Genomic DNA, 268,802 nt, shown 5'->3' with positions numbered 1-268,802 from the left:
CAGGAACTTCAAAGCATGTTGTACTTTTTTGTGGGTGCTTTAGCTTGAGAGAGAGCAACCTATTCATAATCACATACTAGTAGATTTAATTTTTTTCAAAATAATAAAAACTGTTTATACGCTAATTTAAATTGTTAGAAACTAAAATGTATCTCTGCAATGCATTATGATAAGATTCTGTTGCTGACATTTAATGGAATTCTTATACAGTGACGTAGTGGTATATTTTGAAGTGTGGGTGCTTATCATGACAGACACATTGCCCGCAGGAAGGCGGTTGTGTTGAACCATATTTACAAACCAGTTTATAGTAGTATCAGGAGAAAGTAATCTGTAACATTAATTAGGTCTTAATTGCCTATTCAAGGCAAAGGCAGACAAATTTGTTTTGTTTTTTTGCACTTCGACAGAGGCAGCTTATATTAATGCATTATTGTTATCAAAATTCATTCCTTCTCTAGCTATTGTGATGATTTCTGTCAAGCTGGGGAAGGACAGGAAAGCTGAGGAGATGTTGTGGTTTGGAGATGTCATGCTTATCTAGCTAGTAAAAAAAATTCTTCACTCTATTAGACCATTATTTAAAATTACTAATTATTTGTCCATTTTAACCAAATTCACAATTTAAATGATACAAATTGGGTGGGGCTGGTAGCACAACTGGTTAATCAGCTACAATACATCACTGCCGACCAAAAGGTGGCAAGTTCAAAGCCTGAATTGGGGTTGAGCGCCCGACTGTTAATAGCTGTTAAAAAACCCTAGCTGTTAAAAAAGAAATTGCCCAGCTCACTGTCAACCTAAGCAGTTCGAAAACAGTGTGAGCTGTGAGTAGAAAAATTAGGCACCACTTGAAGTGTGGAGGGTAATTTATGACATAATAAAAATGCTGGAGAAGCAAGGAGGAAATACTACAATCAAAAAGGCTTGGTGTCATAGTGGACAAAGTGACAACTCTCCCTGTGGCCGAATTGAGTAACCTCCAGGACCCAGTGGAAGAACTCCTGAATGGCTTCTATCTGTCTGTATGTCTTGTATGTCAAAAACGGCACTGAATGTTTATCATGGATATGTGTATGGTCATCCGCCCTGAGTCCCCTTCAGGGTGGAATATAAATACTGTAAATAAATAAATATCTTCAAAAAAGAAAAAAAGTAGAAAAAAAGAAAAAGAACATACTGTTGCACTCCAGAACTGGAACTAGCCCCTCTCACTATAAACACACCACAAGTTGAGTGAAGGTACAATCCTTTTATTAAAGCTTAGCAAAAAAAGCCAGTAGAAATAAATGTTTGTTAAGATAGATAAGGTTTCAAAAAGCAATAAGGCATTAAAAGGCAGCCAGATAAAAACAGTGTTCAAAACGTAGTAATCAAAAACATTGTCCAAAAAACATGAAATTATAATCCAAGGCAATGATATCCAGACAGGAATCAAACTAGAAGCAAGAACAAACCAGATGCTGCTAGTCACCTTAAGAAGCTAGAAAAACCCATGAAAACAAGACCACTTGAACAGGGATTCCATGAGCCTTACACTTGGTTTCCAAACGATGCTTGATCTGACAATATTTTCTACAGACAAACCTTAAATCCCAAAAACTGGTTTCGCTTTCCCCCAGACTTAGACTTTAATTGATGAATTCTTTCAGACCTATGCAAACATTGGGCCTCTTGTCGATTCTGGCTAATCTCCAGCCGCCGACTCTGCTTATCTGACTCTTCATTAACTCTAGCAGGTGTCAGACTGTTTTCCAAACTAGAATCTGGAAAGCTCACAGACGAAGGGAGTAAACCTTTTCCCCAAAGCCTGACAGAAGCATTCTCACGAGAATCTGCCCTTTGCCCCACATGCTCCTCTCTGTCAGTGTCTGCATGAAACTCATTGACCAAAGTGTCTCCAACTTGCATCTCAGAATCAGTCGCAGCATCTCCCACATCAGAAGCAACAGGGGACTGACTTCCCTCCTCATTCCCCCCATCAGACACAGAAAAAGGAGATTGAAACACATTCACAGGTTCAAGCACAGGCTCAGGTTCAATCACAGGCTGAGTTCCAACACATATAATTAAAACACACTAATAAAACCTTAAGCATCATCTAACCAAGAACCTTATTGAATGAAGGTGTTAGTCCACAGCAGTCATCATATCACTAATAGGAGCTACATACTGGCATATACCAGTTATCATACCAATTTCCATTTACACAACTATACCATTTCACTCATCATTGGGCCTGCACTTCTATTTCCACATGCTCTCATAACCCCCCCCCCCTTTTCCATACATCCATTGCTATATTTTCAGGGCTATATGGCCATGTTCCAGAAGCATTCCCTCTTGACATTTTGACCACATCTATGGCAGGCATCCTCAGAAGTTGTGAGGTTTGTTGGAAGTAAGGCAAGGGGGGCAGGTGGTTATATATCTGTGGGAGAAAGAATTCTTGTCTGTTTGAGGCAAGTGAGGATGTTGCAGTTGACCACATTGGTTAGCATTGAATAGCCTTGCAACTTCAAGGCTTGGCTGCTTCGTGCCTGGGGGAGAATCACTTTTGCAAGGTGATTATCTGGCCCTGATTATTTCTTGTCTGGAATTCTCCTGTTTTTGAGTGTTGTTTTTTCTTTACTATCCTGAATTTAGAGTTTTTAAAAAATATTGGTAGCCAAATTTTGTTCATTTTCATGGTTTCTTCCTTTCTGTTGAAATTGTCCACATGTTTCAACAGAACTGATCCATATTTACTATCCGACTAGACTACTGTTTTTAGATGATTTTGGCATTTAGCAGTATTACAGATTAGAAAACATCGATTTTGAAACTTTTATCACAGAGAGATATTTTTAATTGAATGTTAGGAGACTAGTTCCATCACAATCACACAGTATCTGGAAGCATATAATCTGGAAGCATATAATCTAAGATGGATGGTGATCTGGCTTTGGAGAAGGCAGGGCAAGTTGTCTCAAGTCTAGTCCACAGCTTTTACCATGGATTGGTTCTTCAAATTGGAGATCTATGCCTGAAGCAACAGCTGTATATTGTAAGTGTAATCAGACTCATATTGTTTCCTGATGTCACCCAGGCCGACAGGGCTGATTAGCTACCATACATTCTCCAGCTATCATATGAACACCCTGCAGCATATTCAATTTAAGACTAATAACTTCTTCAACCTGAGAATTGCCTTGATGGTGCAGAGATGAAAATGACATTTTTATTAACAGAGGGTTTTTAAAATTTTCATCCCATTGTTGTTCAGTGAGGGGGAAAAATGTTCATGTATCTTTTGCCTAAAAAGGAAGGTGGGAGAAAAAAGAAAAAAAATGGAGCATCACATTTAAAACTAACTGGTTTTACTTCAGCATTAGCTTTTGTGGATATACACTTACTTCTTTGGATGCAGTACAAAGTGATACTCAGGTATAAAGCATTTATTTACACAGTTGTAGGAGTTTGATGAAAGTTTCTTTGAAAACATACCTTTTGGTTTCATATCACTGGAGAATACCATGAGACCCAAAATCTTTTTTTTTAAATTGATATTTTATAATAATGCATGAAAGTGAAAGATATGTTTCTGATGTACTTTAGACACTATTTAGTCCATTAATAAAATGGACCAGAAAATTATATATAGTAAAAATGTATGTACATTGTGGAAAATGTTTTCAAAATATACACAAATGTTTGTAGAGGTAGAAAAAACCCAGTTTCATAACAGGATATAAAATAAGGACAAGAAGAAAATGCATGATGGATTTCAGAAAACTACTGAAAAATCATGGATATATTTTGACTATCTGAGATGCAATGCATGAGAGTAATTTGGATTTTAATTGAATGCTTATAATTGTTTTAATTGTGTTAATTGTAACTGTGTGTTTTAATGTATTGAGGGTTTTTGGCATCTAATGACTGCCTGCTGTCATGACTGCCTGCTGAGTTCAGAGGTGTGAAGGGTGATATAGAAATGCTAGAAATAAATAAATAAATAAATAAATAAATAAATAAATTTAAACTACATGAGAAGGGATTCGACCTAAACCAATGGTTCTCAGCTTCCCTAATGTCACAACCCCTTAATATACTTCCTCATGTTGTGGTGACCCCCAACCATAAAATTATTTTTGTTGCTACTTCTTAACTATAATTTTGCTAATGTTATGAATCATAATGTAAATATTTGATATGCAGGATGTAGTTTCATTCACTGGACCAAAATTGGCACAAATACCAAATTTGAATGCTAGTGGGGTTGGGGGGATTTATTTTGTCATTTGGGAGTTGTAGTTCCTGGGATTTATAGTTAAACCACAATCAAAAAGCAATCTGAACTCCACCAATGATGGAATTGAAGCAAACTTGGCACACAGAACCTCCAAGATCAACAGAAAATACTGTGTTTTCTGATGGTCTTTAGCGACACTTTTGACATCCCCTCGAGACCCCCCCCCCCCGGGTCCCAACCGCCTGGTTGAGAAACTTTAGGAATAATTTCATAACTGTAAAAGTTTCTGGCAATGAAATAGACTGCATTAGAGAGTGTGTGGACTCTCCTCTTTGGAGGTCTTTAAACAGAGATTGGATAACCACTTCTTATGTGTGCTTTTGCTATGTATTACTGCATGGCAGGGGGTTGGATTAGATGGCTCTTACAGTTTCTTCCAACTTTTTGCTAGAAAACCTAATTAAAGCCAAATTTCCACTGTATATTCTCAATCAATAATAGATAAATTGAGCCCATGGTTCAATTGGGAACGCCCCCCGGGGGGTGGGGGGTGGGACTGCGGGTGGGGGAACTGCTATAGAGGTGGTGACTGGTAGAGGGAGATACGGGAAAGGGAGAATAAAATTTCCATCTCGGCCCAAAATTTATAACAACAATTTGACAACCTCTAAAGATACTAGAAATCGAAGACAGAAGCAAATTCGGCCCAAAATTTTCAATAGGACATTGGAATTTCCAAAAAATAAATACTTTGATCCGGCCCGAAATTAAGAATAGATTGGCAACTCCAAAACCTACTCCTGACATAATACAACTGAGATGCCAGGATGGTGGCCCCTCCAGGCTAAAGGTGGTGCTGCTCAATGCCAGGTCAGTAAACGGAAAAACTTCCATCATTCAAGATTTAATCCAAGAAGAACGAGCTGACCTGGCTTGTATAACAGAAACATGGCTGGACGAGGGGGGAGGGGTTAATCTCTCCCAACTCTGTCCACCAGGCTACTCTGTTCAGCACCAACCAAGGCTTGGAGGGCGGGGAGGCGGAGTCGCAATGGTCTATAAGGACTTTATTCCACTGATCAGGCGTCCCATCCCACAATCATCTTCCTTCGAATGTGCCGGCTTTAGGATAGGTGACCGGGACAGGATAGGGATTCTGTTAGTGTACCGACCACCCCGCTGCACTACAGTCTCCTTACCTGAGCTAGCAGGAGTGGTCTCGGACATGGCGTTGAACTCCCAACGGCTCTTGGTCTTGGGAGATTTCAATATCCATGCCGAGGCCTCTCTTTCCGGTGCGGCTCAGGACTTTATGGCCGCCATGGCAACCATAGGCCTGTCCCAGCTAATATCTGGTCCCACCCATAGTGCCGGACACACCCTAGATTTGGTCTTCACTCAGGGATGGGATGAGGGTGACGGGATGGAGGAGCCGACCATCGCTCCTTTGCCATGGACCGATCACCACCTGATCAGTTTTAGACTAACTGTGCCTTCTAACCTTCGCAGGGGTAGTGGACCCATTAAAATGGTCCGCCCCAGGAGACTGATGGATCCAAATGGCTTCCTGACGGCCCTTGGGGATTTTTCCACCTCCTTGGCTAGCGACACTGTCGACGCTCTGGTCTCTGGCTGGAATAGTGAGTTGATCAGGGCAATCGACACTATCGCTCCGGAACGCCCCCTCTCGAGTAACCGAGCTAAACCAGCCTCTTGGTTCACTGAGGAGCTGGCAGCGATGAAGCGAAGGAAGAGGAGGTTAGAGCGCGTGTGGCGCCTGAACCCCACCAATCCAGCTCAAACACACCTGAAGGCCTTTTTAAGGTCCTACGGTGTGGCAATAATGGCGGCCCAGAAAACATTCATCACAGCCAATATTGCATCAGCGAAGAATCGTCCAGCGGAGCTCTTCCGAGTTGTCAGAGGCCTGTTAAATCCGCCAAAAAGCAAGGCCTCGGATAGCTCGGTGACTCGCTGTGAAGCATTTGCTCGATCTTTCGCGGATAAAATTGAGCGGATTCGGTCAGGCTTTGACGTCACATTAACGGCAGTCTCTGGGGATGTAACGAGAGCATCTGCTTGTCCAGTTTTGTTGGATTCGTTTCAATTGGTTCAGCTTGAGGATGTGGACAGGATCCTTGGAGAGGTGCGACCCACCACATGCATCCTAGACCCCTGCCCTCCCTGGCTGATCAAGGAAGCCAGAGGGGGTTTGGCAGGGTGGGTGAAGGTGATGGTTAATACCTCCTTACAGGAAGGAAAATTTCCAGCGAGCTTAAAACAAGCTATTATAAAACCGCTGTTGAAGAAACCATCACTGGATCCCACCCAATTCGACAACTATCGGCCAGTTTCCAATCTCCCCTATTTGGGCAAGGTCATGGAACGTGTGGTGGCAACACAACTCCAGGGGTTTCTGGTAGACACTGATTATCTAGATCCAGCACAGTCTGGCTTTAGGCCGGGACATGGAACTGAGACAGCCTTGGTCGCCTTGGTAGATGATCTGCGCAGGGAACTAGACAGGGGGAGTGTGTCCCTGTTGGTTCTGCTGGACCTCTTAGCGGCCTTCGATACTGTCGATCACGGTATCCTTCTGGGGTGCCTCATGGACATGGGGCTCGGAGGCACTGCTCTGCGGTGGCTTCGATCCTTCCTTGAGGGACGGACCCAGAAGGTGTCTTTGGGTGACACCTGTTCGGCTCCGCAACCGTTGTTGTGTGGAGTCCCACAGGGCTCAATTTTGTCCCCGATGTTATTTAACATCTACATGAAGCCGCTGGGAGAGATCATTCGGAGTTTCGGACTAAGATGTTATCTCTATGCAGATGATGTCCAAATCTGTCACTCCTTCTCACCTGTCACCAAGGAGGCTGTCCAGACCTTGAACCGGTGTTTAGCCGCTGTGTCGGACTGGATGAGAGCTAACAAATTGAAATTGAATCCAGACAAGACAGAGGTCCTACTGGTCAGTCGCAAGGCCGAACAGGGTATAGGGTTACAGCCTGTGTTAGATGGGGTTACACTCCCCCTGAAGACGCAGGTACGCAGCTTGGGAGTGATCCTGGACTCATCGCTGAGCCTGGAACCCCAGGTCTCAGCGGTGGCCGGGAGAGCTTTCGCACAATTAAAACTTGTGCGCCAGCTGCGCCCATACCTTGAGAAATCTGATCTGGCCACGGTGGTCCACGCTCTTGTCACATCCCGGTTGGATTACTGCAACGCACTCTACGTGGGGTTGCCTTTGAAGACTGCTCGGAAACTTCAATTAGTCCAGCGAGAAGCAGCCAGATTGCTCACCGGAGCGGCGTACAGGGAGCATACCACCCCCCTGTTGCGCCAGCTCCACTGGCTGCCGATCCAATACCGAGCACAATTCAAAGTGCTGGTTTTGACCTGTAAAACCCTATACGGTTCCGGCTCAGTGTATTTGTCCAAACGGATCTCCTGCTACATCCCACCTCGAAGCCTAAGATCTTCTGGGGAGGCACTGCTCTCGACCCCGCCACTCTCACAAGTGAGGTTGGCGGGGACGAGGAGCAGGGTCTTCTCAGTGGTGGCCCCCCACCTGTGGAACTCACTCCCCGGGGAGATTAGATCGGCGACCTCCCTCCTGGCATTCAGGAAACAACTGAAGACCTGGGCCTGGGACCAAGCCTTTGGACACACTGGCAGCTAAATTAAGGATCTGACGACAGACAACGACAAATGGAATGGAATGGTTATATGGACTCTGAACCCGAGCATGAGATTGTTTTAATATTTTATTATGTACTGATGTTTTAACTTTAACTGTTGAATTGTTTTGTTGTATTTGTATTATTGTCAATTGATTTAGGCATTTAATTCTGCCTCCTCTGTAAGCCGCCCTGAGTCCCCCTCGGGCTGAGAAGGGCGGGGTATAAGTAAATGAAATAAATAAATAAATAATAAAATTGTGATGATGTTCTAGTCAGGGCTAATAGAATTTAGGGTTCACCAGGATCCCAAGGTTGTTGGATTTTCACCCATCCCATCCATGCTTCCTGGCAAAGATGAAATAATATTTGCATTACTTATTGCTTTCCTAAAAAACACATGGAAAATTCTGTCAGAAAAAATGGTCAAGAACCAATTATTTTGGATAATTTTACTCAGATTTTGCACACCTTAAAGTGTTTTGGGATACCATTTTGCACAAAAAATCATACGTTTATTCATGTGTGAGAATTGTGGGGGTTTGTACAAATAATGCAACCACTCTTTATAGGTAGGCCTGATTGTTTTTGTGTGCGTGCAAGATTTCTATTTTCTACTCAGAGGAGTGCAAAGTTGTACAACAGAAACTTTGAACGATGAAATCTTGCAACCAGACAGTGATTCTGCACAAAAAATAGGCAGATGGTTATGTTGTGCAAGATAGTTTTTTTTAAATGGGTTTCAGGTGTTGAAGTAACTTGACTGAGATTTAAGAGCTAGATTTAGAAGGATGAGGAGAGGGGAGCCATTGGCGGATACACGCTAGGCTGCAAAGTGGGTTTATATTGGGCTTGTCAAGATGTCTCTTTTTAAAAGGCTCCTTTTCAGTGTAAGAGTGGGAAACAAACAAATTCACTCTCTTCAACTTGATGGTAACTTTTAAAAAAAGATGCTATGAATCTTGAATAGTTAAATTGAACAAAAATATTTTGTAAGATGCATTACATCCACTGAGAAGCCTGTCAGAAGAAACACAGCATCAAAATATATGGGTCATTGACTTACTGGCATATGGATGTCACTATGATGTACCCTTTTCTCTGCCTCCATTTACCATGAGTAAGGTGCCTACCTTTTAGTTAGAAACCCCAAATCATCACTCAAAACACATGCACTTTGGTATTCAAACAGTTGTTTTCTGCTAGAAGAGAAGTGCTTTTTCTTTGGAAACAAATGTCAAATTTCTATTCTGCTTTCAAATGGATCAATTGCCCAAGAGCCCCTCCATCTGGTCTTATCCATATTCATAGAAATATTTTATGTTGTGTTTTTTCTACAATTCTCTAAATTCTGTTCATATGTTCTTTGCATCAGTAAAGTTTTATAGTTTCAGAAGGGAACTGTGCACCTACAGGCTGCATGTGGCCTCTGTTACAAACCCAGGGATTTCCTCCAGGGTCATATTAGCCCTCTCTCGCCAAAGAAGTACTTGCCCCAGAAATGGAGTTGCAACCCCAGAAGCTTCCAGAAGAGGCAATTCTCCTTGACATCGTGATCTTGACACAAAATCCTCTACATAATATTTCAAAAGTATTAAAAATAATAATGGAATTTGGCATTGTGTCGAGACTGTCGATCAATCAAAACAAAACAAAAATTATAACTCATAATATGAATAAAACGAATCAAGAGATGGTGAAACAAAAGACAACAACTGGTATTACAACAAAAGTAAAACATCTGGGAATTAAATTAACAAACAATAACAGAGCTATTCAAAAATAATTGTGAAAAAGTATGGGGAAAAGTTACAAAAAGATTTACAAAGATGGAACTATTCAAAAACAATTGTGAAAATGTATGGGGAAAAATTACAAAAAGATTTACAAAGATGTAACAATTTGGATTTGTCTCTATTTGGACAACCATTAAAATCAATGTACTTCCCAAAATGATATGCTTGTTTCAAACAATTCCAATTTTGACAAAGGAAGCATATTTAAAAATTTGTAATAAAGATTTGGCTGGGGAGGGGGAATGGCATCCCAGGTCAACCTATGTTTGACCCGGGATCCCATCTAGGCACCCCTCTTAGGAAAGCCCGAGTTTGGGTGGGGGATGGAGACTACAACGTGAGAGGAAGCAGGGAAGGATCAAGTATTAAAGGTGTTCTTAATTTAGTCATCATATTAGATCCTGTTATTCATCCATTATATTCAGATCATTAAAGAAATATATATAGTTTGTAGGTTATTGCTCCTTGTAAGATCAAGTGATGAACCGGCCTTCAAACACAATTAACTAGGAACTTCAAAGGCTTACATGTTTATTATAGTATGAGTGTTTGAGTTACTAACATTTTAGATATAGATATTTAGATGAATGAATGGATATATAGTAGGCCTGGGTAACAATGGAAAAATTTGTTTCTAAAATCGATTTGTATTTGGGGGGTTTTTTTGTTTCGATATTTAAAATAATTACAAAATTTTCCCTTAAAAAAGTTTGGTATTTACGAAATTTCGTAAATGTGAAAAAAATTACAAAACATTAACGAATCGATTTCCGAAACAATAACAAATCGATTCGTTAATGGAGGACGCGACCGCGAAATACGCTAAAAAACCTTCAAAACATTAACGAATTGATTTCCGAAACAATAACGAATCGATTCGTTAATGGAGGACGCGACCGCGAAATACGCTAAAAAACCTTCAAAAACTTCTGAAGCTTCCCTCTTCCTCCGTTGTTGACTGTTGGTGTGATATTATAATTTTTTTTCACTAATTAAACAAAAAACTTGCCCCAGACATGCGGAAATAATAACGAAACGACCTCAGAACAATAACAAAACGAATACAATAATGAAATACGAAGCATTTACAAAACATGTTTAAAAATTTGTTTTTTAAAAAAATTGCTCCAGAATGGTTCGTTATTGTTTTGTAATTGGAAAAAATAATGAATTATTAACGAATTACGAATTAACGAAATGAAACTGCCCAGCCCTAATATATAGCTAAATATTTTTCTTAATATCCTATTTTCATCACTAAAAAAATCCAGAATTATCATTGAGCTTTATAATAAGCCCACAAACACCAACACTTGAACAGAGATCTTGTTTGTCAAAACATATACCATATATTCTGGAGTATAAGACTACTTTTTAACCAAAGAAAATCTTCTCAAAAGTCAGGGGTCGTTTTATACACGGGAGTAGTCTTATACACGGGAGGAGTCTTATACATGGGAGTCATCTTATAGAGTGGGTGCTGAAAATTCCAATTGGATTGGAGAATCTGTGGTTGCCGCATATGGTGGGGGAAGCTCAAAAATGGCAACGGCCGTGTCCCTGCCATATGCAGCGACTGTATGAAAGCATTAAGGGTGATGCTGTACAAGTATGGTAGAAGAAAATCCATTCATCAGGATTCGTGGACTTAATGCGGTCCCGATGGCAAGGGGCACCTCACCGGGAAGGTGTAAGTGAAGGGTGGAGCAAGCTGCAGGCGTCCGGGACGTCCGGGATATGGAAAAGAGAGATAGAGTGGCTCTGGGCCCAGACAAACACACCTCTTTTACCTGTCTGGCCCACCCTTGTATCCTATTACCATACCTCCTCCTCCTCTGCCTCTCAGACCGCGCTCCTGAAGACTGCAGTGAAGTGGTGCAGGTGTGCATGTGCGAGATCTGAGAGGCAGAGAAGGAGGTACAGTAATAGGAAAATTACCATATTGAAATCAAATCTGATGCTTTTTAAATTTTTATTTTGTGTGCGTTGTAAAAGGGGTAGTCTTATACGTGAATATATCCCAACTACTATATTTTAACTGGAAAAGTTGGGGGTCGTCTTATACGGCCAGTTGTCTTATGTGCCGGAATATACAGTAAAAGGAAAATGCAGACCTCTCTCAGTTAAACAAGCCCAAATCAACACAGAAGCTCTTTTTCTTACAATGGGTTTTAATTATTATCTGCCTCTTTTTCCTTATTGTTCTCTGCCTATCTGGAAGGTTTCTTTTTTAAAATCAATGTTGTCATGGGGGGGGGGAGTGAAAATGAAAAAGGTATGGAGAAACAAATATTTTCAGTGTCTGGCTGTAAAAGCTTAGAGAACCAGACACATCTGTAACATTGGGAAAAATACCGTAAAGGGACCAATGAACGTAAAATCCAGCTGCTTCACAGAGGACATCCCTTTTATATTATTGAAGAAAACAGCCATCATGTATTCCATTTGTGGTGGATTTCTACTCATAAGTATAAATTTTTAATAAACACTCATGCTAGCCATTTCATATGCAATTAATGTCTAACTGCTTTTAATGCTATATGTTTAATATTTATTTACACATGTCCTAGTTCATTCTCAAATTGGATTATTACTACCTAGTCCCAATTTCAATGTTTATTTTTTATTATAAGTTTACTGTTACTATTGTGTATTATTATGTATTATTCCCGATGTTATTTGTGACTTTGAAGGCACTGAATGTTTGCCTATTTTTGTCTTGTAAACTGCCCTGAGAGAGGTGTGGTCTAGAAATAAAGATTATTATTATTATTATTATTATTATTATTATTATTATTATTATTATTATAAATTGCCAAATAAGCCAACCTGTCTTAAATCTCATTTGGGTGATAATGGCATCCAAAATATGTGGTTGGCAATCATGGAAGATTATCCTTGTTTGACCAAGACTTCTGGATTGAGACATGATCTGTATGCGCGCACACAAAGTTTATGCAGTGAAATGCCCTGAATTACAGCATGTCCCACTCAGAATATCATTTCCAAAATAAGTAAGCAAGCAGCAGTAAAGTTGTATGCTTAGGAAAATTTACTTGGTCCTTCTGAATATGCACTAGTAGCTAGCTACTAAAGAGAGTTAAATGTAGACAAATTGTATAAAAGGTCGGGGTGGGACTGACTGCAATAAAGTTAAATAAAAATTAAATGCTGAAAGTCATAAATTATTAGAGTTGTCCACAAAAGAGAGGGGAAAGGGGAAGAGGAAGTGCAAGAGAGGGATTTTTTAAACAATAGACTCTTGAGAAAAGCTTGGAAGATTGCTTAATTAGCTGCATCATCAATGCTGTACGTTACAATTTATGGCTGGCTGAGTAAAGTGAAAATGTAAGAGACATAAGTGGCATCCAGGAAACCCTGCCCTGTAAAAATACTGCCACTGCTCTATTTGCAAAGAGAATGTTTGATTGGAGCAGTGCATCCAGCAATCCATTATTAGCACATTCTGAAGGTTTTGCTAAAACTGTCAGCAAGCCTCCCATTATAGCTTTTTGTCAGCTGCCAAATTTGTGGAGATTGCTGGTAAGAACTATCCTCAAAACATCTGTCAGGAAATCCTGGCTCATACTGTTGTGATTCCAAGTGCTGCATCACCTGACTATTATCTCAGGAAGACAGTTACTTTTGAGAGCACAGTGACTGGCAGGACTTACTATATTAAATAAAATATCTCTTGGCAGCTGTGCAATCTTATTTGTGTGATTGAGTGTTGACATACGAGATGTCATCTGCAGCATGTAGGTAAAATAACAACAGACTTGCGTATACATTTCAAGAATCACAAGTCTGCAATCTTGCTCAGGAACCTGAACAGTCAGTAGCTAGGCATTTTTATTTGGAGCAACATAGCTATCTGATTTGCTATTCTTTGGAAGTCAAAACCTATCTCTTCCAAGGACTATGGAGAGAAGGGAAAATTTCTGGATGTTTTCACAGAATGAAAAACATAACACAACATGGTTACAATTTGGATAATAATACTATACAACTTCTTTTTGTAACACTCCATCCTCTAACATGTAGATTCGACATTCTTCTACTGCCACTGCGGATATAGTTCATCTTTATTTTGGAGAGCTCAAGAAGGTGGACCACAGTTAATTACATGTACAGTGGGGGGAAAAGTATTTAGTCAGACACCAATTGTACAAGTTCTCCCACTTAAAAAGATGAGAGAGGCCTGTAATTGACATCATAGGTATATTTCAACTATGAGAGACAATATGAGAAAACACATCCAGAAAATCACAGTCTGATTTTTATCAAATTTATTTGCAAATTATGGTGGAAAATAAGTATCAGAAGGATTGCAAATCCTAGCCCCCGCCCCACCAGGAAAGGGACATTCATACATATGTGTAGGTGTCTGTGTGGACAAAATTTCATTTGTAACCAATATTAAAAGGAGGAAATTGTAGTGTGCTGCATTATTTGCAGAAACTATTATCAAAGGAAAAGGAAAACAATAACAATATTCTAAGAAGTATCATCAGTAATAGCACATTTTCAAGAGAGTAGAAATATTACAATTTCAATTGTGTGGCAAGGTGTGAGTACAGATAAACATTAGGACTACACTTCTTGAAATGTATAAATAGTTGGAGGAATTGCTGAAACGTAATGTGCCTCCAGCCCACAAATTGCTGATGTAATTGCAATGCAAACATTACTGAATTGCCTGCAGCAAAATATTTTTTTAATCAATTCCTGCCTTTTTTTAACATATACACATGGAAATTCATGAACTGAAATCTCACTTGTGTCTTTCCTTCAGCTGTTTATACAATGTATGCTTATTAGCCTTTAGGGCAAAATTATTCCACAAGGTAATCTTCATATAGACAGGGCTGAAACTCAAACAGTCCTTGGTCTGCTGCACCATGCCACATTTGCTTTATTGAGCTATTTGGAGGGGGAGAAAAGAAATAGTATATACATTAGGAGAACTAGAGTTGATTTTGGAAACTGGAAAGTTTGGAAACACTTCACAGAAGGTTCAGTGTTCAAATTATCATCAGTTTTAATTAGCAGGGACCATATGTTTTCTAAAACCTACAGTTTTCCTGAAATCTCCACAGGATAACTGGGGAGAAAAATAATTATTCCCTAGTAACAATATATTGGTATATTCAAACACTGTTGTAGCTCAAAATATTTTAGAGTAGCTTCATCTTCAATGATTTATTTAGAACTTTTATATCCTGTTCTTCTCTACCTCTGTGGAGGGACTCCGATAAGGTAAGACATGTTAAATTTACCAAAAACAGCCTCAGATTGGGACTCTCCTTGGAAACACAGCTACACTGACTCTCACGATAAGCACCTGTTGTTCCAAACATGCCACAACAGAGCATTGTGCTCAGTTCATTTTGTACAACAAGGAGGAATTAAAAAGAATGAATTGAGATATTCAGAACAGATAGAGTGCTCCATGTTTGCTTAGGAGCCTCTAGTGTGTTTCCAGTTTTACTCAGTGACTTCTTTTCTGCAGTAGGAACCAGCATAAGGAAGGTGTGAGAATGGATTTGGATTGCACCCACCGAGAGCTCCTTTGGGCCCCAAGTTTTAAATAACTTGAGGAAAGTCTAAGTTCGTCCAATAATTCTTTTGAGCAAGATCGCAGTTGCTCCTCTATATTGAGTTTAAGGCTGGGGGAAAGCTACCTCAAGAAGTAGTTCTAAGGATGATTACAAGGTACTTGGCAGGTTATATGTATTTTAATGACAATTTAATAATAGATACTCCTTAGGGAGGACATGTTCTTCTCTTTCTGGACATACAGAAGTAGCTCTGTTTCATTCTGTCACAACCTGTTCAAAAGGAAAGATGCTCTTCTGGTGCAGTAGTGTTATTATTTGATACTTCAAATGTTTGTGGTTTTTGTGGATTCTAGAAGGCATCATAATGGATGGAAATTAGCATCCCAAACATTTGGTTGAAATCCATGATATGTGAAATACCTTGAGTTTTTGGCTGCCCACAGACTCAGGCCTTCTAATCTTATCCAGTTTGCATCTAGTTCTGACTAAGATCTCTGCTGGTATTACTTTGTACAATCTTGTCAGTTAAGGACTTCAAGCTGTGGGACTTTCCCCTGAGGGAAATCTGCAGAAATAAAATACGGTAGTGACATTTAGCAAAAGGTCTTCCCTCTTCTATCACCAAAAGAATGGGCTTGTCATACTGCTGGATTCAAGCACTTAATTTTAATCATTAATGGCATGTCTTAAAGGGAATCTCTTTAACCTGTTGAAAATGTTTTAAATTTCCGAATTCAGGTGTTTAACTTTTGACAGAATAACTGTAACTTAACATTTTTTTCTGATAGTTTTAATTTTTGCAGTACATATTTTAGCTGTATTCCATGAAAATATGTGAACCAATGAAGGAAAACCTGATAATAGACTTGTAAAAAAGTTTCAGGAAATTGCATAGATCTAATTCCCCAGCATCCCTGCACACTGCCTTCTGGATTATTTTTATATTCTCTTTGCAAAGCAACTTATTTTTGCCATTCAACTAAAATATCCAAGAAATTACAGCAGACAAGAAAGGGCTTGCTAAAAAGATGCATTGCCTCTCTTAGGAACTGTATAAGTCTTAGGATGTCCCACTTTTCACTTTGACAATCTAAAAATAAGTAGAATTTAAACCTAAGGCAGGAGCAAAGCATACATACTAAGAGTGTGCAATCAAGCATACCAAAACAAATTACTTTAAGGACTCTCCTTATTTTGTAGAACAGGTTCATAATTACAGCCACAGGTAAATTTAAGGTAGTTTTCTCATTACATTTGGAAATAATTCCCTCCCCTTTTTGGAAGTACTTTTGCTTCTCCCCAGATTGCTAAAGTTGCCGAAGCTAACCAATACGTAATCTAAAAGCAATTAAAATCAGCATTTAAGTACTGAAGTACTCAAGGTATATGCTAATTTATTTCAAACTACACGCTCTAGACGAATACTTGGAAAAGTTTGAATGATGCATATCATTTGTGCTTATTCGTTTATTATACATATTTGGTCTTTTTTCTCATCTATTTCCCATCCAACCACTGATAAGGGTGAGTAGTAATACTATTACAGCATGATCTATCCTAAACAGATTGGTTGCTAATGACTTCCTATAGGAGAAACTCTTTTGATTCAATTTATAACATCTCTTTTGAAAACAAAGGCAAACAAACATTTTGACATCTAGATAGCCTTGGGACTGTATCTTGCAGTTGCTAGGCAACTTCTGAACTGTCTAGACAGAACATTAGAGAGTGGCACAGATTGGCAGCTACTGTCTGCCCACCTTCAGACAGTGACAGGCAGTAGATAAGGCATGACTAAAAGAAGGTGATAAGACGATGCCCAACTAATTAGGAAGTCTACTATATAACCTCCAGTTCTCCTGGTTTGGCGAGAACCATCCTGATTAAACCTCTGCCATACTATTTTTCAGTTGCTTTTAAAAGGTTTCAGCTGTTTTTTCCTTTTTGCTTGGTCTCCTTTTATCCTTGGACTACTGGTTGGTGCAAACTGAGAAGAAATTGCAAAAGTAGTTTGGAAATTGCAAAAGTAGTTTGGAAATCATATACTCAGCAAGTTAGAGGACAAGAGGAGCCAATCTTGAAAACTGCCGGAACCTCTCCTAACATGTGTTACTCCTCACAAATAACTTTGTCACCTTGACCACACTCTGTTGTTGCTTAGGCGCACATCTGTCCTGGTTTTCATTCATGAAATGTTGGAGGCTATTTATCATGGATGGGCTAAGTGTCTTCTTTGGGATATATTTGGCTCAACACTGATATTTGTCAGCCCTGGACCTACTAAGCTCCTTCATTTTCTATCTGAAAGTAATATTATGTATATAATTTCCTCCTAATCCAGAGGTGGTAGAGAGGAGAGCCATCAAAACATATCCACCACAGCTCAAAATCACAAAAGAAATGGACCTTTGTCAATTTCCGTTCCCAGTATTCAAAAATTTTGTGTGTGTTGGGTATATACTACTGTGAATCATGAGGGTGAAAAACTGGTTTGGCAGCAAAACTAGGAAGCAATGTTGTTATTGCTAATGGGCCTTTATGTCACCTCTCACTTACAGAAACCCTGTCTTAGGGGTTTCTTGGCCAAATTTCCTTGAAAATATTTCAGTTCTTTCTCAAGCTGACTTCAGGAACTAGCAAGATATTGTGCTACCCAACGGTCAGCAGGAAATAGTGTTCCCTATCCAAGCCAAGATGTATATTACCCAAAGCAAGCTAGGTTGATTTAGTATGTGAAAAAAGAGTCATAATAATATACCAGATGTCTAAGATACTGTCTTACTCTGCCTATTAATAGGGTCAAACCTGGCAAAACGAATTTCACCTCCCCCACCCACACCTTTCCCATTTTGTTACTGAAAATTTGCCCATGCATGACACTTACTTTACAAACAAGAGGGGTGATGGAAGTTGATATCTGAAAAAGTAAGATGAGAATATATTCTACATATGTCTTCCAAGGAAGCGTTCCTATTCCACTCCAACCCCCCCCCCCGGCAAAAAAACAAACAAAAACAAAGCTTGGACAGATTTTCTCCATTCATTCGCAAGCATCTCCACACATCAATGTTTACTACTATTTTTATTTTGTACACAAACAGAAAACACAGCATTTCAAGTAAAACATTTTTTTCCTGCAGTCATGCTTTTACAAAACCTCATCATTTCTTATTTTTTTCTTTCCTGCAATATTCATAATGTTTCTCTTGAAAAGAACAGGAGAGACAAACAAATAAAACCATACCTGTAAGTCTTCTTTCTTTTCCATCTCACCATTCCTCCAATCATATAGGGCTTATTCTTCCCTCTTTATATTCTCTATGATCCTATGAAATGTGAAGGTTGAGAGAAACTGATTCCTGAAAGGATTCCCACTGAATTTCATGACTCCGTAGAGACTTAAATGTATATCTTCTAATTCGCAGTCTAACATTTTAACCACTATACTATAGTACACAGCTGGATAGCAAATCTCATTTGCTCTAGTATTTGGCTAGGCTTCTTTCAGATGACAAGCTGCTGAAACCAATGTTTGCCCTGTAGTTTTGACATTGTAATTTAAGAGATCACAAAAGTATAAACTGAGAAGGAATTGAGTACAACCTTAGCTTTAGGGCATTGCCAATGCATGCATTGTTAAAAAGAGGACAAAAGTAGACTTGGAATTTGCATAGAAATTGAATATGCTAATTTATATATATTGTTCCGTCATGGGGGAAAAGTGTGGCCAGGTGTTTGGCATGCTTGCTCTCTCAGCTGTACAAATATTAATCACTGATGAACAAATTCAAGTTCCATGCTTTCTTTTCTATGTTTTATGCTGGTTTCTGTGTAGCTGTTCAAGATGGTGCTCAGCTGACTGATGAAATAATGATATAATATATCTATCCATATCTTGGAAACAGAGGACTTGTAAGCATATGTAATATCTATATTAAAAATGCAGTCCTCCCTTCACATTATGAGTTAAGCATTCACAGGTATGATTGTTTGGAGATTACTGTATTTGCCACTGCCTCTTTTGCTACCCTATGCATGAGCAAAAAAAGAAAAAGTTCTCTCTTGATATTGCTAGGTCCTCCAGTGTAATTCTATTGTCAGATTCTGAGTGAGGCCTTGAAAATGCTTAGGGAAATGTTTACAAGTTTTTTTTTTTAAAAAAAAGCTTTTGTGATTTTTATTTTTGTGATTTTTATTTTCTCATGGTTTTTCTACTATTTTGGAGACATTCTGCTCCTAACCCTGCAAGCATGGAGGGACTGTAGTATTCTATACGTTCATTTACTGCTGGTGTCCATCACAGTCCACAATTAAATCATGGCTTGCAATAAGATTGATCTTATGAGAATCACAGGAAATCATGGTTCAATAAACCAGGATTTATCTTCTGTATCAAGTCATACAAGACAGGGAGGAAGTGTTCTGCGAAGTTCTGATTAAACAAACAACAGAAGACCTACCATGAATAAAGCCCCAGTATTTTAACAAAGATTGGTCAAATGCTAGACTCCTTGTGGGTTTATATTTTTAACACACCAGCCATTGTGAGAAAGATAATGGCCAAGTTGAGAGTTCAAGTTGCTGTGATCATGTCAAAAGAGTTCCAGAGTCCAATCAGAATTCCTGTCCAAGTTCAACAAAGTTGGCAGTTCAAAACCAGCAGAGTCCAAAGTCCAAGTCAGAATTAATAACACACTAGTCCAAGGTATAGTTCAGATTCATCAAGGCCAATAATTAAAGAGTGCAGATTCACACCACAAGGCAAAGATATTGCCATCTTCGACAAAACTGACACATTGAGAAATTTGTATCCTATATTCTCAGATGTTGCCTGTATAGAGCCCATTTCTCTGCTAATTGGGCAGACATGTGGGCCACTTTATGGCTAGTAGGGGTGTGAAGTGTGGCATACAGTCACAAGAATAGGGAAAGGAGAACTAGAGAGAGGAAGCAGAAATGCAGCATTATATAAAGTGGGAAAGAAAAGCCTGCAGAATGATAGTGAGATGAGAGACAAACTTGGAATGATGGGAGACAAGGAGAGAAAACACTTTTTCTATGGTTTATTTTCCAGTCTTCACCTGAGCATGTTTTTGGCATTCCCTGCTGTGAAATTTATTGACAACAATCAGTTGTTTCATTCTAGCTGCCAATTAGTTGCTCGTTGGTCAGACCTTGGCTGCTATTCAGACTTCTGGGGATCCCATGAGATGGAGAAGGATATGAATAATGAAATAAAACAACAAATAAAAAAATCTTTCCATTCTCAGACCCCAGTTATCTTCATTCTTTTCCCCCATCTATTAACTGTTTAACTTAGTCACCCAATCAAATGGGTTTCTTTCAGCTGTGTCTTCCTCAACTCTCTTTTCTCCACACTACCTCGCTAAACTATCCTTGCATTTTCATGGCTTTTCTACTGCCACCCTTCAGAAAATTGCATTAGATAGACTCTGTCAGTTCTAGTTTCTTAAACATGGTTATGATAGTGTGCAAGCAGATTGTGACTGGTAAATGTTATATGTGCTATAGCTAAAAAATGGGGTGGATATGGGGAAACTGGTGTCATTTTTGGAATCAGCAGGTCAAATATAACCAGAAACAAGTCTTACATTTGATGCACCAAAATGTGTGCTGGTCAGTGCATCATCATCATTATTATCATCATCATTAAACATGGAGTGGAAGATTCATACAGGCTATAAACCACTTGGACTGATATAAATCTAAGGCAGTTGAAATGGTGTGCTGTTTACTGTTCCACAGAGCCTACATTCAGAGAGGAAAAATGAATGTGAACTTTCAGGCAGAATGTCTGCTTCTTTCTTTGGTGACATTATTAATTAGGCCAACCCTTTCAGCATGCAAAACTGTGACAGATGCTAGGTGCCCTGCAAGAAAAGTGTGTTCCTGGTGGAATGTTTGAAAGGATAAGAAGAAATGTTTAATGTTTCTCAGAAGTTATCTTCAAAGGTCTCCAAGGCTCTGAAGGTTGGAGAAGCAGTCTAAGGAAAATATGTGTACTTGCTGTAGTTGTTATTTGCCATGAAGCTAACTTGTATATCCACCTTCCATGTATGTTATTCTTAAGGATAATGCAGATGTTATACATTGATTTTTATTCATGTTATGTAATCTACATAATGTGTATTGTAAATTTTATTATTATTGTATTTATTTATTTATTTATTTATTGTTGTCAAGTTGACTGACCTTTGGCCGGCCTATAAATGAGAGATCTCCAAAAGTTTTGGGCATCAGCTGCTTACTCGGCTCTTGCAAACCCAGGGTTGTGGCTTCCGTAATTGAATCAATCCATATGTAATGAAGTCTTGCTCTTTTCTTACTGTTGTAATATTTTAACAAGCATTATCATCTTTTCCAATGAGTGAAATAAAGTGTGTTGAAGGACATTTTCAGGAGAAGCCATGAAGAAATCAGAGAGCTAGTGCAGACAAATCATTCATATTTTCTCAGCAATACAACAAAATCTATATAAATAAAAATGTAATGTTCGTTTGTGGAATTAACACAACTCAAAAACCACTGGGTGAATTGCGGCCAAATTTGGACACAAGACTCCAACCAAAGCAATTTATGTCCTTCACGCAAAAAAATAAAATAAAATAATAATTAACCAGAAAGAACTCTGCCCCCCCCAAAGCTAAATGCATATACAGAGCATGTGTTAAAAGAACACCCTGCCCTGCCCCTCTCTCCTGCATGAGGGGAAAAAAACCCAACAGCTGAAAGAGAGAGAGAGAGGCGAAGCGAGAGAGGGAGGGAAAGGTGGCCGGTCTATTCCTCTGGCTACCTCCTGCCTCTCTCTTCCCAAAGGATTCACAAAGATAGAGGGAGGGAAGGAGGGGCAGAGAGAGAGAGAGAGTGGGAGGAAACCCTCCTCCAGATCTCCCTCCTTTCCTTTCCTTTCCTTCTTGCCTCTCGATAGCATGGAGCTGCCTCCGCTGGGCTGCTGGGAACTCACACGGGAGGGATTCTCTGTGTGCATGTGCCCAGAAAACTCACCCATACTGAGTTATGGGAAGGAATTCTGGGAAATGAGGTCCAGTATTCAAAGAAAGGACAAAAGCGCACGCTCTGTGAGTTCAGAAAGGCTGTCCAGGAAGGCACAATCAAAACACTCCTAAAAGATGGCCATCCATTTTTACTTTATAGCAACCCAGGACTATAATATATCTACAATAATAATATCTATATATCTATCATAATAATATCTATCAATCTATAATAATATATATGTGTATGATATCTATATGTCTATAACAATGATATCTACATTTCTATCATAATATCTGTATGTCTGTAATAATGTCTATATGCCTCTAATAGTATCTATAGGACTATAATCCAGGGCCCTTCCACACATCCATATAACCCTTTGGCCTCAAGGAGACTGAAATGTGCCTATATTAGGTTGACACTTTGCCACTTCAGTTGTGTATTGATAGCTTAGAAACCAGCTCTTCCTCTTTTCTTTCTTTCCCATTTCTCTGCAATGCATGGCTGGGTACAGCTAGTTACTATATAAAACAGCAAAGATGGCCAGTATATAGGTGAGCCACATCAGGATTAAATCAATCTATTTAGCCAGTATTTCTGCAAGATAATATTAAAACATACTGTCCTTAGCAGCAATTTTGCTTCATATTGGAAGGAATATTTCTGATCTTAAAAAAAAAAAAAGGGGGGGGGGAAGGCTGCAGAAAGGACTCTTGAGGCTCAGCTTTCAGCCAGAGGTAAGGCTGTGTGCAAACTTCCAGTTCAGCTGGGAGATCAGCTATAATTTCCAATGATTACATGTGAAAGTACGTGAGCAGTACGTGTGAAAAAGATCTTGGAGTCCTCGTGGACAACAAGTTAAACATGAGCCAACAATGTGATGTGGCGGCAAAAAAGGCCAATGGGATTTTGGCCTGCATCAATAGGAGCATAGTGTCTAGATCTAGGGAAGTAATGCTACCCCTCTATTCTGTTTTGGTTAGACCACATCTGGAATATTGTGTCCAGTTCTGGGCACCACAATTCAAGAGAGATATTGACAAGCTGGAATGTGTCCAGAGGAGAGCGACTAAAAAGGTCTGGAGAACAAGCCCTATGAGGAGAGGCTTAAGGAGCTGGGCATGTTTAGCCTGAAGAAGAGAAGGCTGAGAGGGGATATGATAGCCATGTATAAATATGTGAGAGGAAGCCACAGGGAGGAGGGAGCAAGCTTGTTTTCTGTTTCCCTGGAGAGTAGGACGTGGAACAATGGCTTCAAACTACAAGAGAGGAGATTGCATCTGAACATGAGGAAGAACTTCCTGACTGTGAGAGCCATTCAGCAGTGGAACTCTCTGCCCCGGAGTGTGGTGGAGGCTCCTTCTTTGGAAGCTTTTAAACAGAGGCTGGATGGCCATCTGTCAGGGGTGATTTGAATGCAATATTCCTGCTTCTTGGCAGGGGGTTGGACTGGATGGCCCATGAGGTCTCTTCCAACTCTTTGATTCTATGATTCTATGATTAATTTTCTGCTGCAGTTTCCATAAATTAACTTAGTTTCCTCCTTCTTCCTCAGGGCCCTTCCACACAGCCATATAATCCAGAGTATCAAGGCAGATAATCCACAATGTTTGCTTTGAACTGGATTATCTGAGCCCACACTGCCACATAATCCTGTTCAATGTGGACTTTATACAACTGTGTGGAAGGGGTCTCATTCGTTGCTTCAGCAGGGCTAATCCATTCTGCTTTGCATCCACTTTTTGGCTTGAAGCTAGCAGGCTAGGTTTACAAATTCCTTATCCTGTAAGTGAGAATGAATAATCCCCTCATTTACCTTCATCTGAGAACAGCCTCTTGAGCTAAGACTTTTGTCTTAATTTCCAAATAGGAAAATACATTCTGCATGTATGTTAAAAAATCAAGCTGAGAGCCATTGTGGTTGGTACTTAATTCATGATGTTGAATGGCATCACCAAGGGTTATCCTTAAATGTCTGGAAACATCAGGACCTGACATGATCTTGAGTTGTTAATCCTGGCAAATATAGGAACATTAGAGCAATGAGGTACTATAAAATCAGTCTTGAAATGCCTCCCATGTCTTGTACCTTGGTATTTTTGCCTTGCTCTAAAAACTGTTCCTCATTTGGAAAGAAAGAAAGAAAGAAAGAGGAAAAGAAAGAAATAAGTTTCTTAATACAAACAACTGGGAGGAATGAACACATTCCCTATTGGATAAAAAGGAAAATTGGCTGAATCTGCAGGCAGATGAAGTGATGCACTAACACCGTATTGATTAAAGAGGATGAAACAAGAAATCTTGAAATTTATGAGAACAATGTGATTTTTCTCACCTTCATTTGGACAAATATTTATACTCTCCTTTTTGATACCTGAAGATTTTCTGAAGTAACCTGTCTGGGTGATAGCCTAGGGATTGTAGTGGGGGCATCTTCAAATAGCACCATAATGTCAATCACTGTCTTTTCCAAAGTTGAATCTAAAAGAAGCACCGTCTGTAATGACAGTGTTGGTATTACATCTATCTTGGCACATAACTGGCAAGTGACAAATGATTTCATAGCCACTTCAGCTTGAGCAGGCATTACTGGGCACCAAGATAAATCATGGAAGAACAGGCTCTTTTATGTCAAGGACAAAGTGTAGGAATTTTGTCGATGAAGATACTTTAAACAAAAAAAAGTGATACTGTACCACTCACCAAAGTGCTATCTCATGCGCTCATGCACATACAGAAGTAATTGAACCATGTATCTGATAAAGTGTGTTCTGGTCAGAAAAAAAACCTATGTTAAAATCTTTAAGATGGCATGATACCATTGTATATGGGTGCTTACAGGTCTTCAGAGGAAAAAGAAGTGAAAATAATTTCTGTCCTGTGGGGCCATGCAAGACACTTGGCCTAACAACTGCCTTAAAGACTTCAAATGGCTTTAAAAAAAAACGTTTGTGACTTCATCAGAGAATATTCTAAAATTCTTAGAATTTTAACTTGAATCATATTCCACTTTCTTCAGACAAAAGCATGGTATGGCAGGATTTTGTCTAAAAGCAACGAGAATGCTTACTGGTATGTTTATAACTGTTAGTAAGTTTTTGTCACTTAAACTTGATATTTGACATGCAAAAACATGTGAGATAGTTTTACTTGTAATGTTTTTACTTTAATTTTCCATAGAAGTGCATGAATAAGACACAGAACCTACTGGAACTGTATACATTGGTATAGGTTTTGGTTATTTGTGGATAACAGCCAGTGTGGTATAGGACATCTGACTATGATTCTGGAGAGCAGGATTCAATTCTCTATTTTGTCATGGCAATCTATTGGGCAATTGTTGGCAAGCCATGTTTCAGCCCAGAAAATCCCACATTAGGTTTGTTTTAGGGTTACCATAAGTTGGAAATGACTTGAAAGCATACAGCAACATGTGTGGACTCCTGCAATCAAAGATAGAAGATACAATGAGATCAGATGACTACTATAATATGGGCTAGCATTCTATTCTTGAGTCATATAGGTATCTAATTATGTCTATACAACTCAAATTTTGGTAATTATGGAGACTAGAATTCTCTCATGACTGCATAATTACCAAACTGCCTCAATCCACCTGATGAACTGCCCCCCAAACAAAATATGGTCATTTATTGACCAGTGGAGGGCAGGGGGCAGCTGGGAAGGGCCCAGCTCTGTTCCTGCAGCTGGATGCATGAAAATTATATTACACTCAATATAAGATCCTGGAGATCCTAAAGGATGCCTGTTGCTGTGCATTTAGCTATAGGAACATTGCTGGATACCTCTCAGCTACCCCTATTGCCTTCCACCAATCAGTAAATTGCCCACCAATCAGTAAATTTGGGTGATGATGTAGAGAAGACAATGATGCTGAGGAAAATGGAAGGAAAAAGAAAGCGGGTCCGACCAAGGGCAAGATGGATGGATGATATCCTTGAAGTGACTGGCTTGACTCTGAAGAAGTTGGGGGTGGTGACGACCAACAGGGAGCTCTGGCATGGGCTGGTCCATGAGGTCATGAAGAGTTGGAAGCAACTGAATGAATAAACAACAAATAGAGACATGATGTATTTGCCAATATACTTCCTAAATGGCCCTTGGCAGTTGAGGAGATACATCCCCTTATATGTACCCATCAAAGGAGTGAGGTCTGTTGAGAAGAGTTCTTCTCTATGTCTCACCTGTGAGGTCAATATACTGTCTGAGGATGTGAAGGAGAGCCTTCTCCTCTGTGCCACCCCAGTTGTAGAATATTTTACTTTTGGATGCCTGATTATTAGTGCTAATGCTGGTTAGTTGAAAAATGACTGTCTACTGAAGCTTTTGGAGTTCACTGATTTCAAAATAATACTGCATATGGTATGAAAGCTGTTGTAATCCTTTAAATCTGTTTGAAACTATTATTGTATTGAATAGTTTTTGGATTATTTAGAGTATTTTTGGTTTTAAAAGTAATTTTAACTTGTTTGCATTGATATCAGTGGAATACCAAGCTGAGATCTTTTGATGTAGGGCAGGACTGTTGTTCCTATTTGCCATCAAGTTGACTGTGACTTATAGTGATCCTATGAAAGAAAGACCTAGGATCTCTTCACACAGTCCACCGGATTTGCCACACATCATGGGGAATCCAACAGTGTCTGGTAGAGTGTGTGGGGAACCTATCACCCCATGCCCCACATTGCCTGACTTGATGGTTACCACATCCCATGGGGAGAAGCGTTGGCCACACAGTTTTCTCCCATGATCTCAAAGGCAATACAGGAAGCCATTCATGTTGCTGCTGCAACTGCATACCCCAGATCTTCTCTAGTTTTACCACAGAAGTAGTTCAACATCATTTGATGAGAGCTGATGGGCTTCATCATAAAACTATAGAAGATGTGGTGCATTCCATCAAAACTAAACCCATCTGATGATGATGCTGGTCATCAACAGCCTAGCTCAAGTCTTGAAAATTCAAAGGTGTAGCTTCCTTGATTGAGTCTATCTATCTATAATATGGGATTCATCTTTTCCTACTGTCTTCTACTTTATCAAATATTGTCTTTTCTAGTGACTTGCGTCTTCTCATGATATGGCCAAAGTATGACAGTATTGGTTTAGTCATTATTGCATCTTGAAAAAGTTCAGACTTGAAGTGTTCTAGGATCATTGTTTGTCTTTTTAGCAGTCCATGGTATCCACACCAAATTTTGAATAGGTTTTTTCCCTTTAAGCTTTCTCTACTGTCCAGCTTTAACAACCATATGTAGGAACTGGAAATACAATACTGTGGAAAATCCCAACTTTACTATTCAATTATATAGGCAGTCTCAAACTTATGAACAAGATAGGTTTATAGGTTTTTTTCTTTCTTAAATTGAATTTGAATGTAAGTCAGAACAGGTACATTTTAAGTGTAAGTCAGCCATATAACAGTTTGGCACTTTCCAAACTGTTCAGCCATCAGTTCTGAAAAATGTTCTGATGTCCTCTGCATCAAAGTATATATTTGAAAACAGACATGTAAACATTTTCACATGTCTACCACTTATAATATGTCCCTATGTGTTGTTCACATTTCTAACACAAGACCTTCTTATCACAGCAACCATGTATGTGCCTTTTTGCCAGTTGGTATCTAAAATGTCCAGGCTAAAAAATCTCTGTCCTCTTTTTCATAAGAAACAGTTGTGCTGCATATGGATCCAATCAGATATTTCTTTCCATTTCATTGCTCTCTTCTTCTGTTCTCAGTATCACAACCCCATCTTTTGAGTTGCAATCAGCCAAAAATATGTAGATTTGGAGCTTATAGATGGAAAAGTGTTGCTAAGGTTTTTAATTTTTCACACATCTCTTAAAATTATTATATACATGATGATACTTTTCGTATGGAAAATATCCTTTTTCTCAGGACCTGGGGATCACTCACTGTGTGCATTACTGTAAAGAATGTTGTGGATAATTTATAGACCCTCTGAACTGCTTAGAGTTTAGCTGTAATGATGTCAGTTGGCAAACGTCAGAAGGGCCAATCTTCCCTCTATAATCTAAAGTAGACCCAGCAGGCTCAGAAAAGAACTACAGTTTTGTCAAGAGTGAGTTGAACAATTATCAAATACGTTCATGTTAAAAAGCGCTGTGAAAACATAAAAATCTAAGCTCAAATGTTGATAACTTCCCATCTGTCAAATGGAGCTGCTAAGAAGGATTAGAAAATAAAACTAATTTACCAGAATTAAAATGAATTTAATTTGTGCTTGGCAATGAACTGTGAACATGAACAGAAAATGTTAGTTCAATAGCTCTGAGATTCAAATAATGAGGAGTACAGAGTAGGAATTATTTAAATGTGTGTGTTGCAGGGAGGGAGATTTTTTAACATTTCCATTTTCTATCAATATGTTTGTGCATTTGCATTTTGAATGATGCACAAGTCTGGCAATCCTATGTCCTTCATGGTCATCTAGTTATTTTCAACACTGATTTGTTGAGCAAAGATTTGCAAAAATCCAAAACCCACAATAGCATTGCTTCATTAGATGGCTGCCACATGCCCAGAGCACCTTAGGCAATTAAACATCTGTGCTGAATTAGTCTTCCTTGCATTCTAAAACTTTTTTATCAACATGTTACATTTTCTTCTCCTCCCAGTTCTGGTCTCAGTAGCATTCATTCATCAGTCCTCAAGTCCCATAGCACCAAATAATGTTGTTCTGCTCACAGTGTGGAGGATTCCAAATGAATCTTTGCAAATTGAGTGTAACATTGAAAGATGGTTGTATTGCTTCCAAACTACTTTTTTATTCATCCATGTGCAAAGCTTTTGTTTGCAAATAGCACATTTTGTCAACAATGAAAAGTGTTGGAAGCACTGCTGCAATCAAGTATTCTCTTTATGCCTTTTCCTTCTTTCTGGTATTAGAGCAATTGGCACGGTAAATTAGTGTGGTACTTTCAGCATGTCCCTAACCATATTTCACAATATTTCTTAAGCTTTCCCTTTGCTCACCTGTAGATTATAATGTATGATCATTGATTATCAGTGTAACACAGCAACAACATCTTATGGCCTTAGCAACTCTAAGGTTTACGGGGTCATGTAGAGATTCTACCCTTTTGCTTCTGTGACATAAGATAGAAAGAACTCAAAGGACATAACAAATGAGGTGTAGGGGTGCAACAGAGGCAAATTATGTGGAAAGAAAGAACATGGAACCTGACAGGAGGGGACACAGTCTGATGAATCCCTCTGCTGTTCCACGCTTTTGCTTGCTGTCACCTCCTTTACCCCTCCTCATTTGATAAGGTCCCAAAACATTGTAGTATTATTATTATTTAGAACATTTATATCCTGTCCTATTCTTTACCTCAGAAGAGAGACTCAGGGTGGCTAGTGGTTTGACAAACACAACAAATTAGCATTCAAAAGGACCTCCCCATACCTGACAAATCAGATTACAAAATCCTGAAGTGATGGGTTTCACACAGGACTGTAACCCTCATAATAATAACAAGGGGGAATCCAAACCAAATTACAGGGGGGGGGGGGGGGGGTCAGAAACCTGACTATGTTACACATGACTTTGCCTTTCGGGCAGAACAAACCTCAAATTCTGGAACAACAGGCATATTATTTATTGTGTCAGGAGCAGACCAAACTGTTGTACTGAATTTTTTAAACAAACAAACAAACAAAACACAAAGTTTGCAAGCTTGGTAGTTGATTAAATGTCCTTTGACCAGTAGCTGGCCACTTGGAGTGCCTCTGGTGTTGCCACAAGAAGGTCCTCCATTGTGCATGTAGCAGGGCTCAGGTTGCTCTTCTCCACACTTGCATGTCGTGGATTCCACTTTGTGGCCCCATTTCTTAAGGTTGGGTCTGCATCTCGTGGTACCAGAGCACAGTCTATTCAGCGCCTTCCAAGTCTCCCAGTTTTCTGTGTGCCCGGGGGGGGGGGGGAGTCTCTCATTTGGTATCAGCCATTGATTGAGGTTCTGGGTTTGAGCCTGCCACTTTTGGACTCTCGCTTGCTGAGGTGTTCCAGCGAGTGTCTCTGTAGATCTTAGAAAACTATTTCTTGATTTAAGTAGTTGGCATGTTAGCTGATATCCAAACAGGGGATGGGCTGGAGATGTCACTGCCTTGGTCCTTTCACTATTAGCTGCTACTTCCTGGCGGATATAAGGTGGTGCGATACTGGCTAAACAGTGTAATTTCTCCAGTGCTGTAGGGCACAGACACCCCGTGATAATGGGGCATGTCTCATTAAGAGCCACATCTACTGTTTTAGTGTGGTGAGATGTGTTCCACACTGGGCATGCGTACTCAGCAGCAGAGTAGCATAGCGCAAGGGCAGATGTCTTCACTGTGACTGGTTGTGATCCCCAGGTTGTGCCTGTCAGCTTTCGTATGATATTATTTTTAGTGCCCACTTTTTGCTTGATATTCAGGCAGTGCTTCTTGTAGGTCAGGGCACGGTCCAGAGTGACTTCCAGGTATTTAGGTGTGCTGCAATGCTCCAGTGGGATTCCTTCCCAGGTAATCCTCAGAGCTTGGGATGCTTGTCTGTTCTTAAGGTGAAAAGCACATGTCTGTGTTTTAGATGGGTTAGGGAATCAGCTGGTTTTCCTTGTAATAGACAGTAAGAGTGCCTAGAGCTTCGGAGAGCTTCTGTTCAACCATCTCAAAGCTCCCTGCTTGAGTGGTGATGGCACGATCATCAGCATAGATGAAACTCTCTGTCCCTTCTGACAGTGGCTGGTCATTTGTGCAAATGTTGAACATGGATGGCAGTCCGTTCTTCTGTTTTTGCCATCTGCTTCTTTGGCCCTGGAACTCAACAAAAAAAAATCCTTTTTTGTAGCAGATTTCCTATGAGGCGGGTGAGATGGTAGTCCTTTGTGATATTATACATTTTTTTCAGGAGGAGGTGGTGGTTTACAGTATCATAAGCTGCTGACAGCTGCTGTGATCTGCTGCCTTTCAAAGCCATCTTCTATGTGCTGAGTCAGGTTCAGCACTTGCAGCTTTTGCCCTTCCTGAAGCCAGCTCGCTGTGGAATCAGACATGGGTCTATTTTTTTTCCCATAATTCTATGCAAAATAAGTCTCTCCAGAACTTTGTAAAGATGGCATAACAAGGAGATTGATCTACAGCTTTTTGGATCATTACGGTCTTTGCCTGGTTTCAAGATGGCTATAACTCTTGCTTTCCTCCTGATTTTGGGGGTCTAACAGGATGCAGTGCAGTTGTTCATCAGCTCCAGCAGCCAGCACCTTGCTTTTGGACCAAAGTTCTTGATTTGTTCCATCCGTAGGTCATCCAGGCCAGCTGCTTTGGCATAAATCATGCTCACAACAGATCAGCTTCTGAGCATTTGGTATGCAGATCCTATCTGATCTTGGAAGCCAAGCCAAGCTAATCCTTGTTAGATGGACAAATGCTAACAAATATCAGATGCTGTAGACCAAGCATCCTCAAAATGTGACCCTCCATCTGTTTGGGCCTCCAACTCCTAGAAGCCTTAATGAGCTTGTTCAATTGTCAGGAATTCTGGGAGTTGAAGGCCCAAACAGCAGTTTGAGAATGCCTGCTGTAGGCTATCCCTTATCCCAAATACTTGGGACCAAAGGTGATTTATGTTTCTTATACAACCTGAAGGTAATTTAATACTATATTTTAATAATGTTGTGCATGCAAACAAGTTTGTGTACATGTGGGCAATTTTGGATTTGGAGTATTCCAGATTTCAGAATTCCAGATAAGGGATGCTCAACTAGTCTTTTAGATGAAGGAACTAGCAAAATGAACTCTGAGTATTCCTTTGCCTGAGAAAACCCTATGACATTCATGTGTTTGCCATAAGTCAACAAGCAACTTGAAGGCACATATGTACAGTAATGGTTTCAGCTGCCAAATATAATATGTTGTATGGTATCCATAAAATGATAGATTGATGGATGCTGTGGTGCCTTCTATTCTACCTTTTGGCTCTACAAACCCAAGTGACTAGCATGCCACCTTTTCATCCATCTGGGTTTGGACTGCAATTTGGAGCAATGTGGACAATTAGTTCTTTATTTCCTCCTCTACTACCTCCGCTATCATATTTGGTTGTTGTTTTTTTTACATGGTAGGTTTTAATTCACTTTTCTTTCAACTGCAGATCTCCAACTATTAGTCTTTTAGTGCCCAGAAAGCTTTATGTCAGTGAGCCCATCTCAAGCAAATAAAATTTAGACAGACTCAGAGATATATTTTTCTGTGATTTTCTTCACAATTTATAATTTGCTTTTTCTTTTGATAGATTTATTTCTGTTGCTTTATTTATTTGCTATTATTTCTTTGTTTTAAATATTTCAATCTGTTTTGGAAATGTGGCATATAAAAACCTAATTAACAAACTAAAGAAACAAATGAATGACTTTGCAGGTGTTCGAAGAGTGAACTATGACAAGTTAGATGCATTACTGAACATCACTGGGCTTCAAGGAAGGTAGGTTATTCTAATTGGTATGTGACATAGATATTAACTAATGCTTATTTGATTTTACATTTGTTTGTGTATAATTCAATTTTTTAAGCAGATGTTCTGGAGAAGGCATTTTAAAGGACTATATGAAGATAGAAATAGACATAGATATACATATATTTACTTTTTTAAAAAAAGAACAAGGAATTAGGGGGAAAAGAGGGAAGGGCTTGGTTGCAACATCCTTCATAAGCATGAAATCCTGTAGATATTTTGTGCTTGGACTGTTATTAATCCTTGCCAGCATGGTCAATGGTGAGGGAAATTAAAAACAATATATGCAGTGTGTGACTCAGTAAAATGAACATAGCCAAGAAGCTCTGCACTATAGCAGTCATGGGCAAACTTCAGCCCTCCAGGTGTTTTGGACTTGAACTCTCAGAAATCCCAGGCAGCTTGCTGGCTGTTAGGAATTGTGGAAGTTGAAGCCCAAAACACACGGAGAGCCAAAGTTTGTCCATGTCTGCACAATAGCCTACTTGGTGTGAGATAATCCCCTCTTGCCTTATGAAATCCTAGGCAAGAAGCAATAACAACAAAAGGCAATATGCCTAATGGGGCTGCCATACATTGCTGACACATGGTTTAGCACATCACATTTTCTGCAGGTCTGGGATGTAGCACTGTGTTTCAGCTATCTCAGGGTAGGGCACTCCAGATATTGCTAGACTACAGCATCTATTAGTAAAAGGACCGCCTATACTGCCATATAAAATCCAGATCAGGCATGTAGCCGGGGGGGGGGGGGGCCTCGGGGGGCTTCAGCCCCCCCCCGAAATTCTCATGGTGGTTCGCGAAAAGGCCTTACTGGTGCACTATTTAAACTGTTATGTTTATTAATATCATGATTTGATCACCATTCTCAATATATCCCATATGTATGGGGGTATTGGGGTAATGATACAAAAGGTTTGCTAGGCTAGACCCTCTTTCACTCAGACTCAGCCCCCCCCAAACTCATCCCCCTCGAAACCCCCCCTGAAAATTTTTTAGCCCCCCCCCCCCCGAAACGAAATCCTGGTTCGGGCCTGATCCAGATTATCTTCTTAGAACTGGCAGTGTAGATGGGGCCTAAGACAAGAAAACAAAGAATTTATATCTTTATTTACCATACTTGTATTCTGCCTTTCTCAACTCCGAAGGGGACTCAAGGCGGCCTTACAAAGGCAACATTTTCCATGGTCCAACTACTTGTAGAGGTCCACAAGTCTTCTCGAATCACAGAATCATAAGAGCTTTGAAGAGACCACAAAAGCCATCCAATCAACCCCTCTGCTATGCAGGAATTAATACACTCCAGAAAGATGGCTATCCAGCCTCTGCTTTAGAATCTCCAGAGAAGAAGACTCCAGCATACCTCAAGGAAGCTTATCTGGCTGTTAAGCAGCTCTTACAGTCAGAAAGGGTTTCCTAATATTTAGGTGAAATCTCTTTTCCTGTAGTTTCAAGACAGTGCTCCATGTCTTAGTCTCTGAGGCCACAGAAAAAAAAAACCTTACTACATCTTCAGTATCACATATTTTATAATATTTAAACATGACTTTTCTATCATCTCTTATTATTGCCTTTTCTAAGCTAAAGTCACGTAGTTTTCCAAGCCATTCTTCATAGGGCATGGTTTCCTTTTAATTTTGGGCCGCCCTTCACTGGACACATTCCAGTTTGTCAATATCCTTCTAGAATTGTGGTGTCCAGAGCTGGACACTGTATTTCACATAATATCTGACTAAAGCAGAATAGAGTGATACTATGGCTTCCCTCCATCAAGGTACTATACTCCTTTTAATGCAGCCTAGAATCACATTGGCTTTTTAAAAAGTCGTCATAGCACACTGATGACTCATATTCAGCTTGTGGTCAACTAAAACTCCTTCTACACTGTCCTTATATTCCAGGATCTGATCCCAGATTATCTGCTTTGAATTGGATTATATCAGTCTACACTGCCAGATAATCTATGATAATCAGATAATCTGGGACCAGATCCTGGGATATAGAGCAGCGCAGAAGAGACCTAAGACTCCTCGATGCCTTTCACACACACAATTTTCAAGCCAGATGTCACCCATCCTATATCTGTTCATTTCATTCTATCTGCCTGTGATACCTAAAATTTCTCCCTGTAGTGGTCATTCGGATTCTGATCCTTTTCTCTGTAGTATTAACTATTCTTCTTTGTTAATGTTTATAAGCATTCCATCATCCAAGTCAGTGATAAAAAATATGATTGGCACTGGGCCCAAGAATGAACTCTGTGGCACTCTAATGGTCACTTCTATCCAGGATGAGGAGAAGTCAATGGGAAATATTCTCTTTGTGTTCAATCAGTCAACCAATTCCCAATCCGTCTAACAGTAGGATTGTCTAACCCACATGTTGTAGTTGTTTATTTGTTCAGTCGCTTCCGACTCCTTGTCGGCCATTGCCACCCCCAGCTCCTTCAAGGTCAAGCCAATCATTTCAAGGATACCATCCATCCATCTTACTCACATGTTGTGGACTTATTTGTAAGAATATTGTGGGAAACCTTGTTGAAGGATGTACTGAAGTCAAGATATGGTGCATCCAGAGCAGCTCTTTCATTAAACTTTTAATTCTATCAAGTCTGGTATAACATGTTTTTGAGAAATTCATATTGACTTTTAGCAATCCTACTTCTGAATTCTGCATTTACTTTTGCTCAACTGTCCAAATCACATTGTTAGAGCAGAACTAGATGAGAAGATGGTGTTCCATACTAAGATCTCCTGTTTCTTTAAGATTTAATAAACAAGTACCATGGGGAGATCTGAGTCAGATCAGCACCATAGTATTGTGGGAGCTTTATTTCTATTTTCCTCCAATTCACTATCCTTATGAAAATCATCCTTGACACTACTGTTCAACCTGTTCAGGGAATCTTACTCATGCATCATGGATGCATGCATATATGTTTCTCCTATGAGCAGAAGTAGAAGTTTAAGATGCAAGAGTCACTTTGTAAACAGTAGCAGTGAAGAAAGTTAAATCCTTGTTTGTTCAATGACTTGACCCTCATCCAAATTAGAGGCTCTCATAAATACTATTTGCTAAAACACTCTTATGTTTCATCTAGCTTATCTTAAGTCTGAAAAGTACAATTCAGGGCAGCTCTCTCTTTCTTAAAAAACAGCCATCTTAACAAGAGTGTCAGCATGAAGACTAGATTTGGGTTTGATCAAAGGTTGAAAAGTGACACTGTTCTCTTGAAAAAACTTGAAAGGAGAAAGAAACTCAATAAGATAGCTACATCATTTGCTAAAAGCAACCTCTAAGGTAGGACTGGGATAGACTTTAAGCACTTTGTGATGATCTGGCTGCATAGATCGTTGCAGACTGCAACCAGGTATGGGAAGATGTGAATATCTTCAGGTAGATCAATCAAGACAGGCAGAACAAGACTGGAGCAATGTAGCTCTTTAAAAAGGACACAGACTGTTGCTTTGTTCTAATACAGTTTGCCCTCAGGCTGCAGAGAAGGAGGTTTGACAGTTTGCTTGAATTTTCCAAAGCTCAAGGCTCTAGTTCTCCCTGAACTGCTGTAGTGGGAGATATGCAAATAAATAATGTCAGGGGATCGTGATTAACCAAAATGTTCATATTCTTCACATTTCTGTGCAAATAAGACTAGCTGTTGAAATTAGACTTTCATTGAAACTCTTATTGTACTTAGGTAAAGATTAACAAAAACTTTTAAAGAAAGTTGTTAAGGTAACAGTTCAGGCTTGGTCAAAAACCTCTTGACAACTGCAAGTCTCCCTTTCTCTTCTCCTCCCCTCCTTTTTTATCCTCTACATCAAAGAAAGATATATATATATATATATATATATATATATGTGTGTGTGTGTGTGTGTGTGTGTGTGTCTACCATATCAGTGAGTTCTGCATCCAGTCTAAACACAGTTAAATCTTTTAAGAAGGTAACCTGAGAATAGGCACATGGGATTAAGTACAGATTAAAACCTGGAGTTGAATCATTATCTCACTGATATGTGAACCACTACTATCACTTTTGTATGTGAATGTCCTTAAGTATATTATGATATATAATCCATCTCACAAACAGGCAGATGTGAGAACTGGTTAATCAATGAATGCTAATTTAAAGGAGAACTGTATATATTTAAAAGAGAATTTATACAGAATGCATATTTACACAGTTTATCACAAACTACATTTTATGTCATCTGGGCCAGAAAACGAATTCTCCCCCTTCTACATCAAAATATGGATGCAGCCTCTTCAATAAGCATTGAATTCTGGATGTCAGACCATAAGCTCAGTATATACAAACCAGTTCTACTGTGATATCATGATCCCATATCTCTCTCTCAGGAATCCTTCTAGCTATGAATTTGATTTCTGTTTTGAATTGATTAGTGAATAAATAATTGTCTTGATGAAACTACAAGGACTTATCAATAAAATATATTTCAGTCCAAGTAAGTGTCCATAGAGCTTTGAGATGAAGGACTTTAAAATCCACAGTGGAGTTGGCTGAATAAAACTGTAAGCTGAAAGATGTTAATCTGAATAATTTATTGATGGCATAACCTTTAAATTCAGGACATTTAAAAATGCATTTCTACATAATTAACAGTAATTTTCTTCAAAATGGAACATAATTAAAGAAAAAACCAGTGGGGGTATATTTAGATGATGGGAAAGTTAGTTAAATTCATATCAGACTGCACCTGCTGTCTTTTCTAATATGGAAGGCAGAGATTTACATTCCTTTTGAGTCCTAAGAAAATTTAAAATGTAAACTAAGAGAGAAGATATTGCCATGACTGTTAATCCCAAGAATCCACATTAACCAAGGAAATTAACAAGCAAACCCCCTAGTTGTAAACTAATTTCTGAGATCACTATATTTTCAAAATAAAACAAAGCTAAAGTGTCTTTCTTCTTTGTGGTCTCTGTGAAAATCATGCTTGTGGTAGTTTCATGTGCCTGCATGGTCAGCTTAGAATCTTCTGGAAAATCCTTGAAGTTTTAGGGCTGCAGCCCTGCCCATACACTTCAGGTGGTATATAGCCGGTGGGGAGGGCTGTAGTCTAGCAGCAGTTTTGGGGATCGTGTGCTCACTTTACTAACTTGCTTTACTTAATCCTATTTTGACTATGGCCTGCAAGTGTCTAATCTTCTTTCTTCTTCTTCTTCTTCTTCTTCTACTACTACTACTACTTACATAATTGACCCAGACATGACTATGATTCAACCACTTTACTGACTCTACTACTCAGGCCAGTAATGTCTACAGTGTCTTTAAAAATGTGTTCATCTTGTGGAGGCAATTAGTCTCCTGCTGATGGCCATAATGTGTGCTTGTTATGTCTGGCAGAGTGACACACAGTAATATGGAATATTTCTCTGGCCTTTACTCCCCAGGTGCACAAGAGCTGGGAGACCCAGCTCAAAGCCTTCTTTGGTGAGCAGGACATCCTCCCTCCAATACTTGTCTAGAACTATGCTGCATCATAACTGCCAGCTTACTCAGCCAGTCTAGTTAGGGGCACTTTATTGGCACAGCCAGATCTCCCCCTTCTGGCAGGCAAGTGGTCACCAGTGGAGCTCTTGCTTTTGATCTGCAAAGAACATCTGACCACAGGAAGTCTCCCAGAATGTTCCTGAAGTACTGAAAGAATGTCAGTGGCCTTGCAGTTTCTTCTCAGTGGCTCTCTTTATGGATTGTATCAACAATTTGCTTAGTATACCAGCTCTCTGAGTGAGAATTGCCTTTGAAAATTAAGGCACACTCCATGAAAGCTATTGTGACATTAACAGAGTTCCTGAGGGACATTCCCTTGGAGGACATCAGTCAGGAAGTCATTTGTTCTACCCCATTTACCTTTGTTACTCACTACAAGTTGGATGTCCCTTCCAAAAAGGATGTGGCCTTTAGCAGAGCTATTCTCTTTTCTTCAGTGGCATGAAACCCACCATCAGGGTTTGGTGGCTTGCTACATGAAGGAATGGTTGCTTACCTGTAACCTTGTTTATTTGAGTGATTATCTGAGAAATTTGCACATTCTACCCATTCTCTCTGCTTTCTGTCATGCCTTGGTTCTTTAGCTGCTGCTAGTTGGCATGGCAACTGAGGTTACAGCCCTTCCCACTGGCTATATACCACCTGGGGAGTGTCGGCAGGGCTGCAGCCCTAAAACTTTCTAGATTATTTTGAGCTGACTGTGCAGGCACATGAAACTACCACAAGTGCGAATTTCACAGATGACACTTGAAGACATGTTCACAGGTAAGTAAGTAACCATTCCTTCTGTTTAATGTGTTAAGAGACATATAAGTGAAAGACAATAGAGGGAAAGGTACTGCAATCAGCTACTTCTCTGAGGAAAGCCACACTCTCACATTGAATAAATGAAGAATGGCTATGAACTGGATAATGAAGCCATTTATACTAGGGTTGTAAGAGTGAAAACTGAAGCAATGCAGTTGCCTATGCCTTTAATGGTTGTTAGCTTGCTATTTGGTTACATGATAAGCAACATCTGAAAAAAAATCCCTCTTCAACCAAAATATTACAGAAACAGGAGCCCTCTCCTATTTTTAGTCTTAATACCTTAATTTTCAGATTATAATTAATAAAATTTGTTGGGAGATTATGGAAGTTCTTCTTTAAAACTGTGGCTCTTTTAAACTCTAATTTCAAGTAACAAGTTCCAGTTATTCTATTTTTAGTTTTCAGCTTAAGTCTTGTAATCTAATACCTAGCGTTAGTCCCAGATAGAAGAGACTAATTTAACAGAAATTTGCAAAATCAACAGCTATGGAAATTTTAGTGATTTAATGAGATTCTCTAGTTGAGATTAACAATTGGATTGAAGTATTGGTAGGAGTGTTAAATGACATCTATTATACAGTTATTATATTGAATAAGTGGAGCAAAGCATCTGGTGTAACAAAGTATGGCATTGAGCAACCCTGCTTCATAAACACTTTGCTTGAAAATTCAGTGATTCCATTCACCATGGAAATTTGCTGATTTTTTAAAGAATTATTACAGTCAGATGTCAAACCTCCATAATCTATTTTCAAGGTAATACAGTTTGAAACATTCATTTTAGGCCTATTACATTTAGATTCTTCAGCCAGTATGCCTGTTGGCCAGATTGGTTGAAAGAGTCTGAGAATTATAGTCCAAATTAAGTTATTGCACCCTCTAAATTAACCTTTTACACCCTGGAACATTTACTGGACCCAAAGACTAGATTTGGTACAAGTGTAACACTCCCTAGAACTTTGTTTTTGTTTATTCATTTCATATTTTTCTTCAGAGATCATTTGTATGCCATTGATGAAGCTCATGAAAAGTTTATGGCAATTTATCCAACCATTTTTGTTAAAGAAAAGGTAGTGTTACCAGGCATTCCTGAAAAAAGAACGACCGGGTAAGTCATAATTTATTTTCAAGCTGTATATAATATGAGGAAACTCCAGGAAAGAGAAGCAGACAATGGTGATACGGAGTTAGTCATTATAACCACATGTCATAAAGCAGCTGTAGAATACAAATGTAGAGGTGCATTCATTTTCTGCTTGAGTGAAATTTCAGTTTGTTTCTGCATTTGTTCTTCCTTTCAGACATTTATTGACTGTGTCGACCCAAGTCACTGTCTTATTTTGCTATAGAAAAGACACTGATGGGAAATGTGCTCTTTTCTTTTCCTTTTCTTAAGTCAGTCCTAGATAGAATTGAATCAAAAGGGACTGAATGTACCATAGATGTTCTTAGTATCATACCAAAATTAATAAATTCATGACAGGCGCATTTATATTCAGCTCCAGTTCAGCTTGCTAATACGTGTATTGCTGACTGCTTTTCTTTCCTGATTGCCAGGAAGCTATTTTGGGTTTGTTTGGCAAAGAACTTCCATAAACCAGAATGCTGATATCAGGACTTTATCACTTTTCTTGCTGCAGAATCAAATGCAGTTGGGGTGGGCTAATAACAACAACAACAACAACAACAACAACAACAACAACAATAATCACAAAATCACAAGTCGAACACTTCCCAAGCATCTAGGACTGTGTGATGTATTTTTCGAATGATGTGCGCAGATCCAAGTAAGGTGGCTTTTTGCAATCACGATCTGTCAACTGCAAAAGGCCACCTTATTTGGATCTGCGCGCATCATCTGAAAATACATCACACAGCCCTAGACGCTTGGGAAGTGTTCAATTTGTGATTTTGTGATACGAAATCCAGCATATAGATCTTGTTTGCTGTGACATCCTGTGCTTTTGTGTCAATAATATAATAATAATAATAATAATAATAATAATTTTATTTCTTACCCCCTCTCCTCATGGCTCGAAGTGAGTTACAGAATAATTAAAACACATACACATTGTAAAAATACCACAGATACACATATTTGAATGTATTTCATAAAAGATACATATTAAAATATGTATTAAGTATGTGTCCATGCAGCCAACAAAACTTATATAGGATGTATCCATCCTATATAGTAACCTATACATGCCTCATGTACTTTCCAATGGAAGTTCTACGTGGGTAGGAATTTTACAATCTGAAGCCTTATTACATGAATGAATCAGGCCCAAAGGATAGCAAATTAAGAAAAGGAGGAGGAGGAAAAGTGATCAGGTTGTAGGTCAGCTTAAACTGTGATAATATGCTTCCTAAAATAATAGATTTGAGATATATGGTAACCCAGTTGTAGATTGCTTTCTTTTTCATGTTCTTGGGAGAAATCTAGGATCAAGGTACATTTGCCAACATTCACATCAGTCAATATTATTTAGCAAAGGCGAAGAAAAGGATTACACACCAGTGTGACCTTTCTTTCCTGGGAATTTATCATTTAAACTTTAATCTAGCCCAGTGTTTACAGAGACAGAACTTCTAGTTTACCCTAGACAGGAAGTCAATCTCTTTGCTTTCAGGAAAACATCCAGTAAATGAAAGCACTTTAGAGTTCTTCATCCCCCTTGCTTTTTAACAAAAAACCAAGTTTTACAGATCAGCAAATTGTCCAATCTTTAAATGGAAAAAATATTTTAGCAGCTTAGGCTTTCTTCCTTGCTGATGCACCAAAATCCTCATTTTAATAGAGACTTTGAATTACTTTTAAGCACCACTATGTGCTTAGAGTAATTTTGCTTACAAGTGAACTGGGGATCAATGCAATCAGCTAATAAGATTATGCACATTAACTATAAAGCAATATCTGGAACAGGAACAAGGGAGATGCATATGTGATTGAATTTATTGCCTGATTTACTGTTGAAGTTGGTGTTTAATTTTCTTGTTGCTGCAATTGTACTTTTCTTCTTTCCACTGTTTTTTTTTGTAGAATCACGTGCACAAATCATATGCATGTCTATGTGAAAGAGATAGCTTATAAACAAAATTATATATACTGCTTCTTAGAAGGGTTTGTGGAGAAAAAGAAGTCTCCGAATACAGTGCCCTAGACACTGATTTTCAATTTGCTGTAAAGATGAGAAAATATTTAAAGCATTTAAACATTTTTCAAACAACTCATTTTTCATACATGAAATAACAGATGAAAGTCATTCCTAAAATGATGGGAATTTTCAGTTTGGAATTTGTTGTGTGCAAAATTTTCACGTAGTTCTGTGCAGAATAAGTGCAAAATTGCACACAGGCTTTGAAAACTGTGTGGAATACTTCATATATTTGATGAATGGGTTATCATCCAGGAAATTTATGTTATAAAAATGAATTTTTCTTTGAGATGAAGCAAGATTTGATGAATTTTACAAATATTCATGCTTGACTAAAAGAAAGACATTGTACTATTTTAATAATTTGTAAAGTGAGATAATGCCACAGACTTAGGGATAAGAATATTGAAGTAAGCTTATATTGAATCCAGCACATGGTCATCATAGTCCTTTACTGCCATACCCTGATTAGCAGCTTTTTTCAAGTCTGCAAAGATAATTTTCAACCGTGCTACCGGATTTTATATATTGTAACTGGAGATGTAAAACCATGATCTATGTCTTTTGAAAAACCATGATGTAATGCCTTTTGTCGTTGAGGTATGGCTTATCTTTGCAAAGACCAAAGCTTTGGCCAAGTAGAATGTCCTTGAGACATTTTCCTGATTGTATTATAATGCTTTTTGCTCCCTCAAAATACTTCAGATAGTTTGCTTGAAGTCACAATGTTTGCTTCAAACACTGCTTTTGATGAAAATCTGTGTTACTGTAGAGAAGTGCACAACTTTGTGAGAAGTTTTGTGTCCCTTACTAAAACTTTTGATTTGCTTCTGAATTTCTCAGACATTTTGCCTGAGGATGAACTCAAATGTTACTTTGATTTATAAGGGAAATTTCTGTGGCAACCTTACTTTCTCAAAAGTGTCAGATATCAGCATGTGCGTGTACTGCCTATTAAATTATACCTTATATATTAGAAGCTGTAAGATTACTTTTCTCTAATAGAAGTACTGTATCTCTTTTCCCTAGGGTACATTCCTGTTATATAACTGACTCTAAAACCAGGGAAGATTTTGACAGTCACAATGTCAAGTTCTACATGGATCAGGTGAAAGGTCCTCAAAAATTGCATTCTGGCTCTCCAGAATATATAGGAAAGCTGCAAGATCTTGTAAAGATACTCAAGAAGATGTAAGTTTTAAATTCACACATAACTTTATGTCCTTGTCTTATCAGTACAAACATGGGAATCAGTAACTTTCAAAATATATTATGAATGAATTTAAGAAGCTAATAAATTTATAGAGCTCTCTTATTGTGGTGGTATGCTAACCATTTTGCTTTAAATTGTTTCCAATGCCTTCTCACAGATTGTTTATCAATTGCAGTTTAAACTTTGGTGCATTGATTGTATGTTGGGGGCTAATAAATGTACAGGCATTGCATTGGAAAGGGTAAGAGAACAGAATTTTGTTAGGACTTAATATTACAACACGATTCTTAAATAGTAAAGGTTTATTATTATTCCCTACTTACATTATGCCTAAACACATGTAATTATATTGTGCCTAAATTATTTCTTCATTATCTCTGCATTATGTCATTCTGAATATTGCCATGCATATTTATGACACACTAGTGTTATTATTATTGTTCTTGTTAATCTGGACAATGACTAAAATAGACTTTTTCAAATAGCTTAAAATCATGAGACTTTTTCTTGATGAAGTAGCAGTATCTCAGTAAGACTCAATGGAATAATTATATTTTTCTAAGTATGTGGGGAAAAAACTATACACTTGGCACCTGAACAGCAGGATGCCGCATGCCTATCTAGAGATTCACAGGGTGATTAGAGACTGATTAAAAAGACTAGAAATCCCCCAATATAATTCTTCATCGTTCTCTCTCTCTCTCTCTTTTTTTTTTTAAAAAATAGATTTATGTTTATCTCAAAATATTTTAAATATTTTCTGTCACTTCCTGGTATAATTGGCAATTTTTATACTGGCTCTCCAGGTTGGTTTATTTTGAACCAATATAAAACTGGAATGACCCAAAAAATTTTCAATCAGTCTGGATGTGGCTGGAGATGACGAGGAAATTCCAAGCTTCTCTCCCAAACCTGCATAGAGATACCAAATTTACATGTCAAAGTTTCACAGCTGTATGATTCAAGCCTGAGACAAATAAGTAATTATTATGAAGTTGTATGTTCAACAGTATTGTGAGCATATAAATTATAATTTGAAAGATACTGAAATTATTAGCATGTTGTCAATGAAAGGTAGACAGCAGACACAGATATGTAAATACCGACTCATATTAGACCACACCTGGAATATTGTGTCCAATTCTGGGCACCACAATTCAAGAGAGATATTGACAAGCTGGAATGTGTCCAGAGGAGAGCGACTAAAATGATAAAAGGTCTGGAGAACAAGCCCTATGAGGAGCGGCTTAAGGAGCTGGGCATGTTTAGCCGGAAGAAGAGAAGGCTGAGAGGGGATATGATAGCCATGTATAAATATGTGAGAGGAAGCCACAGGGAGGAGGGAGCAAGCTTGTTTTGTGCTTCCCGGGAGACTAGGACGCGGAACAATGGCTTCAAACTACAAGAGAGGAGATTCCATCTGAACATGAGGAAGAACTTCCTGACTGTGAGAGCCGTGCAGCAGTGGAACTCTCTGCCCTCGAGTGTGGTGGAGGCTCCTTCTTTGGAAGCTTTTAAACAGAGGCTGGATGGCCATCTGTCAGGGGTGATTTGAATACAATATTCCTGCTTCTTGGCAGGGGGTTGGACTGGATGGCCCATGAGGTCTCTTCTAACTCTTTGATTCTATGATTCAAATGAGAAGCAGTTACTTTTGGTATGAGGTCCACTCTTCTTTTAATTCTAATTTTATCATTGGTATGCAATTGTCTAAAATGAGTAAGTCAGTTGCTATTATTCTTTATTAGGGAGATAGATTGGCTGAATTTATATCCCGCCTTTCTCCCAAAATGGGATTATAGGCATCACATGGTTCCCTTGTTGCAAGAACTCACACTTTTTAAAATAACATTCTCTCTTGCCAAGGATGAGCATTTCAGTGATATTTCTTTACATCCCTATATATAATATAAACCAATTTGAAGAAAGAACATTTAGCAAAGTGAGTAAAGAGAGAAAGAAGGGAAGGGAAATGGAGTTCTTACTTTTTTGTACAAAAAATAACAGCAAACAGCAAACCCACATAATTCCTTCTGGCTTCTAGAAAGGTGATGTTATCACAACAGATCCAAGGCTGTATGTACATCTTTAAAATATAATTTAATGGCAGCCATAGAGGTTGGAAGGATCAGATTGGAACTGACATTTGGAGGGGCAAATGTTAGCTGTTTCACCTACAATCATTTTCTCAAGATGCTCACACAGTGCTATTTATCGTGGGAGGAGAGAGAGGTACTTCTTCCTGTGCGCTAAATCGCAGCTGGGAAGGGGTTTAATTTACAATGGGAAAATACACATTAGAAAATGTTAACAGTCCATTTCTGCTGCTCCTATTAAAATATTAAAACGCAGCTGGCAATCCAATCACAGATCTCATGCTGCCACAACTAGTTTTGCCCTAATAGACACATTTTTAATTTGAAAAACCTTTGATGGGGTGGCATAGCAAGCATTGGTGCACTATTGTTTGCAGCGTTAATGACACATTTTCAATAATTGGTTGCATTAATGACTGTATTAATTAAATAGTTTTTGTAGTTCTGATTTTATGTTTTAGTTGACTGATTTAAAAAGGTTGCTTGTATTTTATTATGGGGGAGGAGTAGGTAAAAATGACTTTGAACTAAAATATGTGGTGCCAGAAATATAATAATACCATGCTGCAACTTGGACAAATTATGGTTTTGAAGTATGATTTCTTACATGGCTGGGGATACTTCGAATTATAGTGGAAAAAAGTAACTCGTCCAAGCATACTGTCATTCTGATCCATCAGTTTAGGTGATTATTCTAGCATTCATATTCTACTGCATATAATCTATGGTATACTAAATGTTACTGCACAGTTATTTTGTCTACCCTTTCTCTGCTTTAAGTGATGGGCTAATCCTTATTTTCATGCTGGCTAGTCATGTTGCACTGTTTAATTTCCAAAAGTTAATTAACCTGCCCTCTAGTAATGTTAGCTGCTATAATGTCATCTTGTCTGCCTACCTCAGTGCTAGTGGAGGGGGGTGCACTATCATTCTGTCAGTATTTGGACACATATGTTGGCTCCATGCTGTGAATCAGCTTTAGATGCCAGAATAAGGTGTTAACAGTGATTAGGTCTGAGTTTGAGAATTGGGAGCTTGTTGGATAGTGGCTGTGGATAAAGGCACAAGGTGAGGCACTTTGCACACTCTATTTAATATTGGGACTATACTGCAGCTGCCAAATAGAAACGAGTTTGGAACTTCAATGTTATGAGAAGGAGGGGGGAAATGTTCTCCATTATTTAGCTCCCCTACTATACTGGATGCAAAAACGTTATTATCTCGATATATTGCTTAATATTTATAATTCTCATAGTGGATCTATTTTGGAAAAAGAATAGTTGTTTTTTTATTATTTCTCCCTTTACATTTTAATTTATTTAAATGGATTATAACACAAAACATCCAAAACTAAGAATGTACAACAGAGAAGAGCTTGCCAAACATTTCATGTTGGTATCAGATTTCTTGGACATTTCTCAACATAGTAATTCAGCTTTACTAACAAACTGGAGGCTCTTAAAAGCCTCTTAAAAGAGATATAGGTACACATACCTAAATTGTAATGATAAAATGTATAGTGACACAACATATCTCACAAAAACCTTATAGTTTAATATATATATATATATGATTCCTTGCTTATTCCACATAGGCTCAGAAGTTTCTTGTTAGGTTCATGCGGCACACCTACACACTACAACTGACACATGAATGTGTCGCGACACCATTTGAAAAGCTCTGCAATACACCCTCCACTTGGGCCCACGTAAAATTAGAAAAAAACCCACATTTAAACATTAACTACTTTTTAACCTGAAAAAATACCTTTCTAGAATCTCTGGGTGTCCTCCATGAAGAGTGGAATCTTGCAAACGTCAAACCTGCACATATGGAAGGCAGACTGCATTTTCTTTGCATTTTTTTTGGACAAAGGCCATGCAGTATTAATTTATAGATGTTCCAGCTATAAGGTGTTATGTTTAGGGGTAGGTCTTATCTGCCATCAGAAATGCCTTTCTGCCAACTGACCTATATTAGTGGACAGGGCATTTTTTCTGGAAGATGTTGTCTGCTGAATATAGTCTGCTGGCAGAAGAGGATTAGAGGTGAGACAGAATGAATAGGGAGTTGTGTTATGCCTGATAATTCTTCAGGCCCATGGACACAGTGATAATGTTGTTTTTCCTTGAAAAGTTAATACAAAATTCAGCTCTCTTTGAACTATTTTAGAGATAGTCTGTATATTCTTTATTTGGGATTAAAATGCACTTTCATGTAGACGAGGGAAATTCATCACATTAGTATCCTGCAGTTGGAAACTAGTGACTTCATCACACTAGAGAATGAATCCACTTTAAATCCAGTTTCTGCCTCCTGTGGAATTCTAGGGTTTGTAGTTTCATGAGGCTATTAAAGGCTCCTCCCTAAACTACAAATTTCAAAATTCTGAAGGAGGCAGCAACCAGATTTAAAGTGGATTCATTCTCTAGTGTGATGAAGTAGCAAGTGGATCAGTTGGTTTTCCCAATTTCTGCTAGCATATGCTGTTTTGTGGATATTGACTGCACAGGAGGAGTGTTTCAACAGCAGCAATGCAACTAAAATGGTCAACCAAATAAGATTAATTGTGTTGACACATCACTTGGAAGATCAAGACATTTTTATTAGTCTTGTTGTTTTTACTGGTGTGTGTATGTGTGTGTGTGTGTGTGTGTGTGTGTGTGTGTGTGTGTGTGTGTATCTATATATCTATCACACTATCATCCAGAACCAATGTTATGTAATGATTTGACTGTGAAACTAGTACTCTGGGAGACATATTTACCTTTTTTTTTTGGCAGTAGCATGTTTCAATGGCTTCCATCACATCTTGGAGAACTACTTCCAGGGCAGCTCTGTGGCTGAATTGTCACAGAAAAAAATGGTGACAGGGAACAATGGCAGGCTCCTTATCTTTCTATTGAAGAAGATGGGTCAAGCCACCAAAAAGACAGTTGGAAAACTATGACAGAGTGGGGTGTGTGGCGATAGGTCCCTATGCCCCCTGCATGAGTGCAGTTGGTATGCAGCGATACCTATTCATTCCAGCAGTGTGTGTGATGAGGTGGTAAGATTGAAATCCCCTCTCAGTCACTTGTTGACCTTGAGTAAGTCTCATGCTCTTGTCCTGAAATGAAGGCACTGACAAACTGTGTATAAATTAATCTTGAAAGGAAAAAGTATATGGTACAATAACTTTAGAGTCACCATAAATCAAACTTGAAGGCATATAAAAAAAACCCACCTTTGAAATGGTCAGAACGAAGGCTGGGTTTTGAAATATTCTAACAAGCATTTGTATGACATACAAATGCACACATCTAACTTATCTAAAATGGGTCAAAGAAAGCCATGCATTTATTGCATATTTGTTAAATTGGGATAAACATTTGTGTCAAGATGTTTTTTTCTTTTTTATATGGATTTTTGTAAAAGCAATAAATACTATAATTGTTTTAAAAAGCAGCTTTCAAGATCTATTTATCTACTACAAAAATATATTTGGCTTTGTGTCAATTGCTGGAAATAATCTCAACCCTCTCTCCCCCCCCCCCCAATTGCTTATACAGAGATGAACTCATAGCTAACTGTGAAAAAAAAGCCAACCTGCCTCATCCATCTGCCAGAGAATTTCAGGCCCATAGAGAGTGATGCTTGGAACATGATTTTTCTTTTCTGCCACCAATTAACAGTTTTTCCTTTGAGAATATAGTGCAACTGAAGATTATCATGTTTCCACAAATTGGAGATGTAAAGCTTCTTCACTAAAAATGGCTTCAAGTAGTAACTCCAAAGAATGGCATAGTTTAAGCATGAGTGAAATTTTAGCGTGGGTCAAAAGACTGAAGGACCAAAGAGGAAGCTTGTTTTGTGGTTCTGTTTTTTTTTTTTTGTTAAATGAATGTAGTCTTGGAATAGAAACAGCAGTATGGGAAGATAACTTGAATAGTGTTTTATGAGTTCATGATATCATTGCATGTTTAGCAAGAACCATTTACTAGTGTCTCATCTAGTTATGTGCTATAGGCCAGGCTGACTACATATTTTCCCCTGCGGAGTTGAAGTGAATAGGAAAATGTACAGAAAATGTAATGTTGCTAAGACACATATTAGAGAAACTACTTGCTGTGGACATACAGTTGTTTTAGGGCAGGGTGGGCAGCAGAATAGGAGGAAAGGACCAATTTTCATTTCAGGCTGCATCCCCCATTGGATCTGAAAATTATCCCTGCATTCACTGATATATCAACCAAAGTATCACACTGATGTGATGCAGTGTCTTTTCAAATTGCCATTTTTACTGATACATGACCAAATACAAAAGTACCATGGTTGTGAGAATTATAAGAGGACATTTTGGTTTGAAAATTGTTTTGGGGCAAAAAAAATCCAACCTGCATCATTAAAAAAAAATAGACCCTTCAGAAGTCTCAAGAAGAGACTTGTGGTGGGAGTCCACACTCATTTGAACCTGAATTCTTAAAGATCAGAAAGAACAGTAGATTAACCAGCACAAGTAATACTTGTAAAATCAAGACAGCATTCAAAGTGAGAGGAAATGGGGTCGTAATGTTCCAAAGGAAAATCATACTCGAAAATAAAAGCAGTGGTGTCACTATGGTTGGGTATCCTCATAGTATCCTCCCTCCTCCAACTGAGCAGATGATGTGATGAGGAGAACTAAGGAAATGTCACACCAAAAGACCCAAGACATTTATTAAGAGTTTAAAGCACAGTACAGCCATTTATTTATTTACCATATTTATATACTGCCTTTCTCAGCCCAAAGGTGACTCAAGGCGGTTTACATTTGGCACAATTCGATGGCATGGGAGAGAGAGGACACATGACTTTGAGGGTCACCAAAAACCTGCATGCAGCAGAGGAACAAAAAGAAAGGTAGATCTGGCTGGATATGGCATCGGTGGGGTGGAGATTATATATATATATATATATATATATATATATATATATATATATATATGTGTGTGTGTGTGTGTGTGTGTGTGTGTGTGTGTGTGTGTGTGTGCATGCATGTGTGTGTGTGCATGCATGTGTGTGTGTGAACCTCTCCTAAAATACTGCACAAAAATATAGACACACAGTTTGGTGTTACCTATAGTAATGGTGTTACCTGCTATGTCATGCACACACATACCACAGCCCTCTAGTGGTGCTTTCCAACACCATACAAGACAAGGTTTAGCTCTTCCAAAATTCTGTTCTCACATTTTTCCACCAGATGCCAACAAGAAGCCTAAAAGATCTGGAGACCGTGTCCTATGAGGGGTATCTTAAAGGGCTGGGAATGTTTAGCCTACAGAAGAGAAGGTTGAGAGAAGACATGATAGCCATGTATAAATATGTGAAAGGATGTCATAAGGAAGAGGGAGCGGGCTTGTTTTCTGTTCCCCTGAGACTAGGGCTCAGAGCAATGGGTTCAAATTACAGGAAAGAAGATTCTAATTGAACATTACGAAGAACTTCTTGACTGTAAGAGCTTTTCAGCAGTTTCAATTCTTAAACTTTTGATGCGAGCAACACCCACATATTGAATATCAATTTGGAAGTACAAACTTAATCAATTTGATCTGACTTACGAGGACTAATGAAAAAAATCACTCCCCTAGTATCCAGATGGCCATCAGATACATGGCATAAAATTCAGCTACCAGTGATATACATGGAAGAGGATGGTAGCAATGTCATGTGCACCTTATACAACAACATGTCTTGGCTCATTCAGTTATTGCTTTTCCTTTTAAAAATCTAATTTGTTTTGTTCTTTCTAAAACATATGGGCTGGATTGGTTACACAGTCATTTAGAGTGAACGGTCAGCTAAAATTTAGAATGACTAAAACACATTTTTTAAAATTTCATGACATTTCAATGACTTTTGTTCTAGTTTTCAAGCAAAGAACACTTCAGAAGAAACCTATAATTATTGCATGGTATGTTTTTAATCTACAGAATGAAGAAAATGACATACCACCCATAAGATGCTTGTTAGGGGAAGCATTATTTTTTAATTCCCATGAACTAATTCTTGTAATCAAATGCAGAGAGGGTTTTTTTAAAAAAGTGTAAAGAAATTCTTTTATATTTTATCCCCACAACACTAACATTTTGTAGTCCATTATTCCATAATGATAACAAGACCCTTTTGAATTGTTTCAAATTTAATTGGCGAAGTTATTAAGCTGTGAAAATCATTCTCTTCATAGTGTGGGACAAGGGAGAGCTGTAACTTTGGATTCCGCCAGCTGGAGAAGAAGATTAGCGCTATTAGAATAATCACTTTCTTGCATTTAATTTTTTTGTGGACCTTTTGTGTGTATACACATGGGTCACATGCTTTCCATTAACATTTTTTTGGCTACCACCCAGCACACAGCTGCATGCCTCTATTATTAAGAATATCATTGAAGAAGAAGGCCACTGAATCAGCCCAGGGAACTACATAATCCAGAATCCAAGAGCAAGAATTGGGAAACTATGGCATTTCATGTGGTTATGCACAATCAGTTCCATCACTCCTCACCACTGTCCATGGAGGGTTGTGTTTCTTAGAGCAGGGATGGGCAAATACTCATGCCAGGTAGTGAGTATGATGAGCAATTTCCTCATGTTTCTGACCTCTTGGGTGATCTCTATGTACTCTCTGGACATTAAAAGGGACATCATATACTTGAAATGGTACATAATGGGCTAAACAGTTTCCCCTACATAATCCAGAAATATTTTTATGGATAATTTATTTTCAATGACTGCAGTGAGGAGAGCATCTCTTCAAAATCCCTTGGAGAGAAAAAGCAGTTCCTTAACCCTTGAAAGTTGTCCACTTCTGTCCAGTTAGATGCCTTCAAAAGTGCTCAGGTAGGACATGATTTCAATAAGAGAGGCTCAAACTGGCTCAGCCATGGTTTCATGTTTTTTGCAGTAAAAAGAGACAGTTCACACATATTACATTTACAGAAACCAACTAATATGCTATTGAATCTTACTTTACAACTGAAAACAGGACAGAATTATTGCAGGTTGAGACCACTTTAACTGGCATGACTCAATACTGTGGAATCATAGAAGTTGTAGTCCTTAGCCTTCTCTGCCAAATGGGGTTGGTGCATCATGAAATTACACATCCCAAGATTCTGGATTCTTTGGACTGGTCTCTCTAGCAATATTTTGTGTGATTCCCTACCCCCCAATTTGCTTTTGTCTTTGAAGGGAACAGCTTTTTCACAGTCTAAAGCAGACTTCTCCAATTTGTTGGTTTTAAAATACCTTTCATCACAACTCCCTCCATTTTAAACCCTGTTTGCTAGGATATGTTAGAATTTCTAATCTGAAAAGAAAAATGGGTTCCCCTAAAACTATGGAGACTAAAATCTACTGATTGTGGTAATGTGAAAATATCTAAATTAACTCAATGTATACATTACAAATACACATATCAACAAAACACAGAGCTGCCACATTCACATTAAGCAGAAAAAAATGAATTTCTAATCTATCAAATGGAGCAAGCCTGATTGAAATCATAGTGTGGGGCTTAGCTGGTAGGGCTGGGCAACCACGGAAAAAATTGTTTCTAAACTCGATTCGTTTTTTGGGGTTTTTTGCATTTCGATATTTAAAAGAATTCCGAATTTTTTCTTTAAAAAAGTTCGATATTTACGAAATTTCGTAAAATTACGAAACAATACGAAATGAATACGAAATGAATACGAATCGATTCGTTAATGGCGGACGCGACTGCGCAATACGCTAAAAAACCTCCATATGGGACAGGGGGAACTTTTGAAGCTTCCCTCTCTCTCTGTTGTTGACTGTTGGTATGATATTTATAATTTTTTTTCACTGATTAAACAAAAAACAGCTATAAAACTTGCCCCAGACATGCAGAAATAATAACGAAATGATTTCGAAACGATTTCGAAACGAATACAAAGCAATTACAAAACGAATTGAAAAATTCGTTTTGTTTTTTAGATGCTCCTGAATGGTTCAATATCGCTTTGTTATCAAAAAAAAAATAATGAATTTTTAACGAATTATGAAATTACGAAACGAAACCGCCCAGCCCTATTAGCTGGCTGACACTTTGTGAATTCAGTCCACAGGTCCTTTTGCTGGTTTCTCTTGCCACGTGACTTCATGGGACTACTGAGCAAGAGGGATTTTTGTCAGAGAGCTGTTGTTGTTGGGTGATTGCCTCTAGGGTCCTTTTTATTATAGACATTGTAAAATACAGCAATGACTGGCAGTTCCCTTGTAAATCAGGTTATGAATGTGCTTCAAGGCTAAGTTCGAATTTTAACAGTTACCTCAAGCCCTGAATTTATTTTAGGGAAAAGGGTTAGCACCCTGGTTAGCTTAAATTAGACAAATACACCTAGAATCAAACATGGATTTGCTACTTTCCTGACATGGAAGCTGTCAGCTGTCTCTGGTAAAGTGAACAGCAAGGAAAGGATTTGACAGGCCAGACTGGAGCCCCCATGATTACATAGTATTGTATGATGGCAGTTAAAGTGGTATCAAATTGCAATAATTCCACAGTGTAGATGCACATTTAGTTCCCATGTGTGTCAATTTCAGTTTTTTCCCAAGGGAAGCCCAGGGTACACTTTAAATATCATCATTATTGCTGATTTTTTTCATTTACATTTGCTTTCCTTTCATCTTACTTCTCTTTTTTTGAAGCTACATATATTCATTTGCTTCGTTTTTATTAATGATATGACAAGTTACTGTTCTCAAACATATTCATTTCTCTGAAAGCAGTTCAATGCAATGTGGACAACCTGATTAAGCAGAGGGCAGACAAGCCAGACACTTGGCTCTAGGCTCCTAGAATCCCCAAACTCCATTCTGCCCCTGTGCTAAACTAAAAAGAAACACATTTAATTTTATGTGTCAATTATATTATGTGTACAGTTGTGGTTTTAAATGCATGGTATATCTTTTTTCTGTATGAAGATCTTCATAGTGGAAAGTAAAGACCAGTAGTTTCCAAACGTTGATCCTTCACCTGTTTTGTACTTCAACTTCCAAAAGTTCCAATTGGTTTGGCCAAGAGTAAGGAATTCTGGAAGCCAAAGTACAAAATATCCAGAAGACCAGATGCTTGGAAAACACTGTCCTCAATCATTCCATTAATTTCCAGATAACTAAGTAGGATGGGGAATTTAGATAGTCTGTTATGAGTATTTTGGGTAAAACTTTTAACGGAGGGAAACAGTGGTGGGTTTGTTCTTTTATAACTTGTCACAAATTTCTTTGCACACATTTATCACAATTTGATCAAATGGTTAACTATCTATGATTTTGCTCCTATTCTCAGTGCAGATAGTGAAAGCTTAATTTTAAATTTTTATTTCAGTAGATTGCAATGTGAGTTTTTGTACTGCAGGTATTTATAGGGATTCTTGATTCATGATGCCCTTCTCAGCTATGAATTATTCAATGTTCTCCCACTAAATACACAACATTCATCTCTTACTTCATGCTATCAATTGCTTTTCTTGTCCAAACTTTGACCATTATATTATCACCATTTTAAATGTATTAGCTGTATGTGCTAATAGTTTTTGTAGTTTGCATTTGCAGTTTTTTGTATATTAATATTTAATTATTACAGTCCACTCGATCTACTTCATAGCTTGATATTATGTTGCCTTTAAAAGTCCATTTGCTTTCTCTTCACTAGTTTTTCTGCAGATAAGGTGTGAACTTTGCTCCATCCTTAGGTGGTATCTCTTCATTTTCCCTCTGTTGATCTGTACTATATTTTCAAATTGCTTTTGAATTCAGTGCTGTTTTATTATGTGTAAAGAAGCAATTTTCATCTTCATCTCCTTATCCTTTGCGGCAGATAGATTTTCATTATTCAGTTGATATAACAGCTTGTCCTACACTTCTGTTGATAAGTCTGCCCTTTTTTTTTTTAAAAAAAAAAAGTAAACTAAATAGCTGCTGCTAAAATAACAGGTGCAAAGATATTGTATAATCAGGATATTCCTTATCATGTTTTTTCCCCAATTTTGCAGTGGAAGAGGCCATTGCATAATGGCCTTTGATCAGTTTAAGGCATTGAAAAACATTAAATGCTGAAGTTAAGCATATGAGTCAGGGCTACTCAAAGGGATAGTTGAGAGACTAGTGCTTGTCTGTGAGGCCATTGGCTGCTGCTTTGTGGCAAGTTTCTGCAAAACTATAAACATCAGATATTAAAACCCCATATACACAAGTATAAGTCTAAAAACTTTAGCCAAAAAATTAACCACAAAAATACAGGACAACTTATGCAAACATAAGTGTGAGTACTATCTTAACTTTTAGTAAAAAAGAAACCACTCCCTTTTCTAGGAAAAATGGTGCATATATTCCGTTTTCACAAAGGTAATAACAACAACAACAACAACAATAATACATTTTATTTGTTACCTGCATAAAAACCTAATTTGTATAAAACTATACCCCTCAAAAATCAGCACTGTGCCCTCTGAGGTTTGTGCTGTAGGCTGCTGCCTTGTCAGCCTAATGAAAGCACCAACCCTGCCCTAAGTCTGGGAGATGACCAAAATGTCCTACTGAGATATAACATAAAATGTGAAGTCTGCAAAAAAAAAAAAATGATTCCCTGCTTCCAATTTGATACATAAAGCAGGGATTCACTGAAGTCAACTACAATAAGAGCCTTGTAATCCAAAAGCTAACCACCAGTACTGTGAGTATCCACTTTATATGTAACATTTCTGAAGTAGAGGAATGGAAGCAGACCCTTGTGTCCCAGTTTTCTGCGGACTCACAGCCAGAAATGCTTTTCAGACTGAAGTGATCAATTAAGGCCAGAAGTAGAAGTTACTGAAGACATATGTCGGCTGCCAAAAATAGCAACCTTTATCCCAGTCTTATCTTTTTATTTCTGGGAAGGTGTAATAAAACAAAATGTGTGAGGTGAGATAATCAAGTTCCACCTCCTTGGCAGGCAATTGCAGGAGTAGGAAACCCAAGTTACTGTTTCAGCCGCCCATCTCCAGAACATCTAGTACTAACTTGGCTGCTGAAATCTGACTCATTGCTGCTACTCAGACACACATACATTTTAAGTAATGGAACGATGTCTAGATAGTTCAGATTTAGCAATTATATAGGCCTGTGATTAAAAAAAAACTTTACAATCTTGAAGCTGCTTTTAATACATTTTTGGAGTGGTAAATGTGAAGAAAATCCACAACAATGATAAAAGTGTTGAACAACACAATTTTTTTCACTAATTTAATACTTGTATCAATTCAGTTGTTACGGTGATTTTCCAGAGCAATTTTTGCAGTATATTGGTAAATTAAAATATTTTGAAAGCCTATTAGAATATTTTAATCCGTTTTTCTTACTGCTTACTCTCACTCACCAATAAAAATTTATCCAGACACATATTACAAAATAAAAAAATGTTCAAGTAAAGTACACCCCCATCTGATGAGGTTACAAGAGAAGATATGTGTGAGTTGGCTAGTGCATACTCATCCCCCCCCACCACGCCAAATAAGGCCATGATTTCAGGAAAGGTATTAACCAATCTGGCTCGTGGTCATGTGTTCTATACCATAGCTATTTCAAATGAAGTTCCTTAAGCCATTGGCAGCTGCCCATGGGAAAATTTCTATGAGAACAAAAGGAATACAGTGCTAGGCCCTACGGCATGGAGGGGAGGGATTGCTGGTCCCCCACATCAGATACTACAATACAATGTATTTCATTATTAATGCTTTAAGATGTATATTATATTTGTAAATTTTAGATAATCAGGTTGCTATAAGGAGTTTATGCACTATTCTAAACTATAGAATAACCCATTTTACTGCTTCCTGGCAGGGGGTTGGACTGGATGGCCCGCGAGGTCTCTTCCAACTCCATGATTCTATGATCAAAACACAGACACCTAACATTGTGGGCCAAAAAGGAACCTTATGTAATCTGAAAATCCATTTTATAGCTTACTTCATCCTTGATACAAATATCTTCCAATTTCCTGTACTTATAAAAAGACGATCAAACATATTGATGTAAATGGAGGCAGCCTTCTATTTCTGATTATTTAATTTGTCATTGGATAGAGTTATCATATAAACATTTTGATTGTCACCTGTCAAAGAAAAATGTTGGGACTTTGACAATATTTCTACATTGCCTTTCAGTAGGAACTGCTTACTTATGAAAATATATACCATTAAAAAAGGAATTTTATTAGTCAAATTGTAGTCCCAGAATGAAATTAACATCTTAACCATCTTTTCATAGGCTTATGAATAACAAACAGTTTTAATCATGCAGCAAGTTGAAATTCATAAGTACTGTTCTAATTAGTGAACATGTTTTGTTAATGTGGCTTGGTGTCTTAGGCATCTCTGAAAAATCAAAGCAAATCTGTTTGATCACAATCCTTTTCTTGTTTCCTTTTCTCCATAGGCTGTAAGCTTTACTCAGTTGTCAAGTCAGAGTCACTACACAACATTTGTATTGAAACCATGTTGTCCCAATTGTTTTTTTGGAAATTGGTCCCATTGGCTTCAGTGTTGGGAAATATAAAAAATGAATGTGGATCATAACAAAATGTTACTTGTAAATATGTGCAGGGAGGTGTTTGCCTAGCTCACATTTTTAAACAAGTGACCTGATTTCTACTATTTGGAATCAAAATCTTAACCCATACATTGCACACCAAATGCATATATGTCCAAAACTGCATATTTTAGGAGAAATTGATAGGAAATTTGCATTAGTGGAATTGTGTACAAAAGAAAATCCAAATGTCTGTAACTTTTGAATGTTCGAAAATTATATGAATGCAAAGAATGAACAAGACTGATTAGATATGGGAAATAACAACAAAATTATTACTGATGGGAAAGGGTTGTTTGGTTAATTTATATCCTGTCTTTCTCTCAGGCTGGGAAATCCCTTTAGCACAGTTCTACCCCATTTGGGCTCCTAGTTGGGATTTCTTCTGTGCCTCGTTTTATATGGAATGTGGAGAAATGGGGGCTGAGGAGCATATCTTCTCTTGATCTGATGAGAGAACTTCAGGGATGAAAGGTCTCACCCTCTGTGATCATCTGACCCACCAGATTGTGTTTGAGCAACAGCCAAGTGCTGGAACAAAAACAATTATCTGCACTGCTGTAGAGAATGAACATTTTAATACAAGAATGATAATATAATGTGACATTTGGTAAAAAAAAAAAACCCATGTCACTTGGAAGCATTTAGAATGCATACTAATCTATAATTTTTATAAGCTTGTCTTGCTCAATAGTGCTACCATTGAGGAAAATATTAATACTAATATAATATTTAATATAATAACTTGGCCTAAAGCTACAAAACAAATTAATACTTGCATTTGTATATCATACAATACAATGTATTTCATTATTAATGCTTTAATATGTATATTATATTTTTAAATTTTAGATAATCAGGTTGCTGTAAGGAGTTTATCAGGTTTTAATCTGGTTTAATCTCTGCCTCAAACTTCTGTCATTGAAGTATACGTCCCCCCTCATGGGAAAGCTTGCTTCCACAACTCCCGCTGGAATGAGCCCCCCTCTGTAAATTACCTGCTTCCCTCTTTTATCTCGCCCGACTTTTTAATTAGTTTGAATCAGTTTGTTTTTCTGATTACTACTGATTGCCCACCCATTATTATTGTGCCTGTGCATATTCTTTATTTTTCATATTGTTATGTATTCATGTGTGTTATATAACTATGATGTTATTGTTTATTGTTCGTGTTTTCGGTTTGTGTTTTTGGTTTTTCTTTATTGTAATTGTCATTTTGGCTTGGCCTTATGTAAGCTGCTCCGAGTCCCCATTGGGGAGATGGTGGCGGGGTAACAAATAAAGTTTATTATTAAGTTCATTATTTTAATGTTTACTTTGCATGTTCTTATTGTATTGTTAGCTGCTTTGAGTCTTGCCTTGGTGCAGGAGAAAAGTGGGGTAAAAATCGACTCAAATCAATCATTCAGTCAATAAACGGAGAGTCAAAGAAACCATGATGGCACAGAACTACTTCTTCTTTTTAACTGCCAATAAATTGACTTCAGTTTGTGTATGAAAGATCTCCAGGTCCTCCTATTATCAACAACCCCACTTGGGTTTTGCAAATTCAGAACTGTGTCTTCCTAGAGTATCTTTTTCCACTACCTTCTGCTTTGCTAAGCAGTATTGTCCAGTAAATCATGTCTTCTCATATATGTCCAAATATTATAGTCTCAGTTTAATAATATATTTTATTTGTTACCCACCTTTCCTTACAACTCACTTGAATGTTCAGGGAAATCTCATTATTTGATTCACTTACTATCAGTTTTCTTCACAACTCAGCTTTCACAATCATTCTTAGAAATGGAAACAATGATTGCATGAACAATCCTGATATTCATATTCAACGAAACATCCACATATTCAAGATCTTGTCTAGTTCCTTCATAGCTGCCCTTCTAAATCTTAGTATTCTGCTGACTTCTTGACTAGACTTTCCATTAGTGTCTTCATTATCTACTGTTATGTAAATGATCTGTAGTCATTATTTTTATTTTCTTAATGTTTAACTGTAAATCTGCCTTTGCAATTTCTTCCTTGACTTTTTACAGAAGTCAATTCAAGCCTTGACTGTTTTCTGCTAGTAGTATGGTGTCAGCTGCATGCATTAAACTGTTGATGTTCCCTGCTCCAGTTTTCATGCCTCCTTCCTAAGAGTCTAATCCAACTTTGCATATGATACTGTCAATTCTCCTGTCTTAATTGGAAAATGAACTAGGCTGATCTTGAGTCAATAAGGCACCTGATACTTCACCAAATCCTTCTTTTGCTGACCAGGTCAGGTTCAGAGCATGAAGTGAATCTGGAGGAGAGGCATTGTTCTGGATATAGCGAATTACTGATCTACACAGTGTTATGGTTCAACCAGGGTAGATTGAAACTTCCAGGCATATATTGAAACTCACCAGGTAATCATATGATGGCCCAGAAAACTAAGCAGGACTAATAAACACTTGAGATCTGTGTTTGGTTGAGTGAATTACAAGCTATACAGGTGTACAGAGATATTATATGTTTGTTTTTGTTATGATGATTTGATTCTTGAAAGTACTAGTTCTTAGTCACTGCATTCATATCCCTTGTCCTCCTATCCTTAAACTGTATTATTGATTCAGAGCTTACAAAATTGTACAGAGCATGTACAATTTTGGCTACAGTTCCATTTTTTTTCATTTCTAAGAAATAAGAAAACACTTCTTGAGCAAGATTTATCTCCTCCTCCTTTGCAATGATTTTTCCTCATATTTATTGTGAATGTTGACTATTAGAAGAGCAATAATTGGCAATTAGTCATTTATTCATGAATATTTGGTAAACTGTCTTTCTTAAGTCTGCACTGTAGTGCAAAACAATATTAAACATAACATAAACACAATTTGCAATACAGACTTTGATACTTTGGTACTGGTATCATAAATTTCATTTATTCACATCCAAAAAATGTCTTCACTAGGCATTTTGTAGATTCTCTAGTGTGACTTTCCTTTCAGCAGGATTCAACATTATCTTCAATTTTTCATTTCCAAATAAAGTCTGGACATGGTACTTGTAGTGTATTAAACATTCAATATTGGACTACTGCATGAAAAGGAAGATAGGTTATACTCAACACAGAACTCAGGTTGAACTCAAAAAATGAAACATGATCAACATGCATCTAAAGACTGAAAGAAAATAGGAGTGCTTGAAGTCTGAGGAGAGGATATTCCACATAGTAATGGTCATAATATCAAATGGCATATGGTCCAAACAAATACAGAGTGAACCTCGAGAGCATGTGGTTCCAATAGAAAGTCCTGTACAATTGACTTTAAGGACCAAGTGGGTCTATAAGGAATATGTTTTCTCAATTAATTTGCAACTTTAGCAACCAAGTCTAAAATCTGCCCCATAGGCAGACAGAACTGAAGTGTTATGTGAGGTTAACAGTGCACTCCCAAGCATTTCCTTCAGTTCCAGCCTCTGGACCAGCCATAAGAATAACTCCACCCAGAACACATTAAAAGTAGTCCAGTCTTGAGGTCATTATCATCAAGTCTTGGATTGCTATTAGACAAGTAATGCCTTTTGAACTTTTGCTAGCCTACCAATAAAGGTTAGCCCTTGAAAAAGCTTACTTGGGGTGAGAAGCATGCAGCAAGCTTCTTCTGAAACTATCATAGCTTCATGATTATAAGTCTAAACTTTTGCTATGGTTTCCCTATTTGCGGGGGGAGGGGGGAAATTTTCCCAGATACGGCAGCTATTTATTAATTCACAAACAATAAAACAAAGCATATATAATGTTATCTGAAACCAGTGGGACTCCAAGAAACATACATTAACATCTGCTGATCAATCCTATTGCTCCATTAAGCAGGCTTTGCCGCTGGCTACTTACAGTGCAACTGCATTGCTTTTTCATTTGAGAGAAGTGTCTGGTTTTTATAAATTTCTGTTTTTGTGCAAATATATATATTCACAATGTTTTTTAACAAAGTGTCTCAGAAATAACAAACAGCACGTAGTGCATATTATTATATAACAAGATATGAAATTGTAGTCCTTCCATATCAATATAATTCTAATGAATATTAAGCATAGCATGCTGAAATACTGCACTGGAGAAAAAACACTCTGGCCTTGAGATATGTAATAGAAATTATTCCTTTTAAAAACAAATGATTCATGCTGAAATTTGAAAAGAAAAGCATTTAGTAAGGAGTAACTACATTGGGCAGAAGAGTTTGAGCATAATGCTAAACTTTTCTTTAGTTTTATAGGACCCATTTGGATCCACAAAGACCTATTGACCTTGTGTGTTCCTCCTCCTCCTTCAGTAGGGCTGCAAAGAGTAGACTAAAAACCATTGCTTCTGTTTTTAATTCATCACAGCTTGCTTTTTTATTTAAACCTAGATAAAATCAATCTAATTTCAATGAGGGACAATGGGAATAATGAACTTCATGCCTAACTTTATGAGGTTGGCTTGTTTCATTAGTTAAGATTAGCCATAGTTCAGTATTTGAACGGTGAACCAAACTGAGATTAATCTTAAAAGGAAGCAGAATCTTCTGATCTTCCATGATCAAAGTTGTGGACAAGATGAGAAGTAAGAATACAAGAAGATAAGGCTTGCTCTAGTAATGATGTACTATGTAGTGTTATAAGGTGTTAACTTGGCTTCAATTTATCATGAAGACTTTGATCTGGGTGTATAAATGAGGGACTATAAGAGAGCGGGGCGGGGGGGGGGGAAGGAGAAACAGAAACAGAAACAGAAATGGACAGAGAGACCTAAAAGGTGATGAGATGAAAACTGAAACCAAACAAAGTAAACCACAGCACACAAGTTTACCTGATTGAATTCTGAATATTGCCCTTGCATTTGGATGACAAAGCAAAGTTTATCCCTTGATATTTAATTCTGATCAGATAGTTTGGCCTATTGCATTTTTATAGCCTATTTTTTGTAATGTGATATATATTCACTTAATTATGTAATGTGGTCCATAGAATATTTGTTTAGCACATCTTGGCTGGAACATAGTCTTCTTTTATGTTGCAGTGAGATTGACCCAAAGTAGTATACGACTCTGACTCTGCTCTTTGGGGTTTATAACTTTTGGAAAATGGCATTTATAACCTTTTTGAAAGATCATAACTTTTAGAAAAGCATGACCTTTCAGAGAAGAGCCAAAAACCCTTTAGACTAGAATCTTCTCTTGTGGTATACAATCAGATATTATTATGTGAAGCAATGGTTTCAGTTGTTAGACTAAATAACCTGTTATCTCTGATCTGTTAGAAAACAGAGAATTTGCCAGTGCAAAATAACAGAAGTGATTCAGCAGTGTTTTTCAATGCCAAATATATATACTTTCCCATAAAAAAATTTGTTTTATATCATGCACTCAAGAGACAAAAATGAAGTAGACTAGCATAGAAATAACATATTTGGTTTACTCACAACCTTCACGTATTTAGTATACACAGATATGTTTGAGGTGGTTCCCTGTGTCAACCGACCAGAGCATCTTTCTTGTAACAAAACAGCTATTAATAGGCCACATAGTCAAAAGGAGAGAAAAAAAGTATGTGATCCACAGCCCCATTTATGTCTTCTCAGAAACCATAAAGGAAGCTGCACACCAGAACATATATACTGGAATCAGTAAGCAACAAGATCATAGATAAACTGATTGCTAGAGAAGGATTGAAGAAAGCTGTCATTTCCAACAATAACAGCCTACTTCTACTTCAGACAGGCATCTGTCAATTTTGATAGGCACAGGAAGTAGCATGAAAGCACCCTAGTGATATGTTCTTATGAAGCTCATTCTGCATTTGGAGTTATATAGCTATGTTTTTACAGACCTCCTCTGTATGCAGTTACTTCATAGATAAAATAATAACCAACTGGAACTAAGTTTAAAATGAGGAATAAATATGATCAAACTGGAACAATGGCAAGGCTCTAAATCTGACCAAGGACATTTTGCTGCCTGAGAAAAATGACACACCAGCATGTTGACACCAAGGAAAAACAAATGTTACACAAATCTCTCCCTGGGAAGTAAAGGATGCAAGAATAATCAAACAACTATGACACTCCATATTAGATGCTTGAGACATAAATCTCTTTCTACCTAAACATTAGACTCCAAAAGAAGTGTCATTTCCCCATTCATTTTTTTATTCATTTCTTATTTTACATCTCCTAAGAAAGTCTTCCATGTTGTCCCTGGCTTGTCCACATATGGGGACTGTTGGTACTCTGGATAGAAAATCATGAATACAGTGTGCCTGACTCAGGTATTCAGGACTGTATAAAACTGCATATGTGAAGATGATTGGGCTAGCCCTGCCTTTTCTATTATATTTTCCTACTTACCTGAAGATGACTGCTTTTCCAGGTTCATGACCATGTAGAGAAACCTCAACAGACTGGCAAATGTGGACAGGGAAGGGCTACCTTAGACTCCTCCCTGTGCTTTCAGATTAAGCCCATTCTGAATGCTTGATTAGAGCATATACATGCAATGCAGAGATATGAATCTGAGAATGCAGTCTGACATGAGACTTATGGAAATCTCAGGCTAAAAAACTGTCCTTGCATTTAGTAGAAAAGAAGGGCAAAGACAATAATCATCTCTGACAATAATAATCTCTTCAGTAAGAAAACTGTAGAGTAAATTCTGCCTCGGTCTTGCTTTGGAAAGTATGTAGACATAAATTCTAAATGAATTACTGTTCTTTCTTTCAATATTAGTTCACTCACATGGAACCAAAATATTAGTCTCTGGATGAAATAATAAACAAAGGCTTAATTTTTTAAAGTTGTGTTTTTTTCATTATAGTTTTGACCATGGAAGCAAACAGGCAACTAGTACAGTTTTGTCATCGTTTCTTTTTGTCATTTCTTCACTAGATGTCACTAGAGCACATATACATGGGGTGATGCAGGACTAATGTGGCAGTTCAGAACTCAAGAGAAATAGTCTCTCATATTTTGCAGAATTTGCAACAGAGGTTCCCTTCAAGTTTCTTTCTTACCTCCTGCTTCCAAACATGAATTGGTTGTAAACGTGCATGTGATTTTAGTGAAGGATGCTGCCACAAGCCTTACTTTAGGAAAACATTCCTAAAAATATATTTTATGCTCATAAATAAAAAATATGTTCATAAATTAAATAAAAAACATTTCATGCTCATAAATAAATTGTGCACAGTAAGATAAATTGCACTTAGAATACAATCTTCTATATGTTCATAGATGAATTACTGTACATAAGTAGGTAAAGGTTTCCCTTGATATTAAGTCTAGTCATGCTCAACTATAGGGGGTGGGGGTGGGGTTGGGTGGTGCTCATCTCCACCTTCTGTAGACACCTCCAAGGTCATGTGACCAGCATGACTGCATGGAGCGCTGTTACCTTCCTGCCAAAGCAGTACCTATTGATCTACTCATATTTGCATGTTTTCGAACTGCTAGGTTGGCAGAAGCTGGGGCTAACATCAGGAGCTCACCCTGCTCCCCGAATTCAAACTGCCGATCTCTTGGTCAGCAAGTTCAGCAGCTCAGCAGTTTAACCTGCTGTGCCACCAGGGACCCCCTACTGTACATACTCATGTATAAATCTAGAAAGCTTAGTCAAACATTGATCCAGAAAACTTGGGTTGACTTATCTGTTAAGTTACAGTTTAAGTACTGTACCTGAACTTCTATATAAAAAAGAGAAATTCCTTTCTTTGAGCAGAGTGGCAAAAAGTCATCAGGAAAATGATGGAAGCCAGGACTACCTGGTCAGATCAGGAGGCTTTCCCCTCTCTGTAGATTGAGCCTTGATTTATCCAGACGTCATATCAAAACCCACAATACAGGACCCAAAACATCCCCTCAATGTATGTTGAATAAACATGTATAAATAGTAAATCCCACTGCATTGCTGATTCTAACTGCCAGGCGTGTATAGGATTGCAGTCTAAATCTGAAATCCCACCGCTACTAACTGAAGAACTTGTTGATCTCAGTAGGCCTTCTGAATATAGACTTCTTCTGTCCATCGTAGAATTGTGGCCCAACTGTGCACCAGCCATGATTTTGTAATTTTTCAGCTACTCTGTAACCGTACTAAATGATCTACAGAAGAACCAACAGTAGTCTGTAGTGCTGGCAATTTTGGGATCTGGCAGTTAATATTCCCAGATCCAAGGTGAAAAATGCCAAAATGTATTCACAAAGATGAGATATTCTTCCATTGCTTTGCCACCCATTGTCTCCCTAACTTGACACACCATGCAATTCTTTTAAAAAAATGACATGGAGTGTAATATGAGCAAGAAAATGTTCAGATTAAATTTAATCACAAACTCCGTGAGCAACCTTTAGCAAACTACAGTTTCTGCAGTCTCATCTTTCATATCCTACAGGCTTATAGGAAACTTTACTGACATAACTGTTTATGATTGTAAACCGTTGTAAAGTCTACTGATTTTAAAAATTGTATTTTTATTCCATAGTTATGCTTTATTTGCTCCATCCTTGCTGTAACTGGAACTGCTTTGTTTTTAGCTTTTAAGCCACATGGAGAACTTCTAAAGCAGTTTCCATAGGTAACCTATAAAGTGTTATGGATCCATGTATGTATGCATAAATTGATGTCACAATAAATAAAATATATCAATTGGGGGTGTTTATTCCTTCTGGGATAAAGCCAAAATGTAACTGAATTGAGACCATTCACTTTAGAGTTTTGTGTATAATACAATGAATTGAGAGAAGAACAAACAGCCATATATTAGAATTCTTTTCCATACTTTCATTTCTGTGCATTTTCCATTACTGACATTTTAAAATGTTGTGGCAAAAGCTTGGATAACACAGCAGATATTGAAGCTGCTGCTTTCCATATAGAAGATTGCTAGTTAAAAATGTGGTATCTCCAGTTAGATGAATCCCTCCCATGAAATTTTGTTAGTGTTGATAATGCAAAACTAGATTGATGGAACATTAATCCAGCAAACTACATGGCACCTTCCAATGTTTCTGTGTTCCAGCATTCTATATTGTTCCAGAGGTTAGCCAGAAGAGATAAGGAAGTATTTTTAAACAAACAAGTATACTCTCCCCCAACCTATTCAGCTTGTATGCAGAACACATCATGCAATGTGCGGGGCTTGAGGAATGCAAGGCTGGGGTGAAAATTGCTGGAAGAAACATTAACAACCTTAGATATGCAGATGACACCACTTTGATGGCCGAAAATGAGGAGGAGCTGAGGAGCCTTCTAATCAAGGTGAAAGAAGAAAGTGCAAAAGCTGGGTTGCAGCTAAACATAAAAAAACCCCAAGATTATGGCAACAAAAATGATTGACAACTGGGAAATAGAGGGAGAAAACATGGAGGCCGTGGCAGACTTTGTATTTATAGGTGCAAAGATTACCGCAGACACAGACTACAGCCAGGAAATCAGGAGACGTTTACTTCTTGGGAGGAGAGCAATGACCAATCTTGATAAAATAGTGAAGTGTAGAGACATCACACTGGCAACAAAGATCCGCATAGTTAATGCAATGGTATTCCCCATAGTCACCTACGGATGTGAGAACTGGACCATAGGGAAGGCTGAGCGAAAGAAGATAGATGCTTTTGAACTGTGGTGTTGGAGGAAAGTGCTGAGAATGCCTTGGACAGCGAGAAGATCTAACCAGTCCATACTTAAAGCCTGACTGCTCATTGGAGGGAAGAATAGTAGAGGCCAAAATGAAGTACTTTGGCTACATCATGAGAAGAAAGGAAAGCTTAGAGAAGACAATTATGCTGGGGAAAATGGAAGGAAAAAGGAAGAGGGGCCGACCAAGGGCAAGATAGATGGTATCCTTGAAGTGACTGGATTGACCTTGAAGGAGTTGGGGGTGGTGATGGCTGACAGGGAGCTCTGGCGTGGGCTGGTCCATGAAGTCACGAAGAGTCGGAAACGAATGAATGAATGAATAACAATATGTTCACTATTATACTTAGATTGAACATATGTTTTTTTGAACTAACTTATTTTTATAAAAAAATGTATGTTTAGATCATCATACAATGGTGCCTTCAAGTTGCCACATTTCCTCTGTCTTTTGAAAGGGATAGGGTGGGGATTTAATTTCAGTTGCGTCTTGAAGATAACCTTAGCCTTTGAATCTTTGCCAGAATACTTTGTGATGAAGGTTATGAACCCAGACTGAATTGTGGAAAGACGTTTCTGTTATGGAAAGCACTTCCTCAATAAGCACATGTTCTCACAAGATTACCATATTATAATGTACACCTTTGACCTATTAGATGGTTAATGAATAGGAGTTCCAAGAGGAGGAAAGGGTATTCTTTGTTGATATTTACATTTTTTTCTTCTTATAAGATGGAACAAGGCATTCTAACAGGAAGGAACCAGAGGAAGGCATACATTGATTTAAGTGAGGAAATGCTGAGTAAGATTAATTGAGCTGTTTGTCTGCATTCTTTTACGGCCCTGAAAACAATTTCCTTTTGTTTCTCCATTCTCCTTCTTTCCTGATAAGTGACACTGTAACCTCCACTTATAATTGTGGTATTCGCCATAAAATCTCAAGCACATGTTCATGAATCAACCTTCACATTGACTTGTATAATGACATTTATTTTCTATAGCAGTGAGTAATGGATATCACCCTTACACATATCTCAACAATCAAGTGATACTGGGTGTTCTTAATTGATGGAGATGCTAGTTTTTACAGTACCTTTACCTGTACATGATTTCTCAAGACTCCAAGTACTATTTCATTATTAAATATCGCTTTTCTGTTTGCTTTAAAATGAAGGAGGAAACTAATATTTAAAGAAGGGGAGTTGCATATGAAGTTCAGATTTATAGTATGTCCTTCTATACAAATAGATATTTCAGCTACCTAAGAAATTGTGTGTTTAGATCCAGAGCTGTTTGGACTTAAAATCCCAGCATTCTTCATAATTGCATATATTGGCTTGAGGTGTTGGAGCTTTCAATTGAACAAATCCTGGAGTCCCTTCTCTGACCTAGGCTACCCTCCATACCTGGAGTACGGCCTCCCATAATTCATGGTGGCAAGACTCACATTAATCTCTCATGAAGATCCCAGATCATCCGGAAATGCCTTGAAGTCCTACAGCCCAGCTTTCTCCTCCATATTTTCTGTCACAAGAAACAGATTGCCACAAAGAGGAATTTTCCAAAAAGGGCATAGCATCTGAATATGAACTAATTTTTAATGCTAAGAGCTAACTCGAAATCTAATATTCAGTTCTAAAGTAAGAATTAAATGCACTATACACATAAACTGAATTTTCTGTAGATGTAGATTGCTGCCCCATTTTTTACTGAGAGAAATGGTCCATATATTCTCTACAAGAAGTCTTTTGTCATATGTTATTTTTAATGTATTTTAGAGAGCCAACTGATCATTTCCCACCAAACTGAATCAACGTCAGATGAGGTTGAACTCAGGCTGATACCCATCTAACTTTTTGATTATTTTGAGTTTTGCCCCTTGTTTTCAAATAGACATCTAGTAAATGCCTAAAAGAATCCTATGTTTGTTTATCCAAACATATTATTATATTTGTTATATTTCAAAGCCCATCTGCACATATTAATTTAGGATTGTAGAATTATTAGAAAAAGCAAATTAATGAGGAGTAAACCAAGGTTTCCCTAGTTTACTCTGCATTCGTTAAATATCTCATTACATCCGGGCCTGTGGGGACTGGCTTCCAGGATCACATTCTGTGACTCCAGGGGTGAGATCCCACAGCTTCTTTGGGCACTGAAAAGCCTGGAAGAGTAGGATAGCTCCCACTCCTCCCCTCCAGCCCCTATTTAGGTCTCCAAATGTACCGGAGAGGTCTGCCGACAGCACAGGCCCCTCCCTACAGTCTTTCTGGTATGGGAAATTGGTATGCCAGGAAGTGGGTGGGGAAGGAGGGATTCTTTAGCCCATTTCTAGAACTCATCTAGCCTTGGTCTTGTTGAATTCAAGAAGAAACATGGACATAGTGGGCATTCAGATGGGGGGGGGGGTGTTGTTCCTGGAAGTCTAAAGCATTTTCATTTCTTTTTATTTTGCTTGTACATATATATTCATGGATTAGCATTCTGTCTCTTTCTTACAATATGCTAGATTCCTCTCCTTTCCCCCTCCCACTGATTATGTGTCACCTTCAGCCTTCAATGACATTTCAAAAATGAATTTTCACCAATTTCCACTGAGCATTTTAAAATTATTATCTAAGTGTTACAGCCAAAGTGCTAAAATGCTTTACCAAGATTACACTAGTTACGCTATAGGATTGTTTGTATTATGTTCCTTTTTCTCTCACTTGATCTCTGTTGAGTTTATGTTCTGAAAGTGATGGCTGTGTTTACTTGATGGCCATTGAAAATGTTTCCAAGACAATACAAAGGCAGATCTCACTTTTTAAAGTACTAAATTAATACAGACTGACCTGGAGAGAGGGAATGAACTGGCATTGGTAATGCTAAGCACTCCCAGGAAACCCAGCAGGAGGAAGAAAACCATCATGTGGATCTGTAAAATAAAATCAATTTGTACAAGACAATAACCTGGGATTTCCAGGGATTTTGTTTTCATCTGAAAGGGTTCTTCTAGTATTCATTGATGGTTATCATCTTTATGCAAACTGACCTTGTTGAAAAACATTGCTTTAGATATAGTGTTACCTATACTTAAAAGAAGATCCATTTCAATCAATGAAGTAATGTGGATGTTTTATCTGTGTTGCTACATCTTAGTACAAGTAATGAATAGGCACGAGATGTGCATTCATTATGATGCATTTAAATGTACTAATGCTTCCAAATTTGACATTTTGTGTTCCTTAAAGCAATTGTATTTAATTTACTTTTTAGCATGTGATATACATCTCATTTTCTTTGCAACTTAATACTGTCATTTATCCTAAAAACATCCTGCTAATGGGTATTTACCATGGCATTTTTTTCTTGTTCATTTACCACACCACTGCTGTGTTCTTATGGATTAGCCCAGCTGGAAGCAACTTTGGTTACCTGGTGTTTACACTGATTGATCTTTTCCCTGTTTGTTTTCTATGACACATCCATCCAGGGTGACCATTTTAGATGCTAATGATTAAATTGTGACTTTGGAGAATTTCAACACCCAAAGATCCTCAATGGATTATCTACTCCAATTTTTGTAAGCAAAGATGCAGCAATTTGTATGCTGTCACATTTAATATACTTCTGTTTTCACTGCATTTCTGTTTTGAAACCTCTATATTGTGCAAGATGCATTTTACTGATAATAGTATGATATTTTACTGCAATTTATTGATCTGTTCTGTAAAGGCAGGAGACTCTGAAATAGCATACACTTTTCATATTAATGTCCATATTGATTTTGTGTGATTAATATTCTCTTCCTCTCTTTCTTCTTTTATTTCCTTTCCAGTTCTACCAATTTCCTTGCTTGCTGCAAAGTTTAAATGCATTTGTAGAATATTAATGGAGCATAACAATCTGATTTCCATTTGCCTGGCTGTTTTTTTGTTTTGTTTTTTAAATTGAGGGGTTGCAAATTTATGTTCTTGTATTTTCTAACAAAAAGGGTATTTTGTATTTCCTTTAGCCTATTTTTTGAGGAGCTTGATAATTATTTGCAGTGTGTAGGAATCCACTCTGACTTGCACCACTGAATTGATCAATTTTTAACATTTCTAGCACATCTGTGACAATAGTAGTTTGTAGAAAACAGGATTAAAACTAAGTATAGGAACAGAAAGCAGCGATTTATCATATGTGTCTTGATTCTTATTCAACAAACATGTGTGCTTAATTTTACTTGGATTATGTTATAAGTACAGGCAATCCCCAACTTACGAAAAAGATAGGTTCTGTAGGTTTGTTCCTAAGCTGAATTTGTATATAAATCAAAACAGGTACATTTTTGAAGTGTAACTCCACACACAAACACACACACACACACACACTTTGGATAACATAGGGAAAGGTTAATACTCCTGTAGTGTTCGTTTTGCTGTATGTGCCCCTGTTCAGAAGATTTCTCCTCACTCTTTTCCTGAGATAATTGGATTTTGCAAAAAAAAATAAATAGCTTGTTGTGAAAACAAGGACTGGTGATAAAGTCTCAGTGGAGACACCTTTTTCCCATGATAATTCTTTAGGATAGTATTTCCCTTCTTAGAGGTAGATTTTTCTCACTTTCTGTTGTCTCACTCCCATTCTTAACTATGAGTCTTTCTAAGTTGGATGTTTGTAACCCATGGACTGCCTGCCTGTATCACTGGGTTTCTATAACACAAATGCATTTTAAAGTGTGTCTCCTTCTATACACATATATCTTTACTCAGAGGAAAGCACCATAGAGATTTGTTCAGATTAAGCACATATGGGATTATAACCTAATACAGGCAGTCCCTGAGCTACAAACATCTGACATACAAACTACTGATAGATGCCAGTTCCCACTAACATATTATGTAGCTGCCTGCTCTAATGTCCATTGGCTAACATGTTATGAGTTATACACAATGTAATGGGACACTTTCTTGTAATTACGTTAAAAGCAGAATTTATAGCATTTTCTAGGCTTAGCAGTCAAAGGCAACACACTTTTTAAAACATCCTGAGTGTGGGACAACAGCCAAGCAGGGATGCAGACCATTATCTCATTGAATTGTTGCCGAGTGTTAACCACTCTGAGTCCCTCAATGAGGGAGTGAGGGCAGGATATAAAACAAAGTTAAAAAAAAATCTACAGAGGCATTGCCACTCAAACCCACTATGCCATGTTAGCATAGCCAATATCATTGACAACCAAATGACATTTCTGTGTATTTTAGCAAACCGACACTTATTAGAATCAAAGCTGTTACAAGAAATTAGATGTTTATTCTAAAATAAAGGATAAACTGTGCCAAGCCAATAGTCATGGCAGGAAGAAAAGGCCTAGCCATCTCAAATGTCCCTCCGGCCTCCTCCCCTGCCATTAACTATGGATTGGCTATTGCTGAGGAATTTGTTTATTTTCTGATAGAAAATGTGAAACCTATTTAATAATGTATCTACAAGTATTGCATTTCAACTACTTTTCATTGGTACTCAAAATGTCTTGAATACATTGCTATACTGATTAATAATACACACATGTAACACATGTTGTCTTTCGCTGCTTCTGGTACATGTCCTCATAAGTTAATTATAAAATAATAGTGAAAATGCATCAGAAAACTATAGATAGCATTAGATGTCAACAGTAGAAATTTAGGGCCTATATTTGCAATTTTGAAGAAAATACAGTTACCTGTTAGGTTAAAATACATGGAATTAGTTTTGCTTCAAACCTTAATTAATTATAACGGATTATGCTCAAACCATGATTTTGGAAGGCGGGGGGAGAAAACAGGGATCAGTATTTCTTATTGCATGTCCTTTAAACAGAAAAACATAGTTTTTCTGCAATGTCTGAAATGGGTCTATGTGTTCTGCAAACATTGTTCATTTGCATTTAAGATTAAATATATAACACCAAAATAAAACTCAGAAAAGTGGCTTTGTTGATCTCCAAAGCCAGTCTATATTGGAACAAAAATATTGAGGGGTTTCAAAATCAATAGGAAGAACCCCTTCCTTTTCAAAGAGGAGCCCATATCTGATATTTCATCTTACTCCTTTTTCCTTTTGGAGATGAAGAGTTTCTAACATGAATTGTTGTTCTTTCAAACTTAATTTTTATTTAGTACTAGCTTGAGTACCCAGCATTGCCCGGGTTAGAAGAAGTCTGTTTTTTGTTTTACAAAATGCATAAGGTTGTAAGTGTACTACAACTCACATCATGCCAAATTAACTCTCTGAAACACCATCATGCTCTAGATGCATCATCAGTGGAGTTCAGTATGATCTTCAGCTGCAGAATGAATTACAACTCCCACCATGGTGGGTCAGTCCCCTCTAACACCTCCAATACATTCAGTTGGTCATGGGAGTTCTGTGTGCCAAGTTTAGCCCTGGTCCATCATCGGTGGAGGTCACAGCTTCTTTGGTTGTGGGTGAACTACAACTCCCAGAAAGGAAGATTGTTTTCCCCCTGTCCCCTCCAGTAATCAAATTTTGGTATATCAGGTATATGTGCCAAGTCTGGTGCAGATCCATTGGTGTTTGGGTTCATAGTGCTCTCTGGATGTAGGTGAACTACAACTCCCCCAAATCAAGATGAATTTTCCCCAAAGACCTCCAGCATTTTTTGCTGGTCATGGGGGCTCTGTTTGCCAAATTAGGTCCAGGCCATAATCGGTGGGGTTCGGAGAGCTCTTTGATTGCAGGTAAACTATAAATCTCAATACCAACAAGTAACAAATGTCAAGGCCAATTCAACTCCAAACCCACCAGTATTCATATTTTGGCATATTGGGTATGCCTGCCTAATTTGGTGCAGATCCATTGATATTTGTGTTCACAGTGTTCTCTGGATGTAGGTAAACTACAATTGCTATAAATCAAGGTGAATTCCCCCAAAGCCCTCCAGCATTTTTGTTGGTCATGGGGGTTCTGTGTGCCAAGTTAGATCCAGGACAATCATTGGTGGGGTTCAGAGTGCTCTTTGATTGCAGGTGAACTACAAATCCCAGTACCTACAATGGCTATAAATCAAGGTGAATTTTCCTCCAATGTCTCCAGTATTTTTCTTTGGTCAAGGGGGTTCTGTGTGACAAATGTGGTCCAGGTCCATTGTCAGTGGGGGTCACAGTGTTCTGACTTGATGCGTCATGAACTCCAGCTTCCATCATGTGGAGTCAATCTCCCAAACTCCTCCAGTATGTTTAGTAACTGATTAGTTTTGCTTTGTTTGTTGTGCAGACAGAGTTGAAAAGAGTAGGAAAGGGCTAAGGGAGAGGCAGTGGGTGGGATCATGCACATTTCACACCAATGGAGAGAGTAAGAAACATTGGGATGTCTGTGGTGGAAGAAACATGTAAAATCTAAAATGAAATTGTCCCCAAATGAAAGCATTCCCTGGCTGGTGGGCAGTATGGTGTTTGGGGAGAACATTAGCAGGGGTTGGGTTAGATGTTCATAGCACTCACTATAACTTGAAATGTCATTGGAGGGTGGGCTTTTGGTGACTCTTTAGCACTGTGGGTTAAAGTTGTTTGTGTAAGTGGGCACCCCAGCCACACACACACATATGTATTTTCACTTTGATCAAGTATATAGATAAATTGTCTCTTAGAAAAAGAAAAAAGCTAGAATCACCACCAGATAAATGAGTGGGGGTGTGTTGGTTAACTAAATCTTCTGTTGAAAACAGCCATGCGTATAATCATACATATGGAAGTTCTCTATTGATGCTGTCATGGTTGCTTCATTTTGGGTGGCAGAGTGTGGGATTCCTCTTTGGCTTGGATTAACATTATGATTGAAAAAAAATCAGGTGTTCATAACGTTTGTTTTGTTAAGGTAAACACTATGATTCACCAGGATTGACAACCAAGGAATCACAAAATTAAACCACACCACCAATTTCAGATTCCTTGACTGCTGTCCATTTCCTGGCATCACTGTTAAATAAGGTTACATGATTGAACTGAATTGGGAATGCTGCAGCAGCAATCTCCAGAGAAAACCTTTTGGAAAAAGCAGAGGATATTTACATATGGGTGGGAAGGAGGGGACCTGCAAATTAGATTAATCTGTACATGCTTCAGTCTCCACCTTTCTCTCCAGAGAACATTGCTCTGTTTCTCCTGCATGATTATTTGATAGGCATTTATTTAAATTCCAAAAACTAGAACACCTTGATTGATGCTAGTGAAGTTCCCATCCCTAACCTGTGAAGCTGTTGAGTGAATGCCAACTGACTTGAAAAGATTTCTTTATAAAATCATATTAAATTTAAAACAAACGGGAAGTTGCCTTGATAAGTCTTCTCTACCTGGATGCAGTTGAATGCAAACCACCCACAAAGGGAATCTAATTCCGCTTATCATTAAAGTTAACTTGATCAGACAACTTCCCTGCACAGTTGAAGCCTTCCTAATTTATCTTCTTGAAAGCTGCAATGAAATATACTTTTTAAATAAACTATTTGATTTCATATAGTTGCTTCCAAAAGTTTCCTTCATTGAACCATAAGTACCACAGCTTCTAAATATATTGGGTTGGGTCCAGATATGCCTCTCCACAAACAGAAGAGACCTTTCAATATTTTAAAAAAGAAAAAGGAAGATAGCATTGATTCTTTCTGTTGGAGCAGGGGGCACTAATTTTCTCTGATTCATGTTTCCCTGAAGTCTTCAGGCCCATTTCCTATGTTTTTTCAGACAAATATGCCTTTGCAGATTTGTGTATGTATGAGTAGTCCACCTGTTTCTTTAAAAGCCAGTAGAACCCCACTGGATACAAGTGTATAATTTATTTTAAATGAAATCATCTTTGCTTTTATGTATTTTATATTACAATAGAGTCTTGCTTATCCAACATAAATGGGCCGGCAGAACATTGGATAAACAAAAGTGTTGGATAATAAGGATGGATTAAGGAAAAGCCTATTAAACATCACATTACATTATGATTTTACAAATTAAGCACCAAAATATCATGTTTTACAACAGATCGACAGAAAAAGCAGTTTAATACATGGTAACGTTATATAGTAATTACTGTATTTATGAATTTAGCACCAAAACATTGCAATGTATTGAAACAGATGTAGATCCAGGCAGGAAGCAGACTGCGTTGGATAATACAGAATGTTGGATGAGCAAAGGTTGGATAAGTGAGACTCTACTGTACAAATAGCATCGACAGTCTGGAATGCTCTGCCACCTGAAGTTCGTGCCCTGTGGGACTTACCAGCTTTCTGCAGGGCATGTAAGACATACCTGTTTCGACAGGCTTTTAATGTTTGATACTGTTGTTTTTAAATTGTTTTAAATTGCTTTTAAACTTTGTTAGATTTTAGCTATTCTTGTAAGCCGCTCCGAGCCCCAGGGGAGTGGCGGCATATAAGTTTAAACAATAAATAAATAAATAAATAAATAAATAAATAAATAAATAAACAAACTTTAGAGTCAGACCATCTGAGCTGGAGATCATAAGCATTTACTATCAAATAATAATATGCCACAGCTAAGGGGTATCATTCCAGATCCACATACCACAAGGAATGAGCCAGCTTTGTGTCCACCAGTTGAAGACCAATTAATTGTGATCCCAACTTATTAGACCATAATAATATGATGCACCATTTAAATCTGTCAGGAGGAGAAGCAAATTGCGGTATGTGGGTAGGGTTGCCAACTCTGGATCAGAATTTCTGGAGATATTTTGCAAACTGAGATCACATTTCTACATGTTACTTTTTCTTCTGAATTAATGGGCCCATTTTCATCTCTTATTAATTCTCATTTATTATTCAAACACAAACTGGGCAAACCAGACCTTTAGAACATATCTACAATTGATTTTATGCTATTTTTAACTGTTTTAAATTTTTCCTTTCTCACTGATTTCCTTTTTCATGTTATTTTAAAAAGAAAATATGTGTTAAAAATAAACCGTAAATTTCAAAATTTCCAAAGAAAAACAGGAACAGAAACCAAATATGTTGCCCTGTTAAGCTTGTTCTGTTCTTTTTTTGAAGGTAGATGACCAACATTACACCACCGATTGGAAGTATTTAATGAAAAAGGGGAGCCTAGATAATATCTTCCCCATTTCTCCCCTCTATATTTTTTTTGGTTTATGAATCTAGCTTTTTGCTTCTTTCCTACTTCTTGAGATCACGTACCGCATTAAGAAGTTTGCTAGTACCTTTCTTTCTGTATTCTGGGAAGAGAGTTCATGCTGATCCAGTCACACCAAAGTCAACTTTTAAAGGCTTTTCTTTTTCTTTATCCTTTCTTATCCTAAGATGGATTTCCTGGGACAATAATAGAAGTCTTCTGTATGGGCATGTTCTAATGCTGCCCGAAAGACTTATGACAAACCTCTTTCCTTTTTACTTTACAAGACCATCTAGAGTAATTGCTCCTGTTTCTACTACAAGCTCTTTTGCACTAATGGTTGCACTCTGGTTCACACAGATACCATACATTCCTACATCTCCATATTAAATATTTGAAACAATCTGATCTCTTATAGGGCTTCTCTTCTCTTCAGTCTTAAATCGAGGCTTTCTATGACCCTAGAAGTTGCAGGAAGCTTCCATTGTTACATCTCAGTTTCTTAACAGTGTCTTGAAAGTTCACTGTAAGATTGTGCCAAAAGTAAATACAATAAATCTTTGCCTATGTCTCTCACTTCACCTCCCATTTCTGACCGCTTACGTAATTATACAATCATTTTGTCCTCGAGTCCATGAAAGGTGCTCCCTACTGGTTTGAATTCATAAAACATTATCACTTTATGAGTTTTTAAAAGAAAAAACTACTTAATTATACGTCCATGATAAGATCTCAGTTTTCATATGATACTTCATGAATCAAAGAGAACTGTAGGAGACCATTGGTTTTCCAATCATGTATCTTCATTAAACATCTTGTTATAAGACAGAATGTTAATGAGCATTATTAATTTCAATTTCTCTCTCAATGTTCTAAAAATTCTTGAATAACTGGAAATTTGTTTATATATCATGGGCTAGTAGTAGTTTTCTAGATGATATTTTTGATTGTTTATCATATACTGTTCCTTCAATGCACTTCTTTCACATTTTTATCAATACAGGATTTTGAGATTTGCAGGATTTTTGGGAAACAGCGCTGCTGGAATCGTTCCAGAAGTTGAGTGTGATGTCTCTAGACAGTCCATGTTTCGCAGGCATATAACAGGGTTGGGAGGACAACAGCTTTATAAACAAGCATCTTGGCCTCCATACAAATGACCTGATCCTCAAACACTCTCTGCTTCATTCATAAAAATGCTTCACTTGTAGAGCTCAGGTGGTATTGTATTTCAGTGTTGATGTTAACTTTTGTGGAGAGGTGGCTGCTAAGGTAGCGGAAATGGTCACTATTTTTTAACGTTACACCATTAAGCTGTATTTCTGGCTGCTGATTGGCTAAAATACAGGGATTGTCTGGTGCCTGCTAAAATTTATTTATTTATTTATTTATTTCGTATATTTATATCCTGCTCTTCTCACCCCCGAGGGGGGACTCAGGGCGACCTCACAGAATCACCATATGATGCCATCATCATAAAAACATTCAACAATACATTCAAATATTAAAAACAGTAATTAAAACAGTTGATTAAAATATGCCTATTCAAATCAGAATCCAAAATCCAAGTCAATTCATTGTCATGAGTTGCTTAAGTCTTTTTTTCACTTGAAATAACACTTTGGTTTACTCAATGTTCAGTGCGAGGCCAAGCTTTTTGTATGCTTCTGCAAAGATGCTTAGAGTGACTTATAGATCTTCTTCTGAGTGAGCACAGACTACATGATCGTCAACATATTGGAGTTCTATAACAGATGCTGTGACCTGGATTTTGACTTTCAGTCTGCTGAGGTTAAATAGTTTGCCATCTGTCAGATAGATTATTTCCAATCCAGTGGGAAGCTTCCCTTCAACAAGGTGCAGCTTCATAGCGATGAAAATGGAAAATAAGGTTGGAGTGATAACACATCTCTTTTTGACACCTGAATCCAGCTTAAATGAGTCACTTTGGGAGCCATTGCTGTCCAAGACTGTTGCCCTAATGTCATCATGGAGGAACTGCTGGATGGTAACGAATTTGTCAGGGCATCTGATTTTTTGGAGGATGGTCCAGAGAGCACTGTGTGTCGAATTCCTTTGCAAGGTTAATGAATGCCATGTACAGAGGTTGATTTTGTTCCCTGCATTTTTCTTGGAGCTGTCATGCAGTGAAGATCACATCCACTATTCCTCTGGAGGGGCAGAAGCTGTTCTGGGATTTGGGAGGATGTCTTCTGAAACAGGTAGAAAGCAGTTAGCATGGATTCTTGTGAGGATTTTCCCAGTGGATTATTTTTGATCTGGATCCTTCCCTGCAGCCCTGCTGCCCAGGGGAGCTCTTCTGGGAGCCCATTACTCTGACAGTTTCACCTGCAGGTTCATTGGAACACACAAGCCCCCTCTCCACAACAAGTTGACAATCCTTCTTGGTTACTCACATGAAGTGAGTAACCAAACACTTCTAAATCAAGCTTGCTAACTGCACCCTTCACACTTAGTTAACAGACATTGGTTCTTTCTCCCACCCTGGACACTCCACAGGTATATATACTCCACTTGCTTTACCACTATCAGATCTTCTGAAGATGCCAGCCACAGATGCAGGCAACATGTCAAGAGAAAATGCTGCTGGAACATAGTCATACAACTTGGAAACCACACAACAACCCAATAAACTGAGTTTACTCAATTGTGATGTTTTGTATTGCAAATGAGTATGAAGTTACCTTGGTTGTTACATAATAATAATAATAATAATAATAATAATAATAATAGCTTATTTCTATCCCGCCCTATTTCTCCAAAGGGACTCAGGGTGGTTATCTAGGTAGCTTAGTTACCTAGGTTGTGACACTATTGTTTGGAGGTGGGAATCAGGCTAGGAAAAATAATTTTCTTAAATATCTTAAGTACATGATTTAGAATATTGACTGCTCTCCTCCTCCGCCTCCTCCGCCTCCGCCTCCTCCTTATCATTGCTACCATAATCTCTATATCGTGCCTTCCTCCCAATACTGATGTACAATGGGGCTTATAAAAATTAAAATCAATTAGAAGGTCACAATTAAAACATACAAATTTTCTTGTTAAAATGCAACTAAATTATTAATAGAACCAGAACAACTTAAAGCAAATCTGGAAAATATCAAACAGTCCAAACAGGAAGAACAAGAAGGAGGGAGCAATCTTAACCTTAATTTTGTGTCTCCACCAAATGTACTTGAGGTGATGGTGCTACAGAGAAGGCTCTACTGAAAATCTTAGAGCCCAGGGAAACTCATATTTGAAGATATAGTTCTTCAGATAGCCTGGTCCCATTTTGAATTGTGTCTGGAAATAGACCAGCCATCAATAGAACTGTTGCAACATGGGAGTTGTAACGGCTTGCTCTCACCAGCCCAATTTTATAGACTGGCTGCATCTTTTTGGACCAAGTAAGGTTTCTGAGCACCTTTGAAAGGCATCCTCTGTAGACTGTGTTACAGTAATCCAAAATGGCATGTAACTAAGACATTTGTCACCATGGATGAATGAGACATTTCCAGAAGTGGTTGCAGCTGATCCACCGTCTTTAACTGTGCAAACACATCCTAAGCCACTACTGAATACTAGCCTTCTGGGATCAGAGTATATTCATCTTGTTAACCTTTGTTTTCAGGGGAAGCATCACTCCTTTCATGGACTGATTCCCTGTTCTCTGATCTGTCATTCACCTGACCAGGAGCACTGCTGTCTTGTCTGGATTAAGCTTGAATTCGTTTGTCCTCTTCATTACTGTTGACAGCACCAAAACAACTGCCTCAGTCAGGTGGAAAAGAAAAACTGAGTTGAATGTCATCAGCATTCCCATGACACTTGCCCCAAAAGATGGAGACAAAGTGCTCCCAAAAATGTTGTTAAATGTTCTGGGGCATAAAGTTAAATCCTGAGAAATTTTAAAGGCCAGTGGTCAAATGCCACATCATGACCTCTGGACTCCACTCCAGAAAAGACAGGAAAACAGTACTTCCAAGTTACAACCCAGGAAATTGGTCTAAAAAAGATACCATTATTGGTGGTGTTAAAAACTTCACATCTTTAATAGTAGCAATCAGGGACATATTGTCCTGTTCTTAGTGTAGGACATTCACCAAGTTGTCTTCATCCCATGACCAGTCTTGAACCCAGACTGAAATAGTTCTAGCTAGTCCATCTTACAGGAACTCCTGCAGCTGAAGGCCCACCAATGCTTCAGTTCCTTGCTAAAAAAAAGTCATATAGGATGATAGTTATCCAACCCTGTGAGATTAAAGGAAGGTGTTGTTTTTTAAAAAATAAAAATAAAATAAAGATTTTACAACAGCCTTCTTCGGGCGCATAGGAACCTGACATTGATCACTCCCTTTAGCTACTTAGCCAGTTGTCCTTTGGCTTCTTTCAAGACCCAAGAGTGGCAAAGGTCTGGAATACATTAGCTGTTCTCACCTTCCCAAAGATTCCTGAAAAGTAGAGAACAGAGTTCTGACCATTGTATCATTTATCTAAATTCGACCAATCTAAGCAATTTTATCTGAAAATTTCTTTCACTGGCCTGTTGTGTGGTATGAGTTCTTCTCTGAATTAAACTGTAAAATACTTCTGGTCATTCAAAATATCCCAACTGGATATCTCCTTGCAAGTGAAGTAGTTGCAAAAGCAACGGAACCAAACTCAAACTCAAACTAAAACTAAAAGGGAGGCAGGGAGGGAGATCTTTTTGCTGTCTGCAGTGCCATGGTGCAACATTTCAAAAAGGCTCTGTGAGTCAATCTGAATTTCTACCAATCTTGTTCTGGTTACTTTCTTATTTATTTCATTGCTATCAACTCCTTTAAGAACCAGAGGACAAGAAAGGATGCTTAAGAGCAATCATATCTTCTGCCCTGGCCATTTCTTCACTCCAGAGGTCAACCAGGGTTTTAGCAGGCAACACAATTGCCTACTAAACTGACAGAAAAATCCCCAAAAGCTATCAAAAATCATTTGGCTTCATCAGACTCTTGGGGCAGACCATCTTAATTAGTTTTCCATCTGTTCCAAGGCTTTAAGGTCCATCAGGTATAAACCTCATCAGGGAGTGATCATCACAGCACTATAGAAAGCTACTTTTTCAGATCACTGCCACTGCTAGGGCTGGAGCATGCCCAGAAAAAAGGATGGAGACAAATTCCAGTCAGAATAGATGATATTGTCCTAGGAAGCAAATTTAATCTGATATAAGGCTGTTTCTAACACTCCTGGTTTTAGTACATACCAGAACATGGTTCACTCACATTCATCCATGACAAAATCCCCAATTTTTGGAAGAGAACAGTGGTGGCTTCTATGTCCATGGGGTATTGAATAAGCTCAACATTTCAGTCTCAACTTTGAAGGCACTATCCAAAGTGTTGTGCTCAAAAACATGGAGTAGATTCACCACCCAACAGACATGGATGCTGTAAGCTCTCAGTGAGAAAGAGCAATTAAAACTACGAAGGGCCAGGACCATAAATCTTGCAGAACCACTAAAAATGCTGATTTATATAAAGCCAGACTCTTTATCCATTTAGCCCAGTATTTATTTATTTATTTATTTATTTATTTATTTATTTATTTATTTATTTATTTATTTACTTTATTTGTATACTGCTCTTCTCAGCCCTTAGGCGACTCAGAGTATTGTCTTCTCTGAATGGAAAGAAACTTTTCTATGTATTGTCGAAGGCTTTCATGGCTGGAATCACTAGATTCTTGTGGGTTTTTTTGGGCTATAGAGCCATGTTCTAGAGGCATTTCTCCTGACGTTTCGCCTGCATCTATGGCAAGCATCCTCAGAGGTTTGAGGTCTGTTGGAAGTAGGAAAAATGGGTTTATATATCTGTGGAATGGCTGGGGTGGGGCAAGGAGCTCTTCCCTGCTGCAGTTAGGTGTGAATGTTTAGCTGATCACCTTCATTAGCATTTGAAGGCCTGCCTGAGCCTGGGAAAATCTGTTGCTGGGAGGTGTTGATCTGTGCCTGGTTTTTTCCTCTCTGTTGTTTAGCTGTTATAATTTTAGAGTTTTTTAATACTGGTAGCCAGATTTTGTTCATTTTCATGGTCTCTTCCTTCCATGGTCTCAAGACACGCATCAAGGAACATGAAAGGCACTGCAGACTACTTCAACCAGAGAAGTCAGCCATAGCAGAGCACCTGATGAACCAGCCTGGACACAGCATATTATTTGAGAACACAGAAATGCTGGACCACACCAACAACCACCATGTCAGACTACACAGAGAAGCCATTGAAATCCACAAGCATGTGGACAATTTCAACAGAAAGGAAACCTCTGAGGATGCTTGCCATAGATGCAGGCGAAACGTCAGGAGAAATGCCTCTAGAACATGGCTCTATAGCCCAAAAAAACCCACAAGAACCTACTAAACTTTTCTATCTTTTTCTATCATCATATCTGACTCTAGAGATTTCAGGTACAGAACCTGGGACCTTCAGCATGAAAAACATGTGTTCACTGTCCCTCAGTAGACATCCTTAAATAGTTTAATCAATTCAATTCTCATAATTTCATCTGTGACAAACAATTAGATTACTGTTTTGCAGTGCTAAACACACACACACATTTACTGTTTGCTTCTCATTCTCTTTTGCAAAGATAAGCTCTTCCAAATTGGTTTGAACAAGCATTGTTTTTGCAGTATAGCTCCTTGGGTAAATCCAGATTTTGCTAGCTATTGTATCTTCATCCATGTGTTCTTCTTAGGTGCTGTCTGTAGCAATTTCTTCAGTTTGCTCTGGTGCTTTTCCATATATATATATATATATATATATATATATATATATATATATTGGATGGTGCTTTGCATATTGTTAGAATGGTACATTTTCTCTCTCTTTATTTTGCTTATAATATTTTTATAAAGAGTTATAATGTGATAGTACAAAAGTGCAATTACATTATAGCACTGTAACTCTTTTTTAAAAAAAAATAGAGAAAAGAGATAGAACAGCTTACTATTTTATTTCAATGTCTTGGCATGACAAAGAAACTCATTTGTGAGTGGAAATAAATATGGCAACTCATGCTATGGATTGCCAGAAAATAATATGAGACAATAGAAAAAAATGTCTGGACATTTCAAAACAACAACAACCCAGAAACCACTACAACAAATACTATAAACTCCAGACTGATTTGTTCTATTTGCAGAAACCCAATGTATTTTTATTAGTTCATTTTTCTGTCTTTCAAAATGTATATTTTTTCTCTGCACTTCTTTTTCTGATTTTCAATCCAAATACCTGTTTATCAAAGCACAAGCTAATCCAAAATACATTCCTTTCCTTTATAACTGAAGTCTCCTGTGTTTTAATGGATAAATCAATAATTACACAGTGAATTCCACAGGTGCAGTGAAATTTCACACAATGGAAACCTGCTTCCAGAGTTTCCCATTAAAATCTGTAAAAAGGGTCATTATCAAAGATCCTCCCACACAATTTCTTTCTCTACAAAGCCATTCATGCACTGGGTAAAAAAATATTCATTCATTTTTTTCACCTATTGAAAATGACATCTGAAGAATTATTCATCTACATATTCTTGAATATTCCTTCTACCTCAATATTTGTATTTTTCCAAAGGATATAATACATCATTAAATCATCACTAACATAATCAGTGGCTGCTTGATAATGATTATGAAATTTCTGAACAGAAACTTTCAATATAGTTTACGTCTAGATCTACAGTCAGACAGTTATCAGAATTGGCATCATATTAGATCAAGACCTAAGGAGCAAGTAAGCCGTACCATGGGTAAATATTCCCAGAGATCATGAAATCAGCCATGAATGTTATTCTGTATGGCCATTCCTCCACATTCACCAAGGCCAGAGGCATAGGACCTTTGTGAAAATCAAAAACTATAGATAAATAAATTACCCCCCCCCCCCCCAAGTTGACATCTCTCTAGAAATTTCAAGATCTTCCAGTATGACTCTGTGGTTGACTTCTGGTGGAAGCTGGCCACAGAATTGCACTTTGGGGGGGGGGGGTCAAAATTTCCAGAGAACTCTCTAGGTCCTCCAGCATGACTACAGAAAATTGACCATATAGTTACAATGGAAAAGCTAGAGATTTCTAAAGAGAACATTTTACTCAAATCAGTAAATAATGAAAAACTCAAAACTGCAAATGTGGAAGGATGACAGTACTGTATGTGAAAGTCCATATCATTTCTTGTTTGCAATGGCTTTATATCAAGTAGTCAGAGAAGATATATTCAGTTAGGTCAACATGGACATTGCAACACTTGAAGACAACCAAAAAGCGTTTGGATCTTAAATATTTTTCAAAATAATGCAAAATTTCACAATATTGATACAAAAAAGGAGTGAAGGAGTGAAGGGAAGGGACAGGGAAGAGAGCCAATTGATTAACATATTTGAGGCTAGAATGCCATTGGAGAAAGGTTTGGTTTGTTAGTTCTGTGGATGTCCTTATTACTTGGTTAGGTGGCATTTACATAGATTGTTTTCATACCCATTGCCTTAATAAAAAACCTGTAAGCCATTTTGACAACTTCTTTCTCCATGTGCCTTGCTTTTATGATAACACAAGAATCTAGTCTCGAAATTTAAGGTTATGAACACCTGGAATGAAATGAGTGACTTTTTTTGTCTGATAGGAAAAAAGGATGTTAATGACAGTGTGGACTAAAGGATATCAAAAGTTACAATACATTTCTAAATAAGCTGTGCTTTTATTCCCCTTCAATGCAATATATTCTCCACATTGCTAGTTCATTGAATACTGGAAACATTTATTTTAAGTAGTATCTGTTGTCTTCCAGAACTCATGTGAAGTGAAGGTTACAGCTTAAATCTGCTTTTCTATTGTGTGACACATAGACATTGCTGAAATATGGATCGGAGAAGCTGCATATTTGTGTAAACCAATTGTTTCTTCAATAGATTTCCTCCAGTGCTTGAAAACTCTTAAAGATATATTGTTTAGACATATTTCGACCCACATCAGCTGTGGAAAATACTTGAACTCTCCATGTTTCTGGAACCATTCTTGTAAAAATTGCATTCTTACTATTCTTTGGATATGTATAAAGTTCAGTTTGTTGAACCATCTTATCATTTTTTTTTACAAAACCTAGAAATGCCAGACACAAAAGCTTGATTTTGACTTAACACTACAGTATTCTCTAAATGGAGCTCAGCTATTTCTTCCCAGTCTTCATGAACTAAACTGCTTTGATTATAACTGTGGGCTCTGGGCTTAGTTGCCTTCATAAAATGAAACTTTACATGTAGGGGACGACACAGAGAAAATGCATATTAGGTGTGTCTGTTAACTCCTTTTTGGGGGTCTCTTCTTATATATTCTTTTCCTGATCTTTAGATTTTCTTCCCTCTTAGACATCAAGGAGAACCTATTAACCTCCAATGGGTAGCAGCCAGATTGCTCACTGGAGCAGGATACAGGGAGCATAGAACTTCTCTGTTACGCCAGCTCCACTGGCTGCCAGTCTTGTACTGAGCACAATTCAAAGTACTGGCTTTAGCCTATAAAGCCCTAAACGGTTCTGACCCAGTTTACCTGTCTGAACGTATCTCCCTCTATGAACCATCACAGAGGTTAAGATCTTCCGGGGAAGCCCTGCTCTCGGTCCCACCTCTGCAAGTGCAACTGGTGGGGAGGAGAAACAGGGCCTTCTTAGTCGTGGCCCCTCGCCTATGGAACTCCCTACCAAAATTAGATCAGCACCCTCCTTTTTGGTCTTCAGAAAGAAAGTAAAGTCATGGATGTGGGACCAAGCCTTTGGGCAGTAGCAATGCAAAAAACAAACAAACAAACAAAAACGTATGGAAAACGTATGGAAAATCCAAGGCCTTTTGGAAAGGCCTTGGATTTTGGCTTGTGGATTATGTGAATTTAATGTTTTATATTAATATGTTTAAATTCATGTTTAAATGTCTAGATGTTGCTGTTTCTCTATTTAATATGGTTTAATTTAATTTGTAGTTATATGTTACTGTTGTTTATACTCAGTTTTTATATGTTATAAGGCATTAAATTTCTGCCAAGGATTGTTGGACACTGCTTTGGGCCCCCCTGGGAGAGAAAAGCAGTATATAAATGAAGTAAGTAAATAAATAAATAAACTGGGTATTATACAAAAGGCTAAGGGTATAGAATTAATGTAATCTGGCCCCATTTTAACTGCCATGGCTCAATGTTATAGGATCATGGGAGTTATAGCTTTATAGCTTGTTTAGCCTTCTTTGTCAAAGAGTGCTGGTGCCTCACCAAATTACAAATCTCATGATTCCCTGGCATTGAGCTACATAAGTTAAAGTGCTCAATGCCAAACTACATTAATACTACAGCGTAGATGCCCCTAAGAGACTACAACACTCCAACATTATAGTACTATTATTCTACTACAACTATCATGACAAAATCATGTGAAATTTTGGGTTCTGTAGCTTTGTGAGGCCAGGACCTCTCTGGATGACAATTTAAAATGCTTTTTCCAAAAACTGGTTATTATTACAGGTCTGATGGTTGTTCAATGGTTGTTTCTATATTTTGTTATAAGGTTGATGTTTTATTTTGTTTTATGCTGTTGTTTATGTATTTTAATGTGTTTATTTCAGTTATGTTGATCAGGCTTGTCCCCATGGAAGCCACCCCGAGTCCCTTTAACGAGATGGAGGTGGGGTACAAAAAAAGTTATTATCATCATCATCATCATCATCTGAAAATTACAGGAGTCTATACAATGTTGCCATGGCAGTTAAAGTGGAATAACAGCGCTATAATGTTACTTTTTGGCACCTTTCTTCACTGGCTAGTTTTCACAACTTCATTTGGAAATTGTAAATAGTACTACAGTTTTTATGATTCTAACTTTAGTTTTCTTTATTAGTCACCCAAAATGCACAATGTGTGTAAGGTTTCAAGATCTTCAGATTGCTTTATGAGACAAAAGGTTTTTTTTTAATAAAAACATGCTAAGTGGGGAAAAGGCACTAAGACTTGAACGTGTAAGTCATGTTTTCTGCATGTTGTTGTCAAGATTCAAAGAAGGAAGGGTCTGCAAGCTCAAGTGTGTGTGTGACACATACTCATTTTCATGCCGAGAAGCCTTCCTCCCATCCTCTACAACTTGTTGAGTGTGGAAAAAAGGTGGTTTGGGAATTTTAAAATACCTTGAATTGTGTCTAAAAGTACACAAAAAATTGCATAGCTTCCTTTTGCCAGTTAAAGACAGATATTTGTCAGTCAATGACTACATTCACTTCAGAGGTCATAGTCAGCATCCCAACATTCTGTTCTGGATATTTTTCCATCTCTTCTCTTACTCCTAAGACTTTCCAAACACCGATGATGAAAAAGAACAGCTAAAAATAACTTCCTAGCTTCTTTTCATTTGATATTAAAGTGTGGAGAGTATTAACAGGCTACAGAAGGGCATTCTATTATTTTCTTCCTCAGTTTAGCTTAAGACATGTACCTGATGAGTCTCTTAACAAGAAGAACTGCCACAGTTTTCAGTTACATCTTAGTCATGCAAATGAGATTTAGCCAGGAGATATAAAACATTCAAAAGCTCTGCTCCAGCTCACTGACAGCCCTGGCTAAGTTTGGTCAATCAGGCCAGCTTAGTCTGAATTCCAAGCCCCCTGTCCATTGTGTCATTTGCAATCTTTTCCAAGAGTATTTTGATGTGAAAAAATGGCCCAGTGCTAAAATCTCCTAACATTTGGCCAAATGTGTACTTGTGAAATGCATTACTATGATAATGACTAGTTAAATAAATTACTGTGTTAAACAATATGAAGGAAAACTATTTCAGTGTCATGGTCTTATGTCACCTTTGCGTAATATTTCCTTCGAAGAAAATTACAGGTTAAACTTGAATCACTATTACCTTCTCAGTTCTCAGAAAGGCAAATTATATGATGTAACATGAAGATCATTTCAAAGTTCCATGCAATTAAGTGAAGCAAAGGACTACTTTAAGGCTTTGAAGGTTAAATGTAGAATTAGCCATGACTGATCTCCATCATGGTGCTGAAATATGATGGCACCATATTCACAAGTGTTCAGTTGCTACATTAATTGTATCATCATGATGCAAAATTTGGATTTAGTTGTTCATTTTAAAAGACATTTTTTCGTACTTTTTCATTTTTGCTGGATTTACACTGCCCTTTATCCCAGGATCTGATCCCAGATTATCTTTTTATCCCAGACTATCTGGCAGTGTAGACTCATATATTCCAGTTCAAAGCAGATAGTCTGTAATGAGATCCTGGGATATACTGCAGCCTTTGTCATATCTTGCATTTATTTCTCTTTGTCCTTACACTCTCCCATTATACTCTTCCACTCTTTCTTCCCTCCTTTCCCTCCTCTTGCCTTGTCTTTTATAATGCCTTCTTTTGTTACAAATGCATCTTTGTCCCTTGATTCAACTTGCACTATTGCCATGCATGCACTCCTCTCTTGCTTCTTGCACTCTACCACTCGCATCTTTTACCTGCTCTGCCCCTTACCACACCTTGTGCCACCATTTTTTCCTTTTTTGCAACCTCGATCATCTTATGCCTGCTCCTTATACTTCTTACATTGCTGCTAAACTTCTTGCCCTCCTTTTCACCTTTCACCTCCTTTATTCACCTCACACCATTGCTGTGCTTCCCTTCCTTCATCCTTGGGCATCCTCTTTTCCTCACCTCATGCTGGTTCAACTCTCTTCTCTTCCACCCATCTTCTGAATCTATTACTTTCTTTCCACTGCTCCTGCAGTTGTAAACAGATGACAGACATAAACATCAAACAAGTGAGTAGCAGATAAAAGAAAGCTATTGGAAGACAAGGGGTAGAAGGAAAATGAGATAATTCAAGAGGAGGTAAACTATCTGGAAGTGGGGAAAAGATGGAGTGAAGAAAAAGGTGGCAATGAGATGGCTGTTTCTCCCAAACCTACTCATTGTTTTGCAGCCTTTATCTTGCTTTGCTGCATTATTTTTCCTTGACACAAGTGGCTCCATTGATTTCTGCATGGTTTTTACAAGCTCTGAACAAAGCTAGACTTTCCTCCAAAAGTTAACTTGTCAGCAGAGTTGTAAAACCAGCCATGAGAAGAGAAAGCCAACAAATGTCTATTATAGGTGTGAAACCTAAAGATCCTCAAAGATTGGGTGACACAGAGTTGTTTTTCAGAAAACAATCGGATAGAAAGGTGACTCTCATTGTGTCCCATAACAACATCTATAATATCCAGATACTTGTTTAAAACGAATGCTTTATTTTTGCTGCCTTTTTCTCAAAGCTATGTCAGACAGGAAAATGTTGGCTATTGTGTAAAAATGTTATTTTTAACAGCTGATTTTAATTGTGCATTGGACATTCCTTCTTGTATAAAACTAGGTTTACACATGTTTGCACATGAGAGGTAAAAGGGCAAATGTCACTGTAGTATGATAGAATGTTGTTATTCTCAGATTTGGAACCTGAGAATGCCATATAAAAACAACTGAAAATCAAGGTTGACACATACTTGCAGATGGAAAGAGTATTTTGCCATAATCAGTTTTCCAGGCATCTACATAATAAGATGTATGACTGCATATTGGGTTTGCTCAGCTTCAGCCTCAGATGTGATAAAAGTTACTTATGTAAATATCCAGTGTTCTTTATCAGAATAAGGTGCGACTCAAATTGTAAAGTGAAGTTTGTAAATCAAGATGAGCTATCTTTATTAAGTTAAGAACAGGCTTCCTAGATTAGGTGTCCACATAAATCTCTTCATGAGCAATGACACATGCCAGATGCAACCAAGAGAATGCACAGTGCAATCATGGAATAATAATAATCTGCTCCCTCCCCCCTTTTTGGCTCCAAGAAACCATCAGCCGTACATTTATGGGCCTGTGTGAAGAATACCCTGGCTTGTCCATGCAGTCAGCCAGGTGAGACGACCATAAGTCATTCTCCTTTGGCTTTAGATGAGGAAAGTCTGAAACATTTCAGGAAGTGTGTTTGCATTTTTTTTTTTAAAAAATAGTGAGGCTTATGTTTTATTGACTGCATACCATATGGCGTCCTCACATTGTAAAAATGTTGGCTGTCGGTATATAGAGGCACCTAAAATTCTTCTTCTCTTTCTTCTTGTGGACATATGCTGTATCTCCCAAGGCATTCCTGCTCTTAATTTAAATTTTCTTGTTTGGCTCATTTATACTCTCCTATGGAAAGCCAAGTGATGTCATTCTATTTTTCATATACTTTCTGAAGTCTAGTTGGCAATCTGCAGCTTAGCACCACTTTATTGTTAACCCCCTCAATTAAATGATACACATGTATAACCTGAAATGCAATTTCTTTCCAGAACCAGATGCAAGCATATTTTAATCATTACCCTACACCATTCTCATGTTCCAGGATCTGAATGAATTAAAATTTCATCATACTGCACTGACAGATTATCTTATAAAGGAATCAGTTCTGGAGCATAATGTGTTTTTATGTCATTGATGCACACTGTACTCTGCTTTTGAACCTTGAATTGCATCATGTAACGTGCATTCCAAAACTGTCAATACCTTTAGGGATGAGGATGATGTGGACAAGAGGAACGTGAAGAGGACAAAGAAACAATAGAGAAATGGAAAGAACAAACATTTTATTGTTATCTTTGCATCTTTTGCAATCTGGTAGAAAGTGCCCTGGGGACATAGTGTTCCTTAAATATAAGAACAGGGCATGGGAGGGTTGCATAAAATAGCATCCTGGAAGGAGACGATAGTAGTAAGACATATATCCAACCAGTTATTTAGCAGAAGTTTCTCCAGTGTCAAATGACCAAGTTATATGTGTCTTACCATTTTGCCCTCTCAATAACCTAGTTATTACAGGCCGCTGCTCACCCTCTTTTTCCATTTCACTCCACCTTCTTTCTCATTTGTTGGTGTATTTTTGGAAATGTGGCTTGGAAATGAAGGATGACTTCAGGGCATTCATATGCCGAAGTTTATAGTGCATAGTTAGTGTTTCATTCTTGAGCTGTTGTGTGGCCTTTTCTGGGTTTTTAACAGAACAGATTGGCCCAGTTTTCCTATCAAATCACATTTAATTTTGTGTCCAGGGGCTGCTCCCACTTGGCTTCCTGCTTACCCAGCAGCTTGAAGCTGGAGAAAGAAGAGGAGCCACTTGCCGTCTTGTTTTAGCTGTTGCTGAGAGGAGGCAGGAGAGGAAACAATAGTATGCTTTGAGAGATGTGAAAGCTATACGAAGCAAAGACTAGCAAGATAAGGAACTGATCTCAAGCCTAAGTGAGGAGAACATGTTTGTCCTTCTTTACCTTGCTACCCTCTCATTTATGTCTGGATGTTGTTGCAAGGAGGATTTTAACATGTACATACATTTGTGGTGTAGTCTTAATGCCAAAACTGTCCCAACAGATATTCATACGATGGTCAAGTGAACTTTGAAAAAATGGGAGAACAATAAAAACATTTAGCTCTTGTGTTGCTCTCCCAATTAACAAACATAGATTTTGGGTTATGATCATCTTAAAATTCAGTGAACTTGTGGAAACAGTAAATTTTCTAATGGATGTATTTCAGTGCAAACTGGGTTTGTTTAGTCGTTCCACTAAGAAAATCTGCTCCCACCTTGTGCATTTGTTGCTGCTCTCTTTGCCCATCTGTTCCAGTTAATTTTTTAACATATATATATTTTGTGGTTGTGACTTTTGGGTTTAAAATAAAGTGTATTTCATTTCTCCACATGTGGTGGACCTGTGTGATCATACAGGAATTTGGGGATAAGGTAATTAAGGAGACAAATAAAGTGTTACATAACAAGATTTAAAAAAGCCCAGGACTGTGTCTGCTATGTCTACAGAGAGAAAACAATAATCAAAAGGACCAAGAAATATATCAATATAGCTTTGCAGCGGCAAATTGACCATAGCCAAAGATTGGAAAGGGGAAAAAGGTCTAACCAAAAAGGATTGGAGGGAAAGAATGCGAGAATATATGCTAATGGCCAGACTAACTTATAACAGGAGGAATAAGAGTAATGAGGATTTTCTAGAAAAATGGAAGTTGGCCATGGCATATCTGAATAGAGAGTCAGTTTACCATGAATAAGGATAGATAAATAGGCTTAAAGGCTTCATAGTGTTTTGGTGCAGGAAGTCATGGTGCACGCGTGTGGGGATGAGGGTTTATTTTGTTCAGGATAGGGGTTTTGGGTTGAGTGTAAGGTCTGGGGTATGTGTGTAAAATGCCATGTGCTGATTTCCTGAATGTTATGAAAAAAAAAATAATACTAATCTCTGACTGAAAGCAGTGGAAAACAGCCAGAAATAGCAAGTTTATGTGTATTAAGATATGTAAATGATAATAATTTGTACTTAACGTCAAAATTAACTGATTGATTGAATAAGCTAGATAGGCATGTACATGTCAAAAATATTGGTACCTGATTATATCTGATTTGCCATGGTTTGCTTTTCTGTTATGTATGTACCATAATCAAAATAAACAGTTTTAACCAAAAAATAAAAAATAAAGTGTATTTAACAATACTTTATTAATTGTTCATAAACACATTTAGCTGATGACCTTTGAACTCTACGGAAGTTTCACAGAGCCATGATACACATGATAGAGATGTAAAGATATCTGTACTAGATAGAGATGCAAATTTCAATTTTCCCATCTTCAATGAGAAAAGATGTGTTAACACATTGAAACCATATGGTTGAATAAATGAGTTTATTTTTTCCAGATTTTTAAACTTCTTTTGGCAAAAGAAGTTTGTGCCATTTTTGGCACAAAAGACTTTTTGCAAATCCATTCCCAAAATGTTTAAAAGTGTGCAAAATGAATCTCACTTAGGTGTAAAATTGTTTATTTTTTAAACTGTTTTTGTGTAAGAATGAAATAAGCAAACATTTAAATGCCTAATAGGATGGTAATAAGTTCATGCATGGTACAAGTTATATTGTACAACAGAATTCTAAATCTGAATACAAGGAAGAAATGGTAAGCATGATAACTAGGTTATGAAGAGGAAACTGCTGTAGGTTATGTTTAATTTGGTTGTTGGACACCGAAGAAATGTTTGCTAAATAGATGATTAGATGCATTTCTAACTGAAAATCATAGTTTTCTTCTGAGGGTGTTGTTTTGTGTATAGCATTGGACAGCAAAACTATTCCCAATAATAGAGTCAGAAGAAAAGGAGAGTTATGAATATTCAGACAAAGGGAATGGCAGTGTTGGGAAGGGGCACAAAACTACATGATTCTTTGCCTTGGGAGAGGGGAGCTAAAGAGAAGCAAATTGGGTGGATTTACAGTTATATCAAGATGAAGAAATAGATTCAAAATGGCCTTTACTTGGAATAATACATTCAACTCCACCATAAAATAATGTGGTTTTCAGTTCCATCAGCAGAATCCTCCCATGTAAAATAGGTTCCCTTCTTTCTGACTATATCCTGACTAGGAAAATCAGCCAGTTCTGTTCATACCCTTTCAACAAGGTGGAAATTGACTGAAATTACCCAGCTCTTTCCATTTAGAGAGGGGGGCATGTCATGATTAAGTATATTCTTGAAAGAGATCTTATGATTTCCAGCAGTCAAGGCATTGCTGTTGTTTATTCGTTCAGTCGCTTCCGACTCTTTGTGACCCCATGGACCAGCCCAGGCAGAGCTCCCTGTTGGCTGTGGCCACCCCCAGCTTCTTCAAAGTCAAGCCAGTCACTTCAAGGATACCATCCATCCATCTTCCTTTTCCTTACATTTTCCCCGGCATCATTATCTTCTCCAAGCTTTCCTGTCTTCTCATTATGTGGCCAAAGTACTTCATCTTTGCTTCTAATACCCTTCCTTCCAGTGAACAGTTGCATTTTATTTCCTAGAGTATGGATCTTCTTGCGGTCCAAGGCACTCTCAATTTTTTTCTCCAGCACCACATGTTAGTCAAAGCATGGTTGAGGACATCCTTCCTAGATGTTCCCACACATCTAAGTGCTGTCTAGGAGTTGTACTCCAAGACATCTAAAGAACCCCAAATTGGGAGAATACGTTTAAGGTGACTGATATTTATGTCACAATGTAACATCACAAGGCATTTCATTATTTTAGTGGTGCAGAGATATTATGTCCTATCTTGTTGACAGACACACAAATATAGTCCTGTCATACCATCTCTCCTCTGGCATACACATTATCTGGGTGAAAAAGTTGTCATGCAGAGGAAAAACCCAGGAAACTTAAGCAGATAACACTGGGATTCTTTTACAAAATATAATGGAATTGGAACAATCTTTTTATATTTAAATTCTATCAGCAAAACTTTGTAGCAAATGGAGCAGAGGTGAGCCATCAGGGGAAGGTTTACAGTCAGATGGGCTTTCCAGATTTTATGAAACCATTCTCCAAATTATACACAAGACTGATGTTAAAAACATATGAGAAGAGAAGTTTGAGCTAGGAGGATTATAAAACTTTAAAGAGGAATATTTCCTGTATGCTAAAAACATTAAAGGTAACCTAGAGTCTCCTATGCATAAGGTCAGGTGAAAATCCAACTATGAACCGAAAGAGCTATAGAAGTTTGACTAGTGTAGGTTTGTAAATTAGTCCTAGTGCCTCGATTTACACTCACAATAATTGTTCCTTTGCTGCTCTCCTCGACATGAAGATTTGGTAAGCATTTTGCAGTAGAGAGGAGGTAGTTCCAATTCATTATGAAGGCACGCAGTAGTAATAACTTAGATAATAAACTGCAGATTAATAGAGCAAGTTTCCCCCATAGTTCAAATTCTCTCATTAAAATTTTCTCATTACTGCACTTTCTCTTTTTTAAAAAGAAAATATTAATATTTAATAACAGAATAGTTGAAAATGTCTTGCTTAGTTTCTTGTTGCAAATTGTTTCTATAGCAAAAGCTACATTTCTGAGATGCATCCAACATCAACACATGACCTGAATTCCAACATAGGTGTCATTGGGGCTCAGTTACAGGTATGGAGCTGTCACCATCTTCATTGACATGAATGAGGAAACAGATTCTGCAAGATCATGGCTTAGATCTTAAATGTTATGCATAGAGTGTAAATACTTTGCACATATAGTTGTGTGCCTGCCTGCGTACCCAAGCACCAGCCAAGCCTTGTAGGGGCACAGCTGTGGACAGGGAGCAGGAGAGAACAGAAAGTGACTAGATAGCTGTGACCACCTCTCATCTCCCTGACATTTGCAGTAGTGTTTGAGAGAAAGATGGCAAAAGAACAATTTTGCTACTCTATTTTCTCTTTTTTGAAAACTACAGGGGAGGTGACAGACAAACCCTGCTGCCCCATCCTTGCCCTGGAGCCCCCAGTGGCACAATGGGTTAAACCCTTGTGCCAGCAGGACTGAAGACCACCAAGACAAAGGTCCAAATCCAGGAAGAGCATGGATGAGTTACCTCTGTCACCTCCAGCTTTCCATGTGGAGATGTGAGAGAAACCTCCCACAAAGATGGTAAAACATCAAAACACCTGGGTGTCCCTGGGTAACGTCCTTGCAGACCGCCAATTCTCTCACACTAGAACTGACTTACAGTTTCTCTAGTTGCTTGTGACATGAAAAAAAAATCCCTTGCCCTGTAGCAGTGGCCTCACCCAGCTTGATTTTTTCCTGGCCATTGTGGTTTGGATGGGATACAAGAGGCAAAAATATATTCTCTTTGTGCCCTGTTGAAAATCTGTCATGCACAAGCATAAATCACACATCTCTTACTAACAGGAAGTCAACATATAAATCCATTCTGTGTTTTGGATAAAGGCAACATACTATATCTGTATGAGAGTTTGAGGGATCACCTCAACTCATCCAGTTATATACTCATCCAGTTATATAAACTCATCCAGTTATTTTTTTAACTTTTCTATCACAACTGGTTCTGTGTCTGCCAACAGAGTATATTTGGGTGATGGGTTCATTTGAATGATGAAATACTTTAGTATTTTCATGCCAGTTATATCAATGCATTTCCATGCTGAATTCAAGGCATTGCTGTTGAGTTGTAAGTGCCTAACTAGTTTCATGAGAGGCAGCGTGGTATAGTGGTTTGAGTACTGGACTAGCCCTGGAGGCCAGGATTCAAATCCCAACGCAGCCATGGAAACTCATTGGGTGACCATGTCACATACTCTCAGCCTCAGGACTCTCACTCTCTCACTCCCAGAAAGTCACTCACACTCAGCCTCAGAGAGAAGCAGAAGAGATCTCTGCAAAAAATGTTGGGTAGGAAGCCTTTTGATAGCATCAATAAGAAATAATCTGAAGGTGTACAACAACAACAACTAGAAAAGAGAGTGAGGAAGCTTTCTGCTGCTCCAGGTCTAGAACAAAAAACAGTGAATTCAAAGTACAAGAAAAGAGATTCCATTAAAACATTAGGAAGTATGCCTCAATGGTGAAAAACATTAGTGCAATAAACTGCCTTGTGGATTTTCCTTTATATTAAGTTTCTTCATTGACTGCCTTGACATCTATAACTGTGCATCATCTTAATGAAAAGTCAAATGTGGGTACCACCATCAGTATGTTAAGACTTATGAGATAGGAATCAGGACTTTCTTTATAGTGATCCTACCATGGTAGAACTCCATTTTAATCCATGTCTCATTAGTTCTTTCACTGCAGATCTTTATAAGAAACTTAAAAACAAACCAAGGCAAAGCCCCAACTTGTCTATAGGAGGCAGTTTTGAGACATATTTAAAAAGCCATCCCTGAACCCCTCTATAATGGACAACTATTGGTCAGTATCCAACTTCCCCTTTTTGAGCAAGGTTTTGGAGCATGTGGTGGCCTCCCAACTCCAGGGATTTCTAGATGGAACAGATTATCTAGATCCATTTCAATCTGGTTTTTAGGTCTGGCTATGGAATAGAGACAGCTTTGGTTGCCTTGGTGGATGACCTCCACAGAGAGCTAGACAGGGGGTGTTCTCCTAAACTTTTCGATACCATGGTATTCTTCTGTGTCATCCCACTGGGATAGGTCTGGGAGGCACTGTTTTAAAATGGCACCAGTCCTTCCTGGAGGGTAATATCCAGAAGGGGGTGCTGGGGGAATCCTGTTCGACCCCCTGGCCATTGACCTGTGGAGTTTCTCAGGGTTGAATTCTGTCCCCTATGCTGTTTAACATATACATGAAACTGCTTGGAGAGGTGGGAGATGCCCATGAACCTTTGGACTGCCCTTGTGGATATTGGACTTGTGTTTCGAACTTTAGACTACGTTTGGATATTGGACCTGGACTTAGATTATATATGCAGAGGATCATGGCAAGGCCTTTAAAAATGGAAGATAGTAAGCCATGGCAAAGAAGGAAGTGCAGATACAAGCCAGTCCCATTCTTCTCTCTAGAGGACAGGAAATGACTCTGCTGTCCCTCTAGGATCACAGCTCTACTCTCTTAATCCTTTAGAGGACTGTACTATGAATATATATCTAATTAGAACCATACTATTTTCCACACTGAAGATGAGTGCAATGCATTCCTATCTAATACAACGTTTTTACCTGACATGTATTTTCTTAAAGAAACCAATAGCTATCTCATCTAAAACAACTTGTTTATTTATCAAACTTACTACATGCTCAATCTAATGTACTTAAAATAATAGGCATATGGCTTTATCAGCACTTGACTCTCATAATACTTGACTTTGAAAACTTAATAAAATGTTAGTATTGTATCTTACTTGTGTATATTACCGTGAAACATTTCATGTCCTGCATAACTATTTGGGGGTGAACCCACTGAATTTCTTAGTAAGCCTACATAGGGTTGGGAAGCACAAAATCTTCCCACAGAGAGGAGAAAACTAAAATGTCATGACTACATATTTATGAGTCAGGCCTAATACTGTTAGAACCACCAATAATGTGTGAATAATTGGTTGACAGTTTCCAAAGTATACTAGTCAAACACAATTTAGATCAGAGGTTTAACATGGCTTTATGGCTCACCTCATATTCCATCACTGAGAATAGGCAGCAAGTTAAAAAAAAACAAACCTCCATCTCCAACCAATTCATCAGTATCTTACCTTACCACTTTGAGTCAAATACAATTTCAATATTTTGCACTGATATGCTGGCATATTAACAATGTTCATGGATATTATAGTATATAAACTTGGTTGCAAAGACTACTATTTGTATTTTAAAATTTTAGATGAAAGTGTTTCTTTTAAAATACATCATTACATTTTAAAGATGAACCCTTTAAATTTCCAGAAAAATTACTCTTTTCCCCCGCTTCCTTTTCCTATTTCCATCTTGCTGGCAAACAAGTATAAAGGTGTCTCTTGTATTTTTTGGCTTGCAAAAATAGGAGTATAGTGCCTAGATCCAGGGAAGTCATGTTACCCATCTATTCTGTTTTGGTCAGACCACACCTGGAATACTGTGTCCAATTCTGGGCATGGCAATTGAAGAGAGATGTTGACAAGCTGGAATGTGTACAGAGGAGGGTGACTAAAATGATCAAGGGTCTGGAGAACAAGCCCTATGAGGAGTGGCATGTTTAGCTTGCAGAAGAGAAAGCTGAGAGGAGACATGATAGCGATGTATAAATATGTGAGGGCAAGTCATAGGGAGTCATGGTCATTATCTGAATCAGAGCTTCACTTGCTTCTTTGTGAGTAAAAAAAACAAGTTATATTAAGCCATATGCCTGTGTTTAACCAAGTGGATAAAGTTATTCATCTGAAATGTAACTTTTAAGATCATGTTTAAAGTGATGGGAGCTAACTGTTCTGAGGTATAGTCCAAACTTTAATGTAGCTATTCAGACTATTGAATCTACTGTGGTTTATTTGTCATGTCAAGGCAACTAGTCAACTGTATTACATTTCTAACAGAACAAAACAAACAAACAGACAAAATACAAAATTTGCGAGTTTGATAGTTGATTAAATGTCCTTTGACCAGTAGCTGGCCACTTGGAGTGCTTCTGGTGATGCTGCAAGAAGGTTCTCCATTGTGCATGTGGCAGGGCTCAAGGTGCATTGCAGCAGGTGGTCAGTGGTTTGCTCTTCTCCACACTCGCATGTCGTGGATTCCACTTTGTGGCCCCATTTCTTGAGGTTGGCTCTGCATCTCGTGGTGCCAAAGCGCAGTCTGTTCAGCGCCTTCCAAGTCACCTAGTCTTCTGTGTGCCCAGGGGGGAGTCTATCATTTGGTATCAGCCATTGGTTGAGGTTCTGGGTTTGAGCCTGCCACTTTTGGACTCTCGCTTGCTGAGGTGTTCCAGCGAGTGTCTCTGTAGATCTTAGAAAACTATTTCTAGATTTAAGTCATTGATGTGCTGGCTGATAGCCAAACAGGGAATGAGCTGGAGATGTTTCTGCCTTGGTCCTTTCACTATTGGTTGCTACTTCCCGGTGGATGTCAAGTGTTGCAATACCGGCTAAGCAGTGTAATTTCTCCAGTGGTGTAGGGCGCAGACACCCCGTGATAATGCGGCATGTCTCATTAAGAGCCACATCTACTGTTTTAGTGTGGTGAGATGTGTTCCACACTGGGCATGCGTACTCAGCAGCAGAGTAGCATAGCGCAAAGGCAGGTGTCTTCACTGTGTTTGGTTGTGATCCCCAGGTTGTGCCAGTCAGCTTTCGTATGATATTGTTTCTAGCACCCACTTTTTGCTTGATGTTCAGGCAGTGCTTCTTGTACGTAAGAGCACGGTCCAGAGTGACTCCCAGGTATTTGGATGCGTTGCAATGCTCCAGTGGGGTTCCTTCCCAGGTGATCCTCAGAGCTCGGGATGCTTGTCTGTTCTTGAGATGAATAGCACATGTCTGTGTTTTAGATGGGTTAGGGATCAGCTGGTTTTCCCTGCGAGAGAAGCCTCTTTGCAGGATTGCAAGACATCCGGGCGTCCCCTGGGCAACGTCTTCGTACATGGCTGATTCTCTCACCCCAGAAGCAACCAGAATCTACTGTGGTAATAGGATTTAGAAACCTGGATAGTTCCTTTATAGTTCAAAGTAAAACCAGTAGTGAATCCTCTTTAACCCAATGCCTGTTTTCCATAATAACTTTGCCTTTGTTAGATGACCACATTATTCAACATATTTCAGTATTCCTTACTTCTGTATCTATCTTGTTTCTGTTGGTATTATTTTGAACATTAATTTTCAAGGGAGCAATGTATAATACAAATAATGCTGAGAGATAGGAAACATAGTTGTCTCATTTCTTTGCCTAAAGGGATTTTTCTCCCCTGACAGTAAAGGCCTTTTTATTTACAAGCTACCGTGTTAATGTTTCAGTATTATTGTCTCCTTTGAGAGTGTTGTACTGGTAGTTTTTTAAAAAGTAATGCTGGCTAAATTGTTTACAATAAAATGAGTTATTGGACAGAGAGATTTTTTAAAATGATCTGCTACACACAATTGGGACAGCCAATGTGGTGCAGTGGTTTGAAAGTTGGATTCTAATGTTGGGAGACACCATTTGAAACCCATTATTGCCAAGATTTATTGTGCATAAATTACCTTTTCTCTACATGTATAAAGTATATAAAGAATCAAGGAAATTCAAGTTCACACGGGGTCTCATTTCCAAAATATCTCATTATGTGTGATTACAAGTTTTCCAAAATCTTGAGAAAATGAAACAAAACACAAAATTCAAAATACTTGTGGTCCCATCCATTTCAGATAAGGGATACTGCATTTGGGGAGGAAATCATGCAAAACCCTTCAAAGAAACATCTTTTTGTTGTTTTGAAGGGCTTTTCGGGTTACTATGGAGGTTGAAGGCCATCAAAAACAAACATCTTGGGGACCATAGACAGACTGTAGGTGATCTACTGCTGAATTAAAGTAAATGCTGTAAGGCAGCAATAGGAAAAATAAAGGAAGAATAGCAATGACTTGAAAGCCAACATGGTATAGTGCTTTGAGTATTGGTCTACAACACAGAGAACTAAAGATCAGCTATGGAAACTAACTAGGTCTCAATCTCTTAGGAAGACAAAGGCAAACCATTTGTGAACTTTTTAAAAACAAACAAACAAACAAACAAATACCCATGATAGGTTTGTTTTAGAGTTGCCCTAAGTTGGAAATAATTTAGCAGCCACACAACAACAACAAACCAATAATTTTGCTGGATTAAACCAAAGAAATATCTAAGCCAGGATAGGAAAAACAAGATGCCCCACTAAGTCTTCCTAGATACTACTTTCTATTACAATCCCCATAGTCCTGGAGATTGGTCAAACTGACTGCAGATAGATGTTGTACTTCAAAAATATTTAAAGCTATTAAATTTGATATGATGTAAGTTAATTGACTCATAATACAGAACAGTATTCTATTGGTTTGAGGCAGGTTACAGCAGATACCCAACACTACTTGTTTATTTAAACAGTGAAGTAAATATACTTCACTTTTTGTCCCGATGGTCACTCAAAGGCAACTCTCAATTTAAGAATAATACACTCCATTTGGGTAGATTCTATTAAGAAGCACAGCAGTGGTTGAGGCATCCTTTACAATTTGCCACTAGATCTGTTTCCATCATGCTATGAAGAGGACTCAGAGTATTTGTTCTGCCTTCCCTACCTGCTTGTGCACTCTTCTGTTTATTCTGGTAATTAGGTGTTGTAGGCCTTTTATTGTGAGAGCAGTGTATAATTTTAACTTATCTCCCTCTGATGTTAGTTTTGTTTCACAGTGGATTCTACATGGCTGCTACCTGAGTTTTGTAATGCTGGAGAACTGAGCTCTGCAGTCACCAATTCCATTTCTCATCATGTCAATGCCATTTACTCAAGATGCTGTGACTCCCTATTTAGCCTATGTCCTCTAGAGACTCAGGAGATGAAGGAGAGCTCATTTAGGGTACACATTCTATAATTGAAAAGTACTGTGGTATTTCAAAGGTTTCTCATCAAGAATGGCAAAAGTTGCCTTCTTGGCAGCTGGGAACTGTGCAAGTCTTTCCCTTGAATTCCCTGAAAAATGTCCAGTTTTAAAATCCTAAATACTATAATTTGGAGCATTAAATTGCTACATTTTTACTTCTTCTTCTTTTTTTTTACATTAGTGTAGTTATCCTGTTTTGAGCAGCCTCTGCTAGCTGAACTGGTAGGATTTTCCTGGCAAAAGGACACTGTCATCCTCTGAAATCTCTTTGGCTGATTTATCTGTGAAAATGATGATAAAGAAGAGGCAATTGATGGGCGCAAGGCACTGAACCTTCAAAATAGCAAAGTATCTATGTTTCCATTTTTTCCCCCTGGCAATGGACTGTCCAGATATAGACCTGTCTAAAAGATTTTGCTACCTAAAACTCAAATAGCAGCATCACCCACTCACCCAATTTGAAATTCACAGCCATTCAAATCCATCCATGTTATTTTTGTACATGTGGCAGGAAATCCTCCAAGCATCTCTACCATCTCTGGCAGAGATAACACAACAATAATTAAGTAATTAATTATCTGTTGCCCTTTCATGACACCCAAAATCTGCTCCCTGCCACAGCTGCCTTAATTTATCATGTCATAATGTCAGCCTTCGGTGCCAACCTTTCACCTGAACTGAAAATGTTAGAATTATGCATTTCATTAACTTTTACTTCAGTACCTACCTTTCTCTGAGAACTTTTTTCTCAGTTGAAATAAGCTTATTGGGAGCTTATTTGAAATTATTTTGTGAAAATAATCTTTGGTGGTTGTGGCGGTGAAATTAGTTTAAATGATAAGTGGTAGTAGCTACTTTCCCCACCACTTATTTTCTCATTCCGAATCACCATCATTGGGTGGCATGTGTGTGCTTAGCTTTACAAAGTTACCTTTGAACCTCAAAATAGAGATCAGATGTGATTTAGTACAGAAATATAGCCAAAAAAGAAAAATGTATCAAACATGTATCAAACAACTGCGTCAGAATTTTGTCCTTTGCACTTCCAATAGACCATTTTTAGGGATAGTCTCAAACGATCTTCTATCCCATTTTCACCTATTTTTAACATGTCCTGGTTTTTCTCTTCTCCCGCATTTCTCAGTTGCTACAAACTGAGTTGAAAGTGCAAAAAGTTGAAATCACTTAATTCAACAAGGTAGTGGGAGTGGAGTGGGAGGAATTTTCTCCTTTTCTGCAGACTCAGGAAAAAACAAACTGTCTAAATTGTGCACTTTTTCATTCATATCTTTTGCCATCTTGACTGAATTCAGATACTGTGGGGATTTTTAAAAAGTGGGCTCCTGTAATTTTATTGTGTGGTTAGCCTCTCAGTCAAAGTCATCATACGTTACTTCACACATGGTTGGACTACTGAGATGAGAGGCAAGTTTCACCCTGAGGGCTATACCATTCTGTCTACTGTGCACCAGACATCATTTCCAGTCACCATTTTAGGCTAATTTATGGATTTTAAAAAGCCTGTGGGGGCATTTAGTGGGACTGAAGGAGGCGAACCACTTTAAGGTTGGTTTGGGATGCTTTCATCTGGATTTGTTCTTGTTTTTGTGTGCCTTCACCTTGTTTGTGCCTTATGGGGTCTCTAAGAACCTTGTCATATGCACCGCTGGAATCAGTCTGTCTCATTGTATACCTGTGGTGCCCACCCAGGGAGTGTGGGGACCTACCGTCCCATGCCCCACACCATCATGGCTTCCATCCTGCCTCATCACACAGGGGGCAGCCTCCTAAATCCGGTTTGACCCATCATTCCTAATAGAAAGATGGGGAGCCTCCTGTCACGATGCAAGGGCTCTGCTGATACACAGGCAGAGGTGAACCAAAACGACACCCAGTTTATATCAAATGGTTTAATTAAAGAAGCACTTACTTTCTGGATGTTTTAATAGTCCAAAATATAAAACATAAAGATAGCACTCAGCCACAGAATAATAAAACAAAAACTGAAAGCAAACACCGATGCAAGTTCAAGAGAACACTGTAGTCAAAGGGTCCAGTCTAGTGGTCAAATGCTGAGGGTTCAGTGAGTAAAATCCAGGGATAAAGAGACTATACCATATTCAAAAGCCAGTCCAGGGATTCAAGGTTCCAAAAGTTCAGGAGACAGGTCAGGATACCGAAAATTCACAAACCTGGAGGAAAGTCAGCAGCATCTAACACCAAAATAAGACAAATACTTTTCTCCCAAAGATCACAGAGCCTCCCCAGAAGTAGTTTTACTGGGTGTGATGGGAGCCATTGGGCTCCATGGCTCAACTTAAAACCCCCTGTCACTGCCACTGAAAAGAAACCCATGTGAAGAGGTTCTAAGATGAAGTTTTCTTTGCAAGATTTGTTCAGAGGGTTTTTGAATTTGCTTTTATCTGAGAATAATAGAGAATGTTTCAATGGCTGAGTGACATTTCAAACTTTTGTCTTCTAAATTGTATTTTAAATCTCAAACCACTGCACCATACTGATTCTACAACTATGTTGCTCCTCAAATTTTTAAATACCTTTTTGTAACCTAAGGGGTTTGAGAGGATTGCTGGGGGTTTAAGATAGTACATGTTTGGCACTTTGATTTTGCTGATTTTCTCAGTTGCAGCTGAAGGCAAAGCCACAGCCATTTTGGAGAAAGAGATAAAGTAATACTAGCTGCAGGGCTGCTTTCTATGATACCAATCTTTTGAATCCTAAAATATCTCTTCTGCAGATTTTTATCATTCAGGATGTGTCATATTTGAGTACTACATATACTCATATATTAGCCAGTTCCAGGTTTTGGGGCAGAATCAAGGATTTTGATATGACTTGTGGAAAATTCAATCCAGGTTTCTGGGATCAATTTTTGACTAATTTTTTAAGGGTCATACCTGAGTATAAAATATAGTTAATTAGATACTGTTTGTAAAATTGGAAATTTCATGCCATCATGACATCTTCTCATTTCTAATTGCTTTTCTTAAATTTCCCAGGTTCATATTTTTATACCTGATAGAAATCTTCATTGTTTGCAACTTTTGAATGACAACTGATGTCATTTTCCTTTCTCTGTAATCTGCAGCCCTATTATGAGAACTCAGAAAGAACATGAGAGTGTATATAAGATGATGAAATTAATTTCTGGTATCAGTGAACAACTTTCTGATGCAGAGATGAGGGAGCTCAGTTTCACTGTTGTAACAGAATACTGGAAAAAAGGAAGTCCAGGTAAGGAACTTAGTCATTTCCAGTATTGTTTGTTAACATCCAGTTTGTTAGCATGCTTGTTCCTTGAGCAGAGGCTATCCAAAACATTATAAAGGCAACAGATTAGGGACGTCCAAATTCTGAACTCTGTCTTTCACATATATTAGTAAATTTGAATAACTGAAGTTACAACTGTCAAAAACAGCTCCAAAATTTCACATCACCAGATTTATAAATATAGGCCAGGTCCCTCTATTGCTTTTCACATTTTCCTTTTGCCACATGTTCTACATCTCTGTATCAGCTAGGAATGGAAAATATATTTTGAAATATTCTGAAAATCACTGAAAACATGTTTTTAATTGTTGAGAAATTCAGCAGTTAAATCCTCATGCAGATTTTGTGCAGAATGGCCCAAACTCAAAATTGCATGATTTTCTAAGACTTTCTCACAACAGGAAAACATAGTTTAAATTGATTATTGCTTCCTTTGAGAAAAAATGGTTAAGAATGAAAACTTTGTTGTCATGTCCAATGTTTATTTCATTCTTCCTGTTCTATCTTCGTGTCTGAAGATAATTCTTATTACTCTCTGAAACAGTAGATGAAAAAAAATGTGAAAAACAGAAAGAAACCCACAAAACCAAGGTAGGTGGTGGGAATTTTGAAGGGTTTCCCCATCAATAGGGAGGGCCTATTGGGGAGAAAGCAAACTGCTAGCAGGATGCACATAGTATCATAAAATGGGGGATATTACCAAAAGTGATGGATGAACTTCAATGGCAGTTTGCCATTGAAGTTCATCCAATGTCCTTAGCTTTCATTGTGAACTCACTGGCACTACTAAAAGTATTCATTCTTAAAGTTAAACATTACAGTGATATTTTACATTTTAGGAACATCACATAAACTGAAAATAGCAACTGAAGGACATGTTATTAATAGACAGTCAGAATTGTAATCTAAGCAGGCAGGAACTACATTAGCATAAATTATTTTGAGATAATAAAAAGGACAATTTTAAGGTCAGAGCTTGTGACTGAGGTGATAATGATGAAAATCGGCATCTTGCTTGTAGGGGTGTAATTTGCGGCAACCTGTCCAAATCTCCTCTGGTACCTTGACCACTGGAACAGTCATGTTCTGTTGGATTAAGTCCTGTGTTGAATTAATATACATACCATTAAAACTGCCTTGTGTTAGTGTAAAAAGTGGCCTGAAATTGCTGAGCGCCAATGTGTGTATGAGATAAAAGCTAATCTTAATGACTCAGGATGTCACATGATGTCTTTTTTTAAAAAACTGCTTTGCATCAATGTACAATCTTTTCCACTTCTTTGAACCTGCTTAAGCAATATTTTCAATCTCATCTGATTCAGCAAGCTAAAAATAAACACAAAATTGATTTTTTGCTAAGCAAAACTGACTTGATAAAAATAATACATGCCTGACGAGTCTTTAATCTTCTGAGATCATTTTGCAAGACATGGGTGTCAGGAAAACCAAATGTAAGAAAAAATGGTGTGTGTGTGTGTGTGTGTGTGGTTTTCTATCCTTATTTTGTTCTCAGTTATCTTTTTGAAACACTACCAGCAATATTTTTCCTCTTCATTTGTTTTGCAAATCAGAGGGACGGTGTTGCATATATTAAACCAAAGGCATTCTAATGTCACAGCAGGAAATTCAAGACTCAACTGAAACATTACTTTACAGATGGAAACAGGGTCAGCTGTTTAACACCTCTTGTTCTCTTATGGTCTGTCTTCCTCACACTTATGCATTACCACATGGGGCTCTGGGCTATAGTGATTCAATTCCTTGTTCTTCATTGACTAAAAAGCCAAAAAGAGGGCTTTTCTTTAAATTGAAAACATTTCATGTCAGAGAGGAGAGATAACTGTCATATAATCTTGATAATTCAGAATGAAAATTTAAAAGCATTTGGAATAACCAGCCATTTGATATTGTATTGTACATGTGTGGGCTTTGGTTGGACCATTTAAGCAAAGTGTGGTGGGAGAGAAACAAAATTTGTACACAATAATACATATAAATTCAAATAATAATAATAATAATAATAATAATAATAATACTTTATTTGTACCCTGCTACCATCTCCCCAAGGGACTCGGTGCGGTTTTCATGAGGCTGAGCCCACAATACAACAATAAAAATAATAGCAACAGTAATACAAAACAATAAATAAACTCATAAGAAGAAAATAAGCAATAAACATTAACAATAGCATGACGTTTAAAAACTTATGGCTGGGCCAAATGTAATAATTACATTTTTAAAAAATAATGCTGGACATGACCAGGTGACATATAACAAGGATAGAAATTTTGGAGAGGGATGAAATGTGCAGACAATCCTAGGTCATTAATAAAGTGCATTTAGGGACATATTGCTGGGAGTTTCCTTATTCTGGGAAGGCACACTGAAACAACCACATTTTCAGGCTCCTCCTAAAGACTGCCAGAGTTGGGGCAAATTTAGAAATCTTTATTCACTATTCAGTGGAGAGGATAAATCCACTTAGATTTATTCTTCACTGACAAGCACAAAAAATGGATATTTAAGCAAAGGGGAAAAAATACTAAACTCGTTATAGGAAATAAGACTATGAGCTGATGATCCATACCTCTTAGTTTACTATCCAATAGAAATTGTAGATAGCAAATTCAAGGTTCTGATCTCTCTTTTAATTTGTTTTTGGATCCCCACTGAAGAGAGGAAAATTCTGTCAACAGTCTTTTAAAATACAGAATTATGAAAAAAGATTGTTCCAATAACTGGATTTTTCTGTTAGCTTAAATAACGTGATTGCAGTGAGACAACAGGCTGGTGTGATAACATCCCTAGATGAGACTAAAATTTACCATTTTATGTGTCATATAGACATTTATTCTTAGGTATTAGGTGTTTCAATAGGGGCCTAAAGCCGCTTTTCACCACAAACCATACACTGTCCAGGTAATCCAATAAATAAATGTTTATTAAAAGAGGAGTATATAAAAATAAGCAAATAAAAAAAAAGAATTAAAGTTCAAAAGGAACCAGGAATAAGACCAGCTTAGAAACTTGAGTACATGAATTCCATGAAACAAAGAGCTCTTCACCTGAATGCAGCATTTCTCTCACAAGGAATGTACCAGCCTGAACCACTTTAGAAAGCCCCAAACTTCTCATAACATCAGTTCTTCAACACCTGCTTCTTTATTCCTAGTCTCTAATTATCTGAGAATGGCGATTCTGTCTCAATTGCATGCCCTCTGCCCTCAATTCTAATTGTCTTGACCTAGACAAATATTTGTCTCTCACATTTTCCTTGGCCTGTGCTCCTGGCAGGTTCCCATGGGAACTAACATCAGCTTCTCCATTCTCCTGGGAACTGCTGCCAGGAAGCGATTCCAAAACAACTCTACCTGAGCTCACTCTATCTCTCCTAACATCCCTTGAAACTCTCTGAACATCCCTTGCCTCCTCATCCGAACACTCAGAATCTGACCAGGCAACAACATTAAATGTTTGGCTCATCAGATCTAGTTGGAGTATAGTGCCCATGCTTACTCATCACTGGCTATACTATCTTAGGCTTTTGGAATTTGCAATCCAACAACATTTGAAGAGTGCCCCCCACACCTTCACCTCTAGTTGCAATCAATTTAAGCAAAAGGTCCTCTTTGGGAGACAAGAACAGAAAGTTTAACTCCCCAAAACCTACTTTGAGCTGTGTTGTCTATATTGTAGATGTAGATTTCCTATGTTATGTTTTTTAAATCATGCATAAACATGTCATTTCTCTCTCTAATTGGCTGAGAAACCACAACTAATTGTTAATTCAGTGTTTATTTTAATTGCAGTGGATGGAAGCATGGGGTTTTATGCTGTACTCAAAGGATCTATTAGACCACAGACAAAATATTACAAGAAAGTGGTTGGAGGACATTTTATTTCAGCAACATCATCATCCACTTCCATCGTGATACCAACTAAATTATCCTGGGTGTTGCCACCACAACCATTGGTAGGTTAAGAAAGAAATAATGATAGTAGCCAAGAAGGACAAATAGATACATAACTTTTAATGGCCCTGAGTCCCTTCAGAGAGACAGGATGGTATATAAATAAAGCATTATTGTTGTTGTTATTATTATTATTCCTACAATTATTAACAAATTAAAGGAATGAAGAAAAATAAAGCACAATGGATACATTATTAGGTTTCTTATCAAAGAAAATATAATAATAATAATAATAATAATAATAATAATAATAATTATTATTATTTATACTCCGCCACTATCTTCCCAATGGGGACTCAGGGTGGCTCACATGAGGCCAAGCCCGACAACACATTACAACAAAATAAAATAAAACCAAGACATAAAACAACAATACAATAAAATACATAAAACATGAGAAAAGAAAGGATAGCAGCCATTTGTATGAATGTGTTGCCCTTGTCTCTTTCACACTATACTTTGATATCACTCATGGAAGTCTGGGATTTGTAGTTGGTGAAACACCAGAGTTTTCTGAGATAGAATTATAAATAATTGCATATTGTGAAAGAGAATGTGTATTTCATTATTTGTATGGAATCCAGAGTGACCAACCTGATTGAAGCTTAAATATCTCTCTTCCCAAGAGAGCTTTGTACTTCCAAAGTACCTTAGCACCAAGTTGTAAAACTCCTCAGAATGAATTCATGACAATTAAATATATATGAAGCAGGCACAGCTTTATGTACCAGATTACTCTTTTTAAAATGAAAACTGAGAATCCAACCCAGTTGATCATGTAAGCAAGTGCCGGGTGGCATGGCTAGAATCCAAGGAAAACTCACCCAAGTGGACAATATGGCAACATTATCTTATGTTCCTTTTCTTCTTAACTGTTTTTCTTTTCTCACCCACTGATCATTGAATCATCCTTGCTGTCTCTTCCCCTTATGTATCAGGCATCAGGAATTTTAATTTTCTCTTTAGACTTTGACTTCCCTAGCAACAGACCCAAGAAGGTTCACCAGACAGTGGTATTGTAAAGAAGTAGAACCTCATAACTCCCAACTGTCCTGATTTGGCATGGAGAATTTTAATTAAACCCTGATTAATTCTCCATCATTCCATTTGTTCCATTGCTTATTTATTTTTCCTCACTCTTCCTTTCACTTGTCTCTTCATCCTTCACTTTTTTCCTTTTTCCACTTTTTTCTTTGTTCTTCATTTACTTCAGTTGCTGAAAATGAGTTCAAAAGCAATGTCAAAAAGGCATAAGCAAAGGGCTGCATCATATGTGTTCTTCTGAAACATTTAAGTAATAACAACAACAAAAATAACATGTTATTACCCACTATTCCTTGTGGCTCAAGGCACGGTACAGCATGAAAAACTACACTCTCATATTGCTTTGTGAAATGTTGGATGGGGCTATAGGATCTACTTCATTCCAGAAATAATTAAGGGTTGCACTATCAAAGGCCAAATAGTATGACCTTTTTGATGCTTCATACAAAAGAAGTTGTACACATTCAGACCAAACTTCAAAGAATCTGTTGTTTTCAGCTAATAGCCTGGTGACTGCTGTAGGAAGTTTTTAATTAACATTAATCAATCCACTTAAAAAACACTAATCTGAGAGATACATCTTCATAGTCTCTTTAGTATACAAGCAAAATTTAAGCAGTTTTGGTTTTATAATCTTGGAGACAAGACAAGCAGGAAGAAAACCCTTACATTTTTATCACTATAGATGAGTTTCCAGGTGGGCTAATTTGATATTGTTGTCATATAATAATTAGTTGTACTAGTTACAAATTCTAACAAATAATGTATTATTGACTTAGGGTGCTTCTACACCAGGCAGTTTACCTTAAAGTAAATCTGCCTTGGATCATCCCTGAGTTCAGCAAAATTAATGTTGAATCTGATGGCATTGTTAGATGGCCTGGGAATGCTTCTGTTCCACTGCACTGTCACATCCTAAATGTTGTCACTGTTCCCAGTCAGATATGGAGCTCTGTCCAAGCTCCTGACTGTTGCATGCACTGCTGTTGATCTTCAAATGGGGTGCCTGTGTGACCAGCAAGAAAGTGGAGTGGCACTCTCTTTCCAGTTGTGGGGGCACCTCTGCTGAAATCAGAATGGGGTACCCACAGTGGTTCATACAGAGATTTGAGGTGGCTGAGAGTAGGAGCAGCAGCAACATGGATATCCACTCATTTTACATGTCCTAATGAAGGATGTTGGCATTGGTGTCAATTCCAGACAGTGGATCCTAATCAGATCCAGTGCCACTGTGCATCATACCTTGAAGCTCTGGGGAACTCTGAAGTTTGCAGCAGACTTTGGAATATTTCCCAACTTTGGTAAAATTTATTTATTTATTTATTTATTTGCTTCACTTTTATACCGCATATTTCAGCCCTTGACAGGCGACTCAATGCGGTAGGGCAAAGTCGGTTTAAACTGAAAAACCCAATATACCCATTAGAAGACACTGTGCATCAAGAAGACAGCCATCAGTCCATTCAAGATTAGTATGTTTATTGGGGGGGGGGGGGTATTACCTCTTTTTACAATCCAGTTTTAACCTTTTAGTTACTTTTAGTTATGGGGATGTATCCTGACTAAGGGATAAAGCTTGACATCATACAGAATTTAGCTCACCTTGTATCTACTGGTTTTATTTTGTGTTATTTCCTTTGATAAGAATTAAAAAGCTGTTGGGTATTTCATGAATCAGATATAAAAGCAGCCTTTAACCACCAAATACTTGTTTGAGTCTTCATAATCGATAAAGAGGATGGAAGCTACTTGGGACACTGAAACCCCTTCTACACTGCCATTTAAAATCCAGATTATCTGCTTTGAACTGGCAATGTAGACTCATATAACCCAGTTCAAAGCAGATAATGTGGTTTACCTGCTTTGATAATCTGGATTATACGGCAGTGTAGAAGGTGCCTGAGACTTGGAGTCTGATGTATTGGGCAAAAGCTAAGATCTCTCCTCTGCCATCCTTGGTGAATTGGATTGTTTGGAATGACAAGAAGAGGTTTCAGGAAGTATGATTTTCCCCATGGTTGTCATTGTAATTTACAATCACTGACAAGCAGTTTACACCAACCAGCTAGAACTGCTGCCACTAGGTTTACTTTTCAAGCACTTAAAACTATCACATCTTTCCCAAGGTCTCATACTAACAAAACAACAAATGAATTCCAGATGCCTCCAGGATGCATGACTAAATGGCTCCCAAAAATAGGTTCTTTGCAAATTCCCCCTGCTAACTCGCCAGAATAAAATACACTGACTTTGGGCAGAAATGACAGGGAGAAAAGATTAATTCTCCTGTATTCTTTTTGTCTAAATTGGATCTTTCTTACAGATTGCCAGAGGTGTGCCAGTGCTGTTTCCTATGAAAGGAAAGAAAATCTCATTTTTAAATGTGTTATGTGGTGACAGCTTTAGCTGATGCTTTTGTCACTGTAGGCAAAGTATAATATTGGGATATCCAACTCTGCTATAGTAGAACATATTTAATTGTCTAATTGAGAATCAGTATTGTTTTGTGCATTTTTAATGTAGACACATTAGATTGACAGAAATTGTTGAGAGCAAATTATCTATGATAATTGTTAAGAAGAAGTTAACAATATGCTCACACAAAAGACACAAAGACAGAGAGTTTCATGACATTTGGCTTTGGATTTACAATTTGAACAGCTGCAGAGATTTCCTAACTAAGAGCTTCTGCATATTTTTTTTCAATCCCCAAACTATATATCGGTCCATTCTGAAATTTAACTTGGTCAGTGTGTTAATTACTGCATAAGTATTTATTTTGTTGAAAAGGTCTTATACTAAGATAGTTTTATATGCTGTGGTATGGCTTGCAGCACTCTTTGAAATAAAGTGTGACCGCCATGATATAAACTTCTATAATGGAAACACTGGTAGCTATTTTAAAAGGATTTCTCTGGTTTGAAAACAGAGCGATTATGACAGAGGCTTTTCATAACAAAGAATATTGCTAGATTGGCATAGCTTCCATCCATCTAGAAAATAAAGGAATGGCGGCATTTCAATACAATTTAAAATCTACATATATACAAACATTACTATTGTTTGTATACTAATTCTCATACTATTTTTCATCAAATGGAACTGAATTTACATGCTTATGGTAATTTAAATCTATGGGGTAATTTTAATTTGCAAATCAGGAGATGTGAACTATGCGTAATTACTCGAGTCTAATGCACTACCGAATCAAATGTGTACATTAATTTTCAAAACCCCAAAACCAAAAAAAGTATTTGCTGCTGGATGTAATGCACAGTGACAAAAAGTGCGCTCTTTGTAATTTGGCGAAAAAAATGAGCACATTGCCACTGCTGCTTGCTTCAAATTCCTTCATTATAAACAAATGTGTTAGAACATTCAAAGCTTTCAGTGATGGAATGGAAAATCTTGGGGTTCATCTCTGCTATAGAATGAACACACTTTAACTGTCTTGGTTCAGTGCTATAGAATTCTGGAGGGCTGCAGTTTGACAAGGTTTTGAACCTTCTCTGCCAAAGAATGTTGGTGCCTCACTAAACTACAAATTGAATAGCATTGAGCCCTGACCATTTAATCAGAGATGGTGTCCCTCAAAGAGGAGCTCCAGGTGCACCTTCTGAAGCATATTCCCTTTTTGCTTTAGCTAAGCACTAAGATTACAGTATGACATGAATCTTATGTGCACCCCAATTTTGGTGAGGTCAGTTAACCAAAAAAGGTGAGCATTAGATTTCAGTAAACATGGTAATTGCAAGTTTTTTACATCAAACCAGCTGATAGCATCAAGGGATTTTAACCTTTTTAAATACTGCAATCCACATTCCTTTTACTCACTCGTTAAAGCCCAACCATCTATTTGATTCACCATTTCACCCAAACACCACATAGATGAACAAGAATAATAAGTTTATTAAGAAAAGAGTTTCTAATGTAAAACAGTTTAAAAATACATCCATATTTGAACTTGACTATAACCCCAATGGTATGAATCTTGAAACAAGATTTGTAATCCAAACACAAGCCAAAGTTTGAAAGCGTGAACATGACCATAATCCAAAATCTTTAAACTTGAAACAAGAGTTGTAATCCAAACAGGAGGCATGGAACTTAAACAGGAGAACAAGATACAGACCCAAGAACAGAACTCCTAACTCGGAGCTCCCAAGACTTGACTTGACTCAATAAAATCCAAAGTTGATCTTCCCACCGAACATTGACTCAAATTCCTTAAGAATACTCCCTCTTGCCCATGACATCACTCTTTCTCACACCTGTGTTCCCTTTGTTTATCTTTCAGTCTCTGGGAACACAGGATTTGTCTCTGTTTTGCACTATCCCATCTATCTCCACATTGCTTTCAGACTCAATGAATGGCCAATTCTCATGAGAATCACTGCCTGTTTCCCCGACAACAGATCTACCCAAAACATTCCCATAATCTTGAAAAACACTTTCACTTTCCTCCACAGAAACACCAGGCTGAACCAGAAAATCTTGTCCTCATCCTCAGAGGCATCACAGGCCTCAACCTCACAGACACTACTAATATGGTAACGTCTACCATTACAATGCCTTTTTGTGTACATTTAATGAACTATTGGCTATGTTCAATTTTCCTATTCTTTGTTATTCTTGGGCATTTTTGCACTGGCAACTGGTGGCTCTAATATCAGTAGGGCAGTGATTCCAATTCATGTTTTAATCTAGGCTTGAAAAGAGCTCTTCTCAGTGTTGAATGCCCCCCTCCCTCCCAAAAAAATACAGCATTATAGAGAGCTCTTTTCAATCAAGCAAAAACCTGGAATGCATTCATTAGTGCACAAAAATGGAGTCATTGGCCACCTTTACATTTCTGGTAATCTACATGGCTGATCCAGTATTCCAGGGACAGAAAATAGGTTCTCAGAAAGTGCCAATCCTATAGTAATGCAACTGCCCAGCTCATGACTGCATTATGCATTTCTCCTGGTCTGTTTTCTTTAGACTCCTCTACTTTCCTTTTATTTTTGTCAGAAATTTTCAAATGCAGAAGACAGCAGTTCCCAAATGCAAAGGACAGCAGATTGACTCCTATATCCAATTCCAAGAAACAGCTAAAATAAAACTTTTAAAATCTAGAGTCAAAATATTAGCCTTTTCCAAAGATACAGAAAAAACAGGGAACATAACAGGAACATTTAAAAAAGAAAATTGCATAGTTGTTCACAGCCAAGAGAAATCTACTTCTCCATTGTAGTGTAGGCTTCAAAGTTTCATGTGAAATAGATATTTTCTTAGTTTTGATACATGTGTTCTTCTCAGTTAATGATGTTTTCCAATTGATGTTTTCCATCTTCCTCTTCTCTTTTGTCACACTGAACAATATGTCTTTCTGGAATTAGAGCTTTTACTTCCATAGTAATATGCTATATTGAAATTAATGGGGCTGATTTATAGAGCATATGGATGTAGGATATAGGTAGGGTACATAATGTATTGGGAAGCAATATATTTCAAATACCTATTTACTTTTTGTAGCATTTTTATATATTCTGTACATTAATTAACTGACAGAAAGAACACAGTAGCTACATGATGCCTCAATGTGCATTCTGTAAGATAATAAAGCTGAATTAGGAAGAAATGAGAGGAAAATAGTCTTCAGCAAATATTGTAAATCAGTTAGGCACAGAAAGCATGACAATAAAACCTGAAAATAGACTCATACGTAGAATGTAGCACATCTGAAAATTTCAGATATGTAAGTAATTCAGACTTCCAATGAACTAACATTTGAAACAACAACAGCAATGATGTGTGTATTACTCTACGTAATCGGGAATTTTAAAAACATGCAAATATGGCTTTTGATAAAACACCTATAGAAACAATGTGAACTTGACACTATTCTCTGTGGATGTCACAGAAGGCAGCTGGGTTCAATATGGCCAGGTAGAATCTGCATGTTTTGTTTGTAGGATTGGCTTTGTGATCCGAGAGCAGTCTGTGATAATCTGTGGTGTTTGTGTAGACAGAAGAGCTCTATGTGTTTCCATTGATTCTTAACTTGAATCCCCACCCTTCCAAATGACATCTTCAGTTACTCAAGAAAGTGTGTGATCCATTTCTTCTCTGTGCACCCTTACAAATGCCACACCAGCATGCATTTAGAACAGTGGTTCCCAACCCTCTTCTGACCAAAAGTGTTACAAATCAGTTTTTGGTCAACTTTAGATTTGGTTTGGTTATTTGGGGTGCTGATTCAGAAAATTGTAATGGATAGACCACATCAGCTCTGGTTTCTGATACAGAACATATGCCATCCAGTAGTCATCATCTGCTCACCCACAGAAAACCATATTTAATAAGCCTCAGGACTATAAGAGGGTTTCATGAGACCAGTTGCTCTTGTTGCAACTGTGTAGTAACAGTGAGGACAATATTTTAGTTTTTGCAGACCACTGGTGGCCTGTGGACCTCAGGTTGGGAACCACTCATTTAGAAGTAACATCACATCATATTGGGTTTCATTCAACGGTTGTGGGTGGGGAGAGAAATGAGAAACATAAAACGTTGTGGTAGCCTTTGGATGTGTAGAAGTAAAATCGCCACATGTTGCAGTGGTTTTGAATTGTTCTTTCTGTTTGTGGCTGAATCATTCCCCCTCTTTTTCAATTTTTCTGGGGGATGTTTCTGGAGGCTTCAGTGGGTAGAAAATGGAATCTCAGGGGCACCATATACCCCATGATTACCAACTTCCCCTCCTCTTTTCAAATGGATTCCATTTTCTCATAAAATGGACATGCAAATGGACTTAGTGGCCTCTAAAGTTGCCACAAAATACTTTAAGTGTAAGAGATCTTGAAATTTAGTGGGCTCACAGATGTGGTTAATTTTTGAATATTGAAATGAGAGATGTGGTAGTGGAGTGAACACAAAATAGAGGGCTATCACCACTTTCTTCTCCTCTTGTCAGGTGGATCTTAATAACAAACTACTCCAAATTCTCATATATATGAATTTATGTTAAATTGTAATTTTCCTTTTCTAAATTTAATGTGATTTTATAGTCTAGACTGCAACATAAGAGAAAGCCTTGTAAAATGTGTTCCTCTTGTTTTTGGAAAACTTAACTACGTTCACATAATTAACCTTTTGTCCATTGTAATAAGATTTTTTACTAGATGGATTTCTTTGTTTGCTTTAAAGATGTCTGTGTCACAGATTTCCTATGGTTAATGATCATTTTATTGTATTGTCGAAGGCTTTCATGGCTGGAATCACTAGGTTCTTGTGGGTTTTTTCAGGCTATATGGCCATGTTCTAGAGGCATTTCTAGAAATGCCTCTAGAACATGGCCATATAGCCCAAAAAACCCCACAAGAACCTAATTTTATTGTATGTTTTCTGTAAAATATATCAGTCAGTCCTGACCCCTGCACGACCGAATTTTCAGGGTGTACATAATTGTTTTTCTTGCAATATCTAACTAAGCAAATAAAATCTAGATTTTATGGCATTATCCCTAGTACTTAATATGAAATGCTGAGTTTCCCCCTCCCCTCTCTCTCTAGCTTGGTGTAGGTAGTTGCTTTGGGACATTGGTACCTCTTCCTGGACGGCTGAAATATAAAACTCTAATCATTTCTACCGAGGAGGACTGTGATTTCCTCAAAATCTCATCTATAGATTACTTAAGAATAAAAGCGGTGAGTATTTTCTTAAAAAGTCCAAATTGCATCTGGCAAATTAATCCCAGACTGAAAAAAAGTGCAGTTCATGGATACTTTTCCTCACTGGTGGTTTACAGTCAGATTAGTAACTTATCATTTGTACAGGTTTATGTGTAAACTTATATGGATGCGCTGTGAACATGTTTGGAATATTTATTTCACCCAGCTTGTCAGAACCCAGATGCCTTAAAGAGCCAGACACAGGAGTATGTCCAAAACAATAATTTATTAAAGCAAAGTAAACAGGACTCAGAGACACTTGCTTCAGTGCCTCTGGTCAAAACTCAAAGGTTGTAGCAATTTCTAGCTTGTAAAACAAACTTAGTCAATAATCCGGATTAAACTGGCAAAACCCCCGAATTAAACAAGAGTTCTTCCAAAGCACACCAAAAACACACAGTTCAATGAAAACAAATAAAGAGCCGTGAAGAGAAGCTGTCATCCAAACACAGTCCAAAGTCGAAGAAATCCCAGTTGAAGGTTCTAAAATCCACAAGGCAGTGTCATCGTCAAAAGCAGTCCGAAGTCAAGGAGATGGGAAATCCCCACTTACGAGAATCCAAGCTGGTCAGTACATGAAGCAAAACAGCAACCTGCAGATCCAGGATTCAAGCCCAACAGGAAAGCGACAAGATCCAAGGCATGCAACCAACACTTTGCCTACTGCAAAGTTCTATCATTCCAGTGCCTACATTTATCTTACAGCTCATCATCCGATGATGAGCTGCCCTCTACCACATCCTCATCACTCTCAGCTGGCTTAGCTTCCACAGCTGAGCGCCAACGCCCATCCCTCCAACTCTTCGACCTCATGTCAAGACTTAGATCTCCCCATGATTCCACAGTATCACCTGACTGCCAATCCCCGCCACCAGAAAACCCCGCAAAAGTGTCATTAAACGTTGGTTGAGTACACACATTCTGAACTTCCTGTCCAACCCAGTGGCTCCTCTTCATCCCCATCACTCCCAGACCCATCATTCCCAGAAAAACCCATGAAACCTCTTCCTCCGTGGGAGCAGTAAGTATGTCCCAGATCTTCTTTCTCTGACGCTCCTCATCTGATTCCTGCTCTCGAGTAATTCTCTTAGTCCCTCTATTCCCATCTGTATCCTTCCTCCTCCTCACTCATTTCACTCTTGGAGAACCCCTCGAAGGACTCTTCATCAGTGGGTGACATCTCCCGGATCCTCTTCCTTTGCTGTTCCTCGTCTAACACCTGGGTGCCTCTTTTCCCTCCTCTACCACTCCTACTACCAGCTGCAGCATTGCCAACAGACTCTACTACAACACAGCTATTGTTAGAAACAGTGGGAGATGGCACATGATTTCCTTGTTAGGAGGTGATGGTGAAACCACTCTAGATTTTATAACATATTTTAATCTGTTCATATTGCTGTACTCCGTCCCGCAATGTGTACAGCATCTTGGGCTACACTTCTACACTATCTGATTATTCCAGATTATATGGCAGTTGAAGACTCATATAATCCAGTTCAAAGCAAATAACCTGGGATCAGATCCCAGGATATAACTTTAGTGTAGAGAGGGGCTTGGATGGTCTCTGAAAAGTTTTATCTCATATTGGTAAGTTGTGCCACCTCAGCAATGTAGAAACCATCAGCTCAGAGCCAACATATTATAGTGATTTGAATGTTGAATTGTGAGTCAGGGTTTGAATATCTTCTCAGCTGTAAAAACCTACTGGACAAGTCACATACTCTCAGCCTCAGAGGAAGGCAAAACCAACCCTCCTCTGAACAAATCTTGCCTAGAAAACTCCATGTAGGTTCATCCTAGTTAGGATTTCCATAAGTTGGAAATAACTTGAAGGCACATCACGACATCCCAATGATTAGATGTCACTTAAATATTTGAAGGAGGCTCCACTTTCAAGCTTACAGGATAAAAGAAATGAAACAGAAGGAAGAAGGCAGGCATGGTAAGGAAAACAGAATCAAGCAAAGTCAGAGCCAGGTTTTTCCAGTTGCATACTGATCAGGAGGAGTGATGGCTAAGGAGAAGCCCTTGGGAAACAAAAAGTCAAATGGCAATTGGACTCAGCTGGGTAGATAACCTTTTCCACAGTATCCTTAAGACAGATGCCCTGTGTTATTTAAATATACTGAATCACTGAAGTCAGGTTTTTGACCATTAATAGTGTTTTGTCTGGAAATTGTGGAAAAATGGTTATTGCAATTTCTCATTAACATATTATTTAGAAAAAGAGTGGAAACCTGTGGGAACTTAAGGGTTGCATTAGTCTGAAGAAGATGTTGGAAGGTCAAAACATCTACTAAAGACATTTCTGCCCCCAAATACCGAGCGGCTGTTTTACCATGTTGTTGGCTTTCCTATTCCTTTCTATACATAATCAAAGGCTTTCATAACCAGAATCACTGTTGTAAGTATTTTGGGCTGTATGGCCATGTTCCAGAAGCATTCTCTCCTGATGTTTCGCCTGCATCTTTGGCAGGCCTCCTCAGAGTTTGTGAGGTCCTAACAACCTTTGAGGATACCTACCATATATGCAGGTGAAATGTCAGAAAAGAATGCTTCTGGAACATGGCCATACAGCCCAAATAACTCCAATCCAATAAGCCTTTATTGGCATATATAGCAAAACAGTATAAAATACAGTATAAATTATAGAAAAGGGGGCTTCACTTTTGCTGCACATTCTGTTTACAAACTTTGTTCAGGAATATTGCCACTGAAAGGCAACAGTCAAATTCTTGCCAGTTCAAAAGCATAATAACTTTGTCTGGGTCAATATAGTTTTTTAAAGAATCTATAACTTGTAATAGTAAGCTAGATCTTAGTTCCTGTTAGAGTGGGCAGTACTTTGGCTTAAGTAGGCAATAATAATTTCCCAATGCCTTGAAGACTTTTTCACTGTCAGAGTAGTGTCAAAATATCTAAACTCATAATATGACTAATGAATGTTCCTTATGTGTCCATTACAAGTGGGTTTTTCTTTGTTCTTCCTAATAACAGCTGTGAATTTGAGTCCTGAAAGACGTACATTCCTTATGTCCTCTTCCAGACACAGTTCAAAGCCTAATTAAAAATAACACAAAAACTCATACATGCAGTCCCCAAGTTAGGAACAAGACAAGTTCTGTAGGTTTGTTCTTAAGTTGAATTAAGTCAAACAAAAGGAATCAACAGAACAAATTATTGACTAGAAGCCCCATTCCATTGTTTAGCATTTGAGGAAGTAATGTAATTTTAATGCTCATTGTATGTTTGCCTACCCACCCCTGAAATGAAGAGACCAGACACAAATATATTGGGTTAATAATTGGGCGACATTTATTAATTGTTACCTATTTAACTTTCCTATAACGAAACTATGAATGTGTTGGACTTGGTGTGGTGAAGCCGAGGTAGCGTCCCTACCTGGCCTACCCCTCGGCTTTTAAGGACAAAACATCTGGGTCCCCTGGTGACCTAAACCTGGGCAACCTCAAAGCAAAACATTTAGAGAAGCCTCTCTCAAAGTTGTTGAGACCAGACTCTTTCAATTTCTGGGCCATTCAATTTCATATCGCCCCTTAATTGGATATCAAAGTGAGTGTATTAGGTAAAGGCCTACACCCCAAAAGGGGGTTCCTTAGATGTACACCAACTTTTTTGGGTTTCCCTAGCTATTTATGCTAGGTCTATTTAATCAGAACCCATCATCCCAGCTAGCCCCTAAACAGTATAGGATATGCGAAAAAACCTTCCCAGAACACAGGAAGGAAAAATTCCTACCCGGTCTCAATAGGCAACCACAAAGTTATACTGTTAATGGGTGGGAGTGGCAGGTCGGCGGTTGGCAGCTGAATAGCGTAAGGCTGGCTGCACCTTGGCTAGCCACGCCTCTTTCTTCTAGATGGCTCAATTGGAACCATCCCTCCTCTTCTTCAGGGGAAGAGGCAAACTGCTCTCCCTCCCTAACTTTGTCAGGGAGGGAAAGTCTCTTCTTTTAAAAAACATCGTTGCTAGGTTTGATTACAAGATGTTTTGTTCATTTTTGATAATTTTTCTCATTCAAGATGCTTGAATGTGCAATCTGTGAAAAAGATTGGCTTGCTGATCAAAAACAGAAATATTCTCCATATATATTGCATTTGCTATTTTTTTTATGCACCAAACATTGAGTGTTTTTATGCAAGAATAGTTTAAATGATTTTTTTTTTTTGCAAAATGTTTCAGTTAACTTTACCTACCCCTTTTTTGAATGAGGAATTATGATCTATTGAAACTCTTTTTCTTGTCGAGAATATACATGGGATGGTCAAAAGAGAAGTCACTAAAAGTAAAGTTATCACAATATAACAGTCAAAAGAAGGCATGATCATCAAGTTTGCAGACGACACCAAATTGGGAGGGATAGCCAATACTCCAGAGGACAGGAGCAGAATTTAAAACGTTCTTGACAGATTAGAGAGAAGGGCCAAAATTAACAAAATGAAGTTCAACAGTGACAAATGCAAGATACTCCACTTAGGCAGAAAAAATGAAATGCAAAGATACAGAATGGGGGTGCATGGCTCGAGAGCAGTACATGTGAAGAAGATCTTGGGGTCCTCATGGACAACAAAGTTAATCATGAGCTGACAATATGATGCGGCGGCAAAAAAACAAAAACAAAAAAACAATGGAATTTTGGCCTGCATCAAAAGGAGCATAGTGTCTAGATCTAGGGAAGTCATGCTCCCTCTCTATTCTGCTTTGGTTAGACCACATCTGGAATATCATGTCCAATTCTGGGCACCACAATTGAAGAGAGATACTGACAAGCTGGAATGTGTCCAGAGGAGGGCAACTAAAATGATCAAGGGTCTGGAGAACAAGCCTTATGAGGAGAGGCTTAAAGAGCTGGGCATGTTTAGCCTGAAGAAGAAAAGGCTGAGAGGAGACATGATAGCCATGTATAAATATGTGAAAGGAAGTCATAGGGAGGAGGGAGCAAGCTTGTTTTCTGTTGCCCTGGAGACTAGGAACAATGGCTTCAAACTACAAGAAAGGAGATTCCATCTGAACATGAGGAAGAACTTCCTGACTGTGAGAGCCGTTCAGCAGTGGAACTCTCTGCCCCGGAGTGTGGTGGAGGCTCCTTCTTTGGAATCTTTTAAACAGAGGTGGGATGGCCTTCTGTCGAGGGTGCTTTGGATGCAACTTCCCTGCTTCTTGGCAGGGGGTTGGACTGGATGGCCCATGAGGTCTCTTCCAACTCTATGATTATATGAAAAGGGTTGACTAAACCATTCATGATACCAGCAGTAGAAAAGATGATAATGCTGGGAAAGATGTTGGGCAGCAGGAAGAGAGAAAAACTGTGTACCAGATGGATAAACAAAATCAATCAAGACACAATCCTGCATCTGCAGGACCTGATCATGCTATTGAGGATAAGATGTCATGGAGGTGTCTCATTCACAGGGACAGCATGTGTTGAAGTTGAGTTGAGGGCAGTTAACAATAACAAACTAAAAGTAGTATTCTGGATGTAAAGTGACTAACACAACTAAGATTTCAGGGCAGAAGTCTGAGACCTAGAGGAAACCTCTTGTGATATTAAAGGCATATGCCCTAATAATATTGCAAGGATAATATTGTAAAGAGCACCCCTTGAGGATGTAATTAGCCAAGATTCAACTAGGGTGTGCCCTTTATATAAAAAGTCTTGCAGATGAAGCAAATATTTGCCAGGCCCCAGGATTTAAGACTAGAACTTGGAATCTGGCTGCTCTAACAAATGATTACGTATAGTTAACAAGTGACAAATATATCAAGACAATCCTCACATCTAATTGTGTCTTGCATTCCTACACTTCCATATTAAATTCACACATACTGGAACTAAATGCAAAATAGCCACCAATTACTTTCACACCTATACCTGCTTCAAGAGTTCTGCAGCATATCTGTTATGTAAGACTGATGTTTCTGAATGTAATGTTATGACCATCCATTATCCGTAATTTCCATCACATTTATACTAATTTCCATTTCCCATTATATTAAGTTCTAACTGAAAAATAAAATGCCTATATGAAGGTAAAACCCATAATATATATGATTTTCACATTTTGTAGTACTTGGCTCCTCCTGTAGAAAGTATCTTTCCCCTCTTTATATTTGTTTCCCTATTGCTTCTTTTAAAATAGATCTTTGTTGCTACTCTTGAGCATTAAACTGTCTTTCAGGAACTAGCAAAGCGTGAACAGCTGGCAAAAGAAGAATTAATCCATGGTTCTCCATATTATAAAGACTGGCCTATGGTATTTATATTTCAGCTGACTGTTCACTTAAAATGGAAGAAGTTTCCAAAAGGCTATGGTGAGTATAATTTAAAATTAAACTCTCACACAAGCTTTGTGATCTGGTTTCATGGTATGGAAAACAGAATAAATCTGGCCTGCTTTAGTTCATAACTAAGTATTTGAACAATGAAACAAATGTGTTTCTCGTGAATATGTCAACTATAGACCTAGTTCTTGGGTCTATAGTTGACATACTTTCCTTGATCAATAACAACAATTCCTCTTCCTCATCCTCCTCCAAATTGTTATTACTATAATCTTTTGCTCACCTTCCCCTGTGAATTAAGATGGGGTACGAGGACAGACACCAAGTGATAACATCAATTGAAACAGTTCATCAAAAACAACAAATATTAAACAATAAATTCAACTTTTAAACCCATAATTTAAAAATCATTTGATAGGCCTGGCTTGGAACTGGAAAAAAATCTGCAATTCATTTTTGTATATTCATATCAAGAACTGAATATTTTTGGAAAGTTGTGGGAGAATGCAGAGTTATCAGTTTAGTGGTACTCGCTCTTTTAGTCTCAGCTCTGTTCATATGTTTCTGTACAAATGGAATGCAACACTAAACGTCTGTTGTATTTTGCTCCTTATTTATTTGGTTCTTATACTCCTTATTTATTTGGTTCTTATGAAAGCTAAACCAAAGATGTCTAGAATGAAATGCTGATTTGAATGAATGTATCATATGGCTGATCTGCACTGAAAAAGAGAACCAACATTCAAATGTCTTTCAGTTAATTAATTTGTAAATGCTAATTATTCCTTTCTCTGCTATGAGTGGTATATTTTGATTATCCGATTGTGCCACAGCATGTGCTCCTCAATACTTGAGCATTAGCTGATAAAAGTCGTTTTAGAAAACAATATTTAAAGCAACATTTTGTATATTATCAGTGACATAATCTCATTAGGAATCCTCCTTTCACACTTTTTTAAAATTCATATGCTTCATCTACTTTTTTGGCCGATCTTCTTGCAATCACGATTTCCAACTAGTTCCATTAGCTGCTGGAAACAGTTGAAAAAATAACCAAAGCATGAAAATAAGCAAATGCTGATTCAGTGGTTCTACACATTATTGGTTTTTTTAATTTACTATGTGAAATTCATAGCAATTTACAGTGACCTCCTAATATTTATACACAGCCACATCCATGTTAGACTGTAATGTAAATATTCAAAAGAATCTTGTAGCATCTTTGATACTGAAAGAAAAAAAATTCAACATAATCTTTTCTAGAATTGGGGTGTATCTACACTGTAGAATGAATGAGATTTAACACTACTTTAACTTACATGGGGTGCATAACTCAGAATGAGTCTCAACTAGAGAAAACTCACTCAAAAATGTAAATGTGGAAATTAATGCTAGCAAATTTCACTCTTTCATTGAAACAAATCAATGGGACTATGAATTGGACTACACTCTCTATATTTAATAAGCAAAAAACATGACAGGTTTTTTAAAAGTGTGTTCTATTTTGCAAAAAACGGAAAGCAGACCAACGGAGCAACAGGGGCCTAAGATGTAAATAGTTTCAAACAATTCCAGTACTGAATGCATTCCTTAGTACACTACAGCTTATTTTTAGCTCTGAACCTTCAGACCGTGGTTTGTGATTACCCTTTAGATTGGAATTGTGAACTGTGATTCATGACTTAAGTTCTGGTTTTTAGGCTTTATATAAACCATAGTTTGTTGATTCAGATGAGCTTGTAGAATCAGAGTTTGTGCTAAAGAAGAAATAAATAATTGAATCTTAGCTAGTCAGGGGCTCATTCAGACAGGGCCTTTATTGTGGGAACTCCCGCAATAAAGGAGGGGCTATCCAGACAACATTCTGGACAATCCTGCATTAATTTGCTACAAACCAGGAAAACCCTGGTTTATAGCAAATTAATTTGATAGTGCATATATTCCGTGTCTTCTTGGAAGGCATGAAATAAATGCACTATTTCCGGGCCTGGTAAACTGTGAGAATACCCCCCCCCCAGCCCCTATCCCTTAGAAAACTAAGAAAACCCTTACATAGCCTACATTAGAAGCCCCAATGAGCTCTCCCGGAATGCTCCAGGAGAGTTGGGGGGGGGGGAGGAAAATTGCTTCCCCCCTGCTATCCTGGTACATCATTTCTACATGCTGGGAGAGCTCGCTGAGGATTCTAATGGAGGCTTCGTAAGTTTTTCTTTGTTTTCTAAGGGATTTGGGATATTATGGGGAGGGGGATAGGGTTTCCACACATTCTCTCGGGCTAGTCCCGAGAGAACATGTGGACACCCACCCCAGAAAGCACGTGCTTTCTGGGGTAGTTGCGGACAGCCCCCCCCCCCAAAAAAATCTGTGTTTTTTATAACGCGGATGCTTTTGGGATAAAGGGTTGTCTGGAACTGCCCCAGGAGATGAGAGAGTATTAAAACCACAGCACACACTCAATCCTCCAAACCATGATTTAGAGCAATCATCCTCAACCTCCAAATATTGGGTTAGAATTCCCTTCATCTTCAGACATCAGGGCAAAAGGTGGTGGAATGATAGTAATAACTGTGTCCTAACGTCTGAGGGCTCATGGCAGGCTAAGGTTGCTATAGAGGACATGGGCCAAATCTGGCCCTCTATATAATTTTATATGGCCCATGAGATGCTGGACTAAAAGATGCTGGACTACAACTGCTGTGCATTCCTTATCATTCGATATCATGACAAGAGCTGATAGGAGTTGTGATACAGTAACGTCTGGAAATTAGCAGCTTGTTCTGTTTAATCAGGACAGTGGGGTTTGAATTGAGATACAAGACTTGAAGCTATGATGCCTGACTTTGCAATGTCCTTTAATCTTTCCTCAGCCACAGAGCTACACGTGCTTTTGGGTTGCAATTCCTATTATCCCCAATCTGCATGACAAATAGTTAAAAGTGATGGGAGTTGCAATTCATTAACACCTGGAGATGCAAATTAAGTAAAAACTAAAAAACACTGACCAATATGTAAAAAGACTATAGTCGACTCTGTGCATCCATGGATTCAATGACCCTTTGAAGGCAACCAGAAGGTCAATATGGCCCTCAATGAAAATGTTTTTGACATCCCTGCTTTAGAGAATATGAAGATTTTCACATGAGCCAACCATAAATGCTGGTATAATGAAGAAAGCCTTGGAATATGTTCAGTTCATGTGTTTCACATTTTTACTAAGCTGGGTCGGAAGGAAAAAAGGATTTGCCATATAGATCTTTCAGACAGGTTCTTAAATGCTTGTTCCAGTCAGTTCACTGAGAACAGAATTTCATTGCCCTCCCTAGATATGTAGAGCCCCCATATTTAAGAACAGGTGTTTGCCACATTGCAATTTTTCCTCCTCCCCCAACTTTTCATTCTTAGGTGAGAACTCTTCCATAGAGACATCCATTATATAACATCATGTACCTTTAATGGGCAAAAATGTTTTAGGATGAAAGGTGCTGCATACATATAAAATATTACTGTACCTCACTCTGCTTAATTGGGACAGCTGCTTTATTGTTAATCTCCCAGGAAACCGGTATAGTGTAATGATAGCTGACTGTTTATAGCTAATTCTTAAGGGAATCATATTAGCATACATGTGAATAATGCAAATTGATTTAGCACACTTAGTAGTTCAACAGTCGTGAGGAAGGTGGACTTTTAAGATATAGTTTTTCCAGATAAAAATTGAGAAAATAAAATGTATAAAATAATGTGTGTGTGTGTGTACATATGCTTTAAGCTTGAATCTGTGTCCCAGAGGGATATTATAAAATTATATTCAATACAACTATTGCAAACAATCATTTATTTACAAAATCCCACTAAGCATTCACCATCTGCCTTTCTTGTTGATGTTACCTGGAATTGGAGAGATAAACAACATCCCATGGTGCTCCCATGGGCTTTGGTGGAGAACTCAGAAGACAACGCTGGAGCTAATAATACTATTGTCCTCTAAATTAAGGCCATATGGCTTAAAGGAGTCAGTTATGTAGAATCAGCCCCCTTCTGCATTGCCACATAATCCAGTTCAAAGCAGATAATCTGGATTTTATATGGCAATGTAGAAGGGGCCCTAGAAGTTTTTTTTATTTCCCAAGCATAACTGTTGGAGTTATAGACATATTGGAAGGTCAATATCCCTTTACATCAGTGGTTTCCAACCCCTTTTCTTTTTTTCTTTTTTTTCTTTTGGCCATGCCCCATATAAGCATTTTTTTTAATTCCCCTCCCTCCAAATCAAATTGCCCCCTATGGGAACCAGGACTCTGTATTAAAATAATTAGCAAAAAGGGGTCCCATCTTATGGCAATGATATTGCTCATTGCAACTGTGGTGCTGACAGTTAGGACCCATTCACACTAGAGAATTATAGTGCTTCTATTTCAATTAAATTGCTACAGTTCTATCCAATGAAACCTTGGGATGTGCAGTTTAGGGAGGGTTTATCGAAATTTATAAATACAGCTCTGTAGTGCCTCACCAAACTACAAACCCCAGGATTCTCTAAGATGGAACTATGCCACTTAAAGGTAAATTATAGTTTTACTAGAGTGAGGAAACCCCCTTTCTAGCCCCAAAAGGGAGCCCCCTTCCCAGTGGCCCAAGCCACAGAATTCAGAGGGGCCATTCCATAAGCCTGCCCTTCAATATTATCACAAATACGACATTATTTTAATACTTAACTATTGTAATTTATTACAGCACTTTGGCTATACATCCTTTAGAATGATTTTTAAAAAGCTTGGTGGCAATTGGTAAACATTGGTTTATGCAATTTTATGCACCGTGGACCATGACTTGCTGATTCATCGATGGCTATGTCTGGTGTACGAGGTTTAGCCCTTAAATGGTACAATTAATTCCTCCGGGACCGGAGACAGAGGGTGGAGTGGTTAGGCCAAAGCTCTGAGTGCTCCTGCCTTTGCAGTGGAGTTCCCCAGGGTGCTATCCTCTTGCCCCTGTTATTTAACATCTACATCTGGCCACTTGCTGGACTGGTGTGGAGCTTTGGCATAGATTGCTACCAGTATGCAGATGATACCCAGCTACTCTTGCATCTTGAACCTGGGACAACCGCGATTCCTGAGAATCGCGGCTGTGTTTGGAAGCAGCGATGAGTTGGCTGCGAGCAAGCAGACTAAAAGTGAATCCTGCAAAAACTGAGATACTCTGGCCCAGCCAGCCACCAGAATTAATCCAGTCTCTGCCTGCTTTTGATGGGGAAGCTCTGGTTCCATCTGCCACTGTTAAAAGCCTTGGGGTTGTGTTGGACTCATCGCTGACGATGGAGGCCCAGATCACTGCCATAAGTAAGCAGGCCTTTTGTCATCTTCGCCAGGCAAGGAACTTGGCATCCTACCTTTCAGTAGAAGCATTGGCAACAGTAATCCATGCAACAGTCACCACTAGGTTGGACTATTGCAATGCCTTATATGCCAGCCTTCCGAAGTCAACAACTCAAAAGATTCGGATGGTCCAAAATGCGGCAGCCGGGCTGCTAGCAGGATCATCTATAAGATCCCATATCACACTGATTCTGCAACAACTGCATTGGCTACCAATAGAACATCGAATCTCTTACAAGATACTGATCCTGACATTCAGAGCTCAAAATGGCCAAGGACCTTTATATCTTAGGGACTGCCTCATTCCTTTTCCCCATCAGTGGTTACATTGATCTACCCAAGAAAATCTCCTATACATACCCTAGGGAGGTACACAAGGCATAGAGCTTTTTTGACCTATGCTCCAATTCTGTGGAACTCATTGCCTCCATATATTAGAGCAATGTCGGAGTTGCGACCTTTTGTAAAGGCGCTCAAGACTTGGCTGTTTGGTTGTGCATTTAAGTAAAGTGATCAGATCTAATTTGCCAAATAGCCACTGTTGTATATTTTTATGTTGAATGTTTTTATATTGTGTAAATATTGTGTAAATGCTATTTTAAATTGTAAGTCACTTGGAGCACCTTGGTGGAGAGCGACTAATTAAGAAATAAAGTGAAGTGAAGTGAAGCTGGATGTAACATTTAATTGGTGGGGAAATGAAGGGGAAGAACAAAAGGTAGGAAACCTGATACATTTCAAAAGATTGGATGCAACAAATGAAAAAAATCAAAACAAAAAGAACTATAAAGTCAAAAAACTTCAGACATCTTTTCCGGATCTTGTAAAGCAAATGTCACTGCAGTATTCCAGATCTTGTGAATGAAGTGAATCATGCATATTCCATGTTGCCTGTTGTAGGCCCCTTCCACACTGCCTCTATATCCCAGGATCTGATCCCAAATTATCTTCTTGTCCCAGGCCCCTTCCATACAGCTGTATGAAATCCCACATTATTTGCTTTGAACTGGTTTATAACCCAGATAACCCTGCTCAAAGCAGATATTTTGGATTATCTGCCTTGATATTCTGAGTTATATGGCTGTGTGGAAGGGCCCCCAGATTATCTGGCAGTGGAGACTTATATAATCCATCTTAAAGCAGATAATTTGGGATCAGATCATGGGATATAGGATAGTGTAGAAGGGTTCATAGTCAGTCATGGATTAATATTACCTGAGGAGGAAGTAGAGATAGGAACTAGCTAGTTAAAATCAATCAAACAAGGTAGAACTTTTCTAATCAATTGGTCTCTGTATTGTCAAATTCTCTAGTGTATATCAATAGCATCAGAGCTCTTTTATAGACAATTCTAAATACCTTACCAAAATACTAATCCTGGGATTCCCATAGGATAGCATCATAGGAGGTATAGTCATACTGCAATAATGGTGCAATGAAGATATACATCCAATATTGGGTCCCCAGGTGGCGCAGCAGGTTAAACCACTGAGCTGCTGAATTTGCTGAATGAAAGGTTGGTGGTTCGAATCCAGGGAGCAGGATGAGCTCCTGCTGTTTGCCCCAGGTTCTGCCAATCTAGCAGTTTGAAAACATGGAAACGTGAGTAGATCAATAGGTACCTCTTTTATGGGAAGGGAATGGCACTCCATGCAGTTATGCTGGCCACATGGCCTTGGAGGTTTCTACAGACAACACTGGCTGTTTGATTTAGAAATGGAGATGAACACCCCCTACCTAGAGCTGAACACAACTAGACTTAATGTCAGGGAAGACCTTTACCTTTTATTTGTTCATTTCTCCCTCAATTTGACAGATAGAATTTGAGATTCTATCTGTAGGTAGAAAAAAAAGGAATGGAAACTGTTGGTTGTATTTGTAGAAAAGAATTTCAGAAATAATGTATTTTAGAAAGGGATTTATAATTTAAAAACACCTTTAGCTCCTTTTCTCCCACACATGTTACACTTGAAAGTGGTTGGGTTAGAACAGTGTTGTGCAAAGTGGTGGTCTCTGGGCTGGTGCCAGTCCATGATGTGTTGGCTGTTGATCCTTGCAAAGTTTCCAGGAAAGAAAGAAACAATTGTACCAGTTGGCAGAAATTCACTGTAAGTTCCTGGCACATTGGAAAAAAGCAATTGGTGATCCCCCACATCAGATGTGAAGAACTGTGTTTGAAAACTTGAAAATGAAAGGCAGTTGTCAAAGGACCTCCCTAGACATCGTCTATCTCAACTATGAAGAATTCTCAGATGCTTAAAAAGTGAGGTTTTCTCAGGGATTCACAAATAGAAAAAGTGGAGGAAATTATGGGAATGGGAGGTGGGGAAAAATGGGGTCTTGCAAATATCCATGACCATTCCCAATTCAGAAAGTGTTAGTTATCAGTGTTCTACATTATTTTTTTCCTGTCTACAGAATGTTAGTTAGTAGAGAGCAAAATCCATTTCTGTCCTTTTCTAGGATTTCATCTTAATAACTTATGGATGTCTTTCAGTGTAGCACAATATCTTCTTTAGACTGTTAAAGAATATTGCGATACTTATGAATTCTTACCACCTTTTCTTTTTTTATAGGCCTCCTTTGCTTTTTAGAGCCTGTCGTTCTTTGATAATCTAGTAGGCTATTGTGTTCCATTAATGACTGCAATGCATAATTCCCTATGCACATTTAAACTAGAAAATATAGTATATGACACAGAAAGAGTATCTTCTGTATGTCTCATAAAAATTGAATAATTTCGCTTGGAAACTTTTTTCATGTAGCTTTCCTCAAAATATAATGTTTTCATTAAGATAAGACTCGGTGATTTTTACTTGGTTTTTTTATTACATGACTGTTAACTGCCTTTCAAGAAGTACAATGTACAATAATGTGGATAGATGGAGAATAGAAACCCTCATTTATTCAAACAAACATTTCTTTTTATATAATAATTTTTATTTTGCATTATCAAATCCTAACATCATAATGAAGATTCTCTCCAGTGGAATTTAATAGGGGTTATTTTTGGTCAAATTATTCTCAAAATGAGAAGTAATCAAATTTGTCCTGCTTTTAATATTTAACACAACTATGTAGATTTTAACAGAAGAAAGCTGGGATACAAGGTACATACTTTTTCTTCACCCATTATGCTATGTGACAAAGCACAACATCTCTTTTCCCCCCATTTACTGCAAAGGTTATTAGCTTTCTGTCTTCATGGAAATCAGGTTACTAAAATAAGAGTTATATTTTGCTGCAGATTATAAAGAAAATTTAGAACACATCCTCAGTAAATGCATGGCAGTGGCCAGCCCTGAGGCTGTTCTGCACTACATAATTCTTGTGCTGTGATTCCACCTCAACTGCCATAGCCTGTGGGATCCTGGAATTTACTATTTAGGGAGATGTACTTTGAATTCTGCACCTGAGAGCACCTCCCCAAACTATAGGCCCCAGGAGTCCATAGGATGCAGCCATAGCAGTTAAATATCACAGCGCTTGTAATAGTTGAATTCAACGTCCTGATTGCATTCTATGTCTCTTGTTCTATAGGAATGATGAGCAGCACATCATAGGTTACACCTCATTTCACAGTGCACCACTTGCAAATTCCTTTCCCAGACATATTGATCATTGAACATTTTGCAATATTGCTGAATTTCTACTCAACCCATTGAAGTTAGTTTGCACGAGACATTAAAGATAACTTGCACTCAAAATTCATGCCAATTTGTAATGAGGTTTTGTTCTATCTTTCAGCACTTTGTTTACATCAGTGGTTCTCAACCTATGGATCCCCAGGTATTTTGGGCTACAACTCCCAGAATTCCCAGCCAGTTTACCAGCTGTTAGGATTTCTGGAAGTTGAAGGCCAAAACATCTGGGGACCCACAGGTTGAGAACCACTGGTTTACATAGGCTTCCTGTCCCCTGGACTGGACTGTAGTTGCCATATCTTGATTATCTTGATTAAACCAGGACATGTATGTTCAAGCAACATCAGAATGTAGCCAGAATGATAAAATATTAATTATGGACATTTTAAACACCACTGAAATGATTAATAGCAGAGGAATGATCAGAATTGGGCCTGCCAAACAAAAGCCATTGGAGTGTATGCTGTTGTTTAATACAAAAATCACAGAAGGTCATTACCAGCTCAACCATGTGCATTAGCTGAGGAAAATTAAAAAGACTAGTAGCTAGCAGCGGGGATTTTCATTATAATCCAGCACCTGGCCCTTCTTCTGGTTATTCTGGAACAACACAGATTTTAAGTTGCAAATTTCTGGTTGTCAACCACAGTTGGTTTAGCAATGTTCTATCAGTAATATACTACAGAGAAATGAGAGGCTAATGCCCAACAAATTCCATGATAATGTGAGGACAGATGGCAATTGCTCAGATAGAGATCTTTCACAAACATCTAATTATTACCAAGGATTTTTATTATGTTTCTCATTGAATTGGAGGAAAACTAGTTTTCACAATAAAGTCACTTTCCCTGCCAGTATTTGACCCTTTCTGCCTGGCATTGATTTGTTGCAATAGTTAAGCATTACAAATACAAACAGAAATGACGTTCTGATTCCTTTTGGTCTAGCTGGTCTGATGTCACAAGTGGAACAGAGCACCATGGGGCCAGGTAGCTGAGTGATTAAGGCTGACATGAGAGATTCTGAGATCAGAATTTTATTGCACAATATGGTTTAACCAATCTTTCTTTCCTAGGCTATCATTGGCCTTTGCTGATGACATGGCTGCATACCAATAGATGAATCTGTCAGGGTTGCTTTCTTTCACAGTGTGTGGTTTCTCCAGCTTCAGTTTATGTCTTCCTCCTCTGTTTTATGAGGAAAACAACCTGAACAAAATCCTCATCCATCTGTACTAGTTAAATTGAGTGCAGCTATTCCCAGGTTGCAGTGGTCTTTGCCACGCCATAGAGGCATTACAAATAAAGAGCCTGTCAGAGGAGAGAAAATTTTAACGGAGTTAAGAACCCTATTAGCACCACAAACATGGCTGAATAATGGGGATTCCAAGCCATACTTTTAAGAACAAAATGTCTGAATGGACAAAGTTATCAGTGTCACTTTGTCCCATATTTGACTTTTTCCTGTCCTGTTTATAGTGTTATCAGTAAATATGCTTAGTTCTTTTCTAAACCCAAACAAGCCAAAAAGCTTTGGAAAAGTTACAATATGGTAGGATTACTGTGAAATTCTGGGAGATGTAATCCAAGAAAAGTAATTTCCCCAAGCTTTGCTAGACTGTTGGATAAGGTCAGCTTTGTTTTATTTGTCGAAAATAAATACATATAAGTCTATAATACAATAAAGACACCTTTGTACAATTTTAAGAAGAAACAAAAGTATTGTCAGTCAAGAACTGATCTGACAAAATTACAGGAAGCCAACAATTTGAGGTTAGCTGTGGTGTGCTCTAAACTTTGTAGAGAAACTGAGAGAGGTTTAATTTGCTAATTATAGTCCAGAGGATGCCAACTACTACCCTGTATAAGTTTAATCTAACATCTGGTTTACCTTTGCCCCCAAAACGTACACTTCACTGCCCGCTTGAGTTAATCTGGTTTAAGCCTCCAGCTAATACTGATGCTGTTGTCATCATCTGGTTGGAACAGAAAGACTGAAATAATTTTAGGGAATTATATATTTCTGTTGTCTGGTGTACAGAAGATCAAAGATACAAATATAATTAATAAACTATTTTAAAAAGGCAATACTGGTCTTAAATTTTACCCAAAGGCAGATAAAGAGCAAAACTGGTCTCAGCTGGTTGTCACAAAATGGAGGGGAAGTTGACCAGTTGTACAGTTTTGCCATCTCATTGTTGTAGGATTTCGGAATCTGCTGTCAGAAATGATGTAGTGTGTTGCTGCTTTTCTTAAAGGCCTTATAAATCAGATTAATGATAGCTTCCAAAAAGTAACCTCAGCTAAGTGGAACAAATTATGTTTATATCGTATTTTTTATTATTGTAGTGACCTTTGGCTATTGGCCCACAGGAAAAAAAATCCCTCAGCCATAAAAAAGTACATGTGCCAAGACAGCTCCCACCCTAACGCCAGTGGAATATTAGTTCTGGTTATTATTATTTTTTGTTTAAATAGCACCTGGAGGCAATAATATTAGAGTTACAAATGTAACATTTATTTAAAATTAGACACGGTGGTCTTTTTTTTTTTTAAAAAAGCAGCCTCAGCTACTTTTGTGAGTAGCTCTTTTATTCTCCCATTAATGGCACTCTCTTTCCATTGTGATAGGATTGCATGCTCCTAAAAGGCAAGAGATTATGCTAATGGTAACAGTGTGGCTGGTAGGATTTCCCATGTCACACAAGCATTTGCTGCAGAGCCACACTAAATGTACCAAACACCTACTGGCCAGTAACACTGGAGGGGGTAGCACTGGTGAAGAGTCTCAGAGACAGTTGCAGTGGCACCAAAGCTAATGCTTGTTAGTACTAAACAGAAGGAGGTACAGTATACCTGTTTTCAGTGTTGTTTATAATAAAAGCTCTATGATGAAACAATCCAAAATTAAACAACTGATAGTGCCAGAAGATAAAAGTCCCAGATTGGGTGACACTCAGTGAGTTATTGGAGTACAGAAGAGGAGAACTATGAGTAGTGCTCTGGCTAACGATACAGCTGGATTCATGTTGAAAAGTTGCTCAGCTGTTGATGAGTTCAGAGGTTAAATGAAGGTCTGAAGCTGCACAACACATGGCCATCTGTCAGGGGTGCTTTAAATGTGATTTTCTTGCTTCTTGACATGGGGTTCTACTGGATGGCCCATGAGGTCTCTTCCAGCTCCATGATTCTATGATTCTATATTATAGCAGTGATTCTCAACCTGTGGGTCCCCAGGTGTTTTGGCCTACAACTCCCAGAAATCCCAGCCAGTTTACCAGCTGTTGGGTTTCTGGGAGTTGAAGGCCAAAACATCTGGGGACCCACAGGTTGAGAACCAGTGTATCATAGAGACATGAAATAAATGAACCTTGAATCAGGAGAGACTGAACAGTGAAACAAGAAATGGAATCACAAAATTTAAAGTGAGCAAGCTAAATTGGACAGGGGTGGGGCATTTTCAGTCTGATGTCCAAGGTTTACTCAAGAAACGGAAATCTAAGAAGTAATGGCTTGAATACTGTCAAGAGATATAGCAAAAGCAGTCAATGTGTAAAATGCAAAGTCTGGTCAAATAACATCAACATGATTTCAGGGAATATCCATCAATATAACCATAATCCAAATTTATGCCACAACTACATAACCAGAAGAAGAAACTGAAATAATCTGTGCTGGAGTTTAAAAGGAAATTGAACCCACACCAAAACAGGATGACTTGTTTGGATGTTTGGAACAGGAAATGTAGGAAGCCGAAAAAACAATAAAAGATTGTAAGAACATTTGGGCTAAGGTCAAGAATGAAACAGGAGATCAACTACCTGAATTTGTCGAGGGCCACAATTCATTCATCATAAACATATTCTTCAAGCAAGTTAAGAAGTGTTGGTATACATGGAATTCACTGATGGCTAATATAGAAATGAAATAGACTACATAATTGGCCGCAGAAGATAGAGAACTCAACAAAAAAGAGAACACTGTTATTGAGGAACACAAAGCCAACCATTGTGCCAAAATGCACAATGAAGGCTTTCCACATACCATGAAAAAACATGACTATTTAGAAAAGGCAATAATTTTTCGTAAGCTAGAAGACAGTAGGAAAATCAAATTGAGAGCAGTTTCCAACAATGGCTATTATTTAGCCTATTTTAGTTTCTAGATGAATTTTATTTTCTTCTTACTACAGTAATGATGTGCTAACAAAGATTAGTTCTATCCCCTTTTTCTCACACTACAGGATCACCTTCTCTCGTACAATCTGCCCCAAACACTTAAAGTCTCTGGGAGGCAGCTGGCTACTCCAGAGGTCCTTTTCATCAGCTTCCCCACAACTGTGGAACGTTCTGCCAGAAGAGATCAGACAGCTAAATGGGCTGTTGGAATTTAAAACACATTTGAAGACCCAAGCCCCTTCCACACAGCTGTATAAAATCCCACATTTTCCACTTTGAATTGCAAGATATGGCAGTGTGGACTCATATAACCCAGTTATACTTAATCAACTAAAAATCTATTATAACTACTATATGTCTTTATCCTTCATCCACTCTTTTTTCCTTCTTACCCAGTATTTCTACTCTCTGGGTTTGTGTGTTTTTAGCAATGTTGTATCTCGCCTCAAGCCATGGGAAGAGTTGGGTAAAAAATTAATAATAATAATAATAATAATAATAATAATAATAATAATAATGTGGGGAAAAGAGGATGGTGACACTGGCCTGTATGAGTAGTGAGACTACTACCCCAAAAGCTCCAGGGCATGCTAATGCATGGCAAATTCTATTTGACAGGTTTTATTCCATATTAGGTGACAAAAGTCCCTGGACATTGTCTGGATGCCCAAGAGTGCCTCATGGGCTAATTTAGAGTATATGGTCCCTGTAGATAGGCCTTGAGATGAAATAACCCAAGGGAGTCTAGCAATAGCATCATCTGTCAGGGGCGCTTTGAATGCAATTTTCCTGCTTCTTGGCAGGAGGTTGGACTGGATGAACCACAAGATCTCTTTCAAATTTATGATTCTGTTCTAGGTTCCTGTGACATCTTAGGCTGGATCTATATAATGCTGTTTCAGAATGCAGATGGAACTGTATTAAATGAGGCCCCTTCCACACAGCCCTATATCCCAGAAAATCAAGGCAGAAAATACCACAATATCTGCTTTGAACTGGGTTATCTGAGTCCACACCCACATAATGTGAGATTTTCTGCCTTGATATTCTGGGATATACGGCTGTGTGGAAGGGCCCTGAGTCTACACTGCCATATCATCCAGTTCAATGCAGTTCATAAGTATTCTGAAACTGCATTATATGGCAGTATAGATCCAGCTTTAAAGAGCTAACAGGATTCCTGTGGCATCTTAAAGGCCTGATAAATCTATGACTGCCTCAGCTATAGCTCACTACAGTCCATGTACATTCACTATATAATAAATGTTAGTCTTTAAGATCTAGATAGAGTAGAGCCATTAAATAATGGGAACTTGATAACAATTATTTTAAGTTACATTGATTCAGTGAATGTACTGTGTTTGGGGCTAACATTTCGATCTATTGGTGAACCTTTCTTTAGTTTTGTTGTTACAGATAAACATAGCTACTGTAACATTCCACTCATTGTTCTGATTTAATTTCTTGGGATGGTCCCTGGCATATTGGCAGCATGTGGAAAACACAAAATATGACATCCTTTTCCATCTCCTTTCCCCTACTTACCGGAGTACCCATTATCAAGCTCTGTGGCTTTCAACATGCAGTTGAGTTTTTAACATTCTGATCAGTGGGTGCCATGTATACATTAACCTATTGCTATTGTTCAGCATCCATGATTATTTTCAGAGTCTTGTTTATTCCAAGGGTTTTGTGAGATTGAACTAACATAGAACTGCCATATTAACATTCTGATCAGTGGGTGCCATGTATACTTCTGACTGGGTTCCAATGAGTCAAAGTTTGGGGTTTTGAGATTGCATCTGAAAAGCTTAGTTTTAACACAATTCTGTTGCCTGAGACTGGCCACAAAATATTTCAGATCAAGAGGAGTACATTTAATACAATGGAGGACCATTCCACACAGCCATATAACCCAGAATATCCGGGCAGGAAATTACACAATATCTACTTTGAACTGGGTTATCTGAGTCCACACTGCCATGTATCTCAGTTCAAAGCAGATAATGTGGGATTTTATTCAGCTGTATGGAAGGGGGCAGAAATAATGTTTTAGGATTTGATGAGAATGATAGACCTTTGCATAAAATTTATGACATTCCATCATCCAGAAAGGATGGCAATTTGACAGCCTCCTGTGTTGGCCATTTTAAGAGCATACCCCTGCAGTATTTTCATCTAGAAGATTTTAGAGAGAATGTTTTCAGAGTTCATACTATGAAGGTGAAGTATAAAATTTAAATGCAGCTGCATCAGTAAAACTAGTCTCATTTTTGTGATGTAACTAAATCCCCTTTATGGTGACTTAATAAAAAGAGCAGAAAATGTGAGGCAAGGACATCAGCCACGATATCTTAGGCCCATAAACTGATTAAATCGCTTCTTGGATGATATTCAAATGTTGCAAACTCATACTTGCTCAACACTAATTTTAAGATGCAAAAAAGCATTTAAACAACTTTTAATCCAGCCTTTTATTTATGTGTTAAGACATGGTGATTCCTTTTAATTATCATGAATTTTGCACTTTGGAGCAGCTGCAATTCTTAATTCTATGATATGGTAGGGCTGCCTCATCTCTTTAGTATTCATGAAGGACATTCATCTATCCATAGACTTCTTTGATGCTTCTCATATATATGCATGAACCCATGGTTTGAAGATACTGAAATTCACTCTTGTGCAGAGGGCCAGCAAAATGTTCAGCAGTCATCACTTAAAATATTTGAAGTAAGATTAAGTGGTTCATAATATTCATCCTTTCCCTGGACTACTGTTGTTAGAGGGGCATATTTTAACAAAGCATTTTTTTCTCCATGAATGCAGCTGTGAGCAGTGACCTTCCCATTCCTCCCTAGGTATTTAAATGTTAAGCAGTTCAAACAGAAGACTAAACTTGTATATAAGGCTATAACCTGAAAGCTTATGTGGCCATAGGGTTTGTGGAATCTACATGAAATTGCTATGCATGCAATCCCCCACCTGATGTCTAAGCTGTCTTGTCTTTCTGCTGCTGGATCAAAGTGGTCAATATTATGTTTAAAAATAATCTTTGGAAAGGGGGAAAATACTTCATTATCATTAATGTTGGAAAGGAAGGGATTCGATTCACGGGATTAACCACTGATTAATTCATCTGTTAAATCATTCATTCCTACACTGTGAGATTTACAGACAACAACGTGTTTGGTTACATTTGTTCCATCTTTGTTACAGACGTACTTCGGATAATTCTAACTTGCCTTACCCTGTGTCAAAAATGATTGTAGTAAGTATGTGTTGGGGGTGTTTCGAAAGTATTGAAACTAAAGAACACTTTGTGAGAAAGGCAGAAAAGATTAGCTAGTTCAAGGCAGGGGCAGGCAGACAAATTTGAGCTAAGTCTAAGTAGTATCACATTCTCTTCAGGCTGTTTCCCATACTCCTGTCCTTTCTTTTGGAGTGTTGACTTAACTATTATCCATTGTTCCTCCCAGGAGGTAGGCAGACAGAGCTTTCCCCATCTTTTTGAAGAACTAAAAGATATCCCTGAACAATGTCTTCTTCCTCCTCTTAAAATGTTTCATCATTTTAGGCTCCTTCAGTGAAAGAGGCAATCAAAATGTTCCTTGTTAAATTTACTTCATTATTCCAAGACGTGGGATACAATTAAGAAGAAAAAACACACTCACCAATTGCAGATTATAACAAAACTGGAATAATTCTCAATAGCAAGTTTTGACCTACAGTTTCCTGTGCCCCCAAGCCAGTATGGACATTATGGCATGGGGACCGAGGGAAGTGTAGATCAAAGAAGTAGGCCTGGGTAACAACGGAAAAATTTGTTTCTATAATCGATTCGTTTTTTGAGGGGTTTTGCGTTTTGTTATTTAAAATAATTACAAAATTTTCCTTTAAAAAAGTTCGATATTTACGAAATTTCGTAAATGTGAAAAAAATTTCAAAACAATAACGAATCGATTTCCGAAACAATAACGAATCGATTCGTTAATGGCGGACGCGACCGCGCAATACGCTAAAAAACCTCCAAAGGGGAAAGGGGGAACTTCTGAAGTTTAATTAAACCAAAAACAACTATAAAAACCCTTAGAAAACCAAAAATAACTATAAAACTTGCCCCAGACATGCGGAAATAATAACGAAACGACCTCAAAACGATAACGAAACTAATACAATAACGAAATACAAAACATTTACGAAACGATTTAAAAATTCGTTTTTTAAAAAAAATTGCTCCAGACTGGTTCGTTATCGTTTTGTAATTGAAAAATTAACGAATTTTTTAACGAATTACGAATTAACGAAACGAAACCGCCCAGCCCTACAAAGAAGTAAATCTAAAGCTCTGTGCAATAGGTAATAGCAGAAAATTGATCCAAAATTATTTTGGTTTAACTTAAAGTAGTTTACCTGAAAGCATCAAAGAGAAAGAAAGAGAGAGAGAGAGAGAGATTAAAATCAGATTAAAAAGGGAGAAAGATCAAATTATAAAATAGAAGGAAATTTAGTAATATGAGAACTGTCTCTTCATGGGAAGTCCTTATCCAAGAGCACTGACTAGCAGTATAGACACACACACACACACACACACAAACCCCAAAGATATTTTGGATTTTCAGTTTTTTGCTTGAATTAATTTTAATTTTTTTTAAAAAAAATTACTATGAAGCAGGATTTTGGGAGAGAAATGTCAATGCTTAGTACTGGACTGCCCACAGTAATGCCCCTTACTCAACATCACTGAAGTGATACATTACAAGCAAATTTGACAGCTCCTATGCCATGTGTTTTTGCTGTTCTCCAGGTATTTACTGATTCCTGAATGCAGAAGACAATCTTTGATCATCCCCCCAAAATTTATTTATTTATTTATTTATTTATTTATTTATTTATTTATGTATTTATTTGCTGTATTTGTATACCGCCTTTCTCAGCCTGTCGGAGACTCAATTTTCAAGGACTATTGAGATACTTTCTTATAAATTTATGATGGGCACAGGCAGTAGGTCCCCCTGTGTCATGCAGATGACACCCAACTCTACTACTACTTTCTGCCTAAAGCCAAGGAAGCTTTCCTGACCCTAAACCAGTGTCTGACATCAGTAATGGACTGGATGAGGGCAAGCAAATTGAAACTTAATCCAGCGCTTACACTTCACCTGAAGACACAGACCCGTAGTTTGGGGGTCCTCCTGGACTTAGCGCTGAACCTGGAGGCCCAGTTGTTCGGAGGTGGCCGGGATGGCCTTTGCAGAATTAAAGCTTGTGCACCAACTATGCCCATTCCTTGACAAGCCAGATCTGGCCACAGTGGTACATGTCTTTGTTACATCCCATCCAGATTACTGTAATGTGCTCTATGTGGGGCTGACTCTGAAGAGTGCTCGGAAACTTCAGCTGGTCCAAAGAACTGCAGCCAGGTTGCTCACTGGGGCTGGCTAAAGGGAGCGCACAACTCCCCCATTGAAGCAGCTCCACTGGCTGCCAGTTGGATACCAGGCACAATTCAAAGTACTGGTTATGATTTTTAAAGCTCTAGATGGTTCAGGTCCAGGCTATTTGGCCAAACACACCCCCTTCTACAAACCTGCCCAGGCCCTGAGATCTTGAAGAGGGGCCTTTCTCTTTCTCCCACCTCCATCTCAAGCTTGGTGGGAGTGAGAGAGCAGGCCTTCCTTTTTGGTGGTTGCCCCTCGACTCTGGAATTCCCTGCCCAGGGAAGTCAGAACAGCCCCCTCCCTGCTGTCCTTCTGGTGGCAAGCTAAAACCTTTCTTATTCAGTCAGACTTTTAAAGATGAAGGTATTTAAGACCCTCAAAGGCTTTTGTGATTTTTTGATGTTATTTTATATGTTATTATGGTTTTAACCTGGATTGTTTTCATATTAATGTTGTTTAATACTGTTTTAATAATTGTATATTTTAAGTTGTACAGAAATGCTTTTAGTTGTGAGCCACTTTGACTCTCCATTTGGAGAGAAAAAGCAGGATATAAATAAACATAGTAAACATAATAATAATAATAATAATAATAATAATAATAATAATAATAATAATAATGTCTCTCTGTTTTCAAAGGGTCTAGAAATAGGGGTGGGGTGGATAACTTCTCCAATGAATGCCAAATAGTATATGGTGACCATCAATTTCACAGCATTTTCTAGGCAAGGATTTGAAAACATACAGCAATTGATGGTTGTGTGTGTGTGTTTTTTTTTTTAAGAGATGGACACTTTTTACAATTATTTTTTACAATTAAAAAATCTAACAATCTAACAAATAATCTGCAACTATAGTTATTGGTAATTCTAGTAGCCTTGGGGATTTTATGCAATGGAAGGGTAACATATTTTTCTTTTTGGTCCATTCCCCTCCCCCAAATAAATTTGAAATGGGAGAGGCAGGCAGAGTTCATCATTAATGTTTTTGTTAATCACTGTTTAGTGTATTAGTTTGCATTTATGTTTAGTTTTAGTTTTTAGTCTTCTTTTAGTGTTTTTATATTGTGTTAGAACTTTAGCTTCATAAAGTGGCCATCATATAACTCAGCATATATATGTGTGTGTATTCCTCACCATTGTTTCCTTTTTTCTTTTGAGTATTGATTAGAATGTATTCAGTAATTTAATAATAACATTTAAAAAGGTTTACAGAGTCAAGAGCACTCCTTCTGAGAAAACCACGGGTCCATGGTTTTAAAAATGTCAGTGCATTATATAGAAAAACAACAAAATGAAAGATGTAATAGCATTGCAATCCATGTTCTGCTTTTACTGGTGTGTGCATGATGTGGCATATTCTTAGTGTCATGTACATCGTTGTACACATACTGGGATGGTGCTTGAGTATGAGGGATATTGGCAGGATCTAGATCAGTTAGTGTGCTTATGTCGTTCAACAAATTACAATATTTCATATTTTCTTTAACTTCCTTAGAAATTTGAATCTGTGACCTTGTTTAGAGCACTTTCAGTAGACTTTGAGATTACGTTCCCTTCTCTGTTAAGTAGTGGAAACTGTTGGAAATTTAAACAAAAGAAAAGGAATAGAGTATCCACACAGCATTCATTTGTTCCAAATGCTTTAAAGAGGACAATAGACAATTAGGAACTTGTTCCATGGAGAAACATTTTGTTCCAGGTATCTGGCGCATATCTAGAGTCACACCCAGCTAGCCAACAGAAGAACTCAATTTATTTGCCTGGCAGTATAAGAGAAACTGAAAGAACCTCCTGTTTATGAGATGTTTTTATTTAGTTAGGAAGTGGTCTGGATTGTGCAAGAGTGAAATCGTGTTGCTGTATGTTATTTGCTATGTGTTTATTTCTGCATCCCCGATAACAAAAAAACAACCAAAAACAACTATTTTAAATCTTTACTATGGCAATTTAGCCCCATTCAGTCATTCAAAATTAACACATGAAGAGGATTCCATCTTCTCCAGCATCATTCGCTTGAACTGGAGACTGGCAATCTGGAAAGGAGAGCTTTTTTGTGTGTGGATTCCTCATGAGCTTTGAAACTCTAAAATAAAATGGAAAGCCTTTATGCATATATAAAATACTCTTCTTCAGACTGTTCTTCTTTTCACAAGGAGAATTGCAACACAGGGGATAAGTCTTATGTCGCCCTCTCTTCTATCAGTAATTCTGGGAGATAGAAGCTTTTGTAACTAGATTGGCAATTAATTGTTGGTTTCCCTACAGTGAAGGCAGGGAGAATGTTAAAGTTTGCATTGGCCATGGCCTAGTTCCACTCCAGATTTTTATTACTTTTGCTATAAGACATTTATAACAAAACATGGAGTTTGCCCTTTAATGGTATTTCTTGGTGGTCTTCCATGCAGGTACTTAATAGGGTTGACCATACTTAGCTTCCAGTATCAAATAGGATCTGGGTCCTTCAGGTTCTTTTGATCCTATTGGGGTTTTTGTCCTACTATATTAATTGGGATGTTTTGCCTCATGTTTGTGCATTTAGGTTTACTCTTTAGTTGCACTTACATTTAACACTGGACTGTCTATAATATATGGAACAAATTATTTTTAAATCAATTTTAATAGCATTGGCTGTATAACAATTTAAAACTTTCTATTATACATAAATTTTATTTCATTTTGTTTTAACCTATACTTTAAGCTGCCTTGCATATTGGGAGACCTGAGGGATACTGAAGATAGGTAGATAGATAGAGATAGATAGATCAAACTTTCAGGATTGCAGTTGACTGTCCATAGCTCTTCAGTACAAGGAGTTCATTAGTCTTGTGGGAGTAAATTTCTGCTAAGCACTACTCATTCTATTAAACTGGGAAATTATCTTGCAAAAACCATGAGGGAAGAGAGGGACCATTATTGTGATCTTGCACCACTGCTCTTTGCTCAGAGAAATTTCCCAGTAGATTTAATCTCCAACCAATAAATGAATCATGTGCATTTCCAAAATAAAATTGCTTCCAACGCAGTGGGAGCCACATGGTTGAGCAGATGTGAGACTGCAGCTCTCAGCATTCTTCATCACTGGCTATGTTGGCTAAGGCTGCTGGGAGTGGCAGTCCAGGAATCATGGTTCCATGATTTGAAATTAACTATTTCCAAAAAAAAAAAAAAAAAAAAGGGGGGGGGGAACTGTCACTCTTGACTTTGCATCAGTATTCTGGTTCTAATATGAAAGAGTTGCAGATGCTGGACAGCTTTGCCTGATTTATTTTAGGGCTGGTCGTGTTTTCTGCTTTGCACCCCATGTTGGATGGGGTTTAGCTTCCAAATCAGTACCTTCAGAAACGATACTTCCACTTCAATACTAATTATGCCAGATCTAGGCATCAGAGAGGCAGGGGAAAGATTTACTAAGGATTTTAACAGAATGTGTTCCTGCCACCACAGGAACAGGCTCCTCTTTACTGGTTGTGTTAATTATGCAGCTGCGCAGAGTTGCTCTTCTTAATGAAAATGTTCCATGTATTTAGTTGCTCCCTGCTAGATTTTCCTACTAGACAACATGACATTTCAGAATTGTGTGAAAGAAAAAGCTATGAAGTCTATGGGGAAAGAAATAGATTTTATGGCAATCTTCTTTGAAACCAGGAGATAAAGAGAAAGTAATATCTGTTGGAATTCCGTTCACCACCAGCAGGGATGTAGCTCATTAGATCTGTTGATGTATGATGGAGAGGAAGTTGAGAGGAATTTTCCCCCTATCATAATGCTAGAATCTGTGGTCATCCTATGAAGTGAAACAGTGGGGAATATAGGACAGACTACTTTTCACAATGCAATCAAACTGTGGAATTTGCTTCCTGGAGATGTAGTGATGGCCGCCAGCATGGATGGCTTTAAAAGGGGCTTATGAAAAAAGAGTGCAAGTTAAGTCATTTAGTGGCTATGAGTCTTGATGGTTCTACATTATCTTGAGTACCAGGAGCAATCTGCCTCTGGAAAGTAATTGTTGGGCAATAGCAGCAGGATAGTGAGATTGATCTGTGCCCTACTTGTGGCCTTACCGCAAGCATCCAAGATTATCCACATGGGTGGCTGGAGCAGTGATATATTTCCTTTCTGATGATTCAAAGTACACAAACTTTGTTTTATGCAACCAATTATTAAAAATATTGTGCATTCAGTCGACAGTTACATTCAGTCTACGTGTTTATGAAACATAGATGTATTTTGTCTTTGAATGTGAGTGCAATTGCCAAAATATGTATATGCAAGTATACCAAAAATTTAAAAATCCAAAATACAGAACACTTCTGGCCTCAAGTATTTTGGATAAGGGATCCTCAACCTGTACTGGAGTTCTGGAGTTTCTCCTAAAACTCCAGGGCAACTCTTACTATTTGGTAGAGTCATATGGCTGCCTCTAACAGAGGATTTGAGAAGTGACAAAAACAAAAAATAATTAGTTCTATAATGTAATATTATTGTTTTTTCATTGCCAGGGAGGGAGAGACATGCCTGCAGGGTTTTCTGCCATCTGTGCAAAAATAACTTTGCCAGCATTAGAAATATTAAACCAAAGTCCAGTGGCAAACTTCAGTTTTCATAGCTAGCTTCCTTCCCTTCCCTTCAGCTCTGCATTACACCAATAACCTGCTCAAAAAGGATTGACATCTCTCGTTTTCAGGGTTTTTAAGGTGTATTGGTGACTGTAGGATGAATGTGGAAATCCCTGAGTAACAGAAGCAATGGGACACTGCAGAAATGACCTTGTTGTATGCTGGGTTATATAACTGAGTTTGTTGGGTGCTGATCTGCTGCAGACAGCAAAATATCCCAGCACATCCTTAGATGATGACTCGGTATGTTCAAAATGGCCTTCTCTAGCATTCTGTTGGTGGTATCAATAGACAAAAGTACAATATGATCCTGTATATGACTTCATATAACTGTTGTAGAGGAAGTATGATCTCCCCAAGCAATGATCCACAATCTTTTCAAGGTTCCTCTATCCGCTCCCCCATTTACTTGCTAATGGAGAGCAAGTGGTTTTGGAGGAGCATCTGACTATGTTGCTATAGCTATTGTTTGTTTGTTTGTTTGTTTGTTTGTTTGTTTATTTACAGTATTTATATTCCACATTTCTCACCCTTCAAGGGACTCAGGGCAGATTACAATGTACATCTACATGGCAAACATTCAATCCCATAGACATACAACATATATAGATAGACACACAGAGGCAATGTAACATTGCAGCTTCGTGAGGGTATTCTGGCCACCAGGGGAGCTGTTACTTCACCGTCTATTTGTGACACTGATGGAGTACTTCCTCATTCTTTTGCTTGCTTTCTGGAGATTTTATGACATTGTAAATTAGTTAAATTAGCCTTCCTGCATAAGCGGTACCTAAATTTCCTACTTGACAGATGCAACTGTCTTTTGGGCTGCAAAGGTTGACGGCAAGTGACACAGATGGTCGTAAGCTCACTCCAACCTGGGCTGGCTTCGAACTCATGACCTTTCAGTCAGTAGTGATCTTAATGCAGCTGACTTCCAGCCAGTTGTGCCACAGTGCTGGTGCTAGACACAGAACAAAAAAGGCATCATCCAGGACTGCCTCCCTCTCCTCCTCCTCCTCCTCCTCCTCCTCCTCCTCCTCCTCCTCCTCCTCTGGTCCCTGAGGATGATATTATTTTGCATCTGACTATAGGGGAATATACTCTTGAAACTTATGCTTTTATCAGCTATTCAATGCCCATTAAGGTGGTAGTCACATAGAAGATAGTTGAGTCCTCTATGGGGGTTAAAGGAGACATGGCATAATTCCACCTGGATGGAATTTTATGCTACACTTCCCAGTGTAGTGTCTCTTGACAGAATAGAAAATATATTTCAGTTTATACTGGGTTTAGGAGGGTGAGCACCACTTTGCATATTGCTCCAAAGAAGTGAGGAACAATGCATTAGTGACTCACACATTGTCTTTCCACATTTTTAGATTTTGTGTAAAGGTGAGTTACATAGCTGAATTGTGTGGACTCATTTTATTCAGTATACAGGCATAGTCTCATTGACCTATCAACAGTCTTTCTTACCACTGATCATGGAATCTTTCTGGAACAGTTCTGTGGACTGACATATATATTAGATTGCTTATTTTTCTACCTTCAGGGTCATTATAGGAGAATAAAACCAGCAAACTTCTGTGCAGCTTTAGGGCAGTGATGCTGTGGGATTTAATAATTTTCCTATTTTTCATCACATGAATCTCTGAGGGGAATAAAAGGATACCACATAAAGAAAGCCATTTCAATTTTAATTTGTAAATGGAACTCAGAGAAGAAAGAAGAACAAAATGCACTGTGGCAACAAGATTGTTATATACCACTTGGAGGAGACCATTTTGGTTGAACAAGGGGAAGAAGAGAGTCAAGATGAAAGGACCCAGTTCAAGCCAGAAGAGGCTGATAGGAAGGAGCAGGGCCTGATCCATCACAGATAGCAGCTGCAGATAAGGAAGAGGAGGAGGAGGCAGTGTCAGTAGCAGAGGCACTTTACCCTCTCAAGTGGCACAAACTAGATTTGTAAATATATGTGGTGTTCCTCTGCTAATTGTTTTGGAATGAAGATGTGCTCATCTGGGCTCTCAATCAGGACAAATATGAAGGTGGTCTGCAGTTTCCTCCGTTGCATTTGACAGAGTGTCTGGAAGCTGTGATGAGTTGCATGACTGGAATAAATAGAAACTGACAAGGTGTAGATTCTATGGATGGCTAATTCCAGAATCCAGGAATTAGGTAGACTGTATAAGAAAATGTAGCACTTTCTTTGACAGATAGGGATGTAGTCTGAGGGGACTCTTCAGTTCCAACTGAAGGACCTTGTTGGCAAAAAATAGTTATGGTCACCTAACATTGGTCTGTCAACTCCAACGATCACAGTTTACACTCCCAAACATATATCAGACATCCTGTTGTTCTTGGTTTTGTGCTATCATCAGTCAGGCAGAATATGTTCTTCAAAAAGTTTATTAGCTGAGATGGAACACATGCTGGGATTGCATTTATGGTGTTATTTTATGTAGTGAATCCTAAACAAAATTGAGGGGTGTTATATAAAAATGTAGCTTTTAACAATGTCATTTTTCTACTGCCGCCTAGTCCATTTGAAACTTAGAGTCACCTTGGCCTTTATGGTACAGCCACTATTTTGTTATAAGTTGTCCATAAATCTGGGTTAGATGATGAGTGGTGCTAAGCTCACAGCCATTTTTGCATCAATGAGCTGTCACAAAGGAGCATATAATGGCAGCATTATACTTTGAAAGCATCTGCGTTTATTATTGCTATTTTTTTCCAGCCACGGAAAAATGTTTGGTGCCAACTCAAGCTGAGCGATCCAGCTGGTGTAATGCAGGAGATTCATAGCTTCATTGATTTCTACAGAGCTTTGCTCTTGTATACTTGCATCAAATAAAAGTTTGCAATGATTTTGTGCTACTCCACTTTGCTAGAGTCTGATTTTCTAGCTGTTTAGTCTGGCCAATTTGTGTGGCTTCTTCTTCCCATTTTCCATTTGTACTGTCCTAATGAACAATTGCCAATGCCTTTCATGTATTTGATGTGTGAGGACCAAATATTAATTTTTTCAAAAGCTTTTCTCTCTCTTTTCTTTTTCTACCTTCCTTCCTTCCTTTTAATCAGCTCTGGGTAGACTGGGAAGAATGAAATGTGAAGCTGATCTCCCACCCCACAGAGTAGTTTGGAAATGGCCCAGCCACTGTTTGAACCTGGAAAAACTCCATTGGCACCAGAACACTATTTTTTTTCCCCAAAATGAAATTCTGGATGAATTCAGACACATCTGTGTTATGTGCACTTCTGGGCAGGAAATGCTAATTTGGAAAGAAATGCTCTTCAACTTGGAAAAGAATAAGAGCTTATTAAGAAAGCAGGATTGTCTAGGGCTGAATAAACTAAATCTTAAGGTCTCATTTGGATGCACACCTTTTCATGTTGAGAGTATATTCCATTAAAGATAACAATAAACATCACAATATTTCATAGTGAATCTGGAATTACTTCTATCCCAAATGTGTATTAATTAAAACCATATTAAGTATAAACAAAATTCAGAGAAGATAGAAAAGATTTTCTCATATCTCTCATCTGATTATTTTATATATGCAGGGGGTACTTAAATCCTTTAGGACAAAGCAATTTAAATCTATAACTAAAAATTGGTTAATACCAAGGAAATCAACAATTGCATGCTTTCGAGTAATTTTCAACTTATGTCAACCCTAAGGTGAACATGTCATGAGGTTTTTGTTGGCAAGATTTGATCAAAGGGATTTGCTCATAGCTCTGAGGCGGAGAAAGTGTGACTTGCCCAATACTACCCAGTGTGTTTCCATAACTGAAGCAGGATTCAAACCTCAGTCTCCCAGAATCTTACTACCTCTTTACATGGACTATCTTTTGGTGGTGGCAGCAGTTTTGCCACAGACCTCACCAGCTCCCATCACACCCCAGAGAAGTAGTTCCAGGTGGCTCCATGGTGAAACTGCCAAAAAAACCTGTGCTATTGCCAAAAAATAGGTGGCAGCAAAAGACAGGGGCAACCTGTCTTTTCATAGAAATTGAATGGTCAGCACCACCTGCCTGACATTTCTCCTTGTGTGATGTGGTAGGGGGGAAGCTGGGATGGTGCAGGGCATGGGATAAGTTCCCATGCCCCATTGGTGGATGCTACCATGATTGCCGTGATCAGCAGCAGTCTTCAGCTATTCCAGCAGCATTGTGAGGAGGTCCCTACATTCAAACCACAATAACATACTTGATGTAACCGGTTTGCAACATGGAAAGATGTGAGATATGTGTATATGGGTACAACTTTCTTGAGTTACAGCTTTTATTCATCTGGGAAGTATTAGTATTACTGCATATTTCAAAACTGATAGGAAGTTTTTACATTGGCCTTATATGCCTTTTTAACAGGGCAGATATACTTCAGTCTTTGCTCTCTTCCCACTATTAGGTAAAGACCTTTTATTTTAAACAGATATTTAATCAGTAACTAGTTTTATAGATGGAATTTTTAATGGCATATGCACACATGCTTTACTTGTATTCTTATTGGAATGTTATTGCAGTGTTTTCAATGATATTATAAAGTTTTAAAATATTTGTGTTCTAATTTGTTATTTTTTTTTAAAAAAAAAAATCTCACCAGGCTTCTAGGTATGCCTTCTTGTGTCTCATGCAAGTCATGATATAGATTAACAAATAAATGAATAGTAAGATTCTGAGGTAAAATTCTTTTAAAGAATCACTAGAAAAATTGCTTAATTTGACATATACTAAAATATATAAAAACACTTAGGAATTGGCTCCCCCTCCCCCCACACACATCTATTGGTCATTGTTGTTCTTTTTGTTACAGTGTTTATGAAAGGAGGAGAAATCAGCGAATATATTGGATTCATTAAATCTGGACACTGCAATGCTTACCGAGTAATTCCAGCCCTTGTGAAGCTGCCTCTAGGGAAAATGGTAAGGAATTACATTTCCCTAGGGTATCTTCTCCGATATCTACTCTGATATCCTAGATTTCCTTACTTAGTCATTGAAGGTGTTTTCATGAATAATAAAAAGCAAAGATAAGAATAGGAGAACATGGAAAGTTCTCTTTAAGCTTTTACACCATAAAGGAAAAGAAAAAAGAATCTTGCTGCAATGATTATTTACAACTATACCTTCTGTTGTAGCCTTGAGTTATGCATTTCACATCTCTCATTGATTAAATAGGGCACTGCTGCTCCTGTTATTCAAATCAGAGAATTTGCAATAGATCTGTGAACGATTATCCAATGAAGTCTTGTTTCAAAAGATATTTGAACATGTTCTTTCTATTAAATTGTTTTAAGATACAGTAATATTGTGTGCCCATCAATCTTGCTTTACAGAGGGCACTTGTTTATTTGAAAGCATCTTCTGTTTGAAGAATAAACCATTCTGTGGAACAAAAGTTAGCAATTGGGAAGCAACTGAACACTTACTGCATACAGTCATGTATAAATCTCGTTGTTTTAGACAAAAGATGGATGCCAAAAGTCTGAGTTGACTTGTCTACAGGTCAATATAAAGACAGTACCTGTATTCTCATTTGAAAAGGAACTTTTCTGAGTAAAAAATGCCTTTTTCAATGCCTTGGTGGGAATGCCTTTGAAGACTGCTCGGAAGCTTCAAATAGTCCAACGAGAGGCAGCCAGATTAATAACTGGGGCAGCATACAGGGAGAATACAACTCCCATGTTGCGCCAGCTCCACTGGCTGCCAGTTTGCTACCGGGCACAATTCAAAGTGCTGGCTTTGGCCTATAAAGCCCTAAACGGCCCTGGCCCAAATTACCTGTCCAAACGCATCTCCCTCTATGAACCATCGCAGAGATTAAGATCCTCTGGGGAGGCCCTGCTTTCCATTCCGCTGTTGTCACAGGCACAATTGGTGGGGACGAGGGACAGGGCCTTCTTGGTGATTGCTCCCCGGCTATTTATTTATTTATTTAAAAGTTTTATATACCGACCTTCTCACCTCTGTTGAGGGACTCAGACCAGTTTCCAACCATAATATCACATACAGTTAATAAAAACATAATAATTCATTTTACAATAAAACATTAAAACATTAAAACAGCAATTACATTCAATAACTACAATGGTCAGTCGTCACACTAAACCCATTGTTCATCATCCCCCATCCATATCTGGCTCACTCATGAGATCAGGTCAGCCCCCTCCCTCCTGTCCTTTTGAAGGATGGTAAAAACTTTGCTGTGGGACCAAGCTTTCGGGACAGAGCAATGAAGCGACAATAGGAAAGATGACAGGGCCAATTGGATTTGATGCGGATGGCTAGGACGGTTTTAAATTGTGCTATTTTAAATGATGTATTTTAATATTTAGATAAATGTTTTTTAATGTTTATGTATTGTACTCAGGCATTGAATGTTTGCCATGTATATGTTGTGCTCTGCTCTGAGTCCTCTTCGGGGTGAGAAGGGCAGAATATAAGTGTTTTAAATAAATAATAAATAATAATAAATAAAATAGTGATGATGTCAGCTGGCACATTCCTCTCTCTGTGTAATGACCAGAAATGTACCCATAGGTCACATCAAATCTATAGTTTTGTCCATCAATTCGGTCCTTGAATTAAAACATGAAGTCGGCTTATATGGAAGTTTATAAGTAACTTCCAATTCAGTCACACCATGACTTGTTGAAGGCATTGTATAAAACATGTAAACATATGTTAGCATATGCAAGTCATATGCAAATCTGTATTTGATTCTTGTCCTCCCTTTAGCAATGGATTTCTATCTTTTTGAGTGTTGTTAGATGCCAAGCCATCATCATATGAACATGTAAAGATGAATATTTTACATCAGAAGTTATTGTACATGGAACCCAATTCTCCCCCATATGGATACAAGTAAGGAAAGGCTTATAAAAAGCTCCCATAGTCATCTCCAGCCCATTCCCTTTATGTCCCTTAGCCAAATTAATATTTTGGATGAGGATACAGAAGTCATGCTACTGTCTTTAATGTTCTTGCATACCAAGTACCTTATCCCAGCCTCCCCTCTTGTTTTAGAACATTTTTAATCCATTGAGGGTATGATTCATAGTGGAGCTCTTCCTAAGACATAGAGGAACTTCCTGTCAGTTCCATCAGGATTCATTAGGGAAACGTCAGAAACGGGAGAAGAGAGTCAGAGATCATCCTCTGGACTCAGGAACCATATAATCTCAAAGTAGCTATCCTATAGGAACTTTGCTGTTACTTGTTACATTGTTTTTCAATATGTAACATTGTTATCTTTCTATCCCCAAGTCACCCAGTTACAATTAGCAGTTTTACTGGTTATGTATTACAGTCAACCCCACAGATTCCCTGGGTTTAGGAGCATAAGACACCTCACAAGAGTCAAAAACCTTCAAATTAATTTTTTTGGGGGAGAATACCTCTCTGGAAACCTCTGCATCCTCCAGCATAACTATACAGTCTACTTCCACAGGATGTTGACCATAGAATTGCACTGGAGGTCCTAGAGATGCTTGGAGAGGAAACTTTTAAGCCTCCACTTCTGACAGAAGTTGACCATACAGTCAGACTGGAGAACCTAGAGAGTCCTAAAGAAAGCATTTTAATGAAATCTACAAAAAAATCAAAATCACAAAACTTGTAAATGTGGAGGCCTGTCTGTATTTTAGAGTTCTAGTATAAGTTAATGATCACACATTCCTGAATGTGTGTGAGTTATTGCTTCTCACAACATATGTAGTTTGCTTGAATAAATTGTAGTCGAGTTCTAAAATTTCACTGATGATTTCATAGAGCAAATCATTCCCCAAAAATGTATTTTTCACAGCTACCCAGCTACTCAGCATTTTGTATGGATTTTATTATAAAATGCATCTCGCGTATTTTCTAGTTTTAGATAGAACTATAGGAAGAAGTAACAGGTTTTTTTTTTCATATTTCAAAACAGATTAAACAAATGAGACATGTCCTCATTGGCCAGTTGAATCCAAAGGAATCCTTTGGAGAAATGAGCATTCTTCTACAGATCCCATCTATGTATACACTGAAGGCAGCAACCACAGTTGAACTGGGAATTATTGAGGCTTCAGTCATACTTGGTAAATAGAGTATAGTTTTATTTCCCTTTTAATACTGGTATTTTCCAAATAGAAACATGTGTAAGAACAATGTGAAAAACTTAAAGCTAGTTTAGTTCTCTTTTCTTTCTCAAAATTATTAATGCTCTCTTTACCCTATGGGATGGTTTAATTGATAAATTCTCCATAAGTACACTGATGGAGCACAAGTATCTGCTGATGTACTTGTTCCATCATTATGGGGTAGCTGTTCCATCATCTTTACTTCCCAACCCAGCTATACTCCTGATTGTGGGCATTCATCTGGCATCTGAAAAAGTTCCAGTTCCTCAATAATTTAAAATAAGATGACATCTCTTCTCTATAGGCTTTAATAGTTTGAGTTATGACAAAATATTCATAAGTCAATGAGAAACATCTCTAAAATATTTGGCAAAACACTCAGAGCAACAGAACAAACCAAAAGCTCCCCCCCCCCACACACACTTTTGTTACATGTATTCAATTGTGTGAATAATTGTTATCTTCTATGTTTAGTTTTGCTTGGATCTCAACCACCTACTGCCATTTACATGCCCTAATATTATGCCGTATGCATTTGAAAAAGTGGACAGTAAGACATAATAGCTCATGCTACAATACTTTTATTAGTATTAAAGATGCCAAAATATATGTGGTTGTTTTACTGGAAAAGACTAGCATGGTTATCTCTTTGAAAATGTTGACAATATGAGGAGAAACAGCACTATAGTAATGGCATTTTTTCAGGTGGTTATTTTATAAAGCTCCTAACCAAAGGTGCATTGGGATTGCAAAAATATCATTTTATATCATTTGAGTTATTAACCTTTGGTGCCCTGGCTAAAATCCAATACAGATTATTACGTTCTTCCTCCTTTGATTCCATTTGCAGATTGAATTGGAAGCAATTTTCCTTGGTTATTTTCTTAAACTATTGTTGTAAACTACTCAAGTCCCAAGGTGGCTGTGCAGAGAAAGTTGTGTCAATAATCCCTGACTTCTCCCACGAGGCTGGCTGAAGACTACTTTTTGTACCATATAGGAACATGTGAAAATCTCTGTTCAAAGTGAAACAAATCAAAGAAAAGCAAACTCATATTGGAATGTAAATAGCCATTGTTATTTGGTGTGTGTTTTAAAAGAAAAACATTGAACCTTTCATTTCAAAATCCTCAATTTAAACAAAAGTGCTGGAAAGACTATCAGTCTTTTGCAGAAGCAGGAAAGACCCAAGAGAGCCTCTGGCTCGAAGTATTTATTGAAGCAATGTCAAATAAAAAGGGATGTTATAAAGACTGTTATTTAAACATTATCAAGGTTGAACAGAGTTTGCTTAAGGTTTATGAAAAGCTTTGGGTATCTTCTTACCTTTACCTGAAGCAAGTGCCCATGTTTGATTTTTTTTATTTCTTTCCATTGAAGTCTGATGGCATGAAGCACTCTAATGTAGCTTAAAAGAAAAAGCCAAGTAAAGAAGGACCAAAGGTTATGAGACATAAGTTCTTATGCTGAATAAAAATAATAAAAAGGAAATGTGTTCAGATTCCCTCTCAGCTGTTGAGGATCTGAAAAAATGCCACACATTTCAAAAACATGAAAAGGTGTTTTATGATATGGAAATAAGGTTGGTTTTTTTTTGTTCAGACAAAGACATGCAAAATAAGAAGTGTAACTTGCTTGCAGTTGAGGTATGGCTCCTGTATTCTTCCATAGTTGTGTGGAACTTCAGTAACTTTTTGTGGCTGTAATGTGACAAATTGGACCTCTCTCCTCATTATAGATAGAGCATGCATAGGATCCCGCCATCTCCTATGCAGGAACATCCATTTGTTTTTATTACTATTTAATATCACTGTATAGTATAGTGTCCAGATTCAGTATAGCGTCAGGAGGAATAGTGTCCACTCTGTGGTTGAATCTCATCTGGAATACTCTATTCATTTGTTCATTTATAGATCCCAGAGTCCAAGAATGTTATTGGCAATCTGGTCTGATAACCAAGCTCTATGAGGAACAGCAATATAGTGAACATATAAGGAGTAGGCTTGTGCATTTTGGCTGAACCTCGATCTGTGTCTGCTGGCTGGATACCGGTAGACCACCACATCCATTTTTGTTTGCTTCCCAAAAGCAGGCAGGTAGCCAGATAGTCATTTTTGTACTGCAGCCAAAAGGTATGGCCAGATCCGGTCCATTGGTGGCAAGGGGGGAGGGGAGGGCTAACTCCCTGGCAGGCCCGTAGCCAGGATTTCATTTTTTTTGGGGGGGGGGCTGAATTTTTTTCAGGAGGGGGGTTTCAGGGGGGCGTAAGTTTCGGGGGGGGGGCTGAGTCTGCGTGAAAGAGGGTCTAGCCTAGCAAACCTTTTGTATCATTACCCCAATACCCCCATGCATATGGGATATATTGAGTATGGTGATCAGATCATGATATGAATAAACAACAGTTTAAATAATGCACCAGTAAGTCCTTTTCGCGAACCACCATGAGAATTTGGGGGGGGGGGCTTGAGGGGCTTCAGCCCCTCCGGCTACATGCCTGTTCCCTGGGCTCCCCTTCCTGTCATTTTAGGCAATGACATTGTTTGTCCTTATATCCTTCATAAATGTCTATGCACAAGCACTAGATACTGATGAGGACAAATTTTCAAGGAAAAAAATTGTTATCAGCTGGACACCATCCTGTCAGAGAAACTCACACATTAAACTGTGTGAGTTTAATGTGAGAGTTGGATGAGACCTTGACCTGTGGCCAGGGACCATAGGAAAAGCTGGGGTTAGAAACAATAATTGGAATGGCATCTTGCTTCTCATCAGATGTGTGGAACACAACCTTGTGATCACAAACACACTCTTTCACCCAGAAAACAAGCTTAAGACATCATGGAAGTGCCCCTGGTCAAAGCACTGACACCTCTTAGACTATGTAATTATACATGTCACAGACCACTGTGATGTGCTTTCCACAAGAGTCATGACAGATGCTGATGACTGCTGGGTGGTCTGTGGTCTACAGGTTAATCTGATCCACGATGGCCACCAAGATCACCCCCAAATGTAGACTCCAAGGAAGAAATATAAGGCATAAAATGAACACCTAAGCCCTCCAAGAACCCTCCAAATGAGCCCTTCTCCAAACAACACTCAAGGATCATCTACTCATAGAACACCCTGAAAATGTTGAGGAACATTGGAATAAACCGAAGACCTCTATCATCACAGCCTGTGAAGAAATCATTGGATAACAAACGAAGAAACATCAAGACTGGTTTGATGAAAATTTTAATGAGATCCAACAGTTTCTTCTATTAATATAACTCAAGGCAGGGAGTAACATGTTAAAACAATATAAAATCAATAAAAGTATAAATATAAGATTTTAAAAACGCAATTAAACATTTTATAAGTTAAAACAGTTAAGGTTAAAATATTTAAATTAATTAACATTAATTCCATATCAACTCTTAAATTCAACATGAAAAGCCCAAACTTCAGCAATATGCAAAACCAGGGCAGCACTAAAATGTTTTGGCTGCTGAGGTATAAATGTTGTATGTTCCTCTATTAGCTTTAGTATACTATATGATATAAGTTCATATTTTCCTTATAAACAAAATAAAAAGCAAATCTTTTTTTAAAAAACAGGAGTAAACCTTTACTTTATGACTTTCAAATGATATAAACCACACTTAAAAAATTGTGGAGTGATTGCACACAGGAGTCTGCAATGAGGCTCTTATTCTTTCTGTTAGCATATTAGTGAAATGACTTTATACAGAAAAAGCATCTCTTCCATGCAGTTAAGAGCTACATATCCATTGCCCTTTCAAAACATCAGCTACTGCACCCCAATCATCTCTATGGCATGAATAGCAAGAGAGGGGAACTCAATCTGCCTTCTATCCTTCTCTCTTAAACAGATGATTGGTGCTTTCACTTGTTTTCTTGAAGGGCAATGCAACACAGAGATTTAAAAGCTCAATCATAGCTGGAGATTATGGGTTTTCCTCTGAGCAGATAATTTATTTGTTTGAAATAAAGTGTAACATTGTCCTTCAGCAACATAGATAAGAGGGTGGCCACTACTTAAAGAAGAGAAAACAGAGAAGAGGAATAAATTACCAATGTTCACTGTAAAGTGAAGAAAAGGGTGTGTGAGAGAATAAGTAGGAAGCAGAGTAATCACATTGACAAGGCAAGTGATGAACAACAACCAGTCTCTCCCTCCCCCCAAAAACCTTATTCTTCCTCGTAAACTATAAAAAGTTGCTTTATTTACTAACAATTATCTGTAATTAAACATATAATCATATGGAAAAGAGAGAAAGAGAAACGAAACATATGGTTGTAAGTCATGGCAATGCACTATGAGAGCGAGAATAAATAAGTAAATAAAGAGAAAGTCAGCAAACAAGCAATTAATCTATGGAGTCTTGAAAGGGACCAATCTTGTTTAATTTCTTTGTAAAAATGCTGAGTAGTGACATGCCCAAGTTTGGTTATGGCACAAAATCATTCAGAACTATAGCAATCTAGTTAGACTACAAAGAACTCTCAAAAGCTTTCTCCAAATAATCAGGATTAGTTCAATATAATATATATCTATGGCAGTGGTCCTCAACCTGTGGATCCCCAGATGTTTTGGCCTTCAACTCCCAGCAATCCCAACAGCTGGTAAACTGGCTGGGATTTCTGGGAGTTGTAGGGTAAAATGCCTGGGGACCCACAGGTTGAGAACCACTGTTCTATGGGTTCATATACACTGGGCCTGTGTATACAGTTTATCCTGATCTAACTGTGAAGCAGATCCATTGTTTATATGGACAAGAAGTGTAGCTGCTCTTCTTTTCTTTTTTTTCTTTTTCCCCTTTTTTACAGTCATTTTTTAAAATTCAAAATTTTAACAGAAAAAATACAAATAAAACTCAACACCTCTGAGACCTCAACACCTCTGAGGATGCTTGCCATAGATGCAAGCAAAAGGTCAGGAGAGAATGCCTCTAGACCATGGCCATACAGCCCGAAAAAACCTACAACAACCAATACAAATAAAGAAAACATACATACATACACAAGTACACATAACAAAGTAACATAAACTAGCACCCCTAACAAACCTCTGAGGATTTTTTGTGTGTCAGGAGTAACTTGAGAAATTGCAAGTTGCTTCTGGTGTGACGGACTAGCCGTCTGCAAGGTCATCGCCCAGGGGACGCCCAGATGTTTTCCCATCCTGTGGGAGGCTTCTTTCAGGTCCCTACATGAGAAGCTGGAGCCGACAGACGGGAATTCACCTCGCTTTCCGGATTCACACCGTCAACCTTTCAGGCAGCAGTCCTGCCAGCACAAGATTTTTACCCATTGCACCACTGGGGACAAGTTATCCCTCACCAAAACTTCTGAGGTTGCTTGCTATGGATGCAAGTGAAAGGTTAGGAGAGAATGCTACTGGAACATGGCCATAAAGCCTGAAAAATTCACTGCATAATTATATATATATATATATATATATATATATATATATATATATATATATATATATATCCTAATTACGTATAACTCTAAAAATAGAAACAGATATGCAAATATCAGTTTTAAAAGAAGATTTCCTGCTTCCCTTTTATTACATTCTCTATAGTTCTCTTAAAAAGAATGCAAACCTTTTTATCAATGTATATAGGGAGAGGAAAACACTCTAACTTTCTCCTTATATTCAGCAAATCATTTACTTCTGTATGTTTTTATATTAACAAATAAATACCCCAACAGTTTATATCTGCAAACCTGTACATAAAGATATATATTGATTAAAAGGTTTCCATTAATTCAAGTTATCCCTCACCAAAACTGTTGACCTGATCATGAGGTGTGTAATGAATCCCTTACCTTAGCTAGCTGGCAGAAGCCTAAGGGAGTGGGCCTGGCAAAGCCACGGCATCCATTTTAGGAAAGGGAGACAGGGAGATGCCATCTTAGGTTAGGTTTGCCTTAAGGGGGCGTACTCAAGTCTAGGAGGGATAATCAAAAGGCTTGGATTGGTTAGAAAGATGGGGTGGAACCTCAGTGATCTAAAGGAAAAAAGTGGCTTTTAAACTGAGGTTTGAGGTCCCAGTTTGCGAGTGGGAGTTTGGAACGGGTAGAGAAAAGAAGTGTGGGTGTTAGTGAGAGCAGTTTGAGTTTTGAAGAAGAAGTTTGGGTCAGTCTTTTATTTAGTATTCAGAATAGCCATTGAGAATATAACTAGAATACTGTGTGGAGCAGAACCCCGTTAGTGGTCTGTTAATTTCCTAAGGAAGTCTAGTTCAGGGATTTTGGCTAGATTCCTAAAGGGGATTTTTGGGAATTATTTTCAGAGATTCATTTCCTGAAGTAATTTTCTGTATTGAAACTTTTAAGACTTTTAACCCAGAGTATTAAGATCTTTACTCAAATGCAACCACAAGCTTTTTATGCTAGTATTTTACAGAAACCATTAAGCATTTGTACCTGAAATATTCAAACCTGTTCAATAAACCTTGTTATTTTTATCAACTTATACCAGCCTCAGTGTGAATACCTTTGTAGTCAAAGCATAATTCAAGTCAGCTTTCAGCAGCCTCTAAGAAAACTATAGTGACACAGAGCGTGTTACTGAACAACCTCTCCATAATACCTCAGCCTGTTTATTATTAATATGGTGGCAGCGGAAAGCTTTTGAAGAATCATTTTAAGTCTCTCAGTTCCAGTGGTTCCCAGTTCCTAACTTTTAAATATACAGTTGGTTCAGCAACCATACTCCCTCTATATTTCGGTGAGCTAGTCTGTAGTGGTGGTGTATCATTATAATTTGGCTGAGCAGCGTTGGGATTATTTTTCTATATTTCCCCGCCTGATAAATCAATTTAAAATCTTACTACTACCTTCCTGCTTTGTTACAAGGTGCCACACATATTGCCTTCTCTGTGTTGCTGCTGCTACTGATTCTTGTTTATTATTTATTTATTTATTACTTCGCTTATATACCCCAATTCTCAGCCTAATGGCGACTCATTGCGGTGTACAACATGGAAAAACAGGTGCAAAAATACAACATACAAAAAATAATACACAGTACATCATTATCAAAACATCTCATCAAAAACATCAATATAACTACAAGCCATTCCGAGTCGTCTCATCGTCAAGTTCACAATCCAATATCATTTCTGTTGTTCCATTCCTATGGTCGAGTTACCCGTCATTGCACTACTATTCAAATGCCTTCTCAAACAACCAGGTCTTTAACTTCCTGCGGAATATCAACAGGGAGGGAGCTAGCCTGATGTCTACGGGAAGGGTGTTCCACAGCCGAGGAGCCACCACCGAGAAGGCCCTATCCCTCGTCCCCGCCAGCCGTGCCTGTGACACAGGCGGGATCGAGAGCAGGGCCTCCCCGGAAGATCTCAAAGTCCTCGTGGGCTCATAGGCCGAGAGGCAGTCAGTTAGGTATCTTGGGCCGGAACCGTTTAGGGCTTTATAGGCCAATGCCAGCACCTTGAATTGAGCCCGGTAGCAGATCGGCAGCCAGTGGAGCTGGTACAGCAGGAGGGTTGTATGCTCCCTGTGCCCCGCTCCTGTTAGTATCATGGCTGCCGCACATTGGACCAATTGGAGCTTCCGAGCCGTCTTCAAGGGCAACCCCACGTAGAGAGCGTTGCAGTAGTCTAAACGGGATGTAACCAGAGCGTGGACTACCGTGGCCAAGTCAGACTTCCCAAGATATGGGCGCAGCTGGCGCACGAGCCTGAGCTGTGCAAATGCTCCCCTGGTCACCGCCGAGACCTGGAGCTCCAGGCTCAGCGATGAATCCAGGATCACACCCAAGCTGCGAACCTGTGCCTTGTCCACAGAATTCCATTTTGGCACCAGCAGAGGTAGCCACACAACGGAAAGAAGAGGGGAGATCAGCTGGTCGTATGGGCTGCTCTACCAATGTCAGAGCAAGATACTCACATGATCTATGGCCAGCTAGGAGCCGTGGCAATGGTGATCCAATTATAACCCATTACCTTTCCTTATGCTGATAAGCACATAGAAAGAGTGATGGTGCCAGTGTTCCATCTGGACAGGGCATTGAGTCAAATAAGCCCCAATCCAGATGTCCAGACTGACATGGGATACTCTGAAGTTTCCTAAGTGGGGCAAAACTGTTTAAAATTAAATACACTGGGATACTCATTGGTATTTTTGTGTCATGAATTCAACAATCCTTCCATTTTCTATGAGCCGGGAAGGGTGTGTGTGTTGGCTTGTGTAGACAAGCCAGCTATCTATCTAGTATCTATCTATCTATCTATCTATCTATTGATGTGCATTTTGAAGGAAAACACTCTAACTTCACATATCTACTGTCATGAAATCTGGGAAGAGTGGGAGAGACTGTATGGCAAGCAAAGCTATTTTTGTGGGAGGTGCGTTTGCAATCTAGCGAATTGCAATCCACTTAGCCTAGCATTATTTGTTCTTTTTATATCCTAGATCTTCACTCTATTTACTGTTCACAATTTTGTTTCTTTTCAAGGACTAGCAGATGTGTTCTCTGTATTTTTAGACTTAAAATAAAAACAAAACAAACTATAATGAAGATATATTTGCTGGATGTGGAGAACAAACATTTTTTCCAATTTTGGTGCCTCTTTATTTTTCTGAATCCTTTAATACCCGCATCTCCAATTTTGTGGGTGATTATAGAGCATGGGTTTGTAATGCTTCAAATGCAAAGAGTTTGTTTTTAAATCTAGTACAAAATTGGCTTTATCCTTTCATGTCACTTTGCTGTTATGTAGACAGAATTCAAAATGTGGCTGTTGTGAGGGTGGCAGCAATTTACATATACTTGGAATCAGAAGTTGGGTAAAATTACTTTTTGGACTATAGTTCCCAAAATCCGCATAGTGATTAGGAGATTATGGAAACTGTGGCCCAAATAGTCTATTTTCCTATTGTTATTTGGAACATAGTTCAAGTGTGAATGTTCATTCCATGGCATGTTAAAATGTCACATGGAGCTGGAATTCTGTATTTTACAGTTTGATGTTCTAACATTTAGATTTTGACAGAGATTTTAATTTTTTCTTACTTCTCACCAGCCCATTAAAATATATCAGGAATATTAGCAAGGCTCGCATACTTTTTCTATCCTTCTCTTCTCCAGTCATTTTTGTGAATACACTGGGTGTTTCTAAACCTTTTCTATTCTATTCAGTGTCTTGACTGAAGGGTTTTGAGCAGGAAAACACTGTCAAAAGGACTAGATGGAGGCAAGCCTTCTTTCTTTCTCTAACTGTGGGAGGGGAAGTTTACTCCAGAGCTCTCATTGGCAGGGATATCTTAATTATGTCCTTGCTTCATTTGCCACATGTTTCAAAGGATTGCCAGCACACCATGGCTGGTTTTTCCCCCCCAAGGAACGTTCTCATCATGAGATTATTATGTATTTTTCTTGAATCTACACATGTCTTTTAAAGCATGGCAGATTGCTTGGCTGTTCTAAAAAAAATATTAAACAACCCCTGACAGGATGCAGCTGGCAGCCCTAACATTAGTTATATTGAAAAATGTAGCCAGAGCTTCCATGGTGATCCAGACTAACTCCCAGCTCCTCCACCCACCAGGCCTGTTCTCTGGCAGAAGAAACAAGTCAAGCAACTGGTCAGTTGTGGAATGGCTATATTGGATTGGAAATAAAACAACCATACATGGTAACATGATGATGGCTTCTCAAAATCTGGGGTTTTTTTTGGGGGGGGGGGGATACAAGTTGATTTTAAACAACAGGAGTCTGCTTGGATGTCTAGTTCATTTCACTATTTAACTAAAGTTCAGTGAAAATCAGATGGGAAAAAGTGAGCATATGAGCAAAGGACAAAGGAATATCAGAAATGGTCTTGGATATGGAATGTCTTGACATTGATCTTGAAAACAACTCTCTCCTTTTTATCACTTGCCAACTCATCTATGTGTGTATGTCACCACATCACACCTACACTGACCATATAATGCAGTTTAATTGCATTGAACTGTGTAATGAACTCATAGCTTTTCTTCGTAGGCTGCAGCCTGGAAGTCAGTGAGCTGGCCTCCATGTTGAGAAGGCAACTCAGGATGGCAGACATGATGGTATAGGCAGAGAGGCAAAGAGAGGAGTCAGCTAACTCCTGATTGGTTCAGACCCCAAGGGGAGGAGTTGAAGGAGAGTGTAAATAGGCTGTCATTTCTGACAGAAGAGAGAGAGAAGGATTTGATCTAGCAGAGAAAAGATTAGGATTTCAGACAGGGAGAAGAGAGTTTCTTAGTGAGCTAGGAATTAGCCTGTTATGGAATAATTAAAGAGCAAGTGCTTCTGTATAGTTTGACTAGGGCAGTCAAAGTGAAGGTTTGTCTACTTGTATTAGGACAGAATACAAGTGGGTTTATTTCCCTAAAGTTCAGAGTAGTCCAGGGGAAACCTAGATACTCTGGTAGGCAGCCAGGGGAGGCTGGCCAAAGAAATGCACTGTTACATATTACAGGATAGTGTGAGGAAAGTAGCTCATGTTAAGGAAAAGTTACTCCTTCTAAAGAAACAATTTGCTTAATAAGTCTGTGCTTCAGAAACAAATTACGCGTATGTACCTCTCAGTAGTCAGTTGTTTGCTTCAAATATTTCAATAAACCTGTTCTCTAGTTTACTGTTAATCTGCCTCAGCCTTGTTTTATCATATATGGTTAGATCCAGTAAGCCTCCACATCTCTACAGTTCAGTCACCAGAAAGGGAGCCAAAAGGAAGAACCGGTGTATAGGGACATTTTACCTCAAGTTCAACAACAAGACAATTCCTCAAACTGTAATTTGGGGGTGGTGGCAGCAAACCTACCATTACACACACATCGTTCTCTCTCATCACCTGTAATTCCCTCGTATATTCTTTTACAGTGGTGGCAGCGGTGAGATTGAAAAGAAAGGTTCCCCCCTGTCACATGCAATAAAAGATCCTTATTTTCATTATAAACTGCATTATCTGAGTCTACTTCCATAAAATGCAGCCAAACTTCATTGTGAAGCTGCATTATATGGCAGTATAGTTGGGACCACAGTCATAGTTGATAAAATACTGTGAATTTATGTGATATTAGGCTATTACTCTTATTCCTAGCATTGTTTTAGTGTTAAAAGTGATGGCCATGTTAGTTTTAGTAGAAGGGATAAAGGAACTCTGTAATACCTTGGAGACTAAGAAAAAGAAATTCCCTTTCTTTCTTTCTTTCTTTCTTTTTTTCCTTCTTTTGTCTTGGTTTGTGACTCAAAGCAGCTCACAACTGATTAAAACACATAAAGTTCATAAAATACAAAAATTAAAAGATATTAAATGACCAATTAAAACTTACATTATTGAACACATACACAGACCCAAACAAAAATAGAAAAATCCCCTTATTGTTTATATGAAACAGGGCTACTATTTCATTATCTGGGTGGCGGTCACAAGGGGGTGCTAGAGAGAAAATGATAGTCCATTTTATTGGGAGGGGAGTTTAAGTAGGAAAAACATTTCCCCTATTGTCTCTGTATTTTCCCCTTCCCATATAATAAACAATAGTTGTTTCCATGACAGGGACATGGATGGGGGGAATAAAAGGATAACAAGGGAAATGGTTTTCCTCCTTCAGCCTACTCTCTACCCTTGTAAAATGGACTATCCTTCTCTCTTTCTACTGCCCCCTTGTGGTTTCCACTTGGATAATAGAGCATTACCGAGACAGACTTATACAATCAGTCATCAAATGCCTGTCCAAACAGAAAAGTCTATGAAAAGAAAGGGAAGTTGCCAGTCTAACCTCTCTAGCAAGGAAGACCCTCTTCCTTGTCCTCACTCAATATACCTGTGAGGGTGGTGGGACAGAGAAAATGGCAGAAAAGTAGATTCCACCTCATTCTCAATTTCAACTGGTATTATTTCCAGAATTAAATTTGTACAAAACTTGGCCCTGGCTTTCCAAAGAACCTGGAAGTCATTTAGACATTCCTATGTTTCAGGTCATCATGTCACACTATCAAATAACTCCCTCTATATATGATCAGATACTAAGCTTTTGACATAAACAGGAGCTTAAGTAATTAGCAAAATGGACCCCAAAGCCAGCACATATATTTTGCTGACTTGTTAAACTGCAACAGCAGCCCATTATTCTTCAGGCCTTTGGCTGCAATTACTGCTTACTCCCCCCCTTTTCTCCCTCTCTTGTTGCTTATATAAATGCTAATTAATCTCATTTCATTAGCTTAGGTTTGCCACTTAATAGTCTTTACTATCTGTTTCCTTGCCTTGGATATGGAAAAGCAATATCTGCTATAAAGTCGTGTTTGTTATGACATTGCAGTTGCCAATATAGAAGACTCTCAAATATAATCTATTTTAGATTTTTTTTAAAAGCTATTTTTTCGGAAGAATGATAATGGATCAGACCATAGTCTTATAGCATTCAGCACTATTTGCATGGTATCTGGTCAGATCTATGGATACAGAAATCAAGGTTTTAGAACAGCAACCTCACATTGCGCATTCAATTATACTGTACCTGTACAGATTTATAGATCCACCCATCCATCCATGATTGGATGAAACTATATATCTATCCTGACTTTTTAACTATCAGTAGTCTGATTGTCTATGAATTTATCCATTTTCCTATTAAATCTCTCTAGTTTTATAGACGTCACTACATTTTATGATAGCAACTGCTTCAATTTAATAATGTGCTATATCTAGCAATATATCCTTTTCTCTGATTTCTAAATTCCCATCACTCAGATTCAGTTGATCACCCAGCTTCTAGTATTATTTGAAAATAAGATTAAAACATCTGCAAACAATTTGTATATATCACCCCCCCCCCCCAAATGAGGCAGTTGTTCTAATCCTTTGTTTATTTTGGTTGCCCTTTTCTGTACTTTTCTTTAACAGAGATAAGATGGGGCATAATGTATAGAATACATCCTCAGCTATAGCATTTTCCATATAGAAAATAGTGTTTTATGCACAGAGAACCATATTCTCTTGGCAGAAATATGTTTTCATTTCAGAAACTGATTTTTCTATGTGCAAATCCTGTTTTTGGTGAAAAATTGCCACATGTGAATTTTGTGCAAACCAAACAAATAAATCCTCATATTCCCAAGATTCCTACCAGTTTAGGAGTTCCCCTCAGCTGAGAAACATGTTTTCCCACCACTTTTCATATATTTTCAAATATTCTTTCAATCCTTGTTTAATTGATCAACAATATGACTTCATGCTTGTACCTAATTTTGCAAATCAGCTCTGCATCCTGGATGACCTTATCTAGTACAATAATGATGTACTAACAACCTTGTTACACAGCCACTGGAGTTGCTTCCCTGTGTCGGGGGGCCTGGGGAACCCGGCGCCCCTAAGCAACATCATCCGGTTTGTAAAGGGCGATCCTATGGGGAGAAGCATAGATTGCATGGCTTTCCCCCATGGCTCATTTTAGCAACACGGGAAGCCTATTGTGTGCCGTGGTGGCAGCATGCACCAGCTCTGCCCTACTTTACCTATGGAACCCTGCTGGTATCGTTTAATGGGAGCTGGCAGAATCCGTGGGTGACCTGAACATGCTTCTTATTTTAGCCCTTTGTGATGAGATTGTAAACAAAACTACCAATAACAAACATGTTCAACTAATCTTGGAGGAAACACATGTGGCCTAGTGCCTTACTTTCCCTATGCTTGCTTTAGATCCACCTTTCCTGATGTGATTATTTAATGTTGACATTTCAGATGGAACATCTGCTGCTTGGCCTTATTCTATCACAAAAGCCAACTAAGCCAGTTTGAGTAGTTTGAACAGTTTGGCAAAAAAAGCCCAGAGCCAACAACTTCGAACAAACAAACAAGAAAGAGCCCCCAAAGCCTAGCAGAGGACTCCTTCAAATATATTTGATCATGCATTGCCTCCAGAGAATGCTCACTCTACTTCTTGACATCAGATTGATGTGTCCCTGAAAAATCTTCCAATCCAAATGCAGCATCCTTCCTTTTTCCTATTAGACTGGATCATCCTATGTTAGTCCAAGTAGAGTAAATCCATCAAAAGGAATGGAACCTTTTAGTCACCTCTATTCTAGTTAGACTGAGCCCTTTGAGCTCATTCCTCTGTTCAGAACCCATTTTTGGAGTCCCTGCTGGGGCACTCCACTATTTCATAACAAAATAGATGGTTGGATGTGCACCAAGGACATATCTGAGAAGGTCTAAGATACAGGATAGCTGAAATTGTATATCAGAACCAAGTGTTGGGAGGACTTTTTGGAAAACCTCAGAAATTAACCCAAGAGGGGATGGATTATTAGTATACACACTCATGTACATACTCATACAGTACGCAAAGAGTAGGCCATTATTATCCCTATATCAGCTTGTGTTTGTGAGAGGTGAGACATATTGGCTTGCTAGAGACTTACAAATGTTAGCTTTATGTCCCCATTCATTTTAATGACAAAGATATTACTCTATTAAAATGAAAAAGAAATAGGAAGTGTGACCCTTGTTTTATGAAACTGTAGTGGTTTCATGCAGTTTATTTAATCTATTCAGCAGAGTCTAATATGACAGTAAAATGAATTAGTTGATACTTGAAGCTTGAAGTTGTCAGCCAGCAAAACCAAGGGAAACCACATTTTGAGTTCCAAAAATGTAACAATAGTTTCCTTGTGCTAATATCTAGTTACTTTTTTATTTAGACATAACATAATCCTGTTTCTTCTCTCAGCTTTATTTTAAAAACCAATTCCACATTTTCTTATGTTGCAGATTTAGATCCAGTGATTAAAATGCTTTTTCTACAAACTGTAAAGCCATCATTTGAAAATATCTCTCACGTAAGTAGGATGCTTAGAAGATGAAAATGAAGAATTTAGTTTTTCAGCAGTTTTCACCTAAACATACTCTGTAAAATAGATGAAATTCACAAACCATGGGTCTGTCAATTGCCAGGATTACATTGTGTGTGCATCTAAACTGTAGAATGAATACAGTTTGACATTACTTTAACTGTCATGGCTCAATGCAGTGGAATCATGGGATTTGTAGTTTGGGAAGACAGCAACATTCTTTTGCAGAGAAGGCTGAAGAGTCTATAGCACTGAGCCATGGCAGTTAAATCAGTGTCAAATGCATGAATTCTGAGTTATACCAATATTGCAGGACAGTCGGATTCAAGACCTCATGATCTTGAATACAAATTTTGAATGTTATGCTTTTCCAATAGGGATTGTTTTTTGTGCAGTGCAGCCAGGGTTTTTTTTTTATTTGTTTGCTTGCTTGGTCTTCAAAGGATCTTGACAAATGGCTGGTGGCTATAATTACCTGTAGTATTAGAAGCATCATGTCTCTAAGTAGCAGTTGCAAGGGATCAAGTCTGGTGGAATGCTATTGTGCTTATGGTCTGTTCCTAGACTGTCTGTAGGGATCTTGTTGGCCACAGTGGTAACAAAACATTGGACTAAATGGCCCTTTGGTCTGTGCCAGGAGGGCTCTTCTCACATAGTAAAGTAATTGTACAACTGAAAAATTAAAATTGATGTAAAACAAACCCAACATAATTCTGCCACAGAGACTTTAAACACCATTGTTATGAAGTCCCCACAACTTCCATACCATCAAATAGTCATGTTCCATTTAAATATTGTATAATCCAACATTTAATGTTTTATTAATTAGGCAAAATGTATTCATTTTCCTTTAATAGATACTGTTCTGCCTAATCTTGCGATAGTTCTTGTCTGAGTTTTATTTTCTGCATCTTTGTGTTTCGGTTGCCTAAAAGAGTCTGTTGAGAATATTTTAAGGTTGGTGAGCCCATCTTTTTTCCTTCCCTGTATGCCGAAGAACTGTAATGAACTCAGTGCCTATTCAGTTGCTACGTGTAGGATGTGTTTTGGGTCTTGTCAATCTGTGAAGTAAGGTGGAGAATCATTTATTTTTCTTGATGTAATGTAATCTAGAGTGCTAAGAGAAGGCACTCTTAAAATTATGTTCTCATTTAAAATTATTCAGCAGAAAAGATATGTTCATTATGTTCATTAAAGATATGTTCACTATGTTCATTAAACATGGGACCCAAGAGATCAAATCCACAGATGTATTTTTTATAAAAGAGTCTATAACTTTAACTCATAAACATTGCTTCTTATTCTGAGTGCAACGTGTTAAAAAGTGTTATGTGGAGTGTAATATATAACTAATCTGTTACTGATCTGTTAATTTTTTTAGGTTTTTTAAAAAATACCACTCCTTAAAAATGCTAAAAACCAAAAACTATCATAAAAGCAAGGTTTCAGGCATATCAAATAAACATGCAACATGAAAACAACATAACTAGTTTGCATGTTGCAAATCACTCTGATCACTTCTGGTGTGAGAGAATCAGCCATCTACAAAGACATTGCCCAAGGGATGCCGGGATGTGTTGCAATCCTGTGGGGCGGCTTCCCTCACAGAAGACCTTCTTAAGAAACTCCAGAGGCACTCCAAGTGGCCAGCTACTGGTCAAAAGACATTCAGTATAATGCCAAGCCTTTTAAAAATTGTGTTTTTTAAATACATTACAACTGTACCCTCGGTTTGCTTCTGATACAATAAATAACCAGTTGCTTTCATTTTTAAAAGCACAGCTATCAATTTGACTAATGAAGAATTAATACATGTGGTATAGTGACTTGAGCTCTGGAGATCAGGGTATAAATTCCCTTCAGCTATGGATAGTTTTACAATGTCACTAGCTTTCTCTGAAAAAGAGTGTTGGTGTATTTCCAAAATACAAGTCCCTTGATTCCATAGCATTGAGCCATGGTGTCAAACTGTGCTAATACTACAGAGTAGATGCACCCTTAATTCTATTTACAGTATATGTGGAAATGCATAATTTGAGCCAAAATATGTTAAATCATGAACACATTTTTTCATAGATTTGAAAACATTACAGATTGATACAGAAAGAGAATATTTAGGGCAAACACATGGTAAAACACTTATTTAGTGTCAGCTCTATTGAACAGTATCAATATTTTTAACCAAAGGGAATTATCAGTGTACATGGTTCCCCATCAACAGAATTTTATTCCATCTACTGCTGACATCTCAGACGATGTCAGCAGATAGCAGCGGTCCAAATTAGATTTATCAGGCTTTCTTACTTAGCCCTGGATGGAAACCTAGTATTTGACTTATATTTTTTCGTATTTTTCTCAATAGTCTATATGAGGTAAACTCACTAGGGGGATATAATATTGCAACTTATCCTGGAAACATGACTGCAATATACTTGAGGATGTTGTGTCTATACTATGTTACCAAATGTTGGAAAATGTACTACCTCTTAATCCATGTATTTTCTTCTGTTCTTAGATTAGTAGCTATGGAAATTCCGTGTTTATAAAATATTAAATGTTTAAAGACCTGCAGCTGCACCAATCCTTTTCAATGACCACTTCCAACTAGGGATACAGGAAATTCTCAGTCTCGGTTTCATTGTATTTCTCATAATGCCACCTGTATTCTCACCCTTTCCTTTGTTCACAAAGGTTGAGATACATTTTTTCTTTTTTCTGCTTAATGCGTTGTTTTCACAGTAAAAAGGATTGTGTGATCCATAATATGCATTATGCACATTGGCAAAAGCATGTTTACTGATTTTTTTTATTGTAGAGATTTTATATATATATATATATATATATATATATATATATATATATATAAATGTAATGTTTGTTTTTGGGATTAACATAACTCAAAAACCGCTGGACGAATTTGGCCACAGAACACCTACTAACCCAAGGAGTGACCATCACTCAAAATAATTGATTTTGTCATTTGGGAGTTGTAGTTGCTGGGATTTTTAGTTTACTTACAATTAAAGAGCATTCTGAACTCCACCAATGATAGAATTGAACCAAACGTGGCACACAGGACTTCCATGACCAACAGAAAACACTAGAAGGGTTTGGTGGGCATTGACCTGGAGTTTGGTAATTGTGGTTCACCTACATCCAGAGAGCACTGTGGACTCAAAAAATGATGGATCTGGACCAAACTTGGCGCAAATAGTCTATATGCCCAAATATGAACACAGAGTGTGAGGGAAATAGATCTTGACATTTGGGAGTTGTAGTTACTGGGATTTATAGTTCACCTACAATGAAAGAACATACTGAACCCCACCAATGACAGAATTGGGGCAAACTTCCCACACAGAACCCCCATACTTAAGGCCATCCAGTCCAATTCCCTTCACCAGGGCAAGAAAACGTAATCAAAGCCCTCCTGACAAAGAGCCATCCAGCCGTAGATATACATAGATATATATGATCCACACACACATAGATATAATATCATAGATTTGAAAGGGACCCCTAAAGAAGGACAATTATATATTGCATGTTCCAGAGTAGGCAAACCAGACAATTTCCACATCAACACTGACAAAGAAACAGCAAGAAATACTGTTTACCCACAAGCATAAAGAAATTACATATATTTGATATTGATAGTGCCATTGAATTATTGCCTGTGTTAGCCACCCTGAGTTCCCCCTTGGGGGTGAGAAGGGCGGGCTAGAAATGATGTAAATAAATAAATAAATAAATAAATTGTAAACGTGAGATACCTTTTATTTTTCAATTCATCTCAGGAGGTGTGGAATTGCTATTTTTCAAAGGGGCTTTCAATGAAATTATTTTCCATCTTCTTTTCCAAGTAGCCAGTTCCATTTACCTCCAACCTTATTTCCTTTCTAACATGCCCAACATTCATTAGGATATTTTTGCCTATTTCTACATTAGATGCTTGTTGTTGCTGCTGTTGTTATTACTGCTGCTGCAAATGATGATGATGATAAATTCCCATGAATCTTGGAGTTTCCTTAAGCCTGCTGACATCTCTGTCTTATATATAGATGGTGCCATTTTGGTTGACATTTAGGGGATTAGTAGAGATTATAGGAAAGAGGGCACATTCCTAAGAGTTCACTTTGAAAGACATTTCAGAGGCTGAACACAAAACAAGCAAGCACTGGCAATTATGAATATTCACATTTTATAAAATATTCCATAATAAAAAGTTAAGATTGCGTCAGTGATTAGTCTGGTATCCCCCCTCCCAAAATACTTTCACTATTTGTTTCTGTGTAAAGAAACTACTTTAATTTCAATTAGTTTTTTTTTGTACTTCCAGATATCTTTTATTGACCTTATCAGAAAGCCCAGGCATAGCGTCCTGTTTTGCCTGGCTTCTGCAAAGTAATAGGGAGCAGCAGGGCAAATCTGTCAGCCCACGTGCAGCTCCCTCTCGGCAACACTTTCCCCATCACAAGGGGAAAGTGTCGCCCTCATGGGGAGACCCCTTGCTGGCTCCATTGCAGCCAGCACAAAACAGAATGCCTCCTAAGTGGATTTGAATGTGTCCGACAACCCTTTCACCTCAGTTGGGGAAAGCGTTTTTATTGGAAGTCACATAATGTCATGTGATGTCCGACATGGGCCTCCATCCTCCAGATTTGGTGAAAGTGTCCTAGGACACCCTGTCTGATGAGGTCAAAAATCTGCTTTATGGTTAATATTTTGCCAAACATTGTGAGCTCAAATAAAACATCTAGTAAGTGCCTATCTGTCGCATGGTACAAATGTATGTCTGGTATTTTTATTTTACGCTATAATTTACACTCATTTGTTTGAAAATAAAATACAGTAGAGTATGCTTATACAACCTTCTGTCATCCAACGTTCTGTATTATCCAACGTAGTCTGCCTCCCACCCAGAATAATGTCCAGGGTAGGAGAAGGAAAGAACTCTTGTGTGTTTTGGTGCTAAATTCATAAATACAGTAATTACTATATAACATTACTGTGTATTGAACTGCTTTTTCTGTCGATTTGTTGTAAAACATGATTTTTTTGGTGCTTAATTTGTAAAATCATAACGTAATTTGACGTTAAATAGCTTTTCCGCAATCCTTCCTTATTATCCAACATTTTTCCTTATCCAATGTTCTGACGGCCTGTTTATGTTGGATAAGCGAGACTCTACTGTACTTTGAACCCTTTGGGAGTCCCGTCTATGATTGTGGTTCAGTCAATGATGATTGAAAAGTTACTGATAAATTATGTATTTGTTATTATCCACTAAAAGATATGTTTAAAATCAATCTATATGTTAATGTTATAAAGGGCACAGTTTTAAAATATTAATTTAAAGTTGTTGTTGTTAAAATCTGTGGTCTGTTACAACATTGGAAATCCTAACTAGAATTAACACTGAAAACCAATCTATTGTTTTAATCTCTACCCTTTCCTCACTTGTCTCTGTTCTGAGCTTGGAAGAGAAAAAAAAGCAGCTGTTCAGAACCTTGAAACCCCCATTTCTCATCCACCTACTCACTGGAAAGAAATGTGTGAAGTTAAAAATAAAAATATACAGGATAGATGCAGGAAGTAGAAAGTGTTCTCTATAAACTATGAGCCAGATACACACGATCCCCTATCCTATCAAGAGTAGTATTCAATAAAACAATTTAAAGATATTTTAAGGATGGAGGGGGGATAATCAGTATTTTTGGAAGAAAAAGCTAAAAAATGCCTTTTTCCTATGACGGGTCTGATTTCCAACTAGGGCCTCTAATGCCCAGTTCCCTTATATTATCTGTTGCTTCTCTGGTTGGAAATCACTTCCCTGTTGCAGCTATTAATATCATTGCAGTTTTCTCTTCATCTACCAACAACATCTAACATTTCTTTTAATTTCTCAAAAAGACAAAAATGAAAGAAAAAAATAAACAACAAGGTAGCAAGATGACAATTCAAATTCTGTTCCACATTAGAGACAGGTTTATTATGGAATGGATCCTTTTTCACAACTTGAAGCAATAGTTGTGCTTCATTATTCATTTTTCCCCTGTTGCTGCTTGCAGCTGTTTCAAAGCCTATATTAAGGTACTTAGTTTTTCTAGTCAAGGGTTCACTGCAATAGCTTCTCACATTCTTCTTTGGAGTCAGTGATGATATCTGTATTAATGACAGCAGGTAAAGCATCAGCACATGGGAGATGATAGATAAGTCAGTTAATCTTTCAATTTAAATCAATTTATTTCTAAAAATCCTGAATAGCATAATCTAATCACACACTTAATCCTCCTTAAATTGCTTTGCAGGAGAGAAATCCTACTTTGGAGGAAAACACTTACCTATTATTTACATTTTGTCTAGTCTTTCCTCAGTTGACCATAGGGGGCAGAGTACATGGTTTTTCTCACATTTATTTTATTTTATTGCATTTGTATGGATGCCACCTTTCAACCCAACTGAGGCACTGTTTTACGAAATTATCAGTGTTACTAGCATACTGCAGTAACTCACACATTAATATAACAGCCATAAACACCACACACCTCAATTGAAAAATAGCCATTGGCTATTATAAATGGATTAAAATACATTTCTGAGCAGTAGTGCTCTTAGATATGTTCCTAAGAAATATTATTTTAAATATTCCTTAGAGTTAAAATAATTACATTTCAAACTTACATGTTGTCCATATCTATCAATAACCGAAAATATTACTGTAGAGCATGACCCTTTTTAACCACAGATGTTTTGGCGCAAGGATTCTTTATTCCAGAATGAAAGACTGTTCAGAGAAAAATAAAGATCTATTATAAAGTGAGGTTATGGGCCAGCATCCTCTTAATAAGTTACATACTCAAATGCAACTCCACCTTTTGGGTTATAACATAGCTCAGAATTCTCTACAGTGTGCAATGACCAAAGTCCTGTATTCACAGATTTGGTATCTATGGCTTCCCTTACCCACACTACAGAAATATTCCCCACTGAAATTGTTTGTGGGCCTCTCTAGGTTCTCCAGTGTGATTCTACTATATGTTTCCAGTCCAACTGTAGTCAAAATATTGGGTTAGTTATTATCCCTGGTTTCAGATATCTGCGGGGATGGGTTGGGGCCTTGGAATGTATCCTGAAATGTATCCTGCATAGATATGGAAGGCAGTATAGTACTAGTCTCTATTTTTGTCAAAATAATACATAGCAAAATGTTAAACATTGATTATGTTACATGTATTTTCCTAATTCTTCCTTCTTCTTAACTGTTTATTGCACCCCAGGCCTGGAAATACCTATGACCACAGCACCACACAAGAGTCCAGAGTACAAGCAAACAGTTTATTGTAAAAACACAAAATATATGAAAAATCAGGAATAAAGAAAGAAAATGTATAATCCAAAAATGGTTAATAATAGCTGATAACCAAACAGTAATCCAGATGTCTCATGCAGATTCCAAGGTAACACAGTCCAGGAATAGCCAAAAAGTCACAAGTACAGCATAAATCCACAAGCAAAAGGTATACTTAGTAAAATTTGAGCAGGAATATAAAAACAAAAACATAGAAAACTTCCAGGAAACTTAAATCCAAAACCAAGACTTGACTTGAGACAAGGACCAGAGAACACAGGCCTAGCGTCACACTTGAGTGCCACGTTGCCTGAACTAATTGTTATGTAAACAACTTTCTAATTGATAGGCACCCATGAAGTCATGTTTTTCCCCATGAAATCTCTCCCCAACTTTCCCATATAATCACTTGGACCTGTGATGCCTATTTTCTGCTCTGACCTGTAAATGAAGACCTTTCTTGATCTCCATAACTCCCAGGTGTTTTCTCCTGAGAGCCTTCTGTATCACTTATCTCTTTGCCAGACTCATTATCTAATGTTGCAGTTTCTGGCTCCTCTGACTGACCTTGAAGCACTGCACTTTCCAAGTAAGATTTCTCAGAGAGAGAAGCATCATTCCATTGACTCGAATCTTCATCACTTCGAGCCCCAAGAAATCCCACAGAAAATCCCACAATCCTCTCTAAATCATCAGTGAACTCATCAGCCTCAGTTGGATCTCCAACACTGTTCTTCTATATTTTTCTTACGTCTCTGCTCCTTTAAATTCTTATTTGGGTACAGTTACACTGACCACTTAGGTCAGTATGTGGTTGAATCAGCTACGGGGTAGCTAAATACCAGACAGGGGCTAGTTTGGTTTAACTCGGGGAAAGCCTCTTAACACTAAATCCTGCATGGGAGCTGATCTGGGATTAAGTGGCCTTCCCTTAGGTTAAGTTAACTAGGGGGAAAGAATTTGGGTTACCCCCTGAATTAAAGACTGTACAGATAGCTGGGCCAATTTCTAACCATAACTGGTGGCAGCTGTCTTGTCAACCATCCCATGCTCCCCATGCTCAGGTGGCCTGGGGAGATGGAATGGTCTCCCCTTGCAGTCTTCGGTTTGGCAGCCTTTTCCCAAGCTGCAGCCTTGCTAAGGAGGTTGACAGGGTGGAAATGGAAGGGGGATTTGCCATTTTACCAAGATTCCAGTTTCACTTGACATCTCTCATCTCTTCCCCTCATTCTTGCTTTCTTCCTTTCATTTCCTCCTCTCAAATTATTCCTCCACTCCAGGTCCATCCCATCCATTCCCACCTCCTGCCTTCCTTTCCCCTGTGTGTCCCTCTCCTTTACCCTTCCTTCCTCTCTCTCTCTTTTCTGTTTTTGCACTTCATTGTGCTCACTGCTATCATGGACCAAAAAGGAAAAACTTTCATAAAAGTCCCAAAATAAAGTATGGCAGCAGATCGAGCAGGGAAGTTAGGAACATTATAGCAAAAACAGTTCCACCAAATAATATTGCAGTGGGGTGGAAATCCTTGACTTAAGATTTTAAAGAAACAAAACATTAGCCTTCGATGTAATTACTACTGGCACACTGGTTCTTATCTTTGGGGATTGAACTGTTAATATACAAAAAAAAAAAAAAACATTCCCAGTGCTAATAATTAGTATTTGCATAATTATATTAATATTTTCTTGAAACTAGCTAAAGATTAGTTATAGCCATTTGGCATTTGAAAATCCTTCTGTATAAGTTAAAGATATTATCTAGCAGCAGTAGCTTTTTGTAAAATGGGATTTGTACTTCTCAGCTTTCATATAATGCATGAAGAACCTTATAAACATTAAAAAGGTCATAATGTTATTTCTTCTATGGAAAAGCATATTACTTACAATTCCTGCAACAAATGGCATGTAGAAGAAATCTCATCATAGTTCATGTGAGAACCATTTTAGTCAAAACTAAATTGGTTTTCAGTGTTTGCTTTTTTTTTTTTGCAGAAAAATGTGTGTTGGTCATGAACAAGGATGTGAAAATCTGCTCAGCTGCATTTTTACTGAGTTTCACTGGGTTTCTCATAATTCCATGAGTATCCTCATCATGTTGATGATCTGTATTTTTGTAAGACATTTTTAAATAGAATAGCAATCTAATGTTTATGATTACCCACTGATGAGAAGAAATAGAAAGAATTATTCATGTCTTCATTAGTAAGTTGGTAATGAACTGGTTAGCCAAATATTTTTTCTTTAAAAAGTTCCCCATTTTCTTCCAACTCCAATGAGGAACATGATTCTGACTCCATAATTAAATAAGCAGTATATGACATCCTGCCCCACAGTTAGGTACATTCAAGCTGTTGAGAACTAATGACTTGAAGGATACCTAGCCAGCTGGATTGTGGCCATTGTTTCAATGTAACTCACTTCCAAACAGCTGTTAGCATCTGAGCATCAGAGGCACATCCTACAGTTGTCAAATTGTGGAGCTTGCAAAGATTAGGTTCCTTGCTTACAGCCAGAAGGAAAAAGGGACAAAGTCTAGCAAGATGTTTTTCACCTAGTCCAATACACAGTAAATGTATGTTGTCTTGGTGACAGGGGAAAAAATCCTAGTTCAATTCTAGAGTGCTTGAACTGTAGGATAAAATGTTTATCTCTGGCTCTCTTCTACTAACACAAAGGGCAAATTGAGCATGTGTATGCAATGTATACACTATACATCTTGAAATTCTGTAAGATGAACAACCAGTTCTTGTACTCTTATGTAATAAAGTGTTATTTTTAGGCAATCAATACAGATGATACATTTTTAAATATTTTGAAAGTCACATCTTCCATGTTAAGTTATTACAAGTTGCAACATGAGTTTAACTTTCCTCTTTTTAATCTTGATGTCTGTAAAGTAATATGGGCTACATCTTCCCAAAATTTTCTCAATTTTCCCTATTTTTCTTTGTTGTCATGACATCATTGCCTATGAAAAAGGGAGAGAGGTTGAGTGACAAAAAGTCTGAACAGGACTGTGGACCAAAGCCTCCTAATTTCAAGAGTGTGTCGGTACCCAACAGTTATTGCTGCTTGACTCCACCTTAAATGTATGGCGTCATCCTAGAATTGTAAGGTCCATAGAACTTCTATCAGAGTGCACTGATGCATTCTTGTAACTAAAGTCCTAGAGTTCTCTAGCAGAAGATTCTGGGCACTTTACCCAACTACACATCTCAGGAGTCCCCAGCTAAAACAATAATGCTGTAAAACCACCATATATGTAAAATAATACACTTTTAAGTCTGATATTTGAACCATTGTTTCTACAAACGCTTCTAATGCTTTCTCACGCTAAAAATTTGACCACACTTTGTTTGAGAATAAAATTACCAGCAAGATTTAAATGCGAATTCAGTGTGATATCTTCTAAAAGAACATGCGAAATCTGTATTTGAACACTTCCTGCTTACTTCAGACTTATGCTAGAGAGCCATCTGATTGCATCCTGTCATCAAAGTCTTGATGGAATTAACCTGCTATTTACTACATTGCATCTTTCTGCAAAAGTCTCTATAGCTGCACAAATTTTTCCTCTGGTTGCTTACATGGGGAAACCCTGTAGAAGCTCTCCTGTTGCTTTTCAGTGCACTAGTCAGTGCACATTTTTTTCTGCCAGTAAAAGCAGGGCAAGCAGGAGAAATATATTATTGTTTATGTCATTGCATTTCCAATTTCTATTTATGGTTGTGAAAGTTGAAAAATGGAAAAAAAAAGCTGACAAAAAGAGAATCACCACATTTGAAATGTGGTATTGGAAGAAAGTTGACTTCCAAAAAGACAATTAGATGTGTCTTAGAGCAAATGAAGCCAGAACTCTCTTAAAAAGCCAAACTGACTAAATTGAGGCTACTGTACTTGAGGCTACTGTATATAATGAGATTAAATGACTTGTTAAAACAGACAATAATGCTTCGTAAAGTTGAAGGCAGTAGGAAAAGAGGAAGACTACAGATTAAAATTAGAAAGCCATGCCCTTGAGTTTTCAAGACCTGTGCAGGGCTGCTAAGGGGATCTCTTGTTTTCTCCACCTCTTCTTCTTCCACCGGTTTTGTCTTTACCTTCCAAGATGTAACTTGGTTAGATCAACACCCTACAATAAAGTTTTATTTTCTTTCTCCAAGCCATTGGTACATTTGCTCCTCATGTCAAGCCCTCTAACCACTACATGCACTCTAATGTCTTAAGAGATTCTTTTAGAGTTGCCATGAGTTGAAGCACACTTGACAACAATAAACAACAACAATGAGGGATCTCAGCTTACCCTTTGTGAGGACATCTTTAGCTACTCATTTCAGAGAATAGGGTTCGATGAAATCTAGGGATTTGGGGAGATGTCTTGTGGATATCCTAAAGGGTTGTTTTACTTTTTCATCTGTAATTTAAGTGCTGCATACAGGTACTTAACTGGAATTTTTCCAGGAGAAGCAAATTGCAGTTTCCGGGGCTATCTCAGTTCAGAAAATGTCATGATAGCAGCAGAGGGTGCATTTATCACCTCTTCGTACAGGATTACTGCACTTTTCACAATTAGAGCTCAGAAAGGCTTCTATTCTAGGCTAAAAACAGAAATGCTGAATGATGTGATCACATTGACTTTCTGTGTTTTGAGCAGATGAGACTTCAATTTTACTCTTCCCAATGTTGGTGTGTGAGTTCTCAGGCTGGAAGTGTCAGCAAAAGTCTTCTACATGCATATTTCTATTTAAAAATAATAGCAATTGTGAGGAGCAGTTTCTAGTACTGAAAGAGTTCCAGTTCATGCACACTAATGTGCAAATAAATCCTGGAGGAACCCAGTTAATCTTTAACTTGAGGAAATAGTAACAGGACCAGGCTGAAAAGTACATGCATGTATATTTGTCAGTTAACAGCTGCAATACAGCAATGATATGAATATATGAAATGGTTATTAAAAGTAAAATATTAACAAAACTAAAAAAACACTCTTAAATTGAAATAGCTGCTGTTTTGCCCTTAGCAGGAAAAATATTCTCTTTCCTTTGCCACTCATCAAAAGTTACTCTACATTTTAATGCATTTTCCCTTAAGCAGTGCAAGATAGAACATGAGCCAGTACCTGAACCATTTCATGAGGACACACTACAAAAATAACTAAAAGTTAGGTACACCACAAAAGATGGGAATTTATCCCTTATTAACTCAAAATCATAATGTAGTACTAAATCTTTATTACTGGGAAAAGGTAGTTATTTTGAGAATGAGCTATTTGCAATTAATTATCTCTCAGCTCATGGATGCTGACTATAATAGACTGGTTTTTGAAGAATGTTAACTTGTATCACTTGAAATGGAAATACAGGAAGAGGAAATACAGAGGAACCCAATCCATCTATCCATCCCTTTAATTTTACTGCACTTTCTTCCAAATTGGGACTCAAGACTGCTTGAATGATTTACTTTAATACTTGGAAAATAATTTTGTTTGTCCAAAAGAGATTCCAGGTCAGATCTGGCTCTTCATAGTTTGATTATTAAGTTCTCTCAAGGAATCTGTAGGCCCCCCACAGAAAATTTTCTCAAACTGTACTCCTCCAGATGTTTTGGACTTCCATTTACACAATTCCTAACAGCTGGTAAACTAATTGGTATTTCTGGGAACTGAAGGCCAAAACACCTGGAAGAGGAGAGTTTGAGAAACACTGCTCCAGAGTGACTCTATGGTCAACTTCTGCCAGAGTTCATGCTGGAGGATCTAGAGATTTCTAGAGAAAACACTTCTTTAGGCAGTTGTAGATCCTTCCAGTGGAAGCTGACAACAGAGTTGTGCTGAAGCACTTAAAGAATCCTAGAGAGGAATATATATATATATATATATATATATATATATATATATATATATATCTCCTATTTTCATGGGGGTCCTGACTCTCACAAAAAGGAAAAGGGCCAATGTAGAAATCTCAGAAATAAAATTGAGAATAACAGGAGAACATCTGGGTCTTCCTATCTTTTTAATTAGTCTGAATGCACCCTTTAATGCCTCCTGAAGCTTATTGCTAAGTGCGCCCTTAGATGAAAAAGCAAAATTTTCTAGCATTCTCCTGACACCTTGTTTACAACTTTAGCAAGATGTTAGAAACCCCTCCCTAGTCCACAACTGCAGGCACTGCCAGAATCACCACCAAAGCAGGAAGGAATGCAAGTGTACAAGTGGCTGAAGTAGGGTGTTAGGGCTGAATGTGTGGGAGGATAGCAGTGATTTCCAATTATCTCTCTGGTTAGAGCTGAAACACAACATTTGTGGTAGGCGTTATAAATCGCTGAAATTTGTAAATCCGAGCTGAGGTGGGGATAACATTGGCAATATCACTAATTAATAATGTAAACTGTGGAAAACTAGCTTTCTAACTGTTAACATCTGCTGGGCTAACGTGCCATCCAATTAAAGATTATGTTAGCAATATTTCTTTTGAAACAGATAAATAGGCTCCCAGTGATCTCATCATATATATTTTCATCATTTTGGAATCCATTCCCTGCAAAATTTTTGATTTAATGGAAGTTACCCTGGTTACAAATGCAGCTGTTGCTGAAGAGCAAAGGAGTGGTCAGAACTGCAAAAACACACCATCTCCACTCCCAGCCTCCATGGCCTTGGACACAACTCAGTACGTGTACATTGTGTCCTCCAAAGAACATGTATCTCTGTAGCTAGAGAACTGTGCAATGCTTTGAATTCTAGCTTTAAATACACAGGGAGGAAATTGATGGTAAAAAATGTGCCAATAAATCGATGTCATTAAATTTCGGGTTGACTTGGCTTATATTTATGTGGGCTGGAAAACTGACACAATTTATTGAAACCAGTATAGAAAGATATGTATTACTCCTCATATGAATAAGCTTCTAGCTTAATTTATGGCAAAGATAAGACATGTTGATCTAATGAGGTGGTGGAAGTGTGCATGTATGCGTTAGAGAAAGAGAGCAAGTCAGCATTGTTAAGTGATGGTGGAATCATAATCAAATCTAATATTCTGCTTCATCTTTAGTCTGGCAGAAGGTGATGCGATGACTTATTTGCCTCCTTCCTCTTCTATTTTGTCAATGGGAAATTATTGACCATTTGTACATGTAGAATTTAAGCAGCTTGACCCCATTTTAACTGCCATAGATCAGTGCTATGGAATCATAGGAGTTGTGGTTTTACAAAATCTTTAGCCTTTGTCAAAAAAATGCTAGTGCTACACCAAACTACCACTCCCAGGATTCCGCAACATTGAGCCATGGTAGTTCAAGTGGTGCCAAATTGCTTTAATTCTACATTGTTGATGCACCATACATTTGCACTAGGACTAGCATAATAGGCCATGTTGATTTGCATGCACTGGAAATGAGAGGATTCGGATCTTGTTTGTACAAGATCTCCACCGATGTGCTCAGTATGTTTTCTTTGGGAAGTCACCACCACCATATCATTTTTCCAATTTGGGTAGAAAAATGGTGTAAACAGCTCTCTGTTAGCATTCCTATGAGTGGCTATTGAAATAGGTGTGCAGGGCCCAATGACCCCCATCAGCCCTCCCCATTTGCCTAAGATTGGTCCTTTGAAGTTCTTCCACTCTGGATGTGTATTCTATATAAATCCAGATCATTAACTTATTCTTAATTCTTATTCTGTATTCTTAAGAACAAATAATTCTGAAAGGAATAATTACAGATTACAAACTTACATGTAACATTAATGTGAGTTGTGTAAATATATATTTTAAAATTTTAAAATGTAAATACATGTAGGGCTCTCATTGAATAAAATATGAAATGGCCTTTATACTATCTCTGGCTGTCTCATGGGACAAGAAATACCCTATCCTAATTCACAAATTTGTTCACAGTTCCCAAATATGCAGGGCGGCTCAACCCATTACACAAAGTAAGCATTCGCAGTATAGTTGATTTTGCCCAAGGGGCGCTCTTGAGGCGCTCTTGGGGGAAAATAGACCTTGACATATGTGAGTTGTAGTTACTGGGATGTGTAGTTCACCTAAAATCAAAGAGCATTCTGATCTCCACCAATGATGGAATTGAACCAAATGTGGCACACAGAACTCCCATGACAAACAGAAATTATATATCTCAATGATTGGTTGGGGGGGGGGGCACCAAAATACTGTTTGCTTACCGTTGAAAATTACCTAGGGCCGCCTCTGCAAATGTGTGCAACAAAATAAAGATATATAAGCCCCCAGTGCTGCAGTGGGTTAAACGGCTGAGCTGCTGAACTGGCTGTCTAAAAGGTCACTGCTTCGAATCCGGGGAGGATGGTGAACTCCCACTATTATCCCCAGCTTCTGCCAAACTAGCAGTTCGAAAACATGCAAATGTGAGTAGATCAATAGGTAATGTTGCAGCAGGAAGATAACAGTGCTCCATGCAGTCATGCTGGGCACATGACCTTGGAGGTATCTACAGCCAATGCCAGCTCTTTGGCTTAGAAATAGAGATTAGCACCAACCCCCAGAGTCAGACACGACTGGACTTAATGACAGGGGAAAACCTTTACCTTAAGAGAAAAAAAGTATGCATGAAGATTTTCTTTCCTGTTCATTACATGAAAGTATTTAAGAAGTTGCCATTAATCTTATGTAGGAAGAAAAATGAGACATAAATAAAATAAAATGGATTAATGAATAACCCTTATTTTAGCAAACAGTTTCAGCATTCTGTAAGTTACAGGGCATTATTTTGAGTAACTGAATGTGAAAGAAAGTTGTGGTCAGATCACTGATGATATACTGATTTTTTCAGTATGTTGAGAATTGGACTCAAATTACTTAATTTTATGAATAATTCATGTATTTAGGACAGAAGGCATAGCCACTTGGATATTAAGAAGGATAAGAAGTGCTCTGCTCATGGCAGAGAGATATTGGAGATGTCCTTCCAACGTAAATTCTTTCAAAATTATCCTCAAAAGTTGAGAGACTATTTGGAACATTATTGCAGACAGAGTGAGGGTGCTGCAGCAGTATGTGCATGGTGAGAATCAATGGAAGTTCCTCACATGTGCAGGTATAGGTGCTTTGCACTCATGCAATGCCTTCCATTCGCACATATGTTCTACTGCATTGCAAGACTCTCAATGCAACACTAGCACAATAACATGACTTGACATTCTCCTACAGCCATGTATAGGCCCATCCAAGAATAATATGTTGCCCAGCACTCTGTTACTATGACATCAGCCACGATATTGGCAAAGCCTGTATGAAACTGAAAATGAGTTGTTGTAAGTTTTTTGGGCTGTATTGCCATGTTCCAGAAGCATTGTCTCCTGATGTTTCACCTGCATCTAGGGCAGGCATCACAACCTCTGAGGATGCCTGCCATAGATGCAGGTGAAACGTCAGGAGACAATGCTACTGGAACATGGCCATACAGCCCAAAAAACGTACACAACAACCCAGTGATTCTGGCCATGAAAGCCTTTGACAATAGATCTGAAAATGATGTCAAGTCATTCCAGATCCCATTAGAATGACAAAATAATACAGTATTACCAGGAGTGAGTTAGGGCAGAGGCTGTATTTGCACTCACTGACTCCTGGGGAAGAATTCTTTCTCTAGAAATTTGTGAAGTTTTCCTGCAGTTTACCACAGAATTGGGTTGAAAGACCTAGAAAATTCCTAGAGATTATGCTCTTTAGAAATGTCTAGATCTGACAATGCAACTCTATGGTGTACAGGTACTGGAAGTGGAGTAATTCAATGAAGTTCCATCATATCCATGTTTTTACATAACTGGTCTGGACAGGAACATATCCCCTTTTGATATGGGGGTCTTACTGTTAGTACACAAATTGTCCAATAAAATACTGATTTTGATTAAAAGGGTTGCATGGATCACAGGGCATTGTGTTCTCTTCTACTTTTAGACTGGAATCCCTATGTTCACAAATTGATTCCATGATTCTGGTTTGTTTTTTGTTTTTTTAAAAGAATGTTTTATGCTCTTTCATGGAAAATAAGGCCCCATCTACACTGCCATATAATGCAGTGTCAGAAAGCGGTTTAACTGCATTAAACTGCATTATATGGCAGTATAGTTGGAGCTTGGGACTGGAAGTCACAGAACACTATGTAATTGTCCTTTCTTTGGATTATGGCCATTGTCTCTCTGAATATATCATAAACTGCCACATTTATAGATTAGTCCACATTTCAAATTTTATATCTACTCTTGAGTTCTACTATGGGCATTATGTTTTTTTGTTTTTGTTTGCAGCCATGTTCTGTTTTAATTCTTTTAGAAATTTGTGACTGATTTGGAATTGCTTGTAATGCCTTTGTGACCATCAGTAATGGTTTTACATGGTCCTGTTAAACACGTTTTCTCTGGTTGGTAGCATTTTAATTTTCCCATCAGGATTTAGATACATATTTCCATTAACATCATTTTAACATCACACACACACACACCAGCACACACACACACACTGTAATTAATATTACTCTCCCCACACTCAATTTTCCTCATTAGTTTTTGAATGCTGTCGGGGAACCGTGTGCTTATTAATCTTGGATAATTTTTCTTTTAAGTGGCAATTCATGGTAAAAATACAGTATATGCAGAGTTATCCACACTCGTTCTGGGTCATGTATATATTAAGAGCAGAAATGGAGCACAAATTATGCTAACTTTCTAATCAGAAAATATTGGCGGTGATTATCTTAAAGGTCATATATTTAGTTATCATTCAAGTGCAATTTTTTTACAAACCAGCAAGTTCTGTAGTGCTTGTGAAATCATTAGAATGAATTCATTGAAAATGTTTAAATACCACTTTAACAACTTTTTGACAGTGCTCCTGTACATACCCTAAAGACATCAGATCCTGTCAGATCTTGGAAGCTAAGCAGGGGCAGCACCAGTTAGTTCTTGGATAGAAGACAGCCAACGAATGCCAGGTGTTATAGACCAAACTGCCTCTAAGGAATCTTTTCCTTTGAAAACCCTATGAAATTCATGGGGTCACAAAAAGTTGACAGGCAATACATATTTACACATACAAAGACTTGCTGTTGGCAATCATGCCATGGTCCCTTCTTTATGGGGGTTGGGCAAAATCTCTTAAATATTTCTTCAACTCCCCTCCCCCCTTGCAAACAAACCCTATGCTGCATGCTTTCTAGTTTCTACCTGGTCACCTCTTCTCCTTCCTTCTCACCCTCTCAGAGTTCCTCACATCATTACTGGCACCAGGACTCAATGGACAGCAGTAGTCATTTTGGAAAAATAGTGTGCTGCCTTAGAAGTTACTGAATATGGTACTATAGGATTATTGCTCTCTATTTTGTGGTTAATTTTCACAGCTGTGTTCCCACTTTCATCACATTAACCTATATGGTTAGGCTTGTTGTACAACTTCCTTTTGTAGTCTGACATTTACATACAAAATTCTACTGTCAGGAGGACAAAAAAGGCTGGTATATATGTTTGTCTTTAGTTCTTTTTAAGCTGTTTCTTTCTCTTTTAATACATTATTTCATTTCTCTTCCCACACGCTCTCACTCACCTGAAATTTTGTCCCCCTCTCTAGCTCTCAATTATTACCTATATTCCTCTTGTTCCTCATTTTCAAACTCTCTTTCTTGTGTCTCCTTTTATGTGTCTGTCCCAACAACTCCTGCCCTCCCAAAATTTTTATCATTTAGACTTTTTGAGTTTTTCAAACAGACAACATTTTAGGTAACTGTGGCTGATATTTAATGTTGGATGAATAATGAGATCATCAGGGCTCACCCTTGTGACATAGGACAGCAGTAGTCATTTTGACATCAAGAGTTTTCCCACAGACTTAGATTTTGACACTGAAATCTCATCCCTAGGATGCTTCTGATCTATGTCCCTATGTACTTTCAGTTCCCTTGCTACTATCTACATGAGATGCTCACAGATGCATATTCTTGCCTTGCAATTGAGTCCCTGTCAATTCTTCCAACTCTATAAATTCATTATTCATTTTCAAGGTACCCCTATAGTACAGTGACCATGATATTTAAGCATTATGTGTTGCAAATTTTGTGTTTGGACTCTTTGGAAGACAAGGCTAGAAGACTTCAGTGCTATCAAGCTATGCTAGCTTTCATCGTGAGGCAAACATCTAGTAGAAACTAGACCTCACATTGTGTTTTTGGAGGAAAGGATAATCTTGAGCCAATATGAATAAACCAAGGGAAATTTGTTCGGTGAAGTAGTTATGTTTCTTCTTGCTCTGACTTCCAAGAGAATTTAACAAATAACTGTTCATGGAAAACATCAATTGTAGGGTTGTTACTATATTTAAATGTATGCCCCTCCACCAACTACTAGCTTCATTTTCAATATTTGTAAATTCCAATTTTCCAATTTCTATTTTTCCTTCACTGGCTGTAGTTGATATCCTCTCCAGTGCTTGATTTCATGTGGCTTATATTTTTTAAAATATAGGAAACCACTGTATTCTTCAGTGAGCTGGCCCTAGGCCTGCTTTTAGATGAGCTCAAACTAAAATGCATTATATGCCTTCCAAAATAAAGAATGGCACAACCCATCCCTGTGGCAATGAGAGCTGATGTGACTCTTGCAGGATTTCAGGGGTCCTCAGTTGTGTTCAAGATACCAGTGATCTCATGGGGTTATGTTTTGGTACACAGGTTCCTTTTGTTGGAGTGAAATGTCTTTAGTCCAGTCACAATACCTATTCGTTTTAAATTGGTTTTTCCTCCAAAGTGCATTAAGTTTTAAAATCCAGTATAATTTTTAACCTGTGATATCATTTTTAAAATTTTGTTCATTATTATTTGTTCTATATGATGTCCTTTTTTTGGATTTTGCTTATGCATGTATTGTGGCTTGATTGTTTTTATGAGCCACCCTGAGTCCTTGTGGAGAGGGGGTGCAATATAAATAAAGATGATGATGATGATGATATGCTCCAACGTGGATGGTAGGTGCTGGTTTCTCATTCCTAGTTTTAAGAGATGGTGGTCCTCTCATAAGTGTGCTCTCCTTTGATATTATGCTATAGGGTTAAAAAATACAATTACAATAGGAAACTGTATTCACATTTCTAATTTTTTTTCAAGTCTGGCACAGTTTTTCTTCTTAGTGCAAATCTGTTCAGAAAAAAACTTACAGAATGTTTCTTTGTTCACTCTGAAATCATGCTTGATTTTTTAAAGAAGCTTTAACCACTGTCTATGAAGTGGATGACCCTGCAAGTTTCTGCTTTCCCTCTGCTTCCATCTTTTCTCACTTGTCACTTTCTGACTTCTAGCCACAGCTAGTTCCCTAGCAACAGTGTTCACCCCTAATATTGTATGGCAATCTGCAGGCTACGTGCATTTTCTTCTTGTCAGCCAGGGACACAGCACATTTCTTAGAGCTGAGCATCAGGGGTGTAGTGTATAGTTAGTTTGACTTCACATAGACTTCCTCTCAAAAGGGATTTATTAAATAAAATTACGTTCCTTTTGGCCTCTGTAAATATCATCAGTGCAGTTACTTAAATCAGCCTTTTACTTTATGTTCTCTATTAATCCAAAAATGGGCCCCAGGTGTTTCCTTGCAACAATGATATATTCCTTGCTTATGTCTCCTTTAACCAGATCAGTTATAAACTGCCCTTCTGTATATTCATTACAATCAACAGCCAGAGTGTTTTATTTGTTTTAAGTGAACAAATTCTTTTAAAAACACAGTGTGGTCTATAGATTTTTGTGAAGAAGAGATTTTGAAAGAAGAATGTTTATTTTAGGTCCACAATTAATATATTTATTAATTTTCTAGTCTATACATTCCTATATCTTCGTAAACAGGGAGAGCCTTCTACAGATGAAGACCACCTTGGGTCTCCCCTCCATTCCTCTCTCTGTAGTCTGACAGACTGAGTGAAAGAGACAGTTGTTAAAGAAAACTGGGTGGTTTTGGGAGCAACATATGTCTGTGTTTTCATAATAGCCTTCTTATATGAGGGACATTCTTTTTATTATTAGAGAGCAGTTATTCAACTCCAATGTGTCCTGCAGTGATAATATCCCATGACAAGTTGTTTTGAAATGAGGTATTTTATGTAAAAGCATATAAATTAAATCATGAAGTCTTGGAGGGATTATAAAATTAGGTAGTTCTTGAAGTTAGGCCACCAAAGGCTAAATAATTGAAAAAACATTGAGTTTAAACCATTCACCATTGTTCTGTTTCTTTGCAGGACGATCTTAAGCTTGCATATATAAAAAGGGAAATAGAAAAAGAATGGAAGCAGAAAAAGGTAATAAAATAATGGGCACCATGGTGAAAGATCTTGGTTTTGAAAATATCTAGTGGGAGATGAGATGCAGCTGTTACAAAAATATAAATGAAATATTTGTATAATTGAAACAATGTACAATGCAGTTTCACCCTCTTAAAACGTTTCAGATTTTAAATGTGTTTAGTAGTTGAAAATATATGTTTAAAAACTACTCCTAGCATGATTCTCGTGAACCTGCTGGAAACATCTAATTTTTGGCAAAATGGACCTCCCTCTCCCCATGCAACTGACACACAGTAAAAGTGGTAGTGGTGGGTGGGGTGAAATGATTTTGGCAATAGTGTCAAAATCATGATTAATTGTCATCTGTGACTACAAAACAGTTAACCTAATACCTAACCACAACTGCTTTGTATTTGTGATTACTAGAGTTGCCAGACTAAAGTTACTTGGCCAAGTGCTTGGTTAAGTATAAGCATGTCATAGATGCATTGAGAAAGCTGGATGGATCCTTCAAGATCCTAACAAAACTATTTGTCTCAATGTACCCTGTAGCCAGTAAAGAACTCAAGTCATCATTTCCCTGCTCAAAGAATGGGAGGGATGGTGTACTCACAAGCCAGTGAAGGATCACTCCCTACCTCTTTGTGTTTGAGGTTGGAATGATGTTGCTTTCATATCTGGGGAAATTCCCTTTCACCAAAATTTTCATTCTGGCCACTGTTAAAAAAAAAAAAGCAAAGAATGGTGGAAGTGGTTGAGTAGCTGGTGATGTAAACAAGCCTAATGTCTTCAAAACAAAAAAAAAACTCTCAAGAGTTCTCTAGTTAGAAACATCTTTCTTCAAAATACAGTGATATTTCAGTACATAAGGCACACATGAGGGTTGCAACAACACTCTCTTCCCCACCAAAAAACCTTATGCTAAAATCAGCAGTATGAATTTCAAGACACAAACAACTTTTCACTTCTACAGACTTCTATTAGCTTTCCCCATTCCATCACGGACAAATTTCAGTTTTTTCCTCAAACTATGGGTGATATTACAACTTAACATTTTTGTTTCCCCAGAGAAACTTATATTTCTCCTATGGCTTTGACTAGCTTTTGTGTATTTCATGGAAGTAGAAATATTTTGTCCATGGAGCATTCTCTGATATTTTATACAATGCAGAGAAAAGCAGTATACTTACAATTTCAAGGAAGAACACCAAGGGCCAGATTTATAATAATTATAATCTGAAGACTGGGTTATCTTTCTAAAATAAATAAAATAATTTGTTTAATTTATTTCATTTATAACAGATGGGATAATTAAAAACAAAACAAATGAAACAATATAAAATACAGTATTTTATAAGCAAATTTGGAAATGCAGGTTGAAAGATTAATGCTGACTGATGGCCAATTATTGGAACAGCAAGATATGACACAGAAAGCTGGATTGGAAAAAAACCCACTTTTTAAGCATTTATGTCCTATTTAGGTTAGGTTGAATCTGACAAGGAAGAAGGATGAGGAGCAATTTGATTTGGGTTCAGAAAACTAAGGAGCCACATTTTGGATCAGGTCTGATCCACCAGCTCTTACACTTTCTAATCACCGGCCCTTTCCCCACATTTTTCTCATATTACCTATATAATGGTTAAAAGACAGTTGCTGATCAAAACAGACCTCTTTGCTGTTATGTGGGTATTTATTTATTTACTATATTTCTAACCCGCTCTATCTTATCTCCAAGGGGACTCAGAAAGGCTTACAGTTTTGGCAATGTCAATTCCACATTGAAAATACAAATATATACATCACCTTAAGCAATAAAACAGATAAAATATATAAATACAATTATAACATACCCCTAGTCCTGTAGTTGTCATTCAATGGGTACAAATCAACAGGCACATGTTTTCCTCCTTGTGCAAAAAAGTCACAAGTTATTCCCATGCCCCACAAGATCATGTATTTAAAAACTTTTAATATAAATTGCATTGTCAGACTTATCTGTTTCATTTTGTCCTGTCTTGAGCCAGAGGCTTCACTGGTCTGACAAGGGTCTGACTCACCCAAATCATTGCTTATGGCAGAATCTGTCTTTGACACCATGGGAACAATTCCTCAATGTTGTTAACAATCAAGAATCTCATTCATAATCCCTACACTATGTGTTTGTTCATTTTCCATATGGTGGATCTCAGGAAGTTGTAATCTGTGGCAAATGTATGGGGCTATTTTTGCCACCTGCAGTTCCACAGGATAATGTAGTTTCTGAAAAATCGCCTCAAATTTGCTGGAGAGTGTGAGCTGGGTGTTTATGTGCAAAAGTGCATTTATCACCTTTTTGCAAGGATCATTTGCATTGCTGCTGTTAAGACAACAACAAAACACAAAAGGAATTATGGGGAAAGGGAAAGAAAGAGCCCATCACAGATGATACAAAATATTAAAGCCACACTGAATTTCACAAAACTTATTTGAGCCCAAAGTTTTTATAAGGGAGACTTCCATGGGAGAAAAATGGGAACCTGCATCAGCATATTCTGATGCCTATGTTTCCCTCCAATTTACTTGTTCATTTGCGTAATTCATCCTCAAGCTCAAATTTCACCTTTGTTGCTTGTCTCTCAAACTATTATTTTTAGGACATAGATTATCGTTGCACAGATTGCTCCAAATGAGAAAACAATGTATTTTTGTTACGTAGAGGTTAAGCAACTTCACTCAATTGCAATTTGTCATTAAGATCGCATGAATGAAAAGTGTAACAACTGAACTTCTGGTTTCCTAAACAATCCAATGAATATAACGATTGGGATATTTCTATGAAGGGTCTGCATTTTCAATTTCCTTTAATTTTTAAATGAAATTTAACCTTCCATATTAAATATTTTTCTTACTATTCACAGGACACAATACTGAATGAAGCATTGTTCTTCAATGGAATTAATCCTGGTTTTGGAAAATGGGTCCACGAGAAGCCAAATTTAGACAAGAGTCAGAAAAAGCATTCCCATGGTGTTGCTGGAAGATCCATGCAGAAAAAAACAGTGATTCTGTAAAAGTCAAACAGTTTGTTTCCCTTTTCTTGTTGCCCCTGAAGTGTTTTAAAATTGTTCCCCCCCCCCCTCTCTTTCTCTTCTTTCAATGGCCCAGCATGTTTCTGTTTCTCATTTTCCCCTGGTATCTTTTTCTTTGTAAAACTCTTCTTGATTCTTGCATTATAAATGATTTAATGTTTTCATTAAAGTTTTTTTTTTAAAAAAGAAATTGTAGGTCATATAGCACATAACCAAATGTGAAGCTGTCAACCAAAGAGGGTATGTCTGCTGAACAAGACTTTGCATAGAGAATTTCCTGGAATAATATATATATATTTGACTAGTACCAATAAAACAAGTTTTTTCCAGGGTAATGCTTGTGATGATAATGGTACTTTTTGGAGCCATTGTGCTTACAAGAATCATAGCAGATGGAATGAATGTACTGCTAAATTTCTTAATGTTGTCATATCAGCTTCTATCGAAAGATAAGCATATATTTCAAATATGGGTACTTTTAAGTACTGGTCACATTATGCATGTTGTTGTAGTTTATTTGTTCAGTCACTTTCGACTCCTCATGATCTCATGGACCAGCCCAAGCCAGAGCTTCCTATCGTCCATGGCCACTCCCGGCTCCTTCAAAGTCAAGCCAGTCACTTCAAGGATACTAGGCCTGGGTAACAACGGAAAAATTTGTTTCTAAAATCGATTCATTTTTTTGGGGGGGGGGGGGGTTGCGTTTCGTTATTTAAAATAATTCCGAAATTTTCCTTTTAAAAAGTTTGATATTTACGAAATTTCGTTAATATTAACGAATTGATTCGTTAAGATGGCAGACCCTCGCGCATGCACAAATCACTTCCGAAACTTCGTTATTGGAACGGGGGTCGATTCGTTAAGTTGATAACGAATCGATTCGTAAAAATGGCGGACGCGATTGCGCATGCGCAAAAAACGACTTCCGAAACTTCATTATTAAATACGAATCGATTCGTTATTAAAATGATAACGAATCGATTCGTTAAAATGGCGGACGCGATTGCGCAATGCTAAATGCTCTACAAACAAAATTATTTCATAAAATAAATCAAATCAAATAATCAAATAGAATAAGATATTAAGATATTAAATAAAAAAGTAATAAGATAAAGTAGCCAAAACTGAGTCAAATAATATAATGAAATAAACAATAATATAATAATAAAATTTAAATAAATGTAAATAATAATAATAATAATAATAAATATTAATAATAAATAATATAAAATTATAATATATATATATATAAAATAAAATAAAATAAAATAAAATAAAATAATAATATATTATTATATATATTATTATATAAATGAAATAAATAATAATATAAATATTTAAATAAAATATAATTAAATTTATAAAATATTTATAAAATATAATTATAAATAATAATAAAAATAATATATAAAATTAAATTATTAATTATTAATAATATATAAAAATAATGTTATTATAAGAACTTAGAAAGTAAATATAAGAAATAAAGAAAGAAAAAGTAACAAAAAGTAACAGAAATTGCACTTTGAAAAAACTCTGAAAATTATCTGGGAAGTATTTCATACATACTAATTTCTGTAGCAGTATTGCAAGTTAAGTAAGAAGGACCAATTCCCACTGGGTGGGTGGTTGGTTGTTTGGCTTCAAAATCGAAATCATTAAGTATATAATTTAGAAATTAATTTATAAATGAAAAAAACATTACATATCCGTGTATTATAGCACTTTGTGTTAGCACTGGTTGGAACTACACACAAATAATGAGTACTGTATTATAGCACTTTGTGTTGGCAAAAGGGCCGCACTGGTTGGAACTACACAAATAGGAAGGAGCACTGTATTATAGCACTTTGTGTTAGCACTGGTTGGAACTACACACTAGGCCTGTTTGATCAAGAAAAAATTTGTTTCTAAATTCGATTCTTAATTGGGGTGTTTTTTTGTTTCGATATTTAAAATATTTTCAAAACTTTCCAAAAAAATGTTTTGTTATTTACGAAATTTCATAAATTTCGTAAATATTTACAAAACATTTTTTAAACTCCATTTGCCTAGTATTTTAAATATCGAAATTTTTTCTTGATCAAACAGGCCTAGTTTCCAACAGACCTCTGAGGATGCCTGCCATAGATGTGGGCAAAATGTCAGGAGAGAATGCTTCTGGATTGGTCATACATACAGCCCTGAAAAGTAAACTCACACAACCGGCCTCCCGCGCCATCCAATCGGCCCCGCGCGCCATCCGGCTCGGGCTCCTGCGCCCCCCTCCTCCTCCTCCTCCTCCTCCTCGTAGCACTTCCTGCAACACAGCTGGTAGGAGGAGGAGGAGGAGGAGGAGGGGGGCGCAGGAGCCCGAGCCGGATGGCGCGCGCGCGCTCCGCTCACCTTTACAACCGGCCTCCGCTCCTGCTGTTAGCCCCGCGCACCATCCGGCTCGGGCTCCTGCGCCCTCCTCCTCCTCCTCCTCGTAGCACTTCCTGCAACACAGCTGGGAGGAGGAGGAGGAGGAGGGCGCAGGAGCCCGAGCCGGATGGCGCGCGGGGCTAACAGCAGGAGCGGAGGCCGGTTGTAAAGGTGAGAGGAGCGCGCTGCGCGCGCCATCCGGCTCGGGCTCCTGCGCCCTCCTCCTCCTCCTTCTCCTCCTCCTACCAGCTGTGTTGCAGGAAGTGCTAGGAGGAGGAGGAGGAGGAGGGCGCAGGAGCCCGAGCCGGATGGCGCGCGCGCGCTCCGCTCACCTTTACAACCGGCCTCCGCTCCTGCTGTTAGCCCCGCGCGCCATCCGGCTCGGGCTCCTGCGCCCTCCTCCTCCTCCTCCTCCTCCTCCTCCTCGTAGCACTTCCTGCAACACAGCTGGTAGGAGGAGGAGGAGGAGGTGAGCGCGGGTGAGCGCGCGCGCGCCATCCAATCGGCTCCTGCCACGGTGCTGCTGGGGTGCTTGCCTGCTTGGGAGCGCCTGATTGGTTCCCAGGCACCAGCACATGACCACAGCACTGAAGTCAGCACAGCAGCCGCCATTGCATTTACGAGATGAGCTGAAGCTCGTAAAAAAAATGGGGCTGCTGTTTCGATATTTTCAAACCCTTCCGGGTTTGAAAATATGTTTTGATATCGCTTCGTTTTTTTAAAAAATAACGATTAAAATACGAAAAACGAATTAACGATACAAAACTGACAGGCCTACTACACACAAATAATGAGCACAGTATTATAGCACTTTGTGATGGCAAAAGGGCCGCACTGGTTGGAACTACACAAATGAAATGCTTGCCCTGTTCTGGAGCAAAAACAGCCACAGGACACACAACAACTGGGTGAAACAGCTTTTGTTTCACCAAAGAGAAATGTGTTTTTTTCCTTTTTTTTTTTTTGAATATTTTTTTAATTTCTTTTAATAATAAAAGAAATATTTAGCAGAAAAAGTTTAATAATAGAAAATTAACAAAATGCTAGCCCTGTAGTGGGGCAAAAACAGCCACAACAACTGGATGAAACAGCTTTTGTTTCACCAAAGAGAAATGTTTTTTTTCTCTCTTTTTTGGAATATTTTTAATTTTTTTTATATATAATAGAAGAAATATTTAGCAGAAAAATAGAAAATTTACAAAATGCTAGCCCTGTAGTGGGGCAAAAACAGCCACAGGCACACAACAACTGGGTGAAACAGAGCTTTTGTTTCACCAAAGACAAAGTCAAACACACAAGAGCAGCAAGCAATGCCTCCTGCTAGCCCTGTAGTGGGGCAAAAACAGCCACAGGCATACAACAACTGGGTGAAACACACACACACACAAGAGCAGCAAGCAATGCCTCCTGCTCCCTCCCACCCAAAACGCTCTCCCGAGTCCCAACTGAAGCAAGCCTCTCACACCTCCCGTCTCCTCGCCTTCCCAGCAATGAGCAATGCGGCCACGCGGAGCTGCTTTTAAAGGGCAGCCCGCCCAATCAGAATGAGACATGGTGCTTGGGAGCGCCGGATTGGCTCCCGGCGCACCCAGCATCCTCCATCCTTAAACGTCATTTCCGAAACGGGCGGAAGCTCGTAAAAAAGATGGAAGATGCTGTTTCGCTATTAAAAAACACTTCCGGGTTTGAAAATAAGTTTTGAAATCATTTTGTAAATAATAAAAATAACGAATAATTAACAAATTACAAAATTAACGAACGAAACCGCCCAGCCCTAAAGGATACCATCCATCCATCCATCTTACTCTTGGTCGGCCCCTCTTCCTTTTTCCTTCCATTTCCCCCAGCATCATTGTCTTCTCCAAGCCTTCCTGTCTTCTCAGCATGTGGCTACAGTACTTCATCTTTGCCTCTAATATCCTTTCCTCCAGGGAGCAGTCGGGCTTTATTTCCTGGAGTATGGACTGGTTGGATCTTCAGGGCACTCTCAGAATTTTCCTCCAGCACCACAGTTCAAAAGCATCTATCTTCCTTTGCTTAGCCTTCCTTATGATCCAGCTCTCACATCAATAGGTTGCTATGGGGAATACCATTGTTTTAACTATGCAGATCTTTATTACCAGTGTGATGTTTTTACTCTTCACTATTTTATCAATATTGGTCATTGCTCTCCTCCCAAGAGGTAAATGTCTTCTGATTTCCTGGCTGCAGCCTGCGCCACATTATGCATATATATAAAAAAGTTACACATTCTGATCCAGGACTATCTCAGTTATTTGAAATATATTGTGATAAATGGCTCTCAACAGTGATATAAAGAGAAGATGAAGGATAGCCTAACCTAATTTTGGATTGATTTTCTTCCCTTCCCTTTTTAGAGGTACACAGGGATACAAATAATTATGTAAATGAGTTTGATATTATGTAGAAAAAAGTTTTTAATTGTCTGAAATTTCATGGATCATGATAATTTCATGTTATGATTTAGATTTTGATTTATATCTATGCAACATGGCGGATCCAAATTGCCCTCTTTCCCCCAGTCAGTACATTGCCACCTAAAAATGCTACACAAATAATCAGAAGCCACTCCTTAACTGGGCAATACTTCCATTCCTTGATGTTCTCCAATGGCTCCTGTGTTTCTCCCTAGAGATAAAATGACTGAGTATAACATCTATTTGTTCATTAGAGTATTCCATAACTAAGGCTATTGGACCATACTGTCCGTAAGGGAGGGTCTGTTTTAGAGATCTCAAATGCTTCAGAGAATTCATGGAATTTAACAAATTGGCATTTGCAACTTTGATGATTAGAATCTTCCCATTCTCAGAAGATAAAAAATGTATACAAACCATAAACTGTGACAGCCAGCATGAATATTTAGATTGTGGATGCTGTAGCGTGAGTATATATCTCGCTTCGAGAATGCTGCATTAGTGCATGGTATAAAAAAAATCCTTATGGATACCTATATTATTGTTATTTTACTACTTTTTTGTAAGCAGAATAATGAAGAACCATATATACCAAGACCTGCCATGGAGATTCCCCCTTCCCATAATAGATAGTCATGATGAATGTTATTGTTCACATTTGCTTTTTCATTGCAGAGAATTTGACTGCTAAACAGCCAGAGAAATTATCTGCAAGTGAAGCTACTAAGGGTATAAAATAAATATTTTCAAACATTTTCCCCACATACTGTAAGAATCCAGTTCTGCCCATTTTCATTTGTATTTACTTTTACACTGAAAATATTTTTCTGTGTAAAACTCATTTTGTGGGACACGTTGTCATTGATTGAATGTGTCTATGTTAGCTGCAACCAACTAACCGGATTCCAGTGCAGAAAGATAGTTTTAATTAGTTTCTACTTCTATTTTAGTGGCACTTAACAGTGGCATGATTTTTAGGGGTCTGTTCTAACATTCCAGTTTCTAATTGGGCACAGATGATCAAATGCACAATTCAATCTTTTCTTTTCAGATTTGAAAGCCACATGTTTCAAAATTCAGAGCATGTCCTTTTTATTCAAGTCAGTCACTGTTTATTCAGCTCTCCCTATTAACTTTTACATAAAATCAATACAACAAGCACAGATAAAACTGCCAGCATTACAAAAAAGGGAATCTTTAAGTCATAAATTGCATCCAGTATTACTTCCATAACAAGCAAGACAAATTAGTGAGTTAAACAAAGCCCACAATGGAGTAGAGAATCACTGCAGATCTATAATCCAACAGAAAAAAACCTTTTTTTCCCTGTATGACAAATAGGTTTATAAACTGTCCATGAAAAAAGAGATTTTTTTTCTTTTCAAAAAGAGTGAATATAAATAGTTAATATTAAAATGTATGATGAACTGGAACATTTACTGTACAGGGTTTTTTTTTAAAAAAGGAAAGATATTTAGTTCTGATGCTGACATCAAAATAATTCTGACAGTGATTTGCATATTGCTGCCTTCATTTTGAATGTGATGAAGGCTACCCTTACCTTTGAAGAAAAAGCTTGGTTCTGTGATAATAATCAGATACAAAAGATCCCCTTGAATAAATGCAAAGATGGCGAAATCCTGGAGGTGTTAATATATGCAAGATCATCCTTCATTGCAGTGATCACGGGTCCTACCTACCATGATTAATTCTGAGCTGTGTGGACTAGAGCTCTTCCTCTTTTAACCCAACTGATTAGCTATCATTATGCTTTCCCTCAAGCCGCAGAAAGACTTGAGGATTACTATATTCTTCCTCTATGCATAACTTTGAAAGTAAATCGATTATAGAGACAACCCAACTCCAGTGGTATAATCGGACCAGCTATAGTTTGTTTTTCTCATGCTTTTTAAGAAGTTTATATAAAAGTTTCTCCCTCCCCCTAAAAATCTTCTTCTCTGGTGAAGACTCCTCCACCCAAGTTTTTTTTTTAGGACTAATTGCTAAAAAAGTGTTTCTGGGCTGCTTAATATTGGTGACATTGCTCAGTTCTGTAATCTAGAAATGGGAAGCTGTGACCTTTCAGATGTTGACTCTAATTTCTCCCAGTACCATTAAGCCCCGGGAATATTAAGAATAGTGATCTTTTAACACTTCAGTGGTCACAGATACCACAACCCTGCTGCAGTTTGTAACAACTGTACCAGTGTGTTCTATGTTATTGAAGGATGTACTGGTTTTGCATCAAATATTCTGACGAATTGCAATTTTCTATTAGCTTTCAGACCAACAGAGCTATGGGAAGTCCCCGAATTACAAACGTCTGACTTACAAATGACTCCTAGTTAAGAACAGGGCTGAGGCAAGAGGAAGTGAGAGAAATACAGCCCTAGAAAGGGAAATTCACTCCTGAAAGAGTTACCATGAGGAAATGTGTCTCAACTGAAGCTTTATCACCAATCCTTGTTTCTGCAGCAACCCAAAAATTTCAAAATTCAATTATTGTTTGTGTGTGTATGTGTATAAGCTGGAGTTAATTACATAGAAATTCAACTTAAAAACAAACCTACAGAACCTATCTTGTTCATACTTGGAAACTGCAAAACCAGGTAGGCAATACTATGACACTGCAACAAGACCATGCATAAGACTGAGGAAAAATTTAGACTGAAGCAAAAAAAAATTCACGATTTGCTCTGCAACAACTTGATTTGCTCAGCAACAAAGAGAACAAGGATCATCCTTTTCTTGATCCTGTTCCCTTTCTTCTTGTGAGAATGCCTCCCATTGGATGTGTCTAGATAGGGCTTCTTAATTTTCTTCACTCATTACCCATTCCAGCCCAAGACATTTTACATGATTCCAGGTACATAAGTATATAAAACAGGTATAAAAATAAAACATTTTCTGATAATAAACCAGTATTTGCAAGTCTTGCTAAACAGGCTGATTTTCTGGTTGATGAAGTACAGCTGAAACATCTTCTGCATGGACCACTGTAAATACTACACAACAGATTCCTGTAAATGTCCAATGACCTCTTAACATGGGACTAAATAGCCCCATTTTGCTATTTTTGACCAAGACCTGAATGAGGACTTCCAAGCGGTATCAGAGGACATTTGGTAGGCCCCACCCACATGTTGCTGCACTTTCTCCCATCCCCACCATATGGTGGGGGAAGGAGGGAGGGTGTATCAGGTGCCTTCCCTTTTGCCAGGGACTGCTGGGCCATGTGAAGAGGTCCTGAAACAACCACTAGGCAATGTTCAGAAAATGTGTATTGTTGCAAATTTTTTCAGGACCCTAACGTTGACCAAGAAAGAATGGTAACAAGATTATGGCAACAAGAATGATTGACAACTGGGAAATAGAGGGAGTAAACGTGGAGGCCGTGACAGACTTTGTATTTCTAGGTGCAAAGATTACTGCAGATGCAGACGGTGGCCAGGAAATCAGAAGACGCTTACTTCTTGGGAGGAGAGCAATGTCCAGTCTCGATAAAATAGTAAAGAGTAGAGACATCAGACTGGCAACAAAGATCCGCCTAGTCAAAGCCATGGTATTCCCTGTAGTAACCTACGGATGTGAGAGCTGGATCTTTGGGAAGGCTGAGTGAAGGAAGATCGATGCTTTCGAGCTGTGGTGTTGGAGGAAAGTTCTGAGAGAGCCTTGGACTGCGAGAAGATTGTATTATTGATAGTCATGTTGATATTTTGTTGTGATATTCCCTTATTGTAAACTGTTTTTATATGTTGTACACCGCCGTGAGTCGCCCTAGGGCTGAGAACGGCGGTCAATAAATGCAGTAAATAAATAAATAAATAAATAAATAAATAAATAAATAAGAAGATCTAACCAGTCCATCCTCCAGGAAATAAAGCCTGACTGCTCACTGGAGGGAAGGATACTAGAGACAAAGTTGAAGTACTTTGGCCACATCATGAGGAGACAGCAAAGCCTAGAGAAGACAATTATGCTGGGGAAAGTGGAAGGCAAAAGGAAGAGAGGCCGACCAAGGGCAAGATGGATGGATGGCATCCTTGAAGTGACTGGACTGACCTTGAAGGAGCTGGGGGTGGTGATGGCTGACAGGGAGCTCTGGCGTGGGCTGGTCCATGAGGTCACGAAAAGTCGGAGACGACTGAACGAATGAACAACAACAACGTTGACCAAAAAAATATTCTATAGGCAAGAGTGAAATTATTCAGGCATTCACATATTTAGAGATGCTCACTTTATTGTTGTATTGTTAATGGCTGCAATCATGTATCACAATTTACATTACATAAGTGTTCTGCCTCCACATTATCTGAACTACTTGAAAGGTGAACTGGCAGCGTAGGGAACAGATTGGAGACTATATAGTTGAATCAAACAAGAATCTATTGACTGACAAGAATTTTAGAATTTCTCTCCTCCTGACTCTCACTACAAAGTTTTTATGAGAGAGGTAAAGTATTTGAGAGATAGACACAGTTCTAGCTGAACTGAGGCTTTTGATTTTTCTTCTTCTTATTGTCTCTTTCTTGTGTGGTGTTCAACTATCTCTAAGATGGTCTCAATATTTAACTCTGACTGGACTTGAATACAGCTCAGACTGGACTTGAATACCACTCCAAAGAAGCTGCCGAGACTGAGCTCCCCCCTCCCCCCCCCCCCCCAGAAACTGTACATAAAATATTAATCCCTCTAACTAAAAGGGGCTTAACTAGGGGGTAAACAGTGAGAGTCTCCTTGGGGCATGACAGTAACTGTAAATATACTTGGCTATGTAGCAGAGGCACTCAGAAACCCTATTTATGAATTGCAAAGTTCCTTAATGGGACACTGGTAAGAGTGATCCTGGTGTGTATTAGCCCTCTCTAGTCACATCTGTCCCAAGGTACCTTGTCACTTGCCCAGTTCTAATTCCTCTAGACACAAATCTTCTTATGAAGACTTATTAAGTGCCCAAAAGGATTCCAACCTCTGCATCCCCACATTATTAATCTCAAAATTTGTCCCCCTCTACAATAGAATCATACACTTTCATGAGTAAATACGTTTACCATCAGTCCTGATTACTATCAGAGCTGAAAAAGCAAACCAATTATAGTCCCATAGTCATAGTATTGCTAAAGTTTAAATGAGTTTCAACTGCAAAACTGCACAAATGTGCACACGGTGTGTTTGTCCTATCACTAATCTCTTTTTCTGTATATATCTATATAGTTAAAAATAGATAGATAGATTGTGTGTGTGTGTGAATGTGCAAATTCATAATCTTTATAGTCTCGGGGCTGCTGAAAACTACACACTCCTTCCAGTCAATTTTTTGAGAAAATATTATGCAAATGTTTATTTCACCTGAAAATCAAGACAAACATTTGTATTCATAGTGCTACATAAAACATTCTGAATTCATCTCTTCATTGTAGAATAGAACACGACATCACAAATTAATTTATGCTGCTAGCCAATACTGTTAAGAAATGATATAGACATGAGTCACGTTACTGTAGAAGAAATGGTAATAAGGATATAAATAAAATCCCTGACAGCTCGGCCATTTATTTCAGTGAAATTAATCGACATCAGATCTCATTAATTCTATCAGCATGAAAGGAGAGACAATATATTGTTTAGTAACACAACACTGTTTTCAAGTACTTGTACAAACATCTTCAAATGTGACAATGATGTGGAGATATCTAAAACCCATAGTATAAATGCTTATTATTCTATACATATCCATAAGTTTGATCATCTAATTGTACCAACATCATAGGCAGAATAATTAGTATGGATATCTAGTCCATCAGCTACTTCAGGTACCTGCTAAATACATATTTTGAATTTCTAGTCTTTTTTCTTTGCGTGTTTTACTATAGAATGAAGATTTATTAGTCATTTTTAACAAATCATATATTTGGCCAAAGGCTGACATTCCAAACATTTTTATGCACATTTGGACTTGATTGTCAAACTTATATTATTTCAGCTCACTGCTATTTTGCAAACTTCGTATTGTACAAATATGAAGACTTGAATGTCCTACAGTAAAAATATATATCATTCTTTTCACCACCACCTAAACAATTTCCTTGTCCCTGTCCCACTTCTGTATATTAGAGTTGGTTAGGTTTGCTTTGTTAAACCATAAATTCGTTAAAACCTATTGAATTTGGTCTTTCCAATCAATTTTGAACCATGCAGGAAGAATAAGAAGTGTAATTACTATTTGAACCACTTACCCTTTTTATTCATAAATATTTCGTAGTATTTGGAACTCTCCCAAGGTTATTTTAATTTTCACAAGCATTAAGCAATTTTGTAAAGTTTTGCTTCCCCTCCCGGGCGATGCAAAGGAGAGATGAGGTGGGCGTGCCTAAGCACAGCCATTGTTGTAGTTTGTGAAGGCCCCCAATGGTAGAGATTGCAAAAAGCTCTGTTGTTAAACTACATTTCCCACACTGCCTTGCTGCACATTTGCCAAAATGGCCGAGCAGCAGGTTCCTCCTCCTCCTCCTCCTTTTTTTCTGCATTACCAACTGGATTCTCCCTTCAGAGTTTGCATTCAAACCAAGTTTTCCTCATCCCCCCCCTTACCTCAATCTCAAGGTTTGGTAACTGGGAGTTTAGCCAGGTAGGAGGCAGCCTCCACTCAACAGGATCAAGCCAATGCTGGGTTTAAAAAAAAAGGAAAGGGGGGAGGCAGGAGAAAATTGGGAAGGGAGAAAGGAGAGGGTGCTTTCTGTTATAGATCAGTGACACTAAAGGTTGATTGGGATATTGGTTAAAGCAACCAACTTTGGAAAGGAAGGAGAACCTGTCAGAAGCACCTTCCTTCCCTTCCTCTCTTCCTCTCTTCCTTCCTTCCTTCCCTCTTTCCTTCCTCCCTCCCCTCCCTCCCTCCTTTCTTCCTTCATTCCCTCTCCTGTCTCCCTCCCTCCAAGTGGATCAGGCAGATCTTATTGAGGAACCACTTCCAACTGCATTGCCTCAATGCTACACAATCCTGGGAGCTGTAGTTTTGCATGGATTTTTAGCCTCCTTTGCCAAAGAGTGCCATACTACAAACCCCAGGATCCCATAACATTGAACTGTGGCATGGGTGCATCTAATCCAGGCCTGGACAAACTTTGGCCCCTCCAGGTGTTCTGGATTTCCACTCCCATTATTCCTAACAACCTGAAGCCCACTGCCTGGCTGAAGCCCGGCAGCGGGAGCCAAGTGGCACCTGAGGGGGCATTGCTGCCTCTCCTCCTCCTCCTCCTCAGCATTGACAACCAAGGCAGGCCTGGAGTGGAAGAGCCCCTTGGTCAGGAGTGGCCTGAGTGGAAGAGCCCCTGATGTTTCCCCAGTACCAGTGCTGTTTTTTCCTACAGCACATGTGTATCTGCTATTAACGAAGCTGTTTCGGAAGTTTCAGAAAGTTTTGGGGGAAAAATTATTTTTAAAGGAGATGACTTTAGAATCAAACCACCAGTGCCCTCGACATCTGAAACAAGTTTTGAATCTTTTTTTTTATCAAACAAGCCTACTGTATATGTATACCAGATGTGTGTGTTTGGGTGCAGGCAGTCCCAAATTACAAAACAAGACTGGTTCTGCAGGTTTCTTCTTAAGTTGAATCTCAGCTTTGGGTAGCACAGGGAAGCAAAACACCTCTGTGGAGTTTGTTTTGCTGTCTGTGCCCCTGTTCAAAAAATTTCACCTCACTTTCTGTCCCTGTGATAATTGGATTTTGAAACAAAGATTGGCAATAAAGTAAATTTCTCTTCCTAGGAGTAGATTTCTCTCACTCCCTATTGTCTCCCATTCTTAACTATGAGTCATTTGCAAGTTGGATGTTTGTAACTCGGGGACTGCCTGCATTTTCATTCCTACATTGTGTCACATTATAATGTGGTGTTCAGAGATGTTTCCAGGCTCCTAAATCCATTACCTCCACAATATGCCAACAATGAAGCCATTTCTCCCATTCCACTATTCCTGCAGTTCGCACAGGGATAGGCATGGTTTACCTTCCTCTAAGCCAGCGTTCTCAGGTGCCCTTGGTCTTTTAGATAATGTGAGGTTTTTTATGTTATTCACACAAACACATATTCACACAAGCACATTTATTTCAGTCTTTTTTATTGTTCCATATCTTGCTTTCTGCAAGGCAAGCAATCAAATCAAACTCTGACACATTTTCAAATTAGTTTCATGTAAAGCCTTTTTCTAAAGCATATTTTAAAAAAGTCTTTTTAGCTCCATTTTCCTTCTATCACTCATTTCAGTTTGGAGTTTATATATGTGCACACACACACACACACACACACATACATACACACACACCATTGGGGAGAATGATATATAAACACACGGGCACAAACTCCACTGGAGAATATAGAGAGAGTTGTCACTGTTTATTTACTTATATGCTGTATAATGAGCTTTTAATTATCCAAGCCAAAAAAAACAAAAACAAAACAAAACAGGGAGGAACCCATTTGTACAGGTCTCAAGCCAAATGTAGAGGGCTGCCACCAATTGTACAGGTGCAAACCCAACAATAGACAGGGTATAGGGATTTTAACTTTAAAGATCCCACCCGCTGTCACCAATTGTACAGGACGCACGCACCAGTTGTACAGGTGTGGATGATTATGGAGGGAATTAATACTATAGAGGAGGCCAATTATTGTTTGTAAATCAAGGTAACTGCCACCAACGTGAGGTATTGGAGGTACCACCGATGAGATCTGGCTCTACAGACGCAGATTAATGGAGATGAGACAGTCTTCAACAAAAGTTAACAAGTTTATTGAGTACAAAGCGTATGGTTGCAGGCTGTTTAATAACTTATAGAACTTTGAATATAACTTAGTTTGTAATACAGTCCACTCTTCTAGATGACACAGCTCGTGATTAACTTTTACTGAGGTGGAGCACTTTGGTGAACAATGTTTCCTAATATGAATAGCCTTCCCATTTGATCTTTCCTTGATCAAATCCCTGATCTCTAGTCCTTTCTCGACTAGGGATCCTAACAAGCTTCCTTTAGTCTACTTTTACTAAAGAAACTGGTCAGGTTTCTCCTTTCAGCCTTCCTAGACTGAAAAACCTACGACTATTCACATACACCTCTCTCCCAGGCTTCTCAAGCCTCCACACTCACACACTGACTCTCCGACTCCAACTGCCCCTTTTCCAAAGACGGACATAACATCTCCCCCTTGGCTCCGCCCACTTCTCACTCTCTGAGCTAGCCTGCCTGGTTTCCTTGGCAACGCTCCCTGTTGGTTCAAACCAGATAACTCTAGTCTTAGCTACTGTTACAAACATAAACATATACTCTAACAGTTAAACATATACATAGTATCAATGACATCTGCACACATTGAATTCCAAGCTGAGCTCACAAGCTAGCCTCCAGACTTTGTCAGTTGGGACCAAAGAAATGCTTCAAGCACAGAGAAGCAGGACATGATGCATTTACTGAAGCCAATTTGTGTGCAGTACTGAGATATAGAAGTCTTCTGCTGAACGGCTAGGGACAAGAGTCAGCAACCAGGGGCGGCTCAACCCATTACGCATTTGCAGTGTAGTTGATTTTGCCCAGGGGCGCTCTTGAGGCGCTCTTGGGGGAAAATAGACCTTGACATATGCGAGTTGTAGTTACTGGTTTGTATAGTTCACCTACAATCAAAGAGCATTCTGAACTCCGCCAATGATGGAATTGAACCAAATATGGCATACAGAACTGCCACGACGAACAGAAAATATATATCAGTGATTGGTTTGGGGGGGGGGGGGCAAAATACTGTTTACTTACTGTTGAAAATTACCTAGGGCTGCCTCTGGCTGCAACCAAAGCCTTTGGCATGTGTCCAGTCTTGCCAAAACATCAGACAACCTTAAGAAAGGGAAGACTTAAATTTTCTCTAAGAGTTATCAGAAAGAAGAAAAAGTGAGGCTAAGCTTGAATCAAGATGAGATCAGGGTTCACACATTTCTTTTCACTTAACAAACTTCTTTTTCAAAATGTTTCCTGCAGAAGAGTGCATTTTAGTGTTTCAGGAAGTTTCTCAGAATAGTCATTGATTTTTTACGGAAAGGGGTTCCAAACTGGTTAAAAGACATGAAGAATCACCCTGTAGCTTTTCTCTTGAAATATTAACTTCTAGACAGAAAGCACATGTTATAATTGTATCAGTTCAAACAAAAATGTGCTGTGTTTCTGTTCTAAAGGCCCTGAAAACCTATTTATGTTGTTTGCTGGTGATTGCTGATTTCACTGTTCCTAGTTTATTATGTATGGGGAATGCATAAAACAGACGGAACAGAGATTATGCAAATCCCCAAGGAAGGAAAGCAACTGCTTCCTTTGGAATTTGGCTGAATGCACTGCTGAGAAGCGCAAGATACAGTATAACTTAAAACTTCAGATCGAAAACGTATATATGACTGGATTATGCTTCATCAGATAACCCAAATCCTTCATAGCCACCATGACGCCAGCACAATGCATCTGGTCTAAGCTTCATTATAAACAACTGATATGATGTGAAATCCATCCTGCGAAACAGATTATATTGCAGTCCCTTTAGATAAGCACAGTGTAACATCAGAGGTAATGAGACACAGCAGGAGTTCCATTTTGTAATAGGTATGTCAATAGCTAGACCTGCTGCCCAATTTCAGCAAAGGCCTTTGTCCCAAGAGGAGATTTATTACAGATTTCTACAAATACCAGCCAATTCCAAGCTGTTAAATGAGAGAGGAGTCCAAGTAATTCCCCAGTTTCTGCAAATACAAGCCTGTGTTTATATGGAAAGCAAGCAAAGGAGACACAAAACTGAAGGCTGATAAAAATACTTTACAATAGCAAATACTGGGCTTAGCATTCCTTGCAACTATGAAGTATGGCTGAAATGCTAATCTGCAAAGAAGTGTGATTCAAGTGTTCTACAAAACTTGTGGAAGAGTTGAAGAGTCCAGATTGCGAGAGGAGCAGATTATTTCCACCTCTGAAACCTATGGGCCACATTTCATCACTGACTTCCATTGGTGTGCCTCCAATACCATGTACCTTAATCCCACTAACACCATTAGAAGTGTGTGTGGTCTTCTTACCATGTGTAAATGCATAGGCACACAAAGTAAAGGAAGTATCAGCCTGAATCACTGAAGAAAGAGTGAGAAAGGGATTTCCAAAGCTTGAGCAAGACATGCTATCTTTGAAGCAGAATCCCACATCATAGAAAAGCAGGGCTTCAATTTCCATGAAAAGTATGCACATTTTACCATTTCTTTGTGGCATCAATGTATAATAAGCATTCTTATGTCAGGGGTCTTTTCAGAACATACAATTATAGCATTCTGGTACCACTTTAACTACCATGTCCAAAGCCAGGTAGCTCGGCAAACTACAACTCCAAGAATTCCATGGGACACATCCATGACAGTTAGTGGTATTTAATTGCATTATCAGTGCAATGTGAAATGGACACAGGTATGCCCATATTTTCATTATGTCCGTTCTGATTGACAGATGCTTTCCAGAATCTTGCACAGAGATATTTCCCATCACCTGATCTGCTTGCTCTGTTTTGTTTCTGTTGCATTTCTCTGAATCCCACTAGCACTGCCATTACATCCAAATATCCCACCAGCTTGCAATACTTTCTTTTTCTGTACACTTTTTGATATGTAGCTTTTATGATGTAAATGTAAACTTACTCCTTCTTTATTAAATTGCTTTTATGCACATTTTTTTTTCAAATAAATACAGTCATTTTTTTAATAATGCAGGGGAAAAGGGACCTGATGTTCATGTTTTCCTCCTAGTCTCAGGAAACCAAAAGAAGCTCATGTAGATCATGTGTTGAAGGAATCTGTAAATGTACATTTTCTCTCATTGACTATAACACTAAACGTTTTTTTACAATGCAATTCCCTCATTCCATCCTCTTGTTTGGCCCTTATATGAGAGCCACTGCTCGCAGAATCCAGTGAAGGAAGTAAAGTAGCCATGGCTTTGAGGAAATGTAAATGGCTTGTAACTATCTTAAGTACATTTATTGTAGCCTTAAATAAGTAGTTTTGAAAATCTATTCCCCAGTAAAAAGGACATTTTTCCCTATAAGCCTGAGAAATGATTTGGCATTCATGTAGGCATGATAGTTTTTGGAAAGCTACTTACTCAGAAATACAGGCACAATTTTAAAGCTCACATTACTAGCTGTGTATTTCCACAAGTGTCTAGATGTCAATAAAAATGAGCTCCAGGGAAAAGAACCAAAAGGGCGAAGGGATGTTGTTTCAAGTTGGTATGAATTTGGTAAACTATGCAAGGATGAAAAATCTGGTACACAAATCTATTAAGTTCAAGCCTTATCATAATGCACCTTTGCTTTCCAGCTTCCATATGGATAGGTCACAATATGGCAGTGTTTCGCAATCTGAGGGTCAGGACCCTGAGGGAGTTGCAAGGGAGGTGTCAGAGGGGTCATCAAAGACTATCAGGAAGCACAGTATTTTCTAGTGGTCATAGGAAGTCTGACCCAATTATATCAGTGATGGGGTTCAGAATGCTCTTCGATTGCAGGTGAACTAAAAATACCAGCAACTACAACTCCCAAATTTCAAGGTCTATTTTCCCCCAAGCTCCATCAGTGTTCACATTTGGGCATATTGAATATTCATGCCAAGCTTGGTCAAGATCCATCATTGTTTGCATCCACAGTGCTCTCTGAGTGTAGGTAAACTACAACTTCAAAACTCAAGGTCAGTGCCGATCAAACTGTTTCAGAATTTTCTGTTGGTCATGGGAGTTCTGTGTGTTTATTTGGTTCAATTTCATCGTTGGTGGAGTTCACAGTGCTCTTTGATTGTAGGTTAACGATAAATGCCAGTAACTACAACTCCCAAATGACAAAATCAACCCCCCAGCCCCACTAGTATTCAAATTTGGGCACATCGGGTATTTGTGCCAAATTTAGTCCAGTGAATGAAAATACATCCTGCATATGGCCAAGAACCTTTATATCTTAGGGACCGCCTCATTCCTTTTCCTCATCAGTGGTCACCTCGATCCACCCAGGAAAATCTCCTATACATACCGGGTCCTAAGGAGGCACATTTGGAAGCGACAAGGCGTAGAGCTTTTTCAATCTATGCTCCAATTCTGTGAAACACATTGCCTCCATATATTAGAACAATGTCGGAGTTGCGACTTTTTGTAAAGCCGCTCAAGACTTGGCTGTTTGGTTGTGCATTTAAGTAATCGGATCAAATTTTGAATGTTTTATATTGTGTATAAGCTATTTTAAATTGTAAGTCGCTCGGAGCACTTTGGTGGAGAGCGACTAATTAAGAAATAAAGTGATGATGATGATGATTATTATATCAGATATTTACATTATGATTCAAAAATAATGTTATGGTTGAGGGTCACCACAACATGAAGAACTGTATTAAGGGATTGCAGCATTAGGAAGGTTGAGAACCACTGCAATATAGCCTACTTTCACTTGCTCTGCTATATACAAGCAAAGCCATGATAATAAAGTAATAGTTAAAAACTGTTTGCAAGTTCTGCTTTATCCCATAGTGCTTTAAGAGCTTAAGAATAGTTGCTTTTTCACCTGATTCTCTTCTTGCTTTGAAGGTCAATTGTGTCTTAGTACATAATACATCAACCTGAAGAAAACACAGTGCCTTCTAATTGCTTATTTTAAAGCCTGCTGTGAAAAAACACAGGTTAAACATATTGTCAGAGAAATGGAAATTGATGTGTTGCTTGGCAAATAGGAACAACTCCAGCCAAGGTGTAAAATCTCCTGTGAGGTTTAGTCCTCTCATATGTCTGATATCTTTCAGCTGCCAACAAACATCTGCGTGGGATGTAATGGAATATTGAAGGGTTCAGAAGTTAATTTCATGAAATAGTAGAGTGCAAAGAAAAGTTTTATGATGAAACTGGTGGGGATAAAAGGGTACTAGTACAGTTCATTGCCTTCAAAGTTCAGAAGGTATAATCATATTTCACCCCAAAACTAGTCCATTTATGATAGTGAAAAAATAACACACATTTCTGTTAATGGTGCAGAAGCTAATGATTTTTGCTAAAGGAACTTTTTCCCTTTTCAGGTATTCCTAAAGGGGCTAAACTGGATGCATGAATAGAAAGAACACCGTATTGTCGAAGGCTTTCATGGCCGGAATCACTCAGTTCTTGTGGGTTTTTTCGGGCTATATGGCCATGTTCTAGAGGCATTTCTCCTGACGTTTCGCCTGCATCTATGGCAAGCATCCTCAGAGGTCTGTTGGAATTAGGACAAATGGGTTTATATATCTGTGGAATGGCTGGGGTGGGGCAAGGAGCTCTTTCCTGCTGCAATTAGGTGTGGATGTTTGGCTAATCACCTTCATTAGCATTTGAAGGCCAGCTTGAACCTGGGAAAAGCTGTTGCTGGGAGGTGTTAATCTGTGCCTGGTTTTTTCCTCTCTGTTGTTTAGCTGTTATAATTTTAGAGTTTTTTAATACTGGGAGCCAGATTTTGTTCATTTTCATGGTCTCTTCCTTTCTGTTGAAATTGTCCACATGCTTGTGGATTTCAATGGCTTCTCTGTGTAGTCTGACATGGTGGTTGTTGGTGTGGTCCAGCATTTCTGTGTTTTCAAATAATATGCTGTGTCCAGGCTGGTTCATCAGGTGCTCTGCTATGGCTGACTTCTCTGGTTGAAGTAGTCTGCAGTGCCTTTCATGTTCCTTGATGCGTGTCTGGACGCTGCGTTTGGTGGTCCCTATGTAGACTTGTCCACAGCTGCATGGTATACGGTAGACTCCTGCAGAGGTGAGAGGATCCCTCTTGTCCTTTGCTGAACGTAGCATTTGTTGGATTTTCTTGGTGGGTTTGTAGATTGTTTGTATGTTGTGTTTCCTCATCAGCTTCCCTATGCGGTCAGTGGTTCCCTTGATGTATGGCAGGAACACTTTTCCTCTGGGTGGATCTTCATCTTGACTTTTGTGGCTTGTTCTTGGTCTTGCAGCTCTTCTGATGTCTGAGGTGGAGTATCCATTGGCCTGGAGAGCCCAGTTGAGGTGGTTCAGTTCATCTTGGAGGAGGTGGGGTTCGCAGATTCTTTTTGCACGGTCTGCCAAGGCTTTGATGGTGCTTCTTTTTTGACTTGGGTGATGGTTGGAGTTTTTATGTAGATATCTATCTGTGTGTGTGGGTTTTCTGTAGACGGTGTGACCCAATTGTTGATCTGGTTTGCGGATGACTAGGACATCTAGAAAAGGCAGTCTTCCTTCATTTTCTTTTTCCATGGTGAACTGGATGTTTGGGTGGATGCTGTTAAGATGGTCCAGGAACCTGTTGAGTTCTTCATCTCCATGGCTCCAAATGGTGAAGGTGTCATCCACATATCTGAACCATATCGTGGGCTTTTTGGTTGCTGTCTCCAGGGCTTGTTCTTCAAAGTGTTCCATGTAGAAGTTAGCTATGACTGGGCTGAGAGGGCTCCCCATAGCTACTCCATCTTTCTGTTCGTAGAATTCATTGTCCCACTGAAAGTAACTGGTGGTGAGGCAATGGTGAAACAGAGCTGTGATGTCTTCTGGGAACCTCTGGTTGATGAGTGCCATGGTGTCTGCTACCGGGACCATGGTAAATAGAGATACCACATCGAAGCTGATCAGTTTGTCGTTTGTATTTAGCTTGAGATTGCTGATTTTTTCTATGAAGTGGGCTGAGTCCTTGATGTAGTGTGTAGTGAGCCCAATATGGCTTTGTAGCTGTGCAGCAAGAAATTTTGCTAGGTCGTATGTGGGGGATCCAATGGCACTCACGATGGGTCTGAGTGGGGTGGAGTCCTTATGGATTTTTGGGAGTCCATAAAGCCTGGGTGGATGGGCTTCCGATTTACATAGCTGCTGTCGTGTGTCAAAGTTTATTGAGGAGTTCTTAATCAGGGTGTTGGTTTTCCTGGTTATTTTGGCAGTTGGGTCTTGCTTGAGTTTTTTGTATATAGTAGGGTCCAGGAGTTTTCTGATCTTCTCCTTGTATTGCTCCGTATGCATGATGACTGTGGCATTCCCCTTGTCTGCTGGCACAATGAGGATATCAGGATCTGAATTTAGGTCTCAAATGGCTTCTCTTTCCTTCCTAGTAATGTTACTGGAGGGGAGTTTTGCCTTTTTCAGGATCCTTGCTGCTTCCGCTCGTACTTCTTCTGCTTCTTCCTCTGGTAGGCGGTAAATTGCTGATTCGACATTGGCAATGATGTTTTCTACTGGGATCCTGGTGGCGGTTACAGCAAAGTTTCCTCCTTTCGCTAGTATGGATACTTGGTCTTCAGAGAGTTGTCTGTCTGTCAGGTTGATGATGGTCCGTGATGTATCCAGTTCTGGTTTCGGTTGTTGCTTTTGTCGTTTGTGGAATTTTTGTTTTTGTCTGTTGGTGTGGACAACCATGTTCTTCTCCATTTTCCTGTAAGTGAGATTGTCTATTTTGTCCCAGTCCTGGGAATTCATCTTCTGGCTGATATTGATATGGAGATGCAGCAGTTCCTTGTCTGTGTTTGCGAGTTCTTTGCGGATGGTGTGGATTCTCTCTCTTAAGAGGTTGCGTTCCAGGCGGTCATAGATCCGGTGAGCCTGTGGTGTTTTGAAAGTCCTTTTGGCTGCGAGGAATTGTGGGATGGTATCTGTGTCTCTGCAGCGTAGAAGGAAAGTCAGGGAGCACAGTAGATGTGCTTTCCTGGTCCTTAGTTTCTCCAATTTCCGTGTGTCTTGGAACAGTTTCTCCCCGTAGAGATGTTCAATGTATTGTCGAAGGCTTTCATGGCCGGAATCACTCAGTTCTTGTGAACAAGTTTTCCCAGGTTCAAGCAGGCCTTCAAATGCTAATGAAGGTGATTAGCCAAACATCCACACCTAATTGCAGCAGGAAAGAGCTCCTTGCCCCACCCCAGCCATTCCACAGATATATAAACCCATTTGTCCTAATTCCAACAGACCTCTGAGGATGCTTGCCATAGATGCAGGCGAAACGTCAGGAGAAATGCCTCTAGAACATGGCCATATAGCCCGAAAAAACCCACAAGAACTGAGAAAGAACACCATTGATCTCTACCTGGAGAGTAAAAAAATGGTGTAAGTGTTTAGTTAATATGTATATTTCTGTGTGATCAAAACTCCTATGTTCAGAAATCCTGGATTGTATCTGGATTGTGCTTGGGGGCCTCATGAGGCCAGCCAATCACATCTCATGGAAATAGAGCAGATACAGGAGAAAGGCCTGTGTACGATGGCCTAGAGCAGTGTTTCTCAAACTATGCTCCTCCAGATGTTTTTGACTTTAGCTCCCAGAAATCCTAAAGAGCTAACAGAGAAATGAACTTTCATTGTGAAATACAGAATCATAGAGCAAGGAAGGATCAGATTGATAGGTAGTCTGCATGTGAAACCTTCAAAATCCTAACCACACTGAGGACTCAGCCATTGGATGGAGCATTTATAAAACACCAATGAAGAGCAAGCATATAAACCATTATTTCTTAGCCTGGTGGTTGGGACCCCTGGGGGGGGGGGTCGCAAAGAGGGTATCAGAGGGATCACCAAAGACCATCAGAAAACACAGTATTTTCTGTTGGTCATGGGAGTTCTGTGTGGGAAGTTTGGCCCAATTCTATCATTGGTAGGGTTCAGAATGCTCTTTGATTGTAGGTAAATCCCAGCAGTTACAACTCCCAAATGTTAAGGTCTATTTCTCCCAAACTCCACCAGTGTTCACATTTGGGCATATTGATCATTCATGCTGAGTTTGGTCCAGCTCCATCATTGTTTGAGTCCACAGTGCTCTTTGGATGTAGGTGAACTACAACTCCATTAATTCAAGGTAAAAGCCCACCAAACCCTTCCAGTATTTCCAGTATTGGTCATGGGAGTACTGTGTGTCAAGTTTGGTTCCATTCCATTGCTGGTGGAGTTCAAAATGCTCTTTAATTGTATGTTAACCTAAATCCCAGCAATGACAACTCCCAAATGACAAAATCAACCTCCCCCTCCCCAAAATCCCACCAACATTCAAATTTGGGCATATTGGATATTTGTGTCAAATTTGGTGCATTGAATGAAAATACCTCCTGCATATCAGACTTTAACATTATGATTCATAATAGTAGCAAAATTACAGTTATGAAGTAAAAACGAAAATAATGTTATGGTTAGGGGTCACCCCAACATGAACTGTATTAAGGGGTCGCAGCATTAGGAAGGTTGAGAACCACTGGTATAAACAAACTGAAGGGTTAACAGAAGAATTCCTTTCAAGAGTGTACAATCATGAATTACAACTGTGACTGTTCAGCACATTTTCACTGATAAATTCTTCTGCCTCATAATTGATTAATTAGTGGATGAAACATAAACAAATTTGCATCTTGGCAAGACCTCGATGTAGATTCCTTTTTGACTACATTGAGGAAAATATGAAACCGCTTACAATTCAATCAGCGCGTCATTCAAAGGAAAGAGTAGCTTTGATGTTTTTCTTCATGAGTTCTTTTTATACACATATAAAGGACCTAGTACTTAAAATAAATATGAAACAGGGAGCATTTAACTCTTGCCCTCACTGTTTAAAAGTAGTCTAAATAAGTGTAAATAAGATGTTATAATATTGAAACAATAAAAATATTGGGGAAAATATGTGTAACAAAACGCAAAAGCAATCCAACCACTTCTTATTATATACCAAAACTGAATTGCCTGTCAGATTAATTAAATACACAACACTTTGACATAATAAAATCTCCTTGGCCTACTAAAAAAATCCCTTGGTATCAATATGAACACAACATGGTGGGATCATTTACTTTCAGCTGCTTTGACATTTATGAAAATATCATAAGTACCTCAGAAGTTGTACAGATCAAGAGAAAAATTCATCCTTAAATGCTAAGGCAACCCGATCAAATGGGTCCTTTGACGCCTCTGCTGGTCATGTATCAACTTAACAAGCTTGTTTTTATGGCAAAAAGTAATGCATTTACCTTTAGTATTTCTCCTCTTGCCCATGTAGAATTGAATTGCTCTATTTCAAATTCATTTTTATCCCAAATGGTACAGATTGGCATACAATGCAGACAGATACTTCAAAGGGAGAATCATTTTCTGTTGTCAGGTCATAAGTCCCTGTTCAGAAATCTAACACTCTGCTTTATATTCATTCAACAAGCTTGTTTACCAGTCTGGTCATTCTTGCAGGCCTGACATGTTTCTGAATGGATATTAATCATGGTTATGCTTCCTTCTTTGAACCCCTATCTTTTTCTTGATTTCAATCTCTCTAAAATGGTGTACAAATTTCATCTTGAGCTATGTCTTGACTGCTTACAGGTGCTTTTACCAAAGTACTAATAGTTCATACAAAAGCAATGTCTGAATAAAAAGGGTTTTAGCCTGCTGCCGGAAGGACAACTATGAGAGGGCTGTTCTGACTTCTCTGTTTTGGGAGTTCCAGTCGAGGGACAGCCACTGAGAAGGAAAGTTCTCTCTCTCTCGTTCCCACCAATTGAGCTTGAGTTGGAGGTGGGACCGAGAGAAGGACCTCTCCTGAAGATCTCAAGTCCAGGGCAGGTTTGTACATGGTGATGCGGTCAGTCCTCTCCTTTAAAAAATGCATGAAGGGAACATACTTAAGAAAAGTTAAAGAGAACGGGGATCTATTAATCTGAGGAGTTGCAATCAGGGAATGGTAAGCTGCATTGCTAGTCTTAAAATATCTGCATCTGCACACATACAGATAGGAAGAGGATATAAATGAGGGAAAAGAAAGAAAAAAAGAAAGACAAATAAAGGAAACCACCTACTTCTATTAGGGCATCCAGCATGAAAGCAGTAACAAGAGACAAAGTTGAGAAGCTTGCTGTGATGTGGCATGACATAGAAGCAGCACTCACATCCCATTACCGCACCCTTCCCCAAAGTGGAAAAAGACAGCCTTCCAGCATTCTTGCCTTCCCACCTGAGCTTTTTCCACCTGTATGACACCCATTGGTAATGTTGGGGACCCCAAAGAATGCAGTCCCCCCCCCCCCGTTTTAGGTGCTTATGATAGAAAAGAATGTCAGCAACCATTTTTAATGGAAGTTCATTGTGCAAACTCTATATTCCCCATAATTTTGGGCACTTGAGGTGGAGCAGAGACATTGTGGCATTTTAAATAGAAGCTTATGCGAGCTCTTCAAGTCTCACCCCTGTTATGCAAGCCCCATTTAAAATGGCCAATGTCACTCTGCTTCACAGCAGTACATGTGAAAAAGATCTTGGAGTCCTCGTGGACAACAAGTTAAACATGAGCCAACAATGTGATGTGGCAGCAAAAAAGCCAATGGGATTTTGGCCTGCATCAATAGGAGCATAGTGTCTAGATCTAAGGAAGTAATGCTACCCCTCTATTCCGCTTTGGTTAGACCACACCTGGAATATTGTGTCCAATTCTGGGCACCACAATTCAAGAGAGATATTGACAAGCTGGAATGTGTCCAGAGGAGGGCGACTAAAATGATCAAGGGTCTGGAGAACAAGCCCTACGAGGAGCGGCTTAGGGAACTGGGCATGTTTATCCTGAAGAAGAGGAGGCTGAGAGGAGATATGATAGCCATGTATAAATATGTGAGAGGAAGCCACAGAGAGGAGGGAGCAAGCTTCTTTTCTGCTTCCTTGCAGACTAGGACGTGGAACAATGGCTTCAAACTACAAGAGAGGAGATTCCATCTGAACACGAGGAAGAACTTCCTGACTGTGAGAGCCATTCGGCAGTGGAACTCTCTGCCCCGGAGTGTGGTGGAGGCTCCTTCTTTGGAAGCTTTTAAGCAGAGGCTGGATGGCCATCTGTCAGGGGTGATTTGAATGCAATATTCCTGCTTCTTGGCAGGGGGTTGGACTGGATGGCCCATGAGGTCTCTTCCAACTCTTTGATTCTATGATTCGAAGTACTTACATGAACTTTCCTAGCTTGGCAGTTCTACAATGGCTTGGTACTGCATTTTCCCCTTTCCTATAGCAGTGGTGTGAGGAGTAATCTGAGAGCTACCCTGGAACCTAAAGTACAGCATAGAAATCTCATAGAAACTATCTGAGTCAAAAATTTATCTAGGACTTTTGGGTATCTGCAAGAAGAAATGGCTATGCTCTCTCTCCAAGATTGCATCTAAAATCACAAGTCAAAAAGTAATGAGCTACAATGCTAAACTGTTGGATCCATTACTCAGTAAGGGCAAATCTACACTGTTCAGTTAGGTTGGTTTGAAGTTGTATCAGCCTACAGGTGGCTACAAAAGACATAGGGGCTGATATGGCTTAATCTGTGGAAATACTACACTATCCCCCAGGTTAAAAATAACAGAGAAAACCCAAATCCTGCACTGGAATTCAGGTTTCCCTTTGAGTTAGAGCAATCCAGACAGCTACAGCCAGTTACTAAGTTAACTGGCTGCAGCTGTTCCAACAGCCACCCCATGTTTCCCAGACTGAAGCAGCCCAGGGACACAAGAACACTGTCTCGTCCTGCCCCCTCCCCGGGAATTGTTGCTATGTATAGCAGTGAGACAGCAACCTGCCTGATACTTGGAGGTTCCCTTCCATATTCCATGTCATGTGACTTGTGAAGGTGCCTGGGAGGAAAGAATAGGGTAATGTAGCTACCAGCAACACATCGGGAGCAACACTTGGAAAGTTGGGCCCCTGCCTAGTAGTTTCAAACCAAATTTAGTGTGGCTGAGCAATGGGGGGTTTCTTCCAGCACAGGGAGTCCCTGTTGAGCTGAAGTTGACATCTTGGACACTGAATCCAGCCTGCTTTATTTGTCATTGTAGAGCCAGCCTAAGTACAAAATGGTATATTACAGGGAGCACTGTCAGTATTTTAATTTGTAAGTGCATGTGCATGGATGTTTTTTTTAATATGTCATATCAGCCCAGGAAGGATATGAGTCAGGACAGGTGGAAAATGATTTGATCTTTTTTTCTTTATCATTTTTATTTCAGTCTCATTATCCCCAAGTGCCTTTTACACCCTTCCTTTTTAAAAAAACTGATAAAGAATGATGACGCACATGCAATCGTAATAACATGGGATGATTCAGGAAATGAGGAGGAACTGAAATAATGAATAAGCACTTTTAATTAAATGCAAATACCATGACACAAACAAGAAGGAAATGGAGAAGGGAACAGAATGTACCACTTGAGACTTGACTTGTTCACTGAAATTTCTCAGTTCCTGTAGATGTTTTAGTTGAGATGGCTTCTGGTGGAAATGTGTGTACAACTGCAGTTGATATAATGACTGTCATTTTATATATTCCAGCAAGAGCTAGCATGTTGCTGACTTTGCCTCAGATTGGCATAATCTTCAGATGATTTGGGAAGCTGGGATCCAGGGAAATCTCTGGAATAGCTCATCATTTTTACCAGGAGTTGTTGGCTTTGGTGAAGATGTGTTACATGGGACTTGGGAATCAAATGGATGTTGAAACTAGAAGCTGAGAAAGGCTAATTACTCCCACATTCAAATCAATCACTGAATGGAGAATAAATGCATAGATAAATCCCATTGATTTAATGGGTCTAATCTAGGCAACAACAACAACAAAAAACCCACCCCAAAATTTAGGTCAATGTGTGAGTAAGAATTTCACTTTAGTTCATTTTCATAAGAAATTATCACAATCTGTAATTTTCTGCATTCTCAAAATGGAAAGAATATTGAAAAAGCAAAAGTGACAAATTTGTCCATCCAGGCACAGACCTTTCACTGCTTGACTCTCAAAGCAAACTATGATCCTGAATCCATAGTTACTTTTTTTATGGACTTGAATGAGGTTTATTACATTTTTTTCTGAGGGGAATCTCATAACTATCACTTTTTTGACAAATAAATACAATATGCTATTCTCAGTGCTGAAATAGCTTGACCTATTGAATTTGTGCAAATGGATAATAGAATCATAGAATCATAGAGTTAGAAGAGACCTCATGAGCCATCCAGTCCAACCCCCTGCCAAGAAGCAGGAATATTACATTCAAAGCACCCCTGACAGATGGCCATCCAGCCTCTGTTTAAAAGATTCCAAAGAGGGAGCCTCCACCACACTCCAAGGCAGAGAGTTCCACTGCTGAACGGCTCTCACAGTCAGGAAGTTCTTCCTCATGTTCAGATGGAATCTCCTTTCTTGTAGTTTGAAGTCAATTGCACTTTGAGTATTTCACTCTTGAGAAACTCCCATCCATCCGTAACTCCCTTGTCTTTTAGTATCTGTGTCCACGGGATGCTGCTCAGTGTGTCCTTCATTTTTCGGGAATCAGCTCTCCTAAAGTCTAAAATGCAGATTTGACTTGTCTTAGTTTTGGCCTTCCTTTGTACCTCAAATTGCAGGAGCACATGGTCATTTGCCCCTAAGGATCCGACCACTTCAACCACATCGATCAGGTCCTCCGCATTTGTTAGGATGAGATCAAGAGTTGCCGACCCCTTGTTGCCTCTTTTACCTTCTGGACCATGAAACTGTCTGCTACGCAAGCAAGGAATTTGTTGGACTTTGTACTCTTGGCTGAGTTTGTTTTCCAGCAAATATTGGGATAATTGAAATCACCCATGACTACTACATCTCTTCTCTGTGCCTATCTGGTCAACTGTTGGCAGAAGACTTCATCAAGTTCTTCCTCCTGGCTTTGAGATCTGTAGTAGATGCCTACAATAACATCTGTTTGAGTCCCAGTTCCCTTGATTCTTATCCAGATGCTTTCAAGCTGGTTTCCCAGATTGCTGTCTTGCATCTCTTCTGCAGCGTAAAAGTTTTTGACATATAAGGCTACTCTGCCTCCTCTCCCCTTTGTTCCGCTACTGTGAAAGAGGTTATAGCCCTCCATGTCTACATTTCAGTGATAGGAGTCATCCCACCAGGTTTCAGTGATGCCTATGACATCATATTTGTGCTGTTGTGCTAAAAGGTGGAGTTCATCTTGTTTATTTCCCATGCTCTGTGCATTAGTGTAAAGACATATGAGCCACAGAGATCTTCCCCTGAGCTGTTTATTTGGGATTATTGTGCTTTCGGTACTTGATCCTTGTTGTGTTTGTGCAGCTCTCTGTTTAGCCTTCTGGCGGTTCCCTGACATTGTGGGTAAAGTACTGTTCGCAAGGCTGTTGTCCCCCTCCCCCGGTGGACCTAGTTTAAAGTGAGCCTAGTGAGGTTTGCAAGACTGTGAGCAAAAAGGTGTTTTCCTACTTGTGTGAGATGCACCCCATCCCTTGCCAGTAGGCCATCCTCCTGGAAAAGCAGGCCATTGTCAAGGAAGCCAAAGTGTTTCTCCTGACACCATTTTCTAAGCCAGTTATTGACCTGTATTATTTTTCTGGTCCTTGTAGGACTGTGTCTTACAACTGGGAGGAGGGATGAAAAGACCACCTGTACATTACATTGTTTAGCTTTGTTCCAAGAGCTCAAAATAATTTATGATCTTTTGAAAAGTATGCCTAGCAGTATCATTGGTTCCTACATGAATCAACATGAGGGGAGGACAGTGATGGGGCTTGAGGAGCCTGTTGAACCTCTGAGTGGTATGGTGTATTTTTGCCCCCGGTAGGCAGCATATTTCTCGAGCCATCCCATCTGGTCTGGAAATGATGGCTTCCGTTCCTCTAAGGAGGAAATCGCCTACTACCAAGACCTGTTTACTTTCAGGATTGACAGGGTTCCTTGTGTGTAGATCCACAGAAAAGTGATCCTGTTGCTGTGGATTGTGTAGGTGTAAAGTGTTGTTCCCCTCCTTGACATCCCTGTTGCATTCGCCAAGGAAAATCCATTGAGATTTGTCCAAGAGCCTATCGTTCTCCTTTGTGTGTTCCTGTTGCACCTGGTTTATGGTTGGAGATGGTACACCTGCATGATTGTGTAAGTGTGAATGTTGTGAAGTGTTGTCCCAGTCAGGGCTATCCCCCACACACTGATCAAGGATGAGCCACTGATCAGTATCGAAGCCATTCTGGTCTTCCCCAATATGTTATGTTTCTTGGTCAGGTGTTAGTTGTGTGAGAATTTGGAATATATTGTGTAACTGCAGCTGAGCAGAAGTATTCTGAGGAGGCTTCCTGGTCCTATGTCTCTTTCTAATGGTGACATTCCTCCTAGCCTGAGGGTTGTCCACATCTGAGGTGATGTACTCTTGAGCTGCCCCATAATGTTGGTGTGATATGGGTTGTGTGTCTAGGACAGTGTGCTGTGTGGTGTCTAAGAACAGCTCGAGTTCCTGAATGTCCTTAAGGGTCTTAATAGGCTGCTCAAGATGTTGGATCTTCTGTTCCATGTGTGTGATCTGTTTACACTTGGGACAGATGTAATTGAGTAATTGTTGCATGAAAAAGCTGAACATGCCACAGCTTGTGCATGAGATGGGAAGTTTTTGTGTTTGTTCCATCTGCAGGCTGCTAATTACCTCCCCTTTAGTGTGTGTTTTATGTTGTTGTCTGTATGCAGGGGTGAAAGTGTAGGTTAGTGAGTGTGTGGGCACAACTGCCACTTGAGCTCAGGCCCTGGCTTATATAGGTTAAACAGGAAGCAGCAGCAACTCACTCAGAGAACAATGAGTCACTAATTGCTGCCCTGCAACTGTCAATCACTGCTGGCTAAAAGAATTTAGCCTCACCCCGCCTCTCAAACAAAGCAAACACTCACAGCAGCTAATCTTAAACAGATTCCTAGTGCATTCTAAGACATGGCTTACCTGAAGCAGAAGGGAACAAAATGGCTTATTGCTTCCTCAACTTCTGTGGGAGCACAATTTTGTTTCATTTAAATTAATTTTGTTTCATTTTGAAGACTTCACCAAAACTTCTACATCTGTTTTTAGAAGAACTTTTTAGAAGAACTTTTATTGGTCCTTTTCAGTCATTTCTCCATATATGAGGTTTTTTTTTTTAATTTTAAAGGGGTTTTTCATTTTAAATATGGGGGAATGTCACGTTTCAAACCCTTTTGGTCACGTTCCTTATACAGAAAGTGGTGTGTCTGAAAGAGGTCTAGAGATTAGAGATCTTTACTGCACGAAAAGCCACACAAACAGGGACATCTTCTCTTCAGAGTGGTCCTCTGACTTTCATGTCTGGATTAGTATTTATAGTAAGATAGGTTCTGGGCGGGGAAAAGAGTGAAATGGATTGATGAACCTAGATGAATAGTTAATTTAACTATTCAGAGAAAAGTGTGCATCAAGATCTTAAATAGGATAGCCATTATATGCAGTTAACACTGATCATGCCTATGCTAACTGAGTAAATAATTATACTGAAATTTCTGAGATTGGAATATGTGGGGAAAGATATTGAGTGTACTCGTGAAAAATCTGAAAAGTATTTATCCTTTCTGCTTTGCCTATTCATTCTTTTTGGGTGGTGGACAAATTGGCAAGTGTTTTGTTGCAGCAACTTTATTGTATTTGCAGCTTCTGAAATCGGCCTTTTCTGTTTCTGGCCACAATCCCATGCACTGTTATGCTCACTTAGGAGCAATGAAAATCAATGCAGCTTGAATGCTTATAACCTTCTCTCACAATGTGGCTTCTTGTATTAGTTTCAAAATATGTATATTGTTTCTCCAACAATTTAGCCATTAATGACTGCTTACTGCTGATCTCAGTAGAACAGAACTCCATATGGAAGTTACAACCTCTCCAGTTACCATGTATCTAAGAAATGTATAATTCTATTTCATAGCCAACCCTAACTTAAACTGATGCCTTTCTCATTAAGTAACTTGATGAGAAAGAAGCTTGTCTTTACATTAGGATTGTACAAATAAGTCTTATGTAACTCCCCAGGCAGGCAAACTAGCATTGAAGCTGGACTAACACTTTTGATGACAGTCCCTATCACATAATACTGTGCACATCCTGTGCCAGTCTGCTTGTCCCCATGATTGTCATGACTCTCACAAAACCTCACACCTTGAACAAAATCCTGAAGGGACACCCAAGACAGGAAGGTCATGGCAGAGAGGTCAAACTAAATCCGATCCCTGGGGAAGGTAATGGCAAGCCACCCCAGTATTCTTGCCATGAAATCTAAATGGATCAGTACACCCAGAGATATGTCAATATACCATTGGAAGACAGGATTTCCAGGTCAGAAGATGGTCAAAATGTTACTGGGGAAGAACAGAGGACAGGAAAGCTTGAAGAAGATAATGATGCTGGGGAAAATGGAGGAAAAAAAGAAGAGTGGTCGACCAAGAGCAAGATAGATGGATGTTATCCTTGAAGTGACTGGCTTGACTTTGAAGGAGCTGGGAGTGGCCACGGCCGACAGGGAGCTCTGGTGGGGGTTGGTCCAGGAGGTCACGAAATGACTGAAAACAACAACAACAACAACAACAACAACACATTTAATATAAAGTGGCTCATCCTTGTATTAATCAATAAGCAGTGGAATAGCCAGTCTTATGAGATAAAATCCTTACTGTGACTCACAAAGTTCTTAACAATCTACCTGCTTTTTGCAGTCTCTTGAAGGCTGAACATGAGCCACTGGTTTCAAAAGTGATTTCAATTAAACATGGGAAATAACTTCCTGACAATAAAAGTTGTTGAATAATAAAAGTCTAACCTGGAATATAGAGGATGCTTCTTCTCTGGAGAATTTTAAACAGCATTTGGTTGGCCATCAATCATAGATGCTTCACTTCTTGATTTCTTGGGTTGCCAGAGATTTAGGCCTTTAGTGTGACGTCTGGCTTTAATATTCTATCACTTCATGTTCAAGATGGAAAATATGATAAGTTTACTTAGAGTTCCTTTTCATTTGGAAAAGAACTGAATCTGTCCCTCTCACTACTGTTGAAATACATCCAGATGCTGTTAGTAATATTCACAGGTCAGTGCCTTTGTCCAATATCTTAGAGATCTAAAGGACACTTATTTAGGCTACATCCTCTTAGTGCTTCATTAACTGCATTATATTTCTAAAGTTATACTGGAATTGCACTTTAGCACTTCCTGGACTTCTACAACAAGGATTTTTTTTACCATGTATGAAGTAAGAAATGTCAGATATTCAAGTTGATTTTGGAAAGGAAGAAGGGGATTAATTAGAAAATAATGGGTGGTTGTTCACAGGTAGGGATGAGGAGGTGGCGAGAAAGGGGAAATAATACTTGTATTTTGAGTGCTGAATTTTGAAGACTGTATGTTGTTGTTTTCTTGTATATAACAAAATTTATACAAGGAAAGGAAAGGAAGAAGAACAAGGGATCATGTTGTAAACAAACATTTGTTAATGAAGTGTACCAAACATTCAGAAAAAAAAACAATTCTGTGCTTTATACACTACACTATGTAACAACAATTGAAGTATTGTCTGTTCCAGGTTTGAAAGTGTTATTTCCTGTTTAATTGTGCGATACTTACTTTGAAAGTAGTTGTTATACACATTTTTGTTGCTGCTACAGACTATGTTGAATTGGTTTAGACTGTATCAGATATTAATTTAAAAACTATAGTTTAGTAAATATTTTCCATGTTTTTTTATGATAGAATCGAGTCGAAAATGACATTTATAACCCAGGAACAAAAGTGTCATGCAGTGTTATAGTAAAGCTTTTGGCTGTGTAGAGCATATGAAACTATGGATCACTAAAAGAAATGGGTGTGCCACAACATTGCACTGCTCTATTAGTAACTTATAATTGGAAAAGAGGCATTGCCAGGATAGGTTATAGAGAAACAGAATTATTTCCAGTTGTCAGGGTGGGGGGGCAAAAAAGCTGGATGTTATCACTCCATTACTTTAAATGCAAGAACACACAAAGGAATGGGGGCAAGAAAAGGAGAAGAAACAACAAGATTGTACACGATAATATATTACTAGCAAAAATAGCAGACATCTGGAATGTCTTTTTATGAAAGTCAAGAAAAAAACTCAGATGATTCTAATAATCCTTAGTTTGTAATATGGCATCAAGTTACAAGAAAGTTACAAAGATAGGATCTCAGTAATACATGACTGAAGTCCAAGTAGGTAAGTGCAACAAGCTGTGGATTATGAATTAGGGGAAAATGAGCAAGAAATTTGCAAAACAGGTTAAGGTGTAACTAGAGAAATTGTTCCCAAAGTTATCTACAATCTTTATGTGTGATCAGATGAATACTGAGATTTTCTCACCAAGTTGTATGACGCAAACCTTGGCTTTTTAGTTTCCCTCCAACAATGATGTTTAAACACATGCAGCACAGATGTTCTGGCTTGTGTCATGTCTATGCTACTTTGCCATTACCATAACCTTTTTCTATGATTGTGTGCTTTTTGACATCAAATTGCCAGCAAAGTTACAGCTGAGGCATAGAGAATGGCATCAAATGATACATTTTCATTTCCTCTTGATAAGTACTTTCACATGTGCTAGCTAAAAGCATTTCACTGTCCATGGTGTTTATTTCTCTGTTGCTTTGGAAGTGGCTGCAGTGTTTTTACTAGCTTTCATGGGAAAATCCTTTACCATTTAATTAATAGGCCCACAGCAGCCTGGAGGAGTCACAATCCATCTCTGTCAAGACCATGTGCCAAGTCAGTTCTGATATGCTCTTTTCCGACCTGGATAAAGTGCTCAAGAAAATTTTTTATTGTTCAGAGAAATATAAGGCAGAACAGCAATAGCTGCCTCTCACCAAAGATCCAGCAACCAGTCCTAATATACACTCACATATACCTTTCTGCTAGCAAGCTTGGAAGGAGAGATACTATTCCACTGAAGGAGGAATTGCAAGTGTTTGGGTTTTCTTGAGTGTAATTAGTGCATTTTTTTGCATGCAGCATGGTTTAAAATGATTGACAGTATCCATGCACTTTTCTCATCAGATAGAACAACTAGTATTTCTGTGGGTACTGCATAAAGGCAACAAAGGTCCACATAGTTAAAGCAAAAGTATTCCCCATAGTAACCTATGGATGCGAGAGTTGGACCATAATGAAGGCTGAGTGAAGGAAGATAGATGCTTTTAAACTGTGGTGCTGGAAGAAAATTCTGAGAATGCTTTGGACCACATGAAGATCAACTCAGTCCATACTTTAGAAAATAATGCCAACTGCGCATGAGAGGGAAGGATATTAGAGGCAAAGATTAAGTACTTTGGCCACATAGTGAGAAGACAGGAAAGCTTGGAGAAGATAGGGGAAAATGGAAGGAAAAAGGAAATGGGGCTGACCAAGAGCAAGATGGATAGATGGTATCCTTGAAGTGACTGACTTGACCTTGAAGGAGCTGGAAGTGGCGACGGCCGACAGGTAGCTCTGGTGAGGGCTGATCCAGGAGGTCACAAAAAGTCAGAAATGACTGAAGGAATAAACAACAAACTGCATAAAACCTGTCTCTGTGTTGCATAATTAGGCAGAAGGACATTTACATTCATATATATGCATTTTACATACCTCAACATCCTGCCTTCCTCTTGTCCCCTTTCATCATTGGGAAAAAACAAGATAACATTCAAGGAAGAGCCTTGTCTGAGACAACAAGCTGCTTAGAACAAAGGTTGAAACAATAACGATGACTGATGGTGGCAAACAACTGTAGGACATCTGGCCAAGACATTCATGTGTTCCTTATTGATTAAATGACTTATCACAATTTATATTGTGGTAGAAATGGCAAGCACAGAGTATGGCACATTGATTTTGTGTGTTTGGTTATTAACACTTAACATGCTAATTTGAGTTGGAGTATAATAATCTTTGGCCATGGCCCTGCATCAATGGATATGTTGCTACTGTCAGGATTTGGGGAGTGTGTCAGTAAGACCTCCAGGAGAGCCAAGTGTTATAGTTTGGGGAATCCTCTAGGATATATTGCAGAAAACATTTCCTGAATTGAGCTGTGCAGAACACTGGACACAATTCCTATCTGAGTATTTCAGCAGTTGTTGCTTTTCATATAACCAGTTAACAAGCAACATGTCCAGAATTTCCCTCTTCTTTACAGCCATTAAAAGTACAAGATTGTATCAACGTTTCATTCTGGCAATCCTAGCAAGATGTGTGGATGAAATGGAAACATGAAGCATAACGTCAATCTATTACCTTATAGAGTATAAAAGGAATATAAAACATTTCAACTATGAGGACACATCTCTGTCAATAATTACAATGGCACACACATCATGACTCATTAATAGTAATATGATGAACCATGGACTGTTGTTTCTCTCCAATGAGTAATAGATTGTTTTCAAAGAATAATATTAATCTCTGTCCTAATAGGGACAGAGAGAAAAGCATTGCAAATGGGAGTGAAATCATATTAATGCTTAGACTGGATCTAGATCTAAAATCACATTTGATTTTTTTTTTGCTCCAGTCCCTCCATTATATCAAAGGGGTATCCTTTCAGAGATGTGAGCCCTTGGTCTAAGCCAAAGGATTTGTTTCTTATGGCTATTAAAATGTGGGGCAAGGCCTGAGGTATTGAACACAGTATATTCTGCATTGTATCAGCATGAGATACAGCTGAAACTATCATCATCATCATCAGTTAGGATTACTGGAATTTAAACTGTGTTTTCACACTTTTCATGGTTGTGTAGAAGAGGTAATTTCTGTGACCATTAGAGGTATAAAAACAATATCCTGTTTCCACTTTGGCAGCTCCATCATGGTACAAATGGTGATGTATGAAAGATAGCCAGGAACATTTTATGCAGCCAGCTGATAGTGACTAGAGGCCTAGTAATGTGGTAATTTTTCCTAGTGTTAAAAAACAGTTAACAATGAAAGGCAAAGAGAATATTCCAGCTTTGAACTAACCAGTATCTTAATTCCTTAATGGCAGGAACACCTATGGTCTTTCCCTTCCTATGCAACCATTTAGTTGTGCTAGGAAACTGGAGCAACAAGGTTTTGGGTAGGAAGTGTTCCTCCATGTATGCACATTATTATATATTCAATTTAAGGATGCTTGTTTTCAACTGCATATGTTAGGATTAGTTTAATGCCTTGAGAAGATATAGGGCAGACCTTAAAAATACTCCCACTGTATCCAGAGATTATCAGCTTTGCACAGTGAGTGATCACAGATTGTTTTTTTGCCAGGTATTTAAAAGCTGGTTCTCTAAGTTCATTATACATTTGCTTTGATATATTGTAATGTCAAAAGTTACACTAAAAAGCGTAACTGAATATTTTATTTCTGCCAGCTCTAACAATTATTACAGACTGCATAACTGACATTACTAATCACGCACAGAGCAGGGGCACCGCAGTAAAGAATGTATTAAATGAATGTTTAAAAATGACACATATAAATTAGAAAATTATTTTAACACTGATTTTCCCTTTCATTTCATTCTAAACATTTGGTTCTTTTTTTTTCAATCAATGGATTTCTAAAATAACATAAGATAGAAATACAAAATTACAACTAATGCAGACATGGCAAGCTGAAAGAAGCAAAATTAAAAGCAACAGATTCAGAAGCCCTGAGAAAATGAGGGAGGAAACAGATTTTTCTAGCACCAAAATATTGTTGTTGTTGTTGTTGTTGTTGTTGTTGTTATTATTATTATTATTTGAAACACAAGATGAGTCCACAGCAGACACTCTGCTGGCTGTTGAATTGGATCACACATTGAATACTTATTATTATTATTATTATTATTATTATTATTATTATTATTCAACATCATCTTTATTTCTAACCCAATTTTCTCCCCATAGGGACTTAAGGCAGCTTTCAATAACACAATATAAAGGAAAAGATTGCCCTTGACATTAAGTTTAGTCATGTCCAACTCTGGCGGGTGGTACTTATCTCCATTTCTAAGCCAAAGAGCCGGCCTTGTCCATAGACACCTCCAAGGTCATGTGGCTGACATGACTGCATGGAGCATCATTACCTTCCCGCCAAAGCAGTATCTATTGACCTACTCACATTTGCATGTTTTTGAACTAGGTTGGCAGAAGCTGGGGCTAACAGTGGGATCCCGCTCCCCAAATTCGAACTGCCAACCTTTTGGTCAGCAAGTTTAGCAGCTCGGTGGTCTAACCTGCTGTGCCACCCCCCCCCCCCATAATTAAACATAGCAAATTCAAAAATAAAAAATCAGTTTTAAATAATTAAATATTTGTGCCATAAATACAAATTAAAATACAGCTAAGATATAATAAGAATACTTGTACAATTAAAATTACATTTAAAACTAAATAACATTCCCAACTTCCATCCACAGCCTTCTCAGCAGTATGCCGTACATCCTCCACCAAATGCCTGATGGCAAAGAAATATCATTATTTGCTTGTAAAAGGCAAGCAGGGACAGGGCCATCCTCATCTCCCCTAAGAGAGAGTTCCAAAGTCTGAGAGCAGCTACTGAAAAGGCCCTCTCCCTTGTTCCCACCAAACGTGCTTGAGCAGGTGATGGAACAGGAAGATTACAGCTTATGCAGTGACAGACCAACATTATTCAATACTTGGACTCTATCACACAGCAAATTCTCTTTCCAGCCATTTTGTCTACTGTCTACTCTCAGCTCACTATGTCTTGGCAAGGGGTTCAAGCCCACAAAGCTGAAGGAAGACTCAAAAGTAAAAAAAAAAATCAATATATTTATCTGCTTGTGATCTCAACCCTTCTCAACCCTTCTTTCAGTTGCTGTTGACATTTCCAAAATACTATCCACTCCCCTAAGTAAAGCCAGCTTGAGTCAACAAACGGGAGATTGGGATTGGGGAAATCCAAGGGCCCGGCCCTTTGGGGTATTGTTGGAACACATTTTCCATCAACCATTACCATTGGCTTTCTCTTCCTGAAACTGAGGGGAGCTGGCATTAAAAGATTTCTGGAGACCAATGATATCTGGAAGGAGAATAGTCTATAAAGACGGATGTACTAGCACATATGCTCAACTCAAAATTTCCCAGGAAACTCCCAAAAGGCAGTTTCCACACACACATTCATTGACAAGGAATTGATTCATCATGGACCCAACGACTGGTTCTCATGACACACGATATTATATCCTTCTTGCTTCTCTTAAACCAGAGCAAAACACTTCAGAGTTGTTTATTCAATAGAAGAACTAGTGGAGTTAGTGACAGAGAAAAGCTAATGAGTCACATGGGATAACTTTCTGCCAGAAGAAGATTAAGATTGTTTATTTTTCCAAACTCCAGAATGATGGAGCTTCCAGAGTGTTCCATGTCACTTGCAGTTAAGAGTGTTTTTAAAAGCACTTCTCCTTTTTTTTTTCCTTTCTCTCTCCCTCTTTAATTCTCCTTTTTGTAATCAATCAGCTGAAGTAACAAATGAATATAGACAGACACAAAATTGGAAAACAAGTCAGCTGTACTTCTAACCTATAGGGAATCTTGGCTTCAGACAGAGCTGAAAATTCCCCTCCTCACACAGAGATTGAGAGAGATTTGGTAAATTTGTAATTGTTTTTCCCCTGTAATGTACAGTTAGTTGGCCTTCCGTATCTGCAGATTTTGAATTCATGGATTCAACTATATACAGTGTTCTCTCAGTTATTGTGAGGGTTCCGTTCCAGGACCCTCACATAAGTAAAAATCCACAAAATAGGAATGCCATATTAATTTTAATATTTATACATTATTTTATATATTATTTTCTTACCCATACTTATTATTATTATTATTATTATTATTATTATTATTTTATTTGTACCCCGCTAGCATCTCCTGAAGGATTCGATGCGGCTTACACAGGCCGAAGCCCCAAAACACAATACAACAATACAATACCTAAAGCAAATTAAAAACAGTTAAGCAGAAAAACAATAACAGTAACAATACAACAAGACATTATTAAAACTGGGCCGGCCAGAGTAGGGGTACAGGGTTAAAAGTGCTGATGTGGCGGGAGGGGCCTGTCTAAGATCTTTCGGGAGGGCGTTCCAAAGTCGGGGGGCCACCACAGAAAAGGCCCTGTCTCGCGTCCCCACCAAGCGCGCTTGTGATGCGGGTGGAATCAGGAGCAGGGCCTCTCCAGATTACCAGAGTGAGCATGTGGGTTCGTAGACAGTGATACGGTCACGCAGGTAGGGTGGTCCCAAACCGTTCAGGGCTTTGTAGGTAAGCACCTGCACCTTAAATTGGGCTTGGAAAATAAACGGCAGCCAGTGGAGCTCCTTAAACAGGAGGGTTGACCTCTCTCTGTAATGAGCCCCGGTTAACATCCTGGCCACTGCCCGTTGGACCAGTTGGAATTTCCGATCTGTTTTCAAGGGTAGTAGAGCGCATTGCACTAATCCAATCTAGAGGTGACCAAGGCATGGACCACCCCGGCCAGATCAGCCTTTGCGAGGTACGGACGCAGCTGGCGCACAAGTCTCAGTTGTGCAAAAGCCCTCCCGGACACCGCCGACGCCTGAGCCTCAAGCGTGATTGATGAGTCCAAGAGGACTCCCAAGCTACGGACCTGTGGCTTCAGGGGGAGTGTAACCCCGTCCAACACAGGTAGCCACCCTATACCCCGATCGGGTTTGCGATCGACCAGGAGGACCTCTGTCTTGTCGGGATTGATCTTCAGCTTGTTCCTCCTCATCCAGATAGACATAGCAGCCAGGCACTTGTCCAACACCCGAGAGGCCTCCTTGGAATTAGGTGGAAAAGAGTAGTAAAGTTGTGTGTCATCTGTGTAGAGATGGCACCCAACTCCAAAACTCCGGATGACCTCTCCCAGCGGTTTCATGTAGATGTTAAAGAGATGGGAGATAGAATAGAGCCTTGCGGGACCCCACAGGTCAAAGGCCAGGGATCTGAGCAGGCGTCTCCCAGCTTCACCATCTGGGTTCATCCCTCCAGGAAGGACCGGAGCCACGACAGAACCGTGCCCCCGAGACCCATCCCATACTTCCTTACCCACCTCCCGGCCCATCCCAAGGGTGCCTGCCTGCCTCCCTGGCCTCTGCAGACCCCTGCAGAGCCTCCAGAGCCATGCAGGCAGCAGCAGGCCAGGGAGGCAGGCCTTTCCCGATGCACCTCAGGTTGCCCCGCTTCTGGGGTCCCTGTCCTCCACTGGATGTAAATATTTTATATTTTATATTAATATTTTCAAAAACCCACAAAGCAGCGAGTCCGCTAAAAGTGAACCACGAAGTAGCAAAGAAACACTGTGCAGCCTGAAAAATATTGTAAACAAAATTCCAAAAGCAAACCTTAATTTTGCCGTTTTATATAAGGGACACCCTTTTACTCTTCCATTGTGTGTAATGGGACTTGAGCATGGATTTTGGTATCCAAGGGGGATCTTGGAACCAAACTCCAGCAGATCCAAACTGCAAAAGCTGAAAGCCTTTCATCATTCTACACTAGTCTCCAATTGCTCTAACGTGTGCTGTGCAGGGAAAAAAAATCACTTTACGTAGAACAATAAAAGACAGAAATGTCGAGTTAAAGACCATGAACAGTATTCAGAATAATTCTGAGATGGCTTTAACATTCATAGCTAACCTTTCTTAGAAGGGGTTTGTGCAGCTCACAGGATGAGTGACTCATTGGCTTAATGGGGGTGTGCATTTCAAATGATATACTGATTAGATATGTAATAATTCAGAGCATTAATTTGGTTTATTAAATCTGTGACTTTTAAATAATATACAAATGGTGCACCATACATTATGCACTTAGAAGAAATGGCTTCATTACTTCAAACAGTTTTAATTAGCTCTGTCAAATGCCTCTAGGTTATGCAATATAAACATTGATGAGTATAATTCATCAAATTTATTTTTATTTAATTTTGTGTTTCTCACCAACTTCCCTTAATGGTTTCTTGATTGCAGGAATATTAAAAAACGTAATTTTAAAAACTTTCACCAGTGTGTATCATGTAGGGCAAGATTAGTTTTAAATGAGACTTTAAAGGACTTCATTGCATGAACCTGCTATTACACTACAATTGTGCTATCATTGATAATAGATGCATAATGGCTTGAGCACATTTTGATACCACTCCAAACACAAAATTGAATTCATTTGTCCTTCATTTATTTATTTATTTCATTTATATGCCACTTTTCTCACCCCTGGGGGGACTCAAAATGGTTCACAGCAAAGTAACTGGCAATTCATTGTCTGGTGATTGTACTTGCTCATGACCAAATGGAGCCTCCGGTGGCGCAGTGGGTTAAACCCTTGTGCCAGGAGGACAGAAGACTGAGGAGTTGGAGATTCAAATCCGGGGAGAGTGTGGATGAGCTCCCTCTGTCAGCTTTAGCTCCCCATGTGGAAACATGAGAGAAGCCTCCCATAAGGATGATAAAAATCAAAATATCCAGATGGGCAATTCTCTCACACCAGAAGCAACTTGCAGTTTCTCAAGTCAATCCTGATACACACACAGAGAAAAATCCCCTCATAACTCTGCCTTCCTGCACTATTGCTGTTCCATATTTTATTTTACTCAATTTTATAGCATTTTTTCAACTCCATTTTGGGAATAGTGAGGAAAGGAGGGAGAGACCTTCCCTTTCTGATGTCACTTTACTGCTAGCACAGAACCAGAAGAGACTCATTGACTAAGATAGGTGATGGGAACATTGCAGAATTAGAAGCCATTGGTGGATTTTGCCTGCCAATAGCTTGTGCTAGAATAATCACAGGAAAGACTCAGACTAGCAGTGATACGTGCAGAGATCATAAGCCGATGATCCAACTGCAATGCCAATTTGCCTGCCTTGTGTGACAAAGTCCTTTCTATGGATCTATTTAAGGTCTGAGTTACATTTGATTTACACATGGCATATAGTTTATGACAGATCTTTCACCAGTTATAAGTTGTTGATATATGGTAAAACAGTTATGGTGAAACATACATTTATGGAATAAATTCAACTATGCATGAAGCATAGGGCACTGTGATTTGTATAGATCCAGTGTTCTGAACCATCTGTGTCCCTCTGCAGTCTAATAGTTTAAGATTGCTTCAAAATGTGCATGTCTGTGTGAGAAAGCTGTGTAGATAATCATATATGAAATGCTGCATAGGAATAATGGCCTGTTTAGTTTATTATTTTTAAAAGCCATCATCCAGTTCTATAAGGCATAGTAATTGAGTCTTTATATTTAATTTTAATTTTAATGCTGATATCTTGCCTTATAGGTAGACTATAGAGCTTTTGTTTTACAACAGCAAGAGGTATATCAGCTTGAGAAAGAGAAATTGACTTGAAGTCATCCACTGTATTTTATTGCTCAGTGAAGACTTAGAATCCAGATCTCCTAAATCCCAACAGAACAACCCAACCGCTACAGAAACTTTTCTGTTCTACTTTGATTTAACACAGAGTCAGCTCATTTGCAAATGAAACTAAAAAGTGTACAATTTGGAAGCAAGTAACAGAATCAAGTCAAGCAGAAGCAGTGATTGATCCAACAAGTAAAAGAAATCCCCCAAAAATTATAAAATCAAAGAGTTGGAAGTTACCTCCAAGGGCCATCCAGTCCAACCCCCTGTTGTGCAGGAACACCTAATCAAAGCACTCTCAACAGATGGTCATTCAATCTCTGTTTTTAAAACTCCAAAGAAGGAGACTCTACCATGCTCCTAAACAACATATCCCACCATAGAACAGTTCTTAGCATCTCAGAGTTAAATGTGATGTTAATTGGACCATTCATGGATGTAGCTGTCTCTTGTGAGATAGGTCTTAATTCTGCAACCTTTCCTTTAAGAATCATTGATCTTCCAATGGGCAATTGTATACCTTCTTGAGGTTACAAATCTTTTATTCTTGTCACACAAGCATTTTTTTTCCTATCTAACATGAGGTTGGGGGCCCCTGGTGATGAAGTGGGTTAAACTGCTGAGCTGCTGAATTTGCTGACCAAAAGGTTGGTGGTTCAAATCTGGGGAGAGGGGTGAGTTCCTGCTGTTAGCCCCAGCTTCTGCCAAACTAGCAATTCAAAACATGCAAATGTGAGTAGATCAATGGGTATTGCTTCTGCCAGAAGGTAACAGCATTCCATGCAGTCATGCTGGCCACATGACCTTGGAAGTATCTATGGATAATGCCAGCTCTTCAGCTTAGAAATGGAGATGAGCACCATCCCACAGAGTCAGACACGACTAGACTTAATGTCAGGGGAAACCTTTACCTTAACCTTAACATGAGGTTGAAACATATAATCTCCCCCTGTTCCTTCAACTTAGTTCTCTCAGTGCAGAAAGCATTGTATATCAGCTGTAATTAGGGATTCCGCATGACTGCTATATCTACCTCTTTCAGTCAGGTCATGGATAACAGGTTATGGCACATCATACACTCTGTTGAAACTGATGCTGCACTAGGGATCTAGGGAAAAGAGAGGGAGGTCAGCTGAGGTGCATGTGAACCAGTGGTTTATTCTTTTAATATGGAAAATCTATCCAGCATAAGCAGGGGCTCATTATGAACATGTACAATAAAGCAGGGTATATCATATTACTTCTGTACTGTATCTTTCTGAACTACTGCATATTTCATCTTCTGTCTTTCCAATTATGAAATCCAGCCTCTACTAGGTAACTACAATTGGATACCTTGTAGATTTCCACAAAATGCAAGTTAACTATAAATCTTTGGACATCTTTTGTATAAATCCTTATATACGCCCTGGCCATGTCTGGATAATGTTTTTCCCCTCCTTTCTTCTTCTGTTTTCATTTCTTTTTCTCCTTTTGCTATTTGCTTTATGTACTTTTGTGCATTGGCTAAAAAATCCTGAGAGAGGCAGTTCTCACTGTATTTCTGGTTCAGATCCAAACCACAAGTTTATGGAAACCTCACAGGAAAGCCTTGTCTAGCAAAAAGAAAAGAAAAAAAACTTGACCCAGTTGTATGCAGTACTACTACTTTGTTTAATTCATCCTTTCAAGAAAGAAGAAGGAATCAAGGAATCACTTCTCTAGATAGTGTTTTGATTCTCCACAGGGCTGCTGTGGCTAATATCTGACTACTGAAATAAACTAACATGAAAGTTACAGATTTTCAGATCTGTGGAAGGGAAGGTTTTCTCTCAGTCCCACAATCTTCTCAGGCAGCACATATTGAACTGATTTTTTTTAATTTATTTTTTTCAAAATTGAGAGTCAAAGTGGGTTTAAGAATGCACATTTATTGAATGAATTACTCTTTATCTCTTAGTGGGAAGGTGATAGTAATGCAGTCATACAATTATGAGTATATTGTGCAAAGCAGTGGTGTGTACATACTAAAGTTTTGAAAATGTAACCTTTTGGACTACAACTTCCAGAATCCTTCAGTCAGCATAAAGAAGTAGTCATGCTGCCTGTGGGATTCTGGACACTATATTCCCACAAAAGGAAATTTACTATGCTCAGGTGTGTGCAAAACTAATGTCTTAATCACCCAAGACATGAATTTTGTTTCCACCAAGAGTATAACTGGTACATTGGAGCTTAAAATGGAGAGTTTACTCTCTCTCCCTCTTCTCCTTTATTGAAATTTTAAATAGGGAACTGATAAACGTATAATTAAAATCTTGCAGGTTAAGTACATCTCATGAATTATTAAACCAAAGCACCACAACAAATCCTGCAATGAACATCATGCACACCTCCTTGGGTTTTGAAAAAAACCCAGCCTTGCCAAGGTCACATTGGCATTTAGAGGGTCTGCCTGCATGTCTCAGATAACATCCTGCAACTTGAGCAGCTTTAATGTTCCTAGGAGTCTCAGAGAGGGAAGCAAAAGAATGGCTACCTTGGGAGTCCCTTAACTATCTATGTAATGCATTTTTGAAAGATTATTTATTTGGGTGGGTGATTTACTGCAGTGGGGAGCGATGTATTTCTCTTACATGGGTTTAATGTAGGACCCTGTATTTTAATTAAAAACACAAGGTAGCAACTTGCTGCAAAATCAGGAAAGGAGGGTGCTGACACCTGAGCATCTTCATTAAGCATTTTGATTGCCTTCACCCTTCTGCAAAGACGACTTGTTTACTCCTGATTATTGGAAGCATGTTATGCAGAAATGTGCCTAATCAAAGTTTGACTAGGTCTAATGCTTCTTTTCTCAAGAAGCATCATGTTTTATTTATTTCATCCAAGGGTATCTCATGAGACATTTTCTAGAGTGCAGAAGGCAAGGGGAATAAAATCCTCAGCTTGAATGGCTTGCTTATAACAGAACTGTGGTGACTAGTGCATAAGGCAATGTTCCCAGATTGGGCAGTTAGCAAGCAGAGACCATCAGTTTCCCAACAGGCCTACCAATGTCATGATCAAGAATGGGGCATGTACAGTGAGACATGAAATGACAGGAGATGATGGAGCCTTTTGTTTTAAAAAATAAGAAACTGGATGATAGTGTGGTGATGTGATTGGAACAGAAGCTTTGGGAAAGCTTATTGAAGTCTGCTTATCTGATACTTCAAAGAGAGAAGACTATATATTCCATCATTCCTAACATCTCTAATATGGTGACTGGGGAAAATGAAATTTGTCCTAACACAATCTGGATAGTATCTGGTTGGTGAAGGAAACAGAGTTCAAATAAGACGTTAAACTGCCCCCCCCCCCATTTTTGCATTTGTGAGAACAGTTTTGGTTAATATGTGTGTGTGTGCACAAAATTTTAAGGTAACTTCTTGCTTCATGGGTTAGTAAACACAAAAGCATTCGATAGCCATCTCTTTACAAAGAAAAGCAATTTCAAATACATTTTACACAAATTAAACAAAACATGGCCAGGTTGTCGCACTAGGGAAAAACTAACTTAGAATAAAATTATGTTCTGACTATCAACTCATCTAACTCTATATTGCCCCAGTTATGGTACCTTTTCTTGAATGGTGAGAGGCTATTTTTGCTCATGTGATCCCATTAATTAGACCATAGTTCATATGTGATGGCTCTTCCTCTAAGTATGTGCATGTACAAAATCTAATAGAATATGTCTCTCTAACTGTAAGTAGTGGCACACTGGAGATTGCTGATGTAAGGTTACCTATCCACTCCAGTGGTGTAACCTAGTGTATCTCTGTGAGTATATACTGACTGCTAAACAAATACTGAATAGATTATTGGCTTTGATGTCTTGTTCTCATGCAGAACCTCACAACTTGAAAGTCCTCTACAGGATGCATGAATCAAATGACACACTATCAACCTCATACACTTGTGGCAGCAGAGTTCCACCCAGAATGCCTCTGGATCCTAAAGCAGTATACCTTCAAACTGATATTCAAAAACAAACAAGTTATGTAGCAATGAGGACTACAGCATTCTACCGTGGTCCTTGTTTTCTCAGCAATTGGCCCTTAACATTTACTATAAATTTTAAAAAATCAAAAATGTTGGCATTTGCTTTACTGAGCCCCACAATCATTATCCTATAAAACAACTCCATCTACAAGAATGAAATGTCAATGCAGATAAACAGTTAATGTTAGCTCCATTCTCATGAGGAAATACATTGTGAGATTTAGGACAGATATATGATAAGTGGTGCCTATGTCGGCAAAACTGATTTTTATAGAACAGATGTGTCAGTCTTGACAAATTATACCAGAAGAAGAGCAAGCAGAAGCAACACATTGTATGGTTCTGCTTCAAGTTTCTCCATCACACTGTGCTGATCTTCAATTACATCAACAGGTTTCCACCCAGACGCACTACTTGCCTGCCTGCAAACAAAGACCTGCACACATTGTCAGCAACCTTCCATTTTATAAGTCTGGCTGACTAAATGCATCTTAGCCAGTGTGGACCTGTGGTAAATTGCTGCTGGATCAACAAGAGGGCCAAGGAGAGATTTTGGTTAGGAGACCAACCCAAAGGGTGCTTACCAATGGTTCTTCTTTATCCTGGAAAGAAGTGACTAGTGGAGTGCCACAGAGTTCTGTTCTGGGCCTAGTGCTGTTCAACATCTTTACTAATGATTTAGATTAAGGTTTAGAAGGTTTATCAAGTCTGGAGATGATACCAAATTGGGAGGGATAGCTAATACTCCAGAAGACAGAATTCAAAATAACCTCAACACATTAGAGACCCAGGCCAAAAATAATAAAATTAATTTCAACAAGGACTAGTATTAGATACTTCACAAATACAGGATAGGAGATGCCTGGCTCAACAATAGTACATCTGAAAAAGATTATTGGAGTCTTAATGGACAACAAATTGAACATGAGCCAACAGTGTGATGCAGCAGCTAAAATAGCCAATGGGATTTTGGGCTGTATCAAAAGGAGTATAGGATCTAGATCGAGGGAAGTAATAGTGCCTCTCTATTCTGCTTTGGTTAAACCTCACCTGGAATACTGTGTCCAATTCTGGGCATTGCAATTCAAGAGGGATATTGACAAGCTGGAATGTGTCCAGAGGAGAACAACTAAAATGATCAAAGGTCTGGAGACCAAGCCCTGTGAGGAGCATCTTAAAGAGCTGGGTATGCTTAGCCTGCAGAAGAGAAAGTTTGAGAGGAGACATGATAGCTATGTTTAAATATTTGAAATTCTATCATAAGGAAGAGGGGGCAGGCTTGTTTTCTGCTGCCCTGGATACAAGCATGGAGATTCCACCTGAACATTAAGAGCTGTTTGACAGTGAAAGTTTCTGCCTCAGAGTGTGGTGAAAACTCCTTCCTTCGAGTTTTTTAAACAGAGGCTAGATGGCAATCTGTCGGGGGTGCTTTGAGTGTGATTTTCCTGCATAGCAGGGGGTTCGACTAGATGACCCATGTGGTCTCTTCCAACTCTATGATTCATGTTAGGTACTTGAATAACCATTTCTATCTCTTAGGGCTACTTTGTCCATAAAAGCTTATTCACTCCTTCTCAGGGCTCTGCCTCTTTGTCTAGAACAGTGGTTCTCAACCTAGGGTCCCCAGATGTTTTTGGCCTTCAACCCCCAGAAATCCTAACAGCTGGTAAACTAGCTGGTATTTCTGGGAGTTGTAGGCCAAAAACATCTGGGGACCCCAGGTTGAGAACCACTGGTCTAGAATTAAAAGCAAGGGGACCTATTCTAACAAAGAAATACATCAGACACATAATATTTTGGCTATTTACTCAGATGCAAGCCCCAGTGAACTCAGAGACTGTAACTCACAAGGGGTGGTTCCACACAGAAATATTATGTGGAAACACCAGTTCTGGCAGGGCATCCCTACTGCTCAGCTGCCCTCAAGATGGTTTGGTGCTGCTGCACAAGGACCCAACTGTCACCTCCTCTCTGTCTATGTCTCTGCCAGCTACAGCAGTGACAGAGGCACTTACCTGCTCATTGGCAGCCTCTCTTCCTGGTTCCATGCCATGTGACTGGCCAAGGAACTTGGGAGAAGTAAAAGGGGAAAGCTCTCCATTCCCTTCCCCTAGGCTCCTTTGCCAGTCACATGGCATGGACCTAGGAAGAGAGGCTGCCAATGAGCAGGTGGACCAACCTATTGCCACTGTAGCTGGCACTGACAGGGTCAGAGAAGGCAGGAGGGGGCAAGCATTCTACATACCCAAGCCATCTGATTCCAAGGAGTACAGGATTGCTGTCAAGACATCTGCAGCTGGTATCACATAGGAACCAGATGCGGGTGTCTGCACAGCAAAAAAACCACGTGAAAGTCCAAATACTGGTGCAGGATTCAGGCTTTTCCCTGTGTTTTTAAACGTGTGGTGCAGCTACGTTCCCACAGCCACCCATGGGCTGATCCAACCTAAATAGTCAGTGTAGATAGGGTCAAGGACTAGTTACACAGCGTTAGAGACTGAAGGTAAGAAAGGATAATCTGTAGCTTTCCTAATATTTCAGGACACATAGCGTTCCATTATTTATTTATTTATTTGCTTTATTTCTATACCGCATTTTTCAGCCTAGTTAGGCGACTCAATGCGGTTTACACAATACAGGTTATCACAACAATATCCTAAGCGATTAAAACACATCATATACAGCAGACAAAATCAAATAATCATTATCATATCATAACGCCTCAATAACAAATCAGAATCCGTTCTCATAATCCTTGTACATGGTCACCAGGGCCAGACCATAGCATTATTGCTTCAGTCTAGCTCCAAATTCAGTGTAGGTGTTTTTATGCTTTGCTCCCAAATGGTGGCAGGAACAGGAGCAAAGCCCAGCCTTTCAGTCAGGTCAAACTGATTCAGTCACATTGGATGGCCATCCTTACTTTTGTTACCCTTTGTCACTGTGGCAACTAGCCATGGAGCTCGTACATATTGTCGGATGCTTTTGCTATGATCAAATGACCTTAATGCCAAAGAAACAGAGGGGCAAATCTGTCTCCCTGCACACTGCTCAATTGCAGTGATGCTTCCCCATCACACATGGGAAGAGTCGCCTGAGTAGGGAGGATCCATTCTGGCTTCATTGGAGCCAGCCTAATACAGACAGGTTTCCATATTGGGAGGAAAGTGTTGTATGGCGCTTCTGCTCCAATTGTGAGCTGGGCCTCCATTGGAAGTCCAGCAATGTTATGGGATGGGCAGCAAGCTCATCCATCGCTGGTCTGGTAAGGAAGCATTCTAGGATGTTTCCAAGCCCTGTCTGATGAGGTAGTAAGAGAACTGCATGTCCTTTGCTTTTTAGACTTAGAAAAGAAGAGTGTTTTTCTCTCCTGTTTGGTAATTTCTAGAGCTTGCATCATTGTGCAATTGAAATTAATCCCTTAAGTATTGGCTGTTTATTTTGCACTTATGTCTGTTTATTTATGCACTTAAAAAGGCACATCATACTTCATTTTGAGTTGCATCTTCATTTCCACTGAAATATTGTCTCCATTTCCTAACTTTATTTTGTTCTCTGCTTGATCTGGCCTGTGAACTACTTAGACTACCAAACATCTGGATTAAATAGACTAAAACCATTCTGGGACTATATTTGCATATACATTGTTTGGTAACCTTTGACTAAGATGTAACACTTTCTTCATGTTTCGCCCTTTATACAGAGTTTTCCATCTGTTTGGTGTTTAACTTGCACATCTAAAACAGAAATGTTCACTGTATAAACATCTTTTGAATGATATCTGGTGTGCAAACATCCATTATTCCATTGTGGATTTAAAAGATTTATCTATAAGATGAAATTAAATTATTTATGAATTTACTTAAAGGTAAATCCACTGATTTGGATCTAGCTTCAGGTGCAAGCATGTTCCAAATTTATTTCCAAAAGGCGCTAAATTGTAAAGCCTGTTAAAAAACCAACAACCTTGAAATAGCCCTTTTCTCTATCATTCATCTCTAATACTGATTACAAAACTAATTTTGATCAGGATCACCAGTCATGTAGTTTTATGATGCCTTTCCTATTAAGTTAAAGAATTTGCACAGAGAAGTTTTTTTTTTTTAAAAAAAACAAGTTCATAGATGAAATATTTCAAGTCTTCTTATATTGTACCTTGCTGTGATCCATTGTATCAAGGATATTTTTCCTTCATGTTGTTTACTCTAAGCATTAGAGTACTTCTGGCAACATAACAAAGGAAAGTAAGGTAGGGGGTAGGGAGAGGATTTCTTTTGCTGATTTGCACAGGGGATTTTTTTTTGCATCAAAATCAGACACCCAATAATCCTTGCATTAGACAAGCACAGTTTGCCTTCTCAAAATTCAAATAAAGTGCTAGGGGGTTAGAAGCTTCACTTGTCCAAAAGATTGGTTGCAAAATGTGTATTTCTCCACATTGACAGGGATATATGTACAAATGGAAGATGGAACTCAATGCAACTCCTTTGCATTGAGGCTAGACTGCTGTCCTTTTTTCTTTCTTTCTGCAGACAAATTTTGACTGGTTTTTGAGGACAGTGCCCATCCTATTTAAGTAATGTGCTATTTATCTTTTCAGCCAATCTTAAAACATTTTTACAGTTTAATCACTCTTAAAGTGGTTGTATTGTGCTAATTTTTAACTGAGTCTCTTCCATACAGCCATATAACTCAGAACAAACCGCAAAATCTGCTTTGGACTGGGTTATCAGAGTCCACACTGCCATATATCCCAGTTCAAAGCAGATAATGTGGGGTTTCATTCAGCTGTGTGGAAGGAGTCGATGTTTCTTTTTAAAATCTATTGCTGGCTGCTTTGATTCCCCAAAAAGAAAGAAATCATTAGGGATGTGCAAAGCTTCAGACCCCCATTTTGTAATTAAGAGATTCATATGATTTCAAATTCTCTTAGTTGCACATCTTTATAAGGCAAATGAAGTTTCTGTGGATTTTCATGGATGGATAGAGATTGAGCATCCCTGATCTGAATTCCAAAATCCTCTAAAATCCAAAATTGTCCACGTGGCTGAAAGAGATAGTGACACTTTTCTTTTCTGATGGTTCAATGTATGCAATGCTTGTTTCATGCATATATATATATATATATATATATATATTGTTAATAATATAATAATGTGTTCCAAAATCAGAAAAAAATCCAAAATATTTGTTGTCCCAAGCATTTCAGATAGGGGATACTCAACTTGTACTGCTAAAAAGAGATTGTCACAGTCTTCCTGGTTGTATCGCCTATACAGTGTTATTTTAAGAAAGTGTATTTGGCCATGAAGGCGATTTATCTTTAGAAGCTCTGAGCATGGTTTCCACAGCAACAACTAAATGGTTAGTGATTATCCATTTGTTTACATTCAGGAAGCACAATGGTATGAACACAGTTTGTACCTGTGCAATTTTCTCTGATTATGCTTTTATATATGGCACATATGTACAAACAAAGCCACCTTTTACTTAAAGGCACATATTGTTGTCCTCTTCCACAAATCAACCTGAGACAGGGCTGGGGAAATGTGCAAGATAACTCTCTATCCTTTCTGTTAACAAAGAGAAGAAAAGGGCACTTGGCATTACATCTACAATGCTTTTATTTAGAATTATTAGCAACCCACATTAGAAGGAATCAAACACATGTGAAGAGCATTAAAGAGCTCAACAGCCCATCCTGTGGTATCTCAGCAGGAATATGGCTCTCTTTCATAGAAACTCCACTTTTCATTTTAAAAACTCCCTGTTGTTTTATTTCTGACTATTTGTCTGGGAAATCGCTGCCAAGTAGGCTTCACTTGTGCCAGGGCTTTGGAGAAGGCAGAAGGTGAAATTGATATGGCCTAAATATTTAAGCTTTGTTTTTAAAACCAAAGGACTTTGCAAGCTCGTGTCTTAACTCGATTCTTCTTGTTTGTTTATTTAATTATGATATATTTGGTCTCAATGAGAAAATGTGCACATTTGGCATGTAAAAAATAATGAGGACAGGTACATTTAAAGTAGAAGATGAAAATGTCAAAGGAAGCAGGGCATATGCATCACCCAGCACCCTGCATCACCCACATCACCTACTTGCCCATCACATGCCAGAAAGCATCCCTTTCTGGCTTGCTCCCACACTGTCCCCAGCATTTTCAATTTGAGCTGGGTAGACCCTGTGTTCAGAGTTCTCTGCCCTAGAACAGGGAACTGACGCAGCCAGCATGGAGCCCCATCAGAAGTAGCTGTGTCATGTGATGGGATCCAGAAGGCTCCATGCTAGCTGCATTGGTGCGCAGTTCTAGGATGGAGAAATTTGACAATTAGGACCTTATCCCATTGTGGAGGAAGAGGATCAGATTATTGTGCTGTTTAGTCTTGTAGCATTACAAAGCATATAGTTCTATTTGTCATTCCTAAAAATATGTTATTATTTATTGCCTTTTTGCATTTTCAGATTTATCACACAAGTGAGTAATGATCCCACCCACTTAATTAAAAAAAATTGGGGGGAAAACTCTGGGGATAATGGGGCTTTTCCACCCTGCCATCCTCCTGCTCTGGAGGAGAATGGGGGCAATGATTTAAAGAGACATCACTCTGGGGATATTGGCTTTTCTCCAATTTCAGTACTCTCCATTGCAGAATTCTGCGATTTTAAAAGCTAGCAGTACAGAAAGGAAAAACAAAGATATTTTGAAATGTTGGTATTTTGAATGATTACGGTAATTAAAACAAATTACCATGCCAGGCTCATGAAGTAGGTTTTTGGGAGAGAAATGTTAATGCTTGGTAGGTGAACGCCCACACAAATGCTCCTTATTCATTTTCACTGAAGCAGTTCAACTGGGGCAAATTTGACAGCTCTTATCACATGTGTTTTGGGGTGTTTTCTCCAGTTTTATCCTGGTTCCTGAGTCCAGAAAACAACAACAACAACAATAACAATAACAACAACAATAGTAAAGTTATTTATTTATCCATTATTTGTATGAGAGGGGTCTCAGGGCGGATTCCAGCATAATGATGGCAAACATTCAATGCCTACATAAAACACACAATACTAACTTAAAATCCCAGAAAACCCCCACATATAAAAGTAACATTAAAGCCTAACATCAAATTAAGATCTAACAACAGTAATTTTTTAATCGCCTTCTCCCCTCACTTTCTTTGGACTGTTTCAGACGTTTCCCTAATGAAGCATGATGGAGTTGACAGGAAGTTTTCCTGCATCATGGGAAAGGCTCCGTCCAGGCCCATAGACAGGGGGGAGGGGGAGGGGTTAAGGGTTCAACCCCCTCTCCCAATGTGTCAGGTCTTTTAAAAACCTGGTTTACTCATGATTTTTTTTGACCTGGTACATTGGGGGTGGGGTGAACCCTTAAATCCCTCTCCTTTGACTAAGGCCCTGGCTCTGTCATAAATCATACCCTCAACTTTTAGAAAGGTTTAGTGTTTAGAAATGAGGGGGGAAGAGACTAAAAAGAATGTGGTGGGGCAAGTAGTAATGGACTGAAATGGGTTTTGATATCTCAGCTCAATTTACTATTGTGGTTGCCAGTCCAGTAAACAAAAGGGTGCTCAAGATATTGATCATCTCAATGGAAGTTCCGTGGAGGGTTTAATTTGGTAACAGGGATGAGGAATCATATCAAGAAAAACAGAAGAAGACCCTGAGGCTCTTGCATAAGCTTGTTGTGCATCCCTGGTGTCTTCCTGGGGCATTGTGAGGGGATTTTGCTAACACGGGTGTCACCATTCCCTAGGCTCTGAGGTGTGCATGGTGTGTGAGTGTACCATTCCAGGGGGTTTAATAAAAAATTCTCAGAAACTAGGAATGAAGTCCATGTGGGCACCTTAATTCATCTCTATAGAGTTGTAGACTATGGAGTTCATCATTTTGTGGTCTGGGTTTCAACAACAACCTTAGCATTGCTGTCACTATTGCTGGACAGCTACAGAGCTTTATGAGAGCACATCTGCTGATGTTAGCATGGGGCACCCATCATAGCTCTATGGCCATTTGACTGTGGCAATGATGGCACAAGCCTGATCCATCCTGAGTGGAGGGAAATGGGGATGGCATCTGATGTGGACCAATGGGCTGATTTGAATGCTGTACATAATGTGCCCAAACTGTGAGGGTGCTCTAGAGTTTCAGCCAAACTCCAGAATATTCCCTAGCATTCCTTAACTCAGGCCTAAACAGGAGTAATGGTTTAATGTGATGAGGACCAGAAGTCCCTGGATATCATGAAGGTAGCCAGGAACAACTTCATGGTCAGCCCATGTGGACAAGTCCTTTATCCATAACCCCTCAAATTCTATTTTATAGTGAAAAGGGAATATCTATTAGATAAATAAGTTAAATTGTGCTTTCACGAGTAGTTACAATTTAGCTAAACTATGAAGTCATTAAATCTGTGAGTGGGTCTTGAATAGATATTAGAAATCATTCACTACAATTTGCAGAAAAGGAAAACAAGGCCTCAATTTGTTGCCTTACCAGGGAAATCAATAATGTGAAAAGGGATTATAAGTATGCCTAAGCTTCCCCCCTCCTGCAAACAACATCTCATGGTTTGAAATACAGAATAATCTACTATTGATCGATATAAAACTTTAATAAAAAGAAATCATAAAAGGGAAGAAACTAATTTGAAATGGGTGTATGCACTAAGCTGCTTCTTTCTATGAAGAAAGTGAGGATCTGTAAACACCTTCTCCATAAAAGTGAATAAATGGACTAATTACAAACGAAGGAAACATGCCACCTTTTAGTAAATCCACAGCATCCTTCATTTTAATGAAGCAAATGTTCTTGTTACACAGGAAATACCTTAAGAACTGTGTTTATTAGCAACTTGTCAGACAGGTTTGGAACATATTAGGAAGCAATCCCTAGTGTGGGATCTCAAACTAACGCTGAAGAAGAAATAGTTGTGTCCCTGTTCCCAAGTAATGTTTTCCACTAGTAATAAATTATTTCTGAAAAATAATACCAACCAATTAATATAATTATATAATAGGATTTCCTAGGTGACACATATGTGCATATGCCAGGAGCCCTTCTTAGTGCTCATACATTGGAGATGTAGGTAGGAACAGGAGGTAGCTTGTTCACCAAGTTGCTATATGGACAGGTACCTACATGCAAATGTTCCACTCACTTCCCAGCCATTAGAGAACAAGCTGGAACAGAAGAGGCGGAATGATGTGGGAGGACCAGAGGGAAAACTTTGTATTTCTTGTCCATTTGGAAACTACACAAGGGTGGAATCTCCAAGGGCCCTTCCCATTTTTGGCTTTTTTATTCCAGCCTACCTTTTATTCTGATTCAAAACACTGTGAATCTCTGTGAATGTTGAAAAAAGCAATGAACTATTCTCATGGTATCAGCCAACTCTTGGTTCATGGAGAGAAACTATTAACAGTGCATCTCAACAACCTAAAGCTAAAACTCCCTTTCTCTTTGAATCTGTAGTTATCATCTTAAAGCTGCAGACACACAGAATGACCCAGAACAGTCCCAATTCACCAGGCCAGATTTCTGTAATTTTTTTCTTTCTCTCTCTTACTTTTTTGACCATCATGCATGGCGAGTAGTTTTGACTAACTTTAAAGCTTACCGTATATCACATATTACTTTTCTAACCATTCAGGGATTCAAAATAGTTATATGTTCTATTACTGATTGTCTTTAATATTGAAATCATGTCTGTGTCACAGCAAAACCTGTTTTATATTGAAGTCTTTGTCTGTAACTCTTTTTATTTAGGCTGTCTGCCCTGTGAGATCTATACATATAATAAAACAATATATGTTGCATTGATTTATCTATGTTTGTATTTTCTAACATGGCTCCCACATCTAGAGAGCACTGTGAACCATATTGACAATGGATCTGGACCAAACTTGGCACACATAACCATCATGACCAAATTAAAATGTATTGGTTTTAAAAGTTAATCTATTTGATGAAACAGGAAACCATCAATAATAGCAACCTCTATTGATGTTATCATATAGTTGGCTTGGAGGTATCTGGCAGCCCACCTCAGAGAATGGCATTTTTACTAGTACCCCTTGCTGCCTGGATGAGAGGTGTGGGAACAGCATGAGCTATTGGTATAGCATGAGCTATCAGATGAAGCTAAGTGCAAGAGGGAAGAGGAGAAATGAGGAATCATGTCCTCTATTACACCTCCCTTCTCCAATTAGCTTGTCATTCTGGCTATCATCCTTACAGATGCCAATAAATAAAAACAGGCTTTGCTGTGACACAGACATGATTTCAGTGACCAACACCATTTTTGTACCCAGTGAGCTCCACAAAGCCCAGAATGATGGGGCAATAGCACTGAACTGGGCAGAATGACTGTCCCTAGGCTGCACAATCATGGGGAATGCAGGATGGTGTTGTACAGTAAATAGCCACAGCTGCTACATGAATAGAAAGTGGCACAATTGTTTACAAGGACTCAAAATCATGTTCAAAGCAACTTGTTACTTACGTTAATGTGATTCAAGGCCACATAAACTGGCTGTTGCCTTTGTTAACTTGAAACAGCTCTGTGAATCACGGAGCTGATTCGTCTGCATAGGGCTGATTCGTCCCCTTCCCTCAGGTTAAAGGATCAGTGTTGATGGACCTTTTGAGTGCTTCCAGACAGATTTTTTCAAGAATTTTACAAACAAAATTGTGCTGATATCCTATTTCGTTTACTCCTGCCCGTAAGCAAAAGGAGTAAACATAATTTAGACCAATAACTCAAGTTAATAGTTTAGTCATCATTTTGCTCACAATCTGAAAATACCATCCAAAAAAACCAAGTTATAAAAATCTATTGTACTTACAAGGTTTGTATTAAATCCCAACCTCAAATTTATAGGCATTTTCTTAGGAAATTGGCATCTGTGCCCAGTAGATCTATGAATGTGCTGCCTTGCAAAATGCAAGTGAAGCATTAGGAAGATTAGTATTCAGATAGAATTGATGTAGCCAAGTCATTTGATAATTGCTCAAGTGAATGTACAAAAGTAGCTGACTGTCTCACTACTAGTTCACTTCATAATCTGCTAAACCAATAACAGCTCGTGATAAAAGACTCCACAATCTACTTATAGCTGAAGTATTGATCTAAGCATTGTTGGTAAAAGCACCAGAATCTCACATCATAAAAGTCAACACTTTGTTCATCACCCCAGATGGTAAGGAGAATGCAAATGATTCTTCATCAGACGCATAAAGAAAAAGGGACAACTCACAACGAATATTGCCTGTTAACATAGTTAATTAAAATATGCTCCCTTTCAGTTATCATCAAAAATTCTACAACCTAATCGGTTGTGAAACAAACTGTTTTCTCCTCTTGTACCTCATTGTCATCTCAGTACCCACAGCAGAACACGGACACATCAAGACTTCAACCATGATATATTCCTCCCCCATCACTTAGTGTGATGACAGCTCAGTAATGATAAAAGTGTTAGGGAAACCTATCCAGAAATATATCAGAGCATACAAAAACAAACAGGATACTAATAGTTGAGCAATCAGCTCACAGCAAGAAGAGCATGAAGTACCGTGTGATGTGACTGTAAAGAATTTAGAGCTTAGGCAGGTAAAGTTGCAGAGTCCAATCTATAAAATCACAAAAGGTTTATTTACAAAAAACTATCTGCACCTGAAATTTGGAAGACACATACATACTGAAATTTGAAAAATCCTCTATACCGTGCACACTTTTTCCTCTTACTTCTTAAGAGAACTGCCATGAATTAGGAGCAGTTTGCACTTAATGTGTCAATTTTTATTGAACTCCCTGTTCTTCCTACTGATTTTTAGCTCAGCCTACAATTGGTACACAAGGTGGGGTCAAAGACAGAAATGTGATGGCATATTGGTCTTTCTTAGAGTGCACAGTCCCCATTTGACATCAAAATGAAATTATTTTTCAGCACAGAATGAATTTCTGCGGTGCACTTTCTTCAGGAGATCAAAATTCGGAAGTGTTCTGAGTAGAGCAATGAAATAAATTGCTTTGTTCACGTAGGGGAAGGACTGTAAATGTCACCATTGTAAGTTGATGGAGGTGAAGAGGAGAGTATCCCTTTTATAAGAAAAGCAACTAAAATGAAAATTTCCAGTGCAGATCTCTCCAGGGGGAGAAGATACAGTGAAATGTGAGTTAGAGAGTGAAAGGAAAACAATGTTACAGCTGACAGCCAGATTGCCTTCCCCAAGTGATAGTATCTTACTTATATGCCATCTCCTGGAAATTTTGGATTATGGTGTGAATGTACCATTCCTATCTGATAGTTGGAAAAATGTAGAGAAATTCAGTGACCTAAAAATGCATTAAGTGCATTACTGAGGAATAAAGTGAGAAAAATTGAAACATGCAAAGTGACAAAATGCAAAAGAAAGCAATCCATGTTTCCAGAGGCTGGCATGTTGGCTTTCACATGTTATGGCAGCCTTGGGTAGTTAAAGGGAATGATTTGGATATGCTGTAATGTTGCAAAGTCATTGGCTGACAGCAACAAAACTTGAAACCATTTTTTAAATAGACTGCTTTACAAATAGTACTTTACAAAATTTATGGTGTAATGTCATATGTGAAGTTAGTCTGTGATATCCACTGCCAAACATAGGTTTGGAATTTAATAAACTAATACTTCATTTGGTGGCATGAAATTACAGTTATTATGCAGGCCATTTGGCACAGAAAAGTAAGTCACTTAAAATGCTGGAATATATTTGACGTATACCACACTATTCCTATGCTATATATTTTGATAGGGTTTTATGTTTTACCCCTTGAAAAATAATTATTTCATACAAATGATGGCTCTTTGCCTCTTTTTACTGGTCTTAAAGCATGATACCATTGAGAACAAAGAATAACACTAAGACAAAATACCATTCTTCTGGTTCCTTTGGCACTTCATATATGAGTCCTTTTTAGCAGCACCTTCCCTTATCTAAGACCTTCCATGGACACTTGTTTCTCAATGGAGTAACACTACTCAGCCAAGGATGTCATGCAGATATTTCTAAATTTATTTTATTTTAAAAAAACAAGATGGAAGTGGCATCAGCAAAACATTACAAATAGATAATGTTGAGTTTTTGACCATCCAGTAAAAATCGTGTTGGTGTCCTTACTTTCATAAGCTTCCTAATGGAAGTGGTTGCATACATTTGTGTGAAATGTCTGTGTTCAGTTAATGGCTTCAGGGGAGTAATTGGTATGCTGTATGTTCAAACATGTGGGCATACATTCAGTTGTGCATTCGGTTGAACAAAGTTCAAAACAAGGCTAATTGAGGGCAATCAATGCATAACTCTACATATGTAAATTTAAGCTATACTATCCTGACATTGTATTTCAGTCAGTGTAACTCCTCTCAACTAAGTATAGCAATTGCATAATAAAAGCTTCATCTGGAAACATGCAGTGACATAATTGATTTCTCTCTAACTCTCCTTTTGTTCACACTAACTCACAGCTTCTCTAGGGATCCCTGAGAAATTCATTTAGATTGCATTCCAGTGCAGATTTACCCAATTAGCACTTTTTCCCAGACCTAAACAGAAACTGGGACATAGGTTGCCAGGAAAATCAATACACTTGTGAAATTTGCCACTTCTAAAATGAGCACCAAAATGCATATTGTTTTAAATGTAATTTCACAAATGTCTATAAAATTAATGAATTTTGATACAGGTTACAAGGGGGGGAATTGCAATCCGGCATAGACTTTGTTTGCCACAGAGTTGAGAACAGGAAAATGGGAACATAACTTTAAATCAAGGTTGATAAAATCAACTATTCCTTTAAAGAGTGGGTTTACATTCAGTATGGATAAACAAACTTCAGAGTTTTATGGATATATACTTTGAAGCAAGGAAATCTCATATAATATTTTCTCATTATAGTAATAAACCTTATGAGCTAGGGAAAAGTGTCAATGCCCCTCAAGATGTTTTTGTACTGCAATTTGCATATATGAGTCCTCATCATTGACTATGCTATTTATGGATAATGAGAACCGAATGCCAAATCTACATAAAGGGCTGCAGTTTTACCCCAGTGGTGTTTGCTAAAAAACTTGTTGAATAATGAATGACAGTTATCTTACCAATGTGTTTGGAGAGTTGAGCTTGTGGTCATTATGACCACATCTGCATTGACCCCAGGCTTTGCAACCTGAATAAAGCAGCACTGGAAGAAGCAGAAAATTGAAGGAAAAGTTCACACACACTATTTTGCTGTGGATATCATGTTTTGAAGAAAAATGCTTTCCCCTGGATTAAGAAGAGCCTTATGCCTCTTATTACTTTTAAGGATGCAGGAATACTAATAACATAGTCCTTAATTCATTATATTTCACTTGGGTTGCAGAGGCTTTAATGATGATTATTATTAAAGATATTCCCATAGTACTCAACATTTCTCTTTCGTAAGTTTAGAGCATTATTAAATTGCCTTTTGCACCAGCATATAGAGAAGATGATTGACCTTCTGGCTTAGGAGAAATAATCTTGTCTGGTTAACACCTCTTGAGCACACATGGTGAAAGCAATAAGAAGAAAAGATCAATCTAATACTATTTTTTTTTATTTTTAAAAGATTGAATTGATAAAGTTAGATTTTTTTGTTTCCCTGTCTCTAATGGTCTTTTCCTTACTGTAAGTTCATTTCAGTCTGAATTCATGTAAGTTTATTAATGTGGCAAAATAGACTTTAAAATGTCTGCTTTGTAATTTGCAACACAGTTGTATGTTCACCTTTCATAGCATGTGCAAAATATGAGCATTTTACCCTGCCTATGAATCTGAAGTATATTTCTTATAAGCATAAGGCAGAATCATGTATTATCTATATCTAAGTATACTCTCCTAGCTTGATCCTCACAAAGCTATCAGAAATTTCATTCACGTATGCTCCAGTTGCTGGCAAAATAGATCTTATTCCCATTACAACATAGATTTGAGGGAATTGCAATCATGGTTATAATATCACAAATCAGTAAGAAGCTATCATGAATGTGTCACAGTTAACCTACAATTACAGATTCATAACTGTTCTGTATTAATGATTGCTACAATCATAATCCCCCCCCCCCCCCCCGCTGCAACTTCTTGGGTTGGACTGGGAGCATTTACTTAGTTAAGAAGTATATTGAACTAAGTATCTGATACAAGAGTCAGGCTATCGAATCTTAATGATGGAAGGGACCACAGGGACCATTTGGTCAACTCTCTGGCAAAAAGAAACACCCAAGTACTTCCAAAAGAAGCTCATTCAAACTCAGTTTGAAGGCCTCTATAGATGAAGAGTCCACCACCCTCTAAGGCCGACCATTTCACACCATCTTCTATGTGACATCCCTTTAGGGTTATATCATGTCACCTCTCAGTCTTTTCTTCTCCATGCCAAATATATTCAACTTTGTAAGGTTTAGCTATAAGACCCTTGATCATTTTGGTCTCCCTTTCTTTAAATATTTTCCTAATAATGTCTGTATGGAATTTCCTAATATTTATAACTAAGGGACCACTTTATTTAATAAATACTGTTTTTAATATTGTGAAACAGACAGCAAAATTCTGAGAACTGCAGATTTGACATACAAATGTGTGCCAGTTTGCTTATAATTTCAGTGCATCTGAATTTAGTAGGCATATAGATAATATCTGATCTAATGGATTATACTGTATCACTGTTAAAAGCCAACTATATATTATACCTAAATTGGGTTATGAGAAGATGGTTTGTCTAACCCCAAGTGCTCTGTCCATATACATTGAAGACAAAGTTTTCCCACTGAATCCAGGTATTCCTCCTCATCTGCATCAAACATCCATTAAATTCAGGAAACATTTCCCTGTAAACTGCATGTGGATTTCTCTGACTAAATTAGGGTTAAGGTACTCAATTATATATTTAGGGAAGAAACAGAAATGGACGAGTGCTCTGTCAGAATTTGTGCTTACCTTGATTTGGTTCATTTTTCAAAATTTTAATAGAGATGGCCAGAATGTTAACTCAGTCACTGAATTTTCTAATCCAGAATTTCTCAAATTGTGCTATTTTAGACTTCAGCTCCCACAATTCTTAAGCTGGTTAAGATTTATGGGAGCTAAAGTCCAAAACACCTGAAAGGGCAAGAGTTGAGAAACACTGTTTTAATAATTTGGACTAGAATTTCATTTTAGCTCATTTAAGATGAAAATTAATGAAGATTTCCAATGTTCTTCACATTCACTATCTCAGATGGTGGTTGTTTCTTTAAAAAAATTTTTTTAAACAGAGAAGGCTTTAGTTGTGTGTTCCTAGTAGGCAGGGTATTACAGTTCCCAAGATTCTCTGATTCCATGATTGCATTACACCTGTTTTACCTCAAAACAATTCTTTAAAAACTATATTAATTTTGTATAGCAGAATTGCTATAAATGTTTTCTATAGAGATGCTTCCAGGCTTCTATTGTGTTATGGCTTATGCATGGACTCAGGATTTCAGGTTTTCTACCTGTAACCTTTCTGTGTTTTCCCCTGTTCTTCATCCATCTTTTTTGGTTCCATAAAAAAGGTTAAGAAGGAAAACACAGAATAGCTACACAATGCCTTTTTATTCATAGCATAACCATCCATCTGGAAGCACCCTCTGATTCTGGCTCACTTGAGTTGAATGAAACAGATGCGACAGGATTACTCATGGGATGCTGAACTCTTGAAATTTCACACATGCGTCACCATTCAGGAAGCAAGCTGGAAGTTAGCTCAGGCTAACTGAAGGAGGTACTTTCAACCTCATATTTTCAGAGGGAAAGCTTGTGCTACACTTCTAATGAAAATTAGTATTGTGTGTGGAGGATACCATCCTTGATCCCGTCAACTTGATATTTACTCTGTTTGTGCAAACAGCAAAGCCCACATTTGGTGCTATGTTCATATGCTAAAACTCTCAAAAATTACAGTTCAGATATATCTGTATACCATACATGGAAGACTTGCAGGGTAATGTTTCTAAACACTCTGAATAATCAGAGAAGAATATACTGCAATTACCATGGCAAGTAATAACTCAACGTTGTAATTTTAAAGTCAGAAATGGTTGAGGTTTAGGCAAAAATTAATAGGAGAAGGTTAAATGTGATGAAGAATCTGCACTTATATTGTCTTTGCAAAGTACTGAAGTGCACTGCGATGCATGAAGTGTGTTGGGGGAGAAGTGTTTGTGTCCTTATCTCAGTTCTAGGTTGACTTGATCATCAAACCTTCTTGAAGAAATTAATAGAGACAAGCAGCACATTTTAGTTAATCCTAATGCTCCCTCATGGCAAATCAAACCCTTGATACTTCTTTTGATGGGCAGCAGTAAACGTATTTTCTTTTTCTTTTTTAGCATTTCTGGTAAGGGACTTAATTTGAAAGAAAGTGAAGTAGAACTCGTACCTAGAATTTTAAAAGAATAAAGATCTTAAGAGAGCAAGAAAACTGTGAAAGCCATAGCACTGTTTTTGCTGGGTGAAAATCGTCAAGAATTCTATACAGTCGTAAAACTCCTGTTCTTGCGAAAGTGACTCAATTAGTTCTTGTTAAGGACCTAGGTATTCAAAAACACAGATGTAGTTGTCTTCTTCTCAAACAACAAAAACACTCAGAGACTTTTGTTATTGGATTACTTTGAGTTATCTGGGCTGTATGCCATGTTCCGGAAGCATTCTCTCCTGACTTTTTGTCCACATCTATGGAAGGCATCCTCAGAGCTTGTGGGGTCTGTTGGAAACTAAGCAAGTGTGCTTTATATATCTGTGGAATGTCCAGGGTGTGAAAAAGGACTCTTGTCTGTTGGAGGCAAGTGTGAATGTTGCAACCGGCCACCTTGATTAGCATTGAATAGCCTTGCAGCTTCAAAGCCTAGCTGCTTCCTGCCTGGGGTAATTCTTTGTTGGGAGGTGTTAGCCAGCCCTGATTGTTTCCTGTCTGTAATTCCCCTGCTCTCTGAGTGTTGTTCTTTATTTACTGTCCTTTTTTTGAGGTTTTTTTTAATACTGGTAGCCACATTTTGTTCATTACCATGGTTTCCTCATTTTTGTTGAAGTTGTCCACATGCTTGTGGATTTCATTGACTTCTCAGTGTAGTCTGACTTGGTGGTTGTTAGAGTGGTCCAGCATTTCTGAGTTCTCAAATAATATGCTGTGTCCAGGTTGGTTCATCGGGTGCTCTGCTATGGCTGACTTCTCAGGTTGAATTAGTCTGCAGTGCCTTTTGTTCTTTCCCAAATAAGCAGGAAGCCTTTCTTTCTCCTTTACTGCAGCAGTATACAAAGTATATGCAAAATATACAAACTTTACAGCTTTTTCTTCCTCAGCAATTCTCCAAATGACTATCTATCTCTCATCAGCCCTCATAAAACTTATTCAGTATAACTACTAACTATCTGTGTGATCAATGAAAAAAATGTTTCACAACTCATTACAAAATTAGGAGGCATTGGCATTTTGATTCTAAATATTTAGTGAAATTTTCATTACTAACAAGTGTAATGGAATTTCATTACTTTTTTGTTACAGTAATTGTGCAAGTGGGGAAACTTCAGGGGCTCCTTTCTCCCTCATATTGGAGTGAAACTTGCCACAATGGTAGAACATATTTACCCCTGTTCACTGATCAAGTTTAAGAATGTTTCACGCATCCATGAATTTTGGGGGAAATTTCAAAGTTTTTATAAAGAACTTCTTTAAAAAACTACAAGAGCTATCTCTGTGAATTTTCTATACAATGATACAAGATATCAAGGGATCATTCCCCCCAACTCTCAGAAATATTCATACATCTACTGATTTTAGGGAATTTTAAAAAGTTTTGACAAAAACATTTTTTTTTTAAGCCACAACAGTTATCTCATTGAATGTCTCTCATATTAACCAATAGAACTTCCACTTAAGGATTTCTTCCCATTCCAGAACAGAGATTTGCTTACTAGAAATATCAGTCTTTGCAGATTCAACAATTTATTGAAATTCTGGTTGGCTGCTGCTACTGAGGGACAAATCTCTCCTCTATCCTGATTGGGGCTTTCTGATGCTGAGTAAAAATCTGGGAAATGTAGTTTAGGGCAGGGCCTTTTGAATGTTCTGGAATGTTCTCACCTTCCCAAATTACATTTCCCAGAATTCTGTGCTTTCTCAGTCTCTTTCCCAGCGAACTCTTCTTTCTCCCTGCTGCTTGGTGAGAGGCCATTAATTTAAAAAGGAATTGCAGCCTTTTTGGCTTTGCTTTGCTTGCTTGTGCTGAAAATGAAACTGACTTTGGGAGGCTTCCAAGGTTTACAAAATTAAAACAAAAAAGAATTGGGTAAGTTTTGACTCATAAGTTTTCGGCACAGGCCATGCCCACGTGTCGAATATCACCTCGTAAGTACAACCTTAACAAATTTGATCTTACTTACGTGGACTAACAATAATTTTGCACAGCTCTACTGTATACTACTCCCATTGCATTAACGATCACACCCTAATTACAGTGGCTTACCTCTTTTACAAGTGGTTAGGTCAGAGCTTATTAATTCTGCTATTACTTAGAAAATGTCAGGTAACAATGATGTGCATTACATGTGTTTATCACTAACCCTGTATCATCTTGTTTCATAATTCCCATATGATCAGAATCTCCACATGGTCTTTAAAATTAGATGTCAAAGGCCAATGGTCTACTTTGCAGGAACAGCAGAGACATATTGGTTGTCTATAATTAAGAACCCAATATTGGTAATGGCTTCTGTGTCATAATCAAACCATACAGCCAGGATTTCGTTTCGGGGGGGGGGAATTTTTCAGGGAGGGTTTCGGGGGGGGGCTGAGTTTCACGGGGGGGGGGCTGAGTCTGAGTGAAAGAGGGTCTAGCCTAGCAAACCTTTTGTATCATTACCCCAATGCCCCCATGCGTATGGGATATATTGAGTATGGTGATCAGATCATGATATGAATAAACACATAACAGTTTAAATAATGCACCAGTGAGGCCTTTTCGCGAACTACCATGAGAATTTCGGGGTGGGGGCTGAAGCCCCTCAAGCCCCCCCCCCCCCCCCGGCTACATGCCTGCATACAGGTTATACTCCGCACTTTAAGGAACTCTATATAAGATGCTAAATCTAGTTTAATAATGTGATAGGGAATCCAGCAATTCACAAAAGGCCTTGTCCAAGTATACTTGCCAGATTTTCCATGTCAGAAAATAGTCAAGACATGATCTTCCCCTTTATTTGTTAGCTGCTATTAGGATTTCTTATATCAATAATCAGCTAGTAACAAAATGTATCAGGATCATTTGATCTTCTAACCAAAACCACAAATTTTTCCTTCTGTTTTTGTTTACCCAGAAATTCCTCTTTGGTTGCCAAGATTACCACTGATTCGAGATGCATGAAGTAAATATGGACCACACTCCTTTCTTTTTCTTCTAAAATCACCAAATATAAAAGTAGTGCATTCGTTGGAGAAGGAAAAGGAACATTGCTACACTGACACTTAACATTTTAAATTAAGTACTGACGTTTTCTTACTGATGTTTCTTTGCCATAGGCAGACCATAAAGGAATTAGTATGGTGCTTTGCAAAGCTTGTGAACATTGAATTCTTCTAAAATAATAGGGCTTTTTGGATTATTTTCAGCATACCTGGAGGCCTTCTCCACATAGATTAAAAGATGGCATTCTTTTATGATTTTGAATTTTTAAAGCACTGAAGCCAAAGGAGTGCTTAATGGGGTTCTCCTTACATTGAATGTAGGAATAAGAGGGTCATTTTCATAATTCTTCCTCCTTTTTTGCCTCCTGAAAAACTGTTTCTGAAGGTTAGCTGACCTTCTGGAGCAGCTTGAATTGTGACATAGGCAGGTGCTATGTGCAGAAAAGAAGGAATCAGCAGTAATTATTTCTCACCCCTCCATTAGATTTTGGATGGGAGGAACTCTTTTTCTTCATGGAGAAGACTTATTTCATTTGGAATATGGGCTAATTAGCTATTCTCTTCTTGTAGATCCAAAAGGTCAAGGGCATTGTTTAATTGTTAGTCAATATCAAAGAGTAGGAAATAGTTGTTTTCCTTGTGTCTATCTTTGTATTTCTGCAAGCCATGTAAAAATAATGGTTTCGAACTCCAGTCTTTCAAGTGTCACATTAATCCATTGCAAGTAACAATCTTATTAGTTTCCCATTGTATTAATAATTAGCTGTTTGTCTTCCCAAGTAGGTTTAATGAAAAACTGCCCTTTGATTGCCCGAAGCATCTAATTTATCTGCTCTCTATGCCAATCAGAACAAAGCAAGTCAATAGCACCACAATGAAATACTTTTGTTCCCGAACCACCATCCATCAGATGAAATGATTAAAACTATGTCAATCATTTGGAAAATGTAAAAAGAGTAATTGAAATGAAGCATTGTTACAAGGTCATTTTTTCTTGCTTTTCATCAAAGCTTTTTGTTTTGCTATCTGTTTAACAGCAGGAGATGTTGGGACAACTTTCACTTTCATTGATGTTGTTTCTTGTGATATATCATTCTTTGCAATCTTCCAATATGTATTTGTTTAAAAGAAGGTTTACTCTAAGAGTGTGCAATGTTTATCATTCAGTTCACTCTCACTAAAATGCAGTAGGGGCTTTAAACAAACTGGGAATGTGTTACAATGCAATCTATGGAACTCTTTTCTGCTGGCTGCCCTCAGAGATTTATCAACAGAATAATATACCTGTTCTGCTGGCAGAAATGCTAAAAACAAAGGAATGTGATGAGGGAAGAGCTGAATTTCAACAGATCCAAACCATTTCCAACTCAAGTTAATAGCCAAAATGCTAGGGATGCTGGAAAAATCTGAATGCAATCCATTTCATATTGGATTACTCATGTTTCAACAAACCAGAAGTCATATAGGGAACGTTAGTGGAATCATCAGTCATTTAAACGAGAGTTACATAAATGCAAAATGTTGCAATGCTTTTAAATTTTTTATACACCTTGCTGTGTGGGTGAGAGCAACATGTCTTCTGTCTATCTCCTTGCTTTCCTATTGAATTAATTTTCTCTAATATTTTCCTACTTCTTTCTTTTCATTGAATCCCCATTCATGATCAAGTGTGAGGAAGCATATAGTTCCATGCTTTGTTTTACATTAGTATGTATTAACCCACATACTAATGTAAAACAAAGCATGGAACTATATTTCTACAGTGAAATTCATTATACAGAAATGTGGAATCCTGCTGATCTAATCCAATATCTAAGTCAACCCTGTGGCAGGACTCCTGCCATTTATTACACGTTATTGACATTTATGGTCTTACCTGTTACCCTTTCATTGGAACATTCATTTCAACAAAGTATGAAAACATATAATGACTTATTGAAATAAAACAATACAGTAAGACTCCTGTAACTCCAGAACCCATAGACACACTGCTCTCCTCCTGTCCCAGCTGCACACCACTTCTTCCTTCCTTTCCTTCTGCTGCCTTGTCCTGTGCTCTCTCCACCCTCAATGTCACAGGTTTCCTTTCGCACTCTGGCCAACAGCCCTGCCAGTGAGAGGGGTGACCAGAGGGTATTGAGACAGGCAGTGAGTGACTTTCTCTCTGGATGACCCCACTGATTATGGACAATGGAAGTGTAAAAGAATAAATGAGAAAGAGAGCAAAGGGAAAAAAGAAAGAGAACAAATGACAAACAGAAAACAGCTGAAGGCAGGAGGCCAAATGTTCACAGACAAGCAAAGGGAGGACAAAAGTCGAAGCTGTTGGAAGGAAGTAGATGAAACAGAAGAAACAAAACAGAGAAATTGATAGGGGAGAGTAATGAGAGTGGATTATGTTGGAATAAAGGCAGAGAGACAGGAAAAAGGCAGGAAAGAATGCCCAAAGGAAGGGAAAAGAAGAGATGGCAAAAGAGGGAACCATAAATGTAGTGACAGGTGAAGGGAAGGAAGTAGGAGAGGGAAATGGGAATTTGTTCAGGGTTTTTAATTAATTCTAACAACATCTCATTGCTGGTCCCATTTGGGTCTGTCCATTTCATTAATTTCCCTCTGGATTATAAAAAAATCTCTCAGTCTACCAATGCTTCAATTCTCTAAGTGTTATGCTTCACTGATAACAGATGTTTTGGCTTTGTATGGGAAATCAAGCCATCCTTAAATAGTGAATGGATAAATAAGTTTCCATAGAGACTTTCACAAGTGATAGCTTCCAGTTTTGTGCTCAGTGTGTTTGAGTTTTAAATGAAAAGTACAATTTTTTCGGAAGTTTTGTTTCTAGGCTATTTTAAGATCATTTAATTCCTTATTATCAAAAGTTCAAGATATTTTCTGACTGCTTTTTAGGGAAAGTTAAAGTATAACAATGCATATGTGGTATAACAGACAAAGAATCAACTTCACCAGGCTTGTGTCTCATTGAATGCTTATATTTCACCAGTCATGAGAAGACAATAGCTGAACATTTGCTCGTGTAGTAAAATTCATAGTGGGATCTCTTCAGTGAAGAATCCTCTGGATTTAGACTGAATTTACAGGCTGGCCATTAACTCTTCTTGGATAGAAATCAGTGTAAGAGATCTTTTCTCTATTGCCCTTTACTTATTCAGGAAGATCTATCTGAGAGATTATCTTTCTGTTTTTGTTTTTAGATCTTGCCTTCTGCTTTATATTGTGCCTGATTGTGCTTCACATTCTGAGCTTGTTTACTATTCCTACCTACAGTGGTATCACTAAAGTTGGTGTCACCTGGTGCAGTAACGCATGGTGTCACCTGCATAGAACTCCAACTGCATCATACCATATATAATGTGTTCCTTCTTTTGAAATATAGCCTATAGCACCTGGTATTCATTGGTGATCTTCCATCCAGGATCTGGTGCACTGAGTGTATTTACTTGAACCATATTGTTCAACTCCCTCTTTGAATGGCAGCTTTGGACAACAGGGAATAATAAAGAATGCTCTCTCAAGAAGATCAAATTAGTGGTGTAGTGAAGAGATTTCAATATTTACAGTTTTGTGAGTCACCTATTGCATTGTTATATTATCACCTTCAACACCCTGCCCCCAGTGGCTGTGAGGAAATTGCTGCAGAGGACATTATACCACAGGGAAATGTGAAGCTACCCAGAACCCATGTATTTCCAGTTTTAACAGACGATCTGATTCCTGGCTACTTCTCATTTCTTCTTTCCCACCTCCCTTGGGTCGTATTAATTTTTCAGTCACCCAGCAAGAAGGATTTCCTCTTCCAAATATTCTTCTGTGCTTTTCCTGGGTACTGAGTAGAATGGGTGGAGGGAGGAGTGAGAAATAGCTATGGAGGACAATGTCAATCAACACATTTTAAATGTATTTTTGCTGGAAAGTAGCTACACTTTTGTACATTGGACATGGCTGAGGAGAGT

General features: G+C 38.3%; 1 protein-coding gene across 1 annotated transcript; it reads left to right on the top strand.

The window, feature by feature from the left end:
• The first annotated feature begins 25,320 nt into the window (after positions 1-25,320).
• CNBD1 (cyclic nucleotide binding domain containing 1) lies at positions 25,321-197,217 on the top strand. Its single transcript, XM_067467033.1, has 13 exons — positions 25,321-25,360; positions 32,733-32,796; positions 40,146-40,259; positions 43,339-43,500; positions 107,050-107,195; positions 111,041-111,204; positions 119,800-119,934; positions 126,159-126,291; positions 154,345-154,454; positions 157,456-157,606; positions 172,435-172,502; positions 194,120-194,179; positions 197,065-197,217. The coding sequence occupies exons 1-13, from the start codon at positions 25,321-25,323 to the stop codon at positions 197,215-197,217; spliced, it is 1,500 nt and encodes a 499-aa protein (XP_067323134.1).
• The last annotated feature ends 71,585 nt before the right edge of the window (positions 197,218-268,802 follow it).

Source organism: Anolis sagrei, chromosome 4 (genome assembly GCF_037176765.1).
Source record: "Anolis sagrei isolate rAnoSag1 chromosome 4, rAnoSag1.mat, whole genome shotgun sequence".
NCBI lineage: Eukaryota > Metazoa > Chordata > Lepidosauria > Squamata > Dactyloidae > Anolis > Anolis sagrei.
This window is presented reverse-complemented; position numbering and strand designations above follow the sequence as displayed.

Excerpts from the sequence above, each read along its gene's own strand:
- CNBD1 (XM_067467033.1), top strand. The coding sequence starts at position 25,321 with ATGGCAGGATTTTGTCTAAAAGCAACGAGAATGCTTACTG. Across the intron at positions 157,607-172,434 it reads TGAGGCTTCAGTCATACTTG|ATTTAGATCCAGTGATTAAA; the intron begins GTAAATAGAGTA and ends CTTATGTTGCAG. Across the intron at positions 172,503-194,119 it reads CATTTGAAAATATCTCTCAC|GACGATCTTAAGCTTGCATA; the intron begins GTAAGTAGGATG and ends GTTTCTTTGCAG.